This window comes from Hemicordylus capensis, chromosome 2 (genome assembly GCF_027244095.1).
Source record: "Hemicordylus capensis ecotype Gifberg chromosome 2, rHemCap1.1.pri, whole genome shotgun sequence".
Lineage (NCBI taxonomy): Eukaryota > Metazoa > Chordata > Lepidosauria > Squamata > Cordylidae > Hemicordylus > Hemicordylus capensis.
The window spans coordinates 410,938,875-411,186,741 of NC_069658.1; the positions used below are offsets into that span (position 1 = coordinate 410,938,875).

The following is a 247,867-nucleotide window of genomic DNA, read 5'->3' on the forward strand; positions in this document are numbered from 1 at the left end:
CCTGGAGAGAAGGGGGGTCGCTGTGCAAAAGTTCTATCATTAACCAGAGAGAGCAGGGGTCCTATGCAAATGGGGCCCCCTCTTTTTTGAAAGCTCAACTAATGAGCACACAGTCCAATGGAAGAGTGAAGGCTGGTGAGCCTAAGGTCCTCCCCAGCACTGGACTGGCCCTCTCATAAGAGTGCTAGTCTTGAGAGGAGTGTGGTTTGGAGCAGAAGTGTGGTTTGGTCTTCAAAGACTGTTTTGCTGGGGTGAGCCATCGCAAGAGCACCCTTGATCACAGAGGGCTAAACCCCAGGGTCCTTTGCCTTCCCTTATGTACATATTCCCTCCTCATCATGTTCCCTTCCCTCTCCTGAGTAACAGAAAAACAGTGCCCCTCAGCATCCCCTCCCCCATGACCAGAAGTTGTGCTTGCGTGAGACTGTTTTGTTGCAGGGCTCGTACGAGGGTGGCAGTACAATCAGAAGAAGGGCTCAAATGGCATTTAAAGGGATTTAAATGCCCTTTTCCTGACAAGGGCAGGCAGACCATTCCGAAAAGGCACAATCACGCTCATTATGACCCCTTGAAGATTGTGGCCAATGGTTGCTACCCTGGAGACATGCTGATGCCTTGCCCACAGTCTGGTGGTGTGAGTGCTACAGAGCTTTCTGGGATGCTGCCTTAGAGGACCAGGAAATGGGGGGGGGGGTGTCCTGAAAATTGAGGTTGCTGGGCTGCAGTTGGATGAATGTCTGCAATGTGATTCACGGTTAGAAAAATTAACAGTGAGCTCGGCAACCTCCAGTTTCACGTTACGTGCAAATGTGGCCTCTCTGTAACTATACAACTGATAGGAAAAAGTAAATTCCCAAAGAAACCATGCTCCCAACTCCTAGGGCAACAAGTATCATTGAAGGAGTCTATCTAGCAGGGGCGCACAACTTTGGCCCTCCAGCTGTTGTTGGGTTACAAATCCCATCAACCCTGACTACTGGCTATTGTGTCTGGGGATAATGAGAGTTGTAGTCCAATAACACCTGGACGGCCAAAGTTGTACACCCCTGATCTAGTAGATACAGGGAGACTAGTCCACCCTGGTGAACAGGATTATATTTATTATGCTCCCTGCTTTAACAGAAATTCAGAAGTAGAGTATATTTTCACTTCAAATATTTGATCCAAGGTGGTGGTCAATTCAAATACTAGCTCAATCATAGACTGAGACTGTGCACCTGGTGGAAACATATGAACATCATTAGCCATGTATTTCAACTCTTTCTTCATTCATAGGCAAAACACTGCAGATAATGAGGCTATTCACACAAGTGTGCAAAACGTGTGTGCAAACTTGTGTGCAAGCCAAGCCCAGTTTTGCACACTTGTGTGAACCACCGAGATCGGGCTCAATACCAGTGGCTACATGGCGGCAAACCTACCTAAGTAGCCTCCAAGTTAAATGAGGTTAAGGGAGCAAGCACTCCCTTACCCTCATTTTTTTCCTATCATGTGTCAGCCACGTGCCGCTTGCTGACACACTCCAGGGGGGGGGCTATTTCCCAGTAATGCACTCACACAGTGCATTATTGGGGTTCGGGGGGCAGCGACACATGGCATATCTTGGCACTCTGACCCCCGGAGCTGCCGGGTGAGCCACCACTTGTCTGGGCAGGCAATCCACCTGCCCAGGGACTCATCAGAGATTGTCTGCAGGGAAGGAAGGCGAAACCCTCCTTCCCCGCAGACAGCCCGCGAGCTCTTCTCACCAATTGTGAGAAGAGTTCCAAACTCAGGAAGAGCAATATTTTATCATGAATAGTACTGACAACATTTCCTCCGCCTATGGGATACCATGAAGGCTGTATTATGGGGTATTTGTATATATGAATGTAGTACAATAAAAAGAAAAGGGTTGCTTTAAAAGAGCTTCATAATGGTTTCCTTAGACTGAAAACCCTGCACAAGAGAACAAGCAGTAAATGAGCATACAGAAAGCTATTAGGGAAACAATGTGGGTTAGATTCTCTGGAGATGAACAAAATAACCACTGCAATTATGTATCTCAGAAATATTATGAATTTGGGAATAGAAATGTGTTCATTACAACCTATATGAGTTCTGATCAAACTGGTTTTATGCTTCATACGCCTCTGTCTGATTGAGTTAGAAGAGTGCTTAATCAGAGGCGTAACTATAGGGGGGGCAGGGGGGGCACATGCCCCAGGCGCCATCTTTTCTGGTCACGTGGGGGGCGCTGCCATGACCAATTTCTTTTTTTAAAAAATTTAATTTTTTGTTAATACAAATGTTTCCTGCTCAGTGCAGCAGCGCTGCAGCAGTCAAGGGAGCGCGTCAGTGCCCCCTTCCCCACGAGCGGTCCCTTCCGCACCGCCTGTGCCCCCCCCCATTGCTTTGCTGGCGCCTGGCGGCCAGTCAGTGGCCTAGCTTGGCGGCGGCGGGCGCTTGTGAGGAAAAACCTAAGTATAATGTAGTATGTTGGGGGGGCGGGGGGGGCGCGGGGGGCGCCATTTCAGTCCTTGCCCCGGGCGCCGTTTTCCCTAGTTACGCCTCTGTGTTTAATGCTGTCTACTACCATAGTGATTCCGCTAAATCTGCTTTTGCAATACTGTCATTGGATGAATGCATAGTTTTTGATACTTTGGAATGGTGCATGCACTTGTCCCATGCCTTTCCAAACTGCAGCCACACTGCTAATGCCCTCAAGAGAGACTCCTTTGCTACGAATGATTGCTTCATTGCTGTAGCAATGAGCCTCCTTATCGCTACATCAGTGACACAGTCATTAGTAGTGAGAGATGCTCTACAAGTGTGGACATGGTTTGGAGAGGTACAGAATGAGCACATATACCCTGCTCTTGGATCAGTGGGGCACTGTGCAGTATGTGAGCCACTAAGCAGGCATGCCCCACTATCCCTAGTTGCGTTTATCACCTCAATGAAGCCCCTAGCTAATAACATCTGTACTCCTCTTAACATAAAGGGCTTAACATTTAATAGCAAACATCTGATTAAAATGTTCTCTGACAATATTACTTTGATGCTGAGAGACTCTGAGACAGTTCTCCTTGAATTAAAAGAAGAATTTTAAAATGTGGAGAAGTAGCTAGCAGGGCTGAAGATTAACAATAAATCTGAACTCTTATGCTTAAATTTACCATTACATATGCAACACTGACTACACTGTATGTCAAGAATTTAAGTCACGGAAATGCATCTTCCAAAACAACTAGCTCAGCTCTCAGTTATGATTAGAGCCAGGGGCTGTGTAGAACAATTTTTCGTCCACCCTCGATAAGATGCTGGGGACAAAGTATGTGTTGGCTGCACCCATCCTATCTTGCTCTCAGCTCCCACATGATCACTGTCTCCTCCTCTTACCTTGATTTTTGCTTCCACATGTCTGCCAATCAGGAATGTGCATGACTGTCCTACCCTGGCTGGATGCTTGTCCTACCCTGTTTAGAGTTGTGAGAATTAGCCTACTATGTCCCTGAGGGCAGCAGGGACCCTCGGGGACATAGATTTGGGTGGAACAGAGTGCTTCTGGGAGAAAAGGAGGTTGTCAAAATCTCCACCTCTCCTGTGTGAGTGCCAGTGCTGCATTAATTGAACCCATCAGCAGCACTGGTGATTTTCATGTAGAGCAGGCACTTTGTTAGTCAGGATGACAGCCATTATGTTTAATGGCCATATTGGAGCTCATATAAAGCTAAGCATGGCTTGAACTGGGTCTCCACAGCAACTCAGAGTGATTAGTTGAGCATTTTTGGAGGGGAGGGGTCATAGCTCAGTTACAGAGCATCTTCTTTGCATGCAGAAGGTCTCATGTTCAGTTCCTGGTGTCTCCAGGAAGGTCTGGGAAAGACACTTGTCTGTGCCTAGAGATTTACTTCCAGCCAGTGACCTAGATGTACCAATGGCCTGATGATATAAGGCAGTTTGATTATTTTAGATGTCATATGCAGCTTTGGTTATGTTGCTTGCAGCACTTCTGCTCCTTTGCTTGCTTCCATAGAATCTAAAATGGCATGAAGGTGGGGATAGCAACCAACCCTTGGAACACACAGGTTTGCTTATGGTCACCCTTCTTCATTTTTTAAAAAGTAGATATTAATGTAATACTGAAAAAAGTGTTCACATGAATAAGGAAGGGGCAGGGGAGGGGAAGAGCCTGAAACCAAACTAAAGAGGACCCAAGGACACTATCGTTTTACCGGCACATTCAATAGGATGTGGGATTTTACAACCAAATATCTACAACATTTGACCTTGGCAGCAAATTCATAAAAGCCAACTAATTCCTACTCCTTTTTCGTTTTCTTCACAAGCTTGCAGTCAGAAGCCTCTGCTCACAAAATAGCAATGTAGTGGAAGTCTTGCCGCTTAATTGTGAATTGTGAGGGGTAATGCTGAAGGACAGTGATGTTTTTCTAGTACATCTTTCACTAAAAGATCACCTCTCCTTTTTTTTTTTTTAGATCAAATTATTAGACCCAGACTTTGGCAAAAAAACCCTAGTGTACTGCTTGTCTTCTATCCATCCACCCAGTGACTGCCTATCCTGACACTGGAAATTACCGAATTTGTTTTGATTTACAGCTATTTAATAAATGCAATCAGAGTCCACTGTGAGATCAAACATTCTATTAAACATTTATAGGAACCAGTTATAGTCAGTTTCGTAATCCTGTTTCTTTTATATACCCTGTTTCAGAAATCAGGGAGGACCCCATGTTATAACATAAAGATACAGTAGCATACAACAGGTGGAGAAAAACCTGTATCATTGTGTAATAAGGTGTGTGTGAGTGAAGCGGGGAGATATAGCAACTGAGGCATATAAGGATATTGTAGATAAACAAGAAGGTCCCTGTTTTGATCTGTGAAATTTTGGAGGGTATGCTATTTCTAGCTGGGCCTGCTGGTCTAATTTGTGCCAATTTATATTTTTCAACAAATGCACAGAATATCAAATTATCCCAAGCTGCATGTTTATAATGTTTTCCTTAGTGTGTAATTTCAAATGGTGTTGATGGCCAATGGAAAGTGAAAGCCAGACAGGAAACCAACAATCTAATATCAACCAATAATGAAGCTAAAATGTTGGAACTGAAGAACAGGATCTAAGCTGTTCTTGGACTCTTTGCCACTGCAGAGTTTCCCCAGCTGATAAAGAATATCATCTGGAAGATTGTCAGTTCTGACTGTGATAGGCATTTGTGGAATTCTACACAGAAGATTCCTTGGGATGAAAAGAAGGCTAAGCATTGAACATTCAGGTTGCTTTCATCCTGTATTCCGCACTGGAAAGAGCTGGACTTAGTGAAGTTTTGATTTTAAAAACACCCATGTTATCAGCTGTTAACAGTGCTGTGTATTTGGTGTAAAGAGAATATATCCTGAGAATAGCATATATAGCTATCCTTTGCAAGGACCATTTCTTCAATACAAAATTTCATTGGAAGGAAGATTCTTGGAGTGTCTTGGACACCAGCCTAGAGGCAGAAGTCACTCCTACTACTGCTACTTGACACCATAAAAATAGTCCTTCCTATGTAAGATTATACAGTCATCCCTTGCCAATCGCAAGGGTTCCGTTCTGGGAAAACCTAATGGCTGGCGTATTCATGGTAGATGAGCCACTAAAATCAATGGCAAACGGGGGTTAGCGGAATCACAGTTGCAAAAGGACTGCAAAATACATTTAAAATAGCTTTAAAAACCAGTAAAATACCGTTTTAACCCCCCCCCCGAAAATCACCCCCAAATCCCCGGAAATCACCCCCTGACCCCTGGAAATCACAGGGGGAAACCCTCCAAAGTTGCCAAAATATCTCACCAAACCACAGATACTTGGGTCGCAGTTGGCAAGACCTACCACAATTTCCCAGGCACAGATACTCAAAACTGTGATTGGGAAACCCGCAGCTGGGTTTCAAAGTTTGAATACAAACTTTGCATATGATGTTGTCTGAGAAGGTGGCAATATGAGGCATATGTTGTAGAGAAATTACTTATCCTTTATAAGTAATTTATCAGGAAGCCAACTTTAACTGTGAAACAAGATTTTGATATTTATTACTTACTAAACATAGGCTAAGAAAACAATGCAGGCTAACAGACTCTTATGTAGAGAGAGAGAGAACCTCTCCATTTCAATTCAAGTCAGCAAGTGAGAAGGAGACAAACAAATTGAACAAGCTGTGACTCCACTCCCAAGCCAGTACATAGACACATTTAAACATAAACAAGCACAGCCTACACAAAGAACTAAGACAATGTCCACGGCAAAATCCCAACATTCCCCTTCTCATTGTCTCGTTCTTGAATTCCAAGTCCCACCTTTTGTTTTATGGTATAATGCAAACTTTTCTTTTCCTGATTGCAGCAATTTATATGTCTCTGAATCTGGCATGCCTTCCATTTTCCCTCTGCAGGACCTGCAGAAGAAAAGGGGGAAATCTGCAAAAATCATTGAGCTTGTGAAATGTTCTAATGAATTGCTCTGGATGCTGCCTAAAGTGTTTGACCATAAACACAATGTCCACTTCGGCACACTGTCACATGCCCACACAATCTGTGCTGCTCCATGCAGTGCAAATCTCTGGAGGCCGGGACTCATTTTCCCAGCCTCCAGGAATCCCATGAAGGTGGTACAGGGCATTGGGTGATTCCCTTGGGAGTCCAGCACTCTAAGCGCCCAACTTTGTGTAAACTCACAACCCTGAACCTGGCCATATTCATGACCCTGAACCTTGGGATAAAGGGCACGATTGTCCTTTAACCTAGGTTAAAGCCTGGGGTAAATTCCCAGGCTTGCAGGGGAAGCAGTGCTGGGATTGCCCGTGATCTCAGCACTGCACGTGAGCAGCCAAACCCAGGTAGAGCTGCCCAAGCCTGGGTTTGGCTGCTCGTGTGCACAGCCTCATTAAATCATATTCTTCTTACACTGTAATCTAAGGTCAGAGCAGAGGACACAACAGCCTAGAAGAACAAATGAGCAAGGAAGGACAGGGGAAGGAATGGGTTTCTTCCCAATGCTCATATTTGTAACTTTAAAAAAACAAAAAAACACCACACACAAACCACCCCAAAAACGTAAAGATGCACTTGTTCAACTAGATTTAATTTTAAACTGTTTAAATATCTTAATTTGTTTTAATTTTTGTGGCTTTATAATAAATTTTGTGTAAATTGGCTGGGAATATTTATCGTAGGTGGTATACAGATATGTAGAATAAATAATACTGGTGGACTGTTAACAACTGGGGAAAGGCTGACAGCCTCTATATTACAATGTGCATACTGCTGGGATGTTTACCTCACCTAATCCCCAAAAGACCAGTGGCGGTAACAACATCCAAAGATCTTTTAACTTTTTAAATGTGTGAATTTTTAAATTTACACAAACAAAACAATTACCAGTACACTTCTTTTATTATGTGGTTCAAAAAGAAACAGTTTTGAAGGCAATTTCCCATTTATGCTCACCCCATACTCTGCAATGCTTCCTCAAGAAATAGGCCTTCTGAGAGTGACCTAGTCAGGAGCTTTTCTTAAGAGCTCCAGTGGTAGGGCCAGCAGTCCCAGACAATCTCTCTCTAGACACCATAAGGATTCACACCTAGTACATGGAAGTCACAAATGAAGATGTAGCTCTTAGATGACAGTATTTTGGTTGAGTTTTTAATTCATTTAAGCATGTATGTCCTGCCCCCCAATATGGCTTACAGAAAAATTAAATAATATAATTATTTTATATTATTGAATCATTGAATTAAAAGAAAATTTGATACCATTGAATCAAAAGAAAATACATTAAAACCATTTAAAGAAAAATTACAATTAAAGAGACTGAGAAATTAGCAGGGGGAAAGCTAATCAAGGAGGGGAAACTGACCAATTAAAGCACTTGGAGAAAGCAATTACTGTATAACTTGCATTTTGTTTTTAGCTCTGTAATATTTGATGAATCGATGAATTCCATTGTTGTAGGGGCTTCTTGTTTGAATGCTATCTGAAATACTCCACCTGTAAGAAGCTCAAGAGTGTACAATGCTAAACTTTTTTCTCTTTCCACTTTTAAATAAAAAATTCTTTAACTAAAAAAATAAAATAAAGCACTTGGAGAAATAAAAATGTCTTAATCAGGTGTCAAAAAATCAGCAGTGAGGGGCCAAATAGGGCTTCAAGGACAAGGAGTACTATCATCTGTGGGCTACAACCAATAAGGTCTTGTAATGAATCCCCATAAATTGGCTTTCTGTGGTGGGCGGAGCATAGAGTATGAGCTCTGAGATCACAAAGGAGATCATAGTTAAACAAATGGAGAGAGACCAACTTAAAGATATGCAGGGGCTATATAGGTTCACCCTATCTGTATCAGTAAGTTGCATCCTGCAAGGGCAGCTCCATATGGAGTACATTGACACAGTCAGGTTTTGAGGTGGCATGGGTTAGACATTTGTGTTTGCACGTTCAAGTCCATGTTCAATCCTGAACTCCTCATATGGCCATGAGCAGATGGCTGTCTCTCAGCCTAACCCACTTCATGGAGGTGTCATAAGACTAAAACACCTCTAAGTACCTTGAAGGAAGCATGGAATACAAATGTAATAAATTGATAAAACCACCTCATGACTGCAAACCTAGGTGATCAAGGATGGATGAACACAGTGGCCGCATTCACACATAACATGAAACCAGAAGCCTCTTCATCTCCGGTTATGGGAACTGTACATCTGAATGCGGGCTACTGCAGTTTCGTAGAGAATGGACCCACAGTTTCCCTCCCTGAACTGTCTTTTGTACGTTCAGTTTGTAGTGCGTTTCAGAGTGCTGCCCTGAGACTCTGGAATGCGCTCCCTGCTGAAAAAAGAGCCTCCCCATCTCTGACCACTTTTTAAAAGTATCTACAGACTTATCTCTTCAACCAAGCTTTTTTAATCTGACTGTGATTTTAAATTGTTTTAAGGTTTTTATTTTCAGTGTTTTAACTTGTTTTATGTTGTTGTAAACCATCCAGAGATGAAAGTTTGAGGTGGTGTACAAATTTGAGAGAGAAAGAGAGAGAGAATTTGCAATAAGCGTGGGATTCTTTTTAACCACAATGCACTCATGCCTCAAACTACTGAACTTCATGTGGTTAGTCCAAGCTATGGTGAGGTGCACGAGCAATGTTTGCATATTTTTAAACATTGTTAATAAGAGAGGGGAAAGAGGGGCAAGGGCAGGGGAGAGTGAAGGAGAAAGGTATAAAGAGAATGAGAAAAATGAGCACACAGACAGACAGACAGACAGGAGCATAAACTTGGGGTAGGGGCAGTAGAAAAGTCCCCTTTCGTAGGATTTAATTGGGGGGGGGGCTCTGCCCCCCCGCCAGGTACCCAGTAGCATCAGCAAACTCACTGGCTGACAACTTCACCAGTCAGTTCCTGTCTTGTCTTTGAGGGACTTAGCAAGTCCCCAAGAGGCATGTTGCTGTCTTGTTCACTATATATATATATATATTTTTAGATGAGGGGTGGGACTATTCAGGTAGCAACCCTTGTCTTTGAAGAAACAATGAAGAGGGAGGAGGAGCCTGGGTGGAGGGAAGGAAAGATTGATAGGACTGGTCGTTGTATTGCTGAAGGAGCCATCCACCAATCAGAACCTTAGGCCTGACCTGCCTGCAGGAGGAGTTCATTTCTGCTTTTCTACTTTAGGAGGTTGGGCAGAAGTATCTGAGTCCACCCAGCCAGCATCATTCAGAAGGAATACATACAGCAGTGCTAAAGAATTTCAGCAATGTGTACACCAAATATATTTCTTCTTATTTATCCTCTCTCTGGTTAGCTAGCTACTCCTTGGTGCTCTCTCTGACTAGCTGTAGTAAATTTGTTTCAAGTCATATCATGAAGCAGGTCTTTTTAAAAGATGTGCAATGAGACACAAAATGTATAGCGCCAGAAAAAGTGTGCAGTCGCCAAATAATGTTTGTTTAGTTCAAAACTTCAAGTCATGAAAAAGCTGTATCATGTTGGCTAATGTAAAGAAATGATTGATATCAATGACATGAAAAGTAGAGTGAGTAGTCCAGGCTCTCTAGAACCCCAGATTCTGATACTGCAAGCAAGCTCATTACCAGTAGGGAATATCTGAAGCTAAATTGCAGTAGATCATGCTTAAGCATGCTTATGCAAGCTTATTTTCCTTAGCTATGTATCTATTGATGTCCAAAATTTATGATATTCTCTGGAGGAAAGTGTCTGTGAACATCAACAGACTTCATTTCTAATAAGCAGAATGCACAGGTGTGTTGTAATGACACGTGCTAGACTTACTACTGTGATTCCAATTTTTCCTCTTAAAAAGGCTGGTAATAAAGGGTTTGTTGTTATTGCTTTTTTGTGGAGGGTCTTTGACTTCAATATGCAGAGTATACTGTATAGAGATGTGCAAATCGATTTGAGTTGCATGCATTTAAGCTTGAATCAGGGTGATTTGAGTAATTCAAACTCAGTTTGCCCCTAGAATAAAGGGCCTGATTCAAGTTCATATCGAATCAGCCCCAATTCAAACTCGAATCGATCTGAGTTATTCGAGTGGCAAGCACCATTTAGAACAGAGGGCTGTTTTTCCATTGCTGATTGATTTTCTGGCACCGGCTTCTGATTGGCTCGAGATGTCCTTACTACTTGTTTGGCTTATTATCATCCAAATCAAGTGTTGTCATGGGCAACTGTACCCCGAATGGCGGGGGGGGGAGCAGGGGGGGAAACCAAAGGAGGGATTTTCCAAAATGTATTTAAGGGGATGCTTGGAGGCAGAGAGCCATTTGTGCCTCAGGAGAGAAGGATCACAGAGAGAGACTGCAGCAGGAGTGACTGGTGGTAGTGGTCTGGGCCTGACTGACTGACTGCCTACCTGGCCCAGACAGTTAAGAGAGATGGAGAGAGCCTGCTGTATTTATCTGTCTCTCTATTTTCATTTGTAGTGCCAACAATTGCTTTTATTTTATTTTTCTAATTTAAAAAAAAATTGTACCAGCAGCTCCCAGTAGCTTTAACTGGGTGCTGCTTGGATTTATTTATATTATTATTATTATTTCTTATTCTTGCTTTTAACCAGCCCCAAGTAGCTTTAATAACTGGTGTGCTATGCTGATTCTCCCCCCCCCCTCCATTAAAAAAAAATTGTACCAGCAGCCCCAGTGACTTTAACTGGGTGGTCCTTTGAAGGTTTTTTTGCCTCCTTCTCTGCATTTCTTCTTCTTCTTGCTTGTAGCAAGAACCAGTGGTTTTAATAACTGGGGGGCTATTTTCCCCCCCCATTTTGCCACCCAGGCTGCACCTTTGCTGTTGCTGTCTGTGTGCCTGTGGATTCATTTTTTGTTTTTGTAGGCTGGTATGTTCTGTCTGCCAGGATCTCTCTTTTTCCCTTTTCCTGGGTTTTCTTATTGTTGTTTTGATTGTGCGGATGGGTGCCTGACTGGTGCCCACCTGCCCAGCTGTTGAGTCCCAGTGTCTGCTCGGCTCAAGAGTACCTTCGAGAACAACACCTGGCAGACTCCAGCTGAAGACACCGGAATCCCCCAGCAGAAGATGGCAGAAGGTCACACACACACACATACTGCCTTGGTTGGGTTATAGAACTTAAGAGTTCTTTAAATAGGATCTGGTTTGGGGAAGGAAGAGATAAGGTATTAGTAGGATGAAAGGGGTGAGTTTGGGTTAGAGAGGCCACAGTAATCTCCTGTCCTTTGCCTCCCCCTTCCCTTGCCCCATTTTGCTCTAAGCCCTCCAAAGAAAGCCCCCCCAATAAAGCCTCTTTCTTTATTGGGGGAGATTTAATTTTTCTAGCTTCAGTGTGTGCACTACAATGCTATAGATAGTGGTGCGTATGGCACACAGAGCATAAACAGACCACCCACGGGCCCACACACCCTTAAAGATGATTCTTCCCCCAGCCCCCACATCAGAGTTAGGGCTTAATTTTTTTTTTTTTTTAAAAAAAAACAACAACCCCAAGATGTCTGGAACGGTGCAAAGCAGAGCCAGGAGCCAAGTGGCAGGCAGAGGGAGAGGTGATGCTGCTGGTTGTGCTGGGCAATGGGTTGATCCCACTGATGTAGTCGTGCACAGGCTCTCATTTCTGGAGGAACCTGGTCCAGCAGCACAGCCACCTATGGCAGCCAGTAGAACTGGGGGGCGGGAGGTGTCCTTCCCTGTCAGGGAATAAACTTTTCCACATGGTGGAGGAGGAAACATCGACTGTGCTCTCTCCATCCTCCCCAAATCCCCATTGCCAGTGAGAACCCCCTGGCTGAGACTGAGGAGGAGCAGGTGGACCTTCTCAGCCCCAGAGTTGTGATGGCGTGGGGGGGAATGAACCAGCAGCCCCTCCACCAAAATGGTTCCCTGACCACTGGTGCAGGACCACTTTAAGCTCTGCCATGCTGACCCACATCATGCTGCCTGCATCCACTGCAGGACACAGGTTAGCAGGGGTAAGGACCCCAAGAATCTTATGACTACCTGTGACAGCAACACCTGGGGGACCATTCTCCTGCTGGCAGCAATAGGCCTGGTGTGTCCTCAACTAGCGGCAAGGTACCTGCTCCTGCTCCCAAGCAGGGGAAGTTGTCTGCACAATGGGTGCCATCAGTTGGCAAGTAATGTGGTCAACCAGAGCCTCATCTCAGCACCAGGGCCATTGGGAAGATGATAGCTTTGGACGACCAACCATTCCAGGTGGTGGAGAAAGCTGGTTTCCTCTAGCTGCTCCAACTGCTTGCCCCATGACTACAACACTCTCTCATGCCATCAGCAGGCAGGTGATGCCCTCTCTGTACTGGTCATTCAGTGAGGCCATGTCGGGGCTGCTACACACAACAGCTCCTGACATCAGTGTGTATTTCACTGCAGAACTGTGGACCAATCCCAGTGGGAGGCACACAGCTTTCTTGTCTCTCACAACGCAGGAGAGAGGAAGGAGAACCAGGGGACATCTGCTGCTGATGGCATGGCCAGGCCTTCCCATGCAGCAAAACACAGGTAGGCTGTGATGCATGTGGAGGTGCTGGACACTGACCACATGACAGATGAGCTGTCAGCGACCTTTGATTGCCAGGTGAGGTGTGGCTTTCCAGGCAGCAAAACTTTTGCCAAGTGTTCATGGTCATCATCAACAATGCTGCCAACATAACTAAGGCAGCCAAGCAGGATAATCCGTTGTGTGCCACATACTCTGAACCTGGTCGTGTGTAAAGCACTTAGCACTTCTGGGGCTGTGGACAGGTGACACACCCTGCTGCAGGTGCTGGCCACCATCCTGCTGCTGCCATGGCTGTTCTTGTGGAAAGGTACCACAAGATAGCAGCTTTCTTCCACCAGAGCAAAAAGGGTAGGCGTATGCTCAAGGAGATGCAGCTTGAGCTGGGCCTACCTGAACACCCAATCCCTCAGGATGTTCCGACACAATGGAACATTTCTTGCTCCAGTGCCGGGAAGGCGGGCAGAGATGTACATGGGAGAAAAAAAGAAGAAAGAAGACTTCTTCTCATGGTAAGTATAAGCTTTGTTTCTTATCAGACCATAGGTCCATCAGGCCATGACTGCTCTGACCTCCCATCTCTCTGTGGCAGGCAGGATAGAAGGAAGGAAAGTTTTATTTTTTGGTAATTTTTTTGGAACTGAGTAAGTATAATATGCTTGCTGTGCTATTGCTTGCTTTTGACCATCTGGTTTTGCTGGATCTCAGACTGACAAAGGCAGAACTGCCTTCCTTGTGGTTTGTGAGATTATGTTGTGGTGAGAAAGCCAGCTTGACATCGAACCAGCTTGCACATCCCTAGTTACTACAGTGCAGGCACTGTGGCTGGCTAGCAGTGGATTCTGGGTCAGTGATTCTTTTTTGGTCATTTTTGGACTGTGTGTTTGGCAAAGTGTGGTGTTGGGAGGGACTGTGTGCTTCTATTCTGCAGTGTTTTTCAAGGCAAGGTTGCAAAATTTGTGCGCTCTGCCTGTTTCAGCCATTGGGAACAATGGGGAACTTGAAACACCCGATTGTTTCCCATGAGTAGGTCCTAGGGACACAAAAGTGGGTTGGGTGGTATGGTGTGATGGGTGCTACCTACCACCCAACCCTATAAAGAACTGGGCAAGCAGGTGATTTTTAGAATTTTTTTAACCTCCCCCCCCCAAAAATGCCATAGGATACTATGGGGTTTGGGTGGGGGGGAGGTTAAAAAAATTAAAAATTGCCTGCTTGCCCATTTCTTTTTGGGTTGGGTGGTAGGTAGTACCCATCATGCCGTACCTCCCAACCCACTTTGGGGTCCCTAGGACCTACTCATGGGGGAAAATGGGGTGATTTGAGTTCCCCATTGTTCCCTATGGCTGAATCACTCGAACTGAAATGAGTTTATTCACCAATTCAAGTTGATTCAGTAGCCAAACAGCAATGGTCACTGTTTCAATGAATCAGTTTTAGTATTTTGCAATTTGATTTGAGCTCAAATTGAATTGCAAAATACGATCCGTGCACATCTCTAATACTGTATTGACTATGGATGGGGATTAGTAACATAGTACTTAGTAGTTTTAAAAAGCAGTAATTAGACTGCATGGTAATATTGACCAATAAGACTGCAACGTTCCTAGGTTTGGCCCAGTGCCCTCTCCCCCAGAAATTAAAATTTAAAAGTCTATGCCTTTGAGAGCATATGTGGCAAATATATAATAGTGGGTCCCTTGTTAGTATCAAAGGTCACTTTCAGCTCTGAATAACTAAAAACTTAGTTCCCTAAACAGAAGCTGCAGCTTTTGGACATGCTCCTTCAATCCTGTTCAAAGTAAGGCAGTAATGAAAGTTCTTTGCAGTGAAGCAAGATTCTTCCCCCGCCCTACATGTCCATTGGGAATAATGGAGCATGGGGTCACTACCCCCACTACACACCAAATCTTGTCAGACTAGCCCGAGCAGCACACAGCATGGGTGTGGATGGAAATGGATTGAAGAACATCCCTGGGACGACAAGGCTCTTATGAAGTACTGATGGATCAGAGCTACATTCAAGTAGCATCAGAGGCTAGCTCCCTAGTATTTAGCAGAAGCATGAGAAATTCCTAGAGTAAGAAGAAGCAGCTACAAAGGGGGGAAATCTATTTTCCCCCCAAAGAGTGTGTGTGTGTGTGTGTGTACACACATGCCCTTTTTAAAGCTTTTGAATGGTGCTACAGGCTAAGATGACTCTGAGGGGGCATTTCAGAGCAGTTAACAACATCTGAGGCCTAGCAGGAATGTGTCAGTTAGTTAATTATCATGTTGAACTGCAATTCTATCATCTTGGGAAAATAAAGTAGGCAGTCCTTTGGCTCCACCGCCTTCTTTTGCCAAAGATAAAGGCATTGGATTTAATCACTGAATCTCCATCTTGATTCCTGTAGGTCACACACTGAGCCCAAGTCAGACATTATAGCATTTAAGCAACCTTATCTCTTTTGCAAGAAAAGAGCAAAGCACAGACAGTTCTGTTGCATGTTCTGTACATATATGACTATTTATCTATATAGATATAGATATAATTTGTTTAAAGAAAAGGCATCTTTAAAAACAAAACAGGGAGGGGTGGTATTCTTCACACAGCAGCAGCATGAGTAAACAGGATGCAATCAGATAAAGAAATTACAGTTAAAATATTGCCTCATCTCCAAAGCTCAGAACTCCCCCCTCCCTTTTGCTCTTCTTTTTTTTATCTTTAAGAAAGATAATGAAAGAGGAAGCTTGAAACCACATTTCTATTGATGTTTGAATACACAACTGCTGGATTTAAGAAGTGGAGAAGATCAAAGAGAATGGTTTTCATTCCGATAAAATTATACCAGTTCTAGTGCAGGGTGACGCGTTCATTTATGAACTCTGTGAGGCAAATAGTTGTGAAGGCACCTACTATCTTCCTCCTCTCCACCCACCTACCCCCACCACTACCTTGCTTTCCCGTTGCTGAGAACTAAATGAAAACTGCCTGGAATTCCAAAGGGCTAATTAGGACTGCTACTAATAGTGTTACGGTAAATAAAGAGTAATAACATATCACAGGACATAATCTAGCAAATGTTAGTCATAAATAACCAAGTCCCATTGGAAGCAACATTAAGGGCAGGGCAACTCAAGCTGAGGTATGTTTACTCAGATTTAAATCTCACCGGGTTCAGTGCACCTTTCCCAAGAAAGTAGGCCAGGCATCCCCAAACTGTGGCCCTCTAGATGTTGCTGAACTACAACTTCCAGCATACCCAGCCACAAAAAATTATGTCTAGGAATGCTGGGAGTTGTAGTTCAGCAACATCTGGAGGGCTGCAGTTTGGGGATGCCTGAATTAGGCAACAGAGTTAAAACTTTAGTAATGTCTAATTTGTGAAGCAATGGCTAGCCTATGGCATGGTCGGGAGGCATATGATACAATGAACTTGGTGAAGCTATGCATGTCTATATCTGGTCATTTGCCTAGATGGGAAAGTGTCTTCACTAGTATCATAGAAGAAAAGTGGGATAACAATACAATAATGTTTTTTAAAGTGCCATTGGTTTGTGGCTAATTTATGTTGAATTGTGTCAAAGGGTGCATCCAGATTAGCGCTCTTGTGGTTTGTTTCATTTCAGCTTCATCCTACACTGGTCTTCCTATAACTTCTCTGTGCACATACTTATTCTTCCTGGAACTGCAGGCTCTGGTTTCAACCCCACCACCTACCCTAAAATAATGCCACATTATATAAGGTAAAGTGTTCTGTCAAGTCGATTTCAACTCCTGGCAACCACAGAGCCCAATACATTTCATGCTCTTTCTTTGTCAAAAGTTGGGGAGAGAAGGAAAACATTTTAAGTCACTAGTTTTAGTTTCTGGTAAAAGAAAAAGAAGTTTGTAATTCTATGACAAATGAGTGCTGCTGCACATTTTTTAAAAATGCATCACAGGAAAAAAGGAAAGAACAAAGCTCCAATAATGAAAGAGGAGGGGTAGGAGAATCACTTGAAAGAGGAAAACATTGAAATGGACCATCTGTCCATATCAATGTTTTGAACAAAGATTTAGACCTCATTCTACTGGAGTGTCTCCTTAGTAAAGATTCAGAAAACACTGGCTGACATCCAGTCTAAAGTGCTTGCACAAGGATGAGGCATTGGTTTGCACTAAGGCTGGACCTTGTGTTCCAGACTAGTGTCGCACTAGAGCAAACATTGCATATGACTTTGAATAGTGATGAGATCTTCTTGCACTAGCACAACTGTGTGTTCATTGTGCAGGTGCTTCATTATTCTGGATGATGACATCACCGTAAGTCTTTAATTCATTTCATTGCTCTCTTGGGTGCAAGACTAACCTATGATCACAAGACTAACCTATGATCACACAGGCAAAAGAGCCAAAACGACTTACAGCATCAATTTCAGTATGACAGTTGTCCTTATGTTTTTGTATTATTGGGTTGACGCAGAGCTGTGTGAAAACAGCACATACTTTTAAAATATATAAATAAAACCCTCTGTTTATTAGCAGAGTACTTTCTTCTGACTCCTTTTCTATGCTCTATGGAAGATGCAAGATGTCTTGTCTAATATGACCCCACGGGCCCTCTGCCTGATTCTGCCTTGTTGTTCTCTTTGTTAAAGCTTTAAACAGATTTTGTTCCCTTCTAGCCTCACCCATGCCAAGTTACTTATCAGATGTGGCATATGCCTCAAAAAAGGACAGAACTGGTTGAGGTACTAACCTAAATTATTTTATTTAGAGTTTCCTTTCCTGACAAAATGCCCCACATGATGTCATTTAGACTTCCCTTATATCAGAAACATTGTTGTCAACTCTTAGAAATTCAGCTGCTTCTGGGTCAGGTAGAGCAATTAAAAGTGATGCTTATCAAAACTCACTTTGTTCACCATGCCTTTTTTGGTACTGTTCTTACCACATGTATATCTGAACATGGGTTCCCACATGTTTATATTGTTGATCCTCAATAGACCAGATGGGCTGTGTCTGTCTATTCCATCCCGTTGTCTCAGAAAGCAAACAAATGCACTATTCTCAGCAAAGCACTCAATGCTAAGTACCCCAGTGCACATAACTGGACAGTATATAATAATCAAAATATGTCCACTCTCTGGAAACACCAAATATAAGAAAAGAGTTGATTTAGCAGAACATGGATCTTTACGATTTGTGGAGAATTAAAAATTCAAATGCAAAAGAATATACTTACTTCTCTGAAAGATATCAATCTCACTCAAGGATTGATATGGTTTGGACATAAAAACCTATTACGCCATGTATAAAAAGAATGGATATTTTACCCAGGACTTTTTCAGATCATAATCCAATTTGTTTTACATGGAAGAAGAAAGGAATGGTTTCATTTCGTTGGAGATTTAATGAGTATCTGCAGAAAAAATCAGATGTTGTGGAGAAAGCTAAAAAGAAGCTAAAGGACTACTTTGAATTGAATTTAAATCAAGGAATGGACAATAAAACAATCTGGGATGCAGGTAAAGCGGTCATGAGAGGTTTCTTTATGCAGCAAAATGCATACTTTAAAAAGCAAAGAGGATTGAAAAAAGAGACATTACTGATGCAGATTTCTAAAAAGGAAAGAGAATTACTATGGGCTAAAGATAAGAAGATGATTACTCAAGCTATCAAAATGCTCCAACAACAACTTTCTATGTTAGTAGCAAATGAAGTTGAATGGAACTTAAAATATGTCAAGTAAAGGTCATTTGAGTTTGCAAATAAACCAGGCAAGTTGTTGGCTTGGAAAATTAGATCTGAGAAAAAATAACTACATATCCAAAATACTTACAAAAAATGGGCTTTCTTATGATGGTAAGGAAATAAGAGGAGAATTTCTTAAATACTATTCAAAATTATATAAAGGAAACATAGTAGAAGATACAAAAATTGAGCAATTCCTTAAGACCAAAAATATTCCAAAACTTTCTAAGGAACACATAGAAATTATGAATGTTCTGATAACAATAATGGAAGTAACCGAAGCAATAAATCAAAGCAAGGCTAATAAGGCGCCAGGACCTGATGGACTGTCAGCTTTGTACTACAAATCATTTAAAGATCAAATTTTACAGCCTTTGCAACGGACTATGAATGATATTTTGCAAAGAGGAATTATGCCGGACTCTTGGAAGTATGCAAATATTGCAGTAATCCCAAAACCGAATCAAGATTTAATGCAAGTTAAAAACTACAGGCCAATCTCACTTTTAAATAATGATTATAAACTTTTTGCCGCCATTTTGGCAAGAAGAATGAAGGCTATATTAAGACTCTTTATTCATGAGGATCAAGCTGGATTTTTGCCAAAGAGACAATTAAGAGATAATGTGAGAACAGTTTTGAATGTATTGGAGTATTATGAAAAACATAATGACAAACAGATGGCAATGATTTTTCTGGATGCAGAGAAAGCTTTTGACAACATTTCCTGGCAATTTATGTGGAGGTTATTAGATGCAATGGGCGTTGGCAACAATTTTATTAGGGCTATCAAGACAATTTATTCGGAGCAATATGCTAAGATTATTGTAAATGGGGAATTATCAGATAATTGTAAAATACAAAAGGGGACTAGACAAGGATGTCCACTTTCCCCATTGCTTTTTATATTAGTCTTAGAAGTGCTCTGTAGAAATATTAGAGAAGATGATCAATTACAAGGCCAGAAAATTGGGAAACAAGAGTATAAACTAAGAGCCTTTGTGGATGATGTTGTGTTCTTTTTAGAAAATCCATTGGACAAGATTGGAAGACTCTTGGAAAAAATACAACAATTTGGCCAATTGGCTGGGTTTTATATAAATAAAACTAAAACGAAGTCTTGACTAAAAATATGGATCAGAAATCTAAGGATAGATTCTTTGAAATAAGTGAGTTGAAAGTGGAGAAGAAAATTAAATATCTGGGGGTTTGGCTGACAAGCAATAATTCTTTGTTGTTCTCAAATAATTATATTAAAATATGGAATACAGTGAAAACTGATTTACAAAGATGGTCTAATATGAATTTGTCTTTAATGGGAAGAATTTCAGTGGTGAAAATGAATGTCTTGCCTAAAATGTTATTTCTTTTTCAGACTATTCCTATAATCAATACTTTAACTTGTTTTAAGCAATGGCAGAAGGACATAACTAAATTTGTTTGGCAAGGGAAAAGACCAAGAATTAATTTTAAGAATTTAACAGATGCAAAGGAAAGAGGTGGTCTTACCCTACCAGACTTAAGGTTGTATTTTGATGCTGTTTGTTTGACGTGGTTAAAAGAATGGATAACATTAAGAAATCCTAGAATACTTGATTTGGAAGGATTTGTTAGAAGGTTTGGATGGCATTCATATTTGTGGTATGAAAAAAGTAAAATACATAAAGATTTTCTGAATCACTATGTAAGAAGGAGTCTAATGAGGGTATGGGTAAAATATAAAAAATGGCTGGAACCTAAAACTCCGTTATGGGTATCTCCGATTGAAGCTTTAGCATGTAAAGAGGTAAATATCCAATCGCAATGGGGTACTTATAGGGATCTGTTATATTTTCAAGAAAAGGACTGTAAGTTAAAAAGTTTAATTGAAGCACAAAATTTGGTTAGTGATTGGTTCCAGTACAATCAGCTAAACGAAGTTTATAAGAAGGATCTTAAAGTTGGATTTGAGGATCAGATGTCGAGATTTGAGAAGGAGCTGTGTGAAAATGATGAAAAATTAGTTTCTAAAATGTATAAGCTCTTGCTTTTGGAGGAGACAAGAGACGAAGTGGTTAAAACGACTATGGTAAAATGGGCTCAAGATGTAGGGTGCAATATAGAAATGGCAGCCTGGGAAAAATTATGGAAAACTGATTTAAAGTTCACTGCATGTTATGTTTTAAAAGAAAATTATTATTAAATGATGTATAGGTGGTATTTGACACCAAAAAACTGGCATTAATGTATAAAAATGTTTCAAACAAATGTTGGAAAGGTGGACACTCTGAAGGAACCTTTTTTCATATGTGGTGGACTTGTAGGAAGGCTAAGGCCTTTTGGGACATGATATATAATGAGTTAAAGAAAATATTTAAAATGACATTTCCTAAGAAGCCAAAATCCTTCCTGCTGGGAATAACACAAGGAGTGTTTTCTACAACTAATTTAACATTTTTTATGTACACTATCACGGCGGCCAGAATAATATATGCACAGAAATGGAAGAGCAACGAACTGCCTTCAAAAGAAGATTGGCTGATAAAAATTTTGGAATATGCGGAGATGGCAAAACTTACAGTATTGATAAGAGATCAAAATTTAGAATGTTTCAAAGAAGATTGGAAACCATTTTTATTGTATTTAAAGAACTATTTTCCTAATATTGATTTTACAACAGGGTTTGAAATTTAGTAATATTAGCAGGTTGAGTAGATCAAAATTGTGTTTGTAAGGTTTAAATCTATGTTTTGAATTATCATTATAGCAAGGGTTAATTCTATAGTTGGTGATTCATGAGGAGGTGTGAGCGGGAAGTCCATGTTTGTTTAATGTGTTGTGAATGATTATTGTTAAAATTAATAAAAATTTAATTACAAAAAAAACAAATAAGAAAAGAGAAAAGGCCTGTGGGTGGGGAGGGGAGCTACATTACTGGCCTGGCACTAGACCTGCCCAATCCAGGACTTCAGAAGGACTTGCTTCCCTAGGAGAGGAAAAACAGGAGTGGTCTACTTTACTGACAGCTAGACATATCTGGAGCCATATCCCTCTGGTTTGAGGTTTCATTAGGATCTAAGGCATCGTCTTACAAGGGTTAATAATACAGCTTATAAGGCATCAGGAGAGCTTATAAGGCATCAGGACACTCAGCTCTAAGAATTTGATCCCCACAGAGTAGAAGGAACATCAAAGTGGCATTCCTGAGCCGAGCCTGAAACTGTGGGAAAACCTACTGCCATCTTACCAGTGTGTCTCTCCTGGTCCGTGAGCAGAGCTTCCAAAGGCCTGGCTACCTGGATGGTAGTAGGAGCTCCACACTGTTACTAGACACACATCTGGTTTTGAACTTGGTTTCTCCTCTAAGCTTTTTCGACTGATGAGGTTAGGGGATTCATTGAATAACAGAGAACAATATTCATCTTGTGATTTTGTTGGATTTTATTATAAACATTTTTAGGGACTGTATAGTCTCAGTTGACTTGGCAGACTTTGGAGCTGTTTCCTACATTTGGAGGCAGCAAATGTGTGTTTTCCACTATACACAGGATAAGAAGCTACAGTCAAGCTTTGTTGCCAGGCACAAGTATTTCTTCATACATGCAGTTGGAAAATATGGGTTTGTTGCATGCACATGTTACTCTTTTTTTGGTATAAGCACAGAAGGGTTTAACTTTATATCTTAAAAATGATAACATGTGGGTAACATGGGTGAGATGTTTCTTTCCTCCAAGAAACCTAATTGACTAGGCATGTAGGTGCTTGACTAGGTGGACAGGAACTGTCTTTTAAAGTTTCCTCCTGCCTTAGCCCTATTGAACAGAAAGCTAGGAGGACAAGCACATAGAACTCTTTGCAACTTGACCATCAGATCTCCAGCCACTGGAGACATTTAAGGCAGGCTCACACAATGATCACGACATCAGACATACAAAAACCTTAGATCCTGGCAGCATGCACGTTCCCATGAAATGTGTTGTGCGAACTTGGGATTTTTTGTCAATCTCAGATTCGCACCACGAAAAGCCAACATTAAGCTGACATTGACAGGTTTAGTTCAAATCTATGATTAATGACCTTGGTTTCAATGTTGGTTGTTCATGGTGTGAATCTGAGGTTGGTGAAAAATATTGAGTCCACACGCTTTAGAAATGGATGCTCCACCATGTTCTCCAGTTTTCATTCACCCTACATAGTGATAATTGTGTAAACCAGCTGACAGAAACTGCAGGAGGGACAGAGCACACATATAGGGCTGCAGCAGGGGAATTCAATCTTCCCATAGACTAGCAAAAGCTAGGAATCCATTCCTGACTTGTACAGCTCCTGACTTGCTGCATTAACATCCAATTAAGGAAATCCATGCCATTCCTTAAACATCACAGCAAACACCGCAGTCTTAATAATATATCTTGAGGAGTTTAATTTTATTTCTAATTTTAAAGTGGGACTATTAAAGCATGCTGGCAAAACTGCTTGAAAAAACTATTCTGCTTGAAAAGACTATTTATTGAGGACTTTTCAAGCTGTCACACAAGAAGGGGGAAGCAATGCACATCATTTCACAAATACCGTAGAAATACTTTATGATGAGTGGTAGCTTGTAACAATCAGGAAGGTGTTAGCTACAACTCAAATTGATTTTGATTCCAAGCCAGGACAAAAAAGACTTGTGTGACCCAGTTCTATGCATGTTTCCTTAGAAGGAAGTCCCACTAAGTTCTATGGGGCTTACTCCCAACTAAGTGTGGATAGACTTGCAGAAGAGAGCTTGTAATAACAGGAATAATTAGACATTTCTATGGCTTATGTCAGATTATATGACATCTACAATGTGCTCCTGCATTTTGAAAATCTGTTGATAACATTCCACTTGGGAACAGTGGTATACTTAACTTCCATTATTGTCTTAAGGAACTGATCCAAAGCCTGCTGGAATCTATGTAGATCTTCCCATTGACACCCAAACTTTAAGGTAATGTGGTTGTGATCCTGTACCTGTATCAAGTAAACGATGGTAGAACTCCCTGTTTAGGCTCTGTTTCTACATACTGATGTATATGTTTTGAGTTTTCCTTTTGCTGATAATTTGTGGTTTCAAAATCTACACCAATGCTATCCCAATGGACACATGCCCACACTAATCCGGGCATGGACTTGATTCATTAGGAAACCATCCGTGAGGATGGTTTGAATTATCCCATGCACCCCCATGCTAAGGACAAACTGATGGTCCCACCTAGTATAAAGCGGCTCCTTACGTAGTCACCTCCTCTGCTAAGGCAGATGGGCAGAGTCATACATCTCTCTCTGCTTTGCTGGTAAAAGACTAAGGCTAGAATTCTAAACAAAACTTACTTGGGAGTGAGTCCCACTAAACCCTTTGAGTAAATTTCCCTAAGATCAGAATGAATGAGGCAAAATGATTCTAGTGGCCCTGAAAATTCTCCATGAGGGCTGTCATTGACTGGCCTGTTCAGTGTTACCATGGAAATGCTTTAACCAATCACGAGTGTAGCAGTCAGCAGTGCCAAATGGGGCTGTTCCACTGGGGATGGAAGGGTGGGGAGAGTCTAAGAGCTGAGGCAAGAGGCTGAGCTCTGACAAGAATTTCAGAGACAGCTGTCTGAGACAGCACATTTGGGGCACCATTCAACAACAAAAAATTACCAGCCATTTTGATTTAATGATCCAATATTTACCACAAGGAAGGGTTTGAAATTTCTCCCTCAGACACCAAGTTTGGCTCTGACCAATACTTGTGCCCAGAGCTATGGTCTGCTATAAGACTGACCACATGTATGCAAAGTAATATGCAGTCCATAGCTTATTCATTCTCACAGAAACTCTATAACATTCTCACTTTAAAGGGAAGCCATTTGGATATGGAATATGCAGTGCCTCTTGTCAATTGATGACAAGAGCGCGGGGGGAGGGGGGAACAATGAAGAAAAGCACTCCGGTTGTGTGAAAACGTTCCTTTGAGTAACCATAGGGTCCAGCATTGGGGGTGGGTCAGTGGCTAAACTTCTTTTTTTTAAGGGATGGGGCACTTGCCCCCTTCTGATGTTGCCTAGGAAAGGAGCTCATACGTTCCATATGTTCACATCCCAAGCCATCAAACAAATCAACTAATTATATCTAGCAAGAAGCCATTCTTCATTTTTAGAAAAATTTAGTTGATAGATAACATGCCCCAGGGTGTGGGGCAGTAGGTACATGATGTGAAGCTGAAGCTAGGCAAGGCTAGGACTGATCAGTGGCTGGATGGGAACCTATTTATGCTGCCTTAAGTTCCATGATGGAAGAAAGGTATGATAGACATGTAATAAATAAATACATGTTAAAGAAAATCTTATTTGGAATGCTAGATTTTTTTGAGAGGCAATAATTAATCACCAAGATGGGTAATATCCTGTCACGGTTACAGCTTATAAACATACTGACCTTACAACTGTGCCCAGCAGAAAAGCTTGCCAAAGAATGCAAAAAGCAAAACAAAAAACAACAGCCCACAACCAACCTGCTGATGATATTCAGAGAAATCTCTTCCACATTATCATGTCATGAGGCTGCAAACAGATGGCTGGAGACATTCAGCTAGCTGGAATGTGTGCCATAATAGAACAGAATGATCATGCTTCTGAGCTTTGAGCCAAGTTGAGGCACATCATTCCTAGCTTAAGAGCTCACAAAGGACATGTTTACAAGTGTACCTGTTATGGGCCATTTCTTGGCTTCCTTCTGCCATGCCATAGGTTTTGAGGGAAGATGAGCTATAAAATAAGTAGGCTAGTCCATGTATCAATAGGCCCATTTTAATATAGTCAGTTGAACATTTATCGTATCTTTTCAGAGGAAGTGTGACATTTTCAGCTGTAGCAAAGCACATGGTGAGCCCTTTCTCATGATCCCATGAGTAGGCATGAGGGTGGGCAGTGCGGAAGACTGCAGCAACTTACCTTCCCCACAGACAATCTAGAAAAGTTGCTGGGCACACAGATTGCATGTCCAGATGAGCTGCTGTTGCCCCAGGCAGCATGGAGGTTCAGGGGCCAGGACATGTCATCCTGTCCCCTGGAAATCCCACAATTCACCACAGCCGTGAAGACAGCCGAACGGCGGCCTGGGTCCGGCCCCGCTTGGCGGCCCCCTCCAGATACACTCGTGCACGTGATGTAACACTCACGGGGGCATGGCTCGGGCTCCAGATGAGCCCAGAGGGAACTCCTCCCTGCCGCCCGGACTACAGAGAGCCCAAGTGAACACTCCGTTTGTTATTTCAGGCAGTGCTGGGTGCCCAATAGGACACTTTCCCCTTTCTCTCCCTTTCTGGGAGAGGCGCTGCCTGAAATAACCAATGGAGAGTTCGCCTGGGCTCTTGGCAGCCCAGGCGTGGGAGGTGCAAGTTCACTCTGGACTCCTCCAAAGCCCTAGCCACTTTTCATTAGTGGCCTGGGTTCTTTGAACCCATTGGCACAATGGTGGCTACACCCCTGATGCACCATGTGGTGCATTGTGGGTATACCCCCCAGTGATGGCTAGGAGCCCGTTCCTGTGTCACCATGGGCTAGAAGCAACTGGCACTGACACATGAGCAGTTAGCCCGGGTTAAGGGCATGCTCGTGCCCTTAACCTCTGCTAACCAGTGGGCTCACTAGGCAGCTTTGCCACCAAGAGCCACGCAGCTCCCAGTGGTTCTCACAGGCATCCAAGCCCAGGCTTAACTGCTCATGAAAACAGCATCAGTATGTTTCACTATGGGGAACAAATAGTAGTGTATCCACTTTTTGTGACTATGCATTGTTTCATTTCCCAAACACCCTCCTGATAACCATGTTTGGAACAAACCTATTTGAAAGGCAATGTAACAAACCCATCTGCTCCATAGCCTGTTAGATGTAACAAACCCATCTGTTCCAGTTCAGCGGGGCTCCCAGACAAACTCCACTGGAACTGTGACTTTGTTTATAATGGTGTGAAGCATCTCATGTATGAGCAGGTGATAGCCATAGTGAATTGCTGGCCGATCCTGGTCTTGCTGGGAAATAGGTAGGACTTCTCTGAGCTGGGGAATGGGAAGGAGTTCATTTTTGTTTATTTTAGTCATATTTTACTTACTTGTTTTTACATTTATATTCCACTCTTCCACCAAGGAGCCCAGAGTGGTGTGCATAGGTATGTATATCCTCACAACGATCCTGTGAGGTAGATAAGGCTACCAGATAAGTGACTGGCCCAGAGTCACCCAGTGAGTTTCGTGGCTAAATGAGATATGAACTCAGGTCTCCATGATCCTAGACCAGGCCTGCTCAACTCCCCGCCCCCACAGCTGTTTCTGGACAACTCCCATAATCCTCAGCCACAGTGGCCAATAGCCAGGGATTATGGGAGTTGTAGGCCAATATCTGCAGTTGAGCAGCCCTGTCCTGGACCAACATTCTAACCACTGCACCATACTGGCTCATTACATATGCTGTCCTTCAGCCTTAGGCTTCCAGAGTAGAGTACATCTTAAAGCCATAAAATAAGAACTATAACAAAAACACTTAAGTTAAAATTGCAGAAGGCAACAAGTCACAACAGATCAGTAAAATCCAGCAGAACACTCAAAATGAAGTTTAAACTAGCTACAAAACATATTGTGACATCTGGGCAAATTAAAAAACAAGTTGTTCTAATAAGAACTAATCTGCCTACTTTCCTTTCACTGTCCCTACAACTGGACTAAATTTGGTCCAAATCAGTTAGGCAGGTCACATGTTAGCCCACTTGTGCCTCAAACGTTCATGTGTCCACTATCTTGAATCAGGATGGATGACATCATCACAAACTATGTGTCAGGATGTCATGTTACCTGGTGGCTTGGGTGGCCCTGTGGAGGCTGGAGAAGGGCGTGGCATCTCTCCTCTGAGGCTTTTGTTCCCTTTAGGGGGCAGTGGGGATGAGAAGGGCCCAGACTGGTCAGATCCCAGTGGGGTTGAGAGGACAAGGCAGGGAGAGCTGCAGGAGACAGCTAGGTTGGGTGTGGCAGGAAACAGGAAGCAAGGTCAGGGAGGGGGTGGGGCTGGAAGTAGGCTTTAAGCCCTGCCAGCTCTGCACTGGGGTATTTAAAGACAAGGCAGTTGATGATGATGAGCTGCTTCCGAGTATGGGAGCTCGGAGTTCTCCAGGAGAGGGAACGCTGGATGCAGCAAACCAGGAGGAGGACTCAGGTGATAAACTAACCTCCTTCCCTGGCTGTTCCTGAGGCTGACCTTTTTGAGGTTGCTCCAGTCCTTCTGGAGTTCAAGAAGGGCTAGGAGCCCACTTTGTCCCCTGGGAGTCTGACACTACATTCTTAAGCCATCTCTATGTGTCCCTACACCAGTAGCAAATTTGGTTTAAATTGGTTAGGCAGTTCACAAGTTAGCCCACTGGCACCTCAAACGTTGTTTTTAATCCTGAATTGGGTGGATTACATAATCATGAACTATGCTACAGCACTGAAAAGACATCAGGTTTTGTGCCAGACAAGGTTCTCTGGGCAGGCCATTGCATAATGGTGCCACAACTGAGAATGCCTGCTCACAGTACCACTCAGCTGATTTCAGATGGTGGTGGGATGCAGAGGAGGGCCTGCAGTTTGGACAAGCTCATGAAATAGAAATAGAGAAGCGCTCCCCGCCCCAGTAGGCTTGATCTTGTGAAAAATATGGGGGGAGGCACCTAAATGAGACATGGAATCTTCCTCTTCAATACCAGTTGACTGACATCAAGGCTTGATTCACATGGCATTGCAGTAGTAGTATGGGAAGAGCGTGCTTCTGCACAGCCCAGTCCCACACAACTCTGGAAATGTTTGCATGAAGAAATTGCATGGGTGGGTCTGATCAAACAGATCCTTCCCACACCAGTGGGAAGCTGGGTCACAGTCACATGGGAAAAAACATCCTACTAAAGAGCTGGGTCACATTCACAGGGGAAAGAACTATATGACTGTATTACTCATCTTCTTGACCACATGGTTCTTCCACCCAGATGTTACTGAACTAGCAGGGAACTGAACCCACACTTCACCAGTAAATAAATAAATAAAATAAAAATAAAATAAAAACAAAAATAAAAAATAAAAGGTGGAATAAGGAAAATTCTTCTTCATAAGGGGTATGAGTAGGACAGTATAAAGATGGAGAAAGTTTTTTAAAATGTCAAGCTGCCCTAAGTAATACTGAATGAGTTTGTGAATACAAACAGAAGCATAAATAACTTTTGTGCAGTACTTGCTTAGAGAAGCATTTTATTAAATCTCTGCAAGTCATGCAACTAGCACATTCCTCAAGAGCAGAGATGGCCAACTGGTGGCCCACAGATGGGATGGCCTATAAAGCAATTTTATCTGGCACCTGGAGGTACGGCTCTACTGTATTTTAATCAAGGTGGTGTGAAGTAGATTTGCTCACAGTTTCACTTAAAGGAAAAGAAAGAAAAAGAAAAATAGCTTTCGTGTGTGTGTGTGTGTGTGTGTGTGTGAGAGAGAGAGAGAGAGAGCTTTAATGTTACATTATTGTTACATGATAGTGTCTGACATTACAGGCAGCCCTCTGTTGACTTTAGGGACAAGCTGGGGCTGCTGTGCAACTTGAAAGGCAACCCTGATGGTGTAGCGCAAAGAAGCTGCTGTGGAATGACTTAAAAAGGCTTCCAGGCTTTTAATGCTGCCTGTGCTTCCAGGCACCACAGTGCTCTTTCCATTGGAAACACCATTGTGCTACACCATTGGGACTACATTTCAAGTTGCAGCAGCCCAGGTGGGTCTGTAACATTAACAGAGGGCTGCCTGTCATGTTGGCCACAGACTTTAAGTCTAACCAGGTTTTGGATTATGAGGCAAAATATACTTTTGGTACTCAAACCATAGTATGAAGAACAGAGTGGCTCCCCAAGAATATTGAAGTTAGCTGTCTTTACTTTAGAGCATGCCTTAAGTTCCGAATTCTTCCTTAGGACAAAAACAACAACATGACACTTGACAGAACAGTAATAAGGCAGTAAGAAAGTAGAATCTATTGCCTGGAAATACCATGTACCTAATAATTGCTCCAACCATACCCCTTATATCTATAGTAGCAATTCCAAAAGTTACCTTCTACACTCTCTATGCCTTCTTTCCATAACCCTATTCCACCACTATGTAGAGTTCCACATTAGTCAGTCACAGGGCTGGTTCAGATGATATGGCTGAGCCATCCTTGCCCATCACATGATTAAGGATGTGCGTGAGCACGTCCCAGTCCCAGTCCTACTCCCAGTGCATCATTTCCGTGTTCCTAATCATGTGGGAGGTTTGGGTTGTCCAAAATGCCCCCTCACCCTATTCCAACTCACATGAGGGGGTAGTTTGCCCAAACTGCCCTCCATGCAGTCATGTAGTATTTAGAACATGTGTGAGGAAGCAGTCTGGATGGGCCCTTCGCAGCGATTAGGAAAAGGATGTCACCCTGGGACATCCTTATGGAGTTCTCTAACTGCATGGTGAACAGGTCCTTTCTATACTTCTATCATTCCCATGCTTACTTCATTCACTAGTTGTGCATGTATGTGAGTGTGTGTGCGCATGTATGTGAGGGTGTGTGTGTACACATACTATGATGCTCATTTTCTTTTATCAAGTGAATAAAGAAACTAACTAAAAAAATCCTGGAGGTTAAAGGGGCAAAGGAAATGAAGGTTTGTTGAAAGACAAAAACAGTGGTGTGTCCATTTCTAGCCCCACTACATGCCTGACCCCGCTCTATATCAAAAACATTCCAGCCATGCTTGTCTGCTGCTACAAAGAAGGCCAGCTTAATAATTAATTGCAGGAAGGCTTTACAGAGATTAACCACTGGGATACGGGAAGTATAACAGGGGCCCCCAAAAGCAATGGAACTTCTTAATGCCCCTCCTCATGCATGCATCCATGCAAGAAATGGGTCTTTGGGAAATTTTGTAAAACATGATATAATCTGTGCTTGTGACTGGTGGTCATCTGTACACACGTCATGTTCCCCAAAGCCAGTTGTGGTATGGTCTCAGTTCCTCTACTAAGAATATATATGGTACTTTTCCTATGTACTCCAAGCACTTCGTGTACATAATCTCAGCAATCCTCACAACATCCCTGCACACTAGGAAAAGCATGATGACTCCTCTAATACAGACTGGAGAGGGTAAGTACAGTATGGATTAAAAGTAAGAGAAACTAGATTGCTGAAAGTAATGCAGTTACTTCATGGCTGAGCCAAGAAATCAACCAGGAACCTGCTCCATAGTGCTTGCTCTTATTGGCCACACTGCTGAAATCACATATTTCTGAAATAGGCACACAGAGGAGATAAACCCGTTTTCTCAAGCAGAGGAGAACTCTAGCTAAGGGGTGCTCTTATGCTTCCTCAGCCGAACAGTATTTATAATCACCCAACTCTGCTTCCATCCCGCTCTTTCTCTGTAATTAGTTGAAGCAAAACATGGCAGGGCTGGTAAAAAGGAGCACTGGTTATTTTCCACATCCTGCTTTGCCCCTATTTCCCCACCTGATAAGAAATGCTGCTGAACGCTGGGATTACCTGGTTTCTGGGGTTCCAGTTCTTGCAGGTCCATTGGGACTAGGCCCAGAACTCATCAGAGTCCACTGAGAGTTGCTCAAAATGGATTCGGACTGAGGATGAGTCTGAACACAAGCCACAGTTTACAGACCACTGAGCAGACTATACCCTGCATAATACTGATTGAGCACTCCTTGCCACTCTGGCTGCCCCCAAACCCCTCAAGTATGTGTGGGTCTCTCAATATCTTGGTAAACAGATTGTTTTATAGCTGCTTCTAAAATACACACAAATAAAACTTATGTAGATTTAACTCCATTTTCTCCTTCTCCTTTCCCTCACTTTTCCTTTCTGATTCCACTAGGGATGTGCGAACCAGCTCGCCCTCAAGCCAGTCCAACACAGAACTGGCTGAGCTTGAGGACTCGCCCTCCAGTCGGACCAAGCCTGGTTTAGCTTGAAGTCAAGACAAATCCGCCAGGCTGGGGCCAGTTCGTTTTTTTTTTTTTTCCTTTTAAGAAAAAAATGGTAGACTTACCGCCATTGCCAGGCTCAGGGGGGTTCTGCCATGGCCAAGGGGGAGTCCCCTGATGTCCCTCCTTTGCCCGCCCCCCCAGTCGTTTTTGGCCCATTACAGGCTATTTTCACAGATGGCCATTGAGCACGCATAGCAGCCCCCAAAATGGCCTCTGCCACTGAAGAGAGGCCCATAATGGGTTGAAAATGGCGTGCAATGGGCCTAAAATGGCCGGGGGGTGGTGGAGGGGGGACATCAGGAGACACACACCCCACACCCCCCGCAGCCACAACAGCAACCTCCGGAGCCTGGCAATGGTGGTAAGTCCACCATTTTTGTTCTTTTTAGAAAAGATTGTCCCCCAAGTTGGGCCCGAACTGGTTTGGGCTAGATCCGGGCCGGGCCCAACTCTAGTGTGCACAGAACCGGACCAGACCCAGTTTAGTTTAAGTCTGGTTCTACTCAAACCAAACCAGGTTTTCCGGTTTTGTGCATACCCCTAGACTCCACCTGACACTTTCTTTACAGGTTCCCCATTGGGACAAACATCAAATAACAAAATGCAAAAGATAACTAGATAGATAACAACACATATGTAGCAGCATCCAGAGCCTCCACAGAGGTGCATCCTGCAAAAAAGAAAAAAGAAAAAAGGAGTGGGCTGTCTCTACCAGCACTGCACCATTTAGATGACTCTGCCACAGGTACACCACAGTCAGGGCACAAGCCCCACACAACCCATAGGAGGCATGGTGAGTTGCCACCCCTCATCCCTCCACCCCCATCCAGCTCTTCTCCCCCTACCAGTGCATTAAGCATACCACCCTGTACCTTGCAGCGGGTTTCTTTCTTTTCCTGATAGCAGAGCCTCCCTCCCCTCCCTGCGGGTCCTCCCCTCCCCACACAGCCACCAGTACTGCCACCTCTGTTGCTCTTCTCCTGCTACAGCCTCTGGCATTTTCAGTAGCCAGAAGTGAAGGGAACAGAAGAAAATATGGAGGAGGAGTGGAGTGGTGGGCTAGAGTGGAGATGCTCTAGCTCAGCACTGTTCTCTGCTTCCTGCTTCTTTCTGCCCCTTCCCCTCTGGCTTTGGAAAATGCCAGATGCTGCAGCTGGAGGAGGAGAAAGAGAGCAGTTGGGGCAGCCTGTGCAGCACTGACATGCAAGGTTATGGGGGTGCCAGGAGGTAGGGGTATATGTGCACAGAGGCCAGAACTGGGCTGGAGAAGGCCCGAACTGAGCTGCCACCAGCCTTGGCTACTCTAGGAGAGGCCGGCGGGGGTGGGGGGTCCCCTGCTGCCCCCCTCCCCCCATGGCCACTGACACAACAAATAGCTCTTGTAAGTAGTTACTGACCCCCCTTGCCCCCTCTAGACTTAGGGAAGCCCCCCTGCCCCTTTACTGGTAAAGGGGAATCCTCACCAGATTTCCCTTTACTTAAAGAGCACTGAGCCAGTTCAAACTGGTCTGGTGGTCAAACTGTACCAGATCCGGTTCAATCAGTGCCAAAACTGAACCAAATCGGCAAAACCAGTTTAGTGCACCTTCCTACTAGGAAGCAGCAGGCTGGTGCAGCAGCTGCTATCTCATTCAGCCTCATTAGAAGGCCAGCCCTGGCCACAGCTTGCCCAGAAGTGTATATGCTTCAGCAGGCACTGATGACATCATCCATGCATACCAGGCCTGGTGCAATTTGTAATTAATTTGCCTCTGATTTTCCAGTTGACTGCTGGTCATTTGGAAAATCAATCTGGTATGACCAAATTAATTCTGAAGCTGAATTAATGAGTTGCACCCATCCCTACTCATTATTGATTATGAAACAGAATTTTGGAATATTTCCCTTAAGCTTTGGTGACTATTAGTTGGTTACAACCGCTAGCCATAACTGGTATTCATATTCCACAGAATCTGACTCCTCCCTCTTTCCATTCTTGGGCTTCTTTTAGTGAGGCATATAGACTTGTTCTTCCAGTTAAGTACATTCCTAGTCCAGCAACTCAAGCATCCATTATGGAGCCAGGGAAAAGAGCAGGAGCATAAAGTGGCTGGCGGCAGCCCATGTATGGGGCATCAGAGGCAGGGGACGTGGTCTCCCTCCCAAATAGGGCTGCTCATCCCTGTTTGGAAGGGAGATTGGCCTGTGCTGCGTTGGGCAGAGTGGGCCGGAGCAACTCTCCCTGCCATAATGGCAGGGAGAGCGGTTCCGACTGCACTGCCAATGCAGTGCGGGCCAATCTCTCTCCTAAATGGGGCCATGCGGCCCCGTTCGGGAGGGAGGTCGACCGGCCCTGCTATGTTGGCAGCAAGACCAGGAGCAGCTCTCCCGGCCACACTGCTATCGCAGCTTGGGCTGATTTCTGCTCCAAGCGGGGCTGCGCGGCCGTGTTTGGGATCAAAATAATGCCCCCGCAACGCGTGTTTGGGGCCGTGCTTGCAGCCCCTGATTGGTGGCGGCCCAGGTTCTTTGAACCCATTCATCCAATGGTGACGCCACCCCTGGACAAGAGGCTGCTTCGGTCAACTATTGCAAAGAGTCATTTGCTGCTCTAAAGTACCACACCATGTGTGCTAGAAGAAAGAGGGAGTCGTTGTAAAAATCTGGGATGGGAGACCAAAGCCAGGGAAGCCTCAGAATGAAAAGAGGAAATAAAGTTTCAGAAAGCTACACATTGAAGCAATTTTGAGAAAGGCATTTAGAAGCAAAAAGTCAACAGTTAGCTTAAAATTAAAATCTGATGTTGTAAGGGGGAGGGTTTCAGCTTCAAACACTAGAGTTTCAAACAAGGGTCAGCATTCGATTTAAGGAGGCCCAGAAAGCTTTTGAAAGTAAAACGGGAGGCAGACGCTAAAGAGGGAAACAACATGAATGAGGACTCAAACAGTAGGCAGCCAGATAAGTTGGGGCATGAGCACTACAACTGAAATTATGTTAGCTGTGTGCAGATGAAAATAGTTTCTGGGAACTCCTTGGCCTTACTTAAAATGTGGGTTTTGTTGCACTAAAATCCCAAATTGCTCCAAAATAAAGGTTGAGAGTTGTACCAATCCAGTATCAAGTTGCAAGCAAGTTACCATCATGCATGTGCACAAATAAAATATATATATTTTTAAAATCCCTTTCATCTCCTGGGAAGCAAAAGAGCAAGGCTGACTTCTCTTGCTAAAGCATCAGACAGCATTAAGTGGAGCAAAAGCTGCCAAAGTAAATATGCCAATATTTATCTCTATACAAACACAATAGGCACTCCCCCCTCTCTCCTCTACAAAAGAGTAAAGCTCTTTTTAGCTGTTTGTCTTTCTCGCTGCTGCATTTCCCCCTGTTGATCTTCCCTTTCTCATCAAATATCCCCAAGAGCAGAGGAAAGAGAAATGTCATCTATTTCTGAGGCCAAAGAGTGGTAGAAAGAAATGGTGGTTCTGCTGGACAGCTTTGGAGAACGAGCTACACTCATGCAACTTCTTACAGCAAGCTGTTCCACTTAAAGGTATTTTGTAGTCAGGAAAAGGATCTCAGGTACAACAAAAGATAAGATTGTTCACATGACCTAATGGCAGGAGGAGCTTGAGGGAAGGCAGGAAACTATCTGCCTTCCCCACATGCCCAGAGCCCAAACAGGACTCCGACACTTGTGCGTGGAGTTTGAGAGGCAGGGGAAACCAGCCTAAGCCGCCAGGTATCCCACAATGCATTGTGGAAGCAGCACGGTGCATTGAGAAAGCTCCCTGCTGCTGGGCTGCTCCTTCCCCTGGCTCTCTGATAAAGATAGCTGCCAGCAGCCCAGCAACCCACATGACCAGCGAGTGAGGTCGGAGGTGCACACTTGTCTTCTTACCTCACTGTAAGCCCAGGTTTAGAATCAGGGCTACTCTGAGAAGGAGCAGCAGGATCTGGAGCTTATCCTTGGACTCCTAACGACCGGCCCTACCTAGGCTAGCCCTGTCCTACTCAGGTAGGACTGGTCGTGAGAATGAGCTTACTGTGTGAAGGAGCCTTGGAACATTGTTCTATTGACACAAGATTATTTGGCAGCAGTAGCTATTTCCTCAACAACAGATAGGAATGCTTGGCATGCGGATAAATCCCATTGCTTCCAATGGGGGACATGCAAAGCCAACTTGAATAAGGATTGAACAGTTTGGAGTTGGACAAAGAGTTGGCTGGTGCTGCAAAGAGACATGCAGTGCACTCCTCTGCACAGCTACTCAGAAAGAACTCACATTGAGTTCAATGGGACTCACTCCAAGTGAATATGCATATTTATTTTATTTATTTAAAATATTTCTATACTGCCCAAAACTTGCATCATAGGCTTGCAGCCTTAGGGCCACTTCACAGTCTACCGTTTGAGCGGCTACACAAGACAGATTTAGGATATACATTATAATGTATGAAGCAGTTGGATCTGACCTAAGTTATATAATAAACAGATGTTGGATACATCTGCTTATTTTGCCAAATGTCCGAGTTGCAGGAAGCTGGGACCAACTGTGATTCCTGAAGTGTGTTTTTGTGTATGCATATGGTGATGAAAAGATGTGTATCCATCTCACATATTCAAGGTACAGCACGGGTACCCACAAAAACTGTGCCCTGGCAAATACTTTCACTATCAATATGCTGTGAAGGTAAACTGCTCTACAAAACCAGATTAACTGTGGGATATACTGCCGGAAACAATATAGGATTCCAATCATTTATAGGGGTCCCAACCTCAGCTTTAATTTTTAAAGCATTACTACCCAGCATAGTGGTGGAGCAAAACTTGGAAATGTATGGTCTATGGCTCTGAGTCCTAATATTTCCAAAACTCAGTCACTAATGCTTGCAATGGCATGGTTTCCACCCAAAGTTGCTTCTGTGTAATTCCAGCCAACTGCAGAACATTTGAAGTGGCTTCCAAAATAGATTGATTGGATTTGGTAAGTCCCCATGCTAGTACCACATGATCATAGAAACACCAGAAGCTGCCTTATACCAGGTCAGATCATTGGTCCATCTAGCTCAGTATTGTCTGCCAGTAGCAGAGCTACCAGAGTTCCAGGGACAACCTGGAATATGCCTATCCTCAGTCATGTCCCCCTACCGCCCACCTGTCAACTACTGCCACCGCCCACTGCCACCAACTGCCTCCATTCATCCATCTCCTCACTGCTTTCACCTCCTCTGATCACCTGCCTGCTGCTGCCTCCACTCCCTCCTCCACTGCCTCCTCGGCTCCCAGGTGGAAGCAGGAAGTCTTCCTGGAGCAGGAAATATTTAGTGGGTGGCCATGGGCAAGTGTGGGCAGCACATACTGTTGGTGCATGGGGTGGATGAGAGGGGGCTGTAAGTAGTGCATGTGCACAATGCATGCCACTTGGGGTGGGTGGGTCACATGTGAGCCACTGCAGAAGGGGGAATGAATACAGGTTGTCACTTCCCTAGCTACGCCACTGCCTTCTATCCTGACCAGCGTGACCTCTCCAAGGTTCCAGGCAGGAGTCTTTTCCAGTGCAGGTACCAGTGATTGAACCTGGGACCTTCTGCATGCAAAGCAGATGCTCTACCACTAAGCTATGGCCCCATCCAAAAACTCTATGTGGGAAATCCATTTAACTGCCTCCAGAGCCATGTAGATGGAGCCCTGACTACAAAGAAGTGACTTTCAGCCACATCATATTGTTATGGATCAGCCCAGAAACCTCAGTGTCCTGCCCAGCTCCTTGTTCCTCTCCTATAGCTAATATTTGTTGCCCTTGCCTTGCTCGCCCATCTGTTCCTAATATCCAACCATGCCCTCCCTCCTTCTGAAGGAAACATTGCATTTCAGTTGCATTTCAAGCTGCTTACCAGAATGCCACCAGAAGATACTTAAACTGTCAAAATTAAACCCTGAGCTGGGGTGTGAGATTTGGTTTGAATGTGTATCTGTACTGCAAGAGAGCAAAAGTCATCATCCCAAAGTCCTTGTCCTCCAAAGAATTATTTCTCATGCCTTCCCAACAAAGACACTCTGGCCACATTTTCATGGCTACAATCTGAGAATCTGGAGCAGCGGAGGATCTAGAGCAGCAGAGGTGTATCTGCATCAGTTGTTTTTACCAGGATTACGTCCCAGGGCCTACTGAAAACAGCTGCCGAAGTCAACTGCACCTCATCTAGTGTTCCTGATTTAGATTCCAGTGCCAGGAGCCTTAGCGATGTGTCTTAGCAATGTGCGGACACTTTAGCCTTAGCCTTAGCGATGTGTCGGCTCTTAGCGGGCAGATCCGCGGCCCCTCCCCGAATATGTCGGTTCTTAGTCTTAGCTATGTGTATTAGTTCCAGTGCCAGGAACCTTAGCAATGAGTCCGAACCACAGTTCGAAGCACGGTTCAAGCACTTTTAAGGAAATTAGAAATGGAACTTTAAGAAAACGGAGAGCATGTGTGGATGCTATGTGTGTGCTGACAGCATGCGGGGCTTTTGAGGACATGTGCCACCCCAGCAGGAAGCTGGAAGGGGTGGTGGAGAGCAGGTAAGCAGCTGCTCTCAGTTTTGTTAAAGTTCCCTTTCGAATTTCCTTTAAAGTGCTCGAATTGAGCTTCAAACCACGGTTTGGGCCTAAAGCACCTTTCCTATGAGGCAAGGCTACAACACCTGGGGCTCTTTAGTTTAGAAAAAAGATGACTGGTGGAGGAAGTGGATAGAGAGAAATTCTTCTCCCTCTCACATAACACTAGAACCAGGGGTCATCCCATGAAATTGGTTGCCGGGAAATTTAGGACCAGCAAACAGAAGTATTTTTTCATACAACACATAATCAACTTGTCGAATTCTCTGCCACAAGATGTGGTGACAGCCAACAACCTGGATGGCTTGAAGAGGGGCTTGGATAACTTCATGGAGAAATCTATCAACAGCTACTAGTCATAGGACTATAGGCTACCTCCAGCCTCAAAGGCAGGATGCCTCTGAGTACCAGTTGCAGGGGAGTAACAGCAGGAGAGAAGGCACGCCCTCAACTCCTGCCTGTTGGCTTCCAGTGGCATCTAGTGGGCCACTGTATGGAACAGGATGCTGGACTAGATGGGCCTTGGGCCTGATCCACCAGGTTTTTCCTGGAACTTGATTCCAGGTTCCAAGTTCCTGGGAAGGGTTCCTCACTAAAGTGGTATCCATTTTCTTTTAATATTCTCCATGATATTCAGACAGTCATTACAAGGAAACTTGTTTATTTTAACCATGCCCCTTGAAATGGCAAACTGATACACCTACCTAAAAGCAAATTTACTTACAAGGAAGCAGATCATCTTGCCTTTTCAACGAACGTTCCTCAGCACCTACCCATAAGTAAATTTGCTTGCAGGGAAGATGAACACCAGCTTGCCATCAGAAATGGCAAGTAGAGTGCCTAAGTATGGTTCATTTGCACAGACATGCCTCTCTTAGCACCTTCTCTACTGTGCTTTGCATATCAGTACTGCAGATGTGCATAGGTCAGCCCAGGAACAAATGAAGAACAGGACAGACAGCAAGGCTCAAAGCCAAACCAAATGAAACAACATTAGTTTCACAAAGAGGCTGTAGTGCAGACACAGTGCTAAACTGTGCTTTTATGAAAATGTTGGTGCCAATACTCAGTGAATCCCCACTTAGCAATCCGCTGGCCCCAAAGTTATCATCAGTTTCTGTAATTAGCTTACAACTGCTATGTCCATGACTTTCAGTTACAAAGCATATCCCGTCTATTGAAGTCCATGTACAAGCAGAAGCAGATAATCAGGGTTTGGCCACAGATAATCTACGTTCTATATAGTCTGTGTTTTACAGATATTGTTCTAAAACACTTCATCTCCTTAGTTTAATTTTTTCAAGAGTGTAAGGCAATAATTGAAACATGTGCTGATTTAACATGCCTTAGATTGGAGCTGAAGAACTGAAGCAGGTTTTTTTTTCCCACTGCAAAAATTATTTGGCCTTGAACCATACAGCCCTTGCTAGCTATTCTGCAATTGAAAAGATTCTTTTGTGAATACTTTTTAAAATAATTACTATAAAGCACTTCCAGTAGAATTCTGATTGTCGTCTATTCCTCATTTCATGCTTTCACAATGTTTTTGTTCAAGGATGAATCTTTTATGAAATACCTATTTTAGGTTACGCCCTCCAGAACCTTATTATTTGCCAAAAGGGGGGGAAACCCATTGTGGACAGAAAGTTATTCTTTAAGCTTCCTCATTAGAGCAACTAAATTCATCAGAGTAATAGAGCTATTCATTAAAAATAGGTGTCAATTTTCTTTATAACTCCAAGCCTGTCAATAGATAGAGTTCCAGTCCATGTGAGGTTCAACCAGAAGTATCTATGATGTATGGGGAGGCCGGGGGAGGGGGCGACCCATGCAAATGAATCCTTGTTTACTTATACTTGTAGTATACATACACATTTCTGGGATTATATGCATTCTTTGGGCCTCTATAGATAAAGGTGGATACATACATTCCCAATACAATCTATTTGTGTATGCTACACTATCTATGATTTAAACTGCACATGCCATAAAACTGGAGAACTTTCTGTATTTGGATGTCAGACGTTTTCCCCCCAACAGGAAGTTTAAAGCTAACACACACAATCAGCAGACTCTCATAATAGATCTAATTTCACATGACCAATAACGCAAGTGATTTGCAGTCTAAAACAAGTTTCTCTAACAATATGATTTATTCAGGTAAAATAGCGTTGACTATTTCCAGTGATTTATCTTCTCCTCAAACAAATTTTAAATGTATCCTTCACCTGACTGAAAATTCCAGAGAACCACCTCCTTAAAAGGTATAAGCTAGCTAAGAGCTTTTAAAGAAATGTTTAGAGATTTTAACAGCCTGACCCTATGCTCCACTGTACTCCACTGTACTGATGACTGGGCGCTTAGGAAGTAATTTGCTCCCCTTTTTCAGAGGGAAAGCATTACACACTTATAGATTTCCATAGGAAGGCTGAAAATGAACAGACGGCCTGCCCAAGACTACTTTGGTGCCTAAGGCAGAAAATCTAAAATGGAAGTCACATACAATCCAGGGATTTGTACCCCTTCTGCTAAAAACCTTCAGCAAAGGCACCCCACAGAGATACTCTCTCTCTCTCTCTCTCTCTCTCTCTCTCAAATGTTACCGTTATGAGATGAGCTACTCCAGTAACTGGCTTACATCCACCCTAAGTTATTCATAAGCAGTCTTACTAATGGGAGTACTCAGTGCTCAGTACTCAGGCTGAGGGTAGGGGTATGCTGAGCTTCAGCATGCAGCTAGCTTATCAGGAGTGCCCCCCCCACACACACACACTTCTGCAGCAGACACATTGCTAAGGATGTGTCAGCTTCAAGCTGGTGATTCTTAGATGAACAAATAGCACAGGTGCAGCATTTGCTGATGACACCTGTGCAAATGGATTACCCAGTGCCGCTTTGTTTAGAATCAAACTTCTGGTGTATCATTGGTGCATAAGCTCTCCAGGTTTATGGTTCTAGATGGCTGTGATGCATTTTGTAGAGATGTGCCCAAATTGGCTTGGCCACCTGCATAAAAACCAGTACGGCAGGAGCGGGGGGATCCATGCCTTTAAAAATCAAGTAACATAGGAAGCTGCCTTATATGGAGTCAGACCATTGGGCCATCTAGCTCAGTATTGTCTACGTAGACTAGCAGTGGCTTTTCGAAGTTTGCAGGCAGGAATCTCTCTCACCCCTACCTTGGAGATGCCAGGGAGCGAACTTGGAACCTTCTGCATGCAAGCATGCAGATGCTCTTCCCAGAATGGCTTCCATCCACTAAGGGTTGGCAGTGCTCACATGTAGTCCCCCTTTCATATGCAAACCAGGGTGGATCCTACTTAGCAAAAGAGCAATGCATGTTTACTACCACAAGATCAGCTCTCCTCCCATAAGCAGGCTGTCCAAAAGGCAGCCTGTGCGTGGTGTTGGCATGCTGCTGGGACCAGCGCTGTAGCCACACACATCCTTTTGGAGCAGGTAAGTATACCTGAAGGAGCAGGTAAGGACCTGCTTACCTGGTTTTTAAAGGCACCAATCCCTGCCCTGCCGTACTGGTTTGGATGCGGGTACCCAAGCCGGTTCGGTGCTTCCCTAAGGAGGCGTCAAACTGGTTTGGGCACATCCCTACAAAATGCAGCTACTGATTACAGCCATCGAGAACCATAAACTTAGAAAACTTATGCACCAACGATACATCAGAAGTTTGATTCTAAACAAAGCAGCATCAGGTAATCCAGTTGCAGATGTGTCATCAGCAAATTAACCATTATTGCCAATCACAATATGACTTCTTTTTAGTTATTGTTGCTGAGCTGCTGATGCTGGTTAAGATCCAATACGTTTCATCCTGCTTTCTCACATCTATACCATCTCCTGTCTATTTACCACAGACAAACTATAAGGAAGTGCTCACAACTAGGTGATGCAGGAGAACAGGAAGTAGAGACTTGACTCTAGCCTGTGCTAGCTCAACCTCTAAAATGCTTCTTCCATCTAGGGCTACCATATTTTCAACTTGAAAAAATTAGGACATCCTCCCCACTGCCTTTCTTTTAAATAAACAAATAAAGTATAACAAATATGGCGACCAGGTCTACCAATGGATTAGAATAAGGCAGCTGTGTTAGTGGCAATAGATCTGGCTGCTGGAGAACTGGGTGACCAAGTTCACCCACTGTTTTGTGTGGGGAAGCACCTGCCCCGCCTGCCCAGTAGACCTGGTCACTGGCGCAAAGTTGATCAGGTGCTGACCTTCTTTCTTGGACTGATAGCCCTGGTCACCAGCAACCAGTAGACCAGACCACTGGCTCAAAGGGGGCCAGTTCTGCCAGGCAGTTCACACAAGGAGGCAGACACCATAGCAGGGATGTCAGTGGCTCTTGTCCAGCCTACCACCGGTCGCCCCACCACCCCAGCCACGCCCCTGGGTCTGACATCAGAAACAAGGGGGCATGGCAACGATAGCAAATGGAGCCATGCATCGTGTTTCGAAGTAAAATTTGCCAAGCATTGGGCTTCCAGCGTGGCTGGTTGCTCAGCACTAGCTAAAACCTCTCAAAAATGGAGCCATGTGGCTCTGTTTTTGAGAAGTTTCAGCCAGCGCTCAGCTCCCAGCCTGGCTGGGAAAACCTCTCCCTGCCTTTGCAAGCAGGAAGAAGCCACCCCAGCCATGCTTGGAGCCCAGCACTTGGTGGATTTTACTTCAAAACAGGGTGCATGGCTCCATTTGCTATCATTGCCATGCTCCATGCATTTGACATCAGATGCAGGGGCATGGCTGAGGTGCCAGGGGTGGCCCCTGGAGCGTAGTGGCCCAGGTTCTTTGAGCCTGCTCGCACAATGTATGCTATGCCCCTGGGCAGACAAATACCTGACAGATTGCCTTTCCTCAAAGACACTCCTTTATTCCATGGAAAATTATAACACATTGGGGGGAGACAGGGACATATGGTAGCCCTACCACCACCTATGGATGCACAGACACATTCTTACATGTCAACCCGGCTATGACTTATTTTATTATTTGTTTAGCAACATCAAGGTGCATGGTGCATTACAGAGCATAAGAGCACAGGTTCCTGTCTTGAGTTTACATTCTAAAACTGAAGGGTGGGAGACAGATGGTCTTTCTAGTGTTTAATGTTTTGGGAGAAGGTAGTGATTTGTTGTCCTTGATTATGCTTTTAGATATTGGATATATTTGTTAGAAGCTGCCTCAAACCTTGCAGATGAGGTGAGATAAAACCTTTTCAATGGAGAAAATACATGTATCAGAAGGCGGCAGCTGAACTGGACTAGAAGCAGGGGCGTAACTATAATAGGGCAAGGGGAGACAGTTGTCTGGGGGCCCACTGCCTTCGGGGGCCCCAAGGCAAGTCATATGACTGACTCCCCCAGCCGCACACCCACCCAGGCTTCCTTCAGTTGTATTCATCCTCTGAAATTGATGTGAGTGTTAAGACCTGGAGCTACCGGAACAGCCTGCCTTTCTCTAGTACCATTAAATGACTTGCATCGTCCACAGTTTACAAAACCTTTTCTTTTTGTTACCATTATTCAGCCCCATTTAAGATGTCTTTACTTCATGAGCTGAACTTCAGTGAGGAGGAGGGGGCCCATTTTAAAATCTTGTCTCTGGGCCCACTCCAACCTTGCTACACCCCTGACTAGAAGAATGGGGGGAAATACTGAGAAATTGAGACTCTCAGATTGCCGAACAGAATTGTTTCCTAAGAATACTAAATGCTCAGAGAAGTGTACATTGGTGATGCTGGTACATTCATGAAGTCAGGCCCCAAACATGACAAAGATTATTTTATGAACAACATTTTGTCAATGGTTTCTTATATAGAGCCAAACACCTAGATTGAAGTGGTCATCCCTGATTTGTGAATATAACTGGTTGTTCACACATGCATGTTTATTACCCACCGGCAAATTTATGTGAGCATGTCAAGTGATGCACCACACATTAATCACCACTGGCAGAACATTCTTGCCATCTGATGCTAACTCAAGCACAAAACTCCTCAGTGGAGACAGTTCACACATTTAGCTGAGAAACAGCCAAGTGTTGAGCAATAGTGGGATGAATGGTATGTGAACCAGCCCTTAGTCTAGGTGACCCTGGATGAGGGAGAATTTGAAAAACAACAAGAGTAACTGGGGATATTGGGAAAGACTTTGGGGCTATTCTCACAATTAACAAAAATCGGGCTAGGAGAGCCTAGCCTGATTTTTGTTAATTGTAAGAACCACCGGGCTCGCAGGCGAGACCAGTGGTTCTTGAGAGGCTAACCCGCTCAAGTAGCCCACCCCTTAGCCCGGGTTTGCGGAGCGAGCGTTCTGCAAACCCGGGCTATCTGCTTGTGAGTAGCCGTGGCACGTCTCGCACAGGGCATACTGGGGCTTCCGGGGGCCACGTGGTCCCCAACCTCCCCAGCCCCCACCGGCTCCGTCTCGGAGCTGGCAATCAGGGCTCCCTCCCCACTTGTGAGCGGGGAGAGCGGGCTTAGCCCGCTCTTCCCGCTCACCGCCCCAAACCGGTGTTTATTTGTAAATGTTGGGTAGGTGGTGATGCATAATGATAATTTTAACTGAAATGTTTAACATTTGGCTAGTAACCTACATTTGTAGGAGTCACTGTGGTTTTCAATATACTTTTAACTTTAGCATTTGTTTGCATGCTCTTTTCCCGTTGAGGATAAATAAAAACTTGTTAGGATTCCACAAGTCAGAAGGTCAAATAGGATGGGTGATAAATAACCATACACATTGCTTGAGGCTTTGGAATGCTTCTGACCTGAAACGCAGGTGAGCATTGCTATCATAATTCCATCCACATGCTTTTAAAGGAGTGACTGAAAAACAAATAATATGATAGAGACAAGAATAAGGGCTGGAGACAGAATATTGTTTTTAAGAGACTTGAAGATGGTATGATAAAGCCATTGCTGGCTGTAGTGAACACTTATATTTGGCCCATCGTCAACTCTTGGTTTTTGAAGCTCTAGAGAAGAATCTGGATGGGCTGTGCTGAAAAGTTTTGTTTTGCTTTTTGGCTTTTCCAAAGAGAGTCAAGAGGACCATTAAAAGGGATAAAAGGGGACTGTTGAACCATCAGCAGTTGAGGCTGGGGCCAATGGGCCCTAATGAACTCACAGAGCTTTACTTTCAGGCCAGAACTTGGATCTGACCATGATATGCCATGAACTGAAAAACCTGTTAAAACATCTGTATAGTCAAATGTTTGAGAATCACACTTTTAGAAGATTCTTTGATATAGCAATTAATAAAAAGTGTCAGGCCAAAGTTTCCTTTTGTTTGTGCCAAGATAAAACCAGAATCTTTCAGCATGTTTCATGAGCCTCTCTAGAAGACTCTTGTCACTTTTACTTGTTGAATTTTTCACGTGAATGTCATTCCCACAATACCATGTGGCTGGGCACCCAGTTATCTTGTAAATAAAGCAAAGAGAATCCAAAGCATGCACAGGGACAACTGCATGCTTTGGATTCCCACCCTTCATTCACTACACATTTTTATGTGAATACTGGCCTAAATTGAGAGGAATATTACTCAGAATAGTCCCATTGAAATTAAAAGGACAAGTGAGCGATGACAAATGTCAGAAAATTAAAAAAGGCTTTGCTCGATCAAGCCAAGGCTCCATCTAGGACAGCATCCTGTTTTCCACAGAGACCAACCAGCTGTATCTGGGAAGCCTACAAACAGGACATGTAGGCAAGAACCGTCTCAAACTGTTACTCCTCTGCAACTGTATTCAGAGGCATACTGCCTCTGAACCTGAAGGTAGCATATAACCATCATGACTACTAGCTATTGGTAGACATTGTCTAACCTCTTTTTGAAACCACCCAATCCAACCACCGCCACCATATCTTATGGCAGTGAATTTCATAGATTAATTATATGCTATGTGAAGAAGTATTTCCTTTTCTCTGTCCTGAATCTTCTGCCAATCAGCCTCCCAATGAAAATACCAATCATCTGAAAATGTGTGTTCTAAATATTCGGTGTTGGCCTCTTGACCCTGAACCAAATGAACTGTAAGAGCTCAAGTTACACCACCTAGAGATTTCTATATTAGGCAGTATAGAAATTCAAAAACTAAGTAAGTAAGTAAGTTAGTTAGTTAGTTAGTTCTGGGATTTGATTCTAAAAAGGCTTACACATACTATATATTCATCCACAATTACTTGCTCATGGGACTCAGATGCTCATGGTGGTGTGATCAGAATGTCAAGAATAAGGGCCCTTTTGGACTAATGTTGTTTGAAATAAAGAAAAATCCATAATATTCTCTGGTGTAAGAGTAGCCCTTTAAAATCATATGCATCAGAGATTGGCAAAACAGAGGCAGATGGTATCCGTATAGCCTACAGCACAAGAGAAACTGAGATCACCCATACACAATTTATTTCATTGTTTACATTGCCATTCAGTACTGTGTTATTGGTGCCTTACAACAATTGGTACATGTGTGTGCACCATATGGACAGAAATCACACTCATATAAAGTACTTGGAGGAGGGGCCTTAGACAGACTGGCTGACATCCAAAAAATGTTTTGCACTTGCAGTGGGGGAGGAACAACCTTTTATCAACCTGCCCTTCTCTCTGCAACCCACTGTGGCTCCCAAAAATATGTCCCTGAGGGTCTCACAACTCTCAGACGTATTTTCAGGAGGTACAGTGGGCCACAGAGGGAGAGGAAGCAGGATTAAAATCACCTCCTCTCTGTTGCATGCACCCCTTCTCTGAACCTTCTTTCACTATGCAGAACATTAGCCTTGATGTCAGCTGGTAGGTCGGAATCTACTCTCAGCCCATGGCTCTGAACCCAAGTTTCTCAGCTGAACCATCCATAATCTCAATGACTTATATTCCACACAGTCAGCTGTGCATCCGAGTGGGGAGTAGGTCGCAGCTGCTCTGACGCCACATTTAGGATGCATGGAGCCTTCTCCACCATTGGTAGGACTGTCCACACATGTGTGAGTGCTGCAGAGACAGCAAGATCATATCCCTCTTGGGTGCACTGTTGGCTGCAGGGAATATCAGCCAGTATTAGTATTAATAATATCTTCTGTTTGGATTCTGCCCATTTTCCACTCATTGCACCTTTCTGTTGGCCTACATGAATACATGGATATGATGTAGTTTTTAGTGAACCAGCCTTGGACTCCAGAGGCCTGAATTCAGTGCCTCACTTATCCATGAAGCTCATTGGGTTAATCATTCAGCAAAACCTATTTCACAAGGATAAAATGGATGGACCATCTACACAGGGGCGGAGCTATCATTGAGCGAACGGGTTCAAAGAACCCGGGCCCTGCCCAATCAGGAGCCGCCATTCGCGGCCCTGACACACACCCCGCGTCTGACGTCAGACGCGGGGGTGGTAGTTTAGCTCCCGAGTGGGGGCCGTGCGACCCCTTCGGGAGCTAAACAAAGGCCGAGCTAAACAAATGCACCGCCAGCCTAAGTAGCTCCTGAAGGGGCCGCTCGGCCCCTTCAGGAGCTAAAAGACTGGTGCTGCCTTTGCAACACAGCCCAGGAGTGGCTCTTCCCTCCTTCCCTGCAGGGAAGAGCCGCTCCTGGGCTGTGCTGCGAAAGCAGCACCAGCCTTCATTTAACTGCCGAAGGGGCTGTGCGGCCCCTTTGGCAGTTAAAGACTAACTGAAGGTCTTTCAGCCGAACGGAGCCTCCAAGCTCCGTTCGGCCAGACTACGCCCCCACGTCTGACATCAGCGGGGTCAGTGGGGCCGCGCAGCGGTGGCCGTACACAGGCCGCCAGTGGTCCCGCTACGCTCCTGCATCTACAGTATCACCCTAAGCTCCTTGGAGGAAGGGTGAAATAACTAAACTGCTGTTTCTATAATCTTGCTACCAACCTTTTTCTATAACTTGGTCACTGCATTTGAGTAGAGTAGTGTTTACCTGTGGGCTTCCCAGAGGCATCTGGTGGGCCACTGTGTGAAACAGGATGCTGGACTAAATGGGCCTTGGGCCTGATCCAGCAGGGCTTCTCTTATGTTCTTATGCACCCTATGATAATTTACTTGCTTGAGCAAGACACATAGCTCAATCCACCAAGCAGTTATAGCAAAGTATTTTGATTTATGCCAGTTCAGTACTATTCAAGAGAGTTCATTTAAATCAGCATACTTTGTCTTAACTAGATTATGAATAAAGCAGAACAATTCACAGAAGAGTTGGTCATTTTCTAATTTTGCTTGTGGCTGACATCCCAAGGAAGCATCAACACTGCCAAAGAAGCACTGCTACCACATTCCAGAGTAATGCAGGCTATGCATTTGTGGCAATCTCCTCTGCTCCTAGAAGCTCACCCTGCAACCTGGAAGTACATCCCTGAGAATTGTGCAACCCTCAGGACCTACTTGCACCAGGAATGCTTCCAGGGGCAGGAGAGATCCTTCCTTGCGCAAACAGTGTAGCTGCGTTAGTCTGCAGCACAGAGCATCAGCACTTCTGGAAAAAGATTGCAGTGCTTCCTTAGTCAGGGTATCAGCCAGTGTGCCTAGAAAAGTTAATTTTTTAAAGAAATAAGAATAAATGATAATTATCTATATACCTGTTTATCAACTCCACTTGCTGCAGTCATAGGGAAACTAATGAATATGCAGAATATGCAGATTTGTAGAACAGAGATGTTGCAAAGAAACAAAACAGAAGTAAACACTGGTTGCGAGATCTGAAGCTCACATATCTATTGGATGGACAAGTCCTGATCTCACTATATCACAACTAGATTGTTAGTTTAACTGTGGAGCTCTTATAGAATGTTGATGAGCTTTCCAACTACTCTGCATTTTAAAAATAAATCTGTCAGCACACTAGGCCTAGGGACCAGATGGCGCTGTTGATGCAAAGAGCTTCCGTAGAAAAGGAGTAGGCAGCACACACATACCTTAACAGTAGACCAACACTTCACGTTTTATATATTAGTGTTTGTGGGGTATATAAGTGTAGGTGTATGAGCAGGGGTGTAGCTATAATTGAGCGGATGGGTTCAAAGAACCTGGGGGCCCGAGCTCCTGAGGGCCCCCTAGCTCCACCCCTCCCTATTTTCTTCATTATCTCCCTCACTCAGAGAGGCCACTGGGGAGGGGGTGAACACGGGTCCCCTCTCCCCTAGCTACGCCCCTTTATATGAGTATTGCATGTGTGACACAAAGTAGGTAATTACACACTCAGAACACAGATAAATTTATATAAGTCTCTGCTTATTGTATCTGGTAACAAATTTTAGTCCAAAACAGTGGAAGTTTTTACATCCAAAAAAACTCTTCCCCAAACCACTCTTCTGGAAATGTACAATAAACGTCGTGTTTCTGCAACCAAAATTAGAAAAATATTTTTGCTCTCATCCCAGATTTTCTCATTTTTGCACACAGAGTTTGAATTCAAACACATTTGAAAAGGAAGTTTTCTGCCAAAAGTAAAAGAAGTATTGAGGCATTTTCATCAAAAGGGGGGCAAAAGAAAATGCAACCCATTTCCCAACTTCCTCTCTGTGTATGATGCATGCAGTGTTGCAGAATGGAATGAATCAGTGTAGTCCTTCAAAGCCAGTTATAATTGATGCTGATCCGGGGAACTCTTACTCACTCATTATTGCAACCTAAATTAATGGAACTGCTAGCATGAGTAAGTCCTATTCATATGAGCGAAGAGCTGGAAGATCAAGCCTCAGGGTTGCTAAATGACTGAGGTGAATCAAAGCAAGATTGTTTTAATTAAGTTTGCAATGATCCTGCCCTAATGCCCAAACCTTACCTGGAATATTCATTCTCACTGGATACCTAAGTAGCAGAACAATGTCAACAAATTGGATAGGATTCAGAGAAGGGAAATAAAAATGATGAAAGGTTTGGGCTGATTTATGAGGAAATATTAAAAGAGTTACATTTGTTTAGTTTGGCTACGTGACAGCCAAGGGTGGATATGATAACTGTTGGTGGAATCCAAAGGGTGTAAACCCTGAAGGCGGAGGAATTATTCACCACGGTCCGAAGAGAATGAGAGAAACGGGAACACCAAAATAATAATAATGATGACAAAGGACCATTGAGGCTACATCAGTAGGAAAAAATTCTTGGTTTTGCTTCTATTTGTGTGTGGAAACTAGAGATGTGTACAAAATCGGCTTGGCCTGTTTGGTTCGAATTTGAACCAGCTTCGAACTAGGGTGGGTAGATTTGGTTTTGGTTCTGCTCAAACCCGCCCCCCCCCGGTTCAGTTCAAATTTGAACCCAATTTGAACTGGTTCTAAAAGGTTCTACATAGGGTATAATGAGGACTCAAATTGGCCCTTTATTCCCTATGTAGAGCACCTAGGGGCACAAAGGCAGGGTGGATGGTAGGCACCCAGAGGTCCCAACCACTCACTGAACCCCAAAACAATCAGACACTTCTGTGATTATTGATGAATTTCTGAAGATTTTTCCAAATTTTGCATTCCTCCCACACGGAATAATGGGGATTTGAGGCAGCCCCATTCCCCCCTTTGTGGGGGGTGCCAGGGCACCCCAAAGTGGGTCTGTGGGCATGGCAGGTCAGGCCTCAACTCCCCCCAGGCATCCCCAAGTTTGTAGGATTTATTGTTTTTTTAAAAATAATTTTTAAAAGAAGTTTTTCCTTTCATTGCAATGCATAGGAGTATCTCCCCATTCATAAGTAGAACTGTGTGTGACCTTAATTTGCTGTGAACTCTGAGTTGCGTATCAGCAGAACCAAATGAGAGGGAAGCAGGGGGCACACAATAAAAACAATTCACAAATACATGTATGCTGTACACATTACACAAGTATATATACAAAACCATCTATACAGCAGGTATACAGTAATATTTACACCATCGACAACTATCTATACACAAACCAGACCAAAAACACTATCTACAGAAGGGAAAGAAAAAACCTCTACTACTACTACAACTGACAACACACACACACACCACAGAAGAAACCTCCACGCATGCACACTCACACACACATATGCACACACACCTACCTACACAAGCACATATATATACACCCTGAAATATTTACAAATACACATTTTTGTAGTCCTGCTGCCCTCCCCACAAAGCAGCACAGCACATTTAAAAATTTACATACTAACAAATCTACATTTTTACAGATTCACATTTTTACAGTCCCCGCCCCACCCCATGCCCGCTGCCTCCCCCACCACTTATTTACACATTCAGAAATGTACATTCAGTCATTCTCCTCCATCTAATTATTTACGTATCTGGAAGGACAGTTAATGAACGTCATTATGTATCAGTTTTATTATTCATGTTTATGTTTTGTAATTAAAAAATTTTAAAATTAATAATAATAATAATAATAATAATAATAATAATAATAAAGAAATGTACATTTTTACCAATCTACATATTTACACATCAACATATTTACACATCTACACAGTGCCACACTGGCACAAACCGCCTAGTGTCTGTGTGTGTGTGTGCCCATGGCCCCCGAATGCTGTGGTCAGGTGGAACCAGGGGCTAGTTCAGCATTGGGCTATGCCAGTGGGGGCGGGGGTGTATCCAGTTGCCAAATCACTTATCCCTGAAATCGGGCTCTGTACCAGAGGACTGGAGAGTAGCAAATGTAACACCAATTTTCAAAAAGGGATCCAGGGGCGATCCGGGAAATTACAGGCCAGTCAGCTTAACGTCCGTTCCAGGCAAATTGATGGAAAGCATCCTCAAGGAGAAAATTGCAAAGCACATAGAAGAACAGGCCCTGCTGGGAGTGAGTCAGCATGGCTTCCGCAAAGGTAAATCTTACCTCACCAACCTTCTGGAGTTCTTTGAGAGTGTCAACAAGTGTGTGGATCAAGGTGATCCAGTAGACATAGAGGCGGGTCTCATGATCAAAGAGACCCACCTGGGGAGGGTGAGCGGGGAGAGTGGGCTTAGCCCGCTCTCCCCACAGACTACCAGCCAGTCTGCTCTGAGTGGCCACAGTGGCCGCCCACACAACTACCAGCTCCATCATGGAGCCGGTGGGGCTGGGGAGTTCGGGGGCCACGCTGGTATGAGACCCCATACTGGAGAGACCCATACTGACCCCATACTGGAGAGAACCCCGAGCCGGAAGGCTGCTTTTAAGCCTCCCGGCTGGGGGTCTACTCATAAGTAGCCACGGCACAGAGCCTCACCGCGGCAACTCACGAGCAATAAAACTGGGTTTGCGGAGCGCTTGCTCTGCAAACCTGGTTTAAGGGGAGGGTTACTTGAGCAGGTTACTTGAGCGGCCAGACTTGGCGGGTGAGTTTCCCAGAACTGCACGCAGTCCATCTCTGGGTCTTCCTCCACAGGCTGCTCCAAGTACTGGGCAATGTATTGTGCAGCACTGCTTGGCCTGGTAGGCCAAGCCTCCTGCAAACTGGGCAAGGCGTCAAGACACACCCACTTAAACCACTGGGCTGATTTAGTGGGAGGAACTGCCTGCTGTGTTGGTGCCGCTGCCTGGGATGCCGTGCCACTGGACTTGGAAGAAGAAGGGGTGGGAGCTGAAGGGTCCCCCACACTGCTGCTGCTGGGTGTGGGTCATGCACGCTTGGTGCGGTGCACACCATCACCACCTTCCTGGTCTCTGACTCCAATGGTCCTCGTGAACTCCTCCTCCCTAACTCTCTTGACCAGGAGGTCCCTCCACCTGGGCAAGTCATCAGTGCAAACGACATTGCTCTTGATGGTCGGGTCACAGAGACAAGCCAGGACATACTCCTCCTATCACTCAACTCATCGACCAGCCTGTAGATAACTCCAGCCCTCAGCCTTCCAGCCAGAGCACGTCCCTCTGGCATGGTCAGCAAAGTCCGGAGTTCACCCATCAGCTTCTCCAGGATGAGAGCCACGGGCAGGGCCTGGCTCAGAGGAGTGGTGTCGGCACACAAACTATTCATGGCATACAAGAAGGGCTCGAGTGCCGACACCGTCTGGGACATGAGCTTCCACTCTGCATTGGATAGCTTGCACATGCCCATGGACTCATTCCTCACCAGGTCGTCGAGGGCCACCTCCACCGGGTATCTACATCCGTGGGGATGAGATGTTGTGGAAGCCCATGGACACACTGCCACTCGTGAAGCAGGCGCCTGGACTTCTCACTCCCATGGAAGTGAGCTGCAATCTTGCGGGACTTCTCCACAAGTGCAGTCATGGCAGCAACAGCACCTACCATAGGGCGGCCATGTTCCCTGGACACCTTCGCCTCCTTGAGGCCAAGGGCATCCCTGACAGTCAGGTGGAGCATGTGTGCCAATCAGTGGATGTACACACACTCCAACACTGAAACTACAACCGCGGTGACGGCAGTAGAAACCAACCAATCCACTCCTCGATTTGGCAGCCGAGTAGGTGTGCTTGACATCCAAAGTCTCCACATGCCTGATGGCCCACCTGTGCTGAAATGCAGTGTGGGACACATTGGAGCCAGAGGCTGCACTGGAGGTCCCCTCTCTCTCTGGACCACACCAGTGGACAGTCAGGGCCAGGAAGTCAGCATGCATCCCACTCACACTGTTCCACAGATCAGTGGTGAAATGCACGATGGTGCCAGCCAGTGCTGCATGCAGCATGGATGACACGATTTCCCTGCAACGCCTGTACAGGGAGGGGACCATGTTCTGGCTGAACGTGGTCCATGAGGGGATGGTGTAGTCGGGCACTAGCAGCTGGAGTATCCGGTGGAAGTTGGAGTTCTCAGCCACCTGAAAAGGTTGGAGCATTGGAAGGGCCTCTAGAGGGAGGGAAAATCTGGTTGCACTGCCAGGCGTCAAGTCCCTGCCCTCCACCCCCACCACGGAAGGAACTTCGCTGGCAGGAAAGCCCCCCACACCACCAGACTCCACATAGGGTGGCAACACTGGTGGCACACCACCTGATGGACCCTCCACTGGTCCAGGAACTGGTTCAACAGCAGCAGGCTCCTCCGGATAGGAGAGCCTTAGCTCCACCACCTCACCTGTTCCAAAGAATTCACTGATGGGGACTTGTGGGACCCCAGGATGGCATCTACTCTGCCCCCCACCTCAGCGTCCCACACCAGCTTGGGGACCCCTCCCACCTCTGCCTGCCACCCTGCTGAGAGCTTTGCTCACAACACGGTGCTCAGACAGTCCTGAAGACCCTGGGGCTTTCTTAAAAAATTGGAAAAAAATGTGTGTGTTTTTAATGGAGGGGGGATTTTGAAACAAACAAACAAACAAACAAAAAAACCCACCCTATTTTGGGAAGGGGGACTTCTTTCTTTCTTTCTTTTTTAAGCCAATGGGGTGAACCTTTTTTTAAAAAACCTATTGGGAGGCAACTTTTTTAAAAAAATAAACCCCATTTAAAGAAAAACCCTTTTAAAACAAGCCTACCCACCCACTCCACCCACAAGAATACAATACAATAAAAAACAATGCAATGAATACACTACATAATAGGGAAACCTGTAAGAACAAGAGACAACCTCTAAGGAAAAACACAGAAAATATACTTCCCCACACCCAAACACAAAAGGAGGCCCTATTTTAAAAACACTAAAGGGAGAAAAGGGGACAACAGAAAGTAATCAATTACCCCCTTGTCATCCTAGAGATCTTCTGGCCCACACACTGGTCAGGACAAAAAAGAAGGAATCCCAGACCAGTGGCAGGCTGGCACAGCGCAGGCGGGCAGGCACAGCCGAGGCGGGGGTAGGGCAGAATGAAAAAGCTTTCCAGCAATTTCACCCAGCCAAAAAACAAATTAAAAGTAAAAACAATGAGAAAATAAATAAAAAGGCTGGTGGGGGAAAAGCTGTGGGAATGGGGATGGGAAGGAAAGAGGAGGACAGAGAGGTGCTGGACTCTGGAGCAGGCAGTGTGCTAAGCACAGCAAGAAAAGGATTAACAAAGAAAAGCACCTGCTCCAGAAAAAACAAAGGGGGGAAACCCCCAAAGAACCCAGAATAAAATAAAAACAACTGGCAGTGGCTGCTGAGCTGAGGAGGAGGCTCTCAACTCAGCCAACAGATTTTAAAGTAGCAGCCTGCCACCAAAAGCAAAAAAGGTGGGTGAAAGTGGGGATTGGGTTAGGGAAATGGCCCAGAGGGGTGGGGAGAAAGACAGACACTCACTCACTCACTCAGGGGGAAATAAAAGCAGCAGAACGAACACACAGCAGAACAGACACACAGTGGGGGGGGGAGGTTTAAAGCAGGGGCAGAGAGAAACAGGCAGAAGGGAATAGGGGATTGGGAACAAAAACACAGCAGTCTGCCAAGCAGACTTTCACTGCACCAGCAGAACCAGCACCAGCAGGCCAAAAGAAAGCCAAGCAGCAAATGCAGCCATAGTGATTTGGCTAGGCCAGAGGCTTGGCTTTAAATAGGATTTGAAACTCCCTTCTTTGGGAACCCCCACTTTGCCCTCCCCACTGGCCAATAGGGTGCCAGTTCTCAAGGACTGGCACAGTGCACAGCCTACCAGAAAGCCAGACTCATCTGGCTCAGCCAATGAAATCAAGGAACACAAGTCACACAAAATGGAAGACAAGATCTAAAATGGCCTCTAGAACCTTTGAACTGGCTCAAACAGGCTTGAACCGAACCGGGCTCAATCGGTTCGAACTCATACTGGCGTTTCCAATGCAATGCCCTGTTTGGTCCAAGTTCAAACCTTCAAACCAAACTGGTTTGAATTTGAACTGGTTCGAATTTGAGCCATTTTGCACATCCCTAGTAGAAACCACATTATTTAAATCACTAGTAACTTTAAGCCCGTTAAATTAAGGGGCGCTAGTAGACCGCTATTGCGTTCTCTGGCCCTCCTCTGGGTGCGGCCGCAGCTTCGCTGCCGCCGCCTCGCCCACACAGCATCCTCTGGCCCTCCTCTGGGCAAGGCTGTGGCTCCGCCGCCGCCTCGCTCGCACTGCATGGCACCACGTCCTCTGGCCCTCCTCTGGGCGAGGCCACGGCTCCGCCGCCGCCTCGCCCGCACCACGTCCTCTGGTCCTCCTCTGGGTGAGATGGCGGCTTCCCCTCCCTCCCACCGCACTCTCTTGCCCTCCCTCCCCCTTTCTACCCCTCTCTCTCACCCTCCCCTCCCTCTCAGCCTCCTGCCCCAGTCCATCCTGCCCTCCCCCTGCCCCACTCCCTCTGGCCCTTCCCCCTTCCCCTGCCCCACTCCCTCTTGCCCTTCCCCCTCCCCCTGCCCCACTCCCTCTTGCCCTTCCCCCTACCCTTGCCCCCTGCCCCACGCCCTCTTGCCCACTCCCTCTTGCACCGCATTCTCTGGCCCTCCTCTGGGCGAGGCAGCGGCTTCCCTTCCCTCCCACCCCACTCTCTTGCCCTCCCTCCCCCTTTCTACCCCTCTCTCACACCCTACCCTCCCTCTCAGCCTCCTGCCCCAGTCCCTCCTGCCCTTCCCCCGCCCCACTGCCTCTTGCCCTTCCCTTCCCCCTCCCCACCCCACTCCCTCTTGCCTTTCCCCCTCCCCCTGCCCCACTCCCTCTTGCCCTTCCCCTGCCCATGCTCCACTCCCTCTTGCCCTTCCCGCTGGCAACTCCCTCTTGTCCTCCCCCCTCCCCCCACCCCACTCCCTCTTGCCCCTCCCCCTCCTCCCCCTTGTCCCTCCCCCTCTAGCCTTCTCTGCCCTCCCCTGCCGCCTCCTCCCACCCAGCCTCACCATCTCCCACACAGCAGCGTTTGCCTCCCCCGCGCCTGAGCGCAGCTGGCCCAACGGGCCGCCGTCTTCCCGGGCGGCAGGGCCTGAGCCGAGTGGGCTCTCCGTGTTACCTCAGGGCTGGTCAAGGGAGGCAGCCAGGCCCCGTTCTTCACCGCGCCCTGCCGCCGCCGATGCTGCCGGAGGCCGCAGGCCCAGCACCCATCTGGGCCATGCCCGGAGTCCCTGCTGCTCCTCCAGGGCTCGCCTTTTTCCTGCTCTCCCCACCACCACCAAGCCAACGGGGGAAGGGCCACCTCCACCTCCTTGCTGTAGTCTTCTCCTCAGACACTGCGGCTTCCTCCGCCTTCCCTACCCGGTGCCCTCACAGAGGCCGCCTCCTCACCGCTGTTGCCACCACCGCGGCCATCTTCCCAGCAGGCGGGGCTTTGGGCCGGGGTCTTCTCCTCAGCCTGCCGCTGCCGACCTCCCCAGCCGGGCCGGGGCCCCTGCCACCGCCGGCCTCCCCTTTCCGGGGCGGGCAGGCCGCCGAGGTCCTCCCGGCCAGGTCATTTGCCTCCTCTGGCCAAGGCTGCAGCTCTGCCGCTGCCTCGGCCGCTCTGCGTCCCCTGCCCGTCTTCAGCGGCTGCTGCTTCTTCTCGGCCCGCCGCTTGTCCTTCTCTCAGCCAACATGACAGCCAGCACCGACATCCGTGTCTCCCTCGGCTCTTCTGCGCATGCGCACCACGCATGCCCAGAACAGCCGAGGGAGACACGGACTCAGACACCAGAGACATGGACGGACATGCCAGGGATCTTATTATATAGGATGACAAACAAGGAACAAGCGTTGCCTACCATTCCAAACATGTCCAAAAGATAATCTTGAAGGTTTGAGTGATTAAATGGAACTTTGATATGAAAATAGAAAAAAGGGCCAGAGGGGTGGGGACAAAGCGTAACAATCACATAAAAATTATCTCTACGTTAAAAAGAGCTAAAAGAAGAAGAAGCAAACATTAGTTTATTATTATTAACTATTATTAATTATTGTTATTAATTTATTATTAATTATTAGTTAGTTATATGGTTATTAGTTAGTTGTGTGGGCTACTGTGATTGTGAAATCCCTTCTTTTTCGAAGAAAAGACACTGTTATTGTGGTTGGAGTGCATATGATAGCACTTACGGGACACCATTCCTAACCCCTTCATGATTAGCTGTGAGCTAGGTAGGGCAGGAATCAAAATAGACCTATTAGGAGGTTTCTCGTTTCCCTGCTACTTGAAGATTAATTAGAAATAAACATATCTTCTGCCACATTTCTGAAAGAAAGAGAATATTAATAACATAATAATACTATAATATGAAGCACTCTACTTTCACAAAACAAGAACCATATGTTGATTTATCATGAGAAGTATGTAAATACAAGCCTGCACTGATACAGAGCACATGTTGTTAGTCATGAAGCAACTATTTAAAATTCCACGGCTAGATCATTAATTTCACAGGATCCTTTATAGAAGACAACAGAGGGTGAATAATAAGTATGGCATCGGAAAGAGAAAGGCATTTTCATTTTACTGTGTTTTTATGGGAAGTCCTTTGTGATCCAGCCTCTGAGTCAGGCTAACTTTTCTTTTGCACTGATTAAAGGACAGGTCCTGCACCTCAGAGAAGTGGAAAAGTAACCACTAATGCCTTGACTGAGGAAACTAAATTTCCTGGGTGATTAGATAGTTTATAAGGACACTCAATTCCACACAAGTGTCAGCTTGAAGATTTTAATCCTATGTGGAGGAAAGCGGGGGGGTGGGGGGGGGAGTGCAAGACCAATTGGGTAAGGGAGTTTGTGATCTGCCATAGAATCTTTGGCTTCAGAACCATCCTTCAAAAAACAGTCTTAGCCCCTCCTCACGACGAGAATAGCCATGACAGGCTTACAGTCTGGGGAATAGGAAATGCCGGTCCTGACATTCTTTTATTGCCAATACAATTCTTTATTACAAACACCAGCCTTTATCAGTGGCAGTCCCTGAAGAATATAGTTCTTCACACAAGGCATAATTAACTTAAGGAATTCATTAGCACATAACAAACAAAGGGAGGATGACTTTTAGCAGTGATAGCTAAATGGAATCTCCGTGTTCAGAGGCCTTTCATTACCAGGGCTCAGGACAAACAAGGGATGGCTATGCCAATTGGGTCTTGGCATAGCCAATATGAGCTTCCCAGGGGATCGGGCTGGATGTCATGTCAAATGATGATGTCATGTACACGGAACACAGGATTGTGTGGGAACTGGCCATCAGTTGGTTCTGGAAATGCATTTAAAAGGGTTCTCTACAGTATTATTTATTGTTGCAATCCAGATTTCTACAGAGCTCCAAAACAAACACAGAAAATTTAAGTGAGCAGAGGCCTGGCCATGTCAGTACTGGGAAATGTTCTTAAGATGTGCAGTCTTAAGATACACATTCTTTTACATTCAAGTTAATAGAAGCATCTTCTTAAGCAGAGTTCTATATATGCATCAGAGTCAGGGGGCGGGGGGCGGGGCTAGGGCGGTGGCGGTGGCAGGCTCAACCCAGGCCGCCACTGGTCTCCCTCTGCCCCCTCTGGTAACAACCTCTGAATATCAGTTGGGGAACAACAGCAGATCTGTTGTCTTCATCTCCTGTTTGTGAGCTTCCCAGAGGCATCTGTTTGGCCACTCTGAGAAACATGATGCTGGACTAGATAGAACTTGGGTCTGGTGTTACATGGCTCTTCTTTTGTCCTTAAATACCACAGAGCTGAACAGTAGTCCCCCTAGAACCAGTTGTTATAGCCCAGTAATTGGCTAATAATGATATTTTAGATTGTGATGTATTTTTAGCATTTGTACTTATACATGCAGAATCGATTTCTAATTTATTTCATGCATTAATAAATGTTTTCTAAACAAATTTCCTTTTATGTTTTTCTGGCACTGTGATAGACTCCATTTTGTAGGCTTAAATGTAGGTTTGGAATGCTGAATTTATACTGTACCTCATACTTTTAAAGAATGAAATGGTAAAGAATGAAATCAGAGTGATGACTGATTTGAACATGCATGTTCAACACTCAGGAACAGCAGTGAAATGTAGGACTTGTCTCCCACTGAAAAATTATTGTGTTTGAATTGTGTAATAGATTCTGGTTGGAATCAATCAATCTTTATTACAGTCCCTGACCAGCAAAAGAATAAAAGCATACAAGGACATGGAAAAAAGTCAAATGCTAAAAATACATCACAATCTAAAATATCATTATTAGCCAATTACTGCCCTACAATAAAATTGTGTTATCTATCTATCTATCTATCTATCTATCTATCTATCTATCAAATACTGGTACAATAAAACTACAAACTCCATAGCTTATAAAGCCATTATGCAATGAGAGATGTACAGTAAGAAACATCTCAATAAAACATTAAAAGATTAAAGGTCTAAAAATCATAATATGATCAGTTATGAACAAGGCAAACAGAATAAATGTGAGACAGTATTATAAAACAGGTAATAAAGAATTAAGAATATACAGTTTATAAAATAAGTGTAAAAACCAGTATGTGGGTTAAAAAGGAATATGTATAAAAGAACTGAGCAGAAAAGTTAAAGTCTGAGTCTAACAGAGCAAAAGGCTAAAGAATTAGTTAACAGTTAAATCAGTAGCATAGTTATAAACTGGCAGTCAAGGCCTGACAAATCTTACATACTGCTGCACAGAACTTGGCAGTGTTTTTACGTGAGGACCTGGTCCTCGTCCGCTAGGAGCATCCAGGTGTAGGCTCAGGTAGATCTTCCAGGGTACTTGCACAGTAACAGGAGTAAGAGCTTGCCCTGAATGACTCCATAAGAGGGGCAGGAGAGGAGTACATGCTCTGTGGTTTCAATCTCACCATTGTCACAGGGACAAAGCCTCTGCATGAGTGGAACCTTACTATATTTGCCCTCTAGAACAGCGGAAGGTAGGGTGTGACAGTAGGCAAGAGTAAAGGCCCTTCTGTAGCTTGGGATCTCCAGTTGTGTGAAGCATTCGGCAGGAGAGGTGATGCATTTGAGTCTTTCCAAGGTTAAGAAAGTTGGGGCCCTGCTTAGGTCAGCTTGTCTCTCCATGTCCTTTATCCTCTGCTTGATGGCTGCTTTGCCTGATCACAGCCCATAGCAAGTAGGAGAGGAGGGGGAAATCCCAAGAATGCCACTTTAGTCCAGATGGCCCATTTCCATGAGGATTGAAATTTTTCCTGTAGGGTCAGCGGAGCCAGGCCCTGTGGGCTAAGGGATAATTTAAGCCAGTGGTTAAGAACAGCCATCCACATTCTGGCCTCAACCTTTAGCATACCTGTTTCCAGATGGTAGGAGGCATTAGAGACGCAGCGTGGCAATTGAAGAGCTGCTCTTTAAAAATTGGATTGGACTAGCTCTAACTTGGTAATATTGGAAGGGCCCACCAGGCAAGCACCAGAGGAGTTGTGCCAGCAGCTTGGCCTCAAACAAATTAAGCACTTCAGGAAGGTATTGGTCACCTCTAGTCTGTAAAAACTTTTAAATGGCAGTGGAGCTTCTCTTTGCAGAGATGCCAACGTGATCACAGTGAGTCCTTCTGGAGCTGGAGACGTGGAGGACTACACCCAGATATTTGAAACAAGCAATCTGTTTGACCCTCTGGCCGTTGATACTCCATGAGCGGGACTTGGGCCTTCTGGCAAATGCCAGGACTTTGGATTTTTTTGGTAATTTATATTAAGAAGGTCACACTTGCAGTACTGTGCATCCTCAATGACCTTCTAAGGCCTATAGGTGTCCTTGAGATGATTGTGGCATCGTCTACATAGAGCAGTGTGGAGTTACTTCTTTCGGCCAGCTTGGGAGGGTGGAAATTTGGGTTGCTGAGATGGCTCACCATGTCATTGATATAAAAGTTAAAGAGGAGAGGGACCAGGCTGGTTGGAATTAGATGTCATACATGCAAGACATTGGCCAACATAAAGATTAAGAGAGAGCTCCCGCAGCTAATACACAGCAGCTTCGGTGGAGAAGCAATTTTCATTGATCTCTCCTTTCCTCTGTAGTCAACTGTGACCAACAGTTTAGGGTTTAGAGGGCTCCAGTTAGAAACAAATCAAGACTGGTCACAGCATCCAAGCCAACCAATCTTGATTTAGTCTAACTACAGTGCTTGAAATAAAACAAAATCTGAACACAAGATTTGAAGTGGGCTTCAGATCTCAGTTTAGTTCAAGCACTGTGGTCAGAATAAAACAATATTGGTGGTTTAGACATCACAACTAGTCCTGGTTTGTGTCTAACTGTAATCCTAGTTTGTGTCTGAATTCTAACTGGAAGTAGAATTCTTCTGAGTTTTGTGTGGAAGGAAGAGGGAAAAGTGTGCTTCCAAGGCTCAGAGATGGAACCAAGATTTTACCATGGTCCCACCTGATGTCTGAACTGGCCCACTAAATGATAGAAATACTTGTGTAAATAATACTCATTGTCTCTTTACAATGTTGGTTCAGGGGGGAGAGAGAGAGAGAGAGAGAGAGAGAGAGAGAGAGAGAGAGAGAGAGAGAGAGAGAGAGATCCCTTCCCCATGCACACTCTCATGGAGCATGTAATGTGAACTTGGGATTTTTCAACAATCTCCACTTTGCAAAGCACCAACCCGACATGATGCTGAAATCAACAAGCCAAATTCAGACAGATTACAGATCCTAGCTTCATGTTAACCACTTCATGTTGGGCTGGTGTGTTGCGAAGCAGAGATTGCTGAAAAACATTCCACAGATGTGCATGTGTAGTGGAATCTCATTTTTTCACTGAACTGACACAGAAGTCATTGTCTGAAGAGCCCCTCAAACAGGATTCATTAATTCAGTTCAACTGTCATTTTGACTATCTCTAGTCCTTCCAGAGGCATCTTCTGCATTACTTTTATAATTCATGCTGATCAGTCCACTTCCAAGTGTTTCTGCTGGCCATAAACTTAACACAGCTCACAATTCTGGCCAACAGGATTGTTTTTTAATAAATTGTATGGTTGTTATCTTTAGAGTTTTCTGCTTTGAAGAGCATACCATAGAACCATGGGAGGAAAAACACTAGTTGAGTATTCAAATTAGAACAGGGATTAATCACAAAAGTCCTTAAATTTCAACAGACACCATAATGTGTCTGAAATATGGTTCCATCTGGCCTACAAAAACATGACCTCAGGATGTGCTAATCAGATCTCACCTGTTACATGGAACTGGGCAAGCCGTGTTTTACCACTTTTGCATGGAAAATTTCCAAAGGATTCTATTTCTACAGGAGCCGCTATTTTGTAGTGGAGATTGTAATTCAAGCATAGGTGCGTTACATTGGTATGGTTAAGCAGCGCAGTTCATATCCCTAAGGGATGTCTGAGGAAATCATTCAAACAAGTAATACAACCAGAGGCTATAAACTGCATAATTCTATCTCACCTGGAATTGGCATGGGATTCCATCCACAACCTGCATTTAGGCATTAGACATGTTGAAACTTAGATGAAATGCTAAAATGGAGGAACTATAATAAATCAACTCTTAGGGACAATGAATCTCAGAACATATTGGGGATATGACAGGTTATGTTTTGCCCCTGGACTCATCGATTGTGTTATTTTGATTTCTAAAATCTTTGGTGCCCCAGATGATCTAGAATTTGGTGTGCATTTACTAAAAGCAGCAAGATTAGCCATAATTTTTAGTAGGAAAAAACCATGCTCTCCATCTGACCAGCACTGGTCCTTATGAATCTGGGATGGTACATGGTCAAACTGATTAACATGGTCATACTGATTAACGTGGTTTTAGAGTTAAAAAGAAGAGAAGAGTGCCAAACAGGCGACCTGTTTATTAGGACATGAGCATATTAAAAAAAATATTAATCCTTTTTTGAAATAATAACATTAAGAACATAGGAAGCTGCCTTATACCAAGTCAGACCACTGGTCCATCTAGCTCAGTATTGTCTACACAGACTGGCAGCGGCTCTCCAAGGTTACAGGGAGGAGTATCTCTCAGACCTACCTGGAGATACCAGGGATTGAGCCTGTGGCCTTCTGCATGCAAGCATGCAGATGCTTTTCCACTGAGCTATGACCCTATTCCTTAGGGGAATATTTTACAGCACTCACATGTAGTCTTGCATCCAAATGCAAACCAAGGTAGATCCTGCTTAGCTAAGGGGACAATTCATGCTTGCTGCCACACTATTAGGACTCTTCCTGTATCTCTTCAAGATACATGGCTAGTGTATTATGGGAAATCATGGTTAGTGTATTAATGCAATTGTTAGGCATCACGGAGCCCCTCTACCTCAGTAGCAGCATAAACAAAGTTTGCAAATGGGTGGAATGAGCACAAATGTCCCACATTTGGATTGGTTTGGCACTGTGCTGCAAGTAAACCATTATTTATTATCATCATTATTAAGAATATTATATATCAAGTTTCAACAAAAACATTCTCTGAAGCTATTCTCACAACCAGCAAAAACACGGCTTGAGGTCTGAAGGCGGGGTTAGCACTACCATGTGGAACCTCGGCAAACTCCCAAACAGGGCTCTGCCAAAAGAGGGTCACCCAGTTCCCAGCCCCTGCTCTAAAACCAGGTTCAGCAAGCAGGGGAGGTTGCCTACCCCCTCCCAGTGCCCGTGTGGAGCCACGGAACGGAACGCTGTGGGATGCTGCTTGAGGCTCCCTCCCCCGGGATACCATAGAGCCTGGATAACAGAGTGGGCTGCAAAGCACAGCAGAAGTTTGTTTGGGGAAAGCTGTCCAGCAAACAGCACTGAGCTTCCTTAAAGTGGCAGGCACCTTGCAAATGAGCCCAAGGGAAAATAGGAACATAAGAAGCTGCCTTCCACTGAGTCAGACCATTAGTCCATCCTGCTTAGTACTGTCCTGAGGCTCTCAGGCAGGATTCCCGCTCAGCCCAACCTGGAGATGCCAGGCAGGGAGCTCAAATCCTTCTTCCTATAGCCACCCTATCCCCTAAGGGGAATAGTTGCACAGAAACATGCCATACTATTCATTCATTTTACATTTTACTAGCTGACCCTGCACAGAGCATCTGTGTGGTCTTGCACTGAGCCTGTGGCATTGCACCCACACAACACCCTTGCTCACTTTCATCCTCCCCCACAACACTCTTGCTCACTCTCACCCCCCCGCTCGCCCCCCACAAGTCGCTCATCACTCCCACAATGCTCTCGTTCACTCTCCCCCCGCTTGCCCCCGCAAGTCTCTCGCCGCTCCTGCAATGCTCTCGCTCACTCTTGCCAACCCCGCTTGCCACCGCAAGTCTCTCGCGACTCCCTCAATGCTCTCGCTCACTCTCGCCACCCCTGCTCGCCCCCGCAAGTCGCTCGCCACTCCCGCAACACTCTCGCTCACTCTCGCCACCCCTGCTCGCCCCCGCAAGTCACTCACCACTCCTGCAACGCTCTCACTAACTCTCGCCACCCCCGCTCGCCACCCACAAGTCTCCCCCCCGCAAGTCTTGTGCTCGTGCTTTTTGTCCTCCATCTTTCTATCTCTGTCTCGCCGTCCCTGCTTCCCCCTGCCACTGCCAGGGACTGTCGCCTGCTCGCCTGACAGCCTCTGAGCTCCCTGCTCCCTGCCACTTCACAGCGCAGCTCAGCCAACCATCTGCCACCCGCAGTCCTCAGAGCCAACTGTCCAGCTCCCAAAGCTGCCCCCAGCCTCCGAGCTCCCTGCTGCTTCACAGTGCCCCCGATCCAACTGTCAAACTGCTTTTCAGCCGCCCCACAGGGCGCATGGCCCTTCAAGAAGATTAATAATATAGAATATCCCACTCTTCCTCCAAGGAGCCTGAAGCAGTGCACTACATACTTAGGTTTTTCATCACAACAACCCTGTGAAGTAGGTTAGGCTGAGAGTGAAGTGACTGGCCCAGAGTCACCCAGCAAGTCTCATGGCTGAATGGGGATTTTTGTGCTCCTCCCTGTCCCCTGTAAGTCACTGGACAAGAGCAGGAGTGTCCCTGCCCTTGCCTGCAGCTGCCCTTGCCTGCAGTGTGGTATAGTGGTTAGGGTGCTGGACTAGGACTGGGGAAACCCTAGTTCAACTCCCCATTTGGCCATGAGACTTGCTGGGTAACTCTGGGCCAGTCACTTCTTTCTCAGCCTGACCTACTTCATAGGGTTGTTGTGAGGAGGAACTTGAGTGTGTAGTACACCGCTCTGGGCTCCGGCCGGTTCCTAAACTGCAGAGGTGATAGGGCTGCTGCTCTCCCCTTCCTGTCCTGGTGCCTGTGGCGGGGGGGAAGGAGTGCATGCTTGTCTACTATATGGTAAGAAGAAGCCTGCAGCAGGGCAGCAGCATCAAAGGAGAGAGCAGCTGCCATGGGGAGAACGGCTTCAATTAGCAGGGACCCACCGGTCCTCCCCTCCCAGAGGCAGCAGGCCAGTGCACACAGCAAAGAGTGTTCCTTGCCTGTGGGTGACATTTAGGCACAAACGGCACAGGAGCTCAAGGCAGCAGCCATGCAGATGCTTGGCTTCAGGCACTGCTGTCTGCACACACTCTGAAACACTGTAATCCATGTGAATTTCTCCTTTGAGGAAAGATGCTGGGTCCAGCTTCTTGGAACATAGCCCCCCTTATTTGTGTTATCCTGCCCAATGGGCACCTGTGCCTGAGAGGAGAGGAGAGATGAGGTGTACGGACAGTGAAACCTCGGGTCCTTTGGTAGGGGGATAGGCATGACCGCAGGGTGTTGCAGGATGGCATGACAGGGTGAGCTTTGTGGAGAGATAAGGCTGCTTCTTCTCAAGGGAGGCGGTGCAGTCCCAGTGCAAGATCCCTGGGAAGAAAGAGAATCCCCACCCATAGATGGGTGGAGTGCAGAAGGATGGGTGGCAAGGGGCACCACTGATAGGGTGATGTGAGTGTGGAAGAACTGCTTGCTCACTTGCCTGCTCACTCACTTGCCCGTCCGCTCATTTGCCCCCTCCCCGCCACTTGCATGCTTGCGCGCCCCTCCCCACCCACTTGTTCACTCTCTTGCCCCCTCTCAGCCCTCTCCCCAAGGCCCCAGCCCCAAACATTTGTCTCTCATTCTGGCAATGAAATGTTGGCAACCCCAATATGTATGTGCTTGCATGTGTAGAGTTTGTGTGCCTGCTCTGGTGTGACATGAGTCCTGCACACCAAGAGGGATGTCGGGGATGGGGGGGCTGGAGCTGGCTCCTGTGGTGGTGGGGGTGTCCTCTGCACGGCGGGGTGTGTGTGGAACAGGAGTGACCACTGGACTGACAGACTGTCCATGCAAGCGCCACGGAGGCAGATAGTCAGCCCAGCAGCCACTCCTGCTCTGCCTGCCACTGCCCCAGTGGGGGGGCGGGGCGGTGTGCACATGGTGACTGGGATACTTGCAAAGTGTTTCGGCCTCATGGTGGCAATGGCAGCGGCGGGGGGGGGGCTTGCGGTGGCCGCAGGGGGCTCAGCAGCAGGCAGAGAAGCTCCTACACCCACTCGCCTGGTAACGTGAGTGGCCTCTGTGCACGCGAAGAGGACCAAAATGGGTTGCATATTGACTTCCCTGTTATTTGGGAGGCTGCCAGGGAGTGGCAGTGGCAGATTGATGGGGAGGCAGAGACGCCACTTGGCTACGGCGGCAGTGGGGGGGGGGCAAGGGGGGTTCTTACCGTCTACACACACTATACAGTGGGATGGGAGGTGGCACGGAGGCCACAGCTGCGGGGAGGGTGAGGGGGCAGGGCAGGTTCCCCCTTCTGCCTTCCCAAGCCATGCTGTTGTACGGTGGGATGGGGCTACGGGGGCTGCCACAGCAAGAGTAAAAGGGGTGGTGGCACATGTGGCAAGGAGGGCAGGTGCACACTCCCCATTGCCTGCTTGTCTACCCGTCCACTGTGATCAGGGGGGCAACTGGACAGGGGTGGTAGGAGACACATCTCATGGCCCTTGCCACCAGCTTAGTGCCTGGGCTAGTTGTGGGACATCTGGCAGCTGCTCTCACCGGCATCTAGCAATTGCTCCAGGGGGCATCTGCTGTGTCCCTCCTGGATCTGGGGTGTGTGTTGGGGTTTGTGTGTGTTCATGTTGGCTTTTCCACTGCTGGCAGCAGCAGCTGCAGCGGCTCTCTTCTCTCTCCTGCCTTGTTGTGAGCAGGGTGTTTTGGGCATGGGGACGGAGTTCAATGCCTTTGACAGTGCTGCAGTTGCCAGGAAAGGGTTAACTGAGGCTACCCATCAGGGAGCAGCAAAGAGAGACTGCAGCTTGGAGCCCTCTGAGTGGTCTCCTTGGGTCATGTGCTTGCCCCGTCCACTCAGGGAACTGCTCTTGCCATGGGCGGGGCTGGAGGACCAACAATGCTACCTGGGGCTGGAGAGAACCTTAAAAAGTTAATCGTGTGTCGCTCACACTCCCTGCTGGGTTTGCAGCATGTGCCCGTCTGTTTGATATGATGTAAAAATAGGGTTCTATCTGCTTTCAGGGGGTAACCCTATTTTCTGCTTGTCTGAATAGCTTCCCTGTGTGTTTGCATAGAAAAATTTATAAGATAGTTCTATGTCCCCAAAGGACTCACAATATAAAAAGAAACACAAGGGAGGCACTAGCAACAGCCATTGGAGAGACATTAGGTCTATTCACATGACCACTTAGAGGTTGGTTGGAGGGTTAGAGAGCCCCTACCCTAGTAGCAGCACATGATCAGAAATGCTATTTGAGTCAGCAAACCCAGATTAAGTCAAGCAAGGCATCCATTGCTGAAATTGGGAACTTCAAGCATGGAAAGTCCTCCAAGATGTAACAAGCCTTCCCAGCATGTTTTGTGCTGCCAGCGGACTGGAAAGCCTCGTGATGTCAGCAGCTGCCCTTTAATTGGCCTTGGCCATGAAGAAGCAGGTAGACCCAGCCCTGCTGATTCAGTTCCAGCTACACAATCTTAGTGTGTGCTTTGCAGAGTGGCACATCCTTGCATGGAAGCCCTTTTAGCCACAATTCTCTATAGTTTCGATGGCTGGTGAGTCTCAATGGCTGAGTAGAAATGGTAAATGGATCCACAAACCAGAAAAGCAAGGTAGGAAAACCTTCCTCTCCTCCTACCTTGGTTAAGAGCAGAGTACAAAAGCTAGGTTACCCTGCTTTGAACAACCTGGATTTGCATGAGGGATTTGCATGAGTTCTCGCAATCATGCAAAACAGGGTAACCCAACAACTAACCTGATTTTAATGGTTATGTGTTGGTGGAGAGGGACAGTTGCTTTTCCCCTTCTGCGTTAAAGGCAGTCACCATTTTAAAAAGTGAGGCTATTCACATGGTCTGCAAAAATCAGGCAAAGGGAGCCTAGCCCGATCTTTGCATACTGTGTGAACCACCAGGCTCAGCTGTGAGCCCAGTGGTTCCTGAGTGGGTAACCCACTCAAGTAACCCTCTCCTTAAACCAAGTTTGCTGAGCGAGCGCTCCACAAACCCGTTTTTCCCCTCATGAGTTGCCGTAGCGCGGCTCCGCACCATGGCTACTCATGAGTAGACCCCTGGCCAGGAGGCTCAAAAGCAGCCTCCCGGCTCAGGGGTCTCTTCAGCATGCCCTGTGCACTCGCACAGGGCATGCTGGAGCTTCCAGGGGCTACATGGCCCCCAAACTCCCCAGCCCCCACCAGCTCCATCATGGAGCCAGCAGTCATGTGGGTGGCCAATCCAGCTGCCCTGGCAGGGTTTCCCGATCGTCTGTGGGGAGAGCGGGCTTAGGCCGCTCTCCCTGCTAAACTGGATAAAGCGGGTCTCACTAATCGTTCGTGAGACACACCTCAGTGTCTCTTTGCACACTTAGCAGGGTTTGAATTAATATTGAGGTTGTACACATGACCATACTACCAGGGGTGGGGAGGCCTAGCACATAATCTCCCTCCCCAGTTCACTCTGCCACTTACCATGGCACACAAGAGGTGCCGCGGTGAGCAGTAGAGCAGGAAGCCAGTGGAAGAAGTCCTCCGGCATCCCTCAATGCACCATGCCAGAGTACAGTGTTTTGAGGGACCCTCCTTCAGCCGGGTGCTCTTGCCCGGCTGTATGTGTGAGTGAGTGTGTGTGTGTGTGTGTGTGTGTAAATTCCCAGGCTTGGGGCCAAAGTAGTGTCAGTATCGGGCTTGATCCCGGTGGTGCACACATGCAGTGGGCTGAAGGACTTGAAGGCCTGGACTTAGCTGCCCATCTGAATAGCCCCATTGAACTATCACATCCTACAATATAGATAAGAAACATTATAATTTACTACTGGCTCAATACACTGTGAGTTAAACTGTAATTAGAAATGTTGATCAGTTTATTATATTATGCTTTCCTGGATTTTTTATTTTGAAATCTAAGATGGGCAATTTTAGCCTCATATGGAACAAATGAAAGAGAATAGCACACTGAAGACTCAACCACTTGAGAGTTGTGAGTGGTTGTGGTAATATAGGGTTATCACTAGAATATGAAGAGGAACCAAACTTTTGCTTTGGATCCATCCAGACATCAGCCATTTAATGAGGTTAGAAGATGATCACAGCTGAACATGTCAGTGTTGATCCCTGTACTTGAAATCCTGTAGTGCCAAGTATATATTTAGGGCCTTTCTGGACTAAAAACATTAATGCAGTAAATGTGCAGTTCTTAGGCAAAATCCATCTCTCTCTCTCTCTCTCTCTCTCCCCCTATCTCCACATATATTTCTTAAGGCCATGCTTCTGTTGTAGAACATTTTTCCAGCAATCAAACCATAATAGTTTGGTTCTGGGAAAATGCCATTTCCCCCCTCTGAACTTGCACATCCATTATGAACTTTAAGGGCTATGCCAATGTGACTGTGCAAGCACCATGACCCCATGGCCAAAGGATGACTAATGTGTTGTCTCTTAACCTCCGTTACAGAATTCAGGTTCCACACAGGGGTTGGTCACAAACTTACCTGGCAGGGCTCTTAATGTAGGCCTGCAACAGGATTTCTTCTAGGCCAGGGGAAGAGAGGGAGAGGAAATTCTGGAGGCTGGGTTGTGCACAGTTAATTCACTCCAAATACAACACAGCTAATGCCTTTGATATCACTACCAGCAGGAGACACAGTGTTTCTCCCCCATACCAGTACCATCCTGAGTACTTTTAAAATATATGTTGAATATTATAAAATGGTTTGAAATGTATTCGGGGCATACACTCTTCTGAAGGTTTCATCAGTAACATCAACTGTCCATTGTTCTAGCCCTTTAAGCAAAAACACACAAAGCAGCAAACATTGGTTAGGGCAGAGGTTCTGAAGCGTGGGTCCTCAGATATTGTTGGACTACAACTCCCATCATTCCCAGCACAAAGCTGGGGATTTGTGCTGGTTGGGGATTGTAGAAGTTGTGATCCAACAATATCTGAGGACTCAAGTTTGAGAACCCTTGGGCTAGGGTATCCATCCTTTCACAGCCCTCCCTCCCAGCCGCTCATTCTCTTAAGCAGTAGTGGCTGGTGTGGGCACCACCAGGGGGGTGGCGAGAGGCACCTTTAAGTGTAAATTAATAGGTGCTCACCTCCACTGCCACCGCACCTGAACGCTGCTTCGAGCAGCAGTGCACTTCTCAGCATACATCTGCCAACTGAGTTGTTTTAAAAAACAACAACAACCCTGAAGTGAAAAACAAAAAAATGGCTGTTCTACACCAACAAAGAAATCTTACTCCATGTTACTGCTATCCCTACATCAGTTGCCTAGAAATGGAAGTTAGTTATAAGTTTATTCGGTCATTGCCTAGAAATGGAATATATTGTGAGAGCAAGTATGTGTCAGGACTCCTGTGTGCAGGGAGGAAAGCAATTGAGGAGGTTTGATTTGGAGTAGAAGAATGACAGGTTCGGGATAGCATCCCTTCCCCCTTCCTAGCTCCCATCACTCAAAACCATTACCTCATAACATGCTTTTCATTGTTTGGGATGAACATGAGGGTTCCATTGTATTGTTAACAGCTGAGCATATTCTGCCTGCTTCCAGAAGCCTCCCTGGTTGCAACTGCATCTCCAGGCTTGGAGATTGCACTTTAGTTATGCTCAGGAGCTTCACCACAAAGTGAGCTCCCAGTCTACGTTATACATGGGGACAAGTAGCTTAGTTGGTAGTAGACTGGTCACCCCCAGATTTGGCTACCAGCAACATGAATTGGAAAGGGGATTAGATTCACAGTCCCTCTTTCTATGAGGGGGCCCCAGCTAAGAAGACTCTAGAACTAGCTACTGCAAGTGTCTGGCATTCAAGATCATTTCGGCCTTGAAATGAAATTTAAACTTCCCTTACAAGAGAGATCACACCTGATGCTATCGAAGCAATTAGGCCAGGAAGGGAAGGCACATAAGACAAGTGCAACAGCAGACTCCATTACAATAGGGATGAGTCAGTAACGTAACTTTGAAAGTGTGCCTATCAAAACTTATGATAGAATTATTGGGAGTCAGTCCCAATACAGGATATTCTGTGCCATTTTGGAAGAGAGGTATAGAAATTGAATTATTATTATTATTATTATTATTATTAGTAGTAGTAGTAGTAGTAGTAAATATTCTTTGATGCACCTGCATACTCCAACTTTCATTACAATCAGCCTTGAATACAGTAGGCAATTCACACAGCTTCTCACCCTGGAAGGGAAATCAGACACAATGCATTCCGAAAGAGCCTGTATGGGCTATTCTATTCAGCAAAGTAGGACAAAAGAAAAAGTGCCCTCAAGGCACATTTTGGGATATAAGTATCCCTAATCCCATGACTCAGTGTGCTTCCTCATGTATTACACCTGGGACTCCCACTGTAAAACATCCCAGTGTTCCCTTGTGCCTCTCACTCGGGAACCCATCAGACTGCAACAAGAACTCCAGCAGACCACCTTGATGTTCCCCTCTTTAGGACAGGTGATATAGCCTCTTGCCCAGCTCCTTCAGGGCTGAATCTATCCCTTTCTTTTATTTCTGAAATCTTGCCCCTCTATTTTAAAGTACCTCCCTCTAGCCCGCCTGGGAATTTATACATAATTTAGAACTTTAAGTTAAATGTGCCTTACAATAGTCTGTTTCTAAACATATTTCTATTGCTTTTACACTAGGGCTGTCTAGTAATTTGGTCTTGTTATTTTGCTTTCAATAAACTCCTTTTTGATTTAATTAAAACTTCTCTCTCAAGCCGATTTTCTTGAGTTCATACGCTTACACAGATTAAGGCTGATTGGAACTGTCTCCCCTTTTGAGCTAAATTCCCCACATTCGCCCGAACTGGGGGCACCGCCAAACACCCTTGAGGCAGTTTTATCAACAGTATGCATTCATATTTTGCTCCATAGGATAGCTGCAACCCAGGGAGTGTCTTTTCTTTAATGGTCCTACAAAGGAATATGCAGCCATAGCATCTTCTGCCCTTCTCTGACCTTTGTCCTGCCACCAACCCTTACTTACCACTTTCTAAAAAGAACAGTCCTCCCATTTTGCCCGATAACAAGTGTTGGGAAAATGGCAGGATTGGAGGGGAAATGTTGTGAAAGAAGACACTACTGCTTCCTTCTTCACCGCGTTGGAGCTGTTAAAAGAGACAGGAAGGCATTGCAAGCTAGGGATGTGTAAACCTGATCGAATTCGAACCAGTTTGAATTTGAACCGGTTCAGTTCGAAAGCTCGAACTCAGACCAAACAGGGCATTGCATTGGCAATGCTGGTCCGAGTACGAATTGATCAAGCCTCAGTTCAGTTCGAGCCTTTTGAGTCGGTTTGAAGGTTCTAGAGGCCATTTTATGTCTTGTCCTCCATTTTGTGTGACTTGTGTTCCTTGATTTCATTCGCTGAGCTCTTGCTTCCCTGATTGACCAGATTAGTCTGACTCTCTGGTAGGCTGTACACTGTGCCAGTCCTTGAGAACTGGCATCCTATTGGCCAGAGGGGAGGGCAAAGGTGGGGGCTCCCAAAGGAGGGAGTTTCAAATCCTATTTAAAGTCAAGCCTCTGGCCTAGCCAAATTACTCTGGCTGCAGTTGCTGCTTATCTTCCTCTGGCCCTGTTGCTGCTGGTTCTGCTGGTGCAGTGAGAGTCTGCTTGGCAGATGGTGCTGTGTTTTTGTCCCCAATCCCCTGTTCCCTTCTGCCTGTTTCTCTCTGCCCCTGCTTTAAAGTTTAAACCCTTTCCCCCCACTGTGTGTCTGTTCTGCTGTGTGTTTGTCCTGCTGCTTTTATTTTCTCTCTCCCCTGAGTGAGTGAGTGTCTGTGTGTCTCTCTCTCCACTCTCGTCTGGGCTACGGGGGCCCAGGCCCTTTGGCCTGAAGCCTTTCTCTGGCCCATCAATTTCCCTAACCCAGCCCCCCCTCTTTTCTCCACCTTCTTTTTTGCTTTTGGTGGCTGGCTGCTTCTTTAAAATCTGTTGGCTGAATTGAGAGCCTCCTCAGCTGAGCAGCCACTGCCAGACCAGTTGTTGTTGTTGTTGGTTCTTTGGGGGGTTTCCCCCTTTGTTTTCTCTGGAGCAGGTGCTTTTCTTTGTTAATCCTTTTCTTGCTCTGCTTAGCACACTGCCTGCTCCAGACTGCAGCACCTCTCCCCTTCCCCTTTCCTTCCTCCCATTCCCATTCCCACAGCCTCCCCCCCCCAGCCTTTTTATTTATTTTCTCGTTGTTTTTACTTTTAGTTTGTTTTTTGGCTGGGTGAAATTGCTGGAAAGCTTTTTCATTCTGCCCTACCCCCGCCTTGGCTGTGCCTGCCCACCTGTGCTGTGCCAGCCTGCCACTGGTCTGAGATTCCTTCTTTTTTGTCCTGACCAGTGTGTGGGGCAGAAGATCTCCAGGATGATGGTGGGGGTAAGTGATTACTTTTGGTTGTCCCCTTTCCCCCCTTTAGTGTTTTTTAAATAGGGAATCCTTTTTTCGTGTTTGGGTGTGGGGAGGTATATTTTCTGTGGTTTTTCTTTGCAGGTTGTTTCTTGTTTTTACAGGTTCCCTTCCCCCATTTTGTAGTTTATTGATCAATTGCATTGGTTTTTATTGTATTGTATTGTTGTAGACAGAGTGGGTGGGAAGACTTGTTTTAAAAGTGGTTTTCTTTAAAAATGGTTTTTTTAAAAAAGGTTTTCCCCCAATAGGTGTTTTTTTTAAGGTTCCCCCCAATAGGCTTTAAAAAAAAAAGTGTTTCCCAACAAAATAGGGTTTTTTTCTTCTTCCAAAAATCCTTCCTCCTTTTTAAAAAAAAAATGTTTTCCAATTTTAATTTTTTTTAAAAGAGAGCACAGGAATGTCTGAATGACCTGTTGGAAGCTTGCAGCACAGTGGCAAGCAGAGGTGAGAGGAGTCCCCAAGCTGGTGCTGGGGGCCACAGTGGGCAGAGAAGACACCATCCTGGGTTCCCACAGGTCCCCATCAGCGAATTCCCAGGTGAGGTGGTGGCATGAAGGCTCTCCTATCTGGAGAAGCCTGCTGCTGTCGAACCAGTTCCTGGAACAGTGGCGCATCCATCGGGTGGTGGTGCACCTCCGGGACTGGTGCCTGGTGCAGAGCCTGGTGGTGTGTGGGGGAGGGGCTCTTATGCCAGGGAAGCTCCTTCCGTGGCAGGGGTGTAGGGCAGGGAGTTGATGCCTGGAAGTGCAGCCAGGATTTCCCTCCCTCTTGCGGCCCTTCCAAAGCTCCTTTTGCCACTCAGTGGGGGCCCCTCTGATGATGCCCAGGTCGTGGCAGAGTCTGGTGCTGGGTCCTCCCAGTCTGGCTCCAAGGAGGAAGAGTCTGCAGCTGAGGTAAAGGGGGTGGCCCCTCTGCCAGTGATGCTGGGCCCTTCTTCTTCTGCGGAGGGCAGAAGGGGGCTGGGTGATGGTGGTGGGCGAGCACCAGCAGCCCTGCTAGGTCCACGGTCACCCAAGAGGTCCAAGACAGCACCCAGGATGTCTGAGGCCACCCAGAGCAGTGATGTTTGGCGGCATTTTGAGGTCCCTCAAATGCCCCAACCTCTGCTCGCTGTGTCCAATGCAGGGCACAGGTCAGTTGGGGCAAGGATGTGAAGCTTCTGGGGATGACCTCCATGTGGCGACACATGTGATGGCATCACCTGGATCTCCTTGACTCTGCTGGCAGCAGGGGTGCAGCTATAATTGAGCGAAAGGGTTCAAAGAACACAGGCCCCCAGCTCCTGAGGGCCCTCCAGTCCATCTCTCCCCATTTTCTTCATTATCTCCCTCAATCTGAGGGGCCACCAGAGAGGGGGATGAACACGGGCCCCCTCTCCCCTAGCTACACCCCTGGCTGGCAGCGCTAGTGCACCTCGTGTGTCTGCAACTAGAGCTGACAAGGGTGGTGCACCAGCTTCCATGAAGCAGGGCATGCTGCTAGTCAAGCGGTTGACACAGTCTTTGGGCACAAAGTGTCCTGGTCACATGGACCCACGTCTCCTCACCCGTCTTATAAGGAAGATGATGGCTACTGATGGTCAGCCTTTTCAGGCGGTCGGGAACTCCAGCTTCTGCCAGATACTCCAACTGCTAGTGCCCGACTACACCATCCCCTCAAGGACCATGTTCAGCCAGAACATGGTCCCCTCCCTGTACAGGCGATGGAGGGAGCTCGTGTCAGCCATGCTGCTAGCAGCACCGGTGGGCACCAAGATGCAAGTAACCACTGATCTGTGGAACAGTGTGAGTGGGATGCACGCTGACTTCCTGGCCCTGACTGCCCACTGGTGGGGTCCGGAGAGAGATGGGACCTGCAGTGGTGCAGCCTCTGGCTCCAGTGTGTCCCACACTGCATTTTGGCACAGGTGGCCCATCTTGCATGTGGAGACTTTGGATGTCAAGCACACGAAGGAGGAGGTGGCAGCCATATTCGGCCACCAAATAGAGGAGTGGATCGGTGGGTTTTTCAGAGCCCCGCTCTGTTCCTTCTCATTTGGTTCTGCTGAAATGCACACACACATACACACACCAGACATGCATGCACTGGTCCGGACATGATGAGAAAGTGGTCTCCCGCCACAGCATGGCGTGTGTGGCCTTGGACCCACCTCTGAGCTGGTCCTTCCTATCCCTTTAATTTTTTCAGAGTCCCCACCTCTTTCCTCTCTTCTAGCTAGCCACACACACATGCACACACCAAACGCAAACACGCATGCACACCACAGCGCTGGTGCCACCACGTGCCTGGGGCCCTGTGTGGCCTCCAGTAAAAATGTGGTGGACCAGACACAGTCTAAGGCATTTCTTTCCCCACAGGCAAAATGCAAGAGAAGAGCAGAAGAACCAGGTGTGTGTTACTTTACGTTCTCCTTCAGTGTGTTTGGTATTTTTGCCTTGCCCCTCTTTCTTTGCAGTTTACGTGCTGGGTTGGTTTTACTGCCTTGCACCGTCTAGTTAGGTCTCATTGGTTTGTGGCTGTTGTTGTGTAGCTAGTCTGTGCTGTTGTTTGGTTTGGTCCCATTGGCTTTGTGCAGGCACAGAAGCAGGTCTGTTTCTGTGGTGGTTTTTTGGTTTCCAGTTGGTTGTCTTCTTAGTTGTGTCACTGTGTGTTGGTATGGTGGCCTGCTGGGGCAAAAAACTGGGATGGGTGGTGGACACCCAGGGGTGCCAAGCACCCACCGAACTCCAAAGCAATTGGACACTTCTGTGATTATTGATGAATTTCTGAAGATTTTTCCAATTTTTGTATTCCTTCCATAGGGATTAATGGGGATTTGAGGTGGCCGAGCCAGCCCAGTCTTCCCTTTGGGGGGTGCCCAGGGTCTGGGGGCACAGCAGATCTGGCTGCAACTCCTCCTAGGCAGCCCCAAGTTTGTAGGATTTATTGTTGTTGGTTTTTTAAAATTATTTTTAAAAAACCTTTTTACCTTCATTGTAATGCATTAGGAGGAATATTCCATTCATAAGTAGGACTGTGTGTGACCTAATTGCTGTGAACTCTGAGTTCACAGCAATTAAGGTCACACAGAGTTCTATGAATGGGGAGAAACTCCTAACGCATTGCAATGAAGGAAAAAAATTCTTAAATTTGTTTTAAAAAAAAATAAAATTACAAACTTGGGGCTGCCTGGAGGGAGTTGAGGCCATACCTGCCATGCCCCCAGACCCACTTTGGGGTGCCCTGGCAACCCCCACACAAAGGGGGGAATGGGGCCGCCTCAAATCCCCATTATTCCCTATGGGAGGAATACAAAAATTGGAAAAATCTTCAGAAATTCATCAATAATCACAGAAGTGTCCGATTGCTTTGAGGTTCAGTGGGCGGTTGGCACCCCTGGAAGCCTACCATCCACCCTGCCTTTGTGCCCCTAGGTGCTCTACATAGGGAATAATGGGCCAATTTGATTCCCCATTATACCCTATGTAGAACCTTTTGGAACCGGTTCGAATTGGGCTCAAATTTGAACCAAACTGGGAGGAGGGGGAGCAAAACCAAAACCAAAACCACCCACTCTGCTTCAAAGCTGGTTTGAATTTGACTTTGAACCAAACAGGCCAAGCTGGATTTGTGCACATCCCTATTACAGGCACAAGTACAAATACAGCACCTTACCTCCTCATCATCCTCATCCTCATCCTCATCCTACTGGAAAGGCCTGAATTGAGCATAAGAGGCCATAGGCAGGATTTCTGTGCTTTCACATTTCTGTTCCTCCCTAGAGCTCCCATTTTATGTCCTTCTGCCCTTACTTCTGATCTCAGGGTATGCTCCCCAGTCCCACACTTGCCTTTGCTACTGTGAGCCACTCCAATAAGAAATTAAGTTGGAGAGGATACTCAAATATTACAAGCAGGTGCAAATTGAATAAAGGACGCAAATTTGCAAGGCTTGCTCCTACATAAGAACAGCCCTGCTGGATCTGGCCCAAGACCCATCCAGTCCAGCATCCTGTTTCAAATAGTAGCCAACCAGGTGCCTCTGAGAAGCCACAGGCAAGGGGTACGTGCATGCACTCTCTCCTACTGTTGTTCCCCTTCAACTCAAATGTGAAATTGCTGGTCTTGTAGCAAAAATATGTAAATTGTCCCTACAATCAGGCTCTGTACAAGAGGACTGGAAAGTAGCTAATGGAACTCCGATATTTAAAAAGGGATTCAGGGGAGAGCCAGGAAATTACAGGCTGGTTAGTTTAATTTCTGTGCTGGGTAAATTGATGGAAAGCATACTTAAGGACAAAATTGTTAAACATATAGAAGGACAGGCCTTGCTGAAGGAGAACCAGCATGGCTTCTGCAAGGGCAAGCCTTGCCTCACTAACCTTTTGGAGTTCTTTGAGAGTGTCAACAGGCATGTGGATAAAGGTGATCCAGCTGACATAGTATACTTGTCAGTATACTCTTCCACAGTACTGCCTAACAGCCTATCTAGATATTGTGTGATGTCTACAACCTCTACACCAGGCAGGCAATTCACCATGCGGTGTACATGTGGGTCACAAACCCATCTCTCTATGCCCAATCGAATCACCCACTTTGTTTTATTAATTAATTAATTAATTTTTTCTTATATACCACCTCCTCCAAAGACTAGGTGGCCAGTAGTAGTACTAGTAGGCCCCCAACCACCAGAGGAGTATCCTCTGTGCGATGGGATAAGTGCACAGAACACCTCTTCTAATGGAGCATGCCCCTCTTCCTCAGAATGATGTCCTCCTTCCCCGGGACCTTCATTCTCCATGGTAGCAGAGGAGCTGTCAGCCTGGGAGTGGGATTCCTCTATCACATCCCTGAGGGTCTCACCCAGACACACCTCTCTGCCTCCCTGAGCTTTGCCAGGTCAGCCACCTTGGCTTTGTGGGAAAGAACTTGTTCCCTGAGAGCAAGGAGCTCTTTGCACTAAGCGCACACCCATGGTTTCTGCATCTTAGGCAGAAAGTCATACATGCAATACTCAGTGCATTACACTGGGATGCATCCCCTCCCCTGCTGGCATTCTACATTCATAACTGGTTTTATTGGCTATTTAGAATATAAAGAGCTTGTTTACTTCATAGCTATGTCTTAGCTGCAGTTGTCAGCTAAGTAAAGGTTTTAAGCTCTGTCTTCCAAGAAAATTACAAAAGTGTGGTAGTACTCACCTTATCCTCATGCTGTCTGCTTTGTGATAAACAGGGACTACTTCTGTGCCTCCCCACACACTTCCGTGCTAAAGGAAAGATAGGAGAGCTGGTCTTGTGGTAAGAACATAAGAACAGCCGGGCTGGATCAAGCCCAAGGCCCATCTAGTCCAGCACCCTTTCACACAGTGGCCCACCAGATGCCACTGGAAGCCTACAGCAGGAGTTGAGGGCATGCCCTATCTCCTGCTGTTATTCCCCTCCAACTGATACTCAAAGGCATCCTGCCTTTGAGGCTGGAGGTGGCCCTCTGACTAGTAGCCGTTGATAGACCTCTCCTCCATGAAGTTATTCAAGCCTAGCAAGCATGACTGTCCCCCTAGCTAAGCAGGATCTTCCCTAGTTGAATTTGAATGGGACACCACATGTGGGCACTGTAAGATATTCTCCTCAACGGATGGAGCCGCTCTGGGAAGAGCAGAAGAAGGTTTCAAGTTCCCTCTTTGGCTTCTCCAAGATAGGGCTGAGAGAGATTCCTGCCTGCAACCTTGGAGAAGCCGCTGCCAGTTTGTGTAGACAAGCTAGATAGGTCTGATTCAGTATACCGCATCTTCCTATGTTCCTATGGAACCCCATGCCAAACTAATTTGATATCTGTTTGCAAGCTCCAGTTCACAAATCTTCCAGGAGGAAAGCTCCTCTGGTTTATGCCTTTTCTTGTCAAGAGCTGCTTTCAAACTGAGGCACCTCAGGAATTTGTTCCGCCCCACCCCCCACAAGCTGTGTGACTCACCTGGAGCTAATCCCCCACTCAAACAAACTGCCCTGTCAGAAACACAAACCTCTAGCCAGCCAGAAATCAAGCCCTAACAAACTGTCCACGTCCGTTCCCCCTTGTTTTCTTGTTGATTTATTTATTTATATATTTGTTTCCCTGCTTGCTTGCTGTCTTCTTTAGGAGAGAAATCAAAAGCTTGCTGCGTCCTCTGGTCTCGGCCTTGTCTTGTCAAGAGCTGCTTTCAAACTATTTTCCTTGTTTTCCCTTTCTGCATTTGGAATAAAAGGTCTTATCCCTGATGACAAGTTCTAATTTAACACCTTCCTTTGTGAAATTAGCAGTGTTTAAAAGCATCACCATGCTTTTCTTTACTACTACTACTACTACTACTACTACTACACCTCTTTACATGCAGGTATTGGACAAACACACGGATTCCAAGCAGGTGCCTGAACTTGCAAAATGCAAGTGTATTCACCAAAACTGTGTGCACAAATAAGGCAGACACTTCTGTTGAAGATGTCCCCAGCAAGGTCATTCTGTCCTCTAGGCTCATCAAGCTGAGCGTATTCAGAATTTTAAACAGAATATCTTCTCGCAAGGGATAGGCTCTTTTCTCAGTAACTATCAACAAAAAGCAGCAATCTGAAACTTTAATAACTCTGAAAGGGAAGCCACTCAAATCACATCCAGAAGAAAGTGGGGGGAGGGAATCTATGAGTCTATTAAAACATCATTTTCTCCTCTTGATTGATATTTAAGGGGATCAGAAGCAAGGCAGAATTTAGAATCAGCCCGGTTACTAGCTTAATATTTTAGAGCACCTGTGTTTCTCATCAAATGTGCTACCAAAAAAGGGTTGGTTAAAGGGGCTTTGATCTGACTTTAATACCTCCAAACATCAGTAGCTGGAGGCATTTTAATCAGATTTTACTGGAGTTGGGCTGGGTTTAAGGGAAACAGAATCTAAAATTAAGTTCACATTTTCCCATCAATCCTTGAAGTTTCTAATGCACCCTTGACCCTGAAGGTAGGGGTGGCAAAGAGGAATATCCTCAGGTGGTTCACATATGGGTGACAGTAAGAATACAACATACTGGGAACACACAGTCCTCCATCAGCTTATTGGGTGTTATATGTTTTTAATAAGCATTATTTAGTTAATATACATAGGCTGTCTTTCATGATGTATTCTAAGATCTTGTGTCTGATTGTTTTACAAAGCAATTACGCAAAAGACTAACCATTCAAAGGAATACTAGCAATTATTTCAATAATGAAATAGAAAATACCAGAGCAATCCCCTAAAAGTGTGTGTGTGTAAACACAAACATCTGATGTTGTTTTTGTCTAGTCAAAACTGAGGGCATTATGAATGGCCACCTTATTTGCTTATGGGTATGGCACAAACGCCTTTAACTGTAGTGGTTAATTTTGTCTCCAAGTATTCTGGCTTTGTCTTGTTGGTACAGGCAAATCACTTTCATCATAATCAGGACTTGATTTACGGGATGCATCTAGCTACTAAGTCACTTATGTGGTCCACAGATTTGTTAGACAGTTAAGTTGACAATCCTAATTGTGAATTTGTAACAGATATATTTCTTGTATTTTGTCAAACAGGCATACCTCCATCTTGAATGAAATGAAATCCAAGCTTTACTGAAGGTTTAAACACAGACCAAAGGAAAATCAAAGGTGAAAAAAGGCAAAATAGAAAGAGTTTGTTGGACCTTTACTACTGACTCAGCTCCACACAGGTGTTGACTATGAAACAGGTTTACGAAACAGGGTTCTCTGCAGCTCCATGGCAGGATAAGTGCAATGTCATCCCAACCACGATTCGCCCCAGGCCCTGACCTAGAAATTATCATACAATGATCCCTACTGAGAACAAAGCCAACAAGTGAAGTGAGGCAGGTCTTCCAATATTCGTTCAGTTCGTATTCCTAAAGATACATTCAAAGGAGTGAACAAAGAAATAGCTTACATGTTCTCTCATTGTAACTTCCTGTTCAGATGCCGTGGCAGAGGTATAGCTGCTCCTGCTTCTTGCACAGTTCTTCACCATGAGTTCTGAAGTTGCTGTTCTTGGCAAACTAAGGGATATTTTTATGGGAGACAATTTCTCCATCATATTCCAAGTCCAGGGACGTTATTAGGCCATATGGCAAGAGGCCTGTTCCAAAACATTTAAATACATTATTTAATAGCACCTCTTCCTTAATAATAATAAAAAAATCTATGTCTGAGCATTTATTGCCCGATAATGGTGGCGGACTGAGTGATGTGCAACACTACTTCTCATAATGCTCTGCTTGATTCTGGAGGCAGACCTACCACCTACCCATTGTGGTGAATGGGGTAGCACTGCTTGAGCAACTGCTGGTTCTGAACAACATTGGCTGTTTAAGTGCCCCTGTGGTGAGGTGGTTGAAACCATCGCCCACATATCGTTAAAGTGTCCAGTCTATCAGGAGATCAGGTATCAATCAATTAGCCCATTGATGAATGACTTGAAGGGACAATCTGATGATCTTGTTGTAACACATTTACTGGCTGATAAAGAGGCAACAACTTCTAATGCAGTAGCCAAATATTGTTATGTGGCCACTAGATTGCGAATCTTGAAGGAATAGTTGATAATATAGTACTGTGTGTTTTAATGCCTTAAAGTTTTGATTATATATATGTACATACTTTTTACTTCTTCATCTTTTGCTTTTTGCTTTTCTTTCTTCTTTTTTATTAATGTATTCTGTTAAACATTTTGTTAAGAGACCGCAAATAGATGATGATGATGATGATGATGATGAGCATTGGCTGTTTATGGGTTCCCAGCAGCCTGGAGCAGAGCATTATAGAGACCTAGCACTGTACATCATGTCAGCCATTCAAAATCAATGGCCTGATGCAACCATTTAATTGTGCATTATGATACTATAGGCTCCATATATACGAATTTGTGTATGTGTAAACCAACGTGTGTGTGTGTGTGTGTGTGTGTGTGTGTGTGTGTGTGTGTGTGTAGAGCGAGAGAATATAAACACACAGAGAAGAGATTCTCATGATCAGCAAAAAGTGGGCTAAGGGAGCCTAGCCCACTTTTTGCTGATTGTCTGCTGCCACAGGAGCCACGTGGCTCCCGGCAGCAAACCCTCCTAATTCCCTCTTCCCTTAGCTGAGGTTAGCAGAGCGAGCGCTACACTAACCTCATCTTTTTGATTGTATATTGCTGCAGTGCAGCTCCGCGCCACGGCAACACATGAAGAGACCCCTGGCAGGAAGCTGAAACCAGCCTCCCGACCCTGGGGGTCTCTCCAGGATACCCCACACGCTTGCGTGGGGCTTCCGGGAACATCCGGGGGCCGTGCTGCCCCCGATCCCCACAGCCCCTGCCAGTTCCGTGATGGAGTCAGGGCTCCGTGGAGATCGTCTGCAGGGAGAGTGGGCTAAGCCCACTCTCCCTGCAAACCCCCAAAGGCGAGTCTCACTGATCGTGAGACTTGCCTTAGAGAATTATTCTTTTTACTGTATAATATACATTATACAATAATGGTTTACCTTGCTTAATATATGATTTACCTGATCATATAAAGTAAATTTGAATTATAGTACATTTGAAGCTGAAAAAGATCTGCTTTTCTTGGGTATGATGATGTCATTTTGGAATTATTGATCTGATTATTGAGTGTTAAAAATCTGTTCAGAACAATACCAGTTAAAATATGACTTATTCAGAATGTCTATACACACACACACACACATTCCCAAGTACAGGTGAAACTCAAAAAATTAGAATATCGTGCAAAAGTTCATTAATTTCAGTAATGCAAATTAAAAGGTGAAACTGATATATGAGATAGACGCATAACATGCAAAGCGAGATAAGTCAAGCCTTAATTTGGTATAATTGTGATGATCATGGCATACAGCTCATGAGAACCCCAAATCCACAATCCCAGAAAATTAGAATATTGTGAAAAGGTTCAACAGTCTAGGCTCCAGGTGTCCCACTCCAATCAGCTAATCAATCCATAACACCTGCAAAGGGTTCCTGAGCCTTTAAATGGTCTCTCAGTCTGGTTCATTAGGAATCACAATCATGGGAAAGACTGCTGACTTGACAATTGTGCAGAAAACCATCATTGACACCCTCCATAAGGAGGGAAAGCCTCAAAAAGTAATTGCAAAAGAAGTTGGATGTTCCCAAAGTGCTGTATCAAAGCACATTAATAGAAAGTTATGTGGAAGGGAAAAGTGTGGAAGAAAAAGATGCACAAGCAGCAGGGATGACCACAGCCTGGAGAGGATTGTCAGGAAAAGGCCATTCAAAAGTGTTTCTTTCACAAGGAGTGGACTGAGGCTGGAGTTAGTGCATCAAGAGCCACCACACACAGACGGATCCTGGACATGGGCTTCAAATGTCGTATTCCTCTTGTCAAGCTGCTCCTGAACAACAAACAATGTCAGAAGCGTCTTACCTGGGCTCAAGAAAAAAAGAACTGGTCTGTTGCTCAGTGGTCCAAAGTCCTCTTTACTGATGAGAGCAACTTTTGCATCTCATTTGGAAACCAAGGACCCAGAGTCTGGAGGAAGAATGGAGAGGCACACAATGCAAGATGCTTGAAGTCCAGTGTGAAGTTTCCACAGTCTGTGTTGATTTGGGGAGCCATGTCATTTGCTGGTGTTGGTCCACTGTGCTTCATTAAGTCCAGGGTCAACGCAGCCGTCTATCAGGAGATTTTGGAGCACTTCATGCTTCCTTCCACAGACGAGCTGTATGGAGATGCTGACTTCATTTTCCAGCAGGACTTGGCACCTGCCCGCACTGCCAAAAGTACCAAAACCTGGTTCAATGACCATGGGATTACTGTGCTTGATTGGCCAGCAAACTCGCCTGACCTGAACCCCATAGAGAATCTATGGGGCATTGCCAAAAGAAGGATGAGAGACATGAGACCAAACAATGCAGAAGAGCTGAAGGCTGCTATTGAAGCATCCTGGTCTTCCATAACACCTCAGCAGTGCCACAGGCTGATAGCATCCATGCCACGCCGCATTGAGGCAGTAATTGCTGCAAAAGGGGCCCAAACCAAGTACTGAATACATATGCATGCTTATACTTTTCAGAGGTCCGATATTGTTCTATTTACAATCCTTGTTTTATTGGTTTCATGTAATATTCTAATTTTCTGGGATTGTGGATTTGGGGTTCTCATGAGCTGTACGCCATGATCATCACAATTATACCAAATTAAGGCTTGACTTATCTCGCTTTGCATGTAATGCGTCTGTCTCATATATCAGTTTCACATTTTAATTTGCATTACTGAAATTAATGAACTTTTGCACGATATTCTAATTTTTCGAGTTTCACCTGTATATACTTGTGTAAATAGCAGTTCATTCAGTTAATTTAAGTGGCAGAATTGTTCATGCAAAATTTGGTATCTGTAGTCAGGAAATATGACTTCATTTCACACAAACAAATAACTATAAGAAAGAAAGAAAGAAAGAAAGAAAGAAAGAAAGAAAGAAAGAAAGAAAGAAAGAAAGATAGATAGATAGATAGATAGAATCTATAAGATCCTTATAACTATATAAATTATATGTTATACACACACACACACACACACACACACTTGTACAAGATATGTATAGATCATTCACATGACCTTTGAGAGTGCTGGGGAAGGCGGGAGGGGGAGGCAGGATAGCACCTACCTTCCACACAGATGATCTGGAATGATCCCAGGCCCAGCTCATGCACCCACATGACCAGTGCTTTTACTAGTGATGTGGCATTTTGGAGGCCAGGAAAATGCGTCCCGGTCTCCAGATATCCCACAATGCACTGTGTAACAAGCATAGTGCATTGAGGGATCCCATTGTGAGTTGGGCACTCTAAGTGACTGGTTCTGTGTCTGCTTGAGCTGTGTGCAACCTGAGCATTCATACAAACCTGTACCTGGGTAAAAGGGCATGTTTGCAGGCTTTTACCTAGGTAAATGGTCAGGTAAAAATCCTGGGTTACCCAGGAGGGTAGTGCCAGGATCAACAATGATTCCAGCACTTCACATGAGCAGCCCTACCCAGGTAGGGCTGCCCAAGTCTGGGTAGAGCTGCTCATGTGAACAGCCTCATAGTGTGTGTATGGGGGGAGGCAATGCAGGGTGCATGGTCATTTCATGATATGGGAGGAATGCTTGCGAACTGCAAAGCTGGTTTATGTGTACACACACACACGGCTTGCAGTTTGCAAGCATCCCTCTGGTACCATTAAATGTCCATGTACCTTGCATTGCCTCCCCTCCCCTGTGCTGTTGCTGCTGCCTCATGTGTGCTGCCATTCCAGCTCCCGCCCATCCTCCTGCCTGCCTTCCTGCCTGCCTCTGTCTCCTCACACATGCCACCTCACACACGCCACTAATCTGCTCCCACTTTTCTGGCTGCCTCTGTCTTTTCACACATGGCACACACTGCTAGCCCACCCCTCACCCGTCCTTCTGCCTGATATAATCTTCTTACATGCACCACCCCCGATACACCACCAGTCTGCTTCCCACCTATCCTGCTGATCTCCACCCGCCTGCTCACCATCCCTTCTGCTGCACTGTTATCAGACTCGCTTGCTTTGCCATTTTGGCAGTTCCTCAGTGTACTTCCTAAACTCAAGCCTCAGCCTTTTTCTGTCCCTATGATTGCTTGTAAGAGAAACACTGACTGCATTCTAGGTCAATAGTTGTTATCATTGAGGGATATGAGCAGAATCATTAAAGTCTTCACACAGCAGAGTATGCACTCCTGGTAAAGAAGTTCAGCCCAAGAGATTATCTGGAGACAGTAGGTTGAGTTCAAAAAACAAATAGAGATTTATTAAGAAACTAAACATCACAGAGATATATAGAGCAGAGATCTATAGAACAACATAAACAAACAGGTACTAGCCTTCAACAACAGAACAACTCTAACTGACCAAGACAGACCTATTAATGTCTCATCATGCCTCTAGTGGCCAAAGGAGGTTACTGTGGTTCTTAGAGCAATGCTTTAGAATCCTCAGTACTAACTAGGGATGTGCACAAATCGTGATTCAGCACAAGATTTGGAAAGTCCAAATTCCATCCCTGAACTAAATCCCTGAATTAAAATGGAGGAGAGCAGGTGCATACCCACTCCTCTGCCTCTTGCAGCGACTTCCTGAATCGGCAATGCTCCTCTCAGATATTTCTGCATGCCAGTAGCACTCTCTCCGAGCTGCCCTCACTCAATGCCAGCACACACTTGGTCTCCATGCATGCATGGTAGCCATTTGCATAGTCAGCAGCCATGTGAATGGCTGTTGCACATGCACGGAGGCCATGTGCATGCCAACATGGCATGAGGGCAGCTCAGGGAGAGATCCACCAGCATGCGAAAATAGCTAGGAAGACCACAACCAATTCAGGAAGTAGTGGTGAGTGGCAGAGGAGCATGTATGCACCTGCTCTCCTCTGCTTTAAAGGGTCCAGGAATGTTTTCCAAATTGTGTGTCAAATCACGATTTATGCACATCCCTAGTTCTAAAACTCCTTTTCATTGCTTGAGCACCAATCAACAACTCCCATTAACTCCCATAATTCAAGAAAATGATCTCTTGGCAATGGCTTTGTGAGTACATCTGCTGACATCTTCTTTGTTGGGCAGTATTTCAACTCCATGTGACGTTTTTCTTGAACACCGCACACATAACGGTATTTTGTGTCAATATGCTTTGTTCTAGATTTTGACTTCTCCATTTGTGAAAGTGAAATACAACTTTGATTGTCCTTAAACAATTCAGTTGGTTTTGATCAATCAGCTCCAAACTCATGCAACAATTTGTGTATCCATGCTATCTCCTGGCAAGCCTGAGTGGCTGACACATATTCCACTTTTGTAGAGGAAAGAGCAACAGTGTTTTGCACATCTCCTTCTGCATCGTGCTTCATTTTGAAAATCCATTTACACCCTACAATTTTTCTTCCCAAAGGCAGCTCCATAAGTATCCAAATATTATTTTTATGTAGAGATTGGATCTCTTCTTCTGCAGCTTTTCTCTAATAACAAGTTTGATCATCTGGCACTTGATCAATATCCTCCCATGTGCCAGGCTCTTGCAAATTTTCTTCTCTAGTAATATATGAGTCTTTTTGCTGGAATACTTTTGTTGGTTCTTGCTGAGCACTTTATTTCTGACTGAGCCTTAATGCTTTCATTTTGCTTTGGATAGTTAGTTGGCTCAATAATTACATCAACTTCTTTTTCTGATTTTTTTTCTTGTTCAGGCTCCTTTTGCATCTGAATGTCCAGTTTAATATCTGGTGTTTCATCAGCAGTTGGCTTTTCTTTTTCATCAGAATACTCCATATCATGCATTTTTACTTTCTGTGGCAAGATCTATACTGTTTATATCCTGGTGCATAGCTAACTAATGTCCATTGCTCACAGCTGCAGTTGAATTTGGTTCTTTTAAACTTTGGCACATAGGCATATGTTTTTGTGCCAAAAACTATAATCTGCTCCATATTCAGCTTCTTTCCATGCCACAATTCAAATGCCTACTAAATACTTTGGTAGGCAATCTGTTCTGTAAATAAGTAGCAGTCATAATTGCCTCTCCCCATAACTTACTGCACCCAGCAGTATGCATGCATCTGGCTAGTTCTATTCAAGATCAGTTCTTTCTCTCTGCAATACCATTTTGTTCTGGAGTATATAGCATTGTCATTTGATGTTCAATGTCCTGCTTTTTCAGGTATTTGGTTATCTCATTTCCTGTATATTCACCTCCATTGTCTGCTCTCAGAATTTGAGGCTTCATTCCAAACTAATTGCAAACTTACAACATAGTCCTTCAATTTTTCAAGTACTTGGTTCTTTTAGCTAATCAAGTAAGTGTATATTTTGAATAATCATCTATGAAAGTTATCAAATACTTATTCCCCCCAATGAATTGATCTGTATGGGCCTACAAATATCACTGTGTATCAGATCAAGAGGTGCTCTCTCTTTCTCTGCATTGAGGAAATATAGATATAATTCCCTTTGCCCTTCACAGCATGTATACTTGGACTCTACATTGCAGTGGCTAGTATTTAGGTCTCTGGCTAGATATTACTTCTCCAGCTGAAGTACTACTTTGGAATACCTCTATCCCAGTCTTCTATGCCATAAATTCAAACATTTTAATGTCAACATTGCTTTGCAGTTTTGGCCTATTCATTTATACAATCCACTTCAAATAGGCCACTCTCTTGCAAATTCGCTTTCATAAGTAGCTCATCTTTATCTTTGATAAAACGTTTGTTGGCTGTGCAGAACCTCCTTCAGCAGAAAAGACAGTACAAACTCCTGTTGGCTCGTAAGAAAAGAGACATCATGAAAGATGACTAGATGTGTCTCATTCAGGCCATCAGATTCAAAGATTCTGCCATGTTTTGGCATCTTACAATGCATTCTCTCAGCTATTGTCCAAACCATTTGGACTGTCGCATTCTTACGGGGATTTGAAAGAAATACTTTCATGAGCTCTACAAATACCCTGATGCTGATTGCGGAAGTCCTGCTAGTGCCATTGAGGATACTCCTGCATGGGCTCCTATGTCAGCCTCTGAGATCCATAGTCTAGTTGCCCGATTAAGGTTAGGGAAGGCTCCAGGGAAGGACCTCATTCCACCGGAGGATGTCAAAAATAATCTGGACTGGTGTGCTCCCATTCTGGCATTGCTTTTCACCCATATTGATACGAGTGGCCAAATCCCCAAGTACTATAGCGATCATCATCCCCATATTTTAAAAGGGCAGGAATGATGACCCCTCCAATTATAGACCCTTTAGTTTGCTCAATACTATTAGTAAACTCTATGCGAGACACCTATATGGAAAACTTAGGGATTAACTGGAGCAGAAAAATCTTCTTGCTGAGGAACAAGTAGGCTTCAGGAAAGGTCGCTCCACCACTGATCAGTGCCTAGTTATTCAGCATTTCATCGGGAAATACTCCTCCTGCAGTGAGACCTCTCTCTATGCTGCCATCACATACTGGAAATTCATTGAACAGCATACACAAACAGGTACTAGCCTTCAACAACAGAACAATTCTAACTGACTCTAACTGACCAAGACAGGCCTATTAACATCCCCAAATGCCTCTAGTGGCCAGAAGAGCTTACTGTGGTGCTAAGAGCAATACTTTAAAATTCTCCGTTCTAACATTTCTTACAAAGGGTTTTCCTAAAAAGGCAATACTCAGGTCCATTTGCAAAAGACCTGCCACAAACCCAAGGAAATACCATCACTGATTGCATTATGGCATAAGCAGGATGAAATTCAGAACAGACCCACCTGAATATTAAGGAACAAAAGAGAAAGGAATGCCAGCAATCATCCCTCTGATAATAATGCCCAAGGTTGAGCCAAGCTCTAACTCAACTCTTCCTCCCCATTGTTATCAGAATGGAGCAAATCCATGCCAAAGGATGTGATGTTCCCTTCTCTTTTGTCCAGTTGATTGCTCTGCAATCTCCCTTTAAAAAAACACAAAAAACCTTCCTTTGTCATGGAGCATACAGGAAAGCACCATGAATACATAACCTAATCATAACTAATATTCACGCCTTATCAGGAGCAGTCATTCCTGAAGTCATCAAGAAACTGCTGAAGATGGGACTATTGGTCGGTCTCCCCCTAGCCTACATACATGTTTTTGCTTATAAGAATCTTTTGCTTATATCATGGGATCACACTTTTGCTTTTGGGATCATGCTGTTGCTGCTGCCATTGCATCTGCTACACTTGCTGACCATATGTCCACATGCACCTTGCCATCACACACTGCCCTGGTATGCCCAGGAGCTCACTCTGTGCTTGAGCTCCCCAGAGAGAAGGATTCCCGCCAGTGAGATCTAGGTAGATATAACACATGACTTTCCTCTTATCTCTCTTTCATCCTTAGACCTCTATCCCCCTTCCTAGTATAGCAACTTGGTAATGTTCCTAACCAACCACTTTTTCATTTTCTGTACCCCTATTACCCCTCAATAAAGCAACTCTTTGTTTTCAAAGTCACATCTCCACCCTCTTTCTTTTCAGTGCAACCACATCACAGTTGCCTCTCCCTCACAGCTCTTTAGGTATTTCTTTTATTGCTGTTCATGTGTCTGCACCATTTGACACAAATTTCCCCCACTTCAGCCAAAACATAGGCATGGAGGGTGACTAAGACTTCTGCAGACCTCATAACAGCCCTCCTGCCACCCCCTTCCTGCTTCCAAACCCTGTGAGTGAGTGGAGGGTGGCACACATCTTCATGGGCACCTCACACACCATGTGGGGAGGACTGCACACCACTGAGTGAGAGGACTGAACATGGGGGGTCCTGCTAGAAATGTAGTCAAGAGAACTGCCAAAGTTTATCAGAATGTATTATTCCCCAAGCTTTTCCAATAGGATAATTTCCCCGCATTTTCTGGCAAATTAATCAGTTTGTTTCTAGGATTTTCCATTCTTCTGGTAATGTGGGTGAAGTCTGGAACCTACCTGCCAAATGCTATGTTTCTGTCTTTCATGGTTTGGTTTGGAAATTTCATGTCAATGAGTGAGTGAGTGAGTGAGTGTATGTGAGGCCCAAGCAGCTTCATACTGTATATCCAATGAACAGGTTGCTGATGTCTTGATGAACCCTAACCCTAACCCTGCTAAATAAAGAGAATCACCACGTTATCTAGGTTGCATTAGTGTGAACTGTTCCCCTTGGGACTGCCTTTGAAGAGTGATTCACATACTATACTGTCATCCCCTGTACTGTACTGTCACATACTGTCATTTCCTGCTAACTGGGCAAAGAGGCACTATTTTAACATGGTGATTCTGTTATTTAGCAGGTGGAGAGTAACTGGCCCTATCCACCCCCAGCACAGTACCTCCAGTGACTGTTGCTGGGGTCTATCTTATGTTTCATTTTAGAATTTAAGTCCTTTGGGGGCAAGGATCCATTTTATTTACTTACTTACTTATGTATTTATTTATCCATGTAAACCGCGTTGGAAACTTTTGTTGGAAAGCAGTATATAAATGTTGTTTTTATTTATTTATTTATTTATTTATTTATTTATTTAGTCAGTCGATTTTTATACCGCCCTTCTGAAAAGGCTCAGGGTGGTTTACAATTAAAACAGAAACCATTAAAACCAATAACAATTAAAACAAATATAAATATTAACACCAATTAAAAACATCTTAAGAAACAATTAAACTATCATAACAATTAAAACCCTGAAAATCAGGTTAGTGTTAAAACAATTAAAACTAATTAAAACCCTAAAAGGCCAGGCCAAACAGATGGGTTTTTAGGGCTCTCTTGAAGGTCAGTAAGGAATTAAGATTACGAATTTCTGCTGGGAGTGCATTCCACAGCCCAGGAGCAGCCACAGAGAAGGCCCGCCTCTGCATTGCCACCAAACGAACCGGTGGTAACTGGAGACGGACCTCCTCAGATGACCTTAATGTGTGTGTGGGATCATGTAAAAGAAGGCGCTCTTTAAGATATCTCAAACCCAAGCCATTCAGGGCTTAAAAGGTAATAACCAGCACTTTGTATTTTGCCCGGAAACATATCGGCAGCCAGTGTAATTGTTTCAAGACAGGCATAATATGGTTTCTCCGGGTTGCCCCAGAGACCAATCTGGCTGCCGCATTCTGAAGTTTCCGGACTACGTACAAAGGCAGCCCCATGTAGAGCACATTGCAATAGTCAAGCTGGGAGGTTACCAGCTTATGCACCACTGTTTTGACGTCATCCTCTCTAAGGAATGGGCGCAGCTGTCAAATCAGCCAAAGCTGATAGAAAGCACTCCTGGCCATGGCCTCCACCTGAGATACCAGGGTGAGGCCTGGGTCCAAGAGTATTCCCAAGCTGCTCACCTGCTCCTTCTGGGGGAGTGTAACCCCATCCAGCACAGAGAGATCTAACTCACCCCTCAGATTCTGAGCCCCCACAATGAGCACCTCCATCTTGTTTGGATTCAGCTTCAATTTGTTATCTCTCATCCAGCCCATTGCTGCCCGTAGGCAGGCACTTTGAAAATGAGTGCCATTTCCTGAAGATGCAAAGGAGAAGTAGATTTGGGTGTCATCAGCATACTGATAACACCCAGCAGCAAACCTCCTGATGACCTCACACAGTGTTTTCATGTAGATGTTAAAAAGCATTGGTGACAGAATGGAGCCCTGAGGGACTCCATATAACAGCTCCTGTTTTGAGGAGCAACTGTCACCAAGCTCCACCATCTGGAATCTACCCAAGAGATAGGAACAGAACCACTGCAAGGCAATGCCCCCTATCCCCAACTCCCCGAGGCGATCCAGAAGGATACCATGGTTGATGGTATCGAACACTGCCAAGAGATCCAGAAGAATCAGCAGAGTCACACTCCCTCTGTCAGTTCCCCAGTAAAGGTCATCTATCAGGCCAAGGCTGTCTCAACCCCATAGCCAGCTCCAAAGCCAGTTTGAAATGGGTCTAGATAATCAGTTTCCTCCAAGACTGCCTGGAGCTGGTCGGCCACCACCCTCTCAATCACCTTGCCCAACCAAAGGATATTGGAGATTGGCCTATAATTATCCATCGCTAAGGGGTCCAGGGAAGGCTTCTTTAAGAGCGGTTTAACCATTGCCTCCTTCAGACAGGGGGGCACCCTACCGTCCCTCAGCGATGCATTTATGATGTTAACTAGGCCACCTCCAACAATCTCCCTGCTAGATAGAAGCAGCCAAGTCGGGCAAAGATCCAGAGAACAGGTGGTAGGTTGCACCGCCTCAAGCAGCTTGTCCACAACCTCAGGAGTCACAGATTGAAATGGATCCAATCTAATACTGCAAGAGGGATCGCTGGACACCTCCTCCATAGACCTTACAGAAATAGTGGAGCCCAAGTCGGCCCGAATACAGGAGATCTTATTTGCAAAGAACCCATTAAAGGCATCACAGCAGAACAACTCCGGGGACTGATTGGAAGTAGAAGGAGCAGAAACCAAACTCCTCACAATCCGGGATAGCTCCGCCGATCCTGAACCTATTATTTTGTAAACCTATAATAATGCCGATCGTTATTGTTCTCTGTTTATGATATCTCTTTGTAAACCGCTTCGGGAATTTTTGCTGAAAAGTGGTATATAAATATTTGTTGTTGTTGTACAACCTTCTGTGCATGTTGCTCATGTTGTGTTACAACATGCACACAGTTGCACAACTGCATTCCTGTGCACACACAAAAATTGTGCAAATGCAGTTGTGTGAAAGAACAGCCATTATTTCCAAAGGCTGTATTATCACACAACCACATTTGCACAATTTTTGCATTAAAACACACCAAAAAAACCTGCACTGTGTGTGTGTGTTACTACATGTGCAGAAGTGTGTGCAGGATGTGAGCCAGTGTCTGGAAACTTCAGCTGATGTGGAGGGCTTCTGCAAGGCTGCTGACAGGAACACATTTACAACCTCATGTGACCTCATTGTTGTGTCATCTCCACTGGCTGTCCATTTGTTTCCAGGCTCAACTCTGGTTGTAACCTTGGAAAGAATTGCTGAGATTGTTTAAGCTAACAAAAAAACAAAAACAAAAAATGAAAAGAAGGCGAAGGACTGGGGAAAATGCCTCATCTCTGATTCCCATCCTAAAAAACATTGCCCTGCCTTTCCTTGGATTTTCTCTTGTTCTTGACTGTGAGAGAGAGAGAGGGAGAGAGAGAGAGAGAGAGAGAGCCAATAGATATGACTCAATAGAGCTGGAAATGTTGCCTAGTGTGGAAAGGCCTGCCTGTTTCTCTTGTCTTTCGGAACACTGTGAAAGGCAGGGAAACTGGTTTTAATAAACAAGAGTTCAAACAGTGAGGCTCCATAGCCAACAGTCACACCATAAACTCTAAACTTTACATGAAAACTCTCTGATCTCTTTGAACTCCCCCCTCCCACTTCTTTGGCAGAGGATTCCAATGTTTATGCTTTTGCTTTTTCTTTTTTTAGTGGGGAGATTTGCTGGCAGGATCATAAGGAGGGGTTTAATATATTTTTTTAAACAATCTCTTGCCTTCAGAAACCACTAATGCCCACTCAGAAACATCAAGGCATTGCTTTGAAGTGCCTTCTGGCTACAACCCTCTTACACTCTTTGGTTACTATGCAATCAAATAATTAAATGGAGGCTTGGGGGAAAATCTTTTACCTGGTAATTAAACACACCATGTTGGACAGTTGTGAGGGCATTTCTTTTTTGTTGAAGGCACTACAAATCTACAAAGGCTTTTAACACAAAAGCTCGAAGTGCCACTAAAATCAGTGACGAGTCACTTCTGCTTCATTTTGGCAATCTGACACATGGGCCGCTCAAGCTCTGTATCCTCCCTCCTTTGCTCCCAGAGAAGGCTTGTCTGCTACAGTAACACTCAGACCGTAAACAAGGCTTTGTTCACCCCACCCCACTGTGTGCACCATAGACAGAGTGCAGGGTGGATGTGCATGTGTCAAGCAGCCCTGCCAGTCTCAACATGTGCTACCCAAACACCAGCCAATTCCATGCTGTAGTGAATTGGCCAGAATTCCATTTGTTTCCTCCCTCCCAGATCCTGGCCTCAGTTCTTCCAGTTCTATCAACTGTGGACTGTTTATACTATTTATGGGATGGGTTGTAATCCTGTGTCTCTCTACTTAGGACTAAACCCCATTAAAACTGAGTGAACATGTACAGGATTGCATTGTACACCTGTATGTTTGTATACACTTTAGCAGTGTGCGCACACACACATGAGCGTGTGTGCACACTGCTAAAATAGCTTCTTAAGTGGCCACCTCTTTTTTTCACCAGCTCTGAATCACCTACCTCATTGAAAGCTGTGTCTATTGTCTCAAAAAAAAAAGTGGGGGGAAACTCTCAAACTCAGGTTTGGGCAGATCTTCACTGGGAAGGAGTCTCAAGGAGGGGAGCGTCCACTAGGAAATATCTCTCTCTGATCAAACAGTGGATCTTATCTAGTGTCTTCAGCAGAGCTGCACAACTTCGGCCTTCCTGCAGATGGAATTGTATCCTAGAACTCCCATCATACCTTACTATTGGCCAATGTGGCTGCAGATTACAGGAAAGGAAATTAGGATGAGAGCTGATGTGAAAAATGTGTGGGTCCCAAATTGTATTATTCGGGGTGGGGAGCTTTATAGTTCAAAACCTATGCCATGATGTTCCGTAGGTAGGCCACAGACAGCCAATGACTAGAGCTGTCCTTGTGTCAAATGACTGACAGATCACTCTCCCTCCCTCATTACATTAAAGCTTCACTAACGACCATGTTTTCCATCTTTTCTATGGATGAACTCTTTCTATAGGCTCTTGGCTCCTAACAGTTGCATAACAAGCAGAAATCGACAGCATACAGGTGAAACTCGGAAAATTAGAATATCATGCAAAAGTCCATTAATTTCAGTAATGCAAATTAAAAGGTGAAACTGATATATGAGACAGACGCATTACATGCAAAGCGAGATAAGTCAAGCCTTAATTTGTTATAATTGTGATGATCATGGCATACAGCTCATGAAAACCCCAAATCCACAATCACAAAAAATTAGAATGTTACATGGAACCAAGAAGACAAGGATTGAAGAATAGAACAATATCGGACCTCTGAAAAGTATACAGTATACTGTGCTTGATTGGCCAGCAAACTCGCCTGACCTGACCCCACAGAGAATCTATGGGGCATTGCCGAGAAAAGGATGAGAGACATGAGACCAAACAATGCAGAATTGCTGAAGGCGCTAATGAAGCATCCTGGTCTTCCATAATACCTCATCAGTGCCACAGGCTGATAGCATCCATGCCACGCCACATTGAGGCAGTAATTGCTGCAAAAGGGGCCCAAACCAAGTACTGAATACATATGCATGCTTATACTTTTCAGAGGTCCGATATTGTTCTATTCTTCAATCCTTGTCTTCTTGGTTCCATGTAATATTCTAATTTTCTGAGATTGTGGATTTGGGGTTTTCATGAGCTGTACGCCATGATCATCACAATTATACCAAATTAAGGCTTGACTTATCTCGCTTTGCATGTAATGCGTCTGTCTCATATATCAGTTTCACCTTTTAATTTGCATTACTGAAATTAATGGACTTTTGCACGATATTCTAATTTTCCGAGTTTCACCTGTAAGTGTTTCTGGCATGGATGTGCAATTATGGGAGAAGGCTTAACTGCTGCTTGCCATAGAGCTGTCAAAGGTACACAAAACCCAGGCTGTTGAAAAGTGCCAAACCTACTACATACCATGTTCTGCACCACCAGATACAGCCTCAAGTGAGAGCTAGTGTGTTGTAGTGGTCGGAGTGCTGGGGCAACTTGAAATGAGAGCTAGTGTGATTAGAGTGCTGAGGAGACCTGGGTTCAATCACCCCATTCAGAGGGTGGGGCCACTCACAATTTTGCTGTCTAACCTTTCTCACAGGGTTGTTGTGAGGATGCAATATTAGCTCTATGAGTTCACTGAAAGAAGGGTAGGATAAAAAGGTCACCAGGAAAAATGCAATCCTGCCTAGACAAGCACATTGGAAGCTATGGGGACACAAATAGCCATCACTAGGTTTGACTGTGATGTCTTTAATGACTTTTTTGTGGATAAAATCTCTCAGATTCGGGCCAAGCTGGATTCCACAGTTACTGCAGAGTCTACTGTGGAGGTGTCCAGCAGCTCCTCTTATGGGATTAGATTGGATCATTTTCAGTTTGTGACTCCTTAGGAAGTGGACAAACTGCTTCAGACTGTGCGTCCTTCAACCTGTTCTCTTGACCCATGCCCAACTTGGCTTATCTCATCTGATAATCATATTATCAGAGAGGGTCTGATTAATATTATAAATGCTTCTCCGAGGGAGGGCAGAATGCCTCCTTGTCCTAAGGAGGCTATTAATAGACCACTTTTGAAGAAAGCTATGCTGGATCCCTCAGAGTTAGCTAATTGCAGACCTGTTTCTAATCTTCCATGGTTGGGCAAGGAGGTTGAGCGGGTGGTGGCCTCTCAGCTCCAGGCAGTTTTGGATGATGCAGATTATCTAGACCCATTTCAAACTGGCTTTCATGTGGGCTATGAGGTTGAGACTGCCTTGCTCTGCCTGATGTATGATCTCCAATTGGCTCTCGACAGAGGGAGTGTGACTCTGCTGATCCTTTTGGATCTCTCTGTGGCTTTCAATACCATCGGCCATGGTATCCTTCTGGACTGCCTGAGGGAGGTGGTCTTGGGTGGCACTGTTTTACAGTGCTCCACTCCTACATCTCTAGCAGATTCCAGATGGTGTCGCTTGGAGACTGTTGTTCCGCTAAGCGAGAACTGAAGTGCTGTGTTCCACAAGGCTCCATACTGTCTCCAATGCTCTTTAAGATCTACATGAAACCGTGGCGGGGTGGGGGGTCTAGGAGGTTTGGTGCTGGGTGTTATCAATATGCTGAAGACACCCAGATTTACTTCTCCATGTTGATCTCATCAGGAAATGGCATATCTTCCCTAAATGCCTGCCTAGAGGCAGTAATGGGCTGGATGAGGGATAACAAACTGAAGTTGAATCCAAATAAGATGGAGCTACTGACTGTGGGGGGACAGGACCCGAGAGATGGTTTAGATATGCCTGTTCTGGATGGGGTTACACTCCCCCTGAAAGATCAGGTACATAGTTTGGGAGTGCTCCTGGACCCCAAACTTTCCCTGGTTTCTCGAGGTGGTAGCCAGGAGTGCTTTTTATCAGATTCGGTTGACACATCAGCTACATCCATTTATAGAGGTGAATGACCTTAAAACAGTGGTACATATGCTGGTAACCTCCAGGCTTGACTACTGTAATGCACTCTATGTGGGGCTGCCTTTGTACATAATCTGGAAACTACAATTGGTACAAAATGCGGCAGCCAGATTGGTCGCTGGGACAACACGAAGAGACCACATAACATCGGTTCTAAAACACTGGCTGCCAATATGTTTCTGGGTGAAATACGAAGTGCTTGTCATTACCTATAAAGCCCTTATTGGCTTGGGTCCAGGCTATTTGAGAGAGTGCCTCCTTGTCATAATCCCTGCCACCTGTTACAATCTTCTGGAGAGGTTTGGTTACGGTTGCCACCGGCTCACTTGGTGGCAACTCAGGACCAGGTTTTCTCTGTAGCTGCCCCAGAGCTTTCGAATAAGCTTCCTGCCGAAATAAGATCATCTCCTCTCTGTTCCTCCCCCCCCCCCAAAGAAGAACCTCAAGACCCTCCTGTTCTCTCAGGCTTTTAATAAGAATTAATTTTAATAATTTTAAAAAGGTGTTTTAATAATGTTATTCTATTGTTTTTATTATCATGTATTTAAATTTGTGACTTTTCAATATTTTAAATTTTGTACAAAACCTAGAGATGTGTGTATCGGGCAGTATAAAAATATGAGGAAGGGGGGGGGAAGAGAGAGAGAGAGAGAATCAGTTTTACTAACCCAGAGCACTTATCTGGATTAAGTTTCAGCTTGTTTGCCATCATCCAGCTGGGTGTCATCAGCATACTGATGGCACCCCACCCCACATCTAGGGATGACCTCTTCCAGAGTTTTCATGTAGATGTTAAATAACTTAGGGGACAGAATAGATCCGTGTGGCACCCCATAGGCCAAAGGCCAGGGGGTGGAACAGGCATCCCCAGCACCACCTGAGTATGAACCCCAAGGTAGGAGTGTGCACTGGCAATATCCAGTTGCGGCACCGGCAAAATCTTAGCATTCAAGTCATAATGGATACGAGCAATTTTATCCGCAAAACGTAACGCAAATTGTCACAGTGGGCTGCTGAAGGTTCTGTTTTATGGTCTTTGGAGTACTCACCTAGGAGGCCCTGAACCACTTGAAAAAGCTCCACTGGATGACATTGAGCAGAAGTGATGGTGGCAGAAAAGTAGGATTTCTTCACCGTCATCACTGCCATAGAGTAGGCCCTAATATGGGCTCTAGCCTGAGTTCGGTCACATTCATTCTGAGTTTTCCACCAACGGCGCTCAAGCCATCTACCAGCCTTCTTCATTGTCCACAACTCACCTGTATACCAGGGAGATGCTTGGGCTCGGCAGGTCGGGAGGGGACGCCTAGGTGCAGCCATGTTAATCGCCCGACCCAGCTCCTCATACCAGAAGGAGACCAGGCCATCAACAGGATCGTCCACTCTCAGCAGGAAACTCCCCCAGAGCCATCAGGAATCCATTAGGGTCCATAAGCCTCCAAGGGTGGACCATCCTAACTGGTCCCCCACCCCTGCAGAGGTGTTTTGGGTCCACCCTCAGTCCATTCTTCACCAGATAGTGATCCGTCCATGATAATGGTATTGAAGCCTCCTGGACTATCCATGGAGCACCACTGTCAATCATTGACCCAAAGTGTAAGTGTACTTGACCCTAAGTCAAGTGTATCGTCTGCCACATGTGTGAGACTGGAAATTAGTTGAGACAGGCCCATGGTCATCATGGAGGACATGAAGTCCTGAGCTTCATCAGAAAAGGCGGTCTCAGCATGGACATTAAAGTCCCCCCCAGGACTGACAGCCATGGGGTCCTCAATGCCACATCCGAGACCACCTCAAACAGCTCAGGCAGGGAGACTGTTAGACAGCAGGGTGGGTGATATTCCAACAGAATCCCAACCTTGTCTTGTGATCCCATCACTGCATGCAGGCCCTCGAACTGGTCAATTGGCGGACAGTGCATCTGGTGAGGGGGATGGTCTCCTGATGAACCAGGGCAACCCCACCTCCCTGCCCACCCTGCCTTGGCTGATGCTGCACCCTAACCTGGTGGACACAGCTGAAAGAGATTTACATCTCCCCCCTCATCCAACCTCTCATTCATCTTTTATGGAATAAAATTCCATAAAAATCATTTAAACCCTTAAAATCAGTTAAACAGTAAAACACATACACAACCATCCATTAAAAAAAAAAAAGAACAGAAACAGGAGAGCTGAGAGGTACAGCTACATAACTGTAGTTGCAGAAATTAATGAGGACTGGAAAGTGCTTATATTAATGTATCATATATTTGTGTTGTTATCAGATTTTTCTTCAGACCACATTGACAATTAAGCTGAAGGGTGGTATCTATGGTTATTTTAAAATTAATAATTAAAGAATTCATAATTTAAGTTGCCTTTATGTTTATCCAAAGTCCACACCCAGTCCTGTTGTAGTGTTATAAGTGACATTTTCCCCCCAGTGGTGTAAACTGGAAATATTTCTCCTGTAGGTACTGCTGGTCTTGTCTTTGGGGTCCTAGTCTTCTTCTTTTAACCACACTAATTTAGCACATCCTCTTCCTATGCCTCTTCTTTAAATAAATCATAACCTCCAACATGTCAACAATAGAAATAGGGTCATGCTTGTAACATCTATATTAGCATACCAAAAATTAGTTCATAATCCACCCCCCTCCATTATTACACATTGGGCAGCATTCTGACATACTTTCCATGAATGGAAGATGCTCCACTTGCATAGGGGGAGAGGAGTGATTATTCTTGATTTCACCTTTCCCTCTGCTGCCCTTTGGATCCTCCAGAAATGTGCTCTTGAGGTTCCCACCACCCCTGGACATGTTTTCAGAGGGAACAAGGGGCTGTGGAGGGATGCAGGGATTGGTGAAAATCACCCCTTTTGCAAGTGGAACATCTTTTGTTCACAGAGCTACTAGTCAGGGTGCTGTCCTATATGCCACACAAGGGGTATATTCACACAACCAGCCATTCACACAACCAGTTCCACCCATACTTGCACCAGCCCTACCCCAGGCTTGCTACCCATGAGGTAGCCAGGGTTTACTACCCTGTCATGTTTTTCTACCCCATCCTTTTTCCATGAATAGTGATCATGTGGAGGAAGGTAGGAATGATTCTGCCATCCCAGCCCAAATGATCATGAGAACAACCTTAGTATTGTTAATGAAACTGCTCTGGAGTGTTAGCTGTGCACCCCGACTGGCCTTTGGGCTTGTGTGGGGAATCAGCAAATCTAGAGTGAGCAGCTCATTACATGATAAATTTGTGCAAAGCTTCTGTCTTGGAAATTACTGACAGAGAGCTGAAGTCAAATATAGTCAGGTTTATTTAGGGTTTTAGGGCTACAGAAAGAAAACCTCGATTAATAAGCAACACAATGTTAACTAATAAAACTAACAAGACTAATAATATCAATAAGACTAATTTGAAGCTCACGGAGAGGCATTTTAGCTTGAGTTTCAAATTAAAATCTACTCAAGGCTGTCCAGAGAAAGGCTTTAGAGAACAGTGTTAGGTTTTAAAGAGAGCAAGGAAAGAGTAGAAGAGTTTTAGAGCAGAAGTTTGTTAGTATACCTGGATCCTTTTCCGATGGTTTGTCACACACTTGTTGCTCAGCCAGTGCTCAGGGACTTCCCTCTCCAGGAATAAGCTGGAAAACAGGATACTAGAATGGGGATCTGTGTGCCACTCGTGGGTCAGAAAGGAAGTAAAAGTCTAAAGGTGATCTGATCCCAAGAGACCAGTTCCTGGCTGCAGCCAAGTTGCTGCACAGATTGGGCCTGGCGACAGGGTCATATGGTATAGCTGGTACCCAGATGCACGTACACACAACAGGTGAATCCAGAGAAGAGACACACTGCTTGGTTGTCATGGTGACAGAAATAGGTAACGTCTTGCCCTGGGGCCAAATGTTGACCACATCTTTCCACTGAAAAGGGTGACATCGGTGATAGACAAAATAATTCATTTTGCCTTGTTCAATTTTTGGTGTGTGCTCTAAAGCACAATAAAGTGAAATGGTTTGAGAAACCTGTATGAGACGGAGTGAATTGGTGCATTAGAGCTTATCCCATGGGCCAGGAAGGCCTGGATGAGTGACTGGAATTTTTCTAACTTGAGTGTTCCTCCTAAGCCTCAAGCCAACCATTAATGTTTCTGTTGGAGAGATGAGCCTGTTATACCTTATCTGCTCCTTCCTTGGCAGGTGATAAGCTAGAAGGTTAATCCAATGTGCCAACACAAAGGGGAGTTTTCAGCTACTCCTGTTGAAGGAATAACTCATAATTAACTCATGTCTACTTTGGCATCATCATCTGTGCTTGTATCAGAGAGGAGAGCATGAGGAATAGTCCTCTTTCAGTCGCAGGATAGGCTTGACCTGGAGTTACCTTTCCCCATGCTATCTGCAAAGCACCTTACCCTCGTGAGTTCTCATGTATGAAAATGGTGAGCCCATGATCCCATAAGTTCAGAGAGTCCTAAATGGAAACTACAAGTCCCCAATCATATGCAGGGGTGCTATTGGGAGCTCCCAAACAGGCTATACACTTAACAATATCTTCAGTGTGTGAGATATCGGGTTGTGCACAGCTTGATGCCTTAATGTTCATGCATGTGCATTTGTAACTCACACAAATAACATTTTAATTCCAGAATGCAAAAACTGGGACCTTGGTGGACATCCTAACAAAGCATGTAATGCATCATCATGCATCTTCTGGGATGCATCTGCGCACATGCAGTCCCGCAGTCCTCCTCTACGCACATGCTTGCAGCTCTGCCCACATTCTGCAAGTGCTTGGAAAGTGAGGAAACACACTCAGTGATGTCTTTCTCTCTTACAGAACATTTCTGGATCATGGAAGGAACTGGGAAGTTTCACCCTCAGATGCAACAGTGCATGCAGAGGAGGACTGGAGGAACTGTCCATGGGCCCCTCTAGCATACCTGCAGAACCTCATATGTGCGTACAGGTTCCAGAAAATAGGATTGCCCCTAAAAAGGGGTATTTGGAGGATATGAATAAGGAAATGTAAAATAGTAAACAATAGTACCTCTGAGGATGTACAGAGGACCTTTCCCCTCAACATTTAGCAACTACAGCCTGCCCCCCACACTCTTAGAATTAAGGAGCAGGCTTCCCATGCAGGTCAGAACAGGACCCTCTCAATCAATCAATCAATCAATATATTTTATTGTATGATCCTAAGCCATAACTATGTAAGGCAAAAGGAATAACATGACATTAAAGTAATGAACAACAATTAAAACCAAACAAGCACTAACAATTCAGCATTCTGAGAACACAGTGGGAGTGGGGAGGGAGGCTAATCCTAAAAAGAGCTGAGGGTGGTTCCTCAGTTCCTGAGTGTCCCACTGTTAAACCTTTTGCAATTACATTACACCTGACTGTATCTGTTCACATTCCCCATTGCATTTTCCTGCTTGGATATGAACTCCAAGAAGATGTACCATCCCATGTGAAAAGCAGAGTAAGTGCCAGTTTTGTCATTTGTGTATGATCTGAGTCGTTGCTGCATGTAACTTCCTAATCCATGTGCTGGCAGTGACATGAACTTTCATGGTGCACTTGCACGCACACATTGCAAGGTGCATGCTTTTCCTATTTGGATATTGTGCCCCGAGAATTCCTGCAAGAACCTGACAAAATGTGTCATGCTGTAGGTTTAAAAAAGAGAACCTGGGAAAGCTGACTTACAATTAATAACCTCATGAAAAAGATAAAGGAAATCATAGTAAGAGTACAGAAGAGTGTGATGCTTTCTGAGGAGCCTTAGGACTAATCCACACATCCAATAATCTCAGAACATATTAGGAATCCCGACAGCAAAAAACAAGGTCTTCTTCAGCTGCTAATTCAACACCTTGCACTGCCTTTAAAACCAAATAGGAAAGTGATGTAGTCTTGAGATGTTCTTAAGAAATGGGTGTCATAAGTGGGCTTAGCACCTGTATATCTCTGAGATCGCCTTTCTCAGCCAGTTGTATCCTGGCCCGTGAAGTCTTCTCAGCTGGCCCTAGTTACTGTCCTGGGCCCTGGTGTAGTGCATGGTGCCTGGGCCCATAGGAGGGTCTTCTATTTGGCCACCCCTCTTCTTTGGGACATTCTTTTCCCCCAGATTCATTCAGCCCCGTTCCTGGTAGCTTTTAAGGCCCTTCTTAAGACTCACCTGTTTTGCCAGGTGTTTGCCTAATGATGATGATGATGATGATGATGATGATGATGATGATGATAGAAAAGTCAACAACAAACAGCAAGTGCCGCCTTTGTAAAGAAGCAGATGAAACAGTGGACCACCTAATCAGCTGTTGTAAAAAGATCGCACAGACTGACTACAAACAAAGGCATGACAAGGTAGCAGGGATGATACACTGGAACATCTGCAAAAAATACAAGCTACCTGTAGCCAAAAATGGGTGGGACCATACAATTGAAAAAGTTGTAGAAAATGAAGATGCAAAAATATTATGGGACTTCCGACTACCAACAGACAAACATCTGCCACACAATACACCAGATATCACTGTAGTCGAGAAGAAAGAAAAACAAGTTAAAATAATCGACATAGCAATACCAGGGGATAGCAGAATAGAAGAAAAAGAAATAGAAAAAATCACCAAATACAAAGATCTACAAATTGAAATTGAAAGGCTGTGGCAGAAGAAGACCCAAATAATCCCAGTGGTAACTGGCACCCTAGGTACAGTCCCAAAAGACCTTGAAGAGCACCTCAACACCATAGAGGCCACAGAAATCACCATCAGCCAATTACAAAAAGCAACTTTACTGCGAACAGCCTATATTCTGCGACAATATCTATAACAACAGCAACAACACTGACAATAATATTCAGCCATCCCAGGTCCTTGGGAAGGACTCAGTGTCTGGATAAAACAAACCAGTCAATAACACCTGTCTGACAGTGTAAATAAATAACAATAATAAAACTATTTATTAATAATTAATTAATTATTATTTTATATTATTATTAATATATTAATAATAATATAAAATAATAATTTGTATTATTTATTTATTTATTTTTATATTAATTGTTATTGGAATTATTGTTGAACACTGCCTAGAGACTTTGGAGGAGGCAGTATATAAGAATTTTTTAATAAATTAATAATCTAATAAATAAGTCTCCAGGAAGTATAACACATACATCACAAAGACTCTTAAAGACTACCAGATTGGTTGTGGTATAAACCTCTGTGGACTAGAGCCCATTTTGTCAGGTGCATGAAGTGGGCTCTGGTCCATGAACATTTCTACCACCATAAATCTGTTAGTCTGGAAGGTGCTGCAAGGCTCTTGTTGTTTTTGCTGCAAAAGACGAACACAGCTACCCCTCTGGAATCTGTCACATAAATCACTGTTCATCGCCCCTATGGGGGCCTTTCCCCAACACATTACTCTCCATGGACTGGGGGAAAAACCCTGTAGATTTTCTGCAGGTAAGGATCATCCTGATGTTGGCGGGAGAGTCATAAAGGTGACATCTAGTTAAGCCTGTAAAGTCCTGTTGCTATTTAAAGGAACACAAGTGCAGATGCCTGAATCGAAAGTGTTCTTATTACAGATGAGAAGACCATCCTGGCAGCATGTGCATTGTGAGCAAATGCATATCTTTCTCAAAGAGCGCACTGCAGAATTCAGAAACATTCGAAGCTCCTGCAGAGCCCAAGACAAATGTTGAAAGCCAGAAATCCCAAAGGGTCTTTCTGTTTTGTGAATTTAAAAAAAGACGTCTGTCAAACCTTATCAACTAGAAGCACAGAATGAGAGAAACGGTAGGCTGTGCTGCCTATAAATAGAGACAGGGGTGAAAAAGAAGAGGAGCTTTGTCTGGTGTGGGGGAGAGGGGGCAGTGGAGAGTATTCCAAATGTTTAAGGAGGGGGGAACCAACATTTTAAGGTGGGTTTCACTCTGGACAGTGTTTGTGGAGTTTTAAGCAACGTGGTTATAGTCTGCCAAAACTGTAGCCTGGATTGCAGAATCCAAAATGGACACATGCAGCAGCATGCCCAAATGATGGGAAATTGGAATGGTCTCTGTTCATGCTCTGGATATTTCTGAGCCAGGGTAGGCTTCACTACTGCATGTACAGAGGCCTCTCATGCATTACCTGGTTGAGGACATCATGGAACCTCTGAGTATGCACTGTCTAGCAAAGGGGTGCACAACTCAAGTGTCCCCATGGACCAGAACCAACCATGACTTCGTGTGTGGGTCCCAAGGTCAATTTTCAATGCACTAATTATTACATTTAAATATTTATTAAAATATTAATGGAAGTGAAGTGGCAGAGAGTTGGATTTGGGAGGAAAGGGCAGGGGAAAGATGGATGGTGTCAGTGGGCTTTGGCCCAGGGACAGGGGACACCTCTGTCTCAAGTGGCCATCTGCACTGGGCCATTGCTGCTCATCAACAGGCCCGTCCAAGACTCTTCATGGCTCCTGACTTTGCTACAGGATGTTCCTTCCTGGGGGCCAGCAAAAAAGTCCATGGGGGCCCGATCTGGCCACTGGCCTTGTGCTGAGCAGGCCTGGCCTAGCACAAAGGCCTAGAGAGAGGACTCTGTGAGAGGACCCTGAAGCTGCAGACTAGCAATGGGGCCAGTGCACTGGCAATTAGCCAAGTCCTTTGCGAAATGCATCCTCCAAACCTTGTGCAAAGTATGAATGCCACTGAATTCAGAGCCATCTCAGTTATGCAGCCACCTAGATCTAGTATCCAAAATTTGAACTGAATTTCCTTTCATATCTTCTCTGTGTCCTAAAATAGCCAGAGAATTCCCATAAGAACTGGGAAATCTGCGCAAACGGTGGGTGAAAGCCTTGGCAATGAAAATGAAATGCCTTCTCATGAGCATCCTAATTAAAGCATAAAACAGAAATTTTAGCAGTGCAGGGGAAAAGGTGTGATGCTTCTTGCCACCTGCCACAGGCAAAGCCCTTACACCTGTAAGCTTTCCATATGACCCACCCCCCCCAACTTGTTTACATGCACTTTACACTGACCCAGTTGTAGACAGTGCTGACATGCCGGACCATAGACTGCTGGCATGCTGCTGCGTGTGCCAGCACACACAGTAAGTGCATTTAAATTTTAGGGCAACTGTGAAAAACATTTACATGGGTAGGTACTTTGCTTATGGCCAGCCTTGTTTAAAGCTGACTCTAGAGCCAGATCACACAGCCAATCAACCAAGCATTTGACCCTCATCCAGGTCATTTCCAGTCCTCTGGGTACAACCACCCTGACTCCCAACTAGGGCAAAACTATCAATACCCAAAAGTATCTTGATCTTTTCATTTTGGTGGAGGGAAATATTTCGGGTTCTCCAGCTCTTTTTTCTTAAAAGAGGATTTTTGAGGATCAAACAAACATCTGCCACACAATACACCAGATATCACTGTAGTCGAGAAGAAAGAAAAACAAGTCAAAATAATCGACATAGCAATACCAGGGGATAGCAGAATAGAAGAAAAAGAAATAGAAAAAACAACAAAATACAAAGATCTACAAATGGAAATTGAAAGGCTGTGGCAGAAAAAGACCAAAATAATCCCAGTGGTCATTGGCACCCTGGGTGCAGTTCCAAAAGACCTTGAAGAGCACCTCAACACCATAGGGGCCACAGAAATCACCATCAGCCAATTACAAAAAGCAACTTTACTGGGAACAGCCTATATTCTGCGACGATATCTATAACAATTGACAATAAAATTCAGCTATCCCAGGTCCTTGGGAAGGACTCGATGTCTGGATAAGACAAACCAGTCAATAACACCTGTCTGACTGTGTAAAATAATAATAATGGGGTTACACTCCCCCAGAAGGAGCAGGTGCACAGCTTCGGAGTCCTCCTGGACCCAGGCCTCACCCTGGTATCTCAGGTGGAGGCCATGGCCAGGAGTGCTTTCTATCAGCTTCGGCTGATTCAACAGCTGTGCCCTTTCCTCGAAGAGAATGACCTCAAAACAGTGGTGCATCAGCTGGTAACCTCCAGGCTTGACTATTACAATGCGCTTTACATGGGGCTGCCTTTGTACGTAGTCCGGAAACTTCAGTTAGTTCAGAATGCAGCAGCCAGATTGGTCTCTGGGGCAACCCGGAGAGACCATATGATGCCTGTTTTGAAACAGTTACACTGGCTGCCGATATGTTTCTGGGCAAAATACAAAGTGCTGGTTATTACCTTTAAAACCCTGAACGGCTTGGGTCCGAGATATCTTAGAGAGCTCCTTCTTTTACATGATCCCCACTGCACGTTAAGGTCATCTGGGGAGGTCCGTCTCCAGTTACCACCGGTTCATTTGGTAGTGACTCCGAGGCGGGCCTTCTTTGTAGCTGCTCCTGGGCTGTGGAATGCACTCCCAGCAGAAATTCGTAATCTTACTTCTTTACTGGTTTTGAAGAGAGCCCTTAAAACTCATCTGTTTGGCCTTGCCTTTCAGGGTTTTTCATTAGTTTTAATTGTTTTAACACTAACCTGGTTTTCAGGGTTTTAATTGTTTTGATAGTTTAAGTTTTTTTTAAGATGTTTTAAATTGGTGTTTATATTTGTATTTCTGTTTTAATTGTTTTTAATGATTTCTGTTTTTTAATTGTAAACCGCCCTGAGCCAGCTCGGAAGGGCAGTATAAAAACTGAATAAATAAATAAATAAATAAATAAATAAATAACCTTTTACTCCCCATGGGGGAGTTTCTGGAGGTGGCGGGGGGTGTCCACGGAGGTTCCCCCTCCCCCACCAGCCTTTGAAATGACCCCCTCAGCCAGTTCGGCCACTCTTCAGCCGGTTTTCAGCCTTCATCTGGCAGCCCAGCAGCAATTGTGGAGGCCGTGCGCCTGTGCACATTGCCTCTGCATGGCCCGGGCTATGCAGAGGCCATGTGCGCAGGCACACAGCCTCCATAATGGCCACCAGGCTGGTGAGTGAAGGCCAAAAACCAGCTAAAGAGTGGCCAAACTGGCTGAGGGGGTCATTTCGAAGACCGGCGGGAGGATGGGGAACCTCTGCGGACACACACACGCACGCACACACACATGCTGCTTCAAGGAACTCCCTCAAGGGGAGTAAAGGGTTTTTAAAAGTTTTAAATTTTAAAAGTTTTTTATTTTATTTTTCAAAAACAAGATCGCGAACCCCCCAACATTCGGGAGTGTTCGGTCCGGGGTCGGACCAAACAGGGGGTGGTTCGGTTCAACCCCGAACGATTGAACCGAACCTGTTTGCACACCCCTAACCTGGATCTCAGGAGCTTGGTTTGGGGGTACCAAAGAGAGTGATTTGGCACAGTGAAGAGCATTTTCTACCCTTCTAGCCATCTCTATAACTTTATCCAAGCTATGTTTCCACTCCAGTAGCAGTTTTTCATGCATTTTGGAGCAGTTTGTTTTCATAACAATCTGATTCTCATCAGTTCATCAGTAAAGTTGGCAAACTCACAGGTTACACTGAAGGCACACAATGCTGTGACATACTGATTGACAGATTCACCAGGCAGTTGGGATCTAGAACATAACTTGTAACCTTCAGCAATCATATTCCAAGTAGGGTTGAAATTATCTAAGATTTGAAGAGCAGCTTCATAAGAATTGGTATACCCTAGCAAGTTGGTAGGAAAGGGCAAATGATTATAAATTCGTTGGCCATCGAGGCCCAGATAATGAAGCAATATAGCTTTCTGCTTTGCTGGAGTAAAATCAGGGATCTGCATAATGAGGAGATAATTGCAGAAATAGGGCCTCCATTGTTTCCGGGGAAGAGCAGGTTCTCCTGGGGTGGACAAGAAAAAAGGTGGTGGTGGGATCTGAGCCATGCTGCAGTAGGCAACCAGGGAACAACAGAGTCCAAGATTGATAATTAAAAAGTATGTTTGGGGGTTGTGAAGGACAGGAAGCTGGAGAAAAAATCAGCAGCACCAAGAGTAGAAAGCAGTTCAGGAATGTAGGCCCAGTAATGCAATGCAATGAAGTCGCAGGAACCTTCACAAGCTTTGCAGGCTCACATGCTTAGCTGGTTCAAAATCTCGCCACCAAATGTTTTGTAGCATTTACTATAAGTAATCTTATATAGATTTAATAAAGATTTTATTCAGCAACAACTCCATTTTCTCCTACTACTCTTTTCCCTCCCTTTTTCTTTCAGACTCCACCCCCACACTCTCTATTACAGGATCCCCACTGGGACAAACTTCTAATCAACAAAACACAAAATATACTGGTTATAATACAACAAAGTGTGAATGGGGATACTGTTGCATGCTGATATGGAGCTTTATATTTCAGGAGATATCACAGTAACTTCCACTCACCACTCAGCACTAGCTGACGGTGCAGTGACTGGAGTTCTGTTCATTTTTGCTTCTATGGGAAGAAGTATAATAATTTTATAATTACAGTTTATTGCATACCTGTCAAGTCTCCCGTTTTAGCCGGGCTTGTTTGCCTCAGCCCCACCTCCAGGAGCACGTGGCACAGGGAGCTACCTCCCATTGGCCCGGCTCCGTTGCGGAGGCGGGGCCAGCAGCAGCGAGCCGGCTGCAGGCCTGCGTCGGCTCAGTCCTCTTCTGGTCAAGCACGGAGAGGACGTGCTGTTGCTGCTCCTGCTCCGGGCTTCTTCCGCTTGTGTCATCAGCGCTGCCGCTGCCTGTTGCCCCTTAAGAGCTGCGTGCGAGCGGGGAGGTGCCTGTTGAGCTGTGCAAGCGAGGCGTGCAGAGGAACGGGAAGAAAGAGGCAAGAGCCCTGTGGGGAGGGAGGAGGGGCAGGCTGTGTGTCTTGGCTTTTTAAATGTATGGGTCCTGCGTGGCGGCGGGGTGCTTTTCTCCCCCCTTCCCCAGTTATTTCAGAGCAGGTTTGGGGGGCCAAAATGGCGGCCCACCCAGTCCATCTCAGAGTTTGCAAACCTGGCTGCTGTGTATACATGCCCATACCAGCACTGCACTTCCTTGGTTTCTGAACCACATTTCCGTTTCTTTCCCCCTGAATTTGGGGGGATGTCAGTTGACTTATAATGTGATTGAAGAATCTGTTTTTGGCTAGTGTACACATTATTTTCTACTCTGCGTCCCGTCCCACCTTAATATTCTCATGCAGCACAAACAGTGGGAGAGAGATACTGGAGCTTGGTTGTGGTGGTGGGATGGCTCGCGGCGGGTGTCGGAAAATGTCCCTTATTTTCAAATCCAAAACTTGACAGGTATGGTTTATTGACCAGCAAAATACAAAATGCCTTCCACAGAAGGTCAATAAACTGAAGAGTACATAGGGAACTAGAAACCACCCCACTCCCTGCCAATAATGGGGTTGCACTCTCCTTGAAAGATCAGGTGCATAGCCTGGGAGTGCTTCTGGATCCCAGTCGCTCTTTGGTTTCTCAGGTTGAGGCAGTGGACAGGAGGGCCTTTTATCAGCTTCGGCTGAGATGCCAGCTATGTCCTTTTCTAGAGGTGAATGACCTTAAAACAGTGGTACAGATGCTGGTAACCACCAGGCTTGACTACTGTAATGTACTCTACGTGGGGCTGCCTTTGTACATAGTCTGGAAAATACAACTAGTACAGAATGCGGCAGCCAGATTGGTCTCTGGGTCAACCTGAAGGGACCATATAACACCTATTTTAAAAGAATTGCACTGGCTGCCAATATGTTTCCGAATGAAATACAAAGTGCTGTTTATTACCTATAAGCCCTTAACGGCTTGGGTCGAGTACTTAAGAGAGCACCTTCTCTGTCATTGACACTGTTGACAAGATCATTTGGAGAGGTCTGGTTATGACTGTTGCCCACTCGTTTGGTAGCAACTCATGACCGGGCTTTATCTGTGGCTGCCCTGGGGCTCTGGAATATGCTCTCTCTTGAAATAAGAGCATCTCCTTCTCTGCTTGCTTTTAGGAAGAACCTCAAGACCTACCTGTTTTCTTGGGCTTTTAAGTGAATTTTGTGGTTTTTTAAAAAATATGTTTTTATCTTTTGAAATTGTTTTTACTTTTATTTGTTTGTTTGTTTGTTTATTTAAACATTTTATTCCGCCCCAAACTTACGTCTCTGGACGGTTTACAACAAAATAAAAACAAAATAAAACATTCGTTAAGACAAAAATGGGGGTGGGGGGGTGGGGAAAACACACATTACAACAATTTAAAAATTTAAGATAATATTTTAAAACAGTATTAAAACTAATTAAAACAATATTAATTAAAAGCCTGGGTGAAGAGATGTGTTTTTAAAGAATTTTTTTAAAAGTCTTTGTTTACTTTGTTTTATGAATTGTAACTGTTTTATATAGTTTTACACTCGCTACGTTTTAACTTTGTACACTGCCTAGAGGTATCTGTATCAGGTGGTAGAAATATGAGAGAGGGAGGGAGGGGAAATCTGGCTCGCTTCAGCCACACATATACTAAAATTGGAACGAACAAAATTGCTTCTATGGGAGGAAGACAAGATGGTGGTACTTCTGCCACATTTGTTCACTGGATCAAATGAGATTGGACTTGATTTACTTGGGACTAGCATAGTTTAGCAACTTGGCCACATAGGTATTTGACAAGTAACATCTTCAAAATATCTTGTAGACAACAAATTCCATGTTACCATATTTACCTGAATAGAAAATGACTCTTAATTTAAGATGACCCCCCCTCTTAAAATAGAGGTTAAACAGAGGTTATAACCAGAGGTACACCTAGGTAATTTTGAAGCCTGGACCTAAAGGCATTTGGAGGCACCCCCCTCCCCTGCAAATTAAGCATCATCATGCTCGACCGGGCGACCACATCACCCGGAATAGACTAAAGAGAATTTGGAGGGGCCCAGGGGCTGTGGAAGCCCTGGACTTCAGCCCCATAGTCAAGGTAAGTGCACCTCTGGTTATACCTGTATTACCTGAAAGGACTAGGACCGGGAAGACCCAGGTTCAAATCCCATTCAGTCATGAAGCTCACTGGTAGACTCTGGGCCAGTTATGTAGCTGAGACACCCACTCATCAGAGGTGTGCAGGTTTTTTTCACCCTGAGAAAATACATTGATCAGAAGTACAGCTTGGGTAGAAGGCTGCTGCTAATTGGCATCATTTAGTTGTCTGTAATTAACGGTTCAGCAACACGGTAGATAGCAAATTATAGCTGGTAGGCGTGTTACACCAGTTATGTGGCAGAATTCTATGACAGAGAATCCATCGATTCTATGACAGAGAATCTTCTATGGAGGATACTTAGCATTCAAGGAAAATGACTATTTGATTCTCTCCAAATATAACTCAAAGCAGAACTAGTTTCTGAAACATTACGTGGTACAGTTCTTCCTGGACTGTCACATGGAATATCACATGATAAAGTCCATTTCAGAATATATGTGGGTGGTGCCAGAAAATGCATGGCATGCCACCCATCCTGTGCTGGAACATATGTGTCAATCATTTCCTTTCTGTGGAAAGCTAGGGAGAAGCTACAACCTCAAATGTACAGTCCAGCAAAAGCTGTACCATGTGATTCTGCTGATCATGTATCTAGGTTCTAGGATATTCATTTCAAGTGATTGTGTCTGTTCTTGTCCTTGGTTTACAGAAAAGTAAATCAATGTGGAAAAGGAGAGAGATTGAGGCTGCATTTGAAGAACACAGCGTTCTTCAGAGTCCTGTGGGAAGGACTGTGGGAAGGGAACTCTAAACATGTTACCAACAACAGCAAAAGCGGGTGATGTGGCTGTGTGGGCAGCAAAAGGGATGGGACACATCATTTACTGTGCATCATTGGAGTGTGTTCATGCAACACCCTCTAGCTCTACTTTAAGCAGAGCCGCACAAGCAGTTGTGGGCTCATTTTCATCTCTGTGGTGCCCTTGCCCCTGTACAGATAGATGCTTGATTGAGCAGGTTAAATAGCAGTTCTTGGTAATATAGCTTAGGTAACATGCTAGAAAAAAGCAGCCAAATGTCCTTTCACATGTATTCACATGTGTGTATGAGTGTGCACATGCACGCACATACAAACAAACACACACACACACAGAGTGATGTGGGATGCACTTCCCTGTTATTATCCCATGCTCCAAGGAGGGCTATGTGAATATTCTCACATAAGCAGGGCTGATTGTACTAGCACCCCTTCAATGGAGGATGCCCATCAGCTGCCCATTATTCACTTGATGAGCCCCTACTATATGGATGGAATATTCACTCGCCGGAAGTGTGAGCTCATACCAGAGGAAAACACCTGCACAATCTCAATATATGTGTGAAGAGATCCTAAGACACTCATTGGAAGGGCTCATCAACAAGAATGATGATTTCCCCTGGCACTGTCCATTCTATCTTCAGGAGACTCGCCTTTGGGTGATGGTGCAACCACAGGAGGGTCTCCTTAATCTCTCTTTCCTCCCTCTGCCAGCCTCCCCCCGGTCTTGCAAGGGCTCTTTTGGCCTATTTTCAGGGCATTCCGGCCCTTTCCCCGGTGGCTGCCACACATGATCCCTGGCTATTTGCATGGCTGGGTCATGACATGGCCCTGCGGCAGTAAGTAATTTAAATTTTTTTAAAGAAGTTTAGAACCACCAAACCAGCCCTGAGTCAGCTGACAGTGGGGCATTCTGCTCAAGGTTGAACCAAACTTGGCCCAGTTCAGCTTGAGGGTGAGCCCTCAAGCCAGACCAGTTCGATGGTGAACCAGCTCGATTGTGAGCCAGTTTGCACATCCCTACTGTTCTGGGCTTCCTTTGAGAAAGAAAAGCAGAAGACAAGCAATAAATGAAGACAATGTTGAGAGCAGGTGCTGCTTTATACTATCCTTGGGTGTTACTAATAACAAAAAAATCCATGCATCAAGGGAAAGGAAGGGATAGAAAAGTTGTGACTAATTATCTAGTTTGAATTTGAATTTTAAGGAGTTGTAAATGTTTTCTGAATTTGTCTGATGTGTTTTTGAATTCAATGTAAACTGCCCTGAAACACTTTAGGAAGGGCAGTATATAAACTGAATGAATGAATAAATAATGAAAAGGAAGGTAGGGGGTATAGGCTGAATGATAACATCACACTAATATGTGTGTTTTTCCAGCACGATCATTTAGTACAGATTTTAGATCATAGAATAGGTGTGTCCTCTCGCTTTGGCTTTACTCCATCTCTTTACACAAGACATGTCATTTTACTAAGGGATGGAATATGCTGTAGGCAGCTGAGGGATGCTGCCCACAGTGGCCACCTCAGGCAAGTGATATTCAGCGTGGTGTAGTGGTTAGATTGCTGGACTAGGACCAGGGAGACCCGAGTTCAAATCCCCATTCAGCTATGATACTTGCTGGGTGAGTGACTCTGGGCCAGTCACTTCTCTCTCAGCCTAACCTACTTCACAGGGTTGTTTTGAGGAGAAACTCAAGTTTGTAGTACACTGCTCTGGGCTCCTTGGAGGAAGAGCGGGATATAAATGTAAAAATAGATAGATAGATAAGATAGATAGATAAATGAATAAATAAGTCTAGGGGCCAGTTTGGACAATCTATCTGAGCTGGCCCTGCCCGCATGCCAGTAGGGACATGAAATTTAATGTAGCATTTAGATGGGGGAGGTGAGTTTGGATAGCCATGACCAATCTAATGGCTAATTGAGCATTTGTCTCTTCTACCACATCTTCCCTTTCTGCTGGCGATGCATTTGTCATTTCCTTGGGCCTCTTTAGCCGCATTCAGGCATTACATTTTAGGTAGGTATGGGTGTATGTGTATTTGTATGTTTTTGAATGAATGGCCATACATGAGTTGATTAGAAAAGTAAACCTGACTACAGGCCCCTTCAACTGCAGGATACAGATAGGAAGTGTACTATTGTATGTGCACGGAATATAACATGTGAATAACTGTACATCTGTACATGCATACATTGTATGTGCATTGAACATAATGTCTGAATAGGATTTCTGCTTACTTCTGTTCTCAGGTGTCCTGCATATGGCACCTCGGCACCCCACATTCTTTGTATTGTGGAGGAATATCTGAATGTATCCACAGCTTTCCATGGCCGCACGGAGGATAGTATAAAATAAAAGATAATTGCTGAAGGGATTTTAGGAAGTGTAACAATATTTGTTGCTAATTTCCCATGGGTTATCTGTGTTTGCCAGAAACGTGAAATTCCTTACATATCGTAAACAGAGTTATACATTATGAGCCTTGAAGATATGTGCCAAAGATGTCACAATACGTGGGGTGTACTTTTGTGGGGCAGAGGTGAGTCTGTGTTAGAGGGGAAAGTTGCAACAAGGATGGGTTTTTCAAGGCGGGCTTTTTCTTCAAATAGAACAGTCCGTTATGCAGAAATGGTTACACCATAAAACAGTGGAGGGAACCTGAGTCAGCATTTGTCAAATCTTAACATATAAACTTAGAAATCAATCATGTTTTCCTTTGATGTGCCTCTTTTGTTTGTAATTTCTTTAATATTTTTGCTGCCACATATTCTCATTTTTATCAGCAACAATGAGAGATAGAGCTTTTTTTTTTTTAAAGCTAGAATTCTCAGCATTCCTATGGATCATGGAAAAATCACTCAAAGTTCAAGAGCCATGTCCTGACCTGCAAGCTTTTGGTCAGGCCAATCTTTATTTCCACCTTTAGAAGTCAGGATGAGGACCAAGAGTTCTAAAATAGTCAAGGTAGCACAATTCTTTGAAAGTGACATATTAAGGTGATATTTAATGATCACCACATCCTACTTATAATCAAAATAGAAGAGAGTTTTCACTTCTCATTCATTTTTAAAGGACTATTCAAACACCCTTTTATCTCCACTAAACAGCCTGCCATGTATTTGAAGACATTTTATTTTTTGTTTCTACAGACATTGGGCGGGGAGGGGGGGGGAAGAGAGGAAAGAAAAAGAAAAGAAGAAAAGAGAGAGGCAAGTATTTTGGAACACTGATATATGAAGATGCAAAGGCTTATATAGCAGTGAATGACTTCAAACTGACTCAGACACATTCATCTTCCCAAGAAGAATTAGACTCAGTGTGATTCATTTTAATAGCAGAAGAAAAAAATAATACTACTGTGCAGTGCTAAGTTCCTAACCTTTGATGGTAGAATAGAGAGAGAAAAAACTTTCTTCCCCCATGTTGTTGAAGTCTGCCTACCCATCTGTTATGTCCAGCTCATCAATTAAGGTGAACCCATGAACTTGAGAAGGTGTTTAATAAAGACAGCAATCCATTTAAGTGTGGGAAACCGCCTGCAGCTTTATTTTAACTGAAAAGTCACTTCTTAGCCCTCTGTACTCTGCATGAAGTTTTTCTGATGTTAGGAATGGAGTATTCTCTCACATGCAAAATAATTCCAGATGCACCTGGATTAGAGCAGAATGGGGAGCAGGGGTGCACACAGAACCATTTTCGGCAGTTCAATTTGAATTCAAACTTCAACATTGGTCTGTGAACTGGTTCAGTCAAACTGGCCGGCGGTCTAGTCCATTCAATCAAACTGGTTCAAACTGGTTCGATCTGGTTTGAGAAGCTATGCATGTGAAGGGAATCCTCACCAAATTCCCCTTTGCAAGCATCACGCCTTGAACCATCAAACCAGGTTGAACCAATGTGTAATGGACAGGGCCTGGTTCAGCTCAAACTCAGACCAGCACCTTTTTTTTTAGGCCGGTTTGTTTCGAGTTCAAACCAGACAAACTGGGCTTTTCTTTTAGGCCGGTTTGTTTTGAGTTCAAACCAGACAAACTGGGCTGGTTGAAATCTAACTGGTTCTGTACACCCCTAATGGGGAGAGGGATGAGGAGGGAAGTAATAGATGTCATGTTTGGATCACAAAAAGGAAGCATCATTTTCTAACAAATGGTCTAATGGGCATTGCCATGCCTGGTCGTCCCAGGACAGAAGTCTTTGGGGACAATCACCTACGAAAGATTCATATCCTTCTATGAACCAGTGAAACAGATATTTCCACCAGGGGTAAAATGTAATCTAAAGAGATATGATCAAGCAAAAATTAAATTCCTGCATCATAGCACAGGTAGTAGAGCAAATATTGTATCTGAATGCAAGTTTTCTATGCAAATCTTTACACCAAATGGTAGTAACAAAGGTTTGGAGCATTCACACATACATATGATTAAAGCTTTGTTGAAATGAATGGTTCATGCTCTCTCCAGAGAATATATGACATATGTCTATACCCACTTCTGGCAAGAACGGGCAACTTAGCAAGGCAAGAGCCTATCCCAGGCTGTGGTTCTCTATATCTTATCACTATGTGTTTTGAGAACTCCAGACTTCAGAAGCGTTATACCTTTCAACTGTGACTGAGGTAGACTTTTTTAGAGAGACATCACTTCAATATATTCTTGTGTATGCACCAGTTTTGTGGTTATGTAGATTATTAGTATCTCACTGAGAGAGGGAGTGAGGGAAAGGGGGATTGAATATCTGCTGGATTCTCTGGAGAGAGCATGCCCTGTTCATTTCAATAAGGTTTTAATCCTTGTATAGGGGTATGTGTGAATGCTCCAAGCCATTGTTACTACCATTCAGTGTAAAGACTTGCATAGAAAGTCTTGCCCTGGTAGCCTTTCAAGAGACGTGATACTAGTTTATTTCATCCAGTCCTGTAGGAACCAGTTATTTTTGGCTTCACAATTACCTGATATATCTGATGTGATTTAATTTGCTGGGGCTCAAGTCTGCTCAAAACAGTGTTCCTTGTCCCAAGAGGTCGACTTCAGGATTCCAGATATAGAAGTTCCAACTGTGGATATTTAATTACCCTGCCTCTTGTTAGCTATTACATAGACAAATCAATATTAAGCACTTAGCAGTGAGGAAATGCCACCCTGCATATGTTCAGAGGCACTCTTCTCAGACTAAAGGTGAAATGAAACATAATCCCATCTAATGCATATGTATTGCAAGGCCTTGATCATCCTGCTTATTTGCGTATCTCCAGCTAAGTAAAACATTAATATCCCACATCATACTATCTGGTATTAATGACGGGTCCTTAGGGATAAATGGCGCTCCATTGTTAAACTATTTGGCTTTCTACCTTGGAAATAACGAATTGCTCAACTATAAATGTTTAAACTTGCAACACTGTCTATATTTTGCTTTACTCCCAGGTTCCTTTATCCCTGGGGAGCTATAAAAGGAAAAGTTGTGCTGTCGGGTCGGTGTACACAGAGCCCTGTGGTTTTCCTTGGTAGAATACAGGAGGGGTTTACCATTAACATCTCCTGCACAATATGAAATGATGCCTTTCAGCATCTTCCTATATCACAAACAAGTTAACTCAAGTCCTTGTGTTTTTTCTTTCTGCCTGTTTTGCACATAGAAGTCATGATCCCCCACCCCCATCCAAGGTATATCCAAAAATGCATGGAGCTCCTAGGGAAACGTTTTTGGACCTTAAGGAAAACGGCTTCATCATGCAAAAGGACTCTCAGATTTAAAAACAACAAAAAATAATTATATTAATTTGAAAAATATAAAATTTTAATAAAGGCTACATCTCTTAATTACAATAATTATTGTACCAAGTAATTTTTCTTTAAATGAAACTCTTTATAATGCATAATTTACAGTATAAGTAGAACAAATGTCATGGCAAAAGTCATAAGTAGAAGACTTGTAGTAAAAAGGCATAAAATATATTTATACATAAACCCCTTAAACAACAAGGGAGAACTTGGACCCTGAACACAGGGCGAAACATGGTATAGTAACACCATGGAGGCACAGGTACTGTACTGATTGAAGTGTTTTTTAAAAAAACACACACTAGAGATAGTGTATTAATAGGTTTTTTCTTTCCACCACATTTTTCTACACTATATACAGACGTATTATGCCAAAAAGAAAAGAAAAGAGGAAAGCATAAAATACACCAATTAAAACTCAAAATGTAGAAATAAAATGTCTTTTGGGGAGTGGGGTTATTTTGTCCCAATACACACAAACATGGTGCAGTCCCACTAGGGAACTTGTATGATGTTTTATAGCACAACAAAATGTATTCCATGCACCTTTTCCGTAATTCAGTCAATGAGCATTTCTGCTTCAGCAGATTGGGAAACAGAGGCAAAAGCTGTTCCAAATGCAGCCCCAGAAGGCAGCCACTGCATCATCACTGCTGACAAAGGGCTAAAATGTCTCACTTGCCCAGACATGCTGGAAAGCTGAGATCTCACAGACTGTGTTGTCTGATTCTATGAATTCTTTTTGATGATCAGAATGGTAACAGCCCTAGGGAGTGTGCTCCCAAAATGATATTCACTCTTATGGAACTCAGTGGAACATTTGTAGGGAAACTCTTGAAGTGAGTGAGAATTTCACTGAGATCGTTGGAGCAAGATGTTCAAGGTTATACAGGGCACCAACTAGTAACTATCATTCACTCAAAGCATTACAGCTAGGATAGGCATCCTTCCACATATATTTTCACAATTTGGCTTACAAATTACAATTGTAATACAAAAAGTGCCATGACTGAAAGAATGACTTTTTTTCTTTTCTTTAATAATAAGAAAGCAGTATAGTTGATTTTGGTGAAGATCATCAGTGGCTGACATGATGTGCTGCATATCGCAGGTGGGTCTGCACCAGCTGCGCTGCTGCTATGGGTGTCTAAAACAGCGCTGGTGCTGTTGTGCAAGGGTGCTCTTGTGCTAATACATAAAACTGCACAATCAAATTGTGCTTTCGCAACACTACAGCCATTGCACAGAGCACTCTTGCACAACAGTGTCAGTGCTGTTTTAGATGCCCACAGCAACGTGGGTGGGTGCATAACTGCCCATGGTACTCTGTGCATTTTTTTAAAAAATCATTTTTTTAAAATGGATTTTTTTTAAAAAAATGAATAAAATAATTGTCAGTGTGCACTGGATGGTTTCTTGTACCACTTTCCCACTGCTTAGAACTGGCACCTGTCAGAAAGCTGAACTATCTGATCCACTGGGTCCTTATCAATTCTATGCTTGAATGAGACTTGCTACAGACTGCCTATCTAAAGGCAGGCACTGGACACAATGCATGTAACTGACAAGAAGCACAAATACAGATGTCTATTTCTCACCAGAGAAATTGTACAAGACCCTTACATTATTATTTAACCCATGATGTTGTTAGGTCTGGCGTGCATGCAACATTCCTAATCTCCTTAATAATGGTAAGGAGTGCCTGTGGGCTCATGTGCTCCTTTCCCTTTGCAATCCTGCACATGCATTTCCCCCTGCCCTCGCTTTTCAAAGTTAACCAGCATTACATCTGAATCAGTGTTAACACTAGGCATGATATGCTTCAAAACAGACTTTGCAACCATATTTAGAAGCAAGTTTGCAAAATGTTAAAATAAACATGGTTACTATTAACACTGGTGCAGACATAACACTGCACTATGGTTACACACACACACACACACACACACGGAGGAGCAAAGGGGAAAGTGTGCAAACCCATGGGGTGCTCCCAAACTCATAACCATTGTTAAGAAATTGAGAAGGTTACATCTGCACAAAGCAACATTGATTCAAATGCATCCCTCTCTAAAGGAATAAACGTGTAGGACAATATCCATTCATTCTCTCTTTTTTCCAACAAATAAAAAAACTGGACAAATGGTGAACAAAGACAATTCCAGTTAGTTTTCAAACATGGCAGGAATGAATGCACTTTTGTTTTAATAGAAGACACAATTCTAGTTATTTAGACAGTGGAAACAATGTAAAAAATAAAATATAAAACCACCCCTTTTCTCTACATCACATCCCCTCTTTTTCTCCATTGTTTAAAGCAGCATGTCCATAAACTGGACTTAAGGGGGGGAAAACAGACTGTTCAATAAATATCAATAAGGATTACTGTAAGGGAAGCTGTACACAGTTTTCTCTTCGTCCATAGGTTTGGGATCCCCAGGAAGCCATATATTATGTATGGAAGTCTTTCAAAACATGGTCTGCATCTTCAATAACCCAGAGTGGTTATATTTTTAATAAATAGTTCAGGGTTTTTAACATCTCGGTACCCAGCTCAAACAAACACCTTTTTTGTTTTAAATTGCTAAGGCTGATTTGGCAAAGTCTTCATAGATCTCAATTTATTTTTGTTGCTTTTTCTTCATTGGTTCAGTCCTTCCTTCAAGAGCTTTGTTTGGTGGTTGTCTCCAAATGCCAGCATTTTTAGCTTATGTTTCTTTAAACACGCACACACACACACAGTAGACAGTGCCAGCCAGTCAGTCAGTCAATCCTCTCAACTTTTCCAAGGATCCTTCCTTCGTACATGGGCAGAATGGCACCATCCTCCCAGATTTCTTCAAAAACTGCACCACAGTCAAATTCATCACTTGCCTTTTTGAAGTAATACCTAGAATCAATAAGATCAACAGACGTTAAATAAATGTGAGCCTACTCTTTGGAATTAGTATTACATTAAAGCTCTACAGCACATATGTCCAACATTCTACATCTGGAGCTCCCAAAGGGAACCCCCTTTCCTCAACCTTTTCTTGTTTCCAAGAACATAAGAATAACACTGCCAAATCAGACCAAAGGCCCACGTATCCTGTTTCCTCAATGGCCAGCCAGATGTTTCTGGGAATGCCATAAGCAGAGTGTGAAGGCAATGGTCTTTCCTCACTGTTGCCCCTCAGCAACTGGAATTCAGTTGCCTACTACTACTGAATGTTCCACATCCCTAACAGCCATTGCTGCATGCCTCTGACTAATCCTCTTAGAAGGATTTAGTAATGGCAATTTAAGTCAGCAGCCATTACCACATCCTCTGATCAACTTACCACAGACTAGTTCTTGCTTTTCAGGAATTAATGCTACCTGCCTGTGACACATCAGGATAATATAACAGTCAATACCCCCAAAGGGACTCACTAGAGCTTATGATGGCCCGACCATCTTAGTTGAATATACAGAGGGCAGCTCCAGCCAGCTCAGCATTGCCTCCACTGACTGGCAGTAGTTCTTCAAGATTCCAGACATTCTAAGCTCTGCCTGGAGAAACCGGAGATTGAACCTGGTACCCTTCTGCATTCAAAGTGTGTGTTCTACTACTGAGCTATGGCTCCATATCGATAATTATTCATGTTCATCCACCTCAAAACAAATATTACAGCTACCCTGGAGATGCCACTGAAAAGGGTCTGTGTGTGGTGAATGATCACCAGTCTTGGTTGTAACTTGGTTGTAATTACCATATAAATATCCACCATCACACGACAAATCTCTATGGCCTCATTCCATGTTCCTGGCTTATGCTGAAGTGGTGTGGGTCAAGACTCATAATGTGATGGTGGAGACCCACAAGGTAAGTACTTCTGTAAGTTACATCCAAGGATCAGTCACCATAGGGAGGCTCCTTTTGACAGCACGCTAGTGATGTGCTCTGTCTTCTGACTAGCAGAATTTATCTGACATGGCAGGCAACTTGCATAGTCTCCTAGAGGGAAACACTAACAACTATGGCTTCACAGAGAGAGCAACTATAATGTGATTGGACCACAGTATGGGCAATGAACACAAGGTGTCTTGAGGAAGCTGTGCTGACAGGAAAGGTATGTGACTCAAAACATTAGCCTATGGTCCAATCACAAGATCTACAAAGGCTGGACTGGAAAGCACCAAGAAGTCCATGTCTTCCTAGAAGCTAATTGAGTTACCTTTAATTAGGGTTATTATCTGGCCAGTAACCATGTTTAAAATGAAAACCCAAACTGCTACCCTTCTCAACCTCAGTCTGGCAATGGAGCTTTTAAGACAGACACATTATTTAAACAAACAGATGCACAATATGAGTGGTCAGCATACTCAACCTGCTATAATACCTCAGGATGGGAGGCAACTCTGCCTCTTAGGGACATAAGTGTAGTTTATAATGAGATTACAGGCTTTCCCCCCTGCCTTGCTCTCAGTGAGGCATAGAAAGAAACCCCCAACCAATCAGTGCTTCAATGAAGCACTGACCGGGGAGGATTGGAAGAAGGTCCAAGCAGTCCCTCTTCCTGGTACTAGCCACACACCCCTACATCAACATCAGATGCAGGGGGCATGGCCAGTATCAGGAGCAGGGCCACTCAGCCTCACTCCCTATTCTCCCCTGTCAGTGTTTTGTTCAAGTGCTGGCTGAGGCCAGTGCTTAAACAAAGTGCTGCCTTGGGAGAATCAGGTATGGGGTTGAGTGGCCCCACTCCTGATACTGGCCATGCCCCCTGTGTCTGATGTTGACACAGGTGTGTGGTTAGCATGCATACCAATTTGTAGTGGGGTGGGGGCTGCCAGCAGGACCTTGTTCCCTGGCCACCGTGAGCTTCCTATGCCCCTGGGTCCTACAGCAGTGAATCCCCTTCCCCATACAGTACCAAAATAAATCTACAAGGCTCAAAAATGACTCCGTTGCCTGTGACCACTATTTCACTGAGGATATACATATGCAAGGTCTGCCAGATGTACAGCAACTAAAGAGAAAACTCTTGGAAACATGAAAAAAGTGAGCAAGCAATTTGGATGTACCACTTCACAGTAGTAAAAAAATTTAAAGCCTGCACAAGAGAGAAAGGGAGGTCTCCAGGAGAGTTCTTTTAGCCAATCATAAATATTGGCAGCGGCAAGGCATTCTCTCTTTCCAAACATCGGATTAAAAATTTAAATCAAAACCCACCATTTCTGATCTAGTCTCATGACTAAGCCTTGGAGCACCACTCCTACTATTTAGGAACTTTTATGAAAGTGTGTTTCAAAGAAAAAGAAAGTTACACATTGCAAAACTGGGAATGTTTCCTTTTTGATGGCAAAAAATCCAAACTGCAGACATGTTCTAACACAGAACATCCACTTTCAAAATGACAGAAACGGCTGCATTCATTCTCAGATATTTCCTAGTGGCCCCTACATAATGAGCAACCTTGGCTTGGATTGCAATATTTGACACAGAAAGGTCAAGCAGCAGTGTCCCGCTTTCCCTTTCTTTGGCTTTGGACCGTTAGATCACGAAGCCAATGCTCACGCAGACAAAAAAGCGCCCCTTCCCCTCTTGTGTCAAACAGTAAGGACCCCTCTATTATCCTGAATTAGACCGTTCAGCTTCTTGATTAAAGGTTCCTTTTATCCCCCTTCCAGCATTCTTCCTTCTCAGGCTGCTTAATTGCATATGCACAAAATGAAGGCCTTCCATTCAGAGGGTTAGCATTTAGGGAGCCTGCTCGTCTGCTACCACACACACACACACACACACCCTCCTAGCACCCAGGCTGATCTCTCCCTCTCTCCAAGAAGCCCTTTTACCATCCAGTCACTAGTCAGAAACTATTCTTACCGGACAGCATAAAAAGAAAAAGAAAAACACAGAACCTACACATCTCCAAGTTTTTAAAAGCAAGATATATTTAAAGGATTGCTGAGGGACCCCCAAAAAGCTGAATATCTACTTTTTAAAAAGGCACTCTCTTCGGCTGAATAATAAGTGCCAGTTTTGCCTTGATATTTAAGACCTCTGAACATACCAACAAGAGGTTTTAGTTATCTGACTTTGATTAGAGAGATAACAAGATGACTCCTTTAATCAAGTTACAAAGGGAAAATTGTTTAGTCATAGCCCTTTTTGTCACTTCCAGGTAAACCACTTGCTTCAAGTCAGGCCAAGCTTCTCCCACTGCCCAGCCCCCATTTGCTGACCCAAAACCAAAGTACAATGAAACTTCCTCCTAGAATCCCTCAAACTATATAGTCCAAGAGGGATAAACCAGGGAAACCTTAAATGAAGCACAGAGGGACTCTCCCATTCTGTTTTATCTCCTCCTTTCTGAAAGAATAAACAGCTGTAGCAAGAACGTCCCTGTTGATCTTACTCTGGCAGTGTTTACAAAATTCCTTGTTTGAACACAGATTTTATTTTCTTGGGGGTGGGTGGGATCTCCAAACACTATGACCTTTTCTATAACCATAACCTTATTTCACACAGAGAAGAGCAAATAAGAAGGGGTTGGGAGGGGCTGCACACCAATATATTTTCCCCACAGCCTCTTAAAACACACCAGGAGGTCCTTATTTGCTCTTAGACGTAGGCTTTCTATTCAAACATTTTCTTTCTGTGACAAGTTTTGCTTTCTTTCTTGCCCCCTCTCCTCCCACCTGTCCTCCTTTTTAAAACTTCTTAAATATCTGGCACCTAGCCAGATTCAGGCTTTCTACAACTCAGTACTGCACAGCGTATCCAAGAGGAGGGGGAGGGGGGATCATACTGGCTGGCCCTGCCACACTGCATTCCTTAGCCACGCCCCACACCCCTAGCTTCAGAGAGCTTCCTTCATCTAGAGACATTCTCCCCATTTGATTTAGAACTTTAAGTCTGCAGTGTCCATAAATGGCAAATTATGCAGAGGAAGTAGAATTGGGTTCAGTGCTGCCCTCCTAAAACAACAAGTACTGAGCCCACAGAAAGGAATTATTGGTGCGGAGGGCTGGGCTAGCCACTGCACTCTTGTCCCCCTCTGCCCAGTATACTGTACCCAATGGTAAAATGCCCGAACAATGCAATTTTTGCCCCCCTTTGTGGAGGCAATACCACTACACACACATGTGTATAGAGAGGGAGAGGAAAAGCAAACACCAACCATATTAAATCATAATAATACATTTTTGAAAAGCACATGTCCGTCCCAAATTCATGCTGGACAGCACTGTCTCACTGAGAGAAACCTGAGGTACCCATGTTGCAAACTGACTCATTCAATAAAGAATGTGGAGTGTCAACCATTTATGCACGTCTTTGTGTATTAAAATGAAAGGCAAAGGCTTCAAAGACATGCTTATTAAGTGTGCCTTAGAACAAAATCAATGCCAGATGTGACGAGAGCAACCAGCCAGTCCTTCCCTAAGCAATCCCTGCTACTTTAGGCTGTATGGCCCTCTTCCCTGAAGGTCACCTGCAGTTTCACTCTAAGTCCAGCCAAAATAAAAATAATTAAAAAAAAAAAATCAAAGCCTAGATCAAAATGATTCCCTGGGGGAGCAACACATTTGGATAATTAGTTTCACCTTGTGTCTGTACAAAATAAAAAAAGCTCTGGTCTTGGGCCCAAGTTCCTTCAGTACACTTTTGAATTATCTCTTAACTAGGGTGCAAGAGGAAACGTATCAAAGCCAAAACAAACAAAAATTCATCTTAATCAGTCACTTTAAAAACTTCTAATAATAGTTAAAGTATGTCAGGGCCCAAGAAGCGATAGCACCTAGAAAATCTCCAGACAGCAGGTTTTACCACGGGTTTGAATTTGCCCAAAATAACCGAAGCAAAAAGTAGATTTTTTTTTTTTTTTACCCAGGACATAAATTGGGCTAGGCTCTAATGTGCAATGAAAAATGCGAATCGTCTGTGAAGTGCTGCCTGGTAACTTGCAGGGACTTCAGGGTAAATCTGGCCGATATGTGGATGCAGCACACCCTCCCTTCTGGAGGAGAAGCAAGCTAAAAGTCTCATCTGGAAATGCTCCTGGAGAGTGTTTCTGAATCAGAGGAATTACAATAGCACAACTGAGCATTCTTGGGGGCACCCTGAGGTCCTGCATGTTTTTATGGGAAAGACGATCACGCATCTCCTCAGTGGCCACTGTAAGGTGCAGAGGAGAGGGACATGCCTATCCCCAAGATATACCCAAAAGCCACAATACACAGAGGTTCCTGGAGGTGTGTCTAACACACATTTTCAAAGCAGCTTCTCCCTTCTGCTCATGACAGTGAATGTCACATGGTGGACATAAGGCAACGTGAGTTTCTGTCGATATGTGATTGGTACTGCAAGTTGCTGCATGGGGCAAATTGATTATAAAACATTTTAGATAAGGCATGTGAAACCTTGAGCTAGAAAATACTAGTATCTTCTTATGGAGACTGGGTTGTCAAGCTTGGATGCTGATTAATCCACTATATTAGGTTGACTCAAGGTTGACTCAGCCTTCCATCCTTCCGAGGTCGGTAAAATGAGTACCCAGAATGTTGGGGGGCAATATGCTAAATCATTGTAAACCGCTTAGAGAGCTTCGGCTATAGAGCGGTATATAAATGTAAGTGCTATTGCTATTGCTATTGCTATATTTCACTTGAAGAAGTCACAGAAAAAGTTAACAAATGTAATGTAGAAAACATGTAGGTGTGGTGTTCTCCCCTATCCTCTACTTGAACTGCAGATTGTGTCTTTCTACTCAGACACAATTTATTTACAGCCTACACGCAATTGAGAGGACAGAATTAGGTCTGTCAGACATTAATGGATCCAATATCACAGTGGAATGGTGACTTGCATGTATAGTCCTAGTCCCCTCATGCATCTATGCTGTGCATAGATTGTGCCTCATCTGCATAAGGTGACGTGTGACGGTTATGTTCAGAAGTATACATGTCATACACTCAGTCCCACCAGTAGAGTATTTTTAGTTCTGGAAATGCCCAGTTAAAGTTTCTGTGTGACTAGATGGCAGCCATTACACTCACAAAATAATATTCTAGACTGGTTCTACATTGAGGTGGCATATTTCAGTATCTTTAGCCACTTGTATGACATAGTCCACATGGTTGAGGCTTATTCTAGCCATGAGAGGGAAATCCTTCATTTAGGGACTGTGGGAGGGAAGATTCACTGACAATCCAAACCACATGGATATTGCTTCATACAACCTATTAACTACACAAAAAGGGGTAAGTCTAATTTCCCACCATGCCACTCTGATAACATTTGAATTGGTCTTAAGACACTGATCCTTAATCAATGGGGCTTATAGTACAGGAAACACTTCAAAAATCAGGGGAAACCTACAATACTTTGAAGCTTCATTGCCTCAGTCAAGTCAACGTGACCTCCAGTGGCAAAGCTTGGGGTGGAACATAACCATGCCAAGCAATCTCAAGATCTAAGCCAAAGAATATCACATTCAATGTTGAGTGTAAATCACACAAACCAATCAACGCTTGTGTAATTTGTTCTGTTTCCCAGAACCTTTCTCCCCGCAGAATTAAGAAACTCTGGCAAGATTTGGGTGCCAAAGAGCAATGGAAAAAGAAAAGGGTATAAAGGTTGGGAGTAAGAGTAGGGAAAAAAGGCAGAAAATAGTAGCTATGGGATTCATTAGACAGTAGTACTACGGAATGAAGTCCCACTCTCTTCTTTCTGGTTTTTGACCTTCCACTGATGATCATACACTTCTCTTTACGGAAGAGAGCTGATCTTGTGGCAACAAGTATGAATTCTCCCCTTTGCTAAGCAGGGCTTGGTTTGCATTTGAATGGGAGACTACATGTGAGCACATACAACATGTGAGTATGGTGTTTCACTTAGAGGAAGGGACCACTCTGAGAAGAGCATTTGCATGTTTGCATGCAGAAGGTTCCAAGTTCCCTCCCTGGCATCTCCAAGACAGGGCTGAGAGATACTTCTGCCTGCAACCTAGGAGAATTTGCTGCCAGACAATACTGAGCTAGATGGATCAATGGTCTGACCTGATAGAAGACAGCTTCCTATGTTCCTAATCTATGTTCCTAATCTATTAGTATCATGAGGGCTAGAGATATTCACACCCTGGTTAAGTTAATATGAGAAGTAGATATTTGGGCATTTGGTGGTGAAATGCACAAGTAAAGCACATATCTCACTATGAGGGAGGTGGATAAGTTTGCACTTCAGATATTACACTGCAAGCATACAGAGATGAAATGCAAGTAAACCAGGCTGCATGTCCTTTTGTTTCTATGACTGTCCAAAGCTGCCTTCAGGATTTCAGGTCTTCACTAGATGCTAGATTTTGATTTGGTAGAACAGACTGTTCTATCTAGCATCTAGTACTTTGAAGACACTGAAAACCTGTGTGTGTCTCTCTCTCTAGTTTGCCATCAGGTTGCTTGAACAAGTACTGCACCAAGAATAAAAACATTCATAGTAGGCCATTTCCCTTTCACAAAATAGGCCACTTTAGTCTCCCTCTGTGGAACTACAGAACTTTGGCTTAATGCTTAATTATATATAAAGCTCTATGCAGAAATCAATCGATCAAAGAAAGAACACAATTTAGAGACTGCCATCTCTTTTGCAAATAAGACACATGGCTGTAATCTTGTAAGAATCATGTATGTACATGAAGAGCCCAGCAAATAGTAGTAGCCCTTTGTAGTTGATTACTTGGCAGCGGATTATTCCCATTCTGCAAAGACCAAACTGAGGCCAAAGCAAATCAAATTGCTGGTTTAAAAAAGATCACTTCTAAAGCTGCAATAGCAAGGAAAATTAACTCAGCACTTTAAATGAATGCTTATTCTGGAGGAAGACCGTTGACATCAACTTGTAAAAGGCAGCTGTGCAGATGAAATAGTTGTATAGTCCAGGGATTCTCAACATTGGGTCCCCAAATGTTATTGGACTTCAACTCCCATAATCCACAACCAAAGGCCCCAGGGCTGGAGATTATGGGAGTTGAAGTCCAATAACATCTGGGGATCCAACGTTGAGAATCCCTTGTACAGTCTACCCACCAGGTGAAGCCTAGCTTGGTTGTCAGAGTAACCAAGCCACCTCTTAACTACCACTGCATTGGTGGGCAAATAAAAAGAGGACAGAAAGCCTTAGAGGGATAGTGAGGTAATTGCCGGCCACCTTCAAAAGGGTACAGTGAGTTTTTTCCAGCTGGAAGGATGCTTAGAAATATCTGTTTGCTATTTTGGTACATGATCTTTGCAAACTCAAGAAAAAGAAGGGGGCGGGGACCCAGAAAGATGCTTACCTATAATTTCCCTTTTTGCTCAGCTGCTCTTTAAAGTGCCCAAGTGTCAGGCTCTGGGTCTTTAACATCCTCCTATAGGGAATTTCTTCTCCACAGAAAAAATAAGTGACAACCAATTCACTAGGTTGAGAGGAATGAACAACAGGGAGTTTCTTTGGTTCTTTGTGACTGAAACATAGAGAGAGAAGAGAAATAGGTCAGATGTCTCAGCATTTGGACAACATTTCTACCACAGTCAAGAGCACAATTATAGTCGGCTAACCACTTTCAGCAGTTGACAATGAAAATAAAAGACAAAACTTTCATCTATTACTAAGCTGAACCCCAAAGAGATCTATGCCAGATTAATGTTTTTAGTTGAAAGATGGAGAATCTGTGGATAGATAGCATACAGGGCCTTAAAAACAATGAGCAAGACAAGCATAGTGTGGGGTTTAAACCTCAGAAATAGATGCACAAACCAAATCACCACACTGAATCTCATTCAAGAATGACTACCCATTGTGTACATTTGGGTCTGAAGTTTACAGGCTAAAATTATTTGAAAGGCAACTTGTTTTAGAGCCCAAGCTCTGTCGTTCTTGAAGATCTTGGTCCTAGCCTCTCTCCAGTGCTTATTTACTGTACGAGCTTGGGCAAATCAATTCATCCCTATGTCAGCTTTAAGAAAATCCAGCCACACACAGCAGGATACGCCTCCATCTCCCTCTTATAGTAAGTCAGTTGGCCATTGTGGGAAACAGGATGCTGGACTAAATAGGCCTTGGGCCAGATCCAGCAAGACTCTTCTTATGTTCCTATGATACCAGCTCAGCTTTAGTTTTGTCCATGTTTTATGATGCATTTGTATCATTGGGCTATAATCAGGGGTTCCCAACTAGTGGTACCTCAGATGTTGCTGAACGATAACTCCCATCATCCCCAGCTACAATAAATTGTAGCTGGGGATTATGGGAGTTATAGTTTAGCAACATCTGTTGGGAACCTCTGGGCTATATGAATAAGGCCTGACTGAGATGCTTTTTGGCTTTTTCCTCACCCATGGAACCTGGGTGGTTTTATCTCGCTACAGTCAGCTAGAGTGCTGGTTCGATGACAGAGCTAAGCACTGTGGTTCTTAAGACTCTATAAGTCTTCTCAGTCACTAAAACGTCAACATGTGATTTTTATGGAGAATGTTCCTTAAGTAAGCTTTCCACTATGGCCCTCAGATTTAAAATTCTTAGTTTTTTTCCTGAAACCTTTGAAAAGGATTAAGCTTTGTCAGCTTTGTCAAGCTACAAGAGGTATGTTGTTATTGTTTGTTAATAGAGTGCTGAACTCTTCAGTGTTCGTTGGTTCTTGATAAAGAACTACTAGATAGGCTGAGTGAACAGCTACCCTCCTGAATTTTTCCAGCCAGCTAAAATCCTGCTATCTTTAGATTTTGAGCTCTAGGCCATATATTACAAATTGTATTTCATCAATTATTTTGTAGTTATTTGAAATGTGTAATTAAATATTTGCATGATTAAAACTATTCAGACTGTAATCCTATGCACACTTGAGAGTAAGACCCATTTCATTGTGAGAGTTATTTCTGAGTAAACATGCAAAGGACTGGGCTGTCATTTGCAATTAGCTATCCCCAACGCCTCACTTCTTCCATTTCCTATTGAGCTTACTTATAATGGGCAGTATCCATCCGCAAACAGAAGACTTTCCACTCACACAATGTTCCCCAGTCCTCGGAGACATATTGCAGGGGCATGGAGGCTGTGGAAAGGACAAGCAGAGAAACTCACACCTTCCACCTTGTGCAAGCTGAATGTCTTCTGTTTGCTGAAGTACTAGTCCAGATACTGCTCACAGACATAATCATGGGATAGGATGGCACCAATTGTTTTTGTAAGGATAAGAGAAAGGATCTGGGATAGGAAGCGAAGTAAATTCCTCCCTAGAAGAGAGATGGCCTACACAGGCATCTTTCCATTTCTTACATCCAGAAAGCATTGCACCTAGTGGCTGACATGAGGAAATTTACTCAAAGCAGTCTCACTGAACTTAAAAGAACAAATTAGACATTGCCAAACGTGTCCATTTAATTTAAATTGGACTACTTTGAGTAATTTTCATCTTCATGTCAGGCACTATTTCCAAGCCTCTGCAGCAATCAGAGAGAGAATCTTGATTTTTTTCCCTTTCTAAAAAAAGAAGAAGAAATCAAGTAAGAATTTTTTTCTTGGAAGGAAAAAAAATCTATTTTTTCCAAGAGAGAGAGAGAGAATCCATAGGTGCCATAATCCAAAGATCCAAGGGGCTCCAATTTGTACACAGAGCTTCATATAAGCAGGGGCTTCTCCATTCACTTCAATGACAAAAAATACTCTATACATACCTCTACAATGAAGTGAATGGGAAAGTTCCAAACTGTCTGGAGCAACCTGTGCATATCAAAAGCTACTGGAGACTTGCCTGTCACATGCTGTGATTCAGTTACAGGCATGCAGATTTCTGGAGCCCTGGTACTGTGAAGCAAAGGGCAGAGAGAGCAGAAAGCCAAGCCCTCCTCACACCTTGGACTCCTAAGGAAGAGAGATCCTCTTATGGAATCACAAACAACTCAGCTACCCAGCAGAAAAGCAACAGTGCCTTGAATGCCATGCAGGCAACTTCTGAGGCAACACTGACTTGGCATGTCAAAAGGTCACAAAGTGTTACTCCACAGTAATTTAGTCTTCCTAATTTGTTCCAAGTCTTTGTAGAGTGGCTTCAGGAAGAGAAAAAAGCTACCAGCAAAGACAGCTGGTGGACTTAAGGTCAACCAATTAAAAATGAAAGGCTATAGTCAGGTGGCTTAGCCTGGACTTCAAACATTACTCATTGCTTAAGATGAAGAGAGTAAGAAAGAAAACTTTAATTATTTAGACTGCAGCAGATTTCTTGTTAAAAAGAACTATCCTTTAATTAGACTAATCCAATCTTTGTCCACTTTACAGGAATGCAAGCTAAAAAAGAACCAGAAGACAAGATTTTAAAATGTTTTGTTCTTGTTTCACCCCATTAAAAAAAAAAAAAAGATTAAGCTTCAGCTATTAAGAAGAGACCATCTTTTCAAAGCCTACCCTATGGGCAAAACATAAGTCAAGAGGGGAGGGTAAGGAATGATATCTGGCTATGTTGCATATGGCGACACTCACTCTTCTGTTGCTACACTTGTGTTGCAGAAAGGACCATTTCCTCCTGGTACAGAAGTCAAGTGGTTGCGATCCCTCGACTGATTTGAGGTTGAACATCTAAAGTTTGGGAAGAGGGAGGGGAAGAAAAGAATGATTAACTGTTTCAAATCTCCACCTGTACAGCTAAGATCCACAAGCTGTAAACAATCAAGGAGAGCATTAAGGCTCTGTCTTCCCATGAAAGACAGCAAAGGCAATATTTGGTAAAATGGAACTGGGTTCAGTTCCAGAAACACATGTGTGGTTGTTAAGGGGGGGGGACCCCTAAACAAGGATAGAATGTGGGTCTCTAATTGTTAAACCTGGGACTAATTTTGACTACAGAGAGTTTTTTCATTTCTAGGGTACACTTCTGTTTAGCTGCAGCAAAACTATGAACAGCCTAGACATATCATTCTTCCAAAACAGAAGGCCACACACACGTGATACCATAACTATCCAACTATTATTTATTTATTTATTCATTCGAGTTATATACCGACCTTCCAAAGTGGTTCAGGGTGGTTTACAACAGGGTAAAAACAATTAAAACCAGTTAAAATCAAAACTTTAAAAACAGCAATTAAACAATTCAACAGCTAAAAAACTCTGGAGAACCAGGGCAACAATTTAAAACAATTTTTCAATCATTTAAAACCCTGGAAGGCCAGGCCAAACATATAGGTTTTAAGGGCTCTCCTGAAGGACAGTAATGATACTGAATTACAGATTTCTGCCCGAGTGCATTCCACAGCCCAGGAGCAGCTACAGAGAAGGCCCGCCTCTGAGTCACCACCAGACGAATCGGTGGTAACTGGAGACGGACCTCCTCAGATGACCTGCAGTGGGGATCATGCAGAAGAAGGCGCTCTCTAAGATAACTCGGACCTAAGCCGTTCAGGGCTTTAAAGGTAATAACCAGCTCTTTGTATTTTGCCCGGAAACATATTGGCAGCCACTGCAACTGTTTCAAAACAGGCATAATGATAATATGGTCTCTCCAGGTTGCCCCAGAGACTAATCTGGCTGCCACATTCTGAACTAACTGAAGTTTCCAGACTACGTACAAAGGCAGCCCCACATAGAGCACATTGCAATAGTCAAGCCAGGAGGTTATCAGCTGATGCAGCACTGTTTTGAGGTCATCCTCTTCAAGGAATGACCTTGAAGTATGGGGTGAACATGAGCAAACTAAAACTGAACCAACTCAGATCAGAAGTGGATTGGTAGATTGAGCTATTTTTGAAGAATATCTGAAATCTGAAAAAAAAAACAGATGAGCTCGAAAGAACCAACTAAAAAGTTTCAAAATGTTCAGGGGGTGGGGCTGCAGTTCAGTGGTAGAGCATCTGCTTTGCATGCAACCAGTTCCAGGTTCAATTCCTCGCATCTCCTGGTAGGGCTGGAAAAAAGACTCCTGCGTGGAACCCTGGAGAGGCACTGCTCGTCAGTGTAGACAAGCTCCATGGAGCAAAGGTCTGACTCAAGATAAGGCAGTATCTTCTGTTCAACTTTTAAAGATCATTTTTACACATTCTGTGACTTTTGTTGAGACACTCTCACACTGGCCCATCTTCAGGAGGCTGTGTGTTTGTTTTCTCCAGGAAGATAGTTGATGACCCAGGGCTCAGAAGTGTCGATAGAGCCTTTCCACACCCACACCCTAACTCTACCCAGGTGGGACATTACCGTTGTTTCTGAGGCTTGGACACTTCTGCTAGCCTCCGGCAAGCCTCCTCCAGCTGGGCCAGAGTGTTAGGTGGCGTCAGCGGGGGCATGGCAGGGTCCTGGACAAAGGGGTGGGCAGGCTGGGCGCAACGTGGGTGGCTGCTGTTCCCCCAGAGGTGGTGACGGGCTGGACGCTCCCCAGCCATGCCTCTGGTGGACTCGGAATTGTAGGCTTTCTTTGTGCTTTGTGTACTGGAGAGAGAAAAGGACAGGGGAGGAAAGGAAGGTACAAAGTTATAAAATTTGGAAAATATGACTTTAATAGCAGCTTCTGTTCTGCGCACTCACTCTCGTGAAGGAAAAAAGTCTGTCATAACATGAAAAGGGGCTCTTGCCAAAAACATGACATTTTTGTGGTTTTTCTGGTTCTGCAGAGCAGCTCTCATATTAAACTGGAGAAGCAAGAGGGCTTCATTTGTTTTTAGTGATTGTAAAAAGAGACAGCTGTGTAATCGATAAATATTTACCAGGAGCAACAGTGTTGCAGACAGCTTATAGTTACCTATGGGGCTTGTGCTTAGATTGTCTTTCACTCTCTAGCATCCACTGCCAGACATTTTGTGAGCGGTCCGCCTCCCCTCCAGGTAGCTGGATCCCTGGTAGTATGGAGAGCCCTCCTCCTCCTTCCCCACCTGGCAGGACTATGCCATCTGGTAGCTTACAGTTCCTTTTCGGTAGCATCCCAGTTCTGCTGTGGCTCCCAAGAGAGAAGGGAGAATAGCACTTAGCACTTCTCTTGTCATTGTGGCTATTTATGCCACACCCACACCCAATCTTTTGTGATTCAAACCTCCCAACAACCCACTTGTTTAGACAGCTGACTGGACTCTCAACAGTATAGCCAAATTTTGACTCCCCCCCCCCACCGCCCCCCCCCTGACAAAATTTGCCCAAGATGAGACTTACCCAAACGGCTCTAGCTGAGCCACAGGAAGGTCTGCCCCCTTGGAGTGTCCCTTGCACTTTGAGTAGCAATAGTAATCACTGCCCCCAGAACACAAGCACTGGACCCGCTGGGCTGCCTCGGCTTCTATCTGCTCCTTCGTCTTGGGAATGGTGTGGTGGTGGATGTAGTGGTGGTGAACGTGCTTGGTGGTCTGCTTAGTGATAAATCCTTTGCCAATGAGGGCACAGGTAGCAGGGATGGAGGCGGTACCCGGTGCCAGGAGCAACTTGCCACCGGGGAGGCGGTCTGGAGAGCGTGCGCGAGGGCTGTGCCGCCCCATGCCTGGAGATTGGCACCCGGGTGTCTTCAGCACCCGTGAGAGATGGTCGTCCAGGATTGCCTGAGGGTCATCCTCGTAGCTGCCAGATGGTAAGAGAGTGAGAGGGTGCTGCTGGTGCTGAGAGGCCACAACCTCCCGATTGTTCTGTGCAGTGACCGTAATGCTGCTCTGTGCAGTGATAGTTATGTCGGAGCCCTCCTTCTCTTCATCCTTCAGGGCCAAAACACGAAGGACAAACAATCAAGCCAAATCAACTCAATCAGTAGAAATGAACAAGAGAGAGCTAGCAACTGCCCAGATAGACCTCTTCCTATCTAACAGTCTGAAGAGGAAAGAAGCGATCTACGGAGTCAGGCTTAAAAACAAAACCCCAAAAACCTGCATCACAAGACATGAATTGACAGTTCAGTATAAAGATAGTTTAAAAATCACTTGAGTTTTTCTTAATGCAGTATATGGCTTAACAATCATGAATCAACCACCTGCCCTAACTCTTAAGAATATGACGAATGATGCCAGTGGTCCCATCATCACAAAAGGATGCCTCCCTCCCCCTGCCCCACCTCCCGCCTTTAGCAAAGGGATGCTGCACAGCAGGCATCTGTGGGGAAAGGGTTAATCCACCTACCTCTGTGATTTGCTGCAGCCTCTCTTCCAGGCAGTCCATGGTCTCTTGCTCTTGCTTGAGCTTTTCCAACCGGGAAATGAGCTCGGCTGCAAAGGTAGCTGGTTCCACAGGGGTCATTTCCTTAGGAAGACGGTGGGTTCTCTATACAGAGCAGGGACAAAAGCAACGAGCCATGTTTAGCAGGCAGCGCAAGCCAAGGAAGCTTAGCCCAAGCGGCATTTCTGGCCCCGTTCAGCTTGTTGTGTCTCCATGTTTGGATGAAAAGACAACCGCAACTAGGCATGGTCTGCTCTGGATTTTTATGAGCTAGTGCTGTGGCCTCATGGAGTGACATCCTCCCCAATAGCGCTTGCCTTCGGCAGGAGCAGTTGGTCGCACTCCGAGGAACCCTGCTTGTTCTCTCTGTAGTACAACCAGCCCATCAGTAGCTACTCTGAAGTAGGAAATCTTCAAAGACTGTTGTCAAACATCAAATAAAGAACTCTGAGGTGGGAGGGAGAGACTTTAACTCAAGGAATAAAAGTGGAGTCTAAACAGAAAGGAGTTGGAAATTAAAAAAAAAATAAGATGGGGGAGAAAAAGGGAAGGGAACTAAAAAAAGAGAGAGAGAGAAGAAGTCAAACGGTTGCAGATCAGAGAAGTGCTGGTAATTTATTTCCTGGCTACACACTGGGCACCTTTGAGGTAGTGTTGTCTCAACAGTGTCCTAGATCTCTCTCTCTCTCTCCCTCTCTCTCCCCCCTCTCCCCCCTCCCTGCCCTCCATCTCTTTGTACAGAAAATGAAGGAAGCTGCTGCAGGCAAGCAGTGATACACTGCTGAGCGTGGCTGCCTCAAGCAGATTTATCAAGGGAAAAAGGGAACATCTCCAAATCAAGTGTAGAATATAAAAAGGCAAACGAGAATCTCTGCCAAAAGAAGCAAGGAATGAGGGAAGGCCCCCCAACACTGTTTTCCTCTCATCTCCCCACAAGCATTCCCCCATTTCTCTCCTTCACCTTTACATTTTGCACGCGCGTGCGCGCACACACACACACACACACACACAAACAAACACAAACACACAGACACTTTTTTAAAAGCAGGAAGCTGAACTGCCAACTCTTTTACATACTACCCAAGAGATGAGGTGGGGCCTCTCCCTCTCTCCCCCTCCCGCTCTCTCCGGCAACCACTTAGCTTCAGAAATGATGTGAGGGTAGAAAAAGGCCACTCTGCTGGAAATTGTCACTCTTACACAAGCTGGCTCTATTCAGTTCCCTGATCAAAGCACTGCCTTACAGAGAAAGTCGATTTGCACGCCCCAGGACAAAATAATCTAATTTACAAGCGGAGGCTATAGAACTTTCTTTATGGAAGAAGAGGGAAATATAAATAAATAAATAAATAAAAGGAAAGGGTCTATGGGCACAAAGAGATACCATAAATGTGTATATATGCATATGTACGTGTACACACACACCATTTCCCACTACTTAAAAAGACAACAGGAAGAGGAATTTAGTTAATCATGAGACATGATAAGTTTCTACTTGTCTGTGTAAACAGTTTTGCAGAGAATTATTCACTGGGGAATCACACCAGCATCTTTCCTGAAACCTTCTGTACTTCAGATGAGAGGGTAAGTCAAATTTCCAAAAAGATACAGAACTAGATTAACTGCCTGGCCTCAAAACCAACAGGCAGGAAAAGCTGTATTTTTTAAATTATTATTATTTTTTGCATGCCACATATTTGGTACAAATATCCTCTTTCCTTTGGAGAAGCTGGGAAATCTATTTCCTGCCAAGAAGTTGCTAATGGTGGGAGGAATCCTGGCTCTGCTCAAATAAATAGCAGAACTCCCAGTGACTTCAATGAACACAGGATTCCTCCTGGTGTGCTTCTCTCTCTTTGAAGTCCTGGAGCAGAGCAGAGAATGCAAAGCATGGTCATTTTTAATTTTTTTTTAAGGAAATGAAATGAAAAGGGGGGGGGAAGCAGTTGTGGCAGTTAGGGGAGAGATTTAGGAAGGTTCTTTCCCACCAAGCCCTCCATTAATGTGGCTTAAAATGAGCAAGAAGCAGGTACTTAATATTAGCCCTTCAGCAGCTAGTCGTGGAAAGGAAAGATTGTGCCATCGAGTCAGTGTCAACTCCTGGTGACCACAGAGCCATGTGGTTTTCTTGGCAGAATACAGGAGGGGTTTACCATCTCCATCTCCCGCACAGTATGAGATGATGCCTTTCAGCACCACCTTCCTATATCGCTGCTGCCTGATATAAGAGTTTCTCATATTCTGGGATTTGAACCAACAGCCTCCTGCTCTCTAAGCAGGTTGCTTTCCTGCTATGCCATTAGATAGCCAGCTAGTCATAGCCTCCCACCAAAAAAAATGGGAGTGGGGGGAGAGATTTCTATCCAGAATGCATCTTTCTAAGGTGACAGAGCAGTTTTCAACCAGTTTTGACCAGGAGACAGTAGATTACAGATAGAAAAAAGCAATAATATAGAGTAGTGATCTGTGTTAATATTTCAAGTAGAGGCCACTTTAGCCACACACACACACCCCCACACACACCCACACACACCCCCAAATAAAAGCCTTCACTGTGAGAGCCATTTCCCACTGCACTGACTTCTACAGTGCTGCTGCACTTTCCTCAGTTCTGGGGGGTTCCTTTAAGAAAAATGGAGCCCTGTTGTGCCCCAGTACCACTTTATAGTGCTGGAAAATGTAGTCCTTCCCAGCACATCCACATAGGGCAAAACTCAGCACTGCCCAATGGGAAGGGCTGCCTCCACACAGTGTCAGGGTTGCTGTGAGGAGTATTCAGCTTCTGACAAAGCTTCAAACAGGCCTAATAACCTATTGGTCTAGGAGCCACTCTTAAAGTTGATGGGAGCCACCTACTGGCACCTGGGTCTTGTAGTCAAGGTCACCGATATAGGAAAATGGAAACCCAAAGAGAGAGCTGCCTGCTGGCTTAGACCAAGGGTCCAGCTGGTCCAGGATTCAGTTTCCACCACAGCCGCTGTGCAGATGCCTTTGGGAGCACACAAGCAGGGCAGAAAGGCAACAGCTCCCCCTTCCTGTCTGTCACAGAAACATATAAAAGTGCCTTATACCCAGTCAGGCCATGAGTGCACCTAGCTCAGTATTGTCCACACTGACTGGCTACAGCTCTCCAAAGCTTCTGACAGGAGTCTTTCCCAGCCCTACCTGTGATGCCAAGGATTGAACCAGGGACCTTCTGCGTGCAAAGTGGATGCTCGGCCATGGAGCTATAGCCTTGTCCCCGGCATATGGGTAAAGCAGAGACAGTGTATGACAGAGCAACCATGGAGGAAGGTTTCCAAAGGGAAGAGGTAGGAAGAAAAGGTTCAGGATAAGGGAGAATTTCCAGTCCACCAAGGGGTAACCTCTTTGCAGCTGACACCTCTCACTCTGCCATTCCCGGTGGCTTCTTTCCCCAGTTTTCTTTGGCACATCTTAGCATGTTCAGAGCCATATGTTTTTTAAGTGTTCTCTCTTCAGCATGGCAAACTCTGGTACTTACTGGAAAGTGAGGTAGAGAAACTTGACCGTTGGCCTTGACACTACGATGCATCTCCCTCTGGAGCTGCTTCTTGCTCCCAAGTCTATAAGGAGGGATCCCATCACTAGAAATAATAATAAAAATAAAGATGTTTCAGCCAAGACACTCTATGCTGCAATGAAACCAACGTAGAAGCTTTAAAAAGGCCTTCAAAATTATTGGCTCCATCCCAGCCATGCACATGGAACCAGTATTTTTGAAAACAGAAATTGGCTACCTTGAAAAGCCTTATGATCCATAACATAATTCTGTAATAAGAATAATAATTATATTCTTATGTGCTTGTAGCTTATTATGGAAAAGGGAAACAGTTGAACTGACAGATTGTAGGGCCCACCAATGGTTTTTTGCCTAGGGGACTACACAACCTTGGAGTCAGGCCTACAGCAGAAGCCAAAGCCTTCAAACAAGTAGTCATGCTTTCCAGTCAAAGGCTGTTGCTTCCTCTTGCATCTTTAAACTCCTAACTAAATATCTGAGAGTAAAAACCCTGCAGGGCAAAATGAGAACGTGTTCTATTTGTCAGGTTCTGTCATCTGATTGCCATGGCTTCCTGCCCTCCATATCACCTCTTGCCTGACTTTGTTAATTTTTGATGGCTTTGTGTCCACACATGGGTTGGAATGAATGCGAAGAGAAGGCACAATTCAAGCTGGAATACCCTGTTTTACCTCTGCCACTGCATACCAAATAAATGATGGACCAGATTCTATGGTACACTGAAATAGGAACATTTGCTGTTAACAGGGAATGGATAAATGGTGGAACTTTCCAGTGGTGGAATCTGTGAGTCCCAGTTGTACAATATGAACTGGGAACAGCCAGGATACCTTAACTCCATTGAATTTTTTTTTTTTAAGGAAAAAAAAACCTTAGAAGAAACACCCACTTAACTTGTTTAGAGTAGTGGGGCTTTTATGAGAGGGCTCTTACTGTATTCAGCCCAACAGGAGCCAAATTTGGGGCACTTTCCAGATTAGACCCTGCAATGGAGTTATGACGTATCTCTGAAGTATGCTTCCATACTTCCTGTTGTGACACTGCAGTCCCTACGCTGACAGCAGGGTGTCGTGCACATTTTCGATGCCTTATTTCGGATCTAATCATTCATTCATTCGACTTCTATACTGCCCTTCCAAAAATGGCTCAGGGCGGTTTACACAAAGAAATAACAAACAAATAAGATGATAATTGCTGCAATTTATTGCTAAAACGTATGTCCAGCGTTAAAAGGTTGCTTTATTTTCCACTTGTTAGTTTTCACACAACTGCTCCACCTGCTGGGCACTTTGCTATTTATGTTTTGAATGTGATTTGCCCAAACAGAAGCATTTTGCCACTGTTGAGCAGGTAATCTGGAAAGTGCCCAGGAGAAAGGGGCGGGGGATGGGGAGGAAGAATTCTGAAAGTCTGAAGCAGAAGTTGGTTGTGTATGGTGCTATCTGCCCCCCCACTGCTCCCACTCATGTGATGACACCAATAAACCTCTCCCACAATTCCCTGGAGCAGAACTGCATTTAGTTCGCTTTTTAAAATAAAATTAGTAAGGGATGAAAAATTGATACTTTTGCAGTGTTTTAAAAAATAAATACAGCAGACAGCACACTTAAAACACAGGGCGAGGAGCAAGACAGGTGGCTGAGACAGCATTCGATTCACAGGGAGCACATCTAAACTCATATTCTTGATTGTAAAAGAGGAAACTACAGGCAGCACCACACTTTAAGCAGCAGGTACAATTTCTGTGTATATACCAGCGTTTCCTGCAATCAAGCATGATTAACATATGCACATCTCAAAATGTTCATGAATATGAGGCTAGGATCCCGGATCAAATTAGTGTACCTAAAAAGGTATACATAGGTGTTTAAAGATGCACATATGTTAGCCACAATATATTCATTTGCTATGGGGAAATCCTATATTCACCGCAGGGGCGTAGCTAGGGAAGAGGGGGCCCGTGTTCTGGCGGCCCCCCAGAGTGAGGGAGATAATGCATAAGTTAGGGAGGGGTGGAGCTGGAGGGCCCTCAGGAGCTGGGGGGCCCGTGTTCTTTGAACCCTTTTGCACAATTATAGCTACGCCCCTGATTCACCGTGATGATGTTTGCTGCATAATGTATGGAGCTACCCCATAACTATGTAGAATCAAGGCTTTATGTAGAACAAGTACAAGAGGTTGAAATTCTACTAGTCTTGTCCCCTTGGGCAGACACTGGAGAGATGTGGGTGAAGTTTCCATTCTTTGCTTCTCAGTATCATTCTGTGGCTTTTGGCAGTGATGGGAGCGGGCGCAAGGGGGAATTAGGCCTTCAGAGGCTGTAGCAACTGCTTCTTCTATTCTGCCATGACTACTATGCCTATGCCGCCACTAGGTCCAAAGGATAAGGCAAGCCTGCCATTCTCCTATATTGTGGAGCCCATCATGCCGTGGAGCCTGAGCCCACATGAGTCCTGGTGCAATCAGATAACTTCTCTAAATCTTCCCAGTTCAGAACATTCAGAGAACTAATTGTGGCCCAGGGCTCTTTTTAAAATCCTGTTTTTGAAATGGCTAACCTTTTGGAACATACATTATGAACAGAGTTAAAGAAACTGATGTAGCATATAGGGAATGTTGAGAGATAGTAGGCTATAGTGAATAACATAGAAGACAGAAGGAAGATCAGGATTTACAAGCATCTAGGTCCAAAGGATGAAGCAAGTTTGTAATTATTTTGAATTGTGAACCCTGCTAATCTAAGGTGTTCAGGCCCATGCAAGTCTTGCTGTGAACAGACTTCTTTAAAATCTGACCGGTTCAAAAATGTTGGGGACTTATTTGTGGTCCAAAGCTTGTTTTAGTAAAATAAATATGAAAACTCACATTTTTTACTTTTTTTGCTTTAAAAAGGATTCTAGCCTTTTAGATCATACTTTACTGGTAGACCCAAGAAGCAGATCTACTGAATTTTGAGAGCTGGTGGAGGACAGAGGCAAAGAGCCTGGGCTATGGATCAAGAGGTCCCTGGTTCAAACTTCCCATCTGCTATACATTTAATAGGGGGATTTAGACAAGTTGCTACCTCTCAGTTCTGCTCCCCCAAATCTGCAATAGAGACGAAAGAAGTGAGACTAAGGCCCATGTAAACGTGTGGCTGGATATACTGTATATTGTTATTTATTTAAGTTTTTTGGAAACTGCTTTGGGAGGTTCTCCTGAAAAGTGGTATATAATGCAAAAATAAATAAATATGGGGATAACACTGAGCACAGCTTTTGTAGGAACAATGAGAATGAATCTCTGAATACTCTAAGCATTATATACACATTCTAAATATATTACTACTATTAAACCAAAGTTCTGAGCCAGCCAAAGTTCAGGAAGTCTACAGGAGGCAAGCTATGTTGCACTAGTGCTCTGCCTAGGCCTTGAACTCTACACAATTAAAATCAGCCCTAATAATTCCCAATTCAGGCACAAGACATCACACTTGATCTTTCCTCGCAGAGACTGAGGAATGTATGCCTGTAGTTTTGTTTCAAATCTTGGCTAAAAGCAGAGGCAGGAAGTCAGAGGGTTCAAATCCCCACTCTGCCATTAAACATGCTAAGTAATCCTGGACTGGTCACCATCTCTCAAGCTAACTTACCTCACAAGGTTGTTGTGAGGATAGAAGGGGGAGGGGGAGAACCTTGCAGGACAGAAATGCAACTAGTAGTAATAATATTTGGAGGATGTAGTTAGGTGCCCTGTATCTTTCAAGCTGCTATTCTTCCTCAGAGGCAGAACAAAACCTGGAAAAAGCATGAAACCCTAACTCTGTTAGGGGAAACCCTAACAAAGTAGTGGAAACTCTTTGTAGCAAGTCCATATGGTCCTCCCAACGTGACCCTAATGCCTGATTTATAAGGGACTCAGGGAAAGGCTTGTCCACAATTAGACACCATATGGATTGGACAGACCTATACATGTGTTAACATTAGCACACCAGCAACCAACAATCCAAGCAACCAGTGGCATGCTAACATACAAGTGAACAGGCCACAGCATGTCATAAATATATACAGTTGTTGACTGGGTGCACATGGAAAGTTTACACACAACAGGGCTTTCTTGCATGGCAGACATCCTGCATCATTCAGGTCCTCACTTTGCGAGACAGTACTATTTTGGGGTGGAACAGGAAGAAACCAAATAGACCTGCTACAATGGTTTCCTCTGCTTATTGCAGAGTTTCAGATGAAAGCCTTCTGAAGAGCAGCAACAACTCCAGAGACAGAGGACACCTAATTCTCTCAATAAATAAATCTGCAATTTTTGTTGACCGCCCCCCCCCCCCCCGCATCTCTTTTGATGCATAGTGAGGTGCCATGGCATAAATCTTCCTGGCTAAGGATGCAATCGTCCTCTGCAGGCCTTACACTGACAGGAACTAACTGGGCACTAGGAGGAGAAATCCTGCTTCAGTGGTTTTAGGTAGCCTGGCCAGTTGTTCCAGCAACTTGTTTCCCTAACTCACCTTAATATTAGGCAACAGTGCATTTCAGAGGGGCTTATTATTAGTTATTTCCCTCCCTAGAGGAGCAGCAGCAACCCCTCCACATTTAATAACCATTTGTTCCCAACAGATCTTTAAATAGGATTGAATCAATGCTGAGGTTGTTTCTAGCAGCTACAAGTACGTACAGGCTGGGCTGCATCCAAGCTGCACCCTCAGCCATTGTGGGTTTGCCGGGTGAAAAAGGCAATGGAAAAGCCAACCCCCAAGTCACTGCTTGCTCACCCACTTCCACATGGACTTGAGGTTTGCTCGCCGAGTTATTGTGGGCTGTGGAGCTTTTAAGTGTGGCATTTCATTCAGAACTCTCAAAATTCCTATTGAGAGCATCACGTGTACCAAAAACCATTTCATCGAGACCAACTATTCTTTTGCTCTTCCAAACAAGCATTAAAATTCTACCACCAGCATAAAGTCATTGCACCAAGCTGCCTCTTGAGGGACTGTGTGGAACAGTCAGCTGGTCTGGATCCCAGCAGCCTGCCTCCCGATTGGGTGGGAGAGATGATCTTGCAACACCAGCACTCAAACATTTGCACTGGCTACATATTTTCTGGAAGCAATTCAAGGAATCAGTTTTCATCTATAGAGCCCAGATTTCTTAGGAGCCAAAAGAGACTGCCTCTGCTCCTGAAAGATTCCCACTGTAATCTTATAGGACTGCCTGAAAGTAACCTCTGGGAAACATCATCTACAAGTTATGCTTGGCTTGCAACCGTGTGTAGAAAGGTGATCCCTGCCCCACAGTTATGGAATGCTCTTCCACAGGAGACATGCCATGGCCCAAGGCCAAGCATCTTTCCAAAGCATTACAAGTTGTGTGTGTTTTGATTTCACTCAAGTTTGTTGCAACTGGAGCAGCATTTTTACCATCTTTTGTGTTTGTGCAATTACACCTGCTTTAAGCCTTCAAAACTGGCAGCAAGTTCATCTAAGCAGGGGTGACTTTCTTCTTTTATGGTGCTATAGGATGCTATCCCATTCAGATTTCAAGAGCTGAGATGTGTGGCCACATCACGATTGGTTGCAAGGAAGAACAGTAACAAATGCTATGGCATGGTACATCCCTCCAACTTCACTGAAGAGTGCATGGGAGGATGGTCTGTGTAAATTCTGGTTTCTAGTCCAATACTGCAGCAGTGAGCCACTGGATTGCAGAAAAGGTCACACGTGTTATTGGAACATGCTTCCAATTTCCTCTATGGACACAAAAGCAAGCAGAACTGCAGTCAAAAGTCTTTTTGAGATGACTCAGTGTGAAAGTCTTGCTTCCCCCGACCACAATATTTCATCTGGGGTGGGGGACTTCTACCCAGCCCCAAGATGCCTGGAGCACCAAAGGTTTTGGTTTGCCTGGTTTTACATAGTACAGCTTGTCTCCCCTGCTTGGGTCATTTGCTCTACAGGCATTTTCTCTGTGGTGGTCCTGATCTTTACTTGTAGACAATTACAGTCTGTTTTGCTTCAAATAAAGCCAGGGGAAGAAGAATGGGGAGCTGATGGATGCTCCTGCCTTTGCACTAGAAGACCTTTCAACTCACCACACTTGGAGGTGTGATTCTATGCACTAGGATTCTTTTGGTTTGTGCTTTTATTTTATGAGAAATACAAACAGATAAGTCAAATATGTTCAGAATCTGCAGATAAGTGTATATTTGTTTTCCAGTAGTCAATACAATGTTGTCATCTTTGTTCATAGACAGTGCATCAGTTGTAATGCATATTCATGTAACTTATTCTCAAATTCAGTTATACGGAGGAGTCTCTTGAATACTGGGCACAAAAAATCTTCGTTATCATATCAGAGAACAACTCATGAAGAGTAATATGTAATGATTAGTATAAGTCAGTAGAACTATGACAGGATATAGATCTATACAGAGATTTGTTCTCTCCCTCATCCCATTTCTTATACCAGACCAACATCTTTTTGCAACTGGACAAGTCTACCATGCATGGAAAAAATGTGCCTGGACTTCTCTTGCGTTTCAGGAAAAGCAGATTATAAATGCCTGTAATTTCTATAAACATATGAACAAGACTACCTTAAATGGAGTCAGATTGTTGGCCCATCTAGATCAGTGGTGTCACCAACTGATAGTGGCTCTCCAGGCCTTCGGCCTTTTACCAGGAGATAAAACCTACATGCATATCTTCTACTCCACCACTGAGCTATAGCTCACATCCTTGAAGTCTGAATGTGTTACTTCTCACCTCATTACATTAACACAGTTCTCTTTCAAATTAGTTACATAAGGAAAAATCAATTCCATGACTCCAAACATATTCCCAGATCTCAACGTTTATATTATGTCCCACATCCTGAGCGTGCTGAATCACATTTTACTACCTGCTCTAACTCTTCGGAATATAGCGAAACAAGAGAGCTCAAGTGCCACTCCTTGGCAATTGTCTTGAGTAGTTAGAACGTTCAGTGAAATTAACTCTTAAGATCTAATTTGGGGGTTTGAGGATTTTCTTACAGTAAGCTATGGAGGCTGTTCTCATAAGCAGCCCAACCTGGATCCTAGCATTTAGGGAATGAACGCCATTTCCTGATGATGCAGATGAAAAGGAGTAGCAGAGTTGGGTGTCATCAGCATACTGATAACACCTAGCACCAAACCTCCTGATGACCTCACCCAGCGGTTTCATGTAGATTTTTAAAAGCTTTGGTGACAGAATGGAGCCCTGAGGGACTCCATATAACAGCTCCAGTTTTGAGGAGCAACTGTCACCAAGCTCCACCATCTGGAATCTACCTGAGAGATAGGTGCAGAACCACTGCAAAGCAGTGCCCCCTATCCCCAACTCCCCCAGGTGATCCAGAAGGATACCATGGTGGATGGTATTGAACACCGCTGAGAGATCCAAAAGAACCAGCAGAGTCACACTCTCTCTGTCATCCATCAGGCTGACCAAGTAGAGGTCATCCATCAGGCTGACCAAGGCTGTCTCAACCCCATAGCCAGCTCTAAAGCCAGTTTGAAATGGGTCTAGATAATCAGTTTCCTCCAAAACTGCCTGGAACTAGTTGGCCACCACCCTCTCAATCATCTTGCCCAACCAGGGGAGATTGGCCTAAAACTATTCATCACTAAGGGATCCAGGGAAAGCTTCTTAAGAAAAGCTCTAAACATTGCTTCCTTCAGACAGGGGGGCACCCTACCCTCCCTCAGCGATGCATTTATGATATTAACCAGGCCACCTCCATGTATCTTTTTGACAGATTAATCAGTATGCACACAAAAATTCAACTGCTGTGTTAAAGTAAGACAGTTGCACCATCAACTAGAAGGAAATTTCTCTCTTTTCCCAAGTTTGTGACATTTGTTCTTTGTTTGCTGCCAAGAAAGCTGCTGGACAACCAAGAAAGAAACATCATGCAAACACATCATGTCTTCACTTGTGCCCTAATACTGCAGAAATGAATTGCAATCATGCTCTAAGACAGGCCAGAATGGCACTCAAGTATCCAATGGGGAAGAAGATGCAAAGTTTGCCTCTTTGAAGGCAAAGCTCCATAGTGTTTTTGGACTTGACAAGTGTTTCTGGATCCAGGGAAAGAGACCTATCAAGTGCATCAGCTCTGGCAAATCTGTCAAGGCAGGGGGAAAGGCTGCTTTACCAAACTCACACTCTTCAACTGAAATCACATAAAGCAAGAGTTGCACATGCTCCGTCTCAAAATAATGTATACATGGTATACTTCGCAGCATAGGTCAAAGAGAGGCAGATAATTATCTCAAAGGGCTCCCTATCTAGACCAGGCCTGCTCAGCTTTGGCCCTCCATGTTGACTTATAACTCCCATAATCTCTGGCTTTTGGCTAATGTGGCTGGGGATTATGGGGATTTGTATTCCAAAAACAGCTGGGGTGCCTAAGTTGAGCAGGCCTGATCTAGACCTTGATCAGGAAGGCAAGATTAACAAGAGATGAATGTAAGCAAGTTTGGAGGATGGCACTGCGGAACATTTTAGCAATATATATGAAGGCAGGAGAAAAGCTATAGGTAAATGATGAGCAAAGTAGGGGGAGGGCTCCTAGCTCAAGTGGGAGAGTACATGTTTTATATGTGTGGTTCAGTCCTTGGTATCTCTAATTAAAGAACTTCAGGTAGCAGGGCTGGAAAGGACTTCTGGATCACACAGAGCTGCATCTGCAAATCACATAGACAGTGCTAGGCTAGACAGACCAAAGAGTCTAACTCCATACAGGACAGCTCCATATGTTGAGTATTACTAGAGATCTGGAAGAAGGACCAGTTAGTTCTATGGAGCATGGAAGCATGATGCTTCTCCTTTTGTTGGGGGATTTTCAGATGATTTTCCCAGTTACATGGTACAGAGGTGTCAAAGACAGAAAACCTAAACCCTTGCCCATCATAATTACGCATTTGCTCAATGTTGTCCCATTTGGAAAACATGTTGCTTGTGGGAGAGAGCAACACAACAAAAAACCCTATAATGAAACCCTGGTCATATGGATGCACTGATAGTAGGGGTGTGTACAAAGTTGATTTAGCATTCCATCAGAACAACTGGTTGAGCCAGTTGTTCCGACAGAATGGCCTGTTTCAAGTTGGAACATTCCAAGTGCCATTTTTAATTCCAAAATAACACTCTTCTGGCCTCTGCGCATGCACGACAGCCATTAGCTTGGTGGTGCTGACCACGCAAATGGCTGCTGAGCATGCACAGAGGCCAGAATACAATTTTGGATTCCAAAATAGAAGCCAGAATATTCCAACTTGAAACAGACTGTTCCGAGCTCAGAACAGGCCCTTAATTTGAAGGGTGTTCTGTTCCAAACTCTGAACACTCGGAACCACAGAACATTCAACTGTGGAACATTCTGCACATCCCCAACAAAGTCCATCACACAGCACTACATCAGCACAAGTCCGTGCAACATTCTCTCCTATTCAACCGAGCCTTCCAATGATTATCCCAGATGTTTTCAGTGCTCCCTGTCCCAATAATTTTGATAAATGAGGGTGTCCTCTTAATTGGCTTTCTGAAACAGCAGCTATCCTGGAAGAAGATGTTAATTAAAATTAAATTAAAAGGCTGGTGAATCTCATTTTTGTAAGAGGGTGGCATTACTTAGCAGCCCTGAGAAACAGAAACAGACCTTCTAATGAGGATTTGAGAGTGCTTTCGAAACTCTGGTCCTTGGATATTTAAAACGAAAGAGCTTTGGAGGAAGGGATAATGCATTAACCACAGGCAACACATGCAAGTGGTGCCTGAATTCTAAGCCCAACAAAAGGTAACCAAGGAGATCCAGCATGCTACAGTGGAGACCACATTGGAATGAGTCTCATTTCAGCCACAGATTCACAGGGTGACTTTGGCCATGTCACAGTCCCTCAGCATCCAGTTTCTGAAAAACTGGAGCAAGAGTGACCTTACCTTATAAGACAGCTGCAAGTTTACAGACTGAATATTTTTTTAGTGCCGTATAGTGGACAAGTGCTGGACCTGAACTGGAGAAGGGTGGGGAAGGTCTCCTCTAATTTTAAATCCCTGTTCAGCCATGGAGCTCAGTTTGTGGAACTAGGCAAGTCATCATCTCTCAAACTAATCTCTCTCACAGGAAAGCTGTGAGGCTAAAGTAACATGACTCCCACATTTATCAATCACCCCAAGCTCTGTGAAAATGGTGGGGGGCGGGGCATAAATCTGATAAAGAATACAGTAAAACAAAACACTGACATGGAGGACAGGCAAGACCTAGGTTCAAATCCTTACTCAACCATGAAGTTCGTTCACTGGTGGCATTGGGCCACTTGCTATCTTTCAGTCAAACCTACTTCAGAGAGTTGTGAGGATTAAATAGGAGGGGGAGGAGAAAACATGCATATTTTGAGCTTCTTGGGGAAAGGGTGGGATAGAAATGCAATAAATAAATAAGAACAGAAAACACTCAATTTAAGACTGAAAAAAAAGTTTTGCCAATCTATAACTGACACAATCTCTGCAGCAGTACAATATCAGTGCTAACCTCTGTGTGTGTGTGTGTGTGTGTGTGTGTGTGTGTGTGTGTGTGTGTGTGTTAACCAGACTCTGGGCTCAAAAGCTGTAGAGTTTTAAACACTGGGTAGCACGGGTTTAATTATAAACATTTCAGCTAACCAGTCTGGTGCTAAGCCAATCTGTTTCTGGGGAAACACTAGTTTTGAAGTCAGCTGCCATTTAAGCTGAGCCAATTATCTTAGCCTTTTGACTTAGATGTGCCTGACCTAACCTGAATGTAGTTCCACTGCTTCTTTTGAAATATCAGACTCATGCGCATATGCATTCACTCCCATCTTCATTTGGCAATGGCTCTGAAACGAGCCTCTGATCTTGCCAACATCAAAAGCCTGGTTTGTAAGATAAGGTAATATTTGAAGTTCGCTCAGCAGTATTCCCCTGTGTCCAAAGTAAATCCATAAATAAGATATAACCAAATAATAAAAAGGTCCCCTTTCCTCTCTTCCCTTCTCTCCAATCAAGAAATGTAAATTTGAATTTGCCTGATGCTTTGTGGCCAACACCAAAAAGGAGAGATTCAACCAAAAAACCCAACGTTGATCCTGGGGGGTCAAACAGAAATTCAGAAAAGGATTGTACATTTTCCTTTTTGGGAAGGCTACCTGGAGCCTACTTCAAAACACAGACCAGACCACAAATGGCTTTAACGTCCACTTGAGTCCGAACACAACAGAGACCAATTCTGCCCTTCAGTTTGTACCCTTCAGGAGTCGTTCTGAACATGCACAGTGGTGTGCAGCACTGCACAACTCAGCAGTTTGATGGTGCTGGAAACTGCCATGATGCCATGTTCCTGCATCAAAAGGTGGCAAATCCATCACAGCTGCAGCTGATTGTGCTGTCGATCCACCCCCGACCCAAAGATGAGGAAGCCTCCTGTCTGTGTGTGTGTGTCTGCTCAAGTTTCTCTTTCCTACACCCACGGCAGGGAGGAAATTCAAACACAGAAACTTGGTGCACGCGCTGGTGTTACTGCAACTGGCAACAGCTGTTGGAGGCTATCAGCAGGCTCTGCTCTAAGAGTCTATGGTATTTAGCCATAGCTCCGAAAAAGAGGGAGCATCCCACACAGACACACACCCCAGCGCCTTCTTAGTTTGAGACTGCTTCTCTCCCTGACAAGGCGACAGGAAATCCAAACATTTCAAAGGGTTCAAGAGGGGGGTGGGTGGGTAGGGCGTTTTTGGATCAGTTTGCAGCAGGAACTGATTAAATTTCTGAGCTTTGGTAGGCTGCTCTCTAAAGCCATATAACCATTCGGGGTCCTATTGAAAACTCTGCTGCCCCCCACACCCCTCCCCATATCTTGAAGCTCCCAGCAGTTTAATCAGGCAAGCTTCCCCTGCTCCTCACCGCCTGTACCGGCTATTGTTGTGGCAGGAAAAAACAGCCAGGCTCCTTTCATGCATGGCTTTATGGGGAGCTCCTATTCACTTGTTCAAGTAAATTTCAAAGCGGCCTGCTACCCTCTTATCCCCTCTAAGCTCCCCTAGACTAACAATAGGCTGAAAGCGATTCAGTTAAGCCTTTCATCCACCATGCACTTTATTTCTCACTCAGTGCTCTCATCTGTATAAGGCCCTACAATTGGCATTGCTGTGAAGAGAGGGTATAATCCTAGCCCTGCCAGTCCCCAGTGACCCAACATTGGTCCAGAAATGACTAACCCAATGAATGCACTGTTGACACATGATCACATACAAACCATAGCCGGCAAGGAGAAATCAAATGAGTGATGCGGCTCTTTTATTTAATGCCAATATTGTTCAATAAAAGGGGGGGGGAGGAATTTGCTTTCCCAGACTACCAACCCAAACCCACATGTGCATTCAACACACACACACACACACACACACACACACACACACACGGGGAGGGGGGATAACCAAGCCTGCACAACATTGTTTACATCTATAAACTTTTTCTTCTTTAAGAGTGTATATTGATTGCACCACTACCAGGATGACTGCAGCAATGAAGAAGATGCATTTCCAAAGTCAGATTTCAAAGCTATTGCATGTCCTCAACCAAGACAGAAATAAGCATTTGAAATTAAGGTCTGGATAACTCTAAATTATCCCAAACTGATCAGGACCTTTCTCTCCCAAAGATTTTTAATCTATATATTTTTAAGCGGGGGCGGGGGGGGGGAGAGAGAGACTGTCCGGTGCTTTGAGGATATTTAGGAATGAAGCCCAACCTCTTCAGGCAAGAACAATTTGACAGACACCACAGGAATGGGGGAGGGGGAGAGTACCAACTAAGCATGTATAAATTGCAAGAAGTTACAAAGCTATCTGGCCTAGGCATGAAATGATTCTTCATTTTTTCAACTTCAGAAGACCTGGATTTTGCACCAAAGATTACTATTCTTCCAGAGACACTCAAAATGCCTGTAATTAATGTTCCATGGAGTTCCTCCATACAGAAGAAACTCAGCTAGTACGTACAGTTTTGGCACAAGAAGGTTTCTCAGCCCTTCAGGTCAGTAACACCAGTAAGTTCACTAATAACCTTGGAAAGCACTTCCTGGAGGAAGCAATCTGTTTTTATTACTTAATTAGATAATAATAGTACGCCTAGTCCTAAAAGTAAAGGCTGGGGCAAGATTGTGAATATGGGGACAAGATTATGGAAACATTTAATGGGTTAGAAGCTGGCTTTCAAGTCCTACTGGGAGAACAGGGTTGGCCACTTAAGAGTTGAATGGGAACCTTCTGAAAGAGTTATGGAAATGGGGGAACCAATCATACAATTACATCAGCAGCAAAACCTGCCATGCTCCAGCCATACTACTACTTTATGTCTCCTACATGGTAGGCTAGAGTCTATTACAAGTTGTGGCTGAATATCTTAATTTTACTTTCCAGAGTGGTAGCTGTGTTAATCCGCTGCTACAAAAACAAGAGTCCAGTAGCACCTTAAAGTCAAACAGTCTTTTAAAACATAAGTTCAGTGGTCTAGAGCTCACTAAAAATTCTCTAATTTGAGCAGAAGTATTCAACTTTTAGAACATAACATATTTGTGGGGGGGGAAATTGAGGGGAATACTTACACACTGCTATCTGTCATGGACATAGAATCATCAGTGAGGGCATCACTAGATATTTCACTATCATTTGCACTAGTGGCAGGAGCAAAGACGTAGCCAGAGTTCACATGGTAAGGGTTAACAGGATCATTCCTCTTGAAGGACCTAGAGACATAAAAAATAGGAGTTTCATTATTCTTCAACTTAGGAAGTACACACATAAAAAGTGCAAATAGTAATGAGACACTTCTACAAGTACATACATGACAAATTAAATTACTAACATTGCCAGTACTTGGAAGTCAGCCCCATCCATTTCAATGGAACTTTCTTGGAAGTAAAAGTGTCTAGGATCACAGCCTATATTTTTCACTCACCACTTTATACATAATAGTTGCATATAATTTTACAAGCCTGTCTACTGCCTCTACAACATTGCAGGATATTGTGAAGTCACTATCGATCTATAATTATTTATTTATTTTAAAGGACTGATTCATACCACTTTTTGCCCCACCACACAGATGTTTATTTCTTTAAATTTTCATCCAAATATTAAAGATCTTCTACCAAAGAATTCAGGGTAGCATACATGGATACACTCCCCACCCCTATTTTCTCCTCACAACCACCCTGTGAGGTACAACAGGTTAAGTGATAGGTCAGTTATCAAGATCACCCAGTGAGCTTCCTAGCTGAATAGGGATTTGAACCTGGGATTCCTTGATCCTAGTCTAAGACTCTAACTACACCACCATACTAGGTTTTGGTTTGTGATGGGGTTTTTTTTGCACCTACCCACATGATAGCAAAGCTTGTGAGCAGATCCAATATGCATTGGGTTCCTCCACCACAATGTCTCAATAGCAGTCTTAAGTGGGGTGGAGAGAGAAGAATGCATGTTGTTCACAAGCTTGCCCTCCATATTGGTCTTACTAGTTCAAATGTCTCAATGTGGTGGGGAGAATGTCTGCCATGAAAAGCCACTCCAGTATAAACACCTTTAAAATTTTAGTGCTCATGTGGACACTGCTGAGAACATTTGTCATTTTAACCCACACAAGTCAACTGTTTGACTGCTACATTTTACCAGAGCTTAACGTAGGATACAAATGCCATGGCCCACCTTGGGGCCTGGAAGTTGACACCACAGTTCACGCATCATCCATTTACAAGCCATTTCCCAAGGGCAGGGCAGGATATACCTAAAGCATCCTTGACAGGTTTTCCTGTCCAGACATTTCTTGAAACCTCCACAGAAGAAAAATCTAATAATTCCCTTGTTTGTTCCATTACTTACTTTTTCCAATTAAGGTGTCTTACCTAAAACACTCAAGCTAAAATTTGTCTTCCTCACTAGTTAAACTCACATATTATTCTTTCCTGTTCTTCTACAGAGAACTTAGAGCAAGACTTTTTGACAAGTGGGCTGCACTGTGAAGAACCTGAGCCACAGACTCCCTGATGGTTTTAAGAGCAAACTGTCTGCTTTAATCTCCCTTGTAAAATATGAGAATAGTCATACTGGCATACTGTCAGCAGAGGCGTAACTAGGGAAAACGGCGCCCGGGGCAAGCACTGAAATGGCGCCCCCCCACCCCCCCAACATACTACATTATACTTAGGTTTTTCCTCACAAGTGCCCGCCGCCAAGCAAAGCAATGGGGGGGCGTGGGCGGCGCGGAAGGGACCGCTCGTGGGGGAGGGGGCGCCAACGTGCTCCCTTGACTGCTGCAGTGCTGCTGCACTGAGCAGGAAACATTTGTATTAACAAAAAAATTTTTTTGTCATGGTGGCGCCCCCCACGTGACCAGAAAAGATGGCGCCCGGGGCACGTGCCCCCCCTGCCCCCCCTATAGTTACGCCTCTGACTGTCAGGCATCTACAAATCCACTTACCAGCTTGCCCGTGGCAAGAGCCCAAGGCCTCTGGTGAGCAGAAAACCCAGCACCAAACAGATCTCCTCACCAGGTTTCATTTCCACTACCATTTTTGAGAAAGTAAGAAACAGCAGGAGTTCTTTCTGAACAGTAGGAGAGGGCTCCCACTGCTTCTTACCATCTCCATATCCCAGTGCAAATGACAGAAGACCAGCTTCTCTTCCAAGTTTTCTGCCTTTGTGCCAGAGCAGGATATGAGGGGACTGGTGGTGACCACAAATAATGGCTGGCTAGTGAACTAAGCCTAAATCTGTGGGTCCCTGCCTACGGTTCTAGTGCTGTAGTAAAGACAAGAGTTAAGACTTTGGAGAAGGGGTGGCCAACCTGAGATTCTCCAGCTGTTGCTAGACTACAACTCTTGCCATCCCCAATCACAATTTATTGCAGCTAGGGATGATGGGATTTATAGTCCTCCAACAACAACTAGAGAGCCTGAGGTCTCTGAGGCCACCTTGCTTTGGAGTGTTTAGGAAAAGTACTACATATTAAGTACCAACAATATTTTAGGTCTGGATTTAAGAAATTCTTAGTATTCCAAACTGCTAAAAGTTCAGTCAGAACTCCTTTGGAGGTTATATTATCTCTCAGTCAGCTGATAACTTTCAGAAAATGTTACAAAAGAAGTATGGCCCATGTGCCCAAACTGCCACATTGAGGGACAGGAGGCAAGCTTTTCTGAACCATTTCTTGGAGAAGTGAAAAGATAAACAAACCAGAAGTATGGACCCTGGACTTATAACTGAGTGGTGTGTGAGATGTCAGTGTCATGGAACCTTTAGGGAATAGTAACCATAGTGTGATCAAATGTAGCATGTATGAAAAGAGAGAATTGCCAGGAAAGTCTCACACAGCGACTTTGAACTTCAGAAGAGGAACCTTCTCTAAAATGAAGATTTTGGTGAAAAGAAAACTGAAAGGGAAAATCAAGAGTCACTTTGCTCCAGAATGCATGGAGTTTATTTAAAACCACAACAGAAGCCCAGTTAAAATGTATACAAAAAGGAAGGAAGGTACCACCAAGTCCGGGAGGATACCAGAATGGCTAACAGGTAAAGTCAAGGAAGGTACACAGGGGAAGAATTCCTTCAGAAACTGCATGCCCTGCCCAAATGAAGAGAACAGAAATGAACTCAAACTCTTGCAAAAAATGCAAGGAGACAGTAAGTGGGGAGAAAAGAGAATTTGAAGAACATTTAGCTAAAAGCATCAAGGGGAAATAGCAAAACCTTTAAGGACATCAGAAGCAGGAAACCTGCCAGGGAGACTGTTGGTCCATTAGATGATGGAGTGAAAGGAATTAGTAAGGAGGATATGGAGACTGCAGAGAAGCTAAACGAGTTCTATTCATCTGTCTTCACAGCGGAGGATACTGAGCATATACCTGTGTCTGAACCAAACTTCTCAAGAACAGAGGCTAAGGCACTGAGTCAGATAGAAGTGATGATGATGATGATGATGATGATGATGATTAATAATAATAATAATAATAATTTGATTTCTATGATAAGAAACGATGTTCTAAAATGTCTGTGGAAGTTAGCAATTAACAAATCGCCAGGGCCAGATGGCATCCACCCAAGTGTCCTTGAAGAACTCAAATGTGAAATTGCTGACCCCTTTGCAAAATATGTAACTTATCCTTACAATCAGGCTTTGTACTGGAGAACTGGAAAGTAGCCAGTGTAACATCAATTTTCAAAAAGGGATCTGTGGGGTGGGGGGGGGGAGTGTCTGGGAAATTACAGGCCGGTTAGCTTAATGTTTGTGCCAGGTAAATTGATGGAAATCATTCTCAAAAATAGAAATTTTAAGCATATGGAAGAATAGGCTTTGCTGAAGGAGAACCAGCATGGCTTTGCAAAGGTAAATCTTGCTTCACCAACCTTTTGGAATTCTTTGAGAGTGTCAACAGGCATGTTAATAAAGGTGATCCGGTTGACATAGTATACGTGAGTATACTTTTCCACACAATACATGGTTAACCTATGGAATTATCTGCTACAAGATGTGGTGACAGCTACCAGCCTGGATGGATTTAAGAAGGGCTTAGATAAATTCATGAAGGACAAGTGTATTAGTGGCTACAGGCCACCTCCAGCCTAAGGGGCAAGATGCCTCTAAATACCAGTTGCAGGGGAACAACAGCAGGAGAGAAGGCATACCCTCACCTCTTGCGTGTGGGCCACTATGTGAAACAGGATGCTGGACTAGACAGGCCTTCTTGAGCCTGGTCCAGCAGGGCTGTTCTTATTCTTCCAAGTGCAGTACAAAGTAAACTTCAAATCTGTATTTGAACTAAGTTAGTCCAGTAAAAGGCATTGCTGTCATCGGCCTTTCTTACTGGGGATCAACAGGACAGCAACACTACATACAACACAAGGAAAGCAATATGGATACAAGTCTGCATTCTACACTTTGTATTTACACCCTAAACACAAGGGATAGAGGGTGAATTTAGAGTTGGGTAGAGCGTGCAAATGTTTGCAGGATTACGACGACTGCTTCTAGCTGAAGCTCTTCAAAGCTCTCTGTTGTTTATACACAGCAACATCTTTAAATACACAAAGCCAAAGTGCTTGGAATCCAGACTAAGTTTGCCAGATGTTCCATATTTCAAGCCATCACCCCATCTTCTAAATGCCTGCTTGACAGAACATAAAGGACACCCCTGATTTCAAACGCACACCACTTCCATAACATTCCACACAACAGACACCACAAAGCCAGACCACATCCCTCATTCTAAAGACATCCAATTTGGCAACCCTGATCAGCCTAGGCTCTTATAGCTTGCTGTTCCATTTTCACAGAGTCACTGGCTTAAAATAAAAGTTGCTTGCAAGCAACTTGGGAGGCTTGGGTAGGGGGCAGCATCATGCTCCACAAGTTTTTTGTTTAAGACCAAAACAAGTGAGAGAAAGAGAAAGCAGAGGGAGAGGGGAGAGACCCTTAAAATCTCTCAAGCCACTTGCAGAGATTGGAGGCAAAGCTTGGTTTAAGTGAGCAGTCAGGCCGCCTTAATGAAAAGCAGCACTTCCCTTTCCACTAGTATTCTAGTCCCTTTGTTTCCATTTGCCCTGGTTACCCACTTTCGACCTCTTCAGCAGTCTTTACTCACTTTTCTCACAAGCAACAAGTCCTCCCACCCTCCCGTTACTCCCCTGCTGTGCTGCATTCCTGTTTCACAGGCAAGGGGAAAACATGAGCCTCTGCAAAGGCTTAAGCAAAGAAAGAGGTTGGGGGGAGATGAGAGGGAGAGACAGACAGACAGCCCTCTTCATGACGGCAAACAGCATGACTGAAGTTCTAGGCCTCCGTCTCAAGCTGACCTTTGCAGGAGGCCACGCTGCAAAAGAGTCAGGTATTTAAGCACAGCTGGGATCACATTCTTTTCCACAGCACACAAAGATATTTCAGTGGGAAGATCAAGACATTCAAGAGATGAAAAAAGAAGAATTGGAGATGGCAAAGAGTGACAAAAGAAAGAAGTCAGATCTTCAAGATAGATCAGCCCCACATGTTTCCAATTGAAAAGTATAGTTACACTATGAGGAAAGAAAGTAGGGGGAAGGGGGAAGAGAAAGAATCCAAATTTTGTACCTTAAAAATGCCAACCCTATTGATGAAGCATGTAAGTTTATGAAGTTCCATTTACATTCTTTAGGCCACTGTAAGTTGTTGGTGCTGCCCATGGTGGAGCAAGGAAGGTTGAAGTCATGGCTTTTTAATTACACTCCTTGAAACCATTCCATGTCTTGCTTTAACAAAACCCAGACCCATGAGGGCTTATTGTTGTAAAGTATCTGGTTTCAAGATGCTCACCATCTGCAGAGATCCAGTCCTGCTCTTTAAGTGGATCCTACAGGCCTTCCTTTTAAAGTGCAGGCAGCACTACAACTTTAATCATGCTATCATAGCAACCACCATTAGTTATGTTGACACTTTATCCCTCTGGGAAGGTTAAGGAGAAGCTCTTCAGTAGCTGTAGGTAGTCACTTTAGAGTTCATCTCCTCTAGTTAGGTCAATCTTCAACTTATTGCTCCCAACAAATTTCAAAGTATTTAGAAGAATTTCAGACTAGTCTACACAGACTCAGGACACAAGATATTACTGTGACATTTAACTAGCAAAAGAACTTTCAGAATTTAGACCAATTGGGTGAAGAAGAATATTTGCATACAATCATATCACTACATATCAAATTTCTTTCTTTTTTTAAGTTTACCCTGTGTTAAAGCAGATTGTACAGAAAAAAACCATACATTATGTAAACCAATTAGAAATGTTTTCATAGAGTTCCTTCTTTAAAAAAATCTTGACCACACTACAACCTTAATTGTAGCCAGATGCCATCATACTGCTTTTAAAGGAGTTTAAATTCCTGCACAAAGCAATGGTCTCCAATGTACATTTTTGCATTCATATACTCTAAAAACAACCTTCAAATTAATTAAATACACTCTCAAAACCACCAAATTAACTTAAGACTCAGTATTGAAAGTGTTTTCAGCTGTCTGGTAGCAATTGTTCTCCAGCTTCATGGAGAAAGTCTGAAGTTTCTCACTCTATTATCTCTTATCTTAATAGAGTGGGTAACTCCAGGTGCTATGTTAGATAGTAGACCTGTATCACAGAGGCAGTACAATGAGTTAATCATTGGGGTGTCTTTTGTGAGGACCTTATGACAATCAACATGATTTAAGAATCCAATGCTCAGTTTTCTCTTCAAAATTAGTTTCCAGTTTCACAAAAAAGCATCAGATCTTTATATTTCAAACCAAGCAATGGAGTCTACTTGGAGACTTTGCAAATTGGCAGAGTTCTGCTTCATTATATAGGGGAAGGGGGCACAAGATGGCATCCCATGGTCAAAAGAGCCACCTGAAAGCCTATGCATCAGTCAAGCTACACTAGGGAAGATATGGATTACTCTGATCAGATCAAGCAGGAGATTCCCTTGGTGCTTGAGAAAACTTCATTTAACCCTGCAGTAACTTTATCTTGGGCACATTTTTGATCAGAAACACTGGTGACCATGTCATGCTGACAATATTTATGACAATATTTCTCATGTTCATGTGATGCAAATGTGTGGCTTCCCTCAGACTGCTTTCCAGAAGTGAGGAAGTGTTCTTTTTGCTTTGGTCCTTTCCTCTCCTTCACAATGGTGGTATTTTACTTTGATAACTGAAGCCAACCATTTCCCATAAAATGGGAACCATTTCCCATAAAATGAGCCAGTAGAGGGTCATCTGCTAGCCATCACTTATTTAGTGCAAGGCCAGCTTCACCGATGTTGCAATAGAAAATGTAATGGTTAGAAGAGTTTTTGTATTATTGGCCTCTATGCTATCAGACTGTGCCATAAGAGGGCAGTTCTGTGAGCATAAACCTGTGTGTAACCAATTCTGAATCTAATGTAAACAAACTTTCAACACTACTTTAAGTAGCTGGGTACAACAAAATGAAGTGAAATAGCTTCAGGATCCTCATTCCAGGGAAGTAATTTATACATACTTTTAATTCTGCAAGAGAGGAAAAAACATCTGAATCAAGCTTGAAGTATTTAATTTGCCTCAGAAGCCCCCAAACATACAAAAATATATCCTGACACACATACTGGATAAGAGAGGGAGAAGAAGAGTTTCTGCTCCAACCCTACCCTTTCATTATAATAAAGCCTAGGAGCAAAAGGCAATAGAAATAAGCATTTACACAGATCTCCAAACGGCTGACATGCTAGACAAACCTCTATTTTTTTTTTAAGGACACATTACTTAAAAGTCAGGGAAGATGAAGACATTTGGACACGAGCCAAAAGAGAAGGTATTTGTATGTCATCTTCTGTTACCAGCAGTAGGCTAGACTGTGCATATAACATTAACTCATCCACAGACCAAAAGAAATTGAACCTTAACACCCAGGAGAGAAGTAGCAAAGCCTGGTGGTCTCTGGCTTGAGAAAATGGCATGCAAGTTAAGATCCCTTGAACAACATACAACTCTTGTGATTCTAGCTCCAAAGTTACTATTACTCATCAATGCAGCACTCTTAATAGGCAAAATGTGTTGAGTTTATACCTACAACCATTATGTGAGATATTAATTCCATTTGATAGCTGAGGAACAGAAGTTTGCCTAAGCACATACAGTAAGTCCATGGCAGCAGAGAGAGTGGAACCCATGTTCAAGTCCAACTCTGTTCACAAAAACACAAGGCACATGGTGTGAAGAGGACCAAACAAAAACCAAACACCTTCCCTCCTCTTCAGAGAACAGTGTGAGGCAAATCAGTCTTTGCTTCCCATGGAAGTTCTGAATATTTTCAGCACAAAATGGGCATCAATATTCCTGACCAAAATGTTCATTAGGGATTTGGCTATAGGTTCAGATGAAGTTTCTTAAGACCCTGAGGATTCTGCTCAATTTAACTTTAGAAAACATAGTGGCAGAACATAAAAACCCATGCCTAACACCATGCTTCCAGCAGAAATTAAAAGTACTTATCTACTTATCCCAACTTGAAGAAGGGAGTGGTGATGGTGGTGGAGAAGCCAGAAACTAAAGTTCTGGAGAACAGCAAATTTAGATGTCAAACTCAAGCAACTGGTATAAGTTACAACTCAAGGCCCCACAAGGAAAGTTACTTATTAAGAGCCCTAATACAGAAACTTGCCTGAGAAAGGCATTGAGGTGGTAAATACAGTAGATGCTCTACCAAGCATTCCGTGCCATTGAGATGAAACAAACAGGTAACAGATGACTGATCTCATTTGCACAGGCAACAAATGAGAGAAGCCCCTTAGATATCTGGAGCCCTGCAGATTTGCACTAGCGTGAGTGAAAGCTGAATTACAACCAGCTGTCTTTCCAATTCTATCACTGGAAAAGACCATAAACACTGCTTGCTTCTATGAAGGGCAAGCAAGAAACACAACAGATGCAATTCAAGAACCCTCCTCTTAGAGGCAGGCCATAGTTGAAACAAGCTGAAAACAGAAGAGATGCCTGAAGTCCTTTGATGTCCATGAATCACAGAAACACTCAACAAAAATTCCTGTAAACCAGATGTCAAATACTTACCAGATTGAGAAAGAAACTCCCAAAGCGAGACAGAATATACACAACAGAGGGAGAGAGAGCAGGTCCTTCTGCTCTGCAGATCCTTGTTCAACATCCCCATTTATGAAGGGGAAAGGGAGGGGAGAAAGAGAATAAGTTGTCAGAAGATTATACCACTCGTCATGATTGAGAGAGAATACGATGATGTTGCCATTTTGTGAGGGACTGTTCTTGCTCACTTTCATCAACCTATACAGCCAAAAAAAGTGCTCCCATCACACTCCTGGAATTACCAGGCACAATGCTGATTTGGAAACCTTTGAATGTGAAACACACACACACACACACACACACACACGTAGAACATTGTTTATGTAAACATCCCATACCTGAAACCATCTGTCTGGCTGAACACATTTTCTTTGGCTTAACAGTAGCGACATGGCATCTAGGAATTATAAAACATTCCCAAAAGTGCATATGTGCATACATATATTCCATATACATTGCCTCCTTGAAATTCACTAGGTTAAATCACACAAGTACCCACTGTAATAATATGGATTTTCTTGTTCCATCACTGCACAATTGCTTCCCATTTTCTACATGAAATCTACACATTTCAACACTGGCTGGGGATAAAGCTGGCAAACTAGTATTCATTACTCATTCACATGTCTAGATGGTGCTCTTCCCAATTCCTCTTAATGTGGTTTAAAGTGGTAACAATTAACGCATGTCTCAAAGAACAAGAGTCGCTTTGAAGTGTGTTGGGGTTTTTTTTGGTTGGCTTTTTAAAAAATATGTCTAAGAGAGCCTTAAGAACTGGTGGATCTTAAGAACCACAATGTACTGCTTTCTTTATTATGGAGAAAAACAGCCCTCCCCGCAAGCCAGAAAGAAATGCCAAAGTTTTTCAGGTTCATTATTTTTAAAGTATCTTTGCCAAAAATCTACTTGCAACAGACACACAACATCTGTTGCATGTGCAGAGATCTCCACTTTGCAAGTCTTTTTAAGGAGAAGCAGACTCCAGAAGTAATTCAAAACTAGTTCTCTTACCTGAATCCATTCTCCACAGTTTCTGTAGCTCGGACACTTGCTGTAGCCCTCAGTGTTTTACTGGACAGCCCAAGTACGGATGGCAAAAGTTTGTTTTTAAAATCTGCACAGCTCCATTCTTCCTCTTCATTCAAGGTAGGGAGATAGCCACAGTCAACTTTTAAGCTCCCCAGTCCATTGCTGTTAATGTAAGCAGGATTTTCTCCCCCACTCCTTACATATTCAAGGTATATATCAGAAGTTAAAAACATCTGGTAAGCATTTTCCTCCATCATGGTCTGAATCTCAGTCTGTGCCTGATCAAACATTATAGAATCTATCTGCTGCTTCTTGATACTATCCTTTATGTAGGTCTTAGTAGCAAGCTTAAGCTGCTTGGAGACAATGCTGTTGTTCTCAATGTACCTTTTGTATATAGCTTTGGCTACTCTTAAAGTTTTGGTATCCTTAAGGTCCATCTGCCTGAAGCCATTGCAGGCAAACCAGAAGTCTAATGTATCCACACATTTTTCCCTTTCCAGGAAGGTCCGAAAGAGATAGGCACCATCTTGGTCTCCCAGTAAGGAATGCAAGGATTTGGTCCATCGTGCTAGAGGGGAGTCTGGAGATGCACTGCCTTCTGGCTCCCCAAGACCATCCTCATTCCTCCTTGGGTTGGAAGAAACTGACATGGCCTTGAAGCTTTGGTTTCTCATGACAAACAAGTTGGCAGGCAGGTGGCATGGTGTCTCTCCTTCTTCCCCTGGTACAGGGGGGCGTGGGGCATCTTCTCTGAAGCTACTGCTGGGGTCTGGAAGGTGAGTCAGCAACACTGCACTGCTCATGGTTCCTGGAGTTCCTCCTGGCAGGGCTTTTTCTTTTTAAGTTCCTCAGTAATCTGTGTGCCTCTCTCTTTCCTTTCTCAAGTCAGCAGGGGATCCTCCAAGACTTCTCTCTTGGAAAAAAAAAAACAGGGGGGGGAGTATTGATCTAATCAAAACCAGATCCACCCAACATCAAAGACAAAAAGTAAACAGGCCTTTCAATTCTTCACATTAAAATAAAAGAGGCAACCGCAGCTATCTGCAGTGCTAATCAGAAATATCAGATACGCTTTTCAAAGAGAAAGACTGAACTCTATGCACACTTTTAACTTTGGTGTGGAGAGAGTAAGAAAAAGGGGAGAGGTTGGAAACAGGAAAAAAAACTGAACTCTTAATTATTGCATTGCCTATAAAATCAAAACATGCTAAAAGAAAACCCACACACAACCATGAACCTTCCTTTCCACTAATGATAACATCTGAGAAGTCCCAGTAACAATCTTGGATTTCTAATGTTGTTAAAACCATTTGCACCAAAAAAAAAAAAAAAATCCCTACAAGTTTTACCTCCCTCCCTCCCTCCGGTAGATAACTCAAGGCAAAGAACAAAACGTGCTTTCCTCAGCATCTGGTTTCCATTTCTCTCTCCCCCCAACCCTTCAACTCCTTAAACATTTAGATTATGATCACCAGAAACCCTTCTAAGCACAATGCTGGATGCTCCTCTGGAACTTCACATTGAGAAAGTGTTTAAAAGAAAATGGGAAGAGAAACAATCTTGACCACAGTGTTTTATTTTAAAACTAGGTCTGACTCATTTCTGATCAGTTGCCTACAGCCTTCAAAGAAATCCCATGGACTTGGTTAAGTTATATTGTTCACATGTTAAAGACATCCACATTCTAAACACTTCCAACTATTGGAAGCAAAGTACTGTATTCCCCCCCACCCCACCGCTTCCCTTGGATCAGTCATACTATTTTTTTGCTTAATATATCCAGGTTCCATCATTAAAGGTTAAATAATTAACTAGATTTTGACAGCAAGTTTTGTGCATCTTCCAAATATACTGCCCAAGGATGCACAGCAGATGATGGATTTTCAAATGTTCTCTATTCTACACACTATTAAAGCTCCGCAGTCATTTAACAAAGCTGGTTTACCAAACATGTAGAGTTCAAAGCTAACATCATTAGACATTAGCTCTCAGTTCCTGGCTTCTTCTATCTTGCACATCATCCCAAACAAAAATTAGCACATGCATAAGAAAGTTCAACGTGTCAACTCCCCACATCCCCCATCAAAAAACAACATACATCAACTTCAGTCAAGAGTTGGAATTTTAAAGGGGGGTGGGAGATGGGGGGGGAGAAAAGAAAAGAAAGTCTTGGTCTTCTTTTGAAATATACCTGAACTGAAGACGACATTCCAAGCCTATTATGCCTTCAAGCTGTCCCCCACCTTACAACAAGAAACACCCCCATCAGGAAGAGAGGAAGGCAGATAATGGTGTTGGTTGTTGTTTTAAATCAAACTGATTTTTTTAAAAAAAAAAAATTACAGTCCATGAGGCACCATGCCTTCAAAGTATAATCCTTCAGAGGGGGCCAACAAGAAAAAAATAAAAGAAAAATCTCCAGAAATGGCGACTGACTGAAGGGGAGGTAAAGAAAAGGGGGGGGGGGCAGAAAAAGGTTTGCCGAGAGATCTCAGGATCAGAGAAGGAGAAGGAGAGGGGGCAGAGAAGTCTTAAGCCAGTTGCTTTCTCCTAGTAGTCCTATGTAACAACTGACCCCTAAGGAAGCATGCAGTGCCTCTTTGGAGTTCACAGGGGGTGCTGATAGAAGTGGGAGGGGTGTATGATAAGTTGGGGGTGGGGGGAGAGAGACATCGCATCCTCACTACATCCTACCTACAAACAAAAATACATCCTAGATCGCTACCTCCCTCCCACCCTCCCCTTGACAAATCACGTGTTAGGAAAAAGAAACCCTCCCCACTTTATTACCGGGATGTGTGGGTAGGGGGTAGTCTGTGGAAGAACTAACCCATCCACCAGATATCTCCTCCCGCCGCCACGCTCCGTTTTTGTTGTTATTATTAATACGAACCCCGGTCTATTTTCCTGCCAGCCTCTGCTTGTTCATAACTAACACATAAATAGCTTTCCTTAACAACTTCAAAGCTCAAGCCAAAAGCACATCAAAGCGACCCGAAAGAAAGCGGGGGGGGGGGGAGAGAAGAGAAGCAACATTGAATCACATTCATTCTTTTGCAACTTACCATTGATCTAGTAGTTTGGATGGTGTGGTTGTGTGTGTGTGTGTTTCGCCCCCTCCGCAAACGGGCGCTCCGTACTTCCTTAAAACAGCCCCCACTCCAATCCACCTCCCTTAGTTCTTTTCTACAGAAGGGAGAAAAGTAATCCGCAATGTTGCACCGATCTCCTCCCCACCACCCACCCCCGACCGCTATATTTTCATCTTCCACCTCCTCTCATGCTTCGCAAAAGCATCTGAGAGTTTAAAAGAAAAAGGGAGGGGGGAGAATAGAAGGGGGCTGGAAAGGACGTTGCACGAAAATGTGTATCAGTGGAGAGAGAGAGTTGAGTGTGATCCTCTCCTTCCTTCACTACCCCTCTCTTCTTTAACCAAAAAGGGGGGAAAATCAAAAGACCTGATCCCTCCCCCACTTCTCCTGACCCCCCACCCACCCCCCTTCTTTCAACTCAGGTCCTGTTTCAAGCAGTCATTCCATGCACCAAATGTCCTCCGGGCTATTCCAACAAACACTGAGCTGTGGGTTTAACTGTGCACATCAAAGTGAACAACCGAGAGAACGGTCCTGTAAGGGAGATAAGCGTCTTTTCTGCAACACCTTCCTCCTTTAAAAACAAAATAAAATTAAAAGGCCCCGTTTTTAGGATTGCAAACCTAGCCGAGGCGCCAGCATTACATACAGACATAAAGTATGGGTTGGAGGACTTAATTATCCCCCCACTCCCGCTTTAGAGATTTAAAAAAAAAAAAAAAAAACACTGAAGCTTTTAGATGATTTTTTTTTTTACCTCTTGAGTTGCTACTAAGTTGCCAGGACCTTATCAAAGGGAAACAATCTCTAGCCAACTCCCCCAGGCTTTGGAACGTCAGAAGTAAGTGATCCTGCCGCCCCAATCGTATTATCCCTGCAATTCTCTCAGTGCTGCAGGAACCTTAAAGGGACAGGCAACATTCCCTCCTCCCTGTTTTGCCAGCTACACTCCCTAACTTTAACCCTTTCACTGCTCAATCAACTCAGCCCTTTCTTTGCAAAACTATCCTCTCCCCCCGCCGCTCCTTTCCCCATGAGATAAAGATCAATTGCTGTTTGAACTCTCTTCCTTTTATTTTCCCATACAATGCAAAGCAACTGCTGTATTGCTCTTTTTGGAGAGGGGGAAAATGGTCAACTTTAGTAGTGCAAGACTGTGAAATCATTTTGTGGTAAAGCACTCCCCCACACACACCCCTTGCCTTTTCTTTAAAGTTTCATGTTAGAAGAAAATTGGCTTTTTCCTTTTCTTTCTTTTTATTCTGCATCTTTAACTAAACAATATCTGATTGTAATATAACTGGCACACCAACAAAACTCTATTCACTCCCCCCCCCATATGTTAAATATTAAACAGACACGGAATGCTTTAGAAAAGACTTTAGACAAAAGGTTCTAATTAGAGATTGGATCTGGTGTGCAGGTTTTAGGCCAATCCACCTCCCTTCCCCCACCATACTTAGTTCCTTTATGAAGTCTGGATCTGTTGTCTCTTAGTTTTTGTTTTTTAGTGGGCGGTCCCAGAATAAAGAAAACCAAACCCCCTGAACTTTATGGAAGTTCTAATGCTAGAATGCATCCAAACTCAATCTGCTTTTTTCTTAGTTTTAATTTACTTCTTTATGAGTTTTTGTGTGCATGCACACACATTTTCTTGTCTTCATCTATGTGCTTATTTCAGGGATTTAACTTTTAATTGCATTTACAAAACAAGCAAGACTAATAAGCATGCATAAAACTTGGCAACTGGTGTCTTTTTCTCAGTAGTAGAAAGATTGTCTCTAATCATATTATGATAATTAGTTTTTATCAACAAACAAACAAAAAGCCCAGGGACCCAGCCCATTGTGCTAGAAGCTGTACAAACACATGGGGATCCACAGGGTCTTCTTCTAAACTTCTACATTCAGAAGAATGTAGGTGACTTGAAGCTGGATACTATGAGAGAAGGAAGTCCCATTGAGGCCAAAGGCAATTACTCCCAAGTGCTCATGGACTGCTGCCTTGGGACAATAAAGCTGCAATCTTGGCCCTCTTCTTGGAAACAAGTGCGCTATAGTGACTATAGATAATGCTCTATGACTATTTACTGCCAATGATCCTCATTATGTAGCAGGTGCTTTCCCCAGCTTTTTTCCAGAACATCATTTGCAGAACATTCATTTCCATAGATTACCCTGATGAATTAGGAACCAGATTTTCAAAGGCAGAACCCTCCTCAGTGCTCAGGAGAAGCTTGGAAGAGGTGGAAGTGGAATGCGGAACCTTCATTTAAGTGACTTGCATTCCATATCCTATGCAAACTTATTCGGAAGTCAGTCTCATTGATTTCAGTAGGACTTAGGCAGCAATCCTAAACACATGTACTTAGTCCCATTGAGTTCCATAGAGATGTCCGTGCTGTCTGCAATGAGACAGGCTCAGGTACGCCTTGAAAAATTAAGCCACCATGGTTGCATCTGCAGCTACATGCCCCTTGAAACATGGAGCATTATGCTAGTCTATGATTGTAATAAAGACTGATTGGTCGAACATGGAGCACTGATCCCCCCCCCCATCAATAGACTAGCAAAATAGGAGGGAGGATGAATTGGAATTCAGCTGCTGCAGCCATGGGAAATCTCAGAAGCATCATAATTGCCCAGAGAGCATGCTTCTCTCCCTTCACTCTGATGCCAAAGGGGAAGGTGAGATGACCAGGAGGTATATTAGTTGGACAGTTCTGCACTTGTAAGGAGGATGCCTATCCATTCTTCAAGAGCGGGGAAATGAGCCACCCCTTTTAAGCCTAGAAAAAAACCAGCTGTGCTCTAGGTATCAAATGTTTGGGAAACAAGGATTTACTCCCAAGTAAATATGCACAGGAATTCTGTCCAGTATGAAGCATGTTTACTCAGAGGTAAGCCCCACTATATTCAGTGGGTTGTTGGTTCCTGTGTGCATAGGAATGCAGCTGTGAAGCCCAATCCTATATCATGTTTTGCAGGCCTAAACCCCTTGGTAACAATGGACATGGGCGCGCTTAACTGCATGGGATAGTAGCCTTGATAGGCCAGAGATGGGCACCTCATATAATAGAATACCATGCCTCTTAACTATGGTTGAGACAGCACTCCTGCAGAAAAAAGCAAGTACTACAACGTGATCAAAGCACTATTTGGCCCATCATGCTTTGCACATCTCAGTTTCAACTTCTTCTTTTTCTGAATACAATTTGCAAAGACTCTGTGCAACACTTCTAGACCAACTTTTATAAGCATGCATTTTTTAACTTCTGAATGCATTTTATCCCTACACACACAGCCTGCAACTTGTGTATGACGTGTAAGCCGACAAAACAGCAAGTATGCAGAATTTCCACCATTCAGAATACAGAGTGAGAATGGCTCACCACCCTCACCATTAACAAGCCACCTGGCCAGAAATGAACAGGTGACGAATAAGGATGTGCATGAACCGGCATACAGCCAGTTCAGCCGGGGGGGGGGGGTTAACTTTAAGCAGGAGGGAGGTTACTCTAACCCACCCACCCACCCCACTGGCATTGTGCCTAAAATTGCTGGTGCAGAGTGGCAGCACGTGCACCAGCCACTTCTGGTCTGACACTGACTGGGATGGCAAGAGGGTACACTGCTGCCTCATGCCAGCTATTTTTGGCCCAGCAGCAGCGGGGGGAATGTGGTAGGGGGGTTAGAGCACCCTCCCTCCTGCTTGAAGGTAACCCCCCCTGCTGCTGAACTGGCCGGACTGCCAGACCAGTTCAGAGTTCTGGAAAGGGGCCTCCGTACCATCTCATGCACATCCCTAGTGACTAAGCATTAAATTGTTTTAGTAAGAGACAGGGCCAGCATCCGGGGTCAGCATCACAGGGCAGCTGCTAAGGCCCCAGGGGCTCAGGAGGGCCCACTGGCAGTGGCAACACGGACTAGCTAGTTGTTGCTAAAGTGCAGCATTTCCTGGGAGGCTTGGGCCCTATTGGGGGCGGGGGCTGGGCTTCCTGCTCTGCACAATGCAGCACAGCAGCAATAACACCATTCCATCCCACTCCGGCTGAGAAGTCAGGTGGCACCAGGCAGGTGGTTCAGGACTGGCTCTAGGACTCTGCTTCCTCCAGGACTGGCATCAATCTCCAGATGACTGTTGAAAACAAATTCTGGAGGTGTTAATGGATTGTGAAAAATATTGGGGGTGGGGGTGGAATCTCCAGAAATCGCTTCCGTTAGAATTAGCCATTCTAGCTCACTTGCTTATGAAACTGGACACGTAGTGGTTGCAAGGAGTGGCCACTGCTGCCTCCAGTCACTCACTTGCCAGAATGGATTGGACCCACAAGAAACTGACCAGAGGGAGAGTGTAGGTGACAGCTGCTTCTGTCTCCACCCACCAGCTGTAGGTTGCAGGGGACCCTCGGCCACATGCCTTTGCGGGCCACCCAGGCCTCGGTGGGGCTTTGCCTGTACAGAGCAGGAGCAGCCCAGACTGCTTCGCTGTGGTTGCTGGTGGGTGCCATCTTTTTAAACAATGCAATGTGCCTATCAGGGTTCCTTTAAATAACAAAGCAATGCCTGTCACCCCACTTTTTCCATACATAGAAAGGAACTTACCTCTGACATCACAGAGGCTTCTGGGGGAAACTCCACTCACAGACAGAGGGCAGCATCAAACTGACTCTCAACTGAGAGAGTCCTGTTGCCACCATGGGCACTGGGCATTTGGGCCTCAGAGCTCAGCTCTGGCTTTTCGGTGGCCTTGGGTTCCAATCAGTAGCTGGCTGATCCTCGATACAGCCCAGCTGCATGTTCCTCTCTCTCTCAGTCTCTCCACAGGTGTCACATGAGGGAAACTGGGGCCAGTGGAATTGTCCAGAGACAGTGTGCAAACCACAGGAGGCAGTGGCTGCCCCTTAGCAGCTGCTGCCTTCTTTTGCTTGCCCCAACGTATGGGGGAGTTGGGCTCTGAGACACTGCAGAGAGCGGAGAGGGAGGGAGAGTGCCTCTGACTGATTGCTTGCTATCTTTCTGGGTGGAGGAGGAATGGGCTTGCTAGGCCCAGTCCACATCACTGTGAAATCAAGAGGGACAGTGTGCAAGCATTCAAGTGGGCAAAGGTGGCTGGTTGTCTGAGGAGCAGCTGCTTCATCCTCTCACTTTGCTCATCTGTGCTCTCCTGCTGTGTGGCACAGCAGTGGCAACTGGGTCCTGAGCTCCTTCCTCCCTGCTGCACTTCCCAGAGAGAAAGAGTGACTGTGGGTGAGCAGAGATGGTTCTCACTCCTGAGAGGAGCCACAGCTCCCCTCCATGCACTTTCTCCCTCTGGGCAGCCCTGCTGGGCCCAATCCTCCCTGCTGCCTAAGAGGAACCAGGTGCTGCCTCCTATGGCCTGCTGCTCCGCTTAGCTCCGGACGGTGTGCATCCAGAGCAGGGAGGACTGGGCGAGTGATGGTTCCTGGGAGGGAGGAAGGGAGGGGAGCCAATACTTCTGACTGTGCACCTGCTCTCACCTTCAGGGAGGCTCCTTCGGCTGGCTTGCCCTCCCTTTGTCTCTGGGCAGCACAGCAGGGACTCTAGCCCATCCCGACTGCTGCATCACAGGCAAGGTGAGAGATTCTGTGTCTGCCTGCTATCACACCTATGTGCTACCTCTAGGCACTGTGTGGTGGGCCCTGGGCCCAGCATGCCCACTCCACTCCACTGTGCCACTCAGAGAAAGGGGACAAGGGCAAGGGCAGAGGCTCACACATACTCTCTGGGTAGCCCCACGGGGCCAGCAAGCCTCCTAGAAAAGAAGTGCATGCCATTGTCCCTCCTTGGAAGGTCTTGTTCAGCCTTTCATTAGCTTGGGCCAAATCCTCACTCACAGTTAAAGGGAAGCAAGATGGAATAACTTTGCCTCAGACTCAGATATTGCTGTTGAGCCAAGGAAGGGTAAAATGGGTGGCACTCAGTGTTGAAATTGGGGGAGTGGGCAGCTCACCGCTCCGGACCATGTCAGGCGAACGAACCAGCTGCCTTAGTTTGGAGGAAATTGACATGGGGAGCGAAAGCTGGCTTAGTTTTCTTCCCGGGACGACGAGTAGATCTCTGTACTCTGAACGGTAAAAGGACCTCTACCTTCTCAAGCTGAGCAGCATTAACGTATTGGAGAGGTGCCCTTTCAGAAGAGTTCCTAATGCCCATCTCGGGGACGGGGATATTTTTTCAGGCGGAGAGATTTGGAATGGGCGGGAGGGGGAGGGGGAAGGGCGGGAATTTATAGAGGGCCGGGCAGTTAAACAAGGAGAGCGGGAATTTGGCGACCAAGCTGGGTCGTCTTTCAGCCCCGACTCTAAGCAGGTTTACTCATTTAACTCGTTTAAAAGGAGACTTGTTTGTTTCCAGCGAAGCCATTGTTTCGTCTTGCAAGCCACATATATTCCCGCCGCCCCGAAGCGGAATGCCTGGTGCACACACGCACGCTGCCTCCCAAGAGGCCGTGTGTCAAGCGCGAGCACCTTCCTCCTCCTCCACCACCCGTCGTAGCAGAGACAGCTCATAACACTTGGCACCTACTCCTTCCCTCTCTCTGCTCGCGCCCAAAGCCGGGTGTCAGTCAGGCACTTCCCATTGGCCCTTCAGCCAACTCTTAACTCCGCCTCTAAGCTCCTTCGATTGGACAGTTAGGGGGGGCGCACATGCCAGCGATTGATACATTAGCGGAGCTCGCGGAGGTGGCGCCGTCGCCTTTTATTAATGAATTCTTAGCTCTGCTCTCTAGCGCATCAGGTGGGCGGTCGGGCCCGATCCTGGCCAAATCGGGGCGGGGGTTTGATACTATTGCTTTGACATGAACCCCTATCTGCTTACGCAACTTTTAAAAGCTCAAACAGCGCTACGAGGCTCACTTGCAGCAAGAGGGACATCTCAGGAATGTGAGAAATCTTCGTTTTATTTACTTATCCCAGGGCTGAGTAGATGTAGTAGTTGTTGTTGTTGTTAATAATAATAATAATAATAATAATAGTAGTAGTAGTATTGCATCTGCCTATAGGTTGCTACATGTACAGCACATTACATTATAGCATTTTTAAAGAGAACTAAAGCATTGTTGGCTATTTTCATAAATCTTTTCAAACTACAATGCAAATCCTTAATTCCATTACTGGAATACAAACACATGTACTGGGCAAAATCCCTTCTGCTGTATGCTAATAGCAGCTGGGGGTGAGAATCAAGACATTATGGTGGGTGGGGGGTGACAAAAGTTAAACCCACCTTCTAGGGTGCTGCTGTTCCAAGCAAGTTCAGAACCTCGCCTCGCCTTGCCCCCACTGCTGTTAGTAAAAACAAATCCATCCATCATGATCTGTTTCCATCTGGGTTGGGTCTTTCTCTTAGCACACACCTGCAGCAGCATGAGTGCTGCTTCTCCATGGTGCAGTCCCACCTAACTGTAGTATTATGCATATGCTTGCTTATTGATACAGGCAGGGCCCGTCACATTGGGCTTTTCCACCACTTGTCATTGCCAGACAACAATTGGGGGTAAGGGACCCATGCAACTGGCCCCATACATATGCCTTGGATGGATTGCACTGCACACACACTGCAGCCACCTGAGCAGGGGTGGTTCAAAACATTTTGCTGCCCAAGGCATAGGACAATATGACCCCCCTCCCTATCTGTAAGTGGGTGTTCAGCATTCTGAGGCCAGCTGCCAAGGCAGCAGCACACAAGCACCATCAGACCATGCCACAATAGCTCAAGTCGCTGGGGGGTGGGGGAGAAGAAACTGGTCATTGGGTTGATGTTGGAGTCACCCAGGCTTTTGGTGCTGGGTGATTTTCATTGTCTACTTTGGGACTGGCAGTGGCTTGTCTGTTGCTGCTCAGGAATTTATAGTGGCCATGACAACTATGGGCCTATCCCAATTAATCCTAGAACCTATGCATGTTGCTGGTCACACACTGGACTTGGTCTTTTGCTTGGATCAGGGGGGGTGTTCCATAGGTGGGGTCTCCTGTATAAATCATTCAATTCTTTATTACCGTCATCGACCAGTAGAGCACAACAAACAGTAAGCAAAACAAAAAGATTGGATTACAAGCCATTACACTGAAACAATAACTAAGACAATTTAACAATTTAGATTCATCAAGTGTTGATGAATTTTACAAGCTACAAAACAAAGTTTTGCCATGTTTAAAGAAATTAAATCATTCTAGTTGGATAGTAAATAATGAAGATGAAATAGATCTGTATCGCCTGGAAAAATTACTATAAAAGGGGAGAAAAAATGAGTTCGGATATCCTTATAAAAGAGGCAGTATAGGAGGACATGAGCAGTTGATTCAATAGCACTTGAAGCATAAGGGCATAGCTGAGCTACGTACAGAATTTTCTTATACTTTCCTTTTAATACAGGGCATTAAATAAGGACATTAAAATGAGCAAGGGTCAAAGCTCTTCTAAATTTGACACCGTTTTGACACCGTTATCCAGTTCAAATAGATTGCTGGTCTTACAATAGGAAATTGGTTGCTCAGGAATACATCTCTTTTAAGGCAAGCCTAATCTGATTGACCTTCCATATCCATCCCCCATTGTTTAAGTGCTCTCTGCCAGCTCAAAACCCATCTTTATAAGAACTTCCTGTGAGAAACCATAATAATATAATTTCTGTCGAAGAGATATTTTCCACTTCAAATCAAAGTTATCAGCTAACATTAGATGAACCAACCCTACAGGAAAGAAGGACAACCTTAGCTAATAAGCAAAAATGAATAACCATAGTTCCGGATCCACCTTAATAACACCAACTTATTGGCGAAGAACCACATTAGGTACACAACATGCAACTTGAAAGATATCTCTCTCTCTCTCTCTTTGTACAGCCTCCAATGGGGCAAAATTATAATAAGGCCCAAATCCATACAAGAGCTGTGCACAAGATTTTGCTAAGAACAGATTTACTGCCACTGGAGTAAATAAAGCTCTTGTAGTAAGCATCTCCTGTAGTTTCCCCTGTGTCATGGATGGACCACTACCTGGTTGGTCTCACAGTCACGTCTGACCCCTGAAGGGGTCCTGGGCCTATTAGAATGGTCCACCTGAGAAGACTGTTGGATCCAAAAGGATTCCAAAGGGCCTTGGAGGGTTTTTGAGTTGGTTCTGCCAGTGATTTTGTTGATGCCCTGGTGGATACCTGGAGCAGGGAAATTAACAGGGCAGTAGACACCATTGCCCCTAAGCATCCTCTCTGACCCACTTCAAAATCAGCTCCATGGTATACGGAAGAGCTATGGGAGCTGAAGTGGCAAGGTTCAGCTGGGGTGCAAATGGAGGACTCATCTTGAATTAGATAAGACACGACATAGAGCCCATTTTAAGGCCTATGATGTGGCAATACGTGCAGCAAGGAAGTGATTTTATTCTGCATGTATTGTATCTGCAACTTCTCACCCAGCAGAGCTGTTCCAGATTGTTAGGGGTTTAATTCAAGCCCTTTCTGTTTCAAATCTGTTTCCAGAAACAGGTTTCACTGTGACACATTCAGTGAATTCTTTGCAGAAAAAAAATCTCACATTTGGGCTGATCTGGACTCCAATATTTCTGCAGGGCCAGTTACGGAGGAGTCCAGCAATCCCTCTTGCAATATTAGATTGGATCAGTTTCAGTTTGTGCCTCCTGAGGATGGGGCAAGCTGCTCGGAGTGGTACGGCTTACACCTGTTATTTGGCTGATTTTATTTTGCAGAGAGGTTGTTGGTGATATCTTGATACTTGATATCATTCATACCTCACTAAGGGAGGGCAGGGTGCCATCTTGTTTGAAGAAGACAGTGGTTAGACCCCTTCTTAAAAAGCCCACTCTGGATTCCCTGGTAATGGATAATTATAGGCCAGTCTCCAACATCCCATGGTTGGGTAAGATAATTGATGGGGTAGCAGATGACCAAATCCAAGCAGTCTTGGATAAACTGACTATCTAGAACCATTTCAAACTGGCTTTAGGGCGGGCTATAGGGTTGAAACAGCCTTGGTCAGCCTGACAGATAAGCTTCGCCAGGGAAGTGACAGAACAAGTGTGACTCTGCTGGTTCTTTTGAATCTCTCATTAACTTTCAATACCATCAACCATGGTATCTTTCTGGATCGCATGAGGGATTTGGGGATAGAAGGCACTGTTTTATAGTGGTTCTGCTCCTATGTCTCAGGTAGATTTCAGATGACGATGCTTGGTGACAGTTGCTTTTCAAAATGGGTACTACTGTATGGAGTACCTCAGGGCTCCATTCTGTCACCAACGCTTTTTAACATCTACATGAAACCACTGGGTGAAGTCAACATGGGATTTGGTGCTGGGTGTTATCAATATGCTGACGACACCCAAATCTGTTTCTCCTTGTCCTCAATATCAGGAAATGGCATTAGCCCATTACATGCCTGCCTGCAGGTAGTAATGGGCTGGATGAGGGATAATAAGCTGAGGCTGAATCCAAGCAAGGCAGAGGTATTCATTGTTGGGGGTCATAATCTGCAAGATGGGATAGAACTTGCTGTTCTGGACAAGGTTACACTCCCCCAGAAAGAACAGGTTAGTAGCTTGGGCATGCTTGTGGACCTGGGTCTCACCCTGCCTGGTGCCTCAGGTTGAGGCTGTGGCCAGGAGCGCTGTTTAGCAGCTGTGTGTTGATTTGACAACTCTGCCCATTCCTTGAGATGAAGGTCCTGAAATTAGTGGTATACTAGCTAGTAACCTCCAGGTTGGACTACTGCAATGTGCTCTATGTAGGGCTGCCTTTATATGTAGTTCAGAAACTTCAATTAGTCCAAAATGCGGCAGCCAGATTGGTCTCTCGGGTATCCCGGAGAGACCACATTATGGCTGTTCTTAAACAGTTACACTGGCTGCTGATATGTTTCTGGGCAAAGTACAAAGTGCTGGTTATTACCTTTAAAGCTCTGAATGGCTTAGGTCCAGGTCCACTGAGAGAAAGCCCTTCTCTACAAGATCCCCTCCGCTCATTCAGATCATCAGGAGGGGTCTGTCTTCGGGTGCCAGCAGTTCACCTGGTGGCGACCTACGATAGGCCCTTCTCAGTTGTCAGCCCTAGGTTGTGGAACACGCTCCCTATAGATGTTGTCTTCCTTGGAAGCCTTCAGGAGAGCTTTATAGACCCATCTTTGTAACCTGGCTTTTAATGATATCTAGTTTTAATTTTAATCTGGTTCAAATTTTTTTTAATATTTATTTATTTATTACATTATTTATTGCAAAAATGGCAAGCATAATTGGAGGACCATCTGCCTTGGCATGCCCTACTGTAATTGTTTTATTATGTTTTATTATGTGCTTTTGATTTTAATGTAAACCTTTAAAGAAAGGAAGGTATATGAATGAATGAATGAATGAATGAATGAATGAAATAAGAAGAGGGGCACCCAGACGGAGCAAGGACGGGAGCAACAGTGGACTGTGGGGTGGTGCCTCTGATGGAAGCGAACTCCTCCCTTGCTGCCCCCTGTGCCCCGCCTTGCACCTGCGGTGACTGCTTCACCTTGCCTTATGGAAGGACTGGTCCTGCACATAAGATCATAATATGTGACAACAGTGCCCAAGCTGTTCTAAGTACCTATGAAGAGAAGGCTCATTTCATACTTACATCAGTAAAGAATCTTCTCCAGACAACACTATACTAGAGCACGCTAAGGGAGATGGTCCTCCAATTATGGCTGCCATTTTTTTTAACAGTTATACTAAAACTATTTTTAATAGTAATTGTATACAAACCTACAGCACTCTATATAGTGATGTGCCTTTTTGAAACCCTTATGGAATAAGTTCAACAGTAGCAATGTTTTAAAGGGAGGAGCTGTTGCTTCGGGCTACAGCACACATGCTTTGCAGGCAGAAATGCTCCCCAGTTCAGTCCCTGGCAGCATCTCCAGGTAGGGTTGGGGAAGGCCCCTGGCCCTGTCTGGAATCCTGGAAAGCTGCTTCCAGTGAGTGCAGAAAATACTGAAACAGATGGACCAATAATCTGACACAGTATAAAGCAGTTCTGCATGCTCAAATTGCTTTCAAGCAAGTAGTACCTGTTGTGGGATGTGTGTGTGAGGATGACAGGGACAAAAAACACAAATGCTCACTCATGTTGTCTTAGAGAGGGCTGGCAACCCCATAAGGCAGTTCACGCAATAACAAATAGGGTAGGAGAAGCATCCTACCCAAGTTCAGGAGCTCTGTGCACTCCCATTTTCTGTTCATGTGTGACTGAAAAATAAGGCAGGAGGCACCAGCAGTGATCATCTGCTAAGCAGCCACTGAGTAGGAGGGCTGTGTTCTACTGAGCAGTTGTACCCAGCTTCTGAATGAGGTGGGAGGAAAAGGCTTCCTACCCAACTGCCCGCTTAGATTATTTATTTAACATATTTCTGTACTGCCCAAAACTTGCATCTCTGGACGGTTTACAATTAAAATCATATAAACAAACATTAAAATCATTTCAAACCCCACATTAAAAGTATTAAAACGATAAATCTAACTAAAAGCCTGGGTGAACAAATATGTCTTCAGTGCCTTTTTAAAGGTTGCCAGAGATGGGGAAGATCTTATCTCAACAATTCCAAAGTCCAGGGGCAGCAATGGAGAAGGCCCGTCCCCAAGTAGCCACCAGACAAGACGGTGACAACCATAGACGTACCTCTCCAGAAGATCTCAACAGGTGATGGGGCTCATGGTGAAGAAGACGTTCTCTTAAAAACCCAGAGCCTAAACTGTTTGGGGCTGTATAGATAATTACTAGCGCCTTTTATTTTGCCCAGAAACAGGGGTTCTCAAACTTGGGTCCCCAGATGTTGTTAGACTAGCCCATCACTCCCAGCCACAGTGGCAGCAGGCATTGTAGTCTAACAAGCTCTGCAGACCCAAGTTTGAGCATTATGATGTCTATACTGAGGGCACGAGGGGCTGAGGCTCCAAGGCAGTGGCCACCTAGTCAGTTCATGGCAAAGGTAAGATTTGAACCGGGGACTGCCTGATTCAAAGATCAGTCTCTTAGCCACTATGCTACACCAGCTCCTGTGCATCATTCCTTTGTGAAATCCATCTGGAAAGGGCATGCAGAAAGGCATTCTTGGTGGCTGCTCCATCCACACTGCTGTGAGACACCCTCCCCTTGGAAGCTAAGCAAAGCACAAGACAAGACCCTCTCTCAGGACAGCTTCACAAATGTTTTGACAACTAAGATTCATTGACATCTTCTGGGGTGGTGTTTTTCAGCCTGCTTGGACAGCCCCACTGATGTATGTGGCACTTCAAAGCATAAGTCAAAAGAGCAGGCTCCTTCTCCAGCTAAACTGCAGGGACAGTTTAGAAGGCCAAAAGCAGCAAGGGATTAATAAGGACAAATGCTGTTATGCCAGCATTCACCATGCTATGGATCTGGGGACGAAAGAGATGATGGGTTGAAATGGAAGAAGTAATGCAGAAGAGGCTTGGGACCAGTTTCTGATGATTCTGCATAACCCACTCCTGACTTTGCCAGTTTTGAGCAATGTGAACTCTTACCAACAAAGCTGTACAATAATTTGTAACGCTTGGGGCACATGCATTGCTAAAAGCTAGGCTGATGAACCATACAGGGAACTGCAGGAACAAGTAGCCCTTTCATGGTTTGCTTCATGCTTGAAAGTTAGAAGAGTTTCCTAAATTTCATCATCTTTGTGGAGGCATGTAGAAGCCCTTGTTTTTAGGCCCATAGGGAAGCTGCTACACACACGTAGCTACTACAAGCATCAAGAAACCTGGATGCCTTTGAATTTTCATCTGATTCCCCAGTCTACTCTTGGAAATGAATTCCCAGATGGAGCAGATGGCAGAATTAACAATTTATATTTTACTTCTTTGTCTGCCACCTTTTTGCTTCCGTCTGCATTAAAGCAGCAAAAAGTGGCACAAAGCAAAAAAGAAAGCCTGTGATAACTGACCCAAGTAAGGCTCCTTCACACATACATGCCACCAATCTTCACTGGCTGATAGTCAGACTAAATTACTTATGATCAGTTCCACAGAAATAAATGGGACAAGTTAGTAATGACTACCTTGCCCTATTAATATCAATGGGACTACTCATGATTAACTTAGACTAGATGTCATACGCTATTATTTCTGTTACATGCATTGTACATGCATCTAATGGAAGAGATTTGATTGATCATCCAAAGTAATAGTTACTGGCTTATATTTAAACTAAGAATTGCGAGCATGGGGCGGGGAGAGATTGTTGGCAATTCCCCTTTCTTCGGCAGCTTCCTGTGCCTTTCAAAAATATGGCCCTGTGGGTTGTGCTACGCTTTGCATTCCAAAAAACTGATTTAATGCAAAGCGTAATCAAAGAAGGAAATCATTCCAAAAAGAACTTCTCCAAAAGCAAATGTAGACAAAATGTGCAAGAAAAAGTAGACAACTTTTGGGTGACAATAGACATAATGGTAGATTATGTCACATTGAGTCATTGAGCGCTTATGGCACATTGCTCAGCTTTGGGGTGAGCCTGAATTGCTTCCAGGTTTGGAACAAAACCACAGATGTGTACTGTATACTAGTGAATCAAACACTGGTTTAGCTATCAGTGTCCCTGTTTTTATTTGAAAAAGCACCATATAAATATAAATGCACTGAACTGTTCTTTTATTCCCTTATTTTAAAAAAGGAAATGTTCCAGGAACTGGGGTGGTGGTTTCTTGGTGACATCATGGAGGTTTTGTCTCAGACTAACAAATTTATTTATTTATTTATCTGACGAGAAATAAATCTGTTTGGATTAAACCCAGTGAAGACACTGTGTTCCATCTGTCTTTTAAGGTTATTCAAGTGAAATTTCCCAGTCTAATTTCAGTACCGTATTACCATAGAAGATCAAGACAATCTTATTAAAATATCTCCAGTGTTTGAGATATGCACACTCATGTACGCCTCCATTTCATTTCAGCTGGGGCTTGTGCAAGCAATGTTCCCTCGTTCTCAGTTATGAAAAGTTCCGCATTGGAGGCACATACACCTTTCATGCAGCTCTGATTTGAGATACCATCTGGGTATTCACATTTGGCTGTACTCAGGCTCAGTGGCAAACCAACAAGGCAACAGTACTACCAGTTTAAAAGAAAATCTGATGATCTTACCATGAATAAATGAATGACCTCATTGAAACATTATGGAGTGCTTTATCACCTCTTTACCACAAAGTAAACATGATGCCTGGAAGTACCTCCCAGAAGCATAAATTCCATTTGCTCTAACAGAAGTCAAGATTTCACCCAGAACAAAAAACCTGCTATTCAGGCACTGCTACTGACATCATAGACAGTGTCACATGCAAAGCAAGTTGTAGCGTTCTCACCAGTGGTCATGTTGATAACAAGATCAAAGGCTTGCAACTACTTCAGCTGAAGTGATGGAACAGGTTTGATCAAAATGAAAGGAAGGCCCTGTATATAGAACACATGAGAGGCTTGGAGCCCACATGTGAGTTCATGCCTTTGAAGTCATTCTTTTTTTAATTGTAAATTACTTCATAGGTGCATTAAGCTGCTCTCAGCAGTGTACATATGTATATGTGGTGGATTTTATAAGAAGTTAGAAAGTATTTGACAAGCCTTTTTCCCCAGCTCAAAAGGAAACTAATTTTGCTGCTCCCAAGCCGGTCAATGTGGCTCCTCATCAGATCAAGACAGCAAAGTGTGTGTGTGTGGGGGAGATTAATGTTTCTTTTTATTGTGCACGTGTGGTCTGTTCAGTCTCCCACCATTTCTCCCCCCCCCCACGAGTGCCAATTGGTTGTCTGGACTCCATATGATTATAAAGCAAGTTATATCTCTAGCCTGCTCACTGGTTTCACATACTTGTAGACTATGGCTAAAAACCACAGAAGCATTGGCTTCTAGACCAGATATGTGGGTTGCCAGCTGGACCCTGCACCTCTATCTTGAATATCTTTACCCTACTCCTCAACCCCAGAAGGGATTCTTGAAGTGGTTAACAATAATTTTAAAAAACCATGATAAAATGATTAATGGAAGTCAAAATCATATTTAAAACATAAACATATTTAAATCATATTTAAGATCAGAACAGATCCTAAGAACGAAATCAAACCAGAGCCTTATCAGGATTAAACACACCAATCAAAACAGAAAGCCCTGGGCAAATAAAGGAATTTTCACCTGATGCCAACAAAACATCAAAGTCAGCATCATGCAAGCCTCGTTGAGGTGGGCCTTCCACTCGAGGTGCCACAACCGCCTGTCAATTCAGAAAGCAAGGGAACTGGAAAACGGGCCACAGAGGAGATCCCAACATCCAGGCAGATCCATGGGGGAGCAAGTGATTTTTAAGGTACACAGGTCCCAAGTGGTTTAGGGCTTGATCAATAGCTTGATCTGCAGAAATTAACTGATGATAATGCTTATCTACATGCCCTGAAAAGGTTTGCCTGCTGTTTTTTGCAGGTGATGTATGCACAGAAGCAGACCAGACTATTTTTTTCTGGTCAGTTGGCAATCCTACCAGATGCACCTGCCAAATGCACAAATCCCTTTGTTCCAGCTGTAGGAAGAGTATCAACATAGGCTGATTGTCCTGTGTAGATATCCTTCCTATAGTTATAATAAGGAGCAAATAAGGTAACCACAACAAATGTTCTCAAAATACATTACTTATATGCAGTCTCAGCCTGTGCATGTTGATTTGGAGTTAAGTCTCACTAAAATTCAATGGCAATTCTCAAGTATAAGCATGTGTGAATTGCAGCTTTAACACTATGCCACCATAGGCCTTTGGACCTTGCAATGAATCTTGATTGCACAGAAATAGCTTTGGCCTGCTAGCACCCCACACTAACATCAGAAATGGTGCTGCTGCTTTCCCCTCCCTGCTACATGCTGGTATTAAGGGATCGCAGCAATGAATTCACACACTCCACTGTGCATGAGAGAGTAATTTTTTTTTCATGGGCACAGACTAGTTAGGTTACAACCACAAACAAGTAAGCCTGTTGGTAAGGTTGCTACCTTTGGCTCCTGAGCATCAAGATTCTAAACAAACAATGGGCATGATTCATATTCTATGCCACCTACCTATTACCTAGATAGAGGGTGAAGGTGCAGAGCATGGGAAACCAGGTGTGAAGATGAATCAAGGAGGCTGGGAAGGAAATAGATTGGCCAATGCAGGAATTTCGTGCATCCTGAGGTCAGGCGTGCTGAGTTGTTGAACAAGAGCTGTGTGAGCACGAGGTCCGGAGGCAGTGACAGTGGCATGGAATGGAGGCAGGAAGGAGGGGATTTCCTGGGCTGGAAATCCTTTTCCTTTCCAGGCTTCTCCTTTCACATCCAGATGCACTTTTGCTTTCTGTCTTCCACACACATGAGCTCTGTTTCTTTCCTTTCTGTGTGCAGTGGGGAGATCTGGATTGTGTCTACTTTTTACTTTATGCTGGTCAGAGAGCAAAATACAATGATGATGATGATGGTGTCTACAATTTTTAATATCCACTGTTTTTAAAAATAAGCAGGTGCCAATGTTCACAATGTCAGCCACTATATCAACATTTAATTTGAACTTAAATCATATTTTGTTTGATGAAGCTTTATGAACATTGGATTTTTGGCTTATTTAATCAAAGTCATCACAAGACATGTCACAATTTCATTTAAAAGGAAGGACATTATTGTCTTTACTGTATCAACATGAAGACAGTTCTACCCCTGTGTGCAAACATTGCCTACCATGGGAAATATAAGCTCCATATGAGTATTGCTAATAGGTATTGGCATTACATATTGCAGAATCTTGTAAAGATGTGCACATTTTTCAAATAGTAGCTCTTTCCACCTACCTTCACCTGAATTTTCAGCTATGACTTTCAATGACGTCATTTTTCTTTCTTTTTTTAACAGAAGTATACTCTGAGTACAAGTGCTCCTGCAAGGTGTTTGTTCCACTTTCATCACTGCCAAGAGGTGACTTGTACTGTGAGAGATCAACACTTCAGAGTTACATTCTGAAGTACAGGCAGTCTTGCAGTGCAGATCAGCTGTGGGGAGGGGGATTCCAGTGTCTTTTCAGGGGCAAAAGTTGAGGTGGGAAAGGGAACCTGCCTCCTCCCCCCATTTGCCATAAAGCAGAGCATTTCTTGTGTTTTTAACCTGTGGCTAGCCCTGGAGAAGAGATTGCAGGGCTGGAAAAGGAAACAGATTGTAATTAGCTCACCAAACTTCTGATCCTTGGGAGGCCATGATGCCTTAATGAGGTGAGAATTATGACACCTTGAATTCTTCTCCAGCTCAGATAAAAAACCCGAACCAGAGAAGATGTTCCACCTACCCACTTCTGATCTCACAAATCCACTCCCCTTTCACTTTAAACTGCACTTTTCAGTGGCAATGGTCTAGCCACAAGGAGAAGGAAGGAGGACTGACCCTCCCTTCCTCCCCTCTCTAGTTGTCACATGGTGCTGATACACTCCATTGGCCCCAGAGACCCTTGGGAAATGTTAGTTTCCCCAAGGGCTATTGCAATGTCAACTCCTGAATTTGGATTAACTTAGAAAATAAGCTATCTTTGATGTTTTCAAAGAAGGAGCTTGGCTTCAGGGGTGTAGCTAGGGGAGAGGGGGCCCATGTTCATCCCTCTCTCTGGCGGCCCCCCAGTGTGAGGGAGATAATGAAGAAAATAGGGAGGGGTGGAGCTGGAGGGCCCTCAGGAGCTGGCGGCCCGTGTTTTTTGAACCCTTTCGCTCAATTATAGCTACGCCCCGCTTGGTTTATTTTCCAAGACAATCTAACACAATCCTGGAAGTGAGGGAAGCAACAGCAGAAGAGAGGGCATGCACATACCTCTTGCCTGTGAGCTCCCCAGAGGCACCTGGTGGGTCACTGTGTGAAACAGGATGCTGGACTAGATGAGCTGGACCTTGTGCCTGATCCAGCAGGCCCCCTCAGAAGTCCAGAGAGGTCCAAGCCACTTCCAGCTTTTGAGGCCTCTAGCCATATAAAAATGTCAACACATTTCAAATGTGTGTGTCAGGCCCTCAGTATAGTCATCTGCCTTCTACTGCCAAAAGAGGTTGAAGGGGCCTCAAAGTTTTCAGCCAGGGGGGTGGGGAGCGGCTTTAAGGCTTACAGGCAGGGCTTGTTTCATTCACCAGTCCTGCCCTAGTGTTGCTACTCCCAAGGCTCAGTCCCAGGGCTCATTCCACACTGAGCCCTGCTCCTGGACTGGCCCATCATCACTGGCCAGTCCTCTCTTACATAGCTCCTAACAGCAGGTGCATGTCTCACAAAATTGAGATCTCGCGAGCCACTCCCAATACTGTGAAGCTATCCTGCCTGTTGACAGCGAGGCAACATCTCCCTGCTGGAGCCAGCATGAATGTCTCCAGGTGGGCGTATTAATGTCTAGTTCTTTCCCCACCTGATAGGGTCCTCCCTGCAAGACCCAGGTGAGAGAAGCCCAACATAAAGCTTGCCATGGTGATCAACCCGTGGCGATCAGCTCTACCTCAGGGATTCCCCTACAGTGTGAATCACAAAACTCACTGTACAAGATTGTCCTCACAAATTTTCACTTTGAATCTGGGCCTATAGACTACAAAAGCCCATGATGATGGCCAAACTACCAACCTATTCAACCAACCAGCCAGTGACCTTTTTAAACTAACATAAGAAGAGTACAATGAGGAATTCTCACACATATATAATTCCTTAGTCAACTAGATGTAAAACTGTACAGTCACTAAAATGTAACTATTTTCTACCTTTCAACGTGCATTTGATCCAGCACCAATCACTGGTAGTTCTTTATTTATATAATTAGCTGATCTGAGAGGACACATTAATCACGGTTTAATCTTGTACCTTCAGAACGAATGTATTTTAAATTAATATTTATGAATATTTTAAACTTTTTCATATGATTGAAAAATGTCACATCTGTTAAGGCCATTCACAAGACCGCTTTAATGAGTGGGGGGAGGGATAGGGATCTGCATGAATTGGTTCGGAGGCCCTTTATGGGTCTCCCAACTGGTCCGAAGAACCAGCAGTTTCACCGGTTCAAAGGTGGTGGGGGTCTCCCTTTAAGAGCAGGAGAGGATGCACTTACCCCTCCTGCCACTTTTCCTCTGCCGGCGTCCATGTTTATTTATGCCCATTGGGGCGGCAGCATACTTCCCTTGTCTTCCGGATATGACCGGAAGGCACGGGCGTGCACAGGCACATCAGCGACTTCTGGTCATATCCAGAAGATGAGACCAACAGGGTGGCAGGGAGGTATGCTGCCGCCCTGATGGAAATTAACAAACATGGACGCCAGCGAGAGGGGTAAGTGCACCCTCCCCTACTCTTAAAGGGAGACCCCTGCCACCTTCGAACCACCCCGCCAAGGTTCCGTGCACATCCCTAATAGGGAAAACGCAGGTTCCTACCTACCTTCTCCCTGCAGGATTGTTGTAGCTCCAGGCACTACCTGGCACCACCACTTGCACACTCATACGACTGGCACTGCAGCTGATCCAGAGGCCAGGGGAAGGATGCCCAACCTCCAGATATCCCACAATGCACCATGCGAGCAGAATGATTCGTTGTGGAAATTCCTGAGGCCGGTTCACTCCTTCCCCCAACCTCTATAGTCATAATGGCTACCTGCAGCTCAGGCAACCACATGACTGGGTGGTGGGGTAGGAGGGTATGCATGTGCCCTCCTACCTCACTTTTAGCTTGGGTAAAAATCCCAGGCTACCCGGTTGAGGAGTGCTGGGATGGGACCAATCCAGGTGGTTCTCACAACCAGCCCTACCTGGTGCTGCCCTACCCAGGTAGGACTGGTTGTGAGAACAACTTTAAATTTGCAGCTCTATACTGAGTATGTCACATTTTTGCCTGATAGGGATGCACATAAAAACAAGTTGAAAACTTATCAAATGCCAAAAAGAAGCAGCAGCAAGTATCTGCATTTAGGCCCCCACCAAATAGCCCCCCTAAGTTAAGGGTACCAAGCAGATATTGGCAGCAAGAAGTGGAGGGCCAGAGACAGGTGGAGCAGCAGAGAACAGGCCAGAAACAGAAGACATGTGCAGGGTTGGGCTGGCATTCAGCACCAAGGCAGTCATTCAGGTAGGGATGAGGTAGATCTGCTTCACTATTCTGATGAATTGCTGCGATTGCCAGGTGGGCCTAGAGGCAAGCGTTTTATAACACCAAGGGTTAGTATACCACAGCAAAGATAGGGTTAGCTGACAATAGGGGTGTGCATGAACCATAAATTGTGGTTCAGCTTGAATTAGAATCAAATTCAAGCCAAACTGTGTGCTGCCGAACCAATTTGGTCAAACCAACCGGCTGGTCCAGTCTGTTTGATCGAACTGGTTCAACAGTTCGGGCGGCTAATACTTATACAGGAAATCCAGTGATGACTCCCCTTTACCAGGTACAGGAGTGGGGGAACCTGTCAATGGTAAGCGACGGCCAGGTGGGGGCAGTGAGAAAGGTAGAAAGCTATGTACCTGGCCAATACAGCTGTCGGTGCCACTGCTGCTCACACTCCCTGACAGGCCCCCAAGCACATACTCTGCCTTATTTAGGAAGCCACCTGTGCAGCCGTGGAGTGGTTCCAGCCTCTCTGTGTATGTACGGAGGCCATTTGCATGGCATCCGCACCAGAACCACTCTGCCACCATGCGGAGGTTGAGTGTGCACTTGGGGCTGCACCAGGGAGGGCGATCAGCAGCACTGGGAGCTGTGCCGGCCAGGTAACAAGCTTTCTACCTCTATGCCCCCCCCTGCTCCCGGGCACCCCATTAGTTGTCAAACCAGTTCACCTGAACTGGGCCCGGTTCATTTCAATTGTGAACCAAACCATCCCCAGTTTAGTCTACGACCAAACTTTTGAACCAGCCTGGTTTGAGGTGAACCAATTCATCAATGAACTGTTCATGCAAACCCCTAGCTGACAATGATCAGCCTAGCATTCCATCCCCAAGGACACCTTTTTCCCCAACTGGTTTTTATCGCTCTAACGTGTCCATGGTCCAGGATGTGGCTGTTGAGGCAAGGCACCAGAGACCAACTTCTGGAAGACTGGTTCAAGATATCACCCCTGCCGGGCACCTCAGTAGGATACCCCTCGTAGATCTACTGTCTTCATGATTTCTTGTGGGATTAGCAGAGTCATGACTGCTAGATCCGTTGTGCTAGAATGCTTGCAACCCAATTTCATAAGCAAGAGCTTTGTGTGTGCAAAGGCTCTTGGGCTGAGAGAAATGAGTGTTAGTGCAGAACAGCAGTTAATAATGAGTGAACCAGGAAGCTTCATCTCCGTCATGAATTCACTGGTGGATTTAGGTAAATCACCATCCTCTCAACTTCTACCCTTCATCTAGCTCTCATCGCCAGAAATTGTATGGGGAGGGGACTGAGTAGGGGTGGGGGGAGAATCACCGCAGGACAGCCAGTATGTATACAGGTAGCCTCATATGTAATATAATATTATTAAATATTAATAACCAGGGGCATAGCTAGGGGAGAGGGGGCCTGTGTTCACTCCTCTCCCCGGCAACACCTCGTAGTGAGGGAGATCATGGAGAAAATAGGGAGGGGTGGAGCTGGAGGCCCCTCAGGAACTAGGGGGCCTGGCTTCTCTGAACCCATTCGCGCAATTATAGCCACACCCCTGTTGAATAACATTTAACACGGTATAGAATGCAAACACAAGAGCTTTTCCTTATATCTTTACAAGTAAAAGGACTTGCTTCTTTGTTGTTGTTTTGCAAACCTGAAAATTTCAAGAGGGGGCAGGAATATGCTTGAGGATGCTGGGCCCCCCTGATGACTCCTCTGCAGCTTGGGCCTGGCCTCCATCTGCAGTTTGGGGGACACACATAATACTGACCTACCATACAAACCTGTTGTCAGGCTTATTATTCTCCTCATTGTACTATATTCCTGCCTGAAACCTCCAAAGTAATGATATTTCCAATGTTTCACAATGTGTAAAATTTACTGTATTTAGTACATTTCCCCCACACTTCCTTCACATAGGTCTCCCTACCAGCACTTATAACAACCCTGTGAGGTAGGTTAGGCTGAAACCGAGCCATCGTCCAAGGTCACCCAGGGAGCTTAAAGGCTGAGTGGGGATTTGAACCCAAGTCTTCCCAGTCCTAGTCCAATACACTAACCACTACATCACAATGTTGCCAACAAGCTGGTGGCAAAATCAGTGTTTCAGCAAACTGTTTCAGAACACACATTTGTACCAATTTGAATATCTGCCTGTATTTAATAAAACACTATTTTCATAATATTATCCATATGCAGACACCCACATAACAGGGGGTGAGGGGAAGGGATAAAAGGATTGTGAAACAGACTTCAGCGAGAGAATAAAACCATTTTTGGATTTGAAGCTGGCCTTGTAAGCCAACAGACTTTTGTAACTGGGTTGAACTTGATAAGAGAGATATTTTTTCTTCCTTTTATCCTTTTAGACTTCTCCATCCCCGCACAGTATTTTGCCTTGATATTTTGTTCAACATATTCTCACTATCTGAACATTCTTTTCCTTGGCCAGTTTCCCTTCAAGAAGACATTAAAGGCCCTGTAGCCACACAGAGTGTTTCATACCAGTTGATAAAGGGCATAAAAATGCTTTGCTATCTATTAACTTTTTTTTTTTAACTTAACTGCTCTTCTTTTTAAGATGGAATATTGATTGGAGGATAGAGGGGTGTGTGTGTCTGTGTCTGTGTGTGTACGTACACAGGCACACACACCATAATTTGTGGCCCAGGAAACAATAATAATAAAAGTAGTACTTACACAGTGCTTTAAAGTATTCAAACATTTCACATGCAATGTATAGTTGTAATTATCACAACCCTACAAGGCAGGTTAGTATTACTGCAGATGGGATCTGAAAATGAGAGAGAGTGAGGCTGTCCTCATGAGCACCCTAGCCTGGGCTAAGCTGCCCATGTCAAGCGCCAGGATCCACGTGGATCCTGGCGCTCTCACTCAGCCTAACCCTGCTCCAAAACCCAGGTCGTAGCTGAGGTTAAGGGGGCAAGCGCTCCCTTAACCTAGCTGCTGAGATCGTGTGTCTCCTTAGGCTCCACAGAGACACCGGGCGCCTGGCTGATGGGGGAATCCCCCAAAGCACCATGCGGTCACATAGGACCTTGCAGGATATCTGGCGGCCAGGAAAATGAGTCCCGGCCTCTGCTGATCTGCACTGCCAGGAGCAGAGTGGAGAGTGATCCACGCTGCTGCCGGCAGCACGGGTTGTATGGGCATGCAGCAAAGCAGCTAAGACTGATCATCTGGGGGAAAGTAAATTGAAACCTGTCACCCCTCTGCCCACCCAACTGCGCGGTCATTGTGTAAATAGCCCCAGTAGCTGGTCTAAGGGCCAAACTACATGTTACTTTAAATACAACATAGATTTCGTGAGCTAGTCATTTTTGTGAACTTATTTGCAAGACTGCTCAGCACTGCCACCCACCTATTGGTGGAGAGTTTTCTATTGCATTGCCTGCTTTATTTTCATTCCATGGAATCTCCAGGATAATTGCGAGAAGTTTGCAGTGGATGCCCAAAAGCAAAAATCTGCCTGGATGAAAGGCTGGAAGTAAGGGAACATCATAGCCAAATAGAGCAGGGGAAACGTACTAAGGCAGCTGGGTGGTCACAGAAAGAAGAATGTGTTTTCCAGGCTCATTTAAGGAAAATGGGACTGGGTACACTACTGAGCAAGCTGAGATCTGACTGTCCTGCTAGAAGAGTCTGGATTCCCTGCCTCAGGGCAGCATGAATGTGGTCTGTTTGGTACCAGCATGATGAGATGTTGCAGGGAAAATGTGGGGCAAATAGAGTGGAATATATGATGTGTTACTAGGCTTGAGCAGGAGCAATTTGATGCTGCAAAATTGTAAATCCCTTTTGTTTTTGCTGTCTGGCTCCCATAGCTTTGTAAAAATTGTTGCTTAAAACCTGGACTAAGAATGAAGTGAGCTAACTTGGGGTGGGGGGAATCACAGAGAGGGAAAGGAAATCCAAATGTTTTGAGTTTAACTATTAAACATATTTTCCAGCTAGTGTTTTCAGAACTTGAAATTAAACAAATGAAAGAAACATGTTTCAGTGTTGTTGTTTGTAATGCAGGCAATAATGCGATTAACGGGGTGGGGGGATAAATAGAGCTTTGTGTGACTTAACTCTTTGTCATCTGGAATGTACATTCCATGCCTTCCCCCAAAGGTAAGAGGTGCCTTACATAGAAGAAAAATTAATACTGCATCTCATTTCACCACCAAACTGTTTTCACAAGGAGTAAAAGCCCACCAGTGCTTTTATGAAGTCTTGTGCTCCAGCTCAGCTACATTTGATTATGTTAGCCTTCTAGCAATACTCACCAAAATGCAGCAAATATTATGGTACCAACATAGGAACATAGGAAGGTGCCATATAGTGAGTCAGACCATTGGTCTATCTAGCTCAGTATTGTCTTCACAGACTGGCAGCGGCTTCTCCAAGGCTGCAGGCAGGAATCTTTCTCAGCCCTATCTTAGAGAAGCCAGAGAGGGACTTGGAACCTTCTGCTCTTCCCAGAACGGCTCCATCCCGAGGGCAATATCTTCCAGTGCTCACACTACTAGTCTCCCATTCAAATGCTTAGCTAAGGGGACAATTCACGCTAGCTACCACAAGACCAGCTCTCCTTTCCTAACAAGAGGCTATTTGTGAAAGTTGAAGGAGAAAGTCAGAGACGTAAGTTTGGGGTGGTATAAAAATAGGTTAAATGATGGATGGATGGATGGATGGATGGATGGGCACCACGTGGAGAAATACACACAGAGGGTTGCCAACTTTTGCTGGAATATGCAGACATCCATAAGCGAGAAATCATGGAAATAATTATTATCTTCATGCTGTGGAAAGCATCAGCTGCTGGTTTTTGCAGATTAACCAGATGTTAAAGGCACAAGAATAGATGAGGACAATGTTTCTGGTCAATTGGCACTTCTGTCACAGAATGCTTGGTTTTGGCATGGAAGAGCCATGCTCAAATCCTATGGGAGTTTGTTTTTGGGAACAGAACATCTACTGTGCTAAAGGTCCCAGTTTAAATCCTGGGCATCTCCAAAAATGATTGGGAAATACCCATCTGGAACCCTACATCGTTGCCAGTCAATGTAAATAATACAGATAGAGATGGACCAAACATTTGATTTGGTATAAGGCAGCTTTCTATGTAACCTCTGTTATAAAAGTGAGATTAACACATACATCTGAACACTGAAAAACATCTTGGAACTTAAGGCTACAATTCTATGCAGATTTAATTGAGAATACAACTGTTTCAATGACATGCAGAGGATCAATCTGCACTAAGGTTCCAAGATTTGTTCATTTTTTACTGGTCCTTGCCTCTGTGCCTTAGCAGCTTGATCTATAGACATCCACAGGTAACAATATTTTGTAAGGCTAGGAGATGAACATTATCACCTTTTAATGCCCACAGATCAAGCTCATGTTAGGAGAACAGGATCAGATAATGGCATTCTCTCCCTCCCACCCCGGTAAATTAGAACAACCTTTCAGGCCATTTTAAATAGGCATTTGCCTATAAATAAAATAATATATCCAAGTGGAAATGAGTGACAGCAAAGAGTCCCTGGATAATCAGAGACTCTTTCCTGACTTCTCTTTCACCTAAGGCAGGCCTGAATAATGTGTGGTTCACATAATGAATGGAATCATAATGAATGTGAACTTGGTGGTTCACATAATGAATTATGCCAACTTACCATGTTTTGTGACTTTCCAGATGCTGTACAAACATCAAACAGAGCAAGAAACAAAGAGGCTCTGGTGGACCAACATACCTGGCAAGTGGGCTGTAATTGGCTGTAACAAGTTGTACCTGTCTCAAGATATCAACCTAAGTCAGGCCAGGTCAACTTGTGACCAACCAAACCAAAAGCAAGCCTACTAGCCATGACCAGAACTTCTCCACTCTACACCATAAACCTCTTGGCTTTCCAACTTGGGACTGCCAAAAAGAAAAAGAAAAAGCACCTTAACCATCACAATTCATAGTTGGCTATGTACCATTTAGTAGGCTATTAGTAGCACACACCTCAGTGAAGAGTCAGTATCAAAGGAAGAACAGGTAGGAATTCAAAAGTCATGGCAAATATACAGTGATTTGGATGTTGTGTCCTCAACTCTGCATTCTTGGGAGTCTGTTTTGTAATAGCCCTTTAATAGACACTGACAACTATTTTCCTCTCTTCCATTTTCCTTCCCTGCAAACCTCACCACAGTTCCTTCAAAGAGGAGATTTAATCATTTACACTGGCCCTTTTGTTTAAACTTTTCCAGCATATGTAAGGAAATCTCAAGGAATACTGGAGTCAATCTCTAGGATTCTCTAGACACACAGGCACATACTTGCATGGGAGAAAGAAAGAAAGAAAGAAAGAAAGAAAGAAAGAAAGAAAGAAAGAAAGAAAGAAAGAAAGAAAGAAAGAAGGGGTGGGCGGGAATAACTATTGTTAAGAGTTGGTATTGACATTTTAGAACCTAAAAAAAGAAAGAAAAGAAAACCCTCAACAAAGATGTATTTGTTGTAGGAACAGACTACAACAGAATAGTCACTTGTTTAAACCTATCTGCATTTTCAAGTCAATCCTGCTCCAGTGCAAAGTGAAGAAGAGGGGAAATGTGTTCAATAATCTATATCAATATAGCACATGAAATGTTTAATGTTTCTTGCTTTTGCTCTAAGGAACTCAGGACAGCATACATTGTCCCCACCTCCCACCATTTTCTCTTCACAACAACCCTACAAGGGAAGTTAGGTTCAGAAGCTTCATGGCTGAGTTGAGTAAGGATTTGCACTTAAGTCTCCTTGGTCTTAAGTCCAGCACTTGACCCATTACACTACAACAGCTCTCCAAACAAACTTGAGAAAGGCACTCACTGCTATTCCTAGACTGAACATGACGTACAAAAGACAGGTTAGTGTGTCTGACTGATTAGCAGGGTTTTAAATCAGGTCCAGAAAAATGTGCAACGCTTGAAGTCGGGTGACTGGATGCAAAGACATTTCAGAGAACTGAACTCTTATATACTTCAACAATACCACAAATATTTATATACCGCTTTTCAACAAAAGTTCCCAAAGCGGTTTACACAGATAGAAATAAATAAATAACACTTGCGTGGCAAGCTGCCGCACTCAATTTCTAACTAACTAGGTGCCACTTTGAAGCCACATTTTCTGCCCCAGCCCGGTTTTGCATGCATGTGTGAACCGCCAAGATCGGGCCAATCCTGGCAGCACCATGGCAGCAAACCTGCCTAACTAGCCACCCTTTAAAAGGAGGTTAAGGGATCAAGTGCTCCCTTAACCCTGGACTGGGTCTCACGATCAGTGAGATCTGGTTTTACCTGGTGAGCGGGAAGAGCGGGCTGAGACGGAGCCAGCGTGGGGTGGGGGGAGCGGGGGCCATGTGGCCCCCGCAAGCCCCAGTATGCCCTGCGTGAGTGTGCAGGGCATACTGGGGAGACCCCCGAGCCAGGAGGCAGCTTTTCCCCTCCCGGATGGGGGTCTACTCGTGAGTAGGCACAGCGCAAAGCTACTCACAAGCCTAAAAAGCAGGTTTGCTGGAGCGCTCGCTCCGCAAACCTGTTTTTTAGCAGGGGTTCTCGAGTGGGTTACCTGCTCAAGAACCACCGGGCTCGGCTGCGAGCCCGGTGGTTCTTACGACCAACAAAAATCGGGCTAGGCTCTCCTAGCCTGATTTTTGTTGGTCGTGAGAATCGCCCCTCTTTCTTTTTTAATCGACTGTCAGACTGTGGTGAGCCCACGGAGGGGAGGGGGATCCCCATGATGCACCATGCACCCGTGCAGGGGCGATTCTCACGACCAACAAAAATCAGGCTAGGAGAGCCTAGCCCGATTTTTGTTGGTCGTAAGAACCACCGGGCTCGCAGCCGAGCCCGGTGGTTCTTGAGCAGGTAACCCACTCAAGAACCCCTGCTAAAAAACAGGTTTGCGGAGCGAGCGCTCCAGCAAACCTGCTTTTTAGGCTCGTGAGTAGCTGCGGTGCAGCTTTGCACCGCGCCTACTCACGAGTAGACCCGTCTACTCACGTCGACATGTGACATATGCGGAGCGTGTGCGCGGCGGCGGCAGGTGCACACGCACACTGGAACGGGTGCATGCATGTTACTTACTTAGGCTCTGGCAGGCTAACGACGGGGGCAGGGGCGGCAGGGAAGAACGCTGCCACCCCAGAAACTTTACCAAAAACCACAGCGCCGGTGGGGGGGGGGAAGAGCGGCGGGGGGGAGGGGTAAGTACTACCCCCCCCGGCCTTAAAGCTACAACCTCCCCTGCCAAACCGGACCGGTTCGGAGCCATGCACATCCCTAGTGTGTATTAGTGAGTGAGTGAGTGAGTGAGTGAGTGAGTGTGTGTGTGTTTGTAGGTGCCCATCCATCTGGATTTAATATACAAGTCCCAGAAATCTCAATTGGAGCTAGATATGCAACAACACTGAACAGTGAAAAGAAAATTCTCTGTTGTCTTTACCCTGCAAGCAAGTGTTACCTTGCATAAAACTGTTACCCTGCATATGGCATTAGAGAAGACTTGGAACAGAACAGACCAAAGATCCTATTTTCATGGCACTACCACACATACTCTGGCTCTTGTAGATCAGATGAGTCAACCATAGTGTGGTAATAATATGGTCCTTTCATTCAAAATGCTTCTTTGAGAAAAACAGCTATATCTAGCTATTTATTGCATAGCAAGTAGCTATACCTGGACCAATCGTGCACAGGAATCTTGTTTTGAATGAGCAGCTCAGCCTAATAAAATCTGCCCCTCCCCACAACTCTGGTCACAGATACTGCAGCCTACAAAGAAGAAACGCTCACATTTGGTACAAATTCCAGCCTGAAAGTTGAGGTCATCTCACAGCCAATCAAGCCTTCAGTGCAGAGGACAACAGACTAATTAAAAGCACACCCAAAATTTGAATGTAATTGCTTATTATTCCAGACAGAGCTCGATACATTAGCACACATTCCACAAATGTATAATGTACCATTGTCTGTTCATGACCCATGCATGCAGATGACATGAGAGCCCAGCAGACCACAGGCACATTCCAGGCTATAAAGAACACAGTATTGTTATGGACTGAAGACGAAGTTATTTGGAAAATAAATATTTGCAAAATACATTGTCTGCAAGCTTGAGCAACTTTGTGCCTGCTTTGGATATATATCAAAGTGACTTTATGTTGTAAAACAGCCATTCTGAAACTGTGGCTTGTGTATTCTCTGGAGTTCCTTGAGGACCTTCTTGCGGGTACCTTGTCTTTCCCTATAGGCCAGCCTCTCTCTATTGCATGTGAAATGTAAATAAAACAAAACCCTGATACTGCAGCAATACTTTTTTTTGCCTGTATTTACAATTGCCTGAGGTCTGGGGAGCAGTATGTTGCTACCCCATTAATGTTTTGGAACCAGTGCTATAAAATATTTCTGCTCTTGTGTAATACAAAAAAGTGAAGTGACAGATAAAACCAGTAAAATGCAGACTGGGTAATGTAAATGTGTCTGGCATAAAATTTAGTTTTCAGTAAACCTCGGCAATCTGAATGGTCTGACTGCAACCAAAGAGTTCATTCAACACACTTTTTGCAGCCTTGTTTTATGCATTGTTACTCAGGTTCACTGGTTCAGTACTATTGGTTCAGTGAGGCTTACTCCCAACTAAGTGGATGTAGAACTGCAGCCTCAAGTCAACAGAATTGCAACTGTTTATATAGGAAGTATGTGAGAGACATACAGGACATTTGTTTAACAACAGAAGATGCTGAAATTTTCCCACCTACATGGGGATTTACTTAGAATTGTGCCTGGAACCTGAGAGGCAGCCAACAGAGCTGTTTCAGAACTGGCAAAGTACGTTTCCTGTAGCCATCCCTGCTAGTAGCTTTGCAGCTCTGTTTTGTATTATCTAAAGTTTTTGTTAAACTGTGCCTCCTTGGCGAAGCTCCTGTATCTTTCAATGTTACAAAGAAGTGGTTCTAAAAGTCAGTGCTGATAAGAAAAACTGATTTTCACATGCCAACCTAAAGGTGACACAAGTGCCATCCACTGAAATGGAATTACAACTATGCAAAAGGAGGACTGAAAGCATCCACTGGAACAATGGATACATTTATTGACTAATTGATTAATTCTAGGTTTAAATGATGGATCTTACTAAAAAGATCTTACTAAAGCCATTTGCTGCAAAAGGCCATTCAATGCTTTGCAGTTACATTGCTGTATAGGAATTACATATTCTCTTTCATCCAGGCAATTAGACTCCTCCAACCCCTCCCCTCAAAAAATAAAATGTGTGTTTGGTGGTTAGTTAAAAAAAAAATCATTACCTTTAAATATGCAAAAATTATATTTTTGTCTCCAGTATCTCTGAATGCGAATTGCTAGAGAGTCGGATTCACTTGAGCTGCTGTAGGATTCACAAGTGAGCTGTTCTGAGCTGCTGTAATTCATTAGCTTGCCAGAGCAAGTTCATTCAAACCAGCTATTAAGATGGAAGTGTTGACTAAGATATTTGATGACATGTATATTTCTGATAAAGTTTAGAAATGGTCCACTTTTGTGCTCATAGCGATTAGGTGATAAGATTAAAAAAAAAAATCAACAGGATCATTTTTAGGAGGATTAATTTCACTTTTTTGTTTTGGATGCCTCCACCATATTTGGCCAAGAATGCATTATAAGTCTAAGAAACACTGAAATTAATAAGTTTAAGTTCAGTGAGGCTTACTTCCCTAGGGGAAAAAAAAGTTTATATCTCTTTAGTAGTAGAGTTCTACCTTTCCCCCCCTGATGAGGCTTAAGTTTAAGAGCTTCATGACAGGCAGAAATTCAGTTGAAAAATCCTGCAGTGTGTGGAAGGAATAGTTACTCTACTGCCTGATAAATTCAAATTACCAAAAAAATCCTCTTTTGGAATAATTTTAGGGTGGACATTATGGACTAGCAATAGACTCGAGCAACTACCACATATATATGTGTGTGTATGTGTGTGTGTGTTTCCTGGTGTCAGGTTCTTCATTTAGAGTGTTACCTTCTCTATCTTTGAAGTCTGTAATGATTCGAAAGCATCAAGAAGCTGCTACAATGTTAATAAAATTAGAGCCACCTGAAAGTAGGATTCACATGTGCCTTTGAAAGCTCCTCTGTGATCAGTTATTACCCTCAATTACCTTGTTGTCCACTCTTTTTAGCTTGGGGTTAAACTCTTAACACTTCCCTTTGAAGTGGTTATCCTTTTATCTATGACCGGTCTGAGGAATTTAAGGGCAATAATCAATGTAAGCTTCATAAGAATAGGAGAGCCAAGGCAAAAGAAACTAGGTGTGAATGCCCCTTGAACCACGGGCTGAGTTTCTTTGGAGTTGGGGGAGGAAGGAAAGAAGGGAGAAGTGGACACATTGTTCTCAGTGATATGATCTCTTTAAAAGAGGGTGGGGGAGAAGGCACTCAGCAATTTTCAAATCAGCACTAAAAACTAAAGCCGAGGGTGATAATTTGGGGGAGGAACAGCAAAGGAGTGAGTCCTTCATCAAAGGCAGAGGGAAAAAGTAATGAAGCACAAAGATACAATTAAAGTATTGGCTTAATCAGGGCTTTGATGTCTGACATGGTCCATAACACTGTTAAAAGGAGAAAGCGAAATGAATTCTACACTCATATCTAGCAAAAGGCCCTGATTCAGCAGTGACATTTAGCTCTTTCTGCTCCACAGGGAAATAGATGGTTTTGCTGCAGAAAGATACATTTAATGCACAGACTGCATAAGCAACTCTGGCACGGTGGGTTAATTAATTCAGAATAACTACTATCACTTAGTTCCCTACTCCCCATCCCATAGTCATTATGGTATAAATTGTTGGATTAAGGATTTGGGATACCTGGATTTGCATCCCCAATCAGTTATATAGCTCACTGGATCACCTTGGACCAGTCACAGTGTCTCAACTTAGTCTACCTTACAAGGTTGTTGTTGAGGATAAAAGAAGAAGAGAGCTGGTGTTGTGGTAGCAAGCATGACTTGTCCCCTTAACCTAAGCAGGATCTGCCCTGGTTGCATCTGAATGGGAGACTTGATGTGTGAGCACTGCAAGATATTCCCCTCAGGGGATGAAGCCGCTCTGGGAAGAGCAGATGGTTCCCTCCCTGGCTTCTCCAAGATAGGGCTGAGAGAGATTCCTGCCTGCAACCTTGGAGAAGCCGCCGCCAGTCTGTGAAGACAATACTGAGCTAGATAGACCAATGGTCTGACTCAGTATATGGCAGTTTCCTATGTTCCTAAGAAAATAATAATGTTGCCCTGAAATCCTTGGAGGAGGGGCAGGCTAAAGATGTAAGGAACAAAATAATTTTAAACTCACCAGTCTTCATTTTATCTGTAAGCAACTTGAAAGGCATTGGAAAGTCCTTTGGCGCTTGTTACAAACACCTTAGCTTTGAGCACAGCAAGGTGATTGAGGGGCAACTATTAAGTGTGAAGAGTATGAATACACAGAGCTGGAAAATCCCTCCATGAATAATCTAGTCTTGAGTCCTTTGTCTTGAAACAGGATTTTTCTAAAAGAGCTGCTATAGGTTCCCCAATACACAACCCCCCAGTGAAGGAGAGGCTACAGAAGGGGTTCTCAACTTTGGGTCCCCAGATGCTGTTGGATTATAACTCCCATTACCTCCAGCCACATTGGCCAAAGGGCACCTTGATGATCATTTGCAGTTGCTTGAATCAACCCAAGGGCCTTGGGCTAGTCCTGATTTCAGCTCCCCCTAGTATAGCAAAATGAATGTGGCCTTGGGAACACACGTTCCTGTTGCAGCCCAGGCTCAAATTTCCTCCCAGCCATGAAGCTTCCTTGAAGAACCCCCCCCCAACAGGGGCATATCTAGGGTGGGGCAGGCAGGGCACGTGCCCCGGACGCCACTTGAAGGGGGGTGCAATTATGGGGCGCTATAACGTTGTCATGGATATGTTGGAGGGTTATTTGACGAGCATGCTAGGTGTGTACAACTTTTTCCTGCTCATCTTACTCCATATAAATATCCAGGCCTTGATAGTAAGCCTTAGTATAGCAAGTGAGGAAGATGCATTGCTTTCCAAGGCACTCAGTTGTGTTACCTAGATTCTCTGATTGCTGACTGGGAATTTAAACCAGAATTGATATGGGCTCCTCAGTGTTTCCCTCTAACAGGGATTCCCGGATGTTGTTGACTACAATGCTCAGAATCCCCATCCAAAAGCCACTGCAGCAGGGAATGCTGGGAGTTGTAGTGAACAACATCTGGGAATCCTTGTTAGAGGGACCGGTGGCCTCAATGCTGCCCCCCTTACAGGCAGGATGGGTTACATTTTATGGGCCCCATCTGGGATCTTCTCACTGGGAAGTGTGCTCCAGGAGGGGCAGCTAGAAAGATTTGCTTGCCTTGCTTAATCTAGTTGGATCCACACATTCTAAAAGATTCAGGGTGGGTTTTAATCTTCCCTTTACACAGAGAGCATTGCAAATGAATGGCAGTAGTCCCGCTGCTACATGGTGAAGCAGTGGGACTGTACCATTCATTTGCAATGTTCTCTATGAAAGGGAAGAAAAAAAACCACCCTGAATCTTTTTACTGTCCCTAGCACTGCAAGGAAAGAACTTGGTTAGCATATTTCAGTCTGCTGTACTAGCATTCTACCTGCAGGGAGTTCTTTTTTAAAAACATTACGGAGTATTTTGAAAAGTGGTATTTCCCCACCTGCATTCTGAATTAGTACTGTCCATTCTATGATCTCATTCTGCTGCGTCCTCTTATCACAAAATTGCTGGGCTGTAATGGAAGGATACAATGTCCTTTCCCTTACCCTATGGCAGGATCCTCTACACACACCTACCCCATACAGCATGGCCCCTGTAATCTGGATCACAAATGCAACCAAAGGAAGGGCATGTTGTCCAGACATGTGTCTAAAACCCCAGGTGCCCTGCCCCACACCTTAAACTTACTTCTTCAGAGGAAGCCTTTTTCGCTTCGGTGGGGAGAAGGTTTGTTAAGATCGCAGGTGGGCAGAAGGCAGGTCGGGATCTACTGATGGGTGATTTGCAGCACATCAGTGGGTGCCTCTATTTCCCTCTTGATTAATAACAGCAACAACAACCAAGGCTGTGTGTGTAACCTGCCTGACCCATTACTCCCTCTGAGCCTCAGTCATTAGGAAATGAGACATGTATGCTTAAGAGGGGCAGCACAACTTGCTGCCATGGCAGGGCGTGTGCTAACTGTCTCTCTCTCAGCATCAGTGTCCCCTGCCTGTAAAACAAGCCTATGAGTTGGTTGCCTTTGACCAGGATAATGTGCTGTTCTGGCCAGTTTTAGAGCACTGTGTCCAAATGCTTTGCCTCTAGTGACTCAGATGCAGCTTTGTCCTTGTATGTGCAGATTCATGCAGTGTCTGGCTCACACTGTGCAATAGGTAATTGGCTCCACCCTCTGAGCCACCATCTGCATTTTGGCTTCACCACCATCCACCACTATTTTCTACCTGGCTCTGGTTGGGGACTAGTAATAACCACAGTCAATCCCACAAGCCTGATGTCTACTCACTTTGACTTGGATTAGGGGGTCAATGACTCAAGTAAGTAAAAAAGGCAACCCTGGGCTGGGGGGGGGAGCACCTCCCCAGAGACAAGTAATTTGTTCCCTGCCCCCCACTGCTGTTTCAGAAATCTAAAATGTGGGACACAGCTTGACCACTCAAATGTGCCCCCCTCATTTTTTTATTTCTTATGTTGCCCCTGGCAAGCAAACTCAGTTTTCGGCTCCCTGAAATATCAGACAGGAGCTTCATTCACAAGGTGAGTGTTTGCTTAAAAAGAGCAGGCAGATGGCTTCCTTAAGCCAAACCAATTTATTGATTGTGCTGAAAAGCCTAAGGCCATTTTCACATTGAAAGTTAAGGAACCTTCCTTCCACCAAGCTTGTAATGCAAATGTAAAACTTAGATTGGCCAAAATGCTAATGCTAATTTGCATTACAAATGTCTCTGGTCCACCACTATCTCTTTCACAACAGCAGCAACAATCAGACTTTCAGATGAATATAAACAGCAGCCAGGGTGGCTCACATATGAAATTGCCCTAAATAGGGTAGTGCGTGTGAGTGGGTGATCAGACACAAGGTGAATGTGATAGAGTAGTGGGAGTTAGTGTACTCTATGCTGATCATGGAACAAATCAATCCAGAATTTCCACTTGAGGCACAAATGACCTGGATCAAACTATCATACTATTATTATGCGAAGACCCAGCTCCCTTGAGAAGTCCATAATGCTGGGGAAAGTTGAAGGAAAGAGAAGAAGAGGATGGCCAGCAGCAAGGTGGATGGACTCAATTACGACAGCAATGAATGCACCACTGAGAGACCTTAAAGGCCAAGTTGAAGACAGATCATCCTGCAGAGAATCTATGTGATCACTAAGAGTTGACACCAACTTGACGGCACTTACTCAATCAATCAGTCAGTCAATCAATCATGCCGACAGCAAATGCAGACAAAGCAACCCAATGTATTTTGGGCTACATGCACACACACAGCGTTGCATACTCTGCCCCAGGAGGACTCAGGAGAATGCAAAATTACTTGCTATGTAGACATTTCACCCAAGGACATGCCTGTATTGTGAGTTGGAACCATTTGAGGTTCTCAAGATGTGATGGCGGCGGCCATTAGCTTAGAAGGGATTAGACCATTTAATGGAGGTCAAGGCTATGAATGGCTACTAAAATGGATGGCTATAGAATACCTCCAGGTTCAGGAACAGGATGCCTCTGAATACTAGTTGCCAGGGAGCAACAACAAGAAAGAGAGAATATGCCTTCATCTCCAGCTTGTGGGCTTTCCAAAGGGATCCAGAGGGCCACTGTGCAGGCAACAGGATGCTGGGCTAGCTAGGCTTTGGGCCTGATCCACAGGGCTGTTCATATATTATATCTTAGTAAGTATCCAGAAGTCATGTTAAGAATAAAATATACTATTTGATGAAAATTGTGGATTTCCCCCTTTCTATATACTCCGTTTCCTTACAATTCTGTTGGTTTGTCAAGGTGATATTCAGAATAGGGTCATATGATTGTGGCAACTGGGTGTGATGAATGGGCATGCCTGGTAAGATCTAGGGAGAGGGGGAAATACGTCACTGTGCAGATATGTCTCTAGACACAGCCTACACTTCTGGAACTCAATTTGAGAAAAACATGGCAATAAAATGCTCAAAACCCAGGGCATTTATAGAAAGATGAACCTAAAATGTGCTTTTCATATAATGTCCAATTTTTTCCAGCCAGATGTTATGATTTTTTTAAATTGCTTTTTATTTTTTTTAAGTTTCTGTAATGAAATGGGGAATGCTGCATTCAGTCGTAGTGCTCACAGGTTGCCTCTTGGCAAGATCATTGTCACTGTCAGGATCTTGTTCATGCACGTGTGTGTGTGTGTGTGCGCGCGCATCTATGTATACACACACACACCTCCCATTTGATTCCTGCCCTTCACCCATTTGTTATGGTCTGTGTTAGAGTGTGACAACATCTGGTGTGTTCCCTCCTCCTCTGCCCTGACAATATTTCTAACCACAAGAGCTAAACTTCCCGTCTGCAAAAATGTCACGAAGCTGCCGCAGTGTGAGCAATCCCTTCTTCTCAGGAAACTGGGCCTGAGATGAGATCAGCTGCAGAACTTTGATCTTCCCCCCTCCCTGCATATTTTGGTGGTGAACTTAGTTTATCCTCCTCCCCCTGGGCCATAAATGACTATAGCATATGATTCTCATGCTCAGAAAAGGTCCCTCTCTCAGGATAGCCCTCTGGATGCAGAGCAACAGCCTATTGCTCAAGATGTGAGTGACTTTGAGAAGATTACTTGGCATGCCCCAAGGCAAACAAAGCAGCACAGCCCATGTTGGCTCTTGCCTGGAAGTACCTGGGAATATAGTGGTCCGAGGCACCACAGGTGGTCTGAGTTTCTTAATTCTGCTTCCCTTCCTGGCCTTTCAGCATTGTCCGCATTTAACACTTCCCTGAAGGTCAGCACCAAATTGCTCCCATTTAAAAGGCCTCTGGTTGGCTGGAAAGGACAACTAGCTGGGAAGCACAGGTAAATGGAGATTAATCTGTTTTCTTTGAGGCAAGTTTCTCTGCTGTTACATGAATGGCCTTTTCTTGTGCTTTCTTGCCTCAACAGTTCAGCCCCTCCAAGGGACTGTGTAAGGCCTGCTTCTCCCCACCCTATCCCCCACCCTTTATTTTTATTTAAAAGGATGGAGGAAAAACACATCACACACACACACTCAATCCTCCTGCATTAAATGATAATCTAATGAAACTGAGAAGTCTCTTTCTAGGCATATTGCATTCTCTGTCAGGTAGTCACCAAAGAGGGGGTCCACAAGTTGGCTGGCTTCATTATACTACTGTCATTCGATCAGAAATTTGAGAACATGAAGGCCACTGACTCAAACCTATGGCCCAGGCAGTTCATAGGATCATAGTGGGAGAGAGTCCCTGAAGGCATAACATCACAAGATTGGAAAGGATCCAAATTAGCTCCTGAAGATTAGTAATGATTACAGGACATTAGTTGATTCTGTGCCTTTTAGCCAATTATATATTAATTAATTGATCTAGTTTGCATATTTCCCACCTCAGTATAGAGGTCTCTTTGTGACAATGAAATATGAGGCAACTTCCAACTTAACTAACAAAAGCTGCTACTTATTGCTAGAAGGAGCACATCATCCATAATATTTTCTTTTTAATTTCCTATACCAGCAACAAGATAGAAGGAAAATAGCATTAAAAAATAGTGTGGCATTAACATTCAGACTCACCAGTTACAGCTGGCTGTTGATGAACTAATAGGAACATAAGAACAGTCCTGCTGGGTCAGGCCCAAGGCCTATCTTGTCCAGCATCCTGTTTCTCACAGTGGCCCACCAGATGCTTCTGGGGAGCCCACAAGTAGGAGATAAATAAAGGCACACTCTCTCTTCCTGCCATTGCTCTTCTGTAACTTGCATTCTGAGGCATCCTGCCTCTGAACCAGGAACTAGCCTATAGCCACCAAGAGTGGTAGCCATGGCTAGGCTTGTCCTCCATTAACTTTTCTAGGCCCCTTTTAAAGCCATCCAAGCTGATGGCTATCACCACATCCTGTGGTAACAAATTCTATAGACTGAGTATGTGCTACGTTAAGAAGTACTTGCTTTTTGCTGTTCTAAATTTCCTGCCAATTTCATAGAATGATCCCTGCATCATGTATTGTGAGTGAGGGAGAAAAACTTCTGTCTATTCACTCTCTCCAAACCATGCATAATTCTGCCTGTCTATCTACCGTGTATCCCATTAGTTTCCCTTTTTTCTAAACCAAAAAGCTCCAAAGATAGCCTTATGTCATAAGGAAGGTGCTCTAGCTTCCTGAACATTTTGGTTGCTCTCTTCTGCATCTTTCCATTCTATAATTTCCTTGTTGAGATGCAATAACCAGAACTATACACAATAGTCCAAATATGGTCACACTATAGATTTTTATAATGGTATTATCATATTCGCTGTTTTATTTTCAGTCCCCTTCTAATGAGTTGTAGCATAGAATTCACCTTTTTCACAACAGTCACACACTGAGTTGACATTGTAATTGAGATATATTCTATGAGCCCAAGACCCCTTACCTGGTTAGTCACTGGCGACTCAGACCCCATGAATGTATATGTAAAATTGTTCCCCATGAGCATCACTTTACACTTATTTACACTGCATCACATTTGCCTTTTTGTTGCCCATTCAGCTAGTCTGGAGGGATCCTTTTGGAGCTCCTCACAATCAGTTCTGGATTTCACTCCCAAAAGAGTTTAGCATCATCCACAAATGTGGCCATCTTGCTGCTTACCCCAAATTCTAGATAATCTATGAACAAATTAAAAAGCTCTCGTCCCAGTACAGATCCCTGAGGGACCTACTTCTTACTTCTTTTCCCTGTGAAATTTTTTTATTTCCCTTACTCTCTCCTTCCTGTCTTTAACCAACTACCAATCCATAAATGGACCTCTCCCCTTATCTCATGACTGCTACATTTACTCAGGAGTCTTCGATTAGGACTTTATCAAGAACTTTTTGAAAGTTTAAGTCAAGTGTTGATTGCATCACCTGTTCACGGTCTTATGGTAAAAGTTTGGTGAGGCAGGATTTACTTTTGCAGAAGCCATGCTGATTCCTCTTCAGCAAGGTTTTTCTTATATATGTTTAACAATTTTATCTAGGTGAAAATGTATCAAAATATTTTTATCTAAATAAAAAACCAAAGAATTAAACCAAGTAAAGTTTGGTTTAATTATGTACAATAGTGCAGATAATAAAGGCACCACAACTCTCAGGCAAAAAGACAGTCGCAAATATTATTTGCAACTGCACTTAAGAACATAAGAACAGCACTGCTGGATCAGGCCCAAGGCCTTACTAGCCAACATCCTGTTTCACACAATGGCCCACCTGATGCCTGCTCTGGGAAGCCCACAGGCAAGAGGTGAGGGCTTGCCCCCTCTCTCTTGCTGTTGCATCCCTGCAGCTGGTATTTAGAGGCATCTTGCTCTGAAGCTGGAAGTGGCCTATAGCCATCAGACTAGTACCCATTGATAGACCTGACCTCCATGACTTTGTTTAAGCAGGGGTGTATCTAGGGTGAGGCAGACAGGGCACGTGCCCGGGGCCACTTGAAGGGGGGCTCCATTTTTTATAATTAATTTTTTTAAAAAAATGGCTGCCAAAAACAAAATGGCCACCACGCATGCTCAAATGGCCTCTGTGAGACTCTAGGCCTCACAGAGCCCATTTGAGCATGCACGGTGGCGATTTTGTTTTCAGAGGCCATTAAAAAAATATTTTAAAAAGTGGCCACCGCACATGCTCAAATGGTCCCAGTGAGACCCTAGAGGCCAGTGGGGGTAGGGGGAACCTTTGCAGACCCCCCTGGACTTTAGGAAGCCCCCTGAAGGGGCTACAGGATAAAAATATTTTAAAAATTAAATATAATATGTCTCTGTACACATATTCAGATTGGCACTATGTACAGAGAATCAGGGCTTGTGAATACTGAGCTGAAGCTTATGAGCTAGGATTGTATTCATTGCTCTCACTTTGCTTCTTGTGATAAGTGAGTTAAAGGTGATGTCTTAATAATATGGCTATTAATGGTGAGTTTGTCTTTGAATCAGTGTGAAATCCTTAGTATTAAGGCCCACTGGGAGAGTCTTGCTCTCTTGCTCTCATACTAGAATATATTCCAAGCAGTGACACAGTTTACTCTGCATATCCTTTAATTATTTTCAGAGTATCTGGGAAAAGTCAAATTCTCCATTGATTTTTAAAACTGATGTAATAGTGATGCTACAATGCATAGTAGAGAATTAGGCAGGCACTTCTGTTTAGTTTTCCAAGTACACCTCCAGATAGTCTTTGGGTATTTCATGAGCCCCAGCATACTGAAATTTGCAGTTTTCCATCATTTTTTGGTCTGGCTACGTCCACTGCTAAATAGTTTTTGAAATATTAAAAGATTAACCAGCTTGACTTGTATTTTTTCAGCTGATATTATGGTAAAGTTATCTGAAAGATCAGTGTCAGATGTTTGGACAGGCGGTGCAATTTCAGTGCTTGCCCTAGGCACTATTTCCCTTAGATATGCCTCTGTGTTTAAGCCCCTATTAAAGCCATCCAAGCAAGTGGCCATCACCACAACCCATGGCAGAGAATTCCATAGATTAATTATGTGCTGTGTGAAAAAGTACTTTCTTTTGTTGGTCCTAAATTTCCCAGCCTTTAGTGTCATGGGATGACTCCTGGCTCTTGTGTTGTGAGAGAGGGAGAAAAAAAAAATCTCTGTCCACATTCTCCACTCCATGCATAATTCTATACTCATCTATCCTGTCTCCCCATGGTCTCCTCTTTTCCAAACTAGAGCCCCAGAAACTGTAGCCTTGCCTCATAAGGAAGCTGCTCCAGGTCCCTGGTCATTTTAATTGCCCTCATCTTCACCTTTTCAAGCTCTACAATATCCTTTTTAATACAGTGACCAGAACTATGCACAGTACTCCAAATATGGCCGCACCATAGATGTGTATAAGGGCATTATGCTATTAGCATTTTTATTTTCCAGGGGTGTCGCTATAATTGAGCGGATAGGTTCAATGAACCTGGGAACCCCAGATCCACCCCTCTCTATTTTCTTAATTATCTCCCTGACTCCAAGGGGCCACTGCGGAGAGAGGGGCAAAAACAGACTCTCTCTTCCCTAGCTACACCCCTGTTATTTTCAGTCCCCTTCCTAATGATCCCTAGCATGGAATTTGCCTTTTTCACAGCTGCCAAACACTTACTACATCTGCCTGATTGAATTGAACTGCTTTATCTTTACAGCAACCCTGTGAGAAAGGTTATTGATGGTCCAAGATAACCCAGTAAGCTCTATGGCTAAGCAGAAATTAGAAGCCAGGTCTCCTCTGGATCTCCACTCTAACCACTGTACCACACTAGCTACAGTATTTGGTGTTCCCAGTCTATTCCCATCTGCATTGTGGATGGTACTTCAGGGCATCTGAAGTGACCCCTGCTCACACACTACCATCCAGTACAGATGGGAATGCACATCCACAGCTGCTTACTGGGCTGTGTACGCATTGTGAAATCTGATTATATCTGGATTGGGGCCAACATGTATGCAAGAAAAAAGTTGCTTTGAAACAGGAGACTACCATGATTCCTGTTATATGAATATTGCATCTTCTACCTCAGGGGCTTCTGTTAATTGAAACCAGGCTGTTCTGTTCTAAAAAGAAACAACAACAAAATTGGGATGGAGCACAAAAGGGGCAAAGTGCATTTTGTGGGAGGAGAGTATGTTTTGTTTGATGTTAAGTTTCTAAAAGAGGATAACTTTGGAAGACCCTCAAATTGCAGTAGAATCAGCAGCCAGCACTATGATTAAAGTTGCATGATTGAAGCCAAAAAAAAGCACACGTGCTGTGGCTGCATTCTTGCTTGTGTGCAGGTGAAGAAATTTTTGCCGACCTCACCTTCTCCTGAAAGTGCTCTGTGCAACCTGCAAATATGTCCCTGAAGGTCTCAGAGCCCTTAGGGACACATTTCCACATTGGAAAGAGGACTTTCCAGTGCTCTTTCTGATATAGGAATATAGGGCGGAATTGTTGTAGTCTCACTTGGATCTATCAGGTGAATAACTGGAAAGGGCTGCTAGCCAGAAAATACCAACTAGTAGCCCTACAAGATAATATGAGTAATGGTTTTAAGACAAATTGGATGAAAATTTTGGGAATACATTTTTTTGAGAATGTTTGGAACGTTATTCTTACTAAGGGGCCAGCTTCCAGGGGAAGGGAAGATTGGTGAAAATTATGCCCCCTACTGCTAATAACCCATGCTGCTAATATAGGAATGCAGCCTCTGCACACATGCAGTGAAGATGTCAGCCACCATTCGGTGGGGAATGGGTGGCTGAAATATATGGCCAGTTTTTTGTCTATAGACTAGGCCCAAGAGAATATAATTTTTGTGTATGTGAAGTTGTGTCTAAACAGTCTGCTCTATGGGTCTACAACTGGTTAAACTTGGAGCTAATTACAATCCTTTATTTAAATGTATTAGGAATGATTTGAGTAAATTAACTTCGTTTAGCCTAATCTGGATGGGTAAAATGACAGCGGTGAAGATTAAGGTTTTTACCATGGGTATAATTCAATGGTGATAAAGTGCTGATTCCAATTTCAATGTAAGTATTAGTTAAACTATTGACAGAGTTTTTGTGGGGTCATCATAAGCCGAGAGCTTCATTGGCTACTCTTCAGAAAAGCTATTCTAAAGGAGGTTTGAAATTTCCTAATGTGTCATTATACGATGCAGCTGGCCACTTTAAGGTTTTGTGTTTGGGCTCAGGAAAAGCTGCTTGGTGGTGCCAAGGATTATATTGGATCAGGCCTGTTCTCAGATACACTTGGCAGCCTGACCATGGTATTATATAGGCAAGCAGGAGCAAGTGCTGACAGGTACAACATTAGGTTTATCTGTGAAGGTGGTTCTGACAGTATGGGACCATCATGGAAAAGTGATCTTGCCAAGAGTTTAAGTTTTAATTAAGTAGCCAGTCTTTCCTTATGGTGAGAGTATCAGATTGTGACATTCTGAGACGTAACAAGGGATGGTCATTGTCCACTAGAGAACTGAACTCAGAAAAGATGGATCTGAAAGTTCCCCCCACCCCATGGTTTCAGTATTTTTGGCTAAGGAGCTTTCTGGGCACCAATATTAGGAATATGGGGTGGAATTGTTGCAGTCTAACTCAGATCTATCAGGTGAATAACTGGAAAGGGCTGCTAGCTGGAAAATACCAACTAGTAGCCCTGCAAGATAATATGAGTAATGGCTTTTAGACAAATGGGATGGAAATTTTGGATATACAATTTGTTGAGAATGTTTGTAATGTTATTCTTACTAAGGGGCCAGCTTCTTCCCCATATAGAAATATGAGGGAAATCATTATGCAATGGTTTATTGTTGATATCTGACCTTTAATTGGTTGTTTTAACCTGTTACTCAGGTAACAATAAATGTTAGGAGTGTCTGCACCCAAGTGCCAATTTTATACATGTAAGGTGGGACTGTGTCAAGAGTGAAGTCCTTTTCGGAACCGTTTCCCCCCACTATCAGCACTATGACTGACTATTCTCTGCCTATGAATACAGTGTTTATTTTTTTGAATATTTAAAGGAACGAACAAGCATCATTTAAAGGTGGCGAACAAGCATCATGCTTTAATCTGGAATCTTCTAACAATATTGATTGTCAAATATTGGTGAAGCTCAAGCCTACCTATGCTGCAATAATTTTGCAAGTTGTGGTATGTGGGAACAACTAACATCTAAACTAATTGACCTGGAAAGACTGCACAATGACAAACAAATTCTGGATAATTTTGAGGCCACTCAATCTCCTTTTATGAGATGTATAGCCACTTATTATCATTGAATAGTCACAGGTATGCATCCCACCACCACCACCACCCGCCTCCGCTGTGTTTTGACTCTAGCTGTTTGTCGCCAGAATCATATACATACATATACATTGTGTCATGGCAGGGTGGGAGGTGAGAAACAAGATTTCTGAAAGAAAAATTGGCATATGGGGAAGGGGAAGCAGGGCAGGCATGCTAGGTGGGTTGTGGGGCCGAGACACATACTTGCTCCTTTCCATTGCAATGGGCTAGATTGGGGAAAAGATGCCATACAATCCAGCTCAATCTTATCTTTAGCTCGGAAGAATTAAACAAACAAACAAACAAACAAACAAACAAACAAGACCCCTGATAGCGAGCTCCCAGTTGTCTATGGTACCAAAAGGTGTTGTAGGGAAATCGTGTTCTGTCTTTCCACATGTGTGCTTTAGGATCACAGTCTTAGCAGAACAAATGCTGCAAGTAATGAAAGTTGTCCTCTTCTTATCTCTTACTGAAAATACTCCGTGGTGGGGATGGGGGAGGCAGCCTCAGAGGCGTCAGAATGCGGAGATGGCAGAGAGAGTGGAGGAGTGTTGATAAAATACTTGTTAGAGAGGCAAAATTGGATTAGTGGTGGGATTCAGGCCATGAAGTCCTCTGGGCAGTGGAAAAGGGATGTTTGTGTGGGGGAGGATGATAATAATCTTGTTCTTTTTTTCCTCCATGGCCCAGAGAAGGCCTCACAGCCAAAACATCAGTCCTCCTAATCTTCTCTTCTTTTCTTCCCCCCCCCCCTAGCATGTGCTTTATTAACCCCCTTTTCTCATTTAACTGCTTTGAATAGCTCAGTGGGTAGCATCCTTCTTAGAAAGTGAAGGGGGGGGGAGGCTTCCTTGGAGATGAGATGTCAGAAGAGAAATGCAGACAAACATCCAGGCCTGGCACGTAGAAGAAAAGCCCCTTCTGTAATCCTGTCTGCATGCAGTGTCCTCATGACCATGGGCTCCAAGGTAGCAAGGAATGCCAGGTCCCCTTTGGAGAAGACAGATGCATTGTGGGATTTGGATGCACTGGGTCACTGGGGCAACTTCTTCTAAACTCTGTGGGCATGAAGGAAGGGAACTTTCCCCCCACCCTCAATGCAATCTCTCTGCATTTTGTTAGAAATCTAAATTAGAGAAGAAAGTAACAGGGGCCCCTAGAAATGGACCAAGCACAGTAAGAGGGTGCATGTTCAAGGTCATACTTCACATTAGTTTAAATTATTATTATTTTTTAAAGCAGTCATTAAATTTAATGACTGCTTTTTGGCCATGAGGCTCTCAAAATGACTTACAATTTAAAAACAAAAACAAAAACAGAGAAGCAGCATAAAATCAATTTATGGGAAATAAACACATGCCCATAATACACTGGCTGACATACTGTGCAAGGCAAATGTGCAGAGCAGGAGCACCAACCCCGCGGCTGCCTCTGTGTAACCCGTTGTGCATGAGGGCGGTTCCGCTCTGGCGTAAAGTTTAGCAAATGTAGTTGCACAATGGGGATGCCCACTGGAAACAACTGGCATCCCTTTTGTGCAACTGTGTTTTGCTTTGTGCAACTTCATGCTGGAACAGAACTGCCCTGGCTGGCAGGCCACACTCTTGGCAGTGTTTACAACAGGTGCAGCCGTGTGGGCAGAGCTCTTATTGCCCATGCTGCCTTGTGTGCTTTGGCAGCCAATATCAACAGTTTATCTCACATGCGGAGTTACCCCTTAACCCATTTTAATTATCTGACTGTCCTTACAAGCATGGTGGATATAAGCGGTAAAGAGCTGGCTTCTCCGGCTCCACACTCATATTGGGCGGGGGGGGGGGCGCCTTCCAGTTCTCCAGGTTTCAAATGAAGTGGCCTCCCCCGCCCCCAAACTGACTGCCACCACAGAGCTACATAAGGACATCTTGCTCTGACCTGGTTTAAGAACGCAACATGAAAAGATCTAAGTTTTGAAAAAGCCTTTTTATGGCTCTTCTTTATTGATTGAATAATTTCTCTGACACAGGCTTATCCTTTTGGTGCTTTTATAAACTGCTTTGGGAGGTTTGCCTGAGAAGTAGTATATAAATGCCAGAAGTACGTGGAGAGTGAGAGTCAAGCCTTGTGTATATATCCCAGCTAGAGCCATCATGGAGAGATACACTGCTAGATTTGAAAAGTGAAGACTCAGAGAGGACCACGTTCTAATTGTCATTAGTGGTGACCATTTTCCAGGCAACACAGCATGGTTTCCCACATCTCACTCCTGCTCTGGACAGAGGCTGATCTCCCCCATGGAGAGATCCCTGTCGTAAAGGAGGAAAATATAAACTGGGGAGCAACACAAGGACTCTGGCTCTGCTTGCTCAAGCTGCTACTGTGCAAACAAATGTTTGCAGCCCAGAAGTTCCATAGGATCAGATTGTTACTCACACGCAATCAGGTTGTGTACATGACCATAATAGGGGCAGTGGTGGGGTGGGGGGGAGGCAGGGATGGACCTACCTTGCCCCCAGATGATCAGAGATGTCCTCTTCAGTGCACCGTCATGGGCTCGCACCATCCGCACAGCTTCATGCAGCACGGATCTCTGGGGAGGCCGGGATTCATTTTCCGGGCCTCCAGGAATCTACATTGCGGGATTCCCCTGAGATTCGGACACCTGACTCTGTATATGCTTAGGCTGCATGCAGCCTGAGCACACTTACAACTCCAAACCAGAGGTAAATTCCCAGGCTTGTGGGGGAGGCAGTGCCGGGACCACCTGCAATTCCGGTGCTGCACACAGGTGCAGCCAAACCCAGGCAGGGCTGCCCAAGCCTGGATTTGGCTGCTTGTGTGAAAGGCCTTGGTGATTTCAGGGTAATAAGCTTGGTTTAAATGCATGTCCCTATAGTGCAATGGTTGATGGAGTGTGTGGCTTGAAAGCAAAAGGATACATTGTCTCAGAATATTGTCAAATTACCTTATAACTTTGTAAACAACTATTTCAGCAGCATTGCTGCTAATTCCCCTCCATGTTCCCCCCACCCACCCACACACACAGGGGCACTGCGCCAGCATTGTCTGAGGCAAACTCAGTTAATTAGTTCATCCCAGGCTGGGGTTCCAGCCAGACAAGCAAGTAATGCAAGACCACACAGCAGCCCCTCCTGAGAACAAAATCATTTTTTTTAAAAAGGTTGTTATTAAGAAGTTGCTTCAATTCACTGGTATGTTTCAATTGTCTCTCTGTCTTATATCTAGTGGGAGTTTACAAGTTTAAAATAAAATAGAATTAATGCCTAGGCTAAGCTTTGTTCCTGGACAAGCAGAATGTCTGAGAAACTCCCACTAATAATGTCTATCCCTGGATATAGATGTGGGGAAATTCCATGTCCCTTTCTGGACCCCCGGGGGTGGGGGGGGAGAAGATGATCTAGCAGAAAATAAGTGGCTCCTGTCCTGTTGAATTCAGTAGTGCAGCCAGTGAAAACAGGATCCGCCCTTGCTGGTGCCATTTGAGTGAAGAGGTTTCTACTGCAAATGAGCAGGAGCCATTGGCAAGTGCATGTTTAATTCAATCCCAATTCATGGCACAATGAGAACAAAGGAAGTGACTGAGGCCATAATTGCCTCCTGGTGGGGAGCCGGAGAGTTTAACTTGGTTGGCACCTGGACTTTGAATCAGGCCATTCTCCAATTGGCTCTGCCAGGCCCACAATAGGGCTGATAACAAAGCCTAGGAGGGGGAGGTGAAGGGGGACGCTTTCAAAGTCACACAGCATGTTAGCACAGCCCTGGTGGATCAGAGGAGCCTCTCCCTGAGGGCTGCCTCATGTAGAACCCCTCTCTCGACATGGAGGAAATGTCACTGGAGGGGGGGGGAGGCTACTCCCCTCATCTATGAAGCACAGCATGAGGGTTTTCCAGCACCACCTCATGGCAAAGGCAGATGGCGCAGGCAGCAGATGCCTGATATGTGGACATGGGGTGAAATAAACTGCTTGTGCAGCATTTCAAATGTGACAAATGGGTATACAGATGTTCTACTGGCAATGAACTGCATGTAGGGAAATGGCAGATATGAAACAGCCCTGAAGAATGAGTACAGATATAGGCAGCTGTAAAAAAGGCCATTTCCATACTAGGGATCATTAGGAAGGGGATTGAAAATGAAACGGCTAATATTATAATGCCCTTATACAAAACTATGGTGCGACCACACCTGGAGTACTGCGTACAATTCTGGTCACCACATCTAAAAAAGGACATTTGTTGAACTGGAGAAGGTGCAGAAGAGGGCAACCAAGATGATCAAGGGCCTAGAGCACATTTCTTATGAGGCTAGGCTACAACACCTGGGGCTGTTTAGTTTAGGAAAAAAGACAACTGTGGGGAGACATGATAGAGGTCTATAAAATCATGGATGGTGTGGAGAAAGTGGATAGAGAGAAATTCTTCTCCCTCTCACATAACACTGCAACCAGGGGGCATCCCATGAAATTGATTGCCAGGAAATCTAGGACCAACAAACAGAAGTACTTTTTCACACAACGCATAATCAACTTGTGGAATTCTCTGCCACGAGATGTGGTGACAGCCAACAACCCGGATGGCTTTAAGAGGGGTTTGGGTAACTTCATGGAGGAGAGGTCTATCATCGGCTACTAGTGGGAGGGCTAAAGGCCACCTCCAGCCTCAAAGGCAGGATGCCTCTGAGTACCAGTTGCAGGGGAGTAACAGCAGGAGGGAGGGCATGCCCTCAACTCCTGCCTGTGGCTTCCAGCGGCATCTGGTGGGTCACTGTGTGAAACAGGATGCTGGACTAGATGGGTCTTGGGCCTGATCTGGCAGGGCTGTTCTTATGTTCTTATATAAACACTTGGCAAAAAGCCTACTCAGTCAATGTTTCAGTACTCTTAGAACCTATAGCAGAGAAAAGCAATGTGAACATAGGAACCTAGGAAGCTGCCATATACTGAGTCAAACCATTCGTCTATCTAGCTTAGTATTGTCTTCACAGACTGGCAGAGGCTTCTACAAGGTTGCAGGCAGGAATTTCTCTTAGCCCTATCTTGGAGAAGCCAGGAAAGGAACTTGAAACTTTCTGCTCTTCCCAGAGTGGTCCCATCCCCTGAGGGGAATATCATACAGTGTTCACACATCAGGTGTCCCATTCATATGCAAACAGGGCAGACCCTGCTTAGCTAAGGGGACATGTCATGCTTGCTACCACAAGACCAGCTCTCCTCTCCATATGTGGCACAGAGGGTAACAGTGTTGGCACCTCAAATGCAATTTCCCCCTTAGTCAAAACTCATAAGATGGTCTTGGAAAACATCATTTCTCCTCCTAAGCTCTCTCACAATGTTGTTATAAGGATAAAAAGATCTAACCATGCATATTGCCTTTGGCTCCTTGGAAGAAAGGATGGAATATAATAAATTAAACAACTAAATGAATAAATATATTAAATCTAATAGATTGATAAATAATCTGGAGTGGTGTTTAGCTAGGCAGTAGGATGTTTTCCTCAGCAGAAGAATTCTCTTGGGGGAGGAGGAACAAATGTGAAACAAAGATATTAATGCACAAGCTGGTTGCAAAAAAAGGCGGGGGGAAGGTATTTCCCAGAAAAGATTCATTGAAGAGAGAGAGAAATGCCTGAATCTGCCTTCAGTGGAGGATAAAGGCCACATGTTTCGACTGGTGCTTACCCAGAATCCACCTGATACAGGCTCATATACTGTGCTGCATCCTGCTGATGGAAGAGCAGGGCATGGATGCACCTTCTGTCCTCCTCCAAGTACTGTGGACACTGCTTGCAACTATGCAGAGCTTCTGTGGCTCTTGTGTCATTGCTGTAGGGCACGTCTCACATTATGTACTATAATAATAGGAGGATAAAGGGAGGAGAAGTGTGTGTGCCTCACTCTTACACAGTGTGGTATGGGAACCACTGCAGGAATGGTTTTGCCTTGGGTTTGATAGGGCCTCAAATGTATAGCTGCCCAATGTTTCATATTTTAGGGGTGGATTCCACACTCCTTTTTAGTTTACTCTTCTAGGTGGAATCATACAATCACTTATGGCATGATGACCACTTTAATATTACCAAGTGGTACTTCTGACAGTGTTGAGAACTCGTTGTCTGTAGCCTTGGGTGGCGCAGGGACCCAGGCATTACTAAACAATCAGTCAGAAATCCAGGAGACAACAGGACCAGTTTTAATATGTTGAGGGCCTCTGAATAAGAAATATTAGTGGGTGCCTTTGAAAAGCAATGCATGTTTACATATTTGATTTACAATATTGATATGCCTACCACTTTCCCCAGACGTAAGATGGTCTGCATTAAAAAAAAATGCAGTAAATTAGTATAAAACTGCAATTAAACACAAAATAAACCATTACACTGGCCACATTTGCACATAACATTAAACCAGAGGTTGACGAACCCACGGTTTCAATTTCAAACCATAAATTGCATCATGACATCTGTCCAACTGCGGTCTGGCAACCTCCACTTTCAGAAGAGGGGAGCCCCTCCCGCTTCCAAGTCTGCCAATGCCAATCCTAGCAAGCTCTGTAGTGCTTGCATTGTCATACTGTGGGCAAAGTGGCTGCAATTGGCCACAATCTCGAAGGGGATGTGCCAAACACAACTGTGCCTTTTCAGAATGGTCCACTCACCCTCAGCAAGGAAAGGGCATTTAAATCCCTTTAAATGCCATGCCACGCCACGCCACACGAGCGCTTCTCCTTATGACAAGTACACCGCCCACCTCCTAACAGCCCCACAACAAAACTGTCCCTCACAATAACAATTCAGAGGGGGATCGGGGGGGGGCACTATTTTCCTGTTACTCAGGGAAGGGAAGGGAAGGGAAGGGAAGGGATTGTGATGACTTCCTAGGAGGGGATATGTATATTAGGGAGGGCAAAGGAGCTGGGGGGTGGGATCTCTCCCACTGTGACCCAGAATGCTCTTGTGAGGGCTAACCCCAGCAAAGCAGTCCATGCAGACCAAAGCACATTTCTCCTCCTCTGGCAGCTTGCTGCCAGTGGACTACTACTCTCATGAGAGGGCCAGTCTACCAGGAAGGACCACTGGAGTAAACACCCTTGGTCTTCCATGGGACTGTGTGCTCATGAGTTGAGCCAACCTAACAAAGGGGCCCCACTTGTGTGAGGCCCCCATTCCCTCTAGTTAACAATAGAACTTTTGCACTGCAATCCCCTATTCCCCTGGGAAGCTTGCACAGACCACAAGGACATTGTGATACTCCATGTGTCAGAGCCTAGCCACATGTGCGGACGGGGAAACACTGGGTGTGGGGACAAATCTTTACTCCTATTCAGAATTCCTGGATTTTGGCTGGCATTGTGTTGTATGCAGATCAGGCTGTTGCTTCTGCTGTGGCTGGGGCCCTGCTCCTATATAGGGCAGGCTGGCCCAAGGGCCTGGGGGAAGAAGAAAGAAAGGAACAGCTTGGGTGGGGCACTGATTGTCCTGTCTTTGCCTCTGCCCCACCTTTCCTCAGGTGTGTAGGATCTCCTTGGGCTGTTGCTGCTGCTGTGGCTGGGGCCCTGCTCCTATATAGGGCAGGCTGGCCCAAGGGCCTGGGGGAAGAAGAAAGAAGGGAACAGCTTGGGTAGGGCACTGACTGTCCTGTCTTTGCCTCTGCCCCACCTTTCCTCAGGTGTGTAGGATCTCCTTGGGCTGTTGCTGCTGCTGTGGCTGGGGCCCTGCTCCTATATAGGGCAGGCTGGCCAAAGGGCTCTCATCCTTGTGGCTCTCAGCCGTGGGGTGAGCTGCCTGGGGCCCAGAAGACCTTTCTCCTTGCAGCCCAGAAGACCTTTCTTCCTGCAACCAAGAAGTCAGCAAGAGATTGCATAAGTCTGGTTCTGGTTTTTATCAAGCCAAGAAGCTGTGGTGGGTTAGTCTGGGGAGATGTGTCTGGGAGGGTGGAAAAGTGGGCATGGTGTGGGGGCAGCAATATCACAGGTAGTGGGCAGAGGGAGGTATGGCAGTGGGAGTTGGGCAGGCCGTTACAGGGGAAAGCGGTCCAGGCAGTTGAGGCCTGTTCCTTTTTCCGGCCCTTCTCCAACCCTCTGACCCCAGGGAACTCTGAGAACACTCCCTCGAGGATTAGGGTGCTGCTGCTAAATGCCAGGTCAGTTAATGCAAAAACTTCTCTCATCCACGATTTGATTGTGGATGAACGTGCTGACCTGGTATGTGTGACGGAGACCTGGTTGGATGGGCTGGGCGGGGTTGGTCTCTCTCAGCTCTGTCCTTCAGGTTTCCAGATCATGCAGCAGCCGGGGAGGAGGTGTTGAGGATGAGGGGACTTGAGGGTCGGGGAGGAGGTGTTGCAGTCATCTTTTGAGAGACCCTCCCCATTTCCAGGTGCCCGGTCAGGCAATCTCAGAATTTTGAGTGTTTGTCCTTGAGGGTGGGCCTCCGAGATAGGCTGGGGATTCTGTTGGTGTACCGACCACCCCGCTGCACTTCAGTCTCCCTACCTGAGCTGGCGGGGGTGGTCTCGGAGGTGGCCTTGGGTTCCCCCAGGCTTATTGTTTTGGGGGATTTCAATGTTCACGCTGAGGCCCCCCAGTGGGTGCGGCTCAGGATTTCATGGCCTCCATGGCAACCATGGCCCTGTCTCAATTGGTATCGGTCCCTACCCACGTGGCAGGACACACTCTGGATCTGGTTTTTGCCGACCGGGAAATAAATGATCTGGATGGGGGGGAATTTGAGACGACTCCCTTGTCATGGACAGATCATCATCTGGTGGGGTTTAGTTTGACTGCTCTGTCTGCCCTCTGCAGGGGTGGTGAGCCGATTAGGATGGTCCGCCCCTGGAGGCTTATGGATCCGCTTGGATTCCAGAAGGCCCTTGGGGAGTTTCTAGTGTCCAGAGCTGGTGACCCTGTCGAGGCCCTGGTTGATCTCTGGAATGGAGAGACAGCCCGGGCTGTTGACACGGTTGCTCCTAAACGCCCTCTCTGGCTTGGTGGAGCCCGATCTGCTCCTTGGTTTTCCTCGGAGCTTAGGGAGATGAAGCAATTCGGACGATGGCTGGAATGACGCTGGAGGAAGAGTCGTGACGAATGCGACCGAACACGGGCTAGAGCCCATTTTAGGGACTACTCCGTGGCGGTGGGGATGGCGAAGAAATGCTTTTTCTCCGCCTCCATTGCGTCTGCTCAGTGCAGATAAACGGAGCTGTTTCGTGTGGTAAAAATCTTGCTCCACACATCCCCCCAGACAATGTGGGAGGAGTCATCTACAGCTCTTTGTGATCAGTTTGCCTGTTACTTTGCAGATAAAGTCGCTCGCATCCGTGCTGACCTGGACTCCAGAGTTTTGGCAGTTCCGACAGACGTGCCTCTGGTACCATCTGGTCCTGTTGTGTTGGATTCTTTTTGGTTGGTGTGGCCTGAGGATGTAGACAAGATGCTGGGCAGTGTGTGGGCGACTTCATGCGCTCTTGACCCTTGCCCTTCATGGCTAATAAAAGCTGCCAGGGAGGGGACAGGCAGATGGTTGGAGGTGATCATTAATGCTTTATTAAGGGAGGGCAGGATGCCATCATGCCTCAAGGAGGCGGTGGTAAGACCACTATTAAAAAAGCCCTCCCTTGATCCCTCCAACCTGGATAACCATAGACCTGTGTCTAACCTTCCCTTTTTGGGCAAGGTGATAGATCGTGTGGTGGTGTCCCAGCTGCAGAGGGTCTTGGATGATATGGATTATCTGGACTCTTTTCAATCTGGCTTCCGCCCCGGATATGGGACTGAGACTGCCTTGGTCGTTCTAGTGGAACTAGACAGGGGGAGTGCGTCCCTGTTGGTTCTGCTGGACCTCTCGGCGGCGTTCAATACCATCGACCATGGTATCCTTCTGGGCTGCCTCTCAAGTATGGGAATTGGAGGTACTGCATTGCAGTGGTTCCGGTCCTTTCTTGGGGGGGAGGGTCCAGAAGGTGGTGCTGGGGGACTACTGCTTGGCTCCGTGGCCACTGGCCTGTGGGGTCCCGCAGGGTTCGGTCTTGTCCCCCTTGCTGTTTAACATCTACATGAAGCCGCTGGGAGAGATCATCTGGGGACTTGGACTGAGTTGTCAGCAATATGCGGATGACACTCAGCTCTATCTCTCCTTGTCACCGGATCCTAGGGAGGCGGTGGATGTCCTGAATCGGGGGCTGGAGGCCGTGATGGGTTTGATGTGGGCTAATAAACTGAAATTGAATCCAGATAAGACGGAGGTACTGTTGATCAGTAGGAGAGCCAATCGGGATGAGGAGATTTTACTGGTTCTGGATGGGGTTGCACTCCCCTTGAAGGAGCAAGTACGCAGCTTGGGGGTACTACTGGGCCCAGCTCTGCTTTTGGAAGCTCAGGTGGAGGCGGTGGCCAGGGGTGCCTTTACACGGCTTCGGCTAGTGCGCCAGCTGAATCCCTTTCTTGAGAAGGTAGATCTGGCCACGGTTACCCATGCCTTAGTCATGTTGTGGCTGGATTACTGTAATGCGCTCTACGTGGGGCTGCCCTTGAAGAATATCCAGAAACTACACCTAGTGCAAAATGCGGCAGCTAGGGTTTTATCCGGAGCTGCCCGTTGGGAGCACATCACGCCCATTCTGAAAGAGTTACACTGGCTGCCGGTTCGTTTCCGGGTTCAATTCAAGGTGCTGGTTTTGACCTTTAAAGCCCTTAACGGTTTGGGCCCGGGGTACTTGAGGGACTGCCTGCTCCCAAGGGTTGCTGCCCGCTTGACGAGGACATCTGAGGGGGCCCTGCTCCGGGTGCTGACAATGAGAGAGTCCCGGCTGTCGTGCACTCAGGACAGGGCCTTCTCTGTTTCTGCCCCCAGACTTTGGAATGTTCACCCAGTGGCCATTTGCTCCTCGGACTCCATCACAGCTTTTAGAAAGCTTGTTAAAACTTGGCTTTTTATCCAGGCTTTTACATAATCGTTTTACTACTGCTTCTATGTGTTTTTACCTGTTGTATCATTTTTATGCTTGTATTTTATAGATTTTAAATTTGGTTTGTTTTTATATTTTTTTTTAGCTTAATACTTTTATTGTCTTTTTTTTGGTATGTTTTAACTCTTGTAAACCACCTTGGGGTTGTCTTTTAATGAAAGGCGGTATATAAATGCATCAATCAATCAATCAATCTGCCGCCATGGGGAATCGCGTGAGAGGAGAGCCCCGATTTCCAGAGATCCCAGGAAAGTGGAGTCACTGTTTCAGGGCATAAGCAAGGGTCCACATGGACAGACAGGCTGGCAGGGGGCATGCCCGCCCCCATGGCATTCCTGAATAGAGTAACCTGGCTCAATATAGAGCCCCCATGGCCTGAGAAGGGGCTGTTTTGTAATCATGCATTATTAGTTATTTTGCCCAACATGTTTTCCCACAGATGGTTGTTCTCATGTGGTGTGAGGGGGTGTCCAATCCACATGGCCTTAAACTCTCATGAGTGAGTGGTCTGTTCGGGATCAGCATCCACTGTCATCACACATTGTCAAATTGCTCCTTTCATTGGAGCAACGCTGATCCTGTTGTCTGGCCCTTCTCACGAGTAAGCCTAGGGACCGCACAGGTACCTCCAAGGAGAAGGGGCTGGGCCTCCCCTTCCCAAATTATTTGTTCAAAAATTAGAAAGTGGCTGTTAAAGAATCCCTTGTTGGGGCTGCCCTTTAAACCTAACCCCAGGTACTTCCCACCATATGTTTTTGTCCCGGCGGTCTAATAGGGTGCCCTGCTTATGTTGCTATCTGGAGTTTGTGCTTGTGCACATTGCTGCTTCATTCTGAGGGAGCAATGCCACTTAGTGCCCATCCTATCATCCTGTCCCCTTTCCCTTCTACTTGTCAGGAGGGAGGGAACAAAGGGCACAGTGGGAAGAGGAAATCCCCCTGTGCAACTTTGCCTCTTGATAAGCCGGCAAACTTGTGGTGGGACATGGCAGCATCCATGTTGCTGGGAAACTGCATTGCTGTATTGAAGACAGGAGGGATATGGCTAGTGCTTGGAGAGGCAAACAGTGACAAGGGCCGCAGGTATGGAGCAGGTGCTATCCCGGGTGGGTCTGCATCACCGTCTCTATGATTATGGTTCCAAAAACTGCAATCATGGCACCGTGCGTGTTTGGACATAATGCTTCAGTGGTCAAACCTCAGGTCTCAGTGGAAAACCTTATGGCAAACCAAAGGTTCAAACTTGAGTTTGGTGAGGCAAACGGCAGGTCACTTTTACAATGAAACCACAGTTGCACGCATTCGGATATAACGGAGTTCCAACCTCTGCCCTGTGTAACTCTGGTTTCGAGTTGCATTCAAATTCAGCCCCTATAACAAATGATACAATTCAGCAGTCAAAGACTTAAAAACAGAACAGCCTCCCATTAAATCAATCTATTCAATCCACTTCAGGATTCCTGCTCTTTTAAAAAGAACTAAGGAAGGGGCTAGCCCTGACCAAATCTGACCTCCAGAAGACCTCCACTAGCGGAAAGGCTCTACTCCTGCTTAGTCATTCTTTCCCCTCACTTAGTGAAGCAAAGTGGAACAGGGAGCAATTAGAAGATTTCAACCAACACGGATTCAAATAGGGAGCAATAATCTCAGAGTTATGTTGATCCCAACCATTGTTCCCTCTAACAGGGATTTCCAAATGTTGTTGACTACAACTCCCATAATCCCCACACAAAGGCCATTGCAGCTGGGGAAGCTGGGAGTTGTAGTTAACAACATCTGGAAATCCATGCTTGAGGGAACAGTGATCCCAACTCATATCCTCCATGATTTCAGAGATGGAAACAGGGATATGCTTGAAACATCTGTTAGTATACCAAGGATCTCTTCATGAACCACACTCTCTCCATTATTAGTTATTTGGCAGCATCGTGATCAGTAGCTCAGTGAGCGGAACATGTCACACTTCCCTCAGTTGTCTTTGCACTCCCCCCTTCAAAATCTTCTCTTGAGGTGCCCCCCAACCCTCCGCGATATGCTTTCAAGGGCACAGGGGACTGCAGAGGGAAACAGGGACTAGAGCAAGTGGATCATCTTCCATTTATGGAACTACTGGTCAGGGTGCTGTTCATTGCTGGAGGCTCTTCCCTGCCTGCTGTATGATACCTTCATTTACTCTGTGGCAGCCTGTCATCATCCGACTTTAATGCCAATAGGGCGATTGTATGGTAACAATATACTGGAAAAGCATAATTATACTGCAATAGGTCATAAACAAATTCAATATATAAAACACACAACATCTGCAGTGTGTGCAATATCAGGCGATGCAAGGCTGGTGCCTTAGAATTTATGCATGTGCACTTCATTTCATGTGTGACGCACACAAACAACATTTTAACAAGGAATTCCTGAAAATGCAGAAACAGATAAAATTGAGGCAGCCACTGATATGATGTGCAAGGCTACATTAGCAGAAGCAGCCTTGCAGTGCTACAGAAAGACTGGAGCTTTACAGCACCCCAGCTTTGTTCTGCATTCCATTGGCAGAAGAGAGGAGATTGCCTTTTTTGCAGTGTCACAGGGCTACTTCTATGTTATTTTTCAGACCTCTTTAATGTGTAAATAAAGCATAAAAACAGATGTTCAAAGACAGCAAACGTTCCAATGTGACACAAAAGCTTCAGTGCTATATAATAGTAGTAGCTGAAACATGCTCTTTAATACAATAACTCAACATCATGACTCAGCAAATTATGAGCTGCTGAGTCATGATGCTGAGTTATTGTACTTAAGAGCACGTTTCATTGAGCATCATATTCATTATGCGTAAATAAAGCATAAAAACATATGTTCAAAGACAGCAAACGTTCCAATGTGGCACATCAGCTACTACTGTATAGCACAGAAGCTGTTGTGCCACATTGGAACGTTTGCTGTCTTTGAACATATGTTTTTATGCTTTATTTATGCATTAAAGAAGTCTTTGAAAAAGAAGATGAACAAGAATTTGGAAAATTCATATCATCGCAGTTATACCACCCTATTTCTATGATTTAAAACGTTTTATTTTTATTTTCACTCCACCACCATCCCTTTTTAAAGGAACAGGCATTTTCAAATTACATCAGATATAAACGAACAAAAAATTGAGGATTCTCAGGCATTTCACTTCACTATCCACTGCACTCATCAGTTAACATACATATAAAAGAAATGAAGATAACACTAAATAATAATGTGCTTTGCCAATTTTCTAATTTGTGATTTGTCAATTTTTTAAAAATAAATCAGAATTAGGAATACCTTACCTCTTACCAGAGGAACACTGAATTAAATCTTTCATGACTTGAATATGAGTGTTTATTTCTATTATAAAGTTGAGGAAGGGGTACTATCTCTCAAGAAAATGATTTCTATACGAGTTCATGGAACCTATAATATGAGATGGTATCTTATCCGTTACCATTTGCTCCCATATTTTGTCAAATCACTCTTGGGCTACTTCCATTCATTAGGCCTGGCATGTCAGTCAGTGATCTTACTAGGGGCAAGTACCAGAAAATTAGGACTGTCCTTGGTAAATATGGCCAATTGGACGGTATGGCAGAGTACTGTAAAGGGTTTTGAATGGTAAGGCATCAGCTGGGCCTGAAACTGGCAACTGGCAACCAGTCCAATTGCTGCAGAACAGGCTGAATATGTTCAAGGAATTTTTTAGAGTGGAGCTAACAGATCAAAGGTTTAATTACAAAGGACTCTGGGATGCAGTGAGGTTAGACAGGAGCCTTTTTGTAGTGCTATAGGGTTCTTGAGAACTCAGGATGTCCTCTGAGTCAGAAGTTCCTCATGGGGAGAATCTAGTCTGCCTCCATAGCTCCCAGCTGCCCTGCCAGCAACTGCACTGAGCAAAGGTTCAACCACACTGAGAGGTCCTGAAGAGGAATGCATGGAGCTTCCTAGTTTGGGGTGTTATTAAGGATGTAATAAAGGGGGTGCTTTGGTGAGTCATGAGCTGCTGGGCACACTAGGACGCATAGAGAAAGACAGTGGCAGGCAGATGAAAGGCAAAGAGCAGGGCAGCAGCTCATGCCTCCTCCAGCCCTTTCCAGCGAACATTTCCTCTCATCTTCCATCGAATGATCTCTTTGCTTCATATTCACTAGTCACACCCCAAACCCAAATTTCTCCCTCTGCCACATCTCACAGTTGTATTAGGAGGTTTGCACTCTCTGAGGAGCTAAGTAAACAATGGCGCTGCAGGAAATGACTTGATTATCAAGCTAAAGGTTGCCAGTTCAAATCCCCGCTGGTATGTTTCCCAGACTATGGAAAACACCTATATTGCGCAGCAGCGATATAGGAAGATGCTGAAAGGCATCATCTCACACTGTGCAGAAAGAGGCTATGGTAACCCCCTCCTGTATTCTAGCAAAGACAACCAGGAGTCGACACAGACTCGACGGCACAACTTTACCAACTTTACCCTCTGATGATGGGTGCTTTGGGCTTATAGGAGCTATTCGTTGTTTTGATTGATTGATTTTATTAGGAATCTTGCAGTATTGGAGATTTTATACAAATCTCAAAGCCCACCAGTTCCTGAAATAGCTAGAAATTATATCAAAGCTTTATTTTCTACTCAAAGTTTCTAAACCATCCATCTGAACAAACCAGAAAACATGTCATACGTAACCTAAAGACAAAATATGATGAAATCTGAAGAAAAAGAAAAGAAACTGGAGTTATTTTATTTATTCTTAGGTTTATAGCCTTAAACAATAGTCAAGGTGGCTCACACAGTAAAAATGGTATGACCCCTCCCCCAATTACCAATAATTAAAACCCTCATGGTTTATTTTGTTAAACACACCCCAAAATAATGGTTTTGAGGGGGGATTTTTACACCTAGAGTTCAGAGATGTTTTCGAGGTGCTTTCTGCAGACACAATATGGAACAATCCTGTAGATTACAAAGTGCTCAGACAGCCGGTTCAAGAGATGCAAGCAATCTAAGGCCCTATGGAATATGCTATTAAGACTCAGGGCTGCTCAACTTTGGCCACTGTAGCTGGCTATTGGCCACTGTGGCTGGGGATCATGGGAGCTGCAGTCCAAAATCAGCTGGGGGCGGGGGCAAAGTTGAGCAGGCCTGTTTTAAATCCTTGGAAGGTGCCATCGCACAAAGAGCAATTGATATGCTAATGCCCTGTGGGCCAGATTCTCCAGGCTGTTCCATGAGCCATAGTCCTCAACTTCCCCATCTCCCAGGCTGAAGGTATCACCTTGACACTTGGACTCCTCCACCCCACACAGCCCTCAAGATCAGAAACTGGCCTGAGTTGTAGGGCAGTAGATTGTTCTGCAAATGGTTTAATCAGTGTTGAAAAAGGAGCCTTGCATGTAGATAGGATTGTTATAGTCATTGATCCAGTAGCCTTCTTCACTCATAATGTCGCCTTGTACACTCTACACAAAAACTTGACCAGGAATGTGCCCGCACAAGCCTCTTCCCCCAAGCCAATGCGCTTGATAGGTTCACCCACTGCTGTCCATGAGAACAGCACATGCCTGAAGAGACATATATTGGGGAGGAATCCTCCTTGGGAGCAGGAAATCTGGATTTGTCAGCATACTCCCTTTGGCATGGTTCCAGGGTACAGTGTCAATGCTTTTAATACCCATGGAAGGCTATTGTCTACTTAGTTGTTATAGTCTGGTTAAGACATGAAACTAAACCATGGTTTAGCACTATTTAAAAATGAGCTGAAGGGCTGGCTCACATGATAAATTCCATGTCAGTTGAATGAAAAAAGGAAATCCCAGTGGTGTATACACTCCTGTGGAGCCCGTCATGTGAACTCAAGATCTTTTGGTGATCTGCAGTTGGCAGTGCATCAAACCAACATTAAGCCAAGATCTGTAATCTTAGATTTGGACATGGTATGTCAGTGTCTGCTTAATGTCCGTTGGCACAGCCCCAATCTGAGACTGCTGAAAAATCCTGAGTCCACATGACACTTTGCTGGAGTTCACGTGCTGCTGGGATCTCCAGATTTAATTTAAAGTTACATGGGATCAACTGTATCAACCAGCACAAAGGAAGCCATGCACTTATGTGCTCCCCACCCACTTCCCTTTGTTTTTACTTTAGAAAAAAACATAGTCCTATGGTTGGGGAAATTAAAAAACAACACCTAACTAGAGTTTGAAACAACCAGGCTACAAAACACAGAGGCTATTCACACACACGTGCAAAACTGGGCTAAGGGAGCCCAGCCCAGTTTTGCATGCACATGTGAACCACCGGGATTGGGCCGGATCCCGGCGCCTACACGGCAGCAAACCCACCAAAGTAGCCTCCCTCTAAAACGAGGTTAAAGGAGCCAGACCCATGGTTATGCAAATATTGCTCCATTTCAAATGAGGTAAGCTGTGCCCCATTGTCAGTCACCAGTTATTTAGGAAGACCTTCTCTCACAAAAACTGTAGCCATGAACTGGATCACCTTGTTTGTCATAATGTCAGCAAATGAAACACCTGGAATAGTAATCCACCATCACTATAACAAATCTTTGTTTTGTGGGTTGGTTATTAAAAGTATATCCAGTATGACTAGTAGCCATTATCAAAAGGCCCCAGTATATACAGAGCGAGTTTTCCCCAGGGACCATTGGAATACTCTACTGGAGTCAAGAGAGTGGTAAAAGTCTTCCGTGATTTGTCAGATACAGCACAAGCCATACAGTGCCTGAACATAAGAACAGCCCAGCTTGATCAGGCCCAAGGCCTATCTAGTCCAGCATCCTGTTTCACAAAGTGGCCCACCAGATGATACCTCTGGGAAGCCCACAGGCAAGTAGTGTAGGCATGACTTCTCTCTTGCTGTTGCTCCCCTGCAACTGGTATTCAGAGGCATCATGCCTCTTAAGTTGGGGGTGACCTATAGACACAAGACTAGTAGCCATTGATAGAGTTGTCCTCCATGAATTTGTCTAAGCCCTTTTTAAAGCCATCCAAGCTGGGGGCTGTCACCACATCTTGTGGCCTAATTACATCTTCAATGTGTTTGTCCATACCTGACCAACAGAAACTTTTAGGCAAACTAAAAAGTTTGCCCAGAGACTAAAGTTTGGGTGGTATAGAAGTTAAATAAATAAATAAACAAACTAAAGCCCAGGCAATTCTGATAACTTTTCTTTGTCAGGAGCTTGGCACCTCCAAATGATCAAACCTCAGCACCAATTCATTGAGAGAGAGAGATTGTGCTGTTGAGTTGGTGTCGACTCCTGGCAGCCACAGAGCCCTTTCCGCACCTTCCTATATTGCCGCTGCCCAATATAGATGTTTCCCATAGTCTGGGAAACATACCAGTGAGGATTCGAACTGACAGCCTCTTGCTCCCTAGGCAAGTTGCTTCCCCACTGCACCATTAAGGGGCTTTTTAACTCATTGAGAAGGGACAGCTTATTTACTATGTGCATGTCTGGTTGAAGATGTTCAGGTACCTTGTTTTTGCATGGCCATCCATTCGTTATGTAAGGTTTAAGTTCAGTAAGCAACTGATCAGTGCTGAGGTCCGCTTTCCATTCAAAAGAAGAGATCTCTCCATGAGTAGAAAGCTATTTGCGCAATTATAACTCCTTCATCATCATCTTCTGGGATTCCTCTTGGCCTGGAACTGAAAGCTGCGATAAACAATCTGCAGTTGTATTCCCCAATACCTAGCAGATATTCCACCTGGAAATCAAAGTCTGGTGATCCATTTGGCTATTCTTGGCATCGCTCAACTTGATCCCTGAGTAGTAAATAGAGCAGATAGGGGTTTATGGTGTGAACGTAAAGTGAATTTCCTGTCCCACAATTATTGAAGTGTCTCCCCACCACCAAAAAAATGCTAAAGATTCTTTTTCAGTGACAGAATACATCTTCAGATGTAATAAGTGCTCTGGAAACAAAGACAACTAATTTCCCTTTCCCCTTTTTGCTGGGTCAAGTCAGCACCTAAACCATATTCAGAAACATCAGTGGTTACAGTAGTGTTCCTGTTGGGGTCATAAGAAGTGAGAGGAGGGCTTTCCGCAATGGCTGATTTGATAGTCTGAAAACTAGCCTTGCAGGATGCAACCCAGTTAAATGCTACCTTTTTTTAAAGAGAAAATGCAATGGGACAACTTTGGAGGCAAATTGTCTAACAAATTTAGAGTAGTACCCAGCGTCCTAAAAATGAGTGAAGTACATCCTTGTTGTATGGCTGTGATGCTTCTTGAAGATCTTTCAGAAAGTGGGGCTGGAGGAGGCCCCGCTGCTGCCTCCACTGGCCCACCACCTGTGTTTTTTTAAAAAAGGTAAGAACTACCTTTTTTCTTGTCCCACACATTTTCTCTACGAAAAGGGAATGCCCTTTACTTGTAAAGGGGAATCCTCGCCAGGTTCCCCTTTACAAGTATACTCCCCCACGAGCCGGCCCACAAGCCAATTCAATGGTTGAACTGGAATGGATGTGGTTTGACCGAGCCCAAGCCTGGACCGGGCTGGGTAGGTTCTAATCCAATCCAGATTCAAATAAAACCAGTTTCACAGCTGACTTGCACATCCCTAATCAGTAGCCCCCCAAATTGCACCATTCTTTGAATTTCCAAAGCTGCAGAGACTAATCCAAAAGGCAGTCTTTCGAACTGAAAAAGACCCTCTGGGGTAATACATTTGTGAGAACTTTTGAACAGAGAAATTTGCTGATAGGCTGAAGACAAGTCCCAAGTTGTGAACGTGGAAGCCTCTTTCAGAGTAAGCAGCATTTCACTGATACTGGGAAATGGATGAAAATCCACTACTATGTTGGAGTACTTTGTGTTGTACAGGTATTGCATTTGCCTTCATCTGAATTTTATGTTTGAAATGTATGACAGTGCCAGGAGTATCAGCAAAAACATCCAAGAAATCAGCAATCATATCAGCATATGGATGCTCCATCATCCGTAAGACAGGTTCCATGCTTTTTGGATCTATGAGTAGCTCTTTCTGATGCTTCCAGCCAAATACTGAGTCTCCTTTTTGTGACACATACACTTTCCCTTCTGCAGTATGTCCTTTGTATTCCAGGACAGCTGTGAAATATCCATTTATGGCTCCATGTCTGAAGGCTGCAGGTGCATATCTGATGTAGTAAGGAATTTCTTGTAAAGTGGATGGGAAATGAGAGTATAAGGAGAACAACTTCATGGCCATTACGTTTTACTTGACAATGTGAAGAAGCAGGCTCTGAGTCTGCCACACTTAAATCGCTGTCAGGAGCTGGTTAATCTGCCTCATCCTTATCATATAATGAATCAGTAATGGAGTGCACAGCAGACTTGCCAGCCTTAACAAAATGTATCCTTTTCTTGCACCTGTTCCAAGTGGCCTTCCGTGCAGGACAGTTAACAAAATTGGCTCTGTGGGCCGTGTCTCCACACTGGTGGCAGCAGTAGCTCATCCTTTTTTCTGCTGCCAGTTTCTGGGGCAGTGCCACATGAAAAGATTGGGATTGGAAGGATTTGGTCTGAACAGCCTGGATTTCAGGAGGTTGGTTGGGGGTACCAAAGAGAGTGATTTGGCACAGTGAAGAGCATTTTCCACCCACTTAGCCATCTCTATAACTTTATCCAGTTTTTCACACAGTTTGGAGGAGTTTGTTTTCATAACAATCCGATCCCTGATCATTTCATCAGTAAAGTTGGCAAACTCACGGGTTATACTTAAGGCACACAATACTGTGACATACTGATCGACAGATTCACCAGGCAGTTGGAATCTAGAACAGAATTTGTAACATTCAGCAATCACATTCAAAGTAGGGTTGAAATGATCATCTAAGAGCAGCTTCATAAGGATTGGCATCCCCTTCCAAGTTGGTAGGAAATGGCAAATGAATATATATTATTTGGCCTTCAGGGCCCAGGCAGTGAACAATATACTTTTGCTTTGCTGGAGCAAAATCAGGGGTCTGTATAGTGCAGAGGTAACTGCAGAAAAGGGACCTCCATTGTTTCCAGGGAAGAGCAAGTTCTCCTGGGGTGGATAAGAAAAAATGTGGGGGTGAGATCTGAGCCATGCTGCAGTGGGGATCCAGTGAACAACAGAGTCCAGGATTGATAAGTACAAAAATACCCTCAGGGATTGTGCAGGTCAGAAAGCTGGAGAAACTATCAGCAGCAGCAATAGTAGAATGCAGTTCAGGAATGTAGGCCCAGTGATGCAATTAAAATTAAGTAGCAGGAACCTTCACAAGCTTTGCAGGCTCACATGCATAGCTGGTTCAAAATCTCATTGCCAAATGTTTTATAGCTGCTTCACTCATAAATACAAAGCAATCTTATGTTTGTTTAACTAAGACTATTTCAGAAACAACTCCATTTTCTCCTGCAACCTTTCCCTCGCTTTTCTTTCTCCCCCACCCCACATTCTCTACAGGATCCCCACTGGGACAAACTTCTAATCAACAAAACATAAAGGATTGCTAGATAGCATAAAACAGGAACATAAAAGCAAGCAGCTGGCTAGTGACTTGTGTATCTGAGTAAGAGAGCCCTTTGCTCTTTAAGCCCAAGGACACATCTAGTTCCATTCACTGCATTCACATATAACAGGAAACTGGTTTTAAACAGGGCAGAGGTTGGATTTCTTGTACATCTGAATAAATAGAACCTCTTATTCTGTTCAAAAAGCGACCTGAGGTTTCTTTTCCCAAACTTCAATTTTAACTTTTGAGTTGTTGCGAGTTTCTCTGCTCTTACCTGAGGTTTGAGTTCGGGGCATTACATCTGAGCGCTGAACTGGAGGCAGCCTTCTTAGAGGCCAGCATTGAGGGATGGAAGCAACTTCCACTCTCCGTTCCAATTGGTTGCCCTAGCTGTCCTTCATGCAAAGGAGGAAGCCTGGCAGCCAGTTCCCCCACCCACACGACCAGCAGGACCCGAACTGCAGTCAGGGAGACTGCAGAGAGCAAAACTGGCTATGTCCAAACACAGACAGCTTAGTGCGCACCCGGTTGGGTGGAACTGCGGGTCATTGGACCCTGGGTTCCTTGTTACATGAGAATGCGGCCAGCCTCTCTCTCCACTCAGCAACCAACTGATCTGGTGAAGTTGCACCCCGTCGTCACACATTCTTGTGCAAATGGTTCTGAAGTGACACTGGCTTCACATTAGGGAATTATAGCATGTCTCTTTATAATCAAAGCAACATAAATTTGATCTAGGTGCCTGGTCTAGCCATCCAAGATTTTTGATGCTAAATCCAGTTAGGAAACCACACAAACTTGAGTCTCATGTTTCTTCTTCTCATGTCATCCATTTTGTCCTCAAATGCTCACTAGCATATAGTGAAACTGGACAAGATGTGGGCAGCACAGTCTCCCAGTTTTTGTTGATACTGAAATACAGTCACTGAGGGTTGTGAAATGATGTGGACAGTGAGTGGACAGAGAAGATCTTAACTCTTTTCTTGCAGGCTGTTTTGTTCCAGGGGTCAATGCAACCCCCACAGCATTGTGAGGAAACATGGCAGCTAGAAGTGGGATGGCCACATTTTTGTGGTGGCTGCCATGTCTTTCCTTCATAGTTTCAGGACTAATGCTAATCTGGGATATTCTGGAGCACAACATAGCAGCTGCTTGAAAGAGTTCTGCCATTCCCTTTTCAACTTTAAAAACAGTTTTAGGATTAAAGAACACCATACCTGGACAGGTCAGGTGTGGCAGGAAGCACACCATGGGAGCAGACAAGACAAAGTCAAACAAGCAGCTCAGGAGCCAGAGATAAGTCCAGCAGGGGCAGACAAGTCAGAGTCAAAACAGGCCAAGGATCAGAAGCCAAAGACCAGTGCATTAGAAGCAGGCAGGGTTGAAGTCCCCAAACGAGAAAAGGGTCAGACACCAAGAGCAGGAGCAAAGTAGCACACAACCAAGTTGCTTTCAGCAAATGGTGGGAGCAAACGGAAGCCTTAAATACAGAGCCAGCACTGCAGCCCCAAATAAGCCTGGAATGTCTTAAAGGGGCTGCATCCTATTTCTTAAGTGCTAGCTGCGATATAGCTGCGTGGTTGCTGGTGGGGACTGGGTGGCTTTGGGGTCATTCTCGGACTCACAGGCAAGGGTGTGTTGAGGGGGTCAGCAGGTGCTGGCATTTCCACTGGTGGGGGTGAGGGCCCCTCAAAACTTGCCTTGTCCTGTGGGTCAGAGTCAGGCTTAGGGGTTGCAACCACTTCACCTTGAGTGAGAGCCCCTGGTGTCCAGCTCAGAGATCATGACCCCTTCATTCTGGGACTCCTCCATGTCAGAGTCAGGGTTCATGACAACTTGCTGCTCTGTTGCACCACAGGTACACTCCTCAGTAAAAAAAAATAAATGAAAGGAGGACTCCAAATGAACCAAATGATTCATGTGGCATTGGATTCATTCAGAGCTCTTGGCCATTCATTTCATACTGAATGAAAGAGGAGAAAACAAGTGGACCTTTCTCAGTTCAGTTTTTCATTTGTTACAAAACCAATGTACACAGCTGTGGTTGACAAGGATGTGTCCCAGACTGAACCTAACAACCTGCCTGGAAAGTGTCTTCTCATAGCCTAACCGAAACCTGGAAATACTGTGTTAGTACTCCATGCTGTTATTCATTACTACAAGCTGGCTGCTCCCAGAACTCTTGTTTCAAGAATCAACTGGATAATCTAATAAATGCATTTACTTGTAAGGTATAACAACAGTAGTCAATATTATACTACAATATCACATTATAGTTTTATTGGCATACTATTGTGTTGTGAAGTTGTGCTCCATTACTAGGGAAAGGTCCTTTTCAGTGGTCACCTCCCTGCGGCTGAATGTTCTCCCTAGGACTGCTCACCTGCTGCCTCCATTTGCCCAGGCATTTCATTGATTCAGCTGCTGCTTTATGGATTTTATGCTGCTCTGTGTGTTCTGTTTTTGTCTTATCCTGTTTTTAATCTTGTTTTACTGTTTTATTCTTATTCGTCTTTTATTTGTACGCTGCTTTGAAAATGTACATTTAAAAGAAGGATAATAAATTCTTTCAAGTAAATTGTGGGGGGAATTTAACAGACAAGATCGCTTTGAAGTCTCAGTTGCTAAAGGCAATGGCCTATGAGAGGAACTTTGTGGTGTTCATTAGAGAATGCACTTCAGGACAGATGGCATCTTAAGGGATCGCGAAAAGGAAGACTCTGGAGCCAGCCATCTTGGTGTTTTCTATCCTTTGCTTCTACAGAACTGATCTATAATATCTTTGCTGGGCCCAGCATTTTCTGGAGAATAGCCTTTTCATATAATGCAGCATAATCTGAGGAAATGAATGCCTGCTCTAGAGTCTGACAGGACAAGTAACAGCCGCATATGTGAGGGTTGTGAAGACTTTCCTGCCTCTTTGCTGCTCCTGTGTTGTTGTTGTTGTTTTTCACTTGGAGAGTATACTTTGTTGTCCAGATAAATCTTATCTGGATTTATACAGGTTATATTCAGATCACTTTTAGATCAAATGTTACGTTACCTACCTTGTGTAAATTTTTCCTTAGGAGCACCTATATATCTGGCTATATGAGGTTATTTATTTATTTATTTATTTATTTATTTATTTATTTATTTGATTTCTATACCGCCCTTCCAAAAATGGCTCAGGGTGGTTTACACAGAGAAATAATAAATAAATAAGATGGATTCCTGTCCCCAAAGAGCTCACAATCTAAAAAGAAACATACGATAGATACCAGCAACAGCCACTGGAGGGGTACTGTGCTGGGGGTGAATAGGGCCAGTTACTCTCCCCCTGCTAAATAAAGAGAATCACCACGGTAAAAGGTGCCTCTTTGCTAACTTAGCATGGGCCTTAAAGTACTCTCTCTCTCTCTCTCTCTGTCATCTTGACTATACCCAATCAATCATTTGAACTCTAGTATGAATCTTGGCACCCCTAAAATCTCTTATCCTCCTATAAACCCTCAAAAGCTCCCCCTGCTCTTTCACAAGGGATGCTTACATCCAATTTTGTTTAACTTCTTGTACCTGTGTTTGGTCATCATGCTGCCAACGTGGCACTGATTCAGATCTGCTTATTCTGTTATGTTTCTAAGCATCATACCCACTGATCTGCACAAGATAGCCACCGAGAGGTCCTTATGAGTAAAATTTCACATTGGGGGGGGGAATCATTTGGAATGTTTAAATTTTTAATCTGATCCCATCTGATTCATGAAGCCAATCCTTTCTGTATAAAAGATAAATCTCAAAACACACGTTACCACTGGAAATGCAGCCTTCTAATCTTCTGCTACAGCCAGCTATGATGCCATAGTGATGGGGAAAGCTTCTCAGCACAGAGAGGCATTTTGGAAACATTCCTTGAGCCATACTGGTAAGTGGGAAATTTAACACAATGTGGGCTGTGAAAGTACCAGCTGAGCCTTCTGGAATGACCAAATGGCCAGAACTATGATGAAGGCCACAAAACCATCCGATTACCTTTAAATTAATGATATGTGGATGAAAACATTCAAGGGCGGCTGTGATTGAGTGAAAAACACAACATCTTAAGTTTGTGCATGCAGGGCCAGCCCACTAATGAGGCAGCAGTTTCAGAAAATGGTTTGGCAGAGGTAGTAGAGGGACACACTCTGCCCTGCCCCATTAGTGGATGATCAGTGGCAGAAGCAGTACCACCACCACCACCACTGCTTTCTCTACTTCTCCTGCTCCCAGATTTTTCAAAAAGCAGAGAGCAGGGAATACAGCCAAAGCAAGTGCAGAGGGGTTGAGTGGTGCTACTCTGCCACCAACTACTTTATTTGGCTCCATTTCCCACCTTCTACCTTGGACACCTATATCGGGCAGCAGCAATATAGGAAGATGCTGAAAGGCATCACCTCATACTGCACTGGCGGAGGCAATGGTAAAGCCCTCCTGTATTCTACCAAAGACAACCACAGGGCTCTGTGGGCGCCAGGAGTTGACACCAACTCGACGGCACACACTACCTTTACCTTTGAAAGGCAGGAAGCAGGACCAGGGAGGAATAGTCCTGGGGTCATCACTAGCTAGGGAAGGGAGAAGCAGGGCAGCCAGTGGTGAGGCACTGATGGGAGGGGGCATGGGGCACTCCCATCTCTCCTTCTGCCAATCTGCTGCCTGATGTGGCCACTTAGCTAGCCTTCATTAGAGAGCTGGTCCTGCTGGTTTGTATCAGGAATTGTTGTTGTTGTTGATAAAATTAGAATTTAGTCCACACTTACTTCTCTTGCAAGAATTCTAATTGGCCTGAGTGCACAGTTAGGAGAACATCCATTACTATTTCCCACCTATACAAATAATGGTGATTGCAAAGAAAATGGGTTTCCGTTTCTATATCTCCTAACCCAAACTCAAATTGATCAATTTTGTGTCTTTGGGGTTAAAAGAAACCTGGGAAAAGTCACAGGATTTGGGGTTGTTCTCTGCCTTCCTTTTTTCCGCATAGGAGGAAGATGTTTACATCCAGTGGGGCAGGAGTGGCAGTGAGGACAAGGAAGGGAAGGGAGGTGGATTAGGTTTGTATAGTGTTGTGTGGGAGGAAAACACACCCTATGTTAAAACTAATAATACAAAAAAAGGCAGAGGCAAAAAGCACTAGTAATTTTAAGTGGGCTTTTGGTTACAAGAGCTTAAAAAGGGGAGGGGGTTGAGTGGGGTGGGAGGGATGTGTTTTTATGGTGTTGGACTGGGTGTGTGTGTGTGTGGGGGGGGAAGCCCTCTCAATAAAACTAAGAATAGAGGGGAAAAGCCAGCAGCACAAAAGCTAAACTGATTTGAAGTGGGCTTTGGGTTACCAGCCTTAAAACTGATCACGCATTTTCAGTTTCGGTAACTGACAATTTCTACACTCTTTGATAATGTGCCTTAAAGAGCCAACTTTCTTTAATGAAAAGGCTTAAAGAGGAATGACTTTTCTGAACAAAAATATCAAAGCTGAGCAAAGATGGGGCTTTTTCCTTTCTTTTTAAAAAGGGAACTATGAATTAAAATGACCTTGTGTTCTGAAACTTTTTTTCACACCTTGCTTGATGTTCCGAATTCCTTTTCTTCCCTCAAAACCAGACCATGTACTGGTGCCTTGGTGAATTGAGACTTGAGGGCAGAGCAAGGGTTTAAAGAGAAATAATAAGTTTGCTGCATTATCTTCTGGAGCTGCTTAGCAATGAGGGTGCCCTGCGTTTTACAGTGTAACCTTTAGTAGATATTAAAGCAATCACAAATATTTCCTTCCTGCCAGAGTTGGAGTCCTGTCTACTAGGAGCAAAGTCTGAAAACAGCATGAACCACAGAAGTTGTTTTCATAAGGGACTTGGACAACCAACAAAAGTGCATCAGCTTCAGGCAAACCCCCCTCCTTTTACAATTAGAGTACCATGGTAGCATAAAGCCAAGAAAGGGGAAAGGGTATTTCAGCTGTAAGGGTGGGGGGAGGGGAGCCATTGGTAGGAAAAAAGCATTTCGCCTTGATAAAAGATAGATTGCTTTCAACACTGATGAAACAATTTGGCCAATTATCTTTTAAGAATGTTAAGTTATATATATTTGTAGCACAACCTAATGCATCAACGTGCAAAACATGATTTGGCCTGCCATTAGGGAATCAGCTGCTTACACATTAAATGATGGGATTATGATACGGGAAAGTGTGTGTGTGTGTGTGTGTGTGTGTGTGTGTGTGTGTGTGTGTGTGTAGGAGAGAAGAGTAATAAGAGGTCTCTTAAGGAGATAACTGGAATGGATTTGTAGAGGTTTAGGAAATACTGTGCTAGCCAAAAGCCCAGCTGGGGTCAGCAGATGCCAGCCTGAACACTGTGCCACCTAGTGACCCTTCTGGCAAACACCAGATACCCCATCTGCCCCTGGGAGATTTGCACATATCTTTTATTGACCCATCTTGAGTTTTATTTGGACATGTAAACATATTAATCAGCCTATCATTTGTTAATAATTAGCTAGTGATAACCTAAGAGAAACAATCTGCATTTTAAACAGGATTTTTTCATTATAGTAGCTATTTTTAATAATGTTTCACGTTCTCATTTTGAGAATATAAGATCACACACTATTTTAAGCCTAAGGGTCAAACTAGATGTGTTGAAGGCAGACCTGTTCATTTAATCTTGGATCTGCCCCAATCCACTGTAAAGTGTGTGTGTGTGTGTGTGTGTGTGTGTGTGTCCCCGTCTGTCTGTGTCTGTTCCAGTGTTTAGAGCAAAAGGGTGCACAGGCAGGCAGGCGCTAAGTTCTCCTGCCCTGCCTGCAATTTGGCTGCCCTGCAATATGCCTTTCCCACCCTCTGTATTGAAAGAAAAAGACTTTGAAGTAGAGAGGGCCAAGTAGTGGCAGGTGTGAGGAAGGTTCAACTCTTCTGATTGTGCATCCCTTTTGCTCTAAAGACAAGACCACCCTGAGCCTTTTGGAAGGGCGGTATAAAAGTTTTAATAATAAATAAATAATAAATAAATAAGACCTCATCCAATGTTTATGTGATTGGGGCTTACCTTGGTCTAAATGAACATCTAAATTGGCAGTATGTCTTTATGCCACAAGTTTATTCCATTCTCAAGTGGGCTGGCTTTAGGCAGTTTAGCAAACTAGGAGACCTTTGGACTGCATGATCCCATTTCAGAATCCCTGGCAAGTTCCTTTGCCTTTCCTTGTGTCTTTTGAAGTGTGACCTAATGAGTTTTCTTCTGCAAACGGTTGTGCACACTGAACCCAGGCCCACTAGTTTCTCCACTTACTTGCTCCCATTCAAACACCTGCCTCCCAAAACCCTTTCAAGTTTCCTGTTAGTTTCCCCATGGCTTCCTTCAGTTAGTTCAATCACACCTCTATATAGCTCTATGATGTATAAGCCACATGGTTGTTCAGCCTCATGGGCACTGTGACATCCCCAGGAAGGTCATGACCCCACCATGCACTGCTCTGAGTGTTGTTCCCTCCCAATCACCACCTTAGGTAGCTGTTTAGGCTTGAAACAGTGGTAGGATGAGCCCTGATTCAAAAGTCTGAGCAACATCAATTCTTTTCCCTAGAAGAGGCCCATCAATGGGTGAATGTATGTGTAACATCATAACTAAGTTTGTACCTGGGAATATTGGAATCAACATGCATGTTGGAGATTCATCACTGCCCAAGTCAGCATCATATGCTGCACTAATGGATCTCATGGTCTAGGAATAGCATGACTAATGTAGCTAGGCAAATACTTGCAAAAATATTTGTGCACAATTTCTGTAAAGGTAAAGTGTGCCATCAAGTCAATTTCGACTCCCGGTGCCCACAGAGTCCTGTGGTTTTATTTTGGTAGAATACAGGAGGGGTTTACCATTGCCTCCTCCCACATAGTATGAGATGATGCCTTTCAGCAGCTTCCTATATCACTGCTGCCCGATATAGTACCAGTGGGGATTCGAACCAGCAACCTTCTGCTTGTTAGTCAAGCATTTCTCCACTGTGCCAATTCCTGTAGCTGTGGCTTATTCTCAGTTTTGTGGGGGCACATGTCACTCCTGTGACATGCATCTCCAACTTCTTGTTCATGTGCCATTTTCTTTCACTTTTGAATCCTGATGTCACAAAACAATAAGACTTTTGTGATATAAGCATAATTTTGTGTGGGTGGATTGTGTTGAAACAAATAATTTAAAAAAAGCACATCCAGTAGTTTACACAATTAGTTAACATTAGTTAACTAATTAATTAGTTTACATTAATAGTTAAATGGTACATAAGAACATAAGCACAGCCCTGCTGGATCAGGCCCAAGGACCATCTAGTCCAGCATCCCGTTTCACACAGTGGCCCACCAGATGCCGCTGGAAGCCTACAGGCAGGAGTTGAGGGCATGCTTTCCCTCCTGCTGTTACTCTCCTGCAACTGGTATTCAAGAGATACATAGTGGATACATAGTAGATACAGAGTATTGAACAAATACAAGTCACTATAGAAAAAGGAGGAAGAAAACTGACATGCATGTTTCAGCATTTGGTGTTGGTAAAATCTGGTCTTGTTGCTGACCATGCAAATGACACACGCACATATGTGGACACCATGTGTGTGCTGGTACTGCACGTGGATTCTTGGGCCAAGCGCCACCGCAGCAGGAAGCTGCATGTGGTGGCGGTGAGCAGGTAAGGACCTGCTCTCCTCCTCCTCCTCCTTTTCTTTTTTTAAAGATCCCATTCCCAGCTGCCCTTCTCGTGGTGCTGAACTGGTTCAGGGCTGAAACTGTGCACAAACCTTGGTTTGTGCACATCCCTATCATAAACAACTTTTGAAAATACACCTGTTTTATCATGCTTTTAGTTCGTTCGTTCATTCATTCATTCATTTGATTTCTATATCACCCTTCCAAAAATGGCTCTGGGTGGTTTACACAGAGAAATAATAAATAAATAAGATGGATCCCTGTCCCCGAAGGGCTCACAGTCTCAAAAGAAACATAAGATAGATACCAGCAACAGTCACTGGAGGTACTGTGCTGGGGGTGGATAGGGCCAGTCACTCTCCCCCTGCTAAATAAAGAGGATCGCTACATTTAAAGGTGTCTCTTTGTCAAGTTAGCAGGTTTATGATGTTTTAAAATTTTTATATATGGTAATTTTAATTTATGTGGGCTTTAGGTTTTGATTGGATTGTTAACCACCCTGAGACTTTATATAGGGCGGTATATAAATGCAACAAATCAATCCATTTTCTTCTACCTAGTTTCGGCCCTTTCTTTGCTCATCGTGGTTTGTTGAGTTGCTGGAGTCCTAGCAAAATGTCCTTAAACAACATTTCACTTAGAAGACACATGCAGACACTAGTACATTAGTGTTCATGAGAGATTAACCATTTTTACTGAGGCAAAGATACACCAATCTATTATCCTAATCAGCAGAGTTGCCCATGGAGGGCAACAGCAAAAGTCATTCAGTTGTAGTAGGCCATAAAGGGAGTGACTGGCAGAACCAGAAGGACTAGAGTGCATCTGCTCAGCACCATGCTGGCCTAACCTGCATTGTCCTTCTTGAAACTAACATGTATGCCACAGGCTATCTTTTTCTTTGTACACAACAGCTATAGTGGATTCCTTGAACTGGCATAACAATACAAAATCAAAGCTCAAGACTACGAAGTAATTAACCACTTCCCAAAAGTGGCTGTCCTTCTAGCCTCCCATTTCCCTGAAATATTTCAAAGCAGTTTATTGTGGAACAGGTTGTACTCTGGTGCTTGAATACCAGATTGCCCCAGTTGTGTGAGGATCACATGCATGTATTATTTGTCACTTGTCCCTTGTAGAAATAAATGAAAGCAGGGACCCAACCCATGCCTAATCGTTTCTTTGAATGGTTTAGATGGATAATTGGTGATTAATACATGTGCGTGTCACTCACAATTGTTATGTGTGCACCTTTTATGCAGGTATCTATAATATAATTCAAAACACTGTGACAAAACCCATAATTTCATCACTTATGGTTCAGCTTTAAAGCTCTAAACAGCTACGAAGTGCTGACTTTTCTAGCTTTGATTTTAGAATATTCTTTAAGCATTGCTTAATGTAAGGCATATAAGCAATTCCTTTGGACTGCAGTAGTAGCTCTCCCCCCCCCCGCCACCCTTTTTCTAAAACTTCCCCATCTGATAATTCCAAAATGAATGTTAAAGAAAAGGCACAATAAGTTAACTTGAGGCATATGTAACTCTTAGCCCATTTTCACTTAAATACACATTTGACTTAAAATGTCTTGCTATACCACCTGAGTCAGAAATGATCAATTCAGGACTAATGGGTGTGCTTACCTCTGCTTGGAAAAACAATTCAGTATTCAATCACTCAGCAAAAATAAATAAATAAATAAATAAAAGGGTTAGGTCAGTTATTAGGCTGTGCTGTAAGCTATGCCCAGCCCTTTGGAACTGCATGGAGGGAGCCACTCCCAGCATGGTGCTGTCTGTCTAGTAGTGTGCACTTCCAGTGCAGGGGGCCTTTCTTTATGGGAAGCAGAGCCCTGTACAGCTCTCAGTGATGGTTGGAAAGGTATGTGTGGAGCATGGAAGGTCTGGGCAGTGAACTCTGGGAGGTGTAGTCCATTCAAGTGCTTTCCCTATTGAGTTCTACAGGGCAGTGTTTCCCAAACCAGGGTGACCACGCTGACTCACTCCAAGTCAGTTCCCCACTTTTGAAGCCAGCTCACCTCCTGGTGCATAAGGAAGAGAGTCTGCTCCAGGAGGGACATCAATAAGAAAGAATAAAGATGATATAAGAATACAAAGAGGAGGAAGTAAGTGGTAATACACAAACAAATATCTCATGGCAACTTTGCTGTTTCTGCTGTAAGAAAAGATGTGTGTCAGCAGGGTAGAAGGCCTCATTTTAAAAAATAATGTAAGTTTGATCTTTTTCTTGAGATGAAAAAAATTGGGAAACACTGCTATAGGGAATGGATTACACCTCCCAATGCTTCCCAGATGCCTCACTAGCTGTTACTGGGGGCAGTACAGGCCTCTGCTTCCTGTAAAGGAGGTCCTCCCACCACCTGAAATATACAGTAGGCCCGTGCATGTTCATAGAATTCAGAATCAGATCTAACAATGTCAGATTCAAATTCTATAGGCTCTGGCAATGTCAGATATCAGATCAGATTTGGAATTCAAATTCTGACAGAAATTCTGATTGATTGCCCCTCCCTTAGCAGTCAATGCGGGGAGGGGGGGATCACCAAACACTGCAGGAACAGGCAGACCTTTTAAAAGGGATTAAAAGGACTTCACACCTTTTAATCCTTTAATGGCTAGAAGAGAAAGTAATAAATTCTTTCTAACCACAAAAGGAGAAACGTTCAAAGTACTTTCACTTTTAATGACTGTGTATTTCTGCAATAAAGAAGATAAAATTAATATGAAATCAAAGCACTGTCTCTTT

General features: G+C 44.5%; 1 protein-coding gene across 8 annotated transcripts; it reads right to left on the reverse strand.

Moving 5' to 3' along the window:
* Nucleotides 1-121,253: 121,253 nt before the first annotated feature.
* On the reverse strand, nt 121,254-236,688 carry AXIN2 (axin 2). Of its 8 annotated transcripts, none has more exons than XM_053301108.1 (12): nt 170,453-170,667; nt 169,669-169,789; nt 166,583-167,516; nt 156,543-156,683; nt 142,870-142,972; nt 139,332-139,472; nt 138,384-138,913; nt 137,980-138,168; nt 137,439-137,669; nt 135,732-135,827; nt 132,553-132,720; nt 121,254-124,145 (listed from the first exon to the last, which is right to left on the reverse strand). In XM_053301108.1, exons 3-12 carry the CDS (start codon nt 167,404-167,406, stop codon nt 124,019-124,021), a joined length of 2,550 nt encoding a protein of 849 aa, XP_053157083.1. In that variant the 5' UTR covers nt 167,407-167,516; nt 169,669-169,789; nt 170,453-170,667; the 3' UTR covers nt 121,254-124,018. The 8 variants fall into 8 exon arrangements, with proteins under 8 accessions (XP_053157083.1, XP_053157084.1, XP_053157087.1 ...); XM_053301109.1 differs by lacking the exon at nt 170,453-170,667 and adding an exon at nt 170,319-170,337; XM_053301112.1 differs by lacking the exons at nt 169,669-169,789; nt 170,453-170,667 and adding an exon at nt 236,666-236,688.
* Between the last annotated feature and the right edge of the window lie 11,179 nt (nt 236,689-247,867).

Bases quoted from the DNA above. Each gene is read 5' to 3' on its own strand.
- AXIN2 (XM_053301112.1), bottom strand. From the start codon at position 167,406: ATGAGCAGTGCAGTGTTGCTGACTCACCTTCCAGACCCCAGCAGTAGC. The intron at 137,670-137,979 runs GTAACTATAAGC...TTCTCTCTCCAG, and splicing joins TCTAAGCACAAGCCCCATAG to TACACAAAGCACAAAGAAAG. The intron at 132,721-135,731 runs GTGAGTGTCGCC...TCTATGTTTCAG, and splicing joins ACAAGTGTAGCAACAGAAGA to TCACAAAGAACCAAAGAAAC.